The sequence below is a fragment of the Sebastes fasciatus genome, chromosome 1, assembly GCF_043250625.1.
Source record: "Sebastes fasciatus isolate fSebFas1 chromosome 1, fSebFas1.pri, whole genome shotgun sequence".
Classification (NCBI taxonomy): Eukaryota; Metazoa; Chordata; class Actinopteri; order Perciformes; family Sebastidae; genus Sebastes; species Sebastes fasciatus.
Window position 1 is genome coordinate 23,659,586 of NC_133795.1, and position 260,214 is coordinate 23,919,799.

Below are 260,214 nucleotides of genomic sequence, written 5' to 3' on the forward strand. Positions count from 1 at the left end.
ATGAAGACCTCCACCAACCTGGGGCCCCCAAACAAAATGTGAACTCTCTTTGAGTTCCTCTGTTAATGTCAGGTCATAAAGACACGTTTAATTACTGTGACCAGCAGCTGTAAAAGCTTTTCTAAGTTTCGGGATTGCTTTGTTGAAATTTTAGTTTTGGTATTTGCACGACTTTGTGCCGAACAGCTTTTGTTCGTTTTAAATTTTTCTATCAGTGATTTGACTGTTATAAATTGTAGTGAACTGCTGCTGTACGTGTTTGCATACGGGGGGTAGGAGGGGCTGTCTTATCAGGACCAGGGACCTCAATAAGGCCCGGGCGGCCCTGGACCTCAGGTTGAGTAGTCTAAATTCAGGCCAAAGAATAAGAGGACATCATATTTTTGATTTGGTCCTTGAAGGAGGCGGAGCCTGTGACGGGACACGGCTGCAACTGTAGACGTCATCGCCATTTTATACAAAATACCAACTTCAGAAACATTTCCCGGGAAGAGAGCAGGACTGTTAAAGCGCTCGTGACATCACTTCCTCTTCCTGCCGTGCGTCCGTTGAATCCAAACGAGACGCACCTTTCCAAGCGATGACGCGTTTTTTCCTCTTTGTTTTTGTTCAACTGCTGAATCTGACAGAACAGCCGCGCTCCTGCAGTCAGTACAATGTAAATATTGTCATATAAGTGAATGGAGTGTACCTGCTGTCTGTGTTGGTGACAGGAAATGGGAGAGGGGGCAATCAGCCAATCATCACCCAGCAAAGCTTTAAGGATGTTCTGCCAAAGTCGTTTTCTCTTTTCTTTTCTTCTTCTGTACAAGTTTCTAGAAAGTTTGCAGTCACATGACCCCCCTACCTCCCTCCGTCCCTCCCTCCGTCCCTCCCTCCCTCCCGCCGCCTGGACAGGATTGTCCCTCTGCTCTTGCCACGGCCTCTCTGTGGCTGTGGTGGTCTTCTGTTGGACTGCTTGGACTGGTTGCCCTCACATCTCATGCCAGGTGCACAGTACAGCCCCGCCACCAGAGGCGCAGATTTCAGAAGATCTCAGTTTTCCAACAGGACTTCTGTATGGAAAAAGGAACTCGCTTCTTATTCAGTCATTCTTGCATTTTGACTGCTTCCTCTTCAGAGCACTGCCTTTTCTCAGAACAGCTTCCTGTTGTCGGATCTTAAGGAAACCTTTGGAGAACCTTCACAACCACTTCAACACTCACAAATAGATTAAAAAACAAACTGGAATAGCACAGTTGGAAAACTCATAACCACTCAACATATATATGTATATATTATCTCTATATATTTATATCTCATATATAGAGATATAAATGCATAGATATATATATATGTATTTGGTTTCTCAGTTGAACTTCACTGCAAAAAAGACTGAAAAAGATTTGTTTTCTGTAATTACTATTATACACAGTAATAGGCGTTGGTGTTATTTTTGTATAAACATAATATCATCTATGTGGCATGCATGACATATATACAAAATTTGGTGGTTTAAAGCAATATGTCCAACCTGGTGCGATTGGTTCTGTCGTGTTCTGTGTAGCCTAAAGCCACTCTGTGCGAAAAGAGATAACAAAAAAAAGAAAAAAAGAGAAACTGCATTTGGATAAAACTAACTGTTCAGTATCTGTGTTCAATGTTCTGTGTTCTGCATGTTTTAGTATGGAATGAAACATCCCAAAATGTTGACTTGTTTTTACCAAATGAATCTCAAATACACGCCCCAAACACATGCAACATTACACACACACAGCAACACACAAACACGCACGCACACACACACACACACTCATGTATTTGCACTGTGAGGTGAAACACACTGAGGAAATTAAAACTGTGTGACTTCTGATGGATGGATTGATGAAAGATGGAAGATTCTTCTTTTTTTTTGTTTCCATCGTCTCATTTTCCAGAAACTAAATAACTTGATCTGTCCGCTCATTCACCTCTCCGCTGTTTCATCCTCCCATCCCAACACACACACACACACACACTGAGATTTACAGATTCTCCTGAACTCATCACCCACTCATCTGTGCAGTGAGAGGAGGAGGGAGACGATGACAGCTAAAAAGGCCTGAATCATTCAGGTAGGCTTCTGCTCTGCAGGCGTCATCATCTCACCAATCACTTCCATTGATCCATTGATCCATTATCCTCCTGCTTCTCTCTGCTGGTCCAGGTTGGAGAGGAAATAGAGGATAATGGAGTTTGTTGCTAACCTATAAAACGTCTATGTTCATGTCCGATATATATCAATAAATCAGTATATATATCAATATGTCGTGCGAGAAGAAATGTCCGTAGAGATTTAGAAATGTGTCAACCAGAGCGCGTTGACAAATTAATGTATGGCTGCAACTAAGGATTCAATATTGATTATTCTGACGATTCATTTTTGGATTGATCAATACATGGTTTTGTCTATAAAATGTCAGGAAACAGTGGAAAATATCTCCATGTGTCCAAAGATATTCAGTTTACCTTCATATGTGACAAAGAAAAGATGCAAATCCTCACAATTGAGAAGCTGAAAAAAAAAATTTGACTTTAATTGATTATCAAAACAGTTGCAGATTAATTGATTGGCTATTTTCACTCATCATTTTAGCTCCTGTAAACAATTCTTTAATAACCAAATTTAAGGACTCTTTATAAAACATGTTTGTTTGTTTGTTTATGTGTTCAAACAGATTTCCCATCAGTATTGATCCGGCTCTAGTTCACATCAGTCAGTCTGACGGAGAGTGTTGTTGTGATGTGATGACAGATTTGTAATTTAAGAAGGAAAATGGTTAAAACTGTTAAAGCTCAGATCATTCACTGCCATAATCTCGTCAGGGTGTAAAAGTCTAAAACAGCACAAAAACCACAAAATAAATACGCAACATATCACACAGATTTGGAGTTGTTGGATTAGATTTATTCTAGCGGTAGGCTAACAGTTTCCCCTGCTTCCAGTCTTTGTGCTAAGCTAGGCTAAACATGGCCTTCTCTGTACCGGACACACAAAGTTGAAACTGATCCAAAAATCTGACTCTGAAAAGAGAGAGAACAAGAGTATTTCATAAAATGTATTTAAAGGATTTAAAGAAAAGTGAGTGATAAGGATACAAACTTCAACGTCATCATTACACATCATAACATTTCTCCCCAAATTTCAAATCTGTATAAAAATGTGTATTTACTGACTTTTTGTTTTGTTTTTGTAACCGTCTGTAGAAATGTCCGTCATGGCCTCAGTGTTGACAGCAGTTAAAGAGTTGCAGCTATGTGGGAATGAATGTTGGACTTTGTGGTCACGTTAAAAGTGCACCGAGTGTCGTTAATCTGGCAGCCAGGATTCAAGAAATACTGAGGTCATGAATCCAAAACGCTCTAAAGTCTCGCTCTTTAATTATTTGGATTTTTGCAATTTTATTTAATCAGTTACCTGTTAATTTACTCTATATATTCGTTTATTCCCCAACATAGAGGTCTAAAATCCTTTATTTACTTGTTTTTGGCCTAAAAGTAGTCACATTATTTCTTTGGTCCAGATATCTCAATAACTATTTGAAGGATTATCATGACATTTTGTAGACATTCATGTTCCCCAGAGGGTGAATCCTACTGGCTTTTCCTCCAGCGCCATCATGAGGTTCACATTCGTAGTTTTGAGTGAAATGTCTCAACAACTATTGCATGTATTGGAATTTGCCACAAACATTCAATCTCGCGCCATCATCAGGTCAAAGACTAAATACTCTTTTATGAACAAATACCTGTGAAACTAACGATAATCCCACCAGCCTACTTTGTGTTTAGTGCAAATTAGCAAGTGTTATGTAACCTAAAATGGTGAACATGGTAGATGTTATACTGCTAAACATCCGCATGTTAGCATTTAGCTCAAAGCACTGTCACATGACTGTCGTCTCTCAGTCTCGTTGAGGCGTAGAGACGACTCGACCTCGGTGTCTTCAGTCGTCCTGTCTGGCAGATTCTGAGCCTCCGCAGTGATTTGTTTGTGAGCCGAAATAAAACTTCCTGTGCTTCCCTAAATGTGTGTGTGTGGGTGTATGTGTGTTGGTGTCAGGTGGGCTCGGTGAAGATGTGTTTCCTCAGTGTGTAAGTGTGTGCGTGCGTCACTCTCATCCTGTCTGTTTCGATCAAACATCCTCCTCCTGTTTGCTTCAATCTATGCAACAGAATCCTCCAGTTCGGCTCCAGTGGTTCATCTGGTTTCTCTCTCTCTCTCCCTCACACTCTCACTCTGTCTGCTCGTCTCTCGTCTCTTTATATGCTTTTTATTTTTCAGTTCTTTCTACAAACAGAACCACGATACCTGTACATTGATGTATGTATGTGTGTGTGTGTGTGTGTGTGTGTGTGCGTGTGTGTGTATGTGTGTGTGTGTGTGTGCGACAGGTGCACACACACGCTCATGTTGTTTTCTTTACTCTTTTGTAAGATATGATCATGTGGAATGCCTTGGTCTTAGTGTCATGTTGTTTGAATTTAAGCTGAACAAAAGATGATAATCAAGCAACTGAGTAAAAGTTGTTACATAAGTATATATATATAATATATAAATATATATAAATATATACAAATCTATATACATAAAATAAAGCCATTGGAATTTGAAATACATCAGTGTCAATTTGTGATTTTTTATTTTCATACAGATTTTTCTATTTATTTAGCATTTGCATTTATTTTTTCTTCCAGGTACTGAATGAATTGTGCATCTATATTGTGAGTCTGATCTTAGTAGTTTTCTCTCATGTGTTTAAGACTTAAGAACAAAAGGAAAACAAGTTTTTGCCAGGATAATCTTTCTAAGTTAGTCTAAGTACCACATTTTCTAAATAGGACTAAATGCCCAGACACACCAACCCAACATCAAAGAACTAGCGGCGACGAAGGCCTTTGTCTTGGACGAAAAGTTGCACTTGAACACACAGATTACAGCCGAAAGCCAGTTAGCACGTACGTTCTGTGCCTGCGTGAGATAAAATAACTACACCAGCAGGTAGCGGTAGTCTGGATTCGTCATTCAAAAAGAGAAACCAGACCACCGTTACCGTTATGATACATACATGAGATAAAGCAGCCATGACGTTGTGAAAATATCCGTGTATTTACTCGTTGGCTTGATTTCCTCGCGTCCGTTTCTCTTCTCGTGCACGGATTCGTTAAAACTGAACAGCCAATCAGAGTGATTTCACTCACCGACGGGAGCAGCCGCTGATTCAACATGCTGGATCAGCTGAAAAAACTCTGACACAGGCAGAGCCGACAGTGCAGAACACACTGAAAACTAGGCTGACAGAAGCTCGCCAACGTCCCCAAACTGTCCGACGGTCGACTGTCAGCTTGGTGTGTCATCCTCATAAAACCTTTTTTCACCTGTTCTTAAGTCATCAACACAGGAGTGGAAACTATTCAGATCAGACTTGGAATTTTTTCCTCACTTGCCTCTCAGGGCCTCCGTACACGGCGTCTACTGGGAGAGGAATGATCCCAGCAACTCATAAATTATTATTAACGTTGCACTTTGAACCGGAAATTACAGAAACCTGAATGATTTAGTCAAGAACAACGATTTAAAGGATTGAAGCTTTACATCTTTAGCTCCATTACAGGTCAGGCTCTTAGAAATGTGGGGCTGAACACTTCCGCCTCTAGAGGACGCTATATGTCAGTATGTTACACATCAGACTAATGAGGTGTATTTAGTCTCCTTCTGCAGCTCCAATTGTGGTGAAAGAAGACTTCCTTAGCTGCTCAGTGCAACACTGTCACCATGCGGACACCAGCTGCTTTACACCGGAGGGACCTCCTGCTGCAGAACACCAGACTTACAAATCAAAGCCCTGTATGGATGCTGTGGTACAGTTATAACATCTCATTCTGTAAACAAACCTTGAAACACACTGAGCTCAGTGATCCCCCACTAGAGTCTGTACAGCAAACTGAAAATCACCTCTGATCTGTCAACTACAACTGAATTTCACAGATTTTAGACTCTTGACTTCTTCTGGCTCTGTGACCCGCCGGTGTCTTAGCAGGTAATGTGGGTGAGATTTGTAAATCGAGAGCTTCAGACTCTTCAGCTCTTCCTTAACCCTGACAGTCCAGTTCAGCTGCTACTGATCCCCAGATACTTGAGCTCCTTCCCAATCCAAAGGGAGAGGCCCGATACTCAGGAATGTAAATGAATTAAATTATACTGACGTTTAAATTATTTATCATGCACATCTGCTTTCTGAAAGGGGTACTAGACTTGTTTGTGCTTACTGTCATTCCAACAAGGGATGTGCTGGTATCACATTTTCATGCTACAATTATCGTGGCCTAAAATAGGCCTATCACAATAAACATTATTATCATGTTATTCATCAAACATTACTGAAATGTTAGTATTAGAGCACAAATATGGTGAAAATACTTTGCATCATGTTGCCTTGGATTTTATCAAACAAACAATTGAGTAAACTGTGGTTTGAAACTGCAAAAGTGTAAAAAGTGCAATGTGTAAGATCTGGCCAGAATTTTAGTTTAAAACATTCAAAAAATTAAATAACTTTATTTAGACAGTGAAGAGGTTACAGTGTTCACGTTATGTCAAAGTCGTCGTATGTATTTTGTTGCAGAGATACCTACTGAAAGCCTGCTAACCAGCTGGCCCCGGCCAGTCCTGTATTGTAATACCACTTTTACCTCGAGAGGCGATAGTGAGTCACTGTAGCGTCCAGTCTGACCTCAGTCCAACATAAGAGGACCAACAAGTAGAGCTTTCCCGAGGGATCTATACGCTTTGATAGTTTGTTTATTGGATTAAAACTAGGGCTATCAATTGATTAAAATATTTAATCCCGATTAATCACATGATTGTCCATAGATAAAGCAATGGTCGAAATAAATCTGCTGGCTCTGCATATCATCTCCCCCACTTTATTCACATATATAATATGCGGAGGACGCGGGGGAGACCATAGCTTTGGTCTCCAGGGCCGGAGTCTCTGCTGTACTCTGCTCCTCTGCTCCTCTGCTCCTCTGCTCCTCTGCCTGCCTGCTTTCACTCACACGCCGCGCTCGTTCTCGCTCTTTTGCTCCCCCTCACGTGCATGCGCGCTCACTACACACTGCAGAAGAGTTAGTTTAGCTCTGAGAATATCTAGTAAATGTACAGTGGACGACTCTGACCAAAACTCCGGTGTCTCCCCTGTTTCCTCCGGCCGCGGTCGGGAGGCTGATGCAGGAAAAGCCAACACTAGGATCAGCAGTGATTCATGGAGAGACCTTCGTCTGGTCAGCTAACATTACTGCCAAGCAGGTGAAATATAGAGTGATATTGTGGTTTTAGCTGACGTGTGTCGCCTCACTGTGTTGATCAATGCTCGTTCATGTCTATGTAAAGCAAGCACAAGTGCAAGCAACAGGACGTTGACTTTCCTTGACTTAACGGCCACAAGTGCATTTCTGAATCTTACAAACAGTCCCTTTAAATTTAGGAGTAGCAGCTGTTTATCAAAAACTCACAAATTTGTGAGTAGCAGTAAAAGTTGTATAAGGCCCTGATCTGTGCTTCCTGCTGTGAGAAATGTTTCCGACCATCTGCTGATTAGTTTCTTCTCTTTTGAGCCTCTTTCTTCTCTGTCCATCTCCATTTGTATTTGACTTTCTTCACACCGCTGTCATTTACTCTCTAATGGATTAAATCACTTGTCCTCGCTCCATCTCTCCGTCCACGAGCCTCCGAGGGCAGCCTGCATTTCTCACTGAGGGAAACTCGTCCTGGAAGGTGTTGTCAAGACGACTGCGTTTCTAACGGTGACTGTGGTGACACCGCGGCAACCGGAGACTCCAGTTTATTTGGGGTTCATTAGTGTCGGAGGTGGTGGTTGTAATGTCAAGGAGCTGGAGAGGAGCTCCAGGCGACAAGCATCTTAACTACAGACAGAACTAACTGTGTGTTTAGGACAGTTTGGTAACACTTCCTATGACGCCCATGTCTGTGATGCATTATTAACATACTTATAATGTTTTAATCTGCTTATAGCACTGTATAATTATAGTTATAAGCACTCATAAATATAATGATTTATAACAATAATCATAAAACATTACAAAGCATTGTATAATGAATTATAATATAATACTTCATAAGTGCTGGTCACTCACTGATTGATTGATTGATGAAGGATCATAGTGTCTTATAATTCCTATAATTGTAATACATTATAATCTTTTTTATAATGCATTATAATGTGATTATAAGTTGTTCTAAGTGGTCATTGTTTGCTTAAAGTAAACTGAAAAAATTTAATTAAATCTGTGCAAGAACACACAAAACGTTGTAAAATATATTTTCAATTTGTTTAAAGCAAACAATGACCACATAGAGTAACTTATAATCACATTATAACGCATTATAACAGTGATTTTAATGCATTATAAAAAGATTATAATGTATTACAATTACGGGAATTATAATACAAAAAAAAGTCAGTGATTGACCAGCAATTATGAAGTATTATAACGTTTTGACCTTGACCTTATAAGTCATTATAAAACGCTTTATAATGTGCTATGATTATTGTTATAAATTAATATTTATGAGTTCTTTTATCTATAATTATACAGTGCTATAAGTACATTATAATGCATTATAAGTATATGTTTATAATTAATTTCAGACATGTGCGTCATAAAAAGTGTTACCAAATGGGTAAACCTGAGCTGACAGTTTGCTGACGTTCAGTTTATCCACACGGACTCGTTCCTGTGTGTCTGCACCCTCAACATCAATAAAACCACTCAGCCCAATTTTTATAAATTCCCCCTTTGTCAGACGCCTGAATCTCTCCGAGAGGAACTGGGCGGATTAGACCAGAAAATAGAAAAATGATAATCCCTCAATTGAATTTCATCCTCCTTTTCAAAAACACCTGATTATGTGAAGAGCATCTGCGAGTGTGTAAACCTCCTCCCCTGTCACACCAAGGTGCAGGAGGCTGTTTGGGATTGTATTCTCACAAACAACCCGAAATATGTTTGATATTTTTCACTACAGACGCAAAAACCACGTCAGAGAGATGATGACGGAGCTGAGGTTTGTTTCACCAGCAAATCAAAATGCCCCACTTTGAATTTGTTGTGACTCTTAAGCCTGATTGAGCTCTGAATCTTGTGTGTGTGTGTGTGCGTGTGTGTGTGTGCGTGTGTGTGTGTGTGTGTGTGTGTGTGTGTGTGTGTGTGTGTGTGTGTGTGTGTGTGTGTGTGTGTGTGTGTGTGTGTGTGTGTGTGTGTCAGGGGGCTTTATAAAAAGGTCTGGATGTCGAACCTGAAGTCAGTTTAGTGTCTGATCATTAGAGGAGCTGCTGTCACCAACAGGCACAATGTAAGTAGAGCGATCATCACTTAACGGAGCCCAAAGTGTGAATTTACTGTGTGTGATTCATTCTAGTTCTTTAGTTACGCTTCTGTAATCTGTGTTTCCTTCTATTCTGTTAAAAGGTACTTTTGTAAATGTGGTGATTTGTGTTCAACTTGTCCATCTGTGTGCAACAAACTGCTCTGTGATTCTTTCAGGCGGCACATTTTCCAGTTAAAGTTGAAAAAGTATGACTTTATAAGTCTGTGTGATTTATTCCTGTTTGTTTGATGTCTACACATTTTTAGGAAAATGCTACTCATTGTGCCTTTAACGGGAAATTTAAAAAAAAGAAATGGAAAATTGAGGAATAGAAAATCAGATTAGTTTCAATTTCTGTTTGTGGATTTTGTTGACTGACTGATGGCTGGATGACGCACTGAGGTCATTCTGAGACGTTCTTTTCTGCTTTGATCAATCGATCAGCTTGCTTGTTGTCCAGATCCACGTGATTTGAAGACCTTTCTCTGCGTAGACCCGTAGGGACATTTACATGTATCTTCGGAAAACTGTAATTCCAGTTAGAGAAGGGAGAAACCTGAACCCCTGATTGGCCGGTCATCTTGCCCACCATTTTTTGGTTTTTTTTAAATAATTTTTTAGTCCAACAGTTCAAAGGTAGAAAATTGTCCAAGATCTTAATTTAAACTAGATCAAAATCTATCTGAGTATCAAACACTTGAAAGAAAAAGGCTGTGAAAATGTTGTAGTTTGCTTCTTCACAGAAAACAGCAGCTGTGGTCTCTTTGGATTCTGATACAGGCTGATTCAGCCCGTTCTCATTCCCAGAGCGTCAAATACCAATGCTTTGTCACAGCCATCTGTGTTGGCACACAAGGCACCCTTTAGCACCGGTATGAGACGCACCGAACTTTCCATTAACTACAATGTAAACCCAGGCTTTCATCCAGGAGACTGCTGTTCATGTCCCGTGTGTTACGTTTCACTTTCACGTTACAATCAGCTGTTCGTTTGTGTCTCGTGTTCAAAACGTCAAATCACATTTTCACTGTAAAAACTTAAAAGCGTGTTGTTTTTTCCTAAACCTAACTAAGTGGTTTTATTGCCTGAACCTAAGCACGTGTTTTTGTTTACTTCACAACATTAAGCATGCGTTTACTGCGACCAAAAAGAGTGACGCTGAGGGGTCTGATAAAGCATCAGTATGTGACGAGTTGGGATGAGAACGCGTTGGCAGCTACAAAATAATGCAGTGTCAATGCAGAACAGCCCAGTCGCACAGCAGCTCTTGAAATAGTCACGAAATTTAATGTATTGATTCATGAACATAGACACGAATTTCAAATTTTTTCCGTGATGGTCAGCACAAAATCAATTCGTATGTAATCAACGTCCAATTGTGAACCGGAAAGTATAAAGAGAAGTGAACGTGTCCGTACACAAATTAAATAGATTCAATTTCATGCACGACCCGTCTTACAGTATATTTAGGTCATGTGTGGGACAAATTCAAGAAGGCAAAAATGCAGAGTATCTATACACTAACTGTACCGTGTCTACATCATATGACTGAGGCTGTAAATAGTCACATTAGTTATTCAAATATAACAAGCGATGAAAATCTGTGTTTGGTTGAGCCGGTCACAACCGGTAGACATATGCAACCAATGACGAGGAGTTGCAAGAAGATATCTCTTCACTTTTCTTTCACATGAAGAGATTTGATGTGAGTGTTTCTTGCTGTGTTGGTTTCAGAAGATGCAGATGTCCCACAGGCCTGTGCAGTGGCTCGCTGTCATGCTTCTCGTCGTCTTTACAAGTGGCCAGTGTCAACAGAGCGAGAGGTGAGACGCCTGTTCCCGTCTATTTCAATATTTTTACAGGTGTAAAGCTGTGAATGATTTTGAATTGTTTTGACACAAAAAGTGGAGTAACTATCATAAATGTAGCGTTAGGAAGGTGTTTGTTGTGCATCAGCTGTGGCTCAGAGGAATAATTTGAAATATACGGAGAGCCAGAATCACAGCAAAATAAAATGTCCGAAAAAAACAAATTCCTGCTCCCCAAAAGAACATCACAGCTCAACTCATTGTGTGGCTGAATGTGCTGCACAATGATTCTAACAGTGGTTGCATCAAAGCATCCAATTGCTTTTGGGGGGTAATTACTGAGCAAAATATCCCTGAAATGTGAAAACGATGAAATGTGATTTCTATTTTGTATTATGGGGGATGTTCAATTCATGCTTGCTGATGTTTTTGTAATTGCCCAACTTGAAATTACCAACTAGAAACCACATTAATTTAGATAGATGGTTTTCAAATATACATACTATACTATAATACTCTTAGCAACATGGGAGTGGACATATATGCTTGCTTTATGCAAATGTATGTATATATTTATTACTGTAAATCAATTAACAACACAAAACAATGACAACTATTGTCCAGAAACCCTCACAGGTACTGCATTTAGCATTAAAAAATATGCTCAAATCGTAACATGGCAAACTCAAGCCCAACAGGCAACAACAGCTGTCAGTGTGTCAGTGTGCTGACTTGACTATGACTTGCCACAAACTGCATGTGATTATCATAAAGTGGGCATGTCTGTAAAGGGGAGACTCGTGGGTACCCATAGAACCCATTTTCATTCACATACCTTGAGGTCAGGGGTCAAGGGACCCCTTTGTAAATGGCAGTTGGTAGAGCGGGCGCCCATATACGTATCTGTCATTTTAGGTAGTTGTTATCACGCTGATGTATGTTCAAGTGTTAATTTTTCTAATACATTTGGTTTTAATTCGTAATTTGATGCTATAAAAAGGGGATGAGACGTCATGATTGACAGCTGTGAGTCTCTCTCACTGACAAGCTGCAGCCGTGCTCAGCTCCTGATTGGTTCAGGCGGATGACCTCCATACCGCAGCTCCAGCCCCCCGATCATTACTGTGCAGACCCTGGATTCAAATTATGTCAAATTCTCAGGTAGCTCCTGTATCCGGAATATTTTGGCTTCACTTCGGTACAGTAAGAGGAAGTGGAGACGTGTTGTCCATCTTTATTTACAGTCTATGAGGCCTACATGTATTTTGAATTTGACTCTGTATTTGGATAAAATGTCTGATATCTGAGTGTTGTTTGTACTGTGAGGAAGATAGATAGATAGATATATAGATAGATACTATACTATACTATAGATACTATATACATTAGAAAGTGTGCAAATTAGTTTTTTTATTATTAAATGCAATGAGGTAGTGTGAGAGTAAAACGATGTTCAAATTCACCACGTGCAAGGTTATTGAAAGAGCAAAACAGAGTGGAGTATGTTTAGACAGAAAGTTCTCTGTCAGACTGAGGTGAGGTGTTGTAGATTTCGACCTGTCCTGAGGGTGTTCCTGTCTCTCTCCTCCCTCTCACTGCAGTCGCCGAGCTGTGACCGAACACCAGCTGATGCACGACCGCAGCCGAAACATCCAGAGTCTCAAGAGACTCATCTGGCTGTCGAGCGCCATCGAGGGTCTCCACACTGCCCAGACCAGGTCTGCTGCTTTCGAACCCACAAAGGTCCTGAACCTGGCTCTGAACCCAGCGCTGGTCCCTGCTGCCGGGAGTCCCCAGCCCACCCGGGTGCAGAGCCTCCTGAGAGACTTCTTTAACCCCTACCTGACTCAACAGCCAGACAGAGAGGCCTAACAGCACTTTAATGCACAAACATGAAGCTACTGTACTGTACATAAAAAATAATTATTTGTGTCCATTGTTTGTCTTTAGTGCCAAGACACCCATCCAGCTGCAGACAAGTCCAAATGTCTCCAAGAGTTTAGAAGCAGATTACATTTTAGTTATGAATAACTCTTTGAGTCTGAGCTTCCTGAAGGTACACTTCATGTACGATCACCTCACACTTTCATCGAGGGCTGGGCGATACAACCAAAAATAAAAATGTTTTCAAGCAACAATTTCAATAATTTTTTCCCTATAAGAAACAAGAAGACTAAAACACGACTAAAATATCATATTTTAATGTGTAAAACAGAGCTTGTACATGTGGCCCATTGGTCTAGAGGTATGATTCTCACTTAGGATGCCTGCAAGTTCAGATTTCAAATCCCAGATGAGCCCCCCATGTATTGCATTTCATCATCTCAGTACCTGTAGGCCTACTTTGTGCAATGACAATAAAGTTGAATCGTGTGTCACCTGCATATTACATATTGTACAGTAAACCTGCCTTATTAAGACTTTTTAATGGATCATCTGAATGCTTTCAGTTAAAATTGGTGCATTTTAATGGATAACAGTCTCTTAAAATATACAACTGTACAACTTTCACCTTAATTAAAAATGGATTTCAGTATTTTTGAAGTGTAAAAACCCCTTAAAATGTGCAAAAGAAAACGCATTACAGGTAACTACACCCCGATTTGTACCTTAAAGGACCTGAATTTTCCGATAAAGATGCAAATTTGAGGTTAATTAATGGTTAAATTAATGGATTGATGTGGCGAGATAATAGTTTATCTCCACAGTTCAAAGATCTTTTACTTTGAGCTGATTGTACCTTTCCTCATAGTGGTTTATGAATGGATTATCCTACTGATATAAGAGGTTTTTAAAAGAAACAATCCCATAAAATGTACCAAATGGCTTAGTATTAAAGGTGCAGTGTGTAGGATTTGGCGGCATCTAGCGGCGTGGTTGCAGACCAACAGAGTACCACTCCTCCCTTTCCAAGACTGCTGTAACGTGAGCCGCCGAGTGCAAAACCGTGGTGACGCCGTTCACCTTGCTCAGAGGTCATCCTTAATATAACTACACTTCTTTAGGAGCAACGGAAGTCAGACAGGTTTTGCACTCTGCGGCTCATGTTTACACAGTTTCACAAGTGTGAAACTGTGTAAACTGTGTCTGAAACTGTGTCTGAGAACTACAATGGCCTTCAGGTAGGCCTAACGTAAAAATGCTAAAGGCTGTAGGCGACAGCTGTAATTTCATCGCCAAAAGATTAGAAGCTGCTTCTGTCAACTTATGTCTTCAATCAAGGACTCATTGTTTTAAACTGAAATTTTTGTCAGCCTATCACTGAAAACTGTACCGTGCTAGAATGGGTATTACAAGTGTCCAGATCTGTGTTTTGTCTTAATTTAACTCTCCCCAAACCACCACAGCCAAACTAATACCATTATTACCACTTTGTAAGATTTCAAGATATTTAACATCCTTAGGTGAGTTCAAAGTGAACAGCCGTAAGACCAGATCACAGGATCACAGAGCTGTGCTGGTTAAACACTCACACTCAGGTAGGTACTTTATTAATCCCCGAGGGGAAATTTCTGAGTTACAGCAGCAAAAGATAGAACAAGCACACAACAAGATTAAGAATAGAATAAGAATAATAAATAAGATAGAAAATAAGCATTAGAAATAAATACTCTTAAAAGCTGGTTAGCAAGTGCCAGTACTAATGTCCAATTTGTGATGCATGTCTGACTGCACTGCTGGATGGATGAGTGACAGTGTGTGTGTGTGTGTGTGTGTGTGTGTGTGTGTGCGTGTGCGTGTGCGTGTGCGTGTGCTTGTGTGTGTGTTAGAGAGAGAGAGGGGGGTGTTATTTATTTAGTCCAGAGATGAGTTAGAGAATTACTAGACTAGTAATACAGTCTTTGTCCTGTGGAGAGCAGAAAAATGCCTTGAAGAGCCTGAACTGCCCGAAAAATCAGACAAGAAGAAGAAGGAGGAGGATGTCTGCCTGGGAGACCTGACTCAGGGCACAAAGTCATATCCAAAGACAGATAACCTCGCGAGATTTCCGTGATGGCTAACGTGAAGTAACGTGAACTAGCTCGCTGTGTGACAAACACAGTGACACCGGTCGTGGTGATCCACCTCCAGCTCTCCAGCTGCAGCTGCTAACGTCCTCCACAGAGAGACAGTCTGAAACTACGCCACCGACAGAGAGAAGTCCTGTCTGCGGCTTGAAGCGCCTCACCGCCTCTCGGACTGTCCGCGGCTCTCCTCGTCCTTTAACCGGCGGCCAGGTCAGTCTGCTGTTACCTAGCTACCAGCTAGCCGTTAGCTGTCAGGGCCACGGCCTATAGAAGGAGGCTGGGACACGCGTCATCAACACGTCATAGCTGCGGGGGTACCACACATGCGCAGTAAAGTCTGGTCTGCAGTTCAGTTACACTGCGCATGGCAACAAAAATGTTTCTACCTCAGTTTCATTGTTCATCATCTGACCCCTGAGAATTATTAGACTAGTACAGGGGTCAGCAACCTTTACTATCAAAAGAGACATTTTAGGCAAAAACACAAAAAAAAATGTCTTGACCCGCAAAACATTTGAGCATTGTGATGAAGGTAACACAGTTTATAGTCTAAGTATATAGTATATAAGTCTAATGCAGTGAGGGCCAAAGTGCAAATGTACTACAGAGTATTCACGAGAAAAAAGTCTTAATATAACTTGAATAAAGTCATAACTTTACGAGAAAAAACATCGTAATATTACGAGAATAAAGTCATAACTACGAAAAAAACATAATATTACGAGAATAAAGTCATAACTCTACGAGAAAAAACATCGTAATATTACGAGAATAAAGTTATAACTACGAGAAAAAACATCGTAATATAACGAGGATAAAGTTATAACATTACGAGAAAAAACATCGTAATATTACGAGAATAAAGTTATAACTCTACGAGAAAAAACATCGTAATATAACTTGAATAAAGTCATAAGAGCTTGAGTAACACTGCGCATGCGTCATACCCCTCAACAACAAGACCAGTGACCCATCCTCCTTCAAAAGGCCGTGGTCGTCAAGCTAACGGAAGCTAGCCGCCGTCACCACGGGAGATGTCACTATAGTACTCTCTAATTAATCAATATATTCAATGGGCCATGATATTTACAGCAATGCAAATATGAGGAAGAGAGTGACTTAAAATGATTAAGCTGACACACGTCTTCCGCAGCTACCAGCCCAGCTAATGCTAATGCTAATGCTAATGTTCACCACCAGCAGTACTGATGCTGAGCTAGCATGCTAGTAGCAGCTAGTAGATGCTAGCTCAGCACTAGCTGGTAGCAGGTCGTTGTTTCTGCTGTCGTCAGGAGCTCATGTGTTGCTGACAGTCACAAGAAATAGTTTAGTAGACACGGTCTATCAAGTTGATCCTTCACACTGTCTTTGATTTGCACAGTGAAACAGCTGATTGAACCCTGCAGATATATGCCCTTTAGTGCTAATGTAGGCTTTTATAGATGTAGTCATGTGGTAGATGTAGGCTCCTGATGGAGGCTGATCAAAGGTGCTGACAGTAACACGTGTGACAGCTCAGAGGGTGACTGACTGAGTGGTGGAATGTAACTAAGTATATTTACCTAAGTACTGTACTTAAGTGAGTATTTCCATTTTTTGCTACTTTATATTTATACTTATACTTCACTACACTTATGAGGGAGATATTGTACTTTTTACTAGATTCATTTGCTAACTGTTGTTACTTTGCAGGAATTCAGAATCTGTTGTTCACTTTGCAAATACAATTTATTTATTTTTAAAGGTGGTAAACATATAAAACTGAGGTATGATGATTATTGTGTATGAAACATTTGGAACTCTGTTTTTGTTTCTGTTTCTATTTTGTTTTTGTATAGGCTAAACCCAGTGGTAAAATGGTTGCTTATTTGAATATGCTATATAAAAAGGGGAAGTATAATAAGCTTAAGATCCAGCCTACACCTTTTTGGTCAATATTTTTTTGTTATACCGTGTATTGGTATTTATTCATTTTTATGTGCATTCTTTTGGGAAAACTGTTAATAAGGACAGAAATAAATTACAGATAAGACTTTATTGATCCCTTGTTACCCGGCAGTATATATAGTAAAACAACATTAAAGCAATGTACATAATAATGCATCAATAATTATAATTCAATAATATAATATACATGATACTGAAATGGCCCATTCTGCATACATTTTTAAAGCCAATACTTTTGCTATACTTTTACTTAAGTACGATTTTGAGTGCAGTAGTTCTGCACTATGGTATTGCTACTTTTCCATGGTGCTTTTTTCATCACTGTTAATCATTCTCTCCCCTGATATTAAAAAGGTGTTTTAGTTTGTATTATGATTTATACACCATGACAATAATCCAGATCTTAAAGATATTCGCTACTCATTAAATGAAGTCCACTTACTCAGAATATCTAAGAAACAAACTGAATCACTAGAAAAACCACAACTGATGAACTGTCGGGGGATTATTATGTGGTCGGGACGAAATTAATTGGAAACTGCTTTGATTATAATTTTTTCAAGCTAAATCTTCTCCCATGTGGGGATTTGCTGCTTTTCTTTTTTATCTCATTGTAAATTGAATGTATTTGGGTTTTGGACTGTTGGACGCACAAAAACAAGATATTTGAAGATATCACCTTCAACATTTTTCTCAACATTGTGATATTTTATAGACCAAATGATTAACAAAGAAATACATAAACTGAGAACATAATCATCAGATTGATCAATGATGGAAATAATCATTAGTAGGATCTTTAGTAAAATGCTTTGTGGGTTTTGTGAATCTTTATTCATATAGTATATTGTGATATTTTCACAGGACAGTATTGTGATTTATGGTTCTTGTTCCCAGGTATTGTCCAGCCTCATCCAGCCCCACTGTGGATCTTTAGCCCCTCCGGCAGGACAGTGGCAGAGGCAGAGCCAGAGCCATCGGGGACCAGACCAGCAGGCAGTAGGGCACCATGAGTGCGACGGGGCAGCAGCAGCAAGGGGGGGGGCTGCGTTCTCGCCGAACCCTTGTCCGGGACAAGGACCCTGGGCAGGGCATGGGCATGGAGGCGGCCTGCTGGCTGGCCCCCGGAGTGCTGCGCAGGCTGATCGAGCTGCCCTCACCCCCCCTGTCCCGACACCAGCTCAAGAGACTGGAGGAGCACAGGTAACGCTGAGACCTGCTCTGCTGACTGAGACAAACTGAAGTAAAATCGTTATTTAATGTTATGTCATAGGCCTCTGTCGGTCAGGGTGTGACCATGATTGGCGCATCCTACAGATCTGTCTGTCTGGTACAGCGTCTCTTGTGACTGAAAAGCCCTATGCGAGAGTGGCAGTCTCGATCACAGAGGTCGCATCTGTTTGTGGTTTCTGGTCTGCCTTCGTTGCTGCCCTCTTTGTGAGTTTATCTAGTTCTCTGGTTTAGCAGTGATGTATGAAACCAAACAGTAATGCCCAGAGGTTAAGCAGTCTGATATGGATGGGTTCAGTGTGTGTTGAATAGATGGCATCATATGTGGCTCTCCTGTATGAAAGGGGTGTTTGTTTGAGACATCATCAAGCTTTGTCCGAGGGGACACTTCAAACGTAGTTGCTGTTGGCTAAGCGATTTAAGGAAAGCATGTACTTTTTGTTATTTATTTATTTTTCCTGACAATATTGACTGTAGTTTAAATTTTGATTATTTTCTGCAAATTAAGCTCCAGGTCTGTTTTTGTGGTCTACAGAGTTTGAAACAAGATATGATTCATTGTACCCAGTATTTTCACAAACTTAGAATCAAGTGAATTCACATCTATGAAGATATTACATTAATGTTATACATAAGGGAAAGAAGGAGGGGCATCTGGCATAAAACCTATGCCAAATCAAACAACTGCACAGTTGTGGTCGAAATGGAAAAACTGCCAGTATCTCATGTCCTGAAATGATTTCAAATTGGGCTGATAACACCTTAACCTAACTGTTGATGGCTCTGCTGCGTAGCTGCTTGAGCTAACGTTAGCTTCACAGTTCTGAATCCTGGAGGTCTACATTCAGAGCTTCTAAGGTGATCGGTTTAAAACGGTGATATGATGTGATTAAAAGTTTAACGGGACTTCTGGGATTTTGACCCTCCTGACTGCCCGTTGTCCTCAGAGCTACCTGCTACCTGTCTGAAATGGATGTGAGGTGATCACATAAATTATTTATGTAGAAAAAGATTTGCTTTGACTCTTTTTTGAACAGCAAAAAAGACAAAGCTCATTACTTCTGGGGGGCAGGTAAATCCTCAGGGTAAAGTCATCAGGGTCCTCATCTGGCTGTTGTCCGTCCCTGCAGGTACAGCAGTGCTGGACGCTCCCTGCTGGAGCCTCTGATGCAGCGTTACTGGGAATGGTTGGTGGGACGAGTCCCCTCCTGGATCGCCCCCAACCTCATCACCATCATCGGCCTGGCCACCAACGTCTTCACCACCCTCGTGCTCATCTACTATTGTCCAACTGCCACCGAACAGGTTCGTCTGAAACAACGTTACACTGGACGGTCTTCATGTTAAAACATATTGAACACGCTACAGTTCACGTTTTCATTCACTTATTAACTTTAGTTGCTTTAACTTTGCTGTGTTTTTTATCTGTATTAAGCTACTGTCAATGAAACTCTAAACTTTCTGCAAATGTTTCCCGTTAAAAGATCACCAGAAAAGGGAGCCGCTGGAAAGAATTAATTAATTAATAAAATCAGTATTTTTTTAGTAAAAAGACACACCTGGAGCAGCAGAGAGTGAGACTATGAATAAGCATTCACAGCTAATTAAAACAAGCCGATCAGAACACAGGGAGACTTCTTATTAGAATATGATCAAATATTGGGAGATTAGAGATTAGAGATAGAGGCCTGGCTCAAAACTTAGCAAACAAATACAAAATGAGGTTTGGAGATTTGCTTCGGGTAAAAAAGTTTGTTGCTGCTACACTCACAGTGTAGCAGCAACAAACTTTAATACTACAACACAGTGTTGTGTATTGACAGTATTTTTATCATAAGCTATTTCCCCCGGCTGGTCTTCTGCATATACTGCTCAGCAGCCAGCTTTGGGCAAATCTGATTACAGGGACGTCTTATATTAATGGAGCAGCTCCAGGAAACAGATCTCGAACACAGCAACGACAAGGGACCCCTGACTACACGGATTGTGATTTCATGTATTGATTTATACAGCTAAAGGCCTTTCTGGGTCACCTGATCAGACGAGATCTGATTCAGCTATGATGTTTGCAGTTTTCGAGGTAGAGTGACCCCTCCTCTAAATGAATGTGTTGCTTCAGGCTCCTCTCTGGGCGTACCTGCTGTGTGCCGTGGGTCTGTTTATCTACCAGTCATTGGACGCCATCGACGGGAAGCAGGCCAGACGCACCAATAGCAGCTCTCCGCTGGGCGAGCTGTTTGACCACGGCTGTGACTCCCTCTCCACCGGTCAGTTTTCTCCTGTTTGACTTTGTTCCACTGCGTCTCAGTGAATCTGAAGCCTTTTTTTTAAACATTGCCTGTGTTCATTTGTTTGTCTCTGCAGTGTTTGTGGTGTTGGGAACTAGTATAGCAGTGCAGATGGGCACCAACCCCGACTGGATGTTCTTCTGCTGCTTCGCCGGGATGTTTATGTTCTACTGTGCCCACTGGCAAACATACGTGTCGGGAACGCTGCGCTTCGGCATGTGAGTCAACAAAACTACTTGGTTTTGTTTTTTGTTGTTTGATGTTTTTGGTTTATTTGTTCTTTTTAAAAGCAAAAAGATAATTTCCAGCCATTTGTCTATCAAGTTTGCTGATCTCAGGAGTTACAATTCAGTCTATAGCAGGTCTGAATGTTATTTGTCTATATTACCACCAATTAGATACAGAATTTTAGTACTGGTTCCAAAAGAATAAAGACATTTCCCTCACAAAATATACAAAGAAAGAGAAATACAAAGTAAGTGTTGAAAAATTCAAGAAACATGAACATAGAGTAGATAATAGTCAATTAACAAAAAAACAATTGGAAAGATTTATATAAAAAATATGTACAATATATCTGTTTTGAAATTAAAGAGCTGTACAGTTGTGTGCATTGAAACAGGTTAGAAGATGGTGAACTGTTGAAACATTGAGTTAAGTGGTTGTGAAAACACATTTTGTTCACTTTCTTTATTAAGAAGAGGATCAACTAGTTATACTTTAGCATTAGTGATTTCATTAGATGATAGCGGTTACATGTGCAGTCTTGCTGGAGTAAATGTGGATGTATTATTCTGTGTGTAGATTTGACATAACAGAGGTGCAGATCTGTCTAGCAGGATTACAGATGCTCACAGCCACTGTGGGTCCCTGTCTGTGGAACATGATGGTAAACCTCCTGGCTGCCACTGCATGGCTCACTGCCGCCTCCTTCCACAACAACCGCTGACCTCCACAGAGTCACATGTCTGTTCTGCTTAAAGTGCAGTCGGTAAAATACGGCTCTTTTGTAACATCAGCTGAAGGAAACTGTCGGCAAACTGCGTGATCTCAAACACCTAATGTTTTCATGCAGATTCTAAATTCTAAAAAAAGGGGTCCCTTGACCTCTGACCTCCAGATATGTGGATGTAAATAGGTTCTATGGATACTGACAAGTCTCCCCTTTACAGACATGCCCACTTTATGTTAATCACATGCAGTTTGGAGCAAGTCATGGTGAAGTCAGCACACTGACAGCTGTTGTTTCCTGTTGGGCTTGAGGTTGCCAAGTTATGATTAGAGCATATTTTCATGCTAAATGCAGAACCTGTGAGGGTTTCTGGACTATGTTTGTCATTGTTTTGTGTTGTTAATTTATTTCCAATAATGAATATATACAGTACATACATTTATATAAAGCAAGCGTATTTGCCCACTCCCATGTTGAGTATTAAATACTTGACAAATCTCCCTTTAAAGTTATTTATTTATTATATTCTAATTAACTGACAGCCCCACTAAAAAATAACCAAAAGATTAATTGATAATGAAAATATTTGTTAGTTGCAGACCAGTGTAAACACACATATCCAGACAGTCTTCTCTTTCTGTCTGAGAGCGAGGTGTTCAGATGAATATCAGTTTCACATCTGTGTTTTCAGTACAGAGTTGGAGCCAGGACGTGGTTAGCTCAGCCTAGTTTAGCATAAAGACTGGAAACAGGAGGAACAGCTCGCCAGGCTCTGTCTAAAGTTAAAAAACTACACCTACCATGACCTCTAAAGCTCACTGAATAACACACTGTATCTCATTTGTTTAATCTGTAGACAAACAGAAATGTAAAAACAATATTGACTTCCCGGAGTCTCCTCTGCTTATTAAAGAAAAGAGCCAGTGAAATATTACAGATTGCATCTTTAATGCAGCTACTTTCCTGCTGAATCCTCCAAATGAAACGTGTGTGGTGCAGCAGCAGCACACAACAGCGTCCCATCAGCTCGGCGTCCAGCAGTGTGTTGTGGAAGAAGGCAGCAGGATGATGACTGTGTGCTGCTGGTAGACGTCACTAATCCTCACTGTCAACTCTCTGCTCTCTCTCCTCCCGCTCAGCATTGATGTGACTGAGGTGCAAATCTTCATAATAATCATGTATTTGCTGGCCGCCGTGGGAGGATCTGCTTTTTGGCAGTCTCTGGTAATTGTGATCGGTTCTACTTCCTACAGATTTAAGATTAATGAGACTGATGATGCCATAATTATGAAATGATCTTTATGTGATGTTGCTCTAACAGTTTTGATTTACTGTAATTGTTATCATAAAATACAAAGAATGTGACTCTGAATGCTTTTACCATTCTCTAACGTTACTCATGATGCTTTCATTGTGGGATGTAAAGGTGAATGTGCTCACAAACTACAAAAATAGCCTGACAATTACAGTACAATCAACACATGTTGTGACGTAAATGTCTGTGTTGTATTATCATTCCTTAATTTTCTTGTTTTTGGTGTCTTGATTCCTAGATTCCGATCCTAAATATCCAGATGAAAATGGTTCCGGCCATCTGCACTTTTTTAGGAGCCATCTTCTCCTGCACCAATTACTTCAGAGTTATTTTTACGGGAGGTGTGGGCAAAAATGGATCCACAATAGCAGTAAGTCTGGAAACTTCAGTGCTTCTCCTCATAAGTTGGTGATCAGAGATGTCCAATCTCCCAGAGTGCGACATGTTAGAGTGTGGATATTGTATTATCACAGATAAATCAGTATAGAAATGCTTCCAAGCAGCGTCTTTGGGAGATGTTAATGCATGCAGAGTGTAGAAAACAAACCAGAATGACGCCTAGTTCACACCTGCACAGGGGGGGTTTCCGTTGTTCGTGCTCCACACAAGCACTGTTTAAAAACAATCTCCGTCCATATGAAAACGCAAAAACATAATTGAATCGCTGTCAAGGCCAGTGGGCTGATTGGGCCATACACACTGGGATCCTATCACAATTGCAATATTAGTCAAAATAATTAGATATTTTTCTCAAAATCGTTCGTCCCTTCTGAAAATGTCTATATTTCAGATAAGTTATTTAGTTAGCCCTAAATCACAAATTTGCTTTAGATTTTGTGGCAGTAGGATTTGACACCCCCCCCCCCTTGCACAGTGCAAATCTTTATTTGACATTATTTGTTAACAAGAAACCTGTCTCTATTAGACTGGCCGATATTAATACTATATACTGTTTGATCCAGATCGAGCCATTACAACCTTCAGTGTCCCATCACTGACGCCTTCTTGCACCCGGTCGTCAGAGCTGTTGGCAGGCTTCTCATTTCTACGTGTTATTGGCTGTAGTTAATTAACACTCATTCTGTTATTTAGCCAAACTAAAATCGTTGGCTACTGTCTGGTTAAACATTCATCTCAAGCCGGTGTCCGTGTGCACCACCACTTTGATATTTAGAAAGAAGAGTGGACAGCTATACAGTGGTTATTGCTAAATATTGTGGTACGTTTGGAGGTTATTCAATGGGTCCATTTGACCTCCTCCCTGTCAACCAAACCCTTAACTATATAAACATAATGTGCTTGAGTTCATTTATGAGCAGTGTCACGGTTTTATTATATTGCTCCTGGCACAGATACCAGCAGCTCAAAGTTCCTGACCAGAATAAGCAGATGTTTGTTACATCAGCATCAGTTCATATTACAGATTCTGTTTCCGCTGACATTAACAGTCTGTGTCTTTGTTTTTGTGTCTCTGTCCTCAGGGAACCAGCGTCCTCTCTCCAGTCCTACATATTGGTTCAGTTATAATTTTGGCGATGATGATATACAAGAAGTCTGCTGTCCAGCTCTTCGAGAAACATCCGTGTCTTTATATCCTGGCGTTTGGCTTCGTCTCGGCCAAAATCACCAATAAATTAGTTGTAAGTCAAACCTGCTTTTTACTGTATAAAAAAGAGGTCAAACACAATGCTGTGGTCACAGAAAGATTAGTCTAAAAATGTAAAAATTTGTCATTTATCATGTCAAACTGACTGAATTAACATGGTAATTTTTGTGGTTTACCGCTACTTCTCCTGGAAAATGACAGATGTTCATAAACATGTCAGAAGAGTTTAGTGAAAGATACCAAATATTGAGAAATTTTAACATTGGCTAAACTAATAAACTTTTGTTGCTTTATGAAACATGAGTTCTCGGTAGAGGACTTTTGGATAATCATTGTTCATATCATAAAAAATATGAGACTGTTGACAAAGTTAGCAACTAGCTGGTGGAGAAAGTGTAACATCTGGTAAAAGACATTAATGAGACTTTTCTCTAATTTCACCTGTTGCCTTTTGAACTGGTTTGTATTATCATGAGTTTGAGTTAATTGTATTGCCATCATAATAAAAGTCGTTAGCAACGAGCGTTAGTGAGCTCATAGTGCAGAAAGGACAACATTCAACACAGTGATACTGATAAAATATACTTTGCAGTGCCAATGGTTTATCCTTCAAGAGTCAAAACGGCCTGAGGGAATGTACTTGTTCTCACAGATTTAAAACAGAGCTGTGTTTACTTCCTCACAGAGGGGACTTTCCTTCACAAGCTGGCACAGTTTCGACAACATATGTGTGAAATTGGAACATATCTTCCCTTCAAACAGCTTTAGGATTTCTAATTTCCACTTTAAAGTTACTGTGAGGGACTTTTTACTGGTTATGAAACAGTCTCTATTTAATACTGATGCCTCTATACGACCTACAAAAGCAAACGACACCATCAGCGAGAAGATTGGCTATTTCTATACAGTTATTCATCGGTGCCACTGGGTCAGATTCCGCACAAAATCAGACAAAGTCCTTCGGCTCAGACTCTAGTGGGACCCAGATCTGGTTTCACTGCAGTCTTCGATCTGCAGTCGGAGCTCCGGCGGGAGGTGGAGAGCTCCGGCGGGAGGTGGAGAGCTCCTCCGCCTCGCTCTGCGGGTCTCCGCTGGGAGCCAACACCGACACCACGCTGCTGGAGGCCCAGGCCATATTACTGGGCCCGCCGGAAGGAAGGGAGGCACGGAAGAACTACAACCAGGACTGCGTGGGTCAGACTGTCAGACCCTGCTGCAGTAAAATGGGAGGTTTTCTAAAGGGAGTCTGGTGCTTGGAAACACTACCGCTTTTGTCCACAGGGACCGCCAAAATCAACACATAATGAAAGTTCCTCATAGTAACTTTAAAGTTAGCAGAGAGTTTAGTGGCTGGACGTTAAAACTATTGTGTTGTATAAGATGCTGACTGTGTTTTTCTGTCTGTCCACAGGTAGCACATATGACAAAGAGTGAGATGCATCTCCACGATTTAGCCTTCCTGGGACCGGGACTACTATTCCTGGATCAGTATTTCAATAGTTTTATTGACGAGTACCTGGTGCTGTGGATTGCATTGGTAAGTACACACACGATGCTAGTTTTAGATAAATGTACTCAGTAATAGTAAAAATGATTAATTAATTATCAAAAAGGACAAGACAAATGTCAGTTTCTTCTGTTCAGTGTGAGAGTTCAGCATATATGGAGCATAGCTCCAAATCGGAATCCTTTTATTATGATTATGTGACCGATATACAAAGTTAAATTCTGAAACATACTACATGACATTAAGTCAAAATTATGATTTATTAAAGGGGCTATACAGTATGTAGGGATCAGAAATTGCTTGTTAACAGTGACACCTGGGACCGTTAAGTCAACGACAGTCAGCGTCCGTCAGCGTCCGGTCGTTCTCCTACACGCTTGGCACATGGGAGAAACTTCAGTTGGTTGCAATCTGCAACCTCACCACTAAATGCCACCAAATCCTACACACTGCGCCTTTAAGTTAAAAGTATGATTTTGTAAGTTGAAACTGAGATATGACACTGAAATACAAAGTCAAAGTTATGAGATATTGAGTAAAAATTATGATACTGAGATGCAAAGTCAAAAGTATGAAATAATAATTGTGTTTTATAAATTGAAACTACGAGATAGTAAGTCAGAACTATGAAATGTCAAATTTCTGAGATAATAAGTAGCTAATTTTTCATTTCCTGTCAGCAATGTGTTTCCTCTGTGTGTTGAGTCGAGTTCCTGTTTGACACGTGTGGGTTTTTTTTCTCACCTACAGATCATTTCCTTCTTTGACTTGGTGCGTTACTGTGTCAGTGTTTGCAACCAGATTGCCTGCCATCTTCACATTTTCGTTTTCAAGATCAAGCCTTGCTCAGTGCTCAGTTCAGCTCCTCACTGAGGACACGCCGGCCATCACTGACTCTGCCCCTCCCCGTTAGTCGCACTCATCTTTTCTTCCCTCTGTTGTCCACGTAGAGATGCAGAGGATGACGTGGTGTAAAAGTATGTGCTTCTGCCAACTGAATGTGAGGACAAATAATATATATTAAGATACTGGAGTATTACTGTCAATGTTTCTTTTCACCAGTGCAGAATATGTCTCATCTTCTGCCCCAGTAATAAGACTTCTCCTTCTGACAAACTCATGAGCAAACATTTCAGGAGAGTACAGGTGCTACTCAGTGTGTTCAAGGAGAGAAACTTCAATGTGTTTTAACTGTTCGTGTGCAAAGAAAAATGTATAGGAAACGAATCAAACTCTTTGCTTTTCATGATTATAATTTTTGTAATATTTGCATAACTTTACCTTTTTGCTATTGTAAATACCAAACTGTTACAGTGTCTGTGCTTTTATTTTAAGTTAAAAAGCCCTGCTTTGACACATTTATAATCCTTCATGTATTTGATTTTAAAACAACTTTATCTCCTGCACATTACACGAAACTGTGCAGCTGATCAGCAAAACTGTGGTTTTGGAGGAAACTTAATGCCGACTTCAGAATGTTGTTGAACAAACCTGCAAATATCCACTGCCAATGTTTTTAGTTCCAATTGTCGACTGAAACCACATGGTGAATATGACACATGGGATTTTTTTTGGGGTGCTTTTCAGCGATTTTGTGTGTATTTATTGTCACATGTTATATTAGTTGCTAATATATTCATTGCTAATTTGGTTAATGCTTCATGGAGTCTACACTTTATTATTTTTATTGTAAATAGATTAAGACACATCATGCACAAGAGGGAGCCACAATTAGATTTCAAACATGTAACAAAAATATCTAAACTCAAAGGTCCACTTACTAGCATTCAGAGCTGTGCAGTTGTGGATGAAAGGTCCGGAAGCTAGTAAGAAGACCTTTGATGCTCAGATTTTCCCACATTTTCCAGTTGACAGGAACAAAGTTCAAAACACATTTTTTGTTCACTCCACCAGCCGTCACTCTGCCACTTCACAACCCTCGTCTCCACCTTTTATTATTATTCGATATTTTTGTAATTGTCAACAAATCCTATGAAAAGACCAAAACCAACATTGTGTCAGTCCGTCTCTCAATACTTCGTGACTTGATTTGTTGGGAGTCAAAATGATAATCTACAGTGTGTGTGTGTGTGTTCAAGGTGATGAAGGAACATGTCACTCGGTCACACTGATTGATGTCACAACCGAATCCATGTTTTGAAAACCTGTTCATTAATAACATGATCTGGTCGACATTGTGTTTCCCCCAAAACAACATACTGTACCTGGTAAAGCAGAACAGTTGTACGTGAACTCGATGTGTAGGAGATGAGGTCACACGATGACATCACAGTTTTTAAGGTGGTGACTGATGAGAATCAGATCAATTTTTTTGTCCCTGACGGTTAATAAAAACCTGTTTTATTTGAAGTGGCTGCTGCTCACTTTGCCTCCATCTACCAACATCATCTGATACTGTTGCAGCCCCTCGTACTGAGGGGGTGTTTAATGTTGCTGCTTCTGAAGACAACCTGTATTAATGTGGAGATATTGTTTGTCCTCAACAAGAGAGATGAGTTTCTTGCTTTTGCATATTGTGCCTATTTTTTCATTTTATTTTTTATTTCGTCAAACAGCTCCATCTGCAGATGAGCACTGAGCCTCTACAGTTTGTTTCAAATGTTCAAGATCTACGATGCCAAGTGTTGATTGTAGTGAGAGTCATTATATGAACTGGATGAGTTCAGGTTCAGGGTGGTTTGGTCGTAAATTACAGTTATCTGAATGCTGTTGAGAAAACAAAGCCTTACACACACGTTAAAGGATCACTAACATAAAGTTGGAGCTTACGAGAAAAAAGTCAATGAGAATAAAGTGATTACAAGAATAAGGTTTCAGTATTTTGACAATAATGTAATATATAGAATATACTCACAGTTGTTTTTGAAAGGCTCACTATTATTGGAGAAAAAAAAAAAACATTTAATGTGTGAAACAATAAAGACAATATTTTGAATAAGAAGAAAAAGTTGGAATATTATGAATAAAGTCGTAATTAAAAAAAAAACATTGCAGTATTTCAAGACTAAAGTTGAAATACTTTGATAAAGGTGTCATGATGAGACTATAGTTGTAATTTTGAAATAATAGTCAAAAAATTCTCAAAGTAAAGTTGTAATTTCTGAAAAAAAATTCCAAATAGTGTGAAAGAAAAAGTGGTAATTTAACAAGAAATAAACTGTAAACAGTATATTGACAATAATGTGATATATTGGGAAGGAAGTCATAATTTAATGAGAATAAAGTCAAGATTGCTTCCGAAAAGGCTCACTGCCAATGGGAAATTAAGTAATATAATGTTTTTACTTAATATTTGGAGAATTATGAGTATAAATTTGTAATTTTAAAGAAAAAATGCAATCTTTGGAGAATAAAATAATGTTTTGAGAAAAGAAGTGATCACACTATAGTTTTAATTTTGAGAAAACAGTCATAATATTATGTATATTACTAAAAGAAAAATTCAAAATATGAGAAAACGTAATTGTACATGATAAAGTTTCAGTTCAAGAATGATGTCTTAATATTGTATATTGAGAATAAAGTTAATATGATATATGATAATATGAGAAAAGCAGTGATTTAATTGCAATATTTAAAAAACATTTGCATAATGTTATGAGAATTAAGTTGTCATTTTGGGGTGGAAGTAGTAATATGAGAATAATTATAATAAAATAAAGTCAGTAGAAATTGTTCCTGAAATGACACTGCTGTTGAGTTTTATTCAAATGTAATTTTCAAACACTTTGAGCAACAAAAACTTTGGCTTTGGCTTTGACATCTTTGCAGTGCAGATCTTAAGATGTGTGTTATTTGTGTGAACTGACCCTTTAAGGAACACAACTCAATGTCACATAACTAAAGGTGCATTTCTCTCAGAGTGTTTTAAATTTGACAGTGTTGACTTCAGACAGTCGTTCCTTGAAGGTCGTGTTTAGATGTTGTAATCCTTTATTGTTTACAGTGGAAGTCTAAGTACAGTGAAGTCTGTTCAGATCAGTTGGGTGTTTTAGGAGAAGATGGAAGATGAACTGCATGAGTACTATACTGCTGTACAGTTTGTACAATAGCTGGAGATTCTGATCAACTTTTCATAATAACTGTGAGATAAGAGCATCAACAGCTCATGCATATACTGTAGTTACTGATGTCGGGTCAACTCTCATTGAACCAGAAATAGTTTGTCTTAAAGGCTACTTTCCAAATCGCATACTTTTTCTTTTCACTTTTAGTACATACTGCAGCTGCCCTTACAAAGTATATATATACTACTTCGTCATAACATTGCGCCTTTAACTTTTGATGATGAAAACAACATTTCAGTAAAAAAAAAAAAAAAGAATGTTAGTCCTGATTGCCTTCTTATTTTTATTTTTTTTTAAACAATATTTTTATTGAATTTTACATATAGACATATATACATTTATACACATACAGACAGACTAACAATATCAATAATTACATATAATATACAATGAAATTATACAATGAAATCTTTAGTCAGAATTTCAAAGAAAGAGAGACATGACATTGATGACGAGATGTATTTCACTTATCTAACAGAAAACAAAGAAAATAAAAGATAAAAAAAATAAAATACCTCAAAGAAGAAGAAGAACAAAAAAAACACAACAACAGACGTCTTATTCTTAATGTTTTTAATCGTGGTGCCATACTGTCCATCTTGCCATACTTTAACCTCCCCTTCACCTGCTGCAGTGTCACCTGAGGTCAGGCGTCCACGAGGTCACCATTCGTCTTGTGGCTGGTGCGCCTGACTCGCCTTGCAGACAGAATCCAGGACAGAAAAGTCACATGACTTTGTTTTGTCGTTGCAGTGCGCATGCGCGGTTCACTCTCTACTGAAATGAAACAGAACAACATCAATGTGACTACTTATAAACTTTATGCTTTTATTAATGGAAGTGTGTCTTACAGACGACCCGTGCTGTACACCGAGGATTGTGGACGTCTGACGGAGATCTGAGCACCAGAGTCGGGTTAGAAAACAAGAGATTAAAGGAGTTGAAGCAGATTAATGTCGCTGGAGGACTAGAATAACGTGAGAGTCATTATGATCATGTTAACCAGACCAGCTGTCAGAGCAGCTGCTTTACATCACGTTATCTCCTGAATCTAACAACCGTGTGGTCCAACACATACAACTATAACATATAAAGTCAACATTGGTCTTCGTGAACTATTCGGCATAGATAACGTTAGATATCTAGATAGTAAAATCACACAGATTAAGGCTAGCAGCTAGCTGGCCTTAATCTGTGTGATTTAACCATTTATATTATCTCAAATTGTTCCTGTATATCTGGTTTATAAGTGTGTTCGTGTTTTCTGTGAGGGCCGATACATGTATTGTTAGGTGTTTGATGTTTCCCTCTAGTAGTTAATGATGTTGTGTGAGACGTGTAAACTTTATTTCTGATAATGTTACAGACCTTTTGTCTGACTTTCTCAGTTTCACTTCCTCAGTGAGAACACTTCTGGGACTTCTCTAAACGGATCTGCACCACAACATGATTATCACTTTAAGTTAAAGTTAAAACGGATCCCCATTAGCTGATACCAATGGCACCAGCTAGTCTTCCTGGGGTCTGAAATCAAGTACATTAAATTTATCACATACATATTATATACAACATCATATTTGTGTTACACCGAGGGTGCCCAAGCTTTTCCCTTGGAGGGCCAAAACTGGAACTCAATGGAGGGCCACGGGCCAAAATTAAACACCTATTGTATTGTATTATTAAGATGCAAAATGGTACTAGGATCCCAAGTTCCCTTAATTGAATATGTTTTACATAGTTAGCCCCTTAAAACCCACCTGCTGAATACAATTGGGCTCATTTATGCAATTTATGAATTTCCAAGACTGTTTATGGACCCCAGTATGAAGAAGTATTAAAATACACTATTTTTAGAATATGCAAAAATAACTGCATGTTTTCCCCAAAACTGCATGTGATGATCATAAAGTGGGCATGTCTGTAAAGGGGAGACTCGTGGGTACCCATAGAACCCATTTTCAGTCACATATCTAGAGGTCAGAGGTCAAGGGACCCCTTGACAAATGGCCATGACAGTTTTTCCCCACCAACATTTAGCCCAACTTTACCAACCGAGTGTTAGCCTCCTTCCTGACAACTTAATATGACATGATATGGTACTAATGGAGTCCTTAGGTTTTCTAGTTTCATCTGATGCCACTATCTTCTAACCATAAACCCGAGCCTGGCACGGCCTCCAAAAGACAGTAAAGTCGGTTGGGTCTTTTAATAAAAAAAAAGATTTTGCTAACGTCTGGCGGGCCAAATCAAATCAAAGTTGGCCCGCGGGCCCCACTTTGGACAGCCCGTTGTTACACTTATAATGTTAAAATTTTCCAAACATATAAATTTCACATTCATACACATCTTCCGCAACCATTTAAAGCCTCAAGGCCCATCATCAGGGAAAAGGAACAAAAGAAAAACCATACATGACCAAAGCTGGACTATCCATCAGCTGCTTAAGTAATGTATTCTTAGATGGTATTTGAAGGAAGATTTGTTAGAGGATTGACGGATGTAAAGAGGACAGCTATTCCAATGATTGATGGCACGATAAATGACTGATTTGAGATTATTTTTTTATCTCAGGGAGTCACATAAACAGATCTCCAATGAATGAATTGTTATTTAATCAGTCCGAGTTTTATTCTGTCACCAATAACTGGTGTTTTAACTGATGATCTGTAATATATCAGGATATCAAATTGCTCTATGGTGATAACAATGACAGTCTTTATTCTCCAAACTTCATATTCATTAAATTAAAGGCTGTTAATTGACAAGTCTGCAGACTGTTTTCTCAATTAATCAATTTTGTAAATGTCAACCAACCATGTCCAACCCTCAGCACGAAACCCAAAGATATTTACTCTACAGTAACGCATAAGAAAGCATAACTACTCATATTTAAGGAAAGCTGGAACAGGCCAGTGTTTGTCAATCAACTAATCAATTAAACCATTTGTCATTTAGTTTTTATTACATTTGTGACATGTACCCAAGAAGACGTTGAGACAGCAGGAGGATGATGATGGCTGCTGTGAACTGGATACCAATGTGTGTATCACTGTTTGTGTGTTTTGTACAGGAAAGAGTGAACCAGCAGCACACACACACACACACACACACACACACACACACACAGTGAGGAGACCATGTGGTGGTTCCAGCAGGGTCTGTGCTTCCTGCCTGCAGCGCTGGTCATCTGGACAGCGGCGTCTTTTGTCTTTGCCTACATCACTGCGGTGGTGCTGAGACACGTGGATCCTCTGGTGCCTTACATCAGGTCTGAGTCTTGACACACACGCGCACACACACACACACACACACACACACACACACACACACACACACACACACACTCAGCAGTTCCCATATGTCAAATTGATTTGAACTTCTCTTTAACGAACTCTGTTGTGTCTTGCAGTGACATAGGAACGATGGCACCAGAGAGGTGTGTGTTCGGCATCATGCTGGATGTGTCCTCCTTTTTAGGTAACAAACACACACACACACACTGAAACTACATTGTCTAAAACATGAGTGTTCTGGGATGATATAGGTTTACATCCTTCAGTGTGATCTTCTTAAAGTCGAGTACTTAGTTTGTCAAATGCACTAAAAATGACAGCGTTGGCAGCCAATGAAATGTTTGCTTCAATCTTTCCCAACAGCGCAGAATATTTAAAAAATAACATGTAAGGACATAGTTATAAAGTTATTTAAACAAAAAATATATTAAAGTGATATATATCCTATATATATATAGTGATTTATTAGTTATTATTTATAATAGTTTTATATGTTAAATATTTTTGTATTCAAAGTTTTAGTCTTTATTTACTGAATTTGAGGGATTTTAGCCAAAATGTTTGTGTCTATGTAAAAAAAATCTCTATATATATATAATTTTATATATATATATATAGAATAGATTGATTGATTGCTCTATGTGTATGTGTGTGCAGGTATGGCCACGGTGTACGTGCGGTACAAACAGGTGGAGGCTCTGACAGGTGAAGGCGAGCTCAAACTGAACAAACTGAACCGTTGCGGGCTGCTGCTCGGCTTGATCAGCTCCTTCGGGATGTGCGTGGTCGCCAACTTCCAGGTGAGTGCTGCTGGTTCCGGATCAGTTCACACCTGTACAGTGTGTTGAACATGTCAGCAGTGAATCTGTGTGTGTGTGTGTGTGTGTGTCTGAGCAGAAGACCACGCTGTTCTCCATGCACCTGGTGGGGGCGGTGCTGACCTTCGGGATCGGGGCGCTCTACATCCTGGTTCAGACGCTGCTCTCGCACAAGATGCAGCCTCACATCCACAGCAGGACCACCTACCTGGCCCGGGTCGGCATCGGACTCTGGACCCTGAGCAGCATCATCAGCAGTATCCTTTAACACGGTAACAACTGGAAACACAGAGTCTAGAGCTGTCAAACCAGTTCTGAAGGTGTGTTCAGACTACGGCTGTGCAATTAATCAAATTTCGATTTGCAGGATCTTTTTTTTCCATCTAATTTTTTTCTTTTACTGGCAGAAATGGGCCTCCGTAACACTGTGCACAGAGTTTACATGGACAAATAAATAACAGGCAGCAAATCATTTATGTCGGATGTTCTCTGAATCAGAATACCACCTGCATATTGAAACACGCGCCCTGTTGTATTAGTGCCTTGTGTTGGAGCAGCGAGCTGTGATCCTTAACAGCGTCCTCTCCTGTCAGTGTTCGTATCATCAGTCATCATGTACAGCAGTCTGGTGGGAGTGGACGTACCTCGCAAACTGCACTGGATTCCTGGAGAGACGGTCAGTGTTGCAGCGTTAGAGCTGGGTTTAATTTTTTTAAATACTTGTGCCGATATGCTATCCAAGTTTCATTACCAAGGTTATAATAATTTAGAATTTTCAGTTAGTTTTAATTTGATTTTAGTTTTGACTTTTCAATTTAATCTTAGTTTAGTTTAGTTTCAGTTTTTATATATTTAGTTTTAGGATGCACCAATATCAGATACCGGGCCGATACTGACTCAAATAGCTCAACTCTATGTTTATATATCATATAATTCATATACTGGAATTTTAATTCCTTTTTACGTTTTGATTTATTTGTTGCTGCATTAAAAAGGTTTACATTCAAATTGTAATTCCTGTTCATTTTGAAGATTTTTTACCAAGTTGCTGGTGTATGATTTATTATTTTAATAATAAACAACAATTCAGTAAATGTATATCTATTTATTTATTTATTTATTTGTTACATTTAGTTTTACAAAGTTAGTAATGTTTAAGTCCAGCCTGATGTTGCCTTACACATAAAAGAATGATCCCAGTCACTTCCACACAGTGAGGCATACAGCTTAATTATTAAAGAGGACCTTTAATGCTCATTTTCAGGTTCATATTTGTATTTTGGGTTTTTACTCGAACATGTTTACATGCTTTAATGTTCAAAAAACGCTTTATTTTTCTGATACCGGCTGTGCTGCAACACCTCTTTTCACCCTCTGTCTGAAACGCTCTGTTTGAGCTTTTAAACATTTTGGTTGTTAACGCAGCTCTTTGCAGCATTAGATTGATTGACTGTATGTATGTGTCTTTTTCAGGGTTACACGGCTCACATTATCAGCACCATCTCTGAATGGTCTCTGGCCTTCTCCTTCATCAGCTTCTTCCTCACCTACATCAGAGATTTTCAGGTACTTTTCCCTCCGCACAGCTGCTGTTGTAGGTCTCGTCCATTTGTTTTTTTTGTAATATTTACTGTAAACAACTAGACTAATTATGTAAAAATGTAATTCGTCCAGTATAGAGATACTTAAGAAATGTTGGCAGGTGTTTTTTATTTAACTTTGAACAGAGCCAGGTTATCAGTTTCCCCCTGCTTCCAGTCTTCATGCTAAGCTACTTATCTCATTATCCGAAACAGAGAGAATAAGACTATTTCCCAAAATGTTGAACTATTAAAGATCTGGGTTGAGAAACGAAGAACATTTCCTAACTTTTTATGTTGTTTCTTTCTTTTTTTATGAAGAAAATTAATCTGCGAGCAGAAGCAGATTTGCAGAGCAACCACCTATACGACTCCTGGCCACACGCTGGCGTCACAGCGTCACTTCACAAACGTGACGCCTATGAGTCGTCTCCACTGCTGGCAGGAGGAACGTGACCGGCTGCAGAGCATCCTCCTGCTTTTACACCACTTTGAACCTTTTCTAATCACGTTTTAATGCTTTTTATAAAGACTTTCTTAAAGCTGGTGTAGTGGCTCTTAAAGACATATCCTCTCTTCCTTCTAGTGCTATCTATCCAGTCAAATAGATTGGGTTTTATTTGTCCAAGTTTGGGGATGTCTGCCTCCACCCCAATAAATGGAGGTGAAAGGAATTTAGTTTGAGCTGCTTACAGCTTTTAAACTTGACAAACCTGAATAAATAAAACCAAAGCTATCTGACTGGGGAGATAGTACGAGGGGGTTAGGGAGAGAGAGATTGTTATTTTCTTTTTTCTAATTTGGGTGAAATTACCCTTTAAACCCAAATATGAGGCTTTGCACTTTTCCCTCAAACTGCATCAGTCACTCTCAGTGACTTTGTCCACTTCAACGCTGCACTTTTATACAGTATCATTTATACTTGCTATTAAATTTTAAAACGCCCCACTGCATTTTACTTTCAGTTATAAATTATACCAGCTCTTCTTTCACATGTCTATGAAGCCTACTGGGGGTTATATGTCATAAAAAAACATTTAAAAACAATATATTGTGGAATCGGGGCAAAGATTGTTAAACTGTAAGGGGAGAGAATGTTTACGGGAGAGTTTCCAGTCTATATACGACAGTCCCTGCTTTCTTCTAGCTGCATTACATTTGTTTTTTAAGGGTGTTTTCAGTAAAAAGAAAATACTACTGAGTATTACAGTATGTACTGTATATTTCCTGTTTTTACTGTAAAGGCCATGATTACATTCCCAATGCCTTACTTACAAAACCTACAAAATTCCCCTCAAACTATACGCACAATTTACTTCGTGAACTGAGCTGCTGCTTTGCTGTCCTGTAGGTGGCGCTGGTTGGCAGCTATATAACTGGTCTGATAATAACTGAACAACTCCTCCTGTTGGAGGATTAGCGGATTTATGAACACCAGATTGTGGTAACGGGTGCTGCAGTGTGCCACCGGAATAATTATATATTTTATTATTAAATATATTTTATTATGACAGTGTTTGATTATAAACAATTAATATTAAAGTATTCTAAATATATTCAATTTGTATTTAAATGATGCATTAACAAACTCAAAGTGAAAAATATTTAAAAACACCATTAAATTTGCCAATTTATTTTATTTCTATTATTTTTATATATATTATTTTTATGTCCTTAAACAATTAATTAATAACTGAATTTTAAAATAACTGGCTTTTAATTACTAAATTTATTAATCCTAATTTTACTTATATTAAGTTTACTACTCTGTTGACCTATTTCATCTCCCTGTTCATGTGCAGTTTTTCCTCATAAAATATTTACAAAGTTGAATATAAAATTAATAATTAATTAAATATTTTGAATCGATGTTTACCTATCAGAGCTGCTGCTGCTGTCTGGATTTGAATATATTGAATCTTAAAGTGTTACACCACTGATGCCTAATTTTAAAAACGAAGGGAACGGTCACTAAATTAAATCAATGTTTTTAAACTTATACTTGAGTTATACATTTTACTATAGATTATACCTATTTATAAATTATAGTGAAAGTCTATAATTACTCTGATGGCACTCTCCAGACGCCCCAGTACCTGCTGTTTATTAACTGAGAACAAATAAACATGAATGTTAAATCAGATACAAACTACTTAACGTCTAACCCTGAGTTACTACTGTACATCGTCCTGTTTGTACGTTACTCATGTTAAGAATAATAAAGATCTATTTCTTGTTTATAGATACTATGGTCACACTTTTTCTTCGTCAAACTGCAGCCAAGTTAAATATAAACTTCATATTTATCCTCATTTCTTTAATTCATTTTGGTTTAAAGCTGCACTACTTCATATTTTTAATGTTCTTGATGGATCAACTGACATTTAGGTTGAAGTTGAGATTTACAGCCAACAGGTTCGAGGTTCTTCTGCCATCAGTTCATCATCAGTTGTTCTCTGATCAGCTGTTTCCAGCAGGTCTGACCTCAAAACAACTCACAGCACATATTCTGATCTGTGTTTAACATGAATGCAAAATAATAAAAATATGTCCACTTACCAAAGTATTCAGCCTCTTCTGATGTCTTGTACTTCTACCTTCATCCTGTGGGCCGTAGCCATGATTTTTATATTACTGATAGATTAATTAATTAATTAAAAACTCCAGTGTCTCAAACTGGAACAATGATTTCCCAGTTTACAATTCCTGCATAAAATGAATTATATAAATAATAATAAATTCAGAATATAGAGCCTGACAGGTGTCATGGAGGAAAAAATAAGCTCATTTATGAATTAGCATTATAGAGTGCTGCAGGGATGACATTTTTATACCAGGAAGTTAGCATCGCCTTGGTTCCCTCGACAAAAAGCCAATGGGATTTTTCCATTGGATTTTGGATTATTGCGGAAAATAAGATCTGTGGCAAACACACGTTTATGATACTTACACGTTTTGTTCAGCAAGATAATCTCCACAATGAATGCTAACTCATTATCGGATTATAGGACTCATTCCTGCAGCACTCTATTGGCAGTTATTATTGGCAGTTATTATTGACACTATTATTGACCTCTCTTCTTCAAAGCACTTCAACACAAACAATAGATCTTCCACGCAGGTTGAAGCAAATACATGACAAGTTTTAATTTTCTCATAAAACTATGACATTTCTATGCAAAGCATACATTTTAAAAGATTCACTCCCTAATTTTGTTCAAGCGCCCCCAACTTGTGGATTTTTGGGACACTAAAAATAAAGTGAGGGAGACCGATTACTAAACACTGAAACTCAGATTTAACTTTGGCAAACTGATTTAACATTATTCCGACTTTTTAACCACCCATGGAAACCCTGATTACGCACCACATATAAACTCTCAGAACCTGTTGAAGATGATGTGATGTTAACTGTCTGCACTCTGCATTGATAATTACAAGTGATCAAAGTCTAATAATATTATAACACATCCCTATTAAAATATTAATGGCTTGAACATATATACATACAATCATAACAATAAATAACACTGAAATTAAAGAAGCAGCTTCGTCTGTAAAATCAATCAAATTAAAATTAAAAAAAAGATCTGAAACTGATAAACTACACGAAGAATGGAAATATAACTATAATCTCTTTTAGGTCCAAGTAGTAACTGGTTGTTAAAGGACAAGTTCACCCAAATTACATAAATACACATTCTCTCTCTAGTGTTATCTCTCCAGTCAGATTGGGAATATTTGGTGAAAGAAACTTTGTTTTAGAATTGACCAAAATTAGTTTTAAAAATTCAACAGCAACATCTGGATAATCCACCGAGCACACTGGAGACAGTTGTATGGGCTATTTTAACTGTTGAATATTTGTTCTAAAATCTTTTAAATCCTTAAAATCACAATTTAAAAGATTGAAGTTTTTTGTCTCAAAAGCTGCAATTTTTAACATAACTTATTTTATTGTCTCAACAAACTGCAAAGCTTTTACTCAAAGTTTCAACATAACTGGCAAATTTACAGCTGTAGTTGGATATAATATAAAAAATGAAATTCTCAGCTGGTGTAAATAAATATAACGCTGCTTTTGAATGTCACAATTATTTTTGTAAATTAATTTCCAATGAGAAGTGCTGACATTATGTTCTAGATACCACTAGAGATAAAGATTGTGTTTTTTGTAACTTTGGTGAACTGTCCCTTTAATATCGAGGAGAAAACCAATATGAAGGTGAAGCTGCAGGTGTGTCTCAGAACTACAGGAGGTAGTGAACGTCCAGCAAGTCCAGACACTGAATATCATTAGAAAGTTCCCAGAATGCACTGCAAAAAGAAGTGGGAACTCACTGACTGATCAGCCAGAGCTCCCTGTGTTCCTAAACATAGTTTGGTTATAAGTTGATTGAATGCAGGAAGAATATGCACCATGTGAGCTGCAGAATGTTGTTTCTCTTCATTCTCACACGGTGTTCATGTCAGCTGTTTTCTGTTTGGGAGGGGGATTAACTTTAACGTTTGACATGTTGACTGAAGAAGACTTGTTATTCCTGAAGATATTTTACTGCCTCTGGCCCAAAAAGATGGCGTCCCTTTAATCCTGCCTACGAAGCTTTGATTGACTTGGCTGAGGAAACAGCCGTCAACGAGCATAACACCAGAGATGTAGGCCGTGATTCAGAGGTCTGGAACCAGTGTAATGCCAATGCACTCAACCGTGATTCACTACCTTCTGACAGAGAGACACACCCACCGGTTTGATGAATTGTTTTTTGTGTTTTTAATTGCTAGAAGATCTGCTTGAAGCTATGGCACGAGCACAGCACATCCAGAACATCTGAGAGCTGCTTAAAGGCTCTGCTGTTTTACACGAGGAGGACAAAGCCAAAAAAGTCATTTCTCAATCCTCGACCCTTGAAACCTGCAGGAGAGTCTCTTTTTTTCCAAACTGAAGTCATCATGTGTGCAGTGGTTTCCAGTTTCTCTGAGGACGCTTATCAGATGGACGGGGGTGTTAGAAAAAAAGACCGGAGGGTTATAAGGCATCAGTGTGGCGGGGCCACGGAAAGGCTGGCGAGCTCAGAAAATTTGACATTCACAGCCGTCGTCCTGAACTGTGTCCTTCTTCACTTCGCTTCACCTGAAGGTTAAAAAGCCGACCCGTCACAGATGATGTTCTGACCTCGGCCGGGAAACAGCTCCATCTGCCAGTACCGAGGGTCAGCGTACACTACAAAAAGGTCAAAAGTGAGAGGAAACAACCATCAACTGAGCGTTCAGACTGCTTCAGCAGCCTCATATGACATCCAACTGTTTGATTTTAGGGATCAGGAGAACAGATGCAGCATGCAGACACCTCAAAGACTGTGAGGTACAGTTATGTTTTTTTGTGACGTCTCCTGTTATCCAACTGTAGACATATTTCACTTTCTGTAGTCTGAAAGGAATCAGTTGTAATTCAGAAGAAAATATTCTGTTTAAATTTTACGTAAAATTATTATTTTTTGTGAATAAGATATTGTGTGCAAACAAATTATCATAATTTCTATCCACAAGATAATAGTTCTTAGTAGTCTGCTGTTGTAATCCACCAGCAATTTCATAAATAGTTGTTTTGTACAGACACGTTTTTTTCTTATGTGCACAAGAAAATAATAAGAATTTATGCACCCAAGATAATAATAAAATAATAGAATTAACATGAATTGCATAAAAATCCTTATCAGTGTTAATAATTCACTAATAATTTCCTAAATAAATTGTATACACAAATTACTATTTTGTGCTCAAAAGATAAAAAATAAATACATCTTCAGGGGCTCCATATAAAACACACATTGTGCACACAAGACAATAATTACATTTATTCATATATTCATTTACTTATTGGGAAGTAGGACAAAATCTATTTTTGAATTGTATAAAAATCCATCTGCTTTGGTATTCCACAAGTAACCAATGTGTTTTATATGAAATACCAATGTGTTTATTATTTTGTGGAAACAAGACCAAAGTGTATTTGTACAGTGTGAAGTTAAATGTGTTTGTGGATTTAAAACAGGTGCGGCAGATGTTACCCATGTCTCCAGGTGTCAGCCACAGGTTGAAGGAGCTGCAGTGTTTCTGACAGCGCTGAACAGGCAGAACTCGGACCGTCGGTAGCCCCTCGCCGACCACCAGCCAGCCAAACACCCCGACACCCTGAAACACAGACAACAAGTCAGAGGTAGAGCAGCAGTGAGGCTGAGGGTTAATTTGTAGTGAGTGATGGGGGGATACAGAACACTACTGAGGGTCAAGACTCTGCTACAAAACTAACTAACTGCACATGATTGCACTAATAATAGCACTTTTTTCAGACAGTCTGCACTTTTATTTTCACACACAAGTTTGTAAATAATTAGTACTAAAATGTAATCTTTTAAGGAGGGGGCAAATCTATGACACCAACAGCTGTCATGGAGAAAAAAAACTTAATTTGTGTACACAAACTACTAAATTGAGAGAAAATGTATTGATTAATTTGCAGGAATTAACAGAAAACGGCATTAAACAAAGTTACTGATATTTAAACATGTATTTAAGGCAAAATCTGAAGTCGTTTAATCCATGAATCTCCATCCAAAATCAAAACAAAACTGCATTAAATTCAAGTGGATTTTCATTTTCTCCAATACACATGTCGGTATCTATACAGATCTATTTTAACAGACACCACAAATCATTTCTGTCATCAATCACTACTCTCAATATTAACACATTACATTTGGCAATTTGACAACCACATATCCAACCCAACTTCTGTACAAAATTTGTAAAAAATCCATACGACTTATATACCATATTGTAAATAGTTGTTGTTGTCCTGTTTAGTCTCTCAGTGTGGGGACGTGTGGATGTGTGAACTCACCTTGCTCTGGGAGTTTGTGCTGTGGGTGACCAGGCAGCGTTGCACGATGGTCCCAGCGCTGTCCAGCAGGGGGCAGAGCTCAGCCTTCGGGAAGAGCCACCTCAACACTTTCTCTCTGGTTCCAGAGCTGAACCTCCTGCACCGACAACAAAACAGACACCAACCAGTCAACAGTGGTCGGCCTTTACTGAGAAACTGGAAGTGTTGACCATGACCTTCGCTGTTAGCTGATGTTAAGTATTGGACATATTGGCACATACATGTAAACCCAAGACCCGTAGCAGTAAAACAAAACCAGACCTGACATGACCAGAGTATAAATTGGACCCGGATCTACTTTGAACAGAAATGTGTACCAGAGCAGAGTGAAGTTGGCGGGTCCTTGGGGGAGGCCGAGGTTGTGGTTCTGCAGACCGTCGTCCTCCTCCAGTAGAATGGACATAGAGCCTGAATGGGCCAAGTAGAGCTCCTCAAGCTGCTGCCGCTGGACACTGAGGGACTCCCCACCCTGCACAGACCAGTATGAACAAATAAACTAATATGGAATGGTTGGATGAGGGACATTTATCACACATTACTGCTCAACATCATGTTATTGCTGTGACTGGGATCACAATATAATCAGACGTGACATCAACTGTGATGATTCTTTCTTCAGCAACTTTCAAGTCTGAAAGTTTATTTTCTAAAGAAAATGAAGTGAAAGTGAAGTATCGTTAACCTAAAGTTGTTCTCATCTGATTCTGGACAAGATGACAAAGCCAACCCTGGCTGGGTTTGACCTCTGACCTTCAGCAGGACGAGCTGTGGCCCCCGTCGCAGAGCCACCGTCCCTCTGAGGCTCTCTGGGACTTCCAGCACCGAGGAGATCTCTGCACAGCCCGAACAGTTGACCAGATTCTGCCTGAGAGAGCCGGCACTCCACCATTCATGGAAACCTGCAGTGCACAAATAATAGTAATAGATCATTTTTTTCATCCTTTAGAGACACCCAGGACTTTCTCATTAGAATGTGTGTTTGTGTGCGAATGTGTATGTGTTCATGCTTCAGACCTTGCAGGTTGTACTTCTTGGCGATGGGCAGGGACAGCAGGCGGACGTGGCTGAGGGGGGATGACCAGTTGTAACAGCCCAGGTTGACCAGACCCAGCTGGGGGGCGCTCTGAGGGTATGTGAAGGCCAGCACCACCACCAGCAGGAAGCCCACTGCCACCACAAACTGCAGAGACAACCGGGACAGAAACAACGGGGAAATTACCAACACTGAGAGCTGTGTCCTTCCACATGATCTCTTCCTAACACGATTTTGAGCCCAGTATGAGGCTTCAGCAGTCTGAGTTAGACAAATCAAGTGGATATCTTCCAAAATTAGAGTCTTTTTAGTTCTTAATTCTTGCCAAATTGTGATCGTGATTAATATCCGATGAATTGTGCAGCTGTACTTTTACGTGATAAAGGCCTTCAGTGATCCATTGATTATATTTTCTGTCATCTAGAGGTTTTAGCAGTGTAATATTTGTGTTGGCAGGCCTGACCTTTATGGTGGCTCTCAGGATGGGGAATTGGGGAGGCTCTCTCCTGGGCTCGTTGGTCTCCAGGACCTGCTTGATGAACCTCTCGATCTCCCTCTCCGACATGCCGTAGCGGTAGCCCGACTGGCGGAGGATGTCGATGCTCTCGGACAGTTTGTCGTAGATACAGGGCTCGCTCATCGTTGTTCCCATGGCGGCCGCAGTGACGGCGGCTTCTCGGTCAAACGCGTCGGTCTTCAGCTGCTGCGGGCTCCAGGAGCATGGTGTCACCTATGAAGCAATCCAAAATGTTAACTGCCGCTTCAAACCAGCTTGTTATCATAACTTACATGTTTAAAAGGTGTTGATGTCAGGGAAATTATTATATGCAATCTAAACGTGGTTGTAGTTTGCTATGAGTTTCAGTATGTGTTGTTGTCTCTTGCATGGAGACAATGGGCCTCAAGCAAGAGTCACTCATACAAACAGGTTTGTTCTCAATTAGCATAATGAGATATTTGAAAGAATTTGTGGCATTCACCGTAAAAAAGGAATTCACATGTGATCCAGGCCTGTTTTATGAGTCATGTACTGCTACCTCTCTCTACAGTCTAACTGAAGAATTGGAGTTTAAATATGATGCAAAACAACTAAAACAAAATGTATAACTAAAATAAATGTACATTACAGATATACCGTATAATAGATATTCTGTTCACCAGATCATCGTCATGAAATGTTTGGCAAAACACGCTGCAGTTAAGGGTTTAGTTGTTAAAATAAGAGAGACTTTTATTGTCATCCATCTGTATACAGCGCAGTACAGTACAGTACAGTACACAGAGGAACAAATTGTGTTTCCCCGGTGTAGAATGATGCAACACTCTGTGGGAGTGAAGCAAACATTCAGACTACACATAAGGTGCAAACAACAAGATACGAAACAAGGTGTTGTGCAATAGTAGAAAAAACTCCTAGTAGGTTGATTACCATCCTGAACATGTAAGAGGATTTAAACCCAGTTGACCTTTGTTCATGTCAACCAGCATGGTCTAGCACCACAAGATATACATCTTAGTCACCAGGCAAAGAATATGATAGCTTTTGCATCTCTTTTAGCTAGACGACGTATACTTCTTAAATGGAAGGAGAAATACCCTCCAACCTTTAGGATGTGGATTGAAGATCTCATATATCATTTGGTGTTGGAGAAGATTCGCTATACTACAAGAGGGTGTGCTCAGGAATTTGATGCTATATGGAGACCTTTTTTAGTCTATATAGAAAAAATGGATACCACTGACATTGAAGTTTTAAACTGCTGACCCCGTATTACATAAATCCCAACTTCAGAATCAGAATCAGAATCAGAAAGGTGTTTATTGCCAGGTGTAAGAGGTATACACTAGGAATTTTCTTTGGTTTTTGTTGGTGCAAGTCAAACAGTATAATAACAAAGAAATAGATAAAACGTTAGAATAAAATAAGAATAAAAATGTACAATTTACAAAATAAGCTATAAACAAAAATAAACATGATATAAACTTATACTTAGTTGGGTGTTTTTGTTGTTTACTTATTTATTATTATTATTTTTAATTGACTTATCTTTTTGTATTTTTGGTCCTTTCCTTTTTCCTTTTTCCTTTTTCTTTTGTATATGTTTCATTTATGTTTATATCGGATTGAATTCAATTATATGTATAAATGTTTATGAAGTTAACTCTGCTTATTTAATGGTGCAGTAATGTTGCTATAGGGATGGAATATAATGTGTTTATACAATTATTTCTGTGATTTATTGGATTTTGTACAGAATACCAATAAAAAGACTTTGAGCAACAACAAAAAAAGCAACATTTGCATTTTGGTACATGGATTAAATTTAGATATTTAGTAAACTACTGGGTGGATGTATAACGTGAAGTACCTCAACACTGTAACTATAGTTACTATGTAGTAAATGTAACTAGGTGAGCTACTTAGCTGCATTCCTCCACTGGAGAACATGATACATACCATCAGTCCAGCTGCTGTATTTAAAACAATCAGATGTGACGTCACTATAACCTCGACGTTAAACAGTGAGATGATGGACGTAACCTAGGCGACCATTATGACGTGTGATGGTTTATAACCGTAGTAACATGATGAACAGAGCTGATCAACTGACAGCCGTTACACTGACAGCTAGCTGTTAGCTTTGATTGACACTTTACGTCCTTTAGAGAAAACTACAGAAAGCCTCACCTTAAAGGGACATCCACCGCAGTAGTGGGGGTCTCTGCTTTCTCGCGTTTCGTAGGATAATAAGTGTATTCTTCTTACTAAAGTATGTAGTTAGTTTAGTGTCATGACTACATGGCTAACGACCACAAACACACAGACACACCGGATGCAGATACGAGCTGCCTCTTCTTCTACTACTGCTTTAGGGGTTGTCAACCACCGTGTTTAGGTGCAGTACCGCCACCTGCTGCTGAGAGTGTGAACCACTGTGTGGATTAAATACTAACAATTAATCCTGTTTGTTTTATACAATCAAAGAATATCCTACTGCTTGATCGATTTGACAGGTTCATTAATGATTTTATATTAAGAGTGGATACGGTAGAAATTGAAATAAGTTTAATTGAACCTGGCAACAGACAACTGCATGTTGTCTTAATTACATATCATCCTCTCCCTTAGATCAAATTATATTATTATTTATTATTCTATTATTTTTACATAATTTTTTGTTATTTTATAACTTAAAGGGACTATTTGTAAGATTCAGAAATGCTGCTTAACAGCGACACCTGTGGCCTTGAAATCAACGAAAGTCAGCGTCCAGCTCGCGCTTGCTCGCTCTACATAGACATGAACGAGCATCGCTCAAAACAGTGAGGTGACAGACGTCAGCTAAAACCACAATATCACTCTATATTTCAGCTGCTTGGCAGTAATGTTAGCTGACCAGACAAAGGTCTCTCCATGAATCAATGCTGATCCTAGTGTTGGCTTTTCCTGCTCAGCGCAGGCTTCAGCAGCGGGGCTCCTCACGAGTTACGTTATCGCCTCCCGACCGCAGCCGGCAGCTGAAGACACCTGCACCCGGTCGGTAACGAGACGATAACGTAACTCGTTGAGGAGCCCCGTCACTTCACAAGACACGGAAAACCTCTGTTGGTCTGGAGGAGCTGCAGCATTTATTTCTGCACAAACGTCCACTCTACATTCACTAGATATTCTCAGAGCTAAACTAACTCTTCTGCAGTGTGTAGTGAGCGCGCGTTCACGTCTAGAGGTGGAGCGAATCTGAGTGAAGGAGAGCAGGCAGCGGAGACGAGGCTCCGGCCACACGCGAGCGCGCATATGCGAACGCGCATGTGTGCCGACCCGCTACATTTATATGCTTAAAAAGTTACAAACAGTCCCTTTAAAGGGACTGTTTGTAACTTCTTACACGTATAAATCAATCCGGGTGGGTGTCCAATGCTCGCTCGCGTGTGGCTACGCTGTTCAGACTCAGACTCCAACACAAACTACACAGAAGCACCAAAAAACGCAAAGTTCTATCTAGTGAAAATCGTCTTGCAAAACAGTGTTGGCCGCGGTCTGAGGATGTGGGGGAGACCGTAGCTTTGGTCTCCAGGGCCAGAGTCTCTTTTCCTCTGTCTGCTTGCCTTCACTCACACACCGCGCTCGTTCTCGCTCCCTCGCTCCACCTCTCACGTGCCTGTGCGCACACTACACACTGCAGAAGACCTCGTAGCTCTGGGAATATCTAGTGGACGTTTGTGCAGAAATAACTGCTGCAGCTCCTCCAGACCAACAGAGGTTTTCCGTGTCTGACTGTTTTGACTGATACTCGTTCACGTCTATGTAGAGAGAGCACGAGCGTGAGCAACAGGACGCTGACTTTCGTTGACTTAATCGCCACAGGTGTCGCTGTTAACAAGCATTTCGGATTCTTACAAACAGTCCCTTTAAGTTACTAGTTACGTTGCAGATTCAAATTAATAATCCAAAATATGATCAACAAATACATTATGATGCATTATTAGATTAAGATAAAACTTGATTGAGTCACTTGGGGAAATTCACAAGCCCAGCAGATAAAGTATATTAGTTAAGGTAACCTTTAATACATCGTCCAATAATATCATAAACATTATTCTGAAAGGGGCCATTCTTTATAATGATATACTTTTACATTAAGTATATTTTGATGCCAATACTTTGTACTTTTACTTAAAGGGGATTACCAATCAAATTAAGAATTCCAATATGTTATGTCCATGGCCTAGTAAAGTTCAATCAATATTTGTGAACAAGAGCTGCTCTCTCTCAAAGCCAGAAGCAAGAGAAGTACGTCTCAAACTTGTGATGTCATAGGGTATAAAGCGTGAAGCTGCTACATAGACAATGAATGGGAGGCTGATTTTATGGACCCACAAAAGTAAGTTTTCTTTTTTATACCCAAATGAGCTTTATTCTATTGTAGTGTTGTCAGTTGTGATGCAGAAAATGTTCCCATATACTCAGATCATTCCCCTGGGTGCTCTCAGTGTCATCTAGAACATCTCTCCCAATTCATTGTCTACGGAGCAGCTCCACACTTTATACTCTACGACATCACAATATTTTTCACTCTAGTTTTTGGATTTGTGAGAGAGTTGTTCATGTTTACTAATATTCTTTGGACTGTCTGAGACCACAGGAATAACATGTATGAATTACATGAATGTATGAAAATGGGTGTAGTTCCCCTTTAACAGCATTTTTGAATGCAGGACTTTTACTTTTAACAGAGTATTTCTACATTGTGGTATTGCTATTTTTACTTAGTACAAGATCTGAGTACTTCTTCTTCACTGAATACATACATGCATGTTTGAAAGATTATAACAGGTTGTTTCAGATCATTTGCATGTGAATTACAGCATGAGCATGTTGATGAACATGTGAGTTACACATTATAATTAATTTTGGTCACAAAGACTCACTGTATCTGAGTCATTTGAAAATATTTGCACTTATACAATTGATTTTTTTTGTAATAGCAATAAAAAATACATGTACTATTGTGAGAAAAGTAACTTTACAGCAAAAGTTTTGAGGTAAAATCTGTAAAAGTTGTAAGTGAGGTGCACATTCTCAAATCTACAGGGAGACTGCTCTGAACTAAAGACGTTAGTGCTGTACTGAGGAACAAGCTGCTGTGACTCAGCAGAATGAGATGATTTGTTAAGACTGTGAACTGTGAGGAGGTCACTGATGCAATCTGGAGTAAGGTAAGGTGACGGAGTAACTTGAAAACGACAAGAAGCACCTTGGAATCACTGATATATATATATATATATATATATATATATACACAATAAACATGTTGATAAATGTGCTTGTGAGTTATATAAACCGTTATAAAAAGTAGTGTAATCAACATTCTTCAACAGGGCATCACTGGGTCAAGCAACAATATAAGACATGTGGCCAGCAAGATCATCTGTGTTAAACTGCCCAATCTGTCTCATATATTCCATATTGTCCCCTCTGGGACCATAAAGTTAAAGTTGATAATATAGTGATGGTATAATGTTGTGAGACTGTGGGTTTGAAAATGGCACACATTGTTTTGTGAAATCCTGATTTTCATTAGACAATTGTACCAAGTTGTTAATCAAACATACATGTAGACTGAATATCTGAACCTTGGCTGAACCAAGGTTTCATAAGCTCCAGGATGTGACCAATCACATCATGTCAGATAAGAGCCTCAAACAGGACCAAAACAACGCGTGTCGGCCAGTGAGAGATCAGCCTGTGTAAAGGAAGTTCCGCCCCTGTTTCCAATGCTTGTGCAACCATGAAACAGCACAGACACCGAGCTACGTCAAGCTACAGAGAGTCACCGGATGAAGCTGCAGAGAGGCCGAAGAATAACAAAATAAAATGAAATCATTTTTAAAACGCAACGTTATTTTGAGTACTAAACTCACGTTACTTTTTTTTAAAATTTTTTATTATTGTGTTATAAAGTGATTACAAAACAAGTGAAGACATGTGCAGGGACGTATATAAAAAAGACCAAAATATAAAATATATTATACAGAGAAAGACAAATAAAGTACAAAAACAAAACAAAACAAAAACAACACAAGGGGATAAAAGCAGGTTGAGGAATGTCTGTGTGTGTGCGTGTGAGTGTGTGTGTGTGTGAGAAATGTAGATAATGGGTGTGTGTTTGGCATTGAATGAGGCTAGATGGTCATATATGACATATATCTACTCTTAAACACATATACTGTACACATACACACATATCTACACACACTCATACAGATATCCTTCCTTTTATGTGTAGAGCATATATGCTCTACACATAAACAAAACAAAAAAACAAAAAGAAAATGAATGAGTAAGATGTATATATAATACAGTATATATACATACACATATATATTAATAATATGAATAATAATAAAGATGATGATGATGATGATGAGGTCATGAGGGGGGTGGTACCTGGTCAGACCTACAAGGGAGCGGGACAGAAGCGCAAGTATCGACAGATTAGCCGGAGTCAGCCCACCCCAAGGTGCAGAACCAAACAAATGATCATGGTTTCTGTATTTGTGTTTTGCATTATGTTTTCCAGTCATTCCTTTAGGGTGTAATTACAAGCTGAGATGCAGGTGGGCAACCCACAGACCCTCAGGAAGGGGTTTGCTCATCTTTACTTACGTTACTTTTGAGTATTTACCTGATAAAAAAATTTAAATTACAAAAATAAATAAAAACTTATTTTTTTTCACTTTAAAGTAAAAAAGATTTGACACTCATCATTAGAATATTTTATTTTGAAAGTCATGACCGGAAGTAGTTGGTTGGTAGCATGTTAACAGAAGTGTTGTTGGTTGTTACCTGGATGCAACACGCAGCAGGCGGCAACGTTTCTCAAACCAAACATAACTTCGCTGAAGCTAAACCTTTATTCTTAGAGTAGAGTTATCGTCGTCATTTTCTTCCTCAGAAACCAGCAGGTTAAACAGATTGAACTGGTTAAACTTGGTGAACTCTGGTGGTAGTGTGGTCTTGTTAGTGTGTTGTTGTTATCGGAGGTCAGCGTGTCAGCTGAAACCAGCCAGCCGTCCAGATGCTCTCCACGGGCATGACCGTGTCCTCCCGGCTGCTCAGGCCGGTCTCCAGGCTTCCTCTCTGGCTGAGCTCTGATGGAAGAGCCGCCAGCTCTCAGCCCAAAGGTAACAGCAGCCCGGAGCTCGTTTAGTCCGGTTATATTTATTATACAGCCTCAGAGCAGCTAGCACGGAGCTAATCCCACAGTGACGCAGTTCACTCCTCCAGTATATAACCCGAGTGATCACACGTTAAGTAATGATGACATGTGGGCCTTTTATAAGATTAGAAGAAGACATTAAAGCTACTAAACCATTCAGAAACAATAAGTCCATCAGAACTAGTTGGTTGAAAGAAAATTAATTGTCAACAATTTTATTATTTCATCAATAATTTATTGATTGTATTTTTTTATTTTGTTTTATTTTGTTTACTGCATGTAATACAATTTTTAATTTTATTTTGCTATCTCTTCATTAAACTTATTTTGTGTTTTCTCTTAATATCTGACATATTCTTAGAGTTTTGGACTGCTCAACTAAACAAGACATTTGAATACTACATATATATATATATATATATATATATATATATATATATATATATATATATATTATTATAATAATAATAATAATAATTAAAAAACTCCATTGTATAGTTTGTCCACTAGCACAACACGTTTATGTATACATTGTAAAATGTTATTTCTGTTCAAATGTTCTGCAGTTCTTCCTTTAAGAACCATATTTATGGATCCTTATTGGTAAATGATTGTTTATATATTTGTATATATTATAAATGAATATGTGCTTATATACCATTGTCAGATTTGTAAAAACTAAAATATTGAAATTGGCCTCAGAAATCCAGTATCAGTTGAAGAGATTCCAGATAGCAAATGACCACATTGTAGAAGTTGGAAACAGACAATGCTCAAAGTTTTTATCACACATATGCAGTAAAAATATCAACGTCAAGGACAAATATATTGTCATTCTGTGCATATGCAGTATTCAGTGTACAGGGGAACGAAGTTGCAGTCATTCAGTGCTCCATTGCACACAATAGAGAAACAAACAGGTGCAAAAAGCATGAAACAAAATGCAATACAAATAGTACAGAGATGACAATACAGCAATATTAAAGGTTCTCTGTTGAGTTTTTGACCTCTAGCAGCGCTATGGAGCTATTTTTCTATGAGTGGGTCCGCATTTTATTTGTCTCATGTAAACAATTCTGTATTCAAAGTACTTTAAAATCAGTTTTTCAAATGTTTTATGACGCTTTTGTTAGACCTCAAGGATACGCAAAATGTGATGAAACAGTGTGTAATTTTCAGAACGTGGCAGTTTTCCAGGCTCTGCTCTACAGACACAGTTGATGAATGACTCAACCAGAACTGACCTGCCTGTTGTCTCACCCAGTATTTCATTCAAGAACCATCCAGATGTGATTAAACTCTGAGTAGAATTAGCTGACTGTCTGTTTTTGTTTTTGTGCTGCAGAGTTGATAACGCCACAGGAACTGGATAAAAATGAGCCCCGCCCCCTCTACATGGACTTCCAGGCCACCACACCCATGGTAACCATCACCAACCATGTTGTCATGGCTACAAGCATTACCAGCTGATGTTAGAGAGTCCCTTTCACACAAGCAGTCGATCCCTGAAATGTTCAGGAACATTTCCTGCCTGGGGTCATGTGTAAATGGGAGTAGGAATTGATATTCAGGGAAATCTGTTCTGCCATTTTCCCACCTCAGGATGTCGTGACAATTCAAGAAAAATACTGGTACGGCTGTGTTGTGCCAGAAAGCTGTAACATTGCAGGGACAAGCATGTAAAGGGTTACTTTGGTCTGACAAAAGACACTTTAGTGTTGAGCAAGTGAACCAATCACAAGACTCCGCTGATGATGTATTTGAATCTGTGACTTAACCAACAAACAATAAATAATACATTACAAGAACATTGGCACTGGACAAACACAGCTCCTCGCCACCATGTTCCTGAAAATAATAAGCGACGTCTTCCACCGTGTACATGTACATCCGGCCTTGCCACATCTTCTTCTTCTTCTGTTGAGTTTTTTTGGCAGTTGGCATCCATAAGTGTTGCATTACCGTCATCTGCTGGGCTGTCCTTTGCCCCATCTATTCCGGCTTTGCCATGGCATGTGTAAAAAGGCGCAAGACAGAAATGTTCCTGAATGCAGTGCATGTGTTTGTGTGTGTGTTTGTGTGTGTAGGACCCCCGGGTGCTGGACGCCATGCTGCCCTATCAAGTGAATTACTACGGTAACCCTCACTCCAGGACACACGCTTACGGCTGGGAGAGCGAGGCCGCCATGGAGACGGCCAGGAAGGTAGAGAGACAGATTATTATTCAATTATTTCTTATTTCATTCTAATTGTTCACATCTCCATTGTAAACCTTGTACAACATGTTGTGTACTTGGTAATCAGTTCACTGACTGTGTGTTGTGTCTCTCTGTCTTTGAGCAGCAGGTGGCTGATCTGATTGGAGCAGATCCCAGAGAGATCATCTTCACCAGCGGAGCCACAGAGTCCAACAACATGGCCATCAAGGTCTCACTTTGCTCCTCCTTTTCATCACTTCCTCTTCGTTACCTCCTCTTCATCACATCTTCTGTCCCTGTCCTCTCTCTACTAACATGCTAGCCAGGTGGGCTGGCGCTAGTCAGTCACAATAGCTATCTAAATACTCAATAAAAAAGAGTTGACAAAATTAATACTACTGTGAAGACAGCGACTTTTGGACATTGGCCTGAATTTGCGTGTCAAAGTTCACCTGTTTGAGCGAATCCACTGATCGCAGCAAATGGAATGAATTGATTTTGCAGCAAAATGTTGCTTTATGTTTTAAATGCTGGTGCGACCCTAACCTGAGAACGCAGTGAGAACAGTCAAAAGGTGGAAGTACAGTAAAAAAATAAAAATAACACCCAGTTTGTGATGATAGCAGTGACCCCGCCTCTTCCTCTCGTGCAGGGCGTGGCCAGGTTCTACAAGATGAAGAAGCGCCATGTGATCACCACGCAGACGGAGCATAAATGTGTTCTGGACTCGTGTCGAGTTCTGGAGTCAGAGGGATTCAGCATCACCTACCTGCCAGTCCAGTCAAACGGACTGCTGGACCTGGAGGTACACACGCTGAACGTACAGAGAGAAACCATTCAGCGTGTACAGATTATATACAGAAGTCAGTTAACGTATTAAAACTGTGTTTCTTCAGCTGTTGGAGGCCTCCATCCGTCCTGACACCTCTCTGTTGTCGGTGATGTCCATCAACAACGAGATCGGAGTCAAGCAGCCCATCAAGGAGATTGGTAACCATGGCAACACACACATGCTATTAACTCCCCGCTTTAGGCAGTAATCAGATTTCTGAAACATACATGTACACAGTGTTTCATCCATAAAGCAGACCACCATGATCTTTACTGTTTTCACTGGGAGTCTCTGATCTGATTCAGTGTTCTGATCAAAGCTATTGATTTTACTCTTCTTGTCCACAGGTAGGATTTGTCGTTCTAAAGGAGTCTTCCTCCACACTGACGCCGCTCAGGCGGTCGGAAAGATTCCCATCGACGTCGTGGACTGGAAGGTTGACCTGATGTCCATCAGCGGCCACAAGATCTATGGACCCAAAGGTTAGCCGTAGTATTACTGTAGATATACCCTTAACTGTTAGCTCATTGGACAAGGCGAGGCAGTTTATATATATATATATATATATATATATATATATATATACAGCACATCTCATGCATGTGGCAGTTCAGAGTGCTTTACAAATTGCATAAAACTAGAAAACGCCACATTTTTTAGAAAATGTACATGTGCTTGCTGCTAAAATTTTCCAGTAGAAACGTGAAATTCTGAAAATGTTAAAGTTGAAGTATAAATACTGAAAGAAGCCGAAATAGTGGTTAAAATGACAGTGACAAAGTTTCAGTTTAAGTGCAAGCACTGAATAAAGTCTTTCAACTGCTTTAATCTCTTACTTTGAAATTGTAATGCGAATACTAGTTTCATGTCAGTAAATGTGTAACTACTAAAAGCAGTTGAATTGTCAGTTGAAATATCAGTTGAACAAAAATGACCATTGAGTCCATGACTCAACTGACATGTAACAGTGAAAGCAGTTCAGAGGCGTCAGTGAAAGTGTAAGTGATTAAAACAGCACTTGAAAGTTCATTTAAAGTGAAAGCAGCATGTATTGATTGAACAGACGGGGTTCCAGTTGTGATCATTGTGGTACTGCACAGGTCATGTTGACCTGTTGGAAGTTACCTTGCCAATGTGTGTGTGTGTGGGTGTGTTTGCAGGTGTGGGTGCTCTATACGTGCGTCGCCGGCCCAGAGTGCGCTTGGAGCCGCTGCAGAACGGGGGCGGGCAGGAGAGAGGGCTGCGCTCTGGTACCGTCCCCACCCCACTGGCTGTCGGGCTGGGAGCCGCCTGCAGCATATCACAGCAGGAGTTGGAGGTAAAAACAAACGCACCCAAACACTCAGAGACTCAACAAATGCATCCAAACAACCTGGGACTTAATGAGTGTGTTTGTGTTTGCAGTATGATCATGAGAGAATATCCATGCTGGCTAATCGTCTGATCCATAAGCTCACGTCTGAGCTTCCTGACGTCATCATGAACGGAGATCCAGAACAACGCTACCCTGGTACATACACACACGCACACGCACACGCACGCACAGAAGTAAAACAAAAACACACCACTGTCACATGCTTGAATTTCAACCAACATGAACTTGAAAGTCCTTGAACTTAATGTTAATGTTCTGTTGGACATGTGTGTTATATTGACAGAAACCTGTTACTACAGTAGAAGAGGCAGATGGTCTAATCTGACTGTTTTTGTGCTTTTCAGGCTGTGTCAACCTGTCCTTTGCCTATGTGGAGGGAGAGAGTCTGTTGATGGCGCTGAAGGATATCGCTCTGTCATCTGGGAGGTCAGACACACACTTGTGTTAAGAATTTTAGACTCAAATGATTTAGTCAACCTATTTTTATTAGGGCTGTCAAAGTTAATGCGATGATAACGTGTTAACACAAATTTGTTTTAACGCCGCCAATTTCTTTAACGCATTAACACAGCTTGTATTTTTAGGTTGTAGCGGGCTCACACTGACAGCTGTTTTTGCCTGTTGGGCTTGAGTTTGTCGTGTTATGATTTGAGCATATTTTTTTATGCTAAATGCAGTACCTGAGAGGGTTTCTGGGCAATATTTGTAATTTTTTTGTGTTTGAATTGATTTCCAATAATAAATATATACATACATTTGCAGAAAGCAAAGTAATTTAATAAATGACAAATGTCCCTTTAAGGTACATTTTGAACAGATAAAAAATGTGCGATTAATTTGCGATACTTTAATAAATTGACCGCCCTCATTTAGTGCTACCCTGTGGTGTTTTTGACCATTCACTGTTCACATTCCTGTCGCCTGTTATTCCACATTATTCCACTGACTGCAAGTTAGCAAACATGTAAACAATGCACACTTTAACATATTATAAAGATCGGCTTTGCAAATGATTTATGAGGAATGTTTGTTAGACCTCAGGAATACATAGTGTATTTTGGCGAGAAACAACTTTTTTGTTTGCAAGTTAACTCCACCCGGGAGTTTTTGTCTTGTATATAAAAGATGAATGAATGTTTTTTGTGTGCACACAGTGCATGTACGTCAGCATCTCTGGAGCCATCATACGTCCTCAGAGCGATCGGAGCAGATGAAGACCTGGCTCACTCTTCCATCAGGTATGAACACGGATATCCTCACTGGAATCCACATCATAATCCTGATCCCTTTTGAATAACATTTCTTCAGGAGTATATTATGATATATTTATTATATAATGTTTAGGATTATTTGTTGTTTAAATTGTAAATTGAAATACAGCTAAAATGCAATAACAATCTTGAAGACTGGAGTGTAGATTTTAATCAGGATAATAAACCTGTTTATAATCCTAACTATGATCCTCATTCTTGTGCATTCTGTTGGCCTAGTTTTAACTCTCAGACAGGAAGACATTTTTTATTTTAAACTAACTTGATCTCTAAACATCAGCAGCTGGAGATGATTCTCAGCCTTTCTGTCCTCTGGTTTGACTTCAGTTGAATCACATGTAGGGTACTGTAAACCTGTATTTGTGTATGTTAGGTTTGGTATTGGCAGGTTCACCACAGAAGCAGAGGTGGACTATACAGCAGAGAAATGTATCTCTAATGTCAGCAGGCTCCGAGAGATGAGGTGAGTTCAGCTGGACCGCTAACTCTGATCTTATTTTGGTAGTTTTGTCCGTCATTTCTACGGAGGAATGGTCGAATAGTTCCCAGTGAATATCTAATATTATTTTTGCTTGAAATGCCCATCCCTAATAGTAATAACACTGGACTCACCAATGTAAAATCTGAGAACAAGGTGACGTCAATAAGAAAAAGTCTGACTGGTCAAGAAACACAATCCGACAGGTTGAAAACAAACCAATTTGTAAGAGAAACCGAAGTCGAAGGGTAAAATTATTACCCAAATTGTACGTTGCGTACCTATGTCAAGTTCCAGCTTCAACTTTGACTTAGAGTTTTCCTGTGCAATGAGGGATTATTACTGGGGTTTCAGGTTCGCTCGCTTTCAATTTGACCTTCAAATAAAGTGGTTTAGATCAGTGGTTCCCAACCTTTTTCCTTTAGGGACCCCTTTTCTATCATTAAGAAAACTGATGACCCCTGACTAAGGGACATATTTTATGGATATTTTATATGATATTCAATGCATAACAATAACAGTACAGAACAACTGATAAACTGTACAATTAACCCAAATAGTGAACGCAAGAACTGCAGGATGTTTGTGTAAAACAAGCTATTTGGATGGGTTTTTTTTGCAGATTATTTCCTTAGTATATTGCATCAGAGATGATTTTTTCTGTTATTTTTAGGAACTTTTAATACAATTCTGTCTGTATTATGTATTTTTTTTTTTTAAATTGTAATAATCATACAAACTTTTCACAAGTTCAGTGTCAAACTTTAAAAATAACAACTTCATTTAGTATTCTTCACAGAAATGAATGAAATGCTGAGATATAGGCCACTGTATATATACTGTATATATAACCAATAACCTTTCTCTCTCTGTGTGTCTGTCTGTCTGTCTGTCTGTCTGTCAGTCCTTTGTGGGAGATGGTTCAAGAAGGCGTCGATCTGAAGAGCATCAAGTGGACGCAGCACTAAGCTCTTCCCACTTCCTGTTTACTTCCTGGCTGACGAAGACGACAATGAGGATGATGATGATGATTGATTCCCAGGGAACTCTGGGAATGCATTAGCTTTTCCTTCCTCTACACAAACACGCACAAACTTCCTGTCTGACTTGAAGTCTGTTTGTAACCGTAGCTCTGTGTCTCCATAAAGCTCCTCTTGTTGCTCGGTCAGAAGATGTTGTTCAGAGAGTTGCCCAACGCATGGCAACCTCTGCTTGTTGTATGTTGTTCTGTTACACCTGGGTCCTGTATCACAAAGTCAGTTCAGCGTAGTCTGGCTACTCATTGTGTTACACGGCTTCACTTTTAGTTATCTCTGGGTTTACTAATCCAGCTCTTCATTACATCCCGTCACATGTAACATCATCAGCACCATGAAACTTCTATTTATATTACTGAGGCAGCAAAAAGTGATTTACAGCTAGATGAAATGTATCAGACACAATCCCACAAGAAGAATAAAATATAAAGCTGTTGAAGGATTAATATCCAAATATTTAAAGTAAGGGCAAGTAGAAGTAGTACTACTCGTCACTTTAGTGTAAACTCCAGTGATGTTATCGGTCAGTACTGGACTATAGTTGATGCGTTTTGATCTGATCTTCTGAAGTGAACTTGCTCTGGGTTGGCCCCACTGGTTACCATGAGCAGAAACAAAATAGGACCAGCGGGCAGTGCTACTTCAGTGATGCTGGAGGCTGCAGCTGAAGGCAGCAGACCAAAATTTACTGAGCTGTCTGAAGATTCAATGATTCTCTAATAATTCTTTGAGTCAAAGCTTTTCACTTGATTCACAGATGGTCTCTTGCTCTGTTCACATGTGATACACTGTCCTCTCTCTCTCAGGATTCACTCTTGCAGTTTTGCTTTCTCCTCTCACATCGTTTTTTCAGTATTCAATAAACGGCAGCATCATGTCAGTTTATCAGCAGTGTTCACAGTGTTAGCAGCCGCAGTTTGATTATTTCTTTAAAGTCTGGAACGCTCTACAAGACTGGAGCTGATTGGACCACAACAGCTGATTTTTTTATAGTGGAGAGTAAAAATATTTTTCTGAGGTTGTTGATGGGAATCTGAAGGGGATTCTGAAAGTCTGAAAAATTCACTTGTTAAGGGTGGGTCTTAACAGTCCGAGAGGATTTTAAAGTCTTGTATTGTGTTCTTGGATGTTCCTGTCACATTTATTAGAATCTATCTACTGTCTTCTACTGTTACTCTCATCATATACATTATTATCCAATAAAGTGCTGCTTCATGGTTATGCAATACACTTTTGTTTTGTCTTTTTATTCTTATTTTATGATAATTACATTTCATGGACAAAGGCTACATACCACAAAATGTATAGCCTGTGCTAGTTTGCAATGCCTTTACATATTTGGGCCAGTACACAAATACAAACAAAAAGTTATGATATACACAATACAAAACAGCCAGATACAATAAAAATACCATTAAAAAATTAAAAAGCACCTGCTTTATTATAATTAATACATACATGATATACGTGTATTATCCCAAAAATATCACTTTATTACTGCAGTCCATTAAACTGTAGCAGACGTAATGTACATAAACCCGAATACCCAATTACCTCCCCAATTGTACTACTTATTTTACATTCTATATAGTATACTAGGCTGTAATTGTCACATTTCTTAAACCAATTAGCACAAATTGTATAGTTATTTCATGAGCTCATGTGTGCTGGTAAGTGTCCTGTCACCGTCAAGTCAACAAATTACTTTATGCATCATGTGTATACAATATGAAGTTCAGTTTCAAGTTTCAACTTATTTATTGTCATTCAATTCAAAACTTTATTGCATTTAGTCCAGATAAGAAAAACAACAACAATACATTACATATAATACATTACAATACAGGAAGCACTATAAAAAGTCATGATTAAAAGATATTAAAAATATTAATATTAATATAAATATATACATACATCATTGCCTTACATATAAAGAACTATACCAGTGCCTCCACAGCTGTGATTGGTTACCCTGTAGTGCTAACTCTGATGTTAGACAACCACAAGATTATGTCATTCTCAGAGTGATTAAACCGGCATATAAATTTGTACATGAGATTTCCTAATACAGTTTGAAAAGTATTTATGCCTGCAGACACAAACATTTCACTTGCACTGGAACATCTTGGTCTTTTTAATAATATTCTCATTGTCGTGCAGGACAATTACAGAGCTGCAAAATAGTGCAGAAGTTAAAATAAATCTAGGGATAAACTATAACATATAAGATGTAATTGCAAAGTCAATAAGCTGTAATGTATATGCGTAAATATACACATATCTGTTTATATATATATATATGAACAGGTAGTGAAAACTAAAACACCAGGACAAGTTCCTTCTTCATATGTAAATAAATATATATATATGGTGTTTTAGTTTATATATTTATGGTGTTTTAGTTTTTACTGCCTGTTTATATAAACAGGTAGTAAAAACTAAAACACCAGGACAAGTTCCTTCTTCATATGTAAATAAATATATATATATGGTGTTTTAGTTTATATATTTATGGTGTTTTAGTTTTTACTGCCTGTTTATATAAACAGGTAATAAAAACTTAAACACCAAAGCAAGTTAATTTATATATAAACTAAAACACCATATATATATATATTTAAATTTATATATAAAAACAGGTAGTAAAAACTAAAACACCAGGACAAGTTCCTTCTTCATATGTAAATAAATATATATATATGGTGTTTTAGTTTATATATTTATGGTGTTTTAGTTTTTACTGCCTGTTTATATAAACAGGCAGTAAAAACAAAAAAAACAGGACAAGTTCCTTCTTCATATGTAAATAAATATATATATATGGTGTTTTAGTTTATATATTTATGGTGTTTTAGTTTATATATTTATGGTGTTTTAGTTTTTACTGCCTGTTTATATAAACAGGTAATAAAAACTAAAACACCAAGGCAAGTTAATTTATATATAAACTAAAACACCATATATATATATATTTAAATTTATATATAAAAATAGGTAGTAAAAACTAAAACACCAGGCAAGTTCCTTCCTCAGCCTTGTAGGGGGCGCTGTTGCTCTGACCGAGGCGCTGGCCGTAGTCTCGCGTCATCACGTCTGGTATCGCGATGCTTGCGCCGACATTTCGTGCAGCAGCAGCAGCAGCCTACAGACAGAGAGGAGAAGAGAAGGAGCTCCGTTCATGAGTTAAACCTCAGTGTGTTTATTCACAGATTTCTCGGTAAGAATCCAGCAGCGGCAGCAGCCCGCTCAGTGACACACCTACACCGGGTAGCTTAGCAACGAGAGGAGCCGTTAAAAGCGTGCACCGTGCTCCGCTCCAACAACACACACACACACACACAAAGCGAAGCTAGGTGGCTAACGCTAAGCTAAACTAGCTACATTCAGTATTCCTGCTGGGAACTAGCTAGTTAGCTCGCTATGACTGCGAGCATCTCACTGTAGAGGTTTCATGTCGGGTATTTATCATTATAATGACTTTATAACATGTTAAGGGAGGTTTAAAATGGTGTTTTGTTAACGTAGCTGCTGGCTAGCTAGCACAACCAATCATTACTCTTCACTGCAGCTCGTCTCATGTTGTAGTTTCCTCTCTGTATGACCTGATGAGGAGCAGGTGTGTGTGAGTTACAGCTATTTTGTCTGTAGCTGAGTATTTTGTCGGGTTTCACTGCAGACTACTAGCCATGCCTCAGAGGCATCCCGTCACACACACACACCAGTACCAGGTGTCAGGTTGTGTTGCTGCTCGCTACACCACCAGCTAGCTTTAAGCCATTTTACAGACATGGATTCTGCAAAAGTAATGGCTATTTGTCATGCAAACATAGGTTTCTGTAATGTTAAATGCTCGTAGTGGTTGAGCAAAGTGATGGGTTTTACACAAGGCCGATATATCTGCAGATATTAGCTCATTATATGTTCATATTGTTAGACCAACTCCTGTCAGGACAGGTCCTGATGAAGGCCACAGGCTGAAATGCGTTAGCAGATATCATGCTACACGTACATACTTGTAGGTGAAGTTGTACTGGAACTTGAAGCACTAACATGTCACCACCATTACATTTCTTGGTCGCAATTGTTTAAAAAAAGAAGAGGAAACCCTATTAGGATGTTTAGTTTTGGTATGGGTTATGTAATGAAATATATATATATTAGGGATGTCACGGTACCAGGAAATCTAGTAGTCGATACCGATACCAGTGAATTTACACGATTCTCGATACCAATTCGATACCACGGTAAAAAAACCCCAATAAATCCCATGTAATTCAGCATGCACTCCTTTATTAAAACATTTGAACATTACAAAAACAGAGGCATGTAGCCTTTAAGTAATAAATAAAAATGTTTATTAACATTGCAAAACAGAACAGTTGCATGTAGCCTTCAAGTATTTAAAACAAACAATATTGTCTGGATGTCTGTCTTTGAGGTGCTTTGCTAAATTGGAAGTATTTCCTCCTTTGGAAAGAAAAGTACGACGGCACCGTTACTACACCGCATACTGGTTTTTGCGAATCTATTATTACCCCTTTTAAATCTGCCTCGAACGCAAAGTACTTCCATACCCGGCTCTTGCTATTTGTTTTCTCAACGAGTTGAGGCGGAGGCCGCTGCCATCTTTCACGTCTCGTGTTGTTGTTTTTTTCCGTGCTGTTGCGGTGTTCTTCTTCCTTCATTTCACGGCAGATGAGAACACTTGGAAGCGTTTACACTGCCACCATTGGATCCGGAAGAATTGTATCTCCAGTACCTCCGCTCCGGTACCAAATGACCATTACAGGCATCGTTCGGTACCTTTGGTACCGAAGAAAACGAGTACTGTCACATTTTTTTAATTTTGGTACTGAGTAGGTACCGAAGTATCGGTTCTCGTGACATCCCTAATATATATACTATATTTTTATCAATATCGGTAAAGGCCTCAAAAATCCTGTATCGGTTGGGTAATTTATTAGACACAACATAGAATTCTGCTGCATATTTTATTCAGTCTGTTTGCCCACAAACTATGTTAAGGGTTTTGTTGCAAATTCAGATGTAGTACAGTTTCCTGTAAGTCAGTTGTTTCTGTTTTTGTCCCTGTGCAGGTCAGTGGAGTTCTGTACAAGCGGAACCAAAGATTTTATTAGTCACTGAAAATATATGGATGATAAGGTGGTCTGGTGCACACAGCTACAGTTAAAGGTTATAAGGTGCAGCAAAAGGCTGTAAGCTCCAGGCTTCATTGCACAGATCCTGTTTCGTTGTCCTGTCTGTTGAGATTTGAGCTCCTAGTTGGCTGATGTGTGCAGATCCCCTCATCCTTGTTCTAAAATAGATTCAATCTTGGTCCATGGATGTTGTTCCCCTCTCCTCGTCCAATCCCATTCTTTATGCTGTGTTGTGAGGTTGACGGCGACATGTGGACAGTGATGGATTCCAGCTTTAAACTGAGAAACAAGGCAGTGTTTTGCTTTTTAATCCTGAATTTGCTGTATTGAACATTTTTTTCTGGTTTGCTGGCTGTTTGAAAGAGGTTGTTTTCTGTCTCCTATCAGCTTTATTTGGTTTCTTGGCTTATGTGAGTGCAAACTGCAGCTTCAGTTGAACCTTTTCACCTTTCTCTGGATACTCTTGATTGTTTCTGACATTATTAGCTGTTGTCGTTTCCTCTCGCGTTTTTTTATCCTCTTTCTGCTGTTGATGTTTCACACAGACTGTCTGCAGGTTGACACCCAGAAGTAACATGAGGAGTGGATGTCCAGGTTGAAAATCCATAAAAAGTCAATCTTGAAGAAGCATTAGGAGAACTGACAATCGTCAGTGTTGGTGTGATTTGTCTGTGCCGAGGTTGAGCACTGAAATCATTGATGATGATGTGTGGCGTCATGTGTGGTGGGCTGCAGGTAGCAGCCTCACACCCAGACCAGGGTTTTTGTTTTAATTGTATTTTCAACATTTGTCAACTAGCAAATTGTATGAGCTCCTGAGTGCCTGAAATGTCAGAGTTTAGTGAGATGTCCATCCAGGACTGTGATGTCTGCCAGTCCTGGATCAGTGTTAGTCAGAGAACAGAACCTGAAGATGTGTCTGAGGATCCAGAGGATTGTGGAAGCAGAGAGCATTGCTCCACCTGCTATTGCTCAGCTGGACAACATGGTTTATCAGTATTGCTCTGCACCTAACTTCTATTTGCTTTCTCTTCTGATCAGCTGTCTTTGGTGCTGTGCTTTCAATCGGTTGCTGATGTTGCTCTGGTTTACATAATACTAATGTCGCTCTGGTTGATGTAATGCTAATGTTGCTGTGGTTGACATGATGCTAATGTTTCTCTGGTTTACATGTATCTGACATTGCTGTTGTTAAAATGTTGGTGACATTGCTCTGGTTGATAAGTTACTGCTGTTGCTCCTGTTAACATGATGTTTTGTTGACGTGACAATGTATTGCAGATTTGCTTGTTGACATGTTGCTTGTGTGGTGGTGTTCTACAACCAGTTGGTGACATGCTGCTGGCTGATTTGATGCTGCTCGAGGTTTCAGGATGGATAAGTCCTGTTCACCTGTGTTGTTGCTGGCCGCCTTGGTTGTTACTTGGTGTTTGCAGGGTATTGCTGGCTGGTTGCAGCTCTGCATGTCCAATCTTCAGTTTACTACTTTACTTGTTCTGATGACAGTTTGGGTCTAGTTTGATATTTGTTGTGCACTGCCAGCTGTAGTCATGATGGGTTTTTGTTTTAGACAGGTGTTTCTCAGAAAGGGAAGCCGCTGCAGTGATTTCTGAGATTTGTTTTCCTGCTGCTAGTTTTAAAAGTCTCTTCGTGGCTGTTGAGATTCTTGAGTTTGGTAGTTATTTTCTTTCCTGTTGAGGTAAAGACAACCTTTTAGGATTAAAGCTGAAATCATACAACACGCAATGCTTTAATATTTAACTCTTTGTTGAGTCTGAGTGAGAGTCAGTTATTCACTCTGATTAAGAACAACCCGCCAACTGCAGAAAACACCAAAATCTACTGTCGGTATGTTCTGTGAAAAGTTGAATTCCATCAAGATATTTTGAACAGGAATGTTTGTTTTTCTGACCTTTTCACCAGGTTTCAGTGTCCTGCAGAAATCCTGTCTGTTAAACAGTGAAACTATACACACAGCTTAGTTGCATTGGTGAGTTGCAAGTTGCATGAGATTCATGAAGGTTTGCTGTTGTACAAAATCTTTCAGACTACAAACGTCTTTGTACTGCATGGTAGACAACATACGAGGGCTGATAGACAGAGCGACTCGATTGAGATTTATGGTATTATTAGTAATTAGAATTGGTAATCTTCAAACAAATTGTCTGTTGAACATTTCATCATCTGCTTCAAGTTACAAAAATTGTTGATTTCACTTTTGGAAATTGGGTTTCATATACTGTTAGTCAATACGACAAACACTTTGTTTGAAGCATACTGCATAAGTTGCAGAAAGTTTCTTGTGTAAGAATAGCATTAGGCTGAACTGTTTTACTGAAACACATAAAGGAAAGGATCTAACTATAATGAAGAACGAGTTATGTCAAAGGCCTGCTTAAACTTGAAAACTCTTGTTAGATACCATAGAAACGGTGTGAGTTGTCAATCTGATAAATCAGTCCTCACAGAGACGAGATGTAACCTGGCCCTGGTGCATGCTTGTTTCAGAAAAAATAAGCAAAAATCTTTGATGAATTATATCACACATGACAAATGTTTCAGTCTGTTTTGCACTGTAAAACACATTTTACCATGTTTCAATTGCTATGAATTTGCAATATGTAACATCAGAGACAGTTGGGTAGAGAATGTACCATGCATCAGTGCAGCAACAGCTCTGTCAGTCTGGAGGTCTTAATTGTTTTGTTCCTCTGGGAACTTTCTTTTCTTTAAGGTCTGTCTTGTACATATACATATGTACTATGTATATGTTGTAGGGCTGTAACGGTACATGTATTCGTCCCGAACCAATCGGTATGCAAAATCCTTTCGATACATCCAGTCACCCAAACAGCTGTTTATGTCTACTATTCACACATGCAGAACAGAAATTCTGGAGCGCGATTTTAACCCGCTAAGTTTTGACAGTGTATGCGCTAGTTGTTAATCAGCTGTAGCCAGCTGTAGCATGCTAGTCGGCTTAGCCCGGTTAGCCGGGTCAATCAAGCTCACTTGGCAACGATTTGTGTCAGACTGTATGCCGATATTGTTCAGTTGAAGTCGAGTTTATCTGTAGATACACTTGAAACATTAAATCACGACGGCACCGCCTGAATGTGTCAATTAGCAGAAGGAAACAAAAACAGACTGGACGGCGAGTCCTTCTCCCCACAGCGTTCAGGCAGCCCCCCACTGCAGATTCAGACCGTGCCAAAGTGCTATAGAGTGTTTATTGCTGTGTATATGCAACCATGCTCGATGGTAGACTATACCAAATTAAAGCATATCGTCAAAGTGCTTGAGCCACACTACAATGTGCCTTCACGTATGCATTTAAGTCGGTCTGTTTTGCCTGCCAATATGACACTATTCGAGTGCCTTACCTGTTACATTATGGCCAATGAGCCACTTTTGAATGTTAATCATTTTCAAAATAAATGAACACAAATATTTTCAGCATTTTTTGTTTCCCCTGTTGTAGCAAAAACATTTTGAACCGTGACCCCACAACCGAGGTGTGTACCGTTACACCCCTAATATGTAGACATATATGCATATATATTCAATGTAATATGTCAATTGACAGTGTCATTTCTTACCAAATATTTATTTTACAACACTTGGAACAGATTAATGAACAGTGGAGCTATGCTAATGCACAAGAGTGCTTCTGTTTAGGTTTAACAAAAAGTCTGACATGCAGCATGATCTCTTAATTTTCAAAAATCTGAAACAAGTTCATCAAACTTACTAATGGCTGCAGGTGGATGGAGACTGTTTTAGTTTAGCTTTTTGGCTAGTTTCCTGCTAATTTTTCACCCCCATCCCCCAAACCTCTTCCAAATACCACTGGTTTCCAAATGTCAGGACCAAAAAATGGGTGCATAAAGTTTTAAAATAGTCTTTGGGTTATTTTGAAGAAACTTAAATGTAAGCAGTGTTGGCTAAGCCTTTATTAGCTTACGTAGTCAGATCAGAGTTTCCTGAGGAAACATCTGGAAACCACTGGTCTCCCTCTTTTTGCTCTTCATCTGACGGTAGTGTTGCTTTCTCCCCAGGTTGTAGGGCTGTTGTTTAGCAGTCAGTATGGCGGTAGTCATCAGGCTGCAGGGTCTGCCCATAGTGGCCGGCACCATGGACATCAGACACTTCTTCTCTGGCCTAACCATCCCTGACGGGGGAGTGCACATCGTGGGGGGTGAGCATGGTGAAGCCTTCATAGTCTTTGCCACTGATGAGGATGCTCGCCTGGGGATGATGCGTACAGGCGGTTCCATTAAGGGCTCCAAAGTGTCCTTGTTGCTTAGCAGCAAGACAGAGATGCAGAACATGATTGAACTCAGCCGCCGCAGGTTTGAGGCTGGGGCGGGCGCTGTGGAGACGGCTGCACCAACAGCAGGAAATGCCAACCGACAAGCAGGCACCGCCCCCATACCCACAGTGCAGCCAGGGCAAGGAGGGAGAAGCAGTAGCCATGGAAACCAAGGTTTCGGCCACGCCCCAGCCTCAGTGACGGCAGCAAGCTCATCTCACGAGCCACCAAGTCACAAGGCAGTGGTCAGTGTGGTGCCCAGCTTCCCCAACAGCTACAGCTCCGCCCCCACAATCAGCACAGCTCTTGCATCGCTCAATGCAGGACCCCCACCCATCCCTCCACTTCCCAGCATGCCTTCCATGCCCCCCATGCCCACGCTGCCCACCATTCCAGTTCCTCCTCCAGTGTCTTCCCATCCCCCTGTACCTACTGTCTCCCCCCTCTCCCAAGGACCTCCCGTGCCTCCTATGTCCCACCTTTCCCACATGTCCTCCATGCCTCCCTTCAACCCCTCCCTACCTCCCCCAGGAGGAATGGGCTCCGGCCTCCCTCTTGGAGCCCCCAACCCCATGTTGTTCAACCCTCTCTCCCCTCTGGCCTCTCTGGGCCTCCAGGCCCATATGAAAGCTGCTGCTGCCGCAGCCGCCGGAGCTGGAATAGCCCATCCCGATGAGTTGTTTGTCCTCCTGCAAAATCTCCCGTTCTCCTGCTCAGAGATGGAGGTCAGGGAGTTTTTCCGGGGTCTGGGGGTGGATGGGGCTCGCCTGGTTAGGGATGGGCAGGGTCGGCCAACTGGCAGGGCTATGGTCAAGTTCTTCTCACCCCAGGACAGCTTCGAAGCTGTGAAACGGGGAGGTGGCATGATGGGCCAAAGGTTCATTGAGATCACCCCGAGCTCTGAGCGTCAATGGGCCAGCCTCAATGACGGCATGATAGGCCATGCGCCTCACAATATCAGCAAATTAAATAACAGCAACGAGTTACAGGACCAGCATCATCGCCGTGGTAATGCCATGGCAGGAGGCAGGGACCAGCGAGGAAGGTCACGATCTCCCCACCGTCAGGAGTTCTGTGTCTACCTGAAGGGCCTTCCCTACGAGGCCGACAAGAAACAGATAAAGGAGTTCTTTAACAATTTGGCCATCATGGAGGACAGCGTCTACATCGCCTACGGGCCCAACGGGCGAGCCACAGGAGAGGGCTTCCTTGAGTTCAAAGCAGAACAGGACTACAAGACTGCTCTGGGTGCTCACATGCAGTACATGGGCACCCGCTTCATCCAGGTCCACCCAATCAGCCGGAAAGGAATGCTTGAGAAGATAGACTCCATTCGTAAACGTGAAGCATCACAGGGTGATGGCAAGAACCAGGATGGCTTGAAAGTTCCCAGGAACTGTGCCCACATCACCAACATCCCTTACAATGTCTCCAAGAAGGATGTCCGTGCCTTCCTGGAGGGTGTGGGGCTTTACGAGGACACCCTTAAGGTTCTGACAGATAGCCATGGCAACGGTTTAGGGCAAGCTATCTTCCAGCTGCGCACAGAGGAAGACGCCCGTAAAGCTGAAAGACTGCACCGCCAAAAACTCAACGGCCGCGATGCCTTTGTCCACCTGGTGACCTTTGAGCAGATGAAGGAAATTGAGAGGAATCCTCCTCCTCAGAACAAGAGGGGCCAACGCAACCAGAACCAGCAGAACCAAATTCAGAACCAGCACCAGCAAGCCCAGCCCAGTCCCCAGCAACCTCAGATTAACCCATTTGCAGGGATTAGTGGGGAGGAATTTAACTTTCTCAGAAACACCATGGGGAACCTCAACAGTGCCCCCTTTGTGACTCCATTCTCAGCCCCAGGAAACGGGCTGGCAGGCCCTCCTCCTCTCCCTCCTCTGGCAGCAGGGCTGGGGGACGTGAATCTGGGCGTGGCTCCTCCACTTGTTGCTGGTCTTCCCGGAGCTCCGATCCTGGAGCCACCGGGCTTTCGACCCGGAGCAGCAGGAGGAGCTCCATTCAGCCAGGATGGGCTGAGAGGGTTGGTGCCCTTTGACAATGCCAACAGAAAAGGAGGTGGAGGAGGACAGCCGAGAGGGGGAGGGGCTAACAACAACCAAGGACGTCCAGGGGGTGGGGCTCCTGGTGGACAGCAGGTGTTCACTCCAGGAACTGATGGTCTTCGTAACCAGCCGGCCCCTGGAGGATCTAACAATCCCAATGGTCAACGCGGTGCTCCTGGCCCGACAATTGTAAAGCTTCAGAACATGCCGTTCACTGTAACCGTGGACGAGATCATGGACTTCTTCTATGGCTACCAGGTTCTGCCAGGCTCAGTCTGCCTGCAGTTCAGTGAGAAAGGCTTGCCAACTGGCGAGGCCATGGTGGCTTTCCAAAACCACGAGGAGGCCACTGCCGCTGTCATGGACCTCAATGACCGACCTATTGGAGCACGCAAGGTCAAGATAAGCCTGGGTTAAAGCCCCACCCAAAACAGACTTACTGTATAAAAAACATGTTACACCTACCTGGATCCAGGTGAAACAAAGCCGACATAAACCATATCGGATTCTGGACTTTTACTCAACTACAGCCCAGTTTAGACTTGCCCTGCCATTGACTGTCGGTCAATACTGAAACTCCTCCCCCCTTCGTGTAGATAATGGCAGGTAAGCCCCGCCCCCTGCAGTATGTCCAGTAGGAAGACTCTGATCCAGACTTTACTATTACCTGCAGCTCCTCCACTGACTGGTAGCACAAACTGATGATGATGATGAGGATGATGATGATGATTATGTTGATGTTGGCAGAATTTTGGTCCTCTCTTACCCTGTTTCCAATGCAGCTTTTTGTCAAATCATGTCCAGAGTTGACACGCTGAACATACTCACCTGTTTTGTTGTTATGGTAACATCACGATTATGAGTTTGACAAACATTGTCGCTGTACGCGCTTAAATATGCTGTGCTGCTGTGGTCTAAAATGTAAATGCTCTGTTGCTATGGTAATATCCTAACATGCTCTCTTGCTATCGTAAAATGATGATGAAATGCCACAATATGTTGCTATGATAAAATGTTTATGCTCCGTTGCTATGGTGAAATGTGTTGCCATGGTAAAATCTTTACATTCTCTGTTGCTACGTTAAAATCCTCACATGCTCTGTTGCTATGGTAGAATCTGTTGCTATGGTAAAGCATGTTGTAGATGAAAAGCTTTTCTACCACAGTGAAGTGTTGGTTCTCTGTTGCTATGAAAAAGTCTTCACATTCTCTGTTGCTATGGTAAAATTATGATTAAAAGCTATGTTGCCATGATCAAATGTTCATGCTCTGTTGCTATGGTGAAATGTTGACATGCCCCGTTGCTAGGGTAAAAAAAATAATACTGACATCAAGTTCTGTTGCTATGGTAAAATGTTGACAAAATTCTGAATTGCAACACTGCCCTGTTGCTATGTAGAGGATGTGGGATGGACAGATTGCTGACTCATGTTTTATTTTGTAAATAATGACTTTCGGCCACTGAATCTTTTTCCTCTGTCACATTTTTCTGATGTTGCTGTGTTTGAACAATGCCACCCCCTCCCTTTCCCTTTCTGCAGCACATACTCAATAGGTGTTTGGACTTTGGAGCGCTGAGATGAAGTCTGTAGCGTTTTTAGTTTGGTAGCTTTTTGTTGTTCGTTTGATAACTTTTTGGATGTTTCCACCTTAAAGCTCCTTTTTGTTTCTATTGTCAGTGTGAACAAACTTGTATGATCGTATAACCATACATGATGTGGAGTCTCCTTTGCTTTGGCTAATAAAAGGACATTCCTGACGCTCACCTGGGATCACCTCTCTCTGACTGTCTGCTCTTCACTGTCTGATGATGGAAACCTATCTCTTTATTTGAATTAATTACTTCTTTCTTTATGTTGTAAAACTTGAATGGAAGTATTGGTTGGTTTTGTTTGGAATACAGATGACCTCACCGACATCTTCAATGCAATATAAGGTACTTAAAATGACTCTTCAATATTCAGCATGCTGCAGTCGAGAGCTGCTGGGTTGCTAATACGTTTGTTTTAGATCCTTTGCGTTAACAGTAGAAGTTTGTTAGTGAACTATTTTTGTATTTCTTCGCAAAACTTAAATCATCCCTTAAAATCTTTTGCACCCACTTTGTGTTGTGGTTGCATTGCAGAAATGTGGATCAGAGCCAATAATGCGTAAACTATTGTGAGGTACCGCAAGTGACCGTAAAAGTAGTTTACTGTGACCTTTCGGGGGTTGCATAGTGATAAAATTAATTATCTGATTTTATCAAGAAAGTGCCTACATTGATTATATTTAAGGGAAACTTTGCAGATTTTCAACCGGCTTTGTACCATTGCAATGTGGGTGAGCAGGGATCTCCGGAGGGAAGCCGAACATCGTTCATTTTCCCATACTACCCACACTGCAACGATACAAAGCCGGTTGAAAATCGTCAAAGTTTCCCTTTAGGTCTTTAACTCAGTTATGGAGAGGTTAGGGTTTAATGATCAGGTTCATGTAAACATAGTTTAATGATCTCAGAATAGCTGTTTTATGTCCTTCATGTTCTATTCAAGTGGGATGCATCATGTAGTCTTTGCTCTTCCTTGACCACAGAACAAAGCAGAAATTTCAGAAGAGAAATATGAAGGACTGCATAGAACAGTTAATACAATTTATCCCCAGATAATAACATATTTAAAGGTCTTATTGATAACGTTTTTATGTAGACAAATAATAATAAAAAAATAATACATCCGCAGAGCTTTTAGAAGAAAGCTGAATGTTATGTTTATCTCTGGAAGATATCTGACGTTTGGTTGACGCTTCTAATGAGGTTTGTGAGCCAATAGTATAACGACGTTAGTATCTCTGGGTTGTCAGCAATCAAGTCGCCACTTAGTGTGGAAAAATGGATAAATGGCTGAGTTTGCCACTGGTGTCTCCATCAGGCTGCAGGATAACTGAGTATTTACTGTGGCAAAAAGTGACAACTGATGTTAGCACGTATTAACTACCTTAGCTTAATTGTCTGAACATCAATAACCCATAAAATTACAATTTGGCAGATTTAAACAAAGCCACAGTTTAAACAACTACCAACAGCCATAGTTTTGATTTCAACATTAATGGCCTAAATCTTTTTAGTCACCACAGCTTCATGCTGCAGATAAAATAAAGCGTTCGTTATTTCTGTTTAGTCCACACATGCTGACTCTTGTAGAAATGTTATAGTGCTGAACCTAACAAGCAGGAAGCATCAGTTGAAGTAGTTTTGTCTGAAGAGGGACCGTCTGCTACTTTCAGGTAGTGGTTAACCTCCAAACAGGTACACTGATAACAACGTTCAACTGGTTGTGTGTGTGTGTGTGTGAAAGAAATGGATAAACAGGCTTTAATAAAGTGAACTGAAACCCTGTCTAGATAAATGGTTGGTTGTGTTGGCATAGATGATTGCGTCTCTGTGTTGTGGACCTGGTGTGTGGAGAAAATGAAAACATACATTGGAATAAAAGAAAAATCCTGATGACAGACTTGGTTTCTGCGAAGGATGTGAGTCTGAACAGTGAGTCTGTGTGGGTGAATGAAGCATTCAACCTCCCCCCGCACAGATCAATAGACAGAAGGCAGGACTTGCAGGTGAGTGACAGATACAACAAGCTCCATTCAAAACATGTAGATTGACCATAGATTATACAGTATACAGTCTGGGAATGACCGATACACTGATACATTTTTGTCATAAGACAGATAGATTCTTAATTGTCCTTTTACAAGGACATTTGTTGCCACATAGTGGTAAGTAGATGGCAGCGTTTAGATAATAGACGGTGGCCTATAGATGGTAAATGGTGGCCTGTTGATGGTAGCCTGTAGATGGCAGCGTTTAGATAATAGACGGTGGCCTGTAGATGGTAAATGGTGGCCTGTTGATGGTAGCCTGTAGATGGCAACGTTTAGATAATAGATTCTGGCCTGTAAATGGTGGCCTATAGATGGTAGCATTTAGATAATAGATGGTAGCCTGAAGATGGCAGCGTTTAGATAATAGATGGTGGGCTGTAGATGGTGGCCTGTAAATGGTAATTGGTGGCAGCCTGAAGATGTCAGCGTTTAGATAATAGATGGTGGGCTAATAGATGGTAAATGGTGGCATGTAGATGGCAGTGTTTAGATAATAGATGGTGGGCTAATAGGTGGTAAATGGTGGCTAGTAGATAGCAGGATTTAGATAATAGATGGTGGCCTACAGATGGTAAACGGTGGCCTGTAAATGGTAGCGTTTAGATAATAAATCGTGTCCTATAGATGGTAGCATTTAGATAATAGATGGTGGGCTAATAGATGGTAAATGGTGGCCTGTAGATGGTAGGGTTAGATTATTGTTGCATGTAGATGGTAAATGGTGGCCCGTTGATGGTAGCATTTAGACAATAGATGGTGGGCTAATAGATGATAAATGGTGGCCTGTAGACGGTAGCAATTAGATAATAGATGGTGGCCTGTAGATGGTAGCGTATAGATGATAGATGGTGGCCTGTAGATGGTACTGGTAGTGTATGGTGATCTGTAGATGGTGGCATCAAGGGCCAATTTTTAATGCTCTTATTTTATTTTTGATTTTTTTATAAAGTAATAGATCTCTTGAACTGTTCTTCTCACCATAGTTTTAGTGCAGGTCATATAATGTGCAGTAGCTCAGTCCATATTTGTAGTTTGGGAAATAAACAAAAGTCCAGTTCCAGACTGCTGTGTCTCCTTTGCAACTGAACTGTTGTATAACATCCAGTATTCACATATATTTTCCCCAAAAGTCTGTCTCACATACAGTATGTTGTGTTTAAGCTTGTTCCAGCTCTTCATTGAAGCTGCATGTTATGAACAGTTTCTTTCCAGAGAGGTGGATCAATAGAGGATGAGGATGAGCAGGAGCTCAGTATGTGGTGTGTGTGTTTCTGTGGATGTGATTTACAGGGTTTAATAGAACACTGGTTCTGTACATGATGCCCTTTTTTCTGTCTCAAGACTGCATTTTTCTGTGTTTTGGTCTTTCTTGTTCTGTTTCCCATTAGTGATGTGATGCTCTGCTGCCCTTTCTGACTCCACGGTGGTTCTACTGCAAAGGATGAATAAAATGAAACTGTGTTGTTCTCTCTGAGGAGGTTTGATCAGGCTGTGTTGAGTTTGTAATGTTCCTCCTCTGCTCTTACTGCTCTCCATTATACTTCTGAGACTTTTCTGTTTTCTCTCTGATCATCTGAGTACAGATTATTATCAGTGCTTCAGCAACAGTACTTCCGGCCTGACTGTCTGCCCTTCAACATAAAATCACATAAATTTACTTTTTTTTTTACCAGTCTTGAAGTGAGTGTCAAAGTTCATTGGTGACCTTGAAAACAGTAGTATGACCAAGTAAAAGCCTAACTAAGGGTCCACTTAGTAGTATTTTCAGGAGATTTCAACTGCATGTCACAGTCTTCCTCAGTGGATGTCGTTGTCAATTGTCATCACAGCCATAAATCACCACCTGTTATCCTCTTGATCAAACTCCATCTGCTGAGGGAAGACCTTGAGATGTGATTGAAAGCTCCAGAAAAGTGGCATGATGTCGTATTTAATCACAACACTAAATTGAAAGCACAGATTAAAACTGGTCCTGTCAAAATAAGTAATATATTAAATTACATTTCTTAAATGTAAAGGCTGCACTTAATAGGCTGATGATTATAATCCAGCCAGAGCATTCTTTAAATTAAACATTGCACAACTCCTGAAATCATTAAACAACCTTGTAAAGCTGCTTTGATTTGTTTAGCTACTGTAGGAATCACTTGTCAGAATACTACTAGTTCAATACAACTGTATCGAAATATTCAATAGTGTGTTTGTTTGGCCAAAAGATTGAAAATATGTGATCTAGGACTGTAATTTGTATCATTGCTCTCACCTTTTATCTGTAAAACAAAGCATATTATTGCACTGGAAATCACAGAAACCTGCATGCTTTAACCTTTATAGCAATCTCAGTTGTACAATATTACAATGAAGGGACTTTAGGGACCATAGACTTTAATAAGATCATTAAAAATATTATTATTGTTATTATTATTAATAATAATAATAATGATAATAATAAGCAACGTGTCTTACTTACCCTACCCTTTCTTTTCTTAATTTTGTGCTATTCTCTTTGTGTTATTGGCTTTATGAAAACAGTAGGGATTTCTGGCACAACTTCAGCTACTTCGAAGGTGCATAGAGAAGGAACAACAATAAGGTTGTTGTTTATTGCTGGAGTTTTGGCCTCTTCTTATTGGCTTTGTGGCAACTTGCAACTTAATTCAGAAGCTAAATGAAATAATTTACAGCCATACTGATATTTAATGTTGGTAAACTGCAGAGTTTGTCAGCCATCATGAGGACAGTGCAATATGTTTAGACAGTGCAATATGTTAAATAGGGACAGTGCAATATGTTTAGACAGTGCAATATGTTAAATAGGGACAGTGCAATATGTTAAATAGGGACAGTGCATTTTGTTTAGACAATGCAATATGTTAAATAGGGACAGTGCAATATGTTGGGACAGTGCAATAAGTTTAGACTGTTAAATAGGGACAGTGCAATATGTTTAGAAAGTGCAATATGTTAAATAGAGACCGTGCAATATGTTTAGACAGTGCAATATGTTAAATAGGGACAGTGCATTATGTTTAGACAGTGCAGTCTGTTAAATAGGGACAGTGCATATATTTAGACAGTGCAATATGTTAAATAGGGACAGTGCATTATGTTTAGACAGCGCATATATTTAGACAGTGCAATATGTTAAATAGGGACAGTGCATATATTTAGACAGTGCAATATGTTAAATAGGGACAGTGCAATATGTTTAGACAGTGCAATATGTTAAATAGGGACAGTGCATTATGTTTTGACAGTGTAATGTGTTAAATAGGGACAGAGCAATATGTTTAGACAGTGCAATATGTTAAATAGGGACAGTGCAATATGTTTAGACAGTGCAATATGTTAAATAGGGACAGTGCATTATGTTTTGACAGTGTAATGTGTTGGATTTGTGTAATATTGGGCTATTGTCTGTGCAATATGGGCAAGACGGTAGACGGTGCAGTGCACTACCTGGGTGCAATACCTGCCATGGTGTGTGTGAGATAGTATGTGCCATTATGTACGTGGACTGTGTATGTGTTGAAACATCTGTTTCTGTGAAACTGTTTCCCTTGTCTTGTGTGAAATCGTTTATCAGTGTTGTTGATGCTGTTTTAATTTAGTGTTTGTAACTGCAGTTGGACAAATGTAATTTTTTAGTTTTTACATTTTGAGTATTAAAAGTCAAAAGGAGCAAAGCACTTGGTACAAGTTGATTAATTACATCCAGCAGTCCTGTTGCAAAAGAAGTTATTTGAAAAGGATTTGTTGTGTGGTGCCGCTCTTATTCTGAAGGATTGCTGCCGGAAGCTAGAAACGTCTGAATCCAGAGGGCGTGACTGACAGTCGTCTTGTCCAATCACAACGCGGTTGTGTAGCTGACTGTCCAATCAGAGCGCTGCATGACTGTGAGCCGCTCCCTGTTAGCTAAATCTGCCTAACGGAGGCTAAACGACTAGTTTCTGTCTCAGTTTACAGTTAAAATACTAACTCCAGCTGGGGTGAATCTTTGTAGAAAGTCTAACAGAGTGGTCAGGTAACGGGTAGTGCTCTCTCGGGTGTGTTTGCTCTGACTGAAGAAGTGTGGTTTCCTGTTCCGGACTGTGAGTAGTTTGTCCTCCGCCCTGCTGTTTGCTCCTGTGGTCTGAAGAAGATAAACATATAAAGGCTCTGATAAGGTGATTTACTCAGTTTATATGGACACAATGCTGCGTGTGTGTGAGTGTGTGTGAGAGAGAGAGAACTGGTATGTGTTTACTGTGCTGGTTTAACTGGCTGACTGATTTTACAGCCTCAGTTTAGCTCCATTCAGTCTCATACTGGTGTTGCCTTCAGGTGCTGCTCCATTCAGTCTCACACTGGTGTTGCCTTCAGGAGCTGCTCCATTCCATCTCATACTGGTGTTGTGTCATACTGATGTTGCCTTCAGGTGCTGTCTCATACTGGTGTTGCCTTCAGGTGCTGCTCCATTCAGTCTCTCATACTGGTGTTGCCTTCAGGTGCTGCTCCATTCATTATCATATACTAGTGTTGCCTTCAGGTGCTGCTCCATTCAGTCTCTTATACTGGTGTTGCCTTCAGGTGCTGCTCCCTCAGTTCACAGGTAGCTAGATCAGTGGTGCCAGTTCTTCAGTCACCTGAGAGATTCAATGATTGACATAATTGGTCCAGGAAACAGTCAGGTGTACTTGTAGGATCCCAGCAGAAGTTTGTGTTAAGGTGTGTCATTAAGCTGTTTCTGTTCAGAGGACTCTCTTGATGGTTGTGTATGTAATGTATCAGACAGCGGTGGAAGAAGTATTAAAGTCATTTTACTTAAGTAAAAGTAGCATTACCACACTATTAGAATACTCCATTACAAGTAAAAGTTCTGCATTCAGTTTTTTTTCTTAAGTATGAAAGTACTGGCAACAAAATGTACTTAAAAGTACCAAAAGTAAAGTACTCATTAGGCAGACTGGTGCCTATCAGTGTGATATTATTTCATCATTATTAATGACGAATCATATTTTTAGTTGGTTGAAGTGTGGTTAATTTTATCTGCGTCACATACTGTTAGGTAGTTTAATCTGTAAACAATGCTTCATATTTTATAAACTCATCACATGTTTTGTACGTAAAATCGTGATTTGAAAAGTAACTATAACTGCTAAATGTAGTGGAGTAAAAAAAAGTACAATATTTGCCACTGAAATGTAGAAGTGTAAAATAGTAATAATACTCAAGTAAAGTACAAGCATCTCAAAATTGTACTTAAAGGGGAGCTATGCCCATTTTCTAAATTCCTACATGGTATTCTTATGGTCTAAGACAGTCCAAAAAATATTAGTAAATATGAAGTTTTGTTTGTTGAGGAGTTGTTCATGTTTGCTAATATTTTTTGGACTGTCTTAGACTATAGGAATAACATTTAGGAATTTTGAAAATGGGCGTGGTTCCCCTTTAAGTACTGTATTTGAGTAAATGTACTTAGTTACTTTCCACCACTGATATCAGAGAGGGTCCAGGTTTGTTGAAGGCTAGATGTTGTTCTGGTTAAGAAAATAATTGTCGTATATTATTTGGCCACTTTGTGTTTTTACCAAAGTGATATGCATTTTCAACATCTTCCTCACAGTTAATTGGCAGCTGTTCTGATAATCAATTAACTTGTTTTAAGTCTTTTATCAATCAAAACTTCAATCATTCTCTTTTTGCAGTTTCTCTGTTTAATGTTATTGCAAATGGAATATTTTTGTGTTTGGATGGTTGGTTAGAGAAAACAACACATTAAGAAATTGTAATGGACGTTTTGTAGCTAATCAGTTACTGGAGAAAGTAATTTTCAGATAAATAAAAAACAAAAGGGGAAGCGCGACTTGGATCTGACAGAAATGAAACGGATCAGGTGCTCCTGATGCAGAAGTGGGTGTTATAATGTCAACAAGGACGGGAACGAGTCCCCCCCAAAGGTCACGGCGTTCTACTACTGTTAAAGTACAGAAGTTAAAAAAAAAACTTTAGTAACCTTTAAATTAAACTACGAAACCAACATGTATCAACTGCATTCATCAACAGATGAATTGATAATCAAAATAACCATTAGTTGTGACTTATCGTTGTTCCCTCTGTTCCCAGGTAGTGGATGAAGTATTCACATCTTTTACAAGTAAAAGTAGAAATTAGGAGTGTAAATCATAAGTTTCACCACGATATGATTTTATATCGATTGTCTGGACAATCTGATATCCCAAAGTTTACCACAATACAATATCGATTCAATTCAATTCAGGGGCCTGCGATAAATATGAGACGATATCATATGCCCCTTTAACACAATCTGTTACATTTATATCAACTCACAAAAAACAACTAAAATATGATTTGACCATTTTATTACTGGGCTCCTCCAGACAGTTAAATGAAAAACAATTTTTCTTTTTAATTAAAAGAATAAATGTAAAGTGGGAATTTCAAAATAAAGATTTATCTTAAAGATGAAGATATGTATCAGTTTATTCACTTTAACTAAAGACGTCAGTATTATCAGCAAAATGTACTTGTAAAATAACTCATGGAGGCAAAAAGGGCTCTTACATTATTATTCATCATACTTTGGATTATAGACTATAAGTACTATAATATATAGTACTGATGCATAATATGTAAACAGCATTTTAATGATGTGGCTGACTGTGGTTTAGTTTTTCCCATTTTATGTACAGTTGGGTAGTTTTAATTAACTGTATAACAATGTATTATATTATACACAGTATATATACAGTATATCATTGTAGGTTTTTTAAAATCCTCATGAGTAAAGTTAGTAACTCTTAACTATAGCTGCTGAATAAAGTAGTGGAGTAAAAAGTACAGTATTTCAGTCTGAGATGTAGTAGATCAAAGTATAAAGCAGTACAAGTATTTCAGAATCGTACTTTTAAGAACAGTACTTGAGTAAATGTACTTTTCCACCACTGGTTGTCAGGTAGAGAAGCTTCAGGTGATTATGACCGTTGTTGTCTTCGTGTTTAATAACAATAATGCAATGATAATCACTTATATAATCCATAATAATTATATCATTATCAATATGTGACCGTATAAATACACTAAAGCCCAATTTTTAGAGATAAATTCACGTCTGTCCCGTTGACTGAAATAGTTTTTTTTGTAGTTTTACTTGAACAAAGTCCTTCCAAAAATATCTCATCTCAGTATTTTCCTGTCACTTCAGGCTGTGACCACGTCTTCTTATGAGAGATAGAGATGTTATGATGTTGTGTAATTCACCACAACATCATACAGAGAGCCTCGCCCCTGTTTATAACCGCTGTAGAGGAAGATTCTCTGAGGCTTCCGCTGTGGGTCACTCAGTGTTTTCAGTGTCTGTTGGAGGACTGGCCGCTTCCTTTGCATGTGGAGAAGATAAGTTTGTACAGTCATACACTGTTATCTCAACAGAGCTAGAGATACACCATACAGTAAGGTGCATTTAATGTAAAAGAAGATCAGTAGATCACACAGTGGGAGGAACCTGTCAGCAGAACTCTCTGTGACTCCAGATAGTCAGAGAAAATACTTTCTACCTCACTACAAACTGTTAATGACTTTGTTTTGCAGCAGTGAAGTAAGTTACTGACATTAATTGTTTTGGTGCAGATTAAAGTTTGTAGATCCTCTAGAAACTGTTTGGATTCAGTGTGGAGCAGTTGAGACAGCAGTGACTGTCTGTAGCTGTAGTTCTTGGTTAATACATGTTTTTATTGGTGGTGTTGAGTAGAGCTGCAACTAACGGTTATTTACATTATTATACAATCTTGCATTTATTTTCTTGATTTGTTGATTAATTGTTTTCTCTATAAAATGGTGACAAATGTTGATCATATTTCTGTAAGACCCAAGGTGACATCTTCTCATTGCTTATTTTGTCTGACAGAAGAGTCCAAAAGCCAAAGAGGTTCAATTTACTATCACATAAGACAAGAAAAGCAACAAATACTCACTGCTGAGAATCTGGAACAAATGTGATTTTCCCTTGATAACGATTACTCAAATGTCAAAATAGTTGCTGATTAATTTTTCTGTTGCATTGAATTCTGATCCGATGGTCTCTCTCTGTCCCCCCTCAGATGGCGGACTGTGTCTCTAAGGTGGAGCTGAGTGTCTCCTGTACTGAACTGCTGGATAAAGATGTTGGATCTAAGTCTGATCCTCTGTGTGTGCTGCTGCAGAGCTCAGGAGGAGACAAATGGACCGAGGTAACATCACACTACAGAATACATGTCCTTGTTTTTTGTTTTTTTAATTATATGTGAGATAAATTAAACAAAAAACGTCCCTTCTCTCTGTTTGTTTGTCTCCCTCACTGACAGCTGGGTCGTACCGAGCGTTTGAAGAACACCTCCAGTCCGTCCTTCAGTCAGCGTCTCAGACTGGATTATCACTTTGAGACGGTGCAGAAGCTGAAGCTGGGGGTCTACGATATCGACAACTCCAGCTCTGACCTGGGTGATGATGACTACCTGGGAGGGGTGGAGCTAACACTGGGACAGGTACACACCAGACCAGCTTATACCAAACTCAGTAGAAACACACTTTTTTGTCATTGACTCTGGTTCAGTGGAAAACCAGTGTATCAGCTCTTCAGGCTGTACTGATGCTTTTTTTTTATTGTTAAACTTTCATAATATGCTACTGTTGCTCAATGAAGAAATACTCTCCAGCTCTGATGTAACTGATGCTATTGCAGCATCTACATTCACTTCTTCCAGAGTCGCCATTGTTGTTTAGAATGTCCCAAAACACACACCTGAGCCACGCCAGTAGCTGCAGTAGCTCATCACAGGATGCTGATTGGTCCGTTGTCTGGCTTGCCGGACACAAACGCGTTACTTGAAGTAGGAGGTTCTCCAGAGACCAGGTCCAAAGCACACTGGTGCACACGGATTTAAGGCAATCAACTTTATTAGAAGACTAACGTTTTGACGCCAACTGCGTCTTTATCAGAGTCAGTCATGCAGTTTGACGCCAACTGCATGACTGGCTTTGGACCTGGTCTCTGAAGTCTCTCCTGTTAAAAGATTGCCTTATTCTGTGAGCACCGGAGAGGCTCACTATTCCTTGTGAAATGGTTGAAGCGTGTTTAAGCTTCTTTCTTCACGCTTTACTTGAAGCCTGACAAGATGGATTCTCATGTGACACTTGATCCATTTTGATCTTGCGACATCGCGAGAATCCAGCTACTGTGCAGGGTTAGAGAACCACAAAATAGTTGCCAATGAATTTTCGAATGATTGATTAAATTGTTTCAACACTTCAATATATAGGAGATTATTTTGCAGTGTTTCTTGTGTCCAGTGGAGTGTCAGCTCGCAGCTGATTTACTGTTTTTAAAAATAAAGATTATCAATGTGTGAGTGTGTCATGGCGCAGGAGGTTGTTTGTATCACAGTAGCAGTTGAAAACGGAGAAAAACTGATGCTGCAGGTTGGAGGCAGTAAAACTAATAATAATTTTCAGTTTTTGAATAAGTCATAATGAACCTTTTAACAGAGATCCCTCGAAATTGTTTAATTAAGGAGTTCCTCAGAGGCAGAGATGTTTCTCAGGTCCACGCCGCCCTCTGCTGGACAAACTGTAATCGCAACACTGTCTGAATTATATGGACTATATGCACATTTATTATTTGCTTTACAAACGGGGCTTTTCCATTGACACTTTTGGCTGCACCGAGTTAAACCATGCCGCGCCATTACCAGTTTTAGCGAGTTGTGCCGAGCCACGCCTGAGATGGACCGTTGTTTAAAGTGCTTTACAGTTGCTGCTGTCACTACGGTACTGATCCAAAGAATAACCTCTTCTGTGTGTATTCCAGATAGTTTCCAGTAAAACTCTGACCAGACCTCTGCAGCTGAAGAAAGGCAAACCTGCAGGGAAAGGAAGCATCACTGTATGTACAGAGAGTGTGTGTGTGTGTGTGTGCGCGTGTATAAAAGTATAATCATCAGATTATCATTATCGAGCTAAATGTCATATTATATCGTCTCAGTGGAGAATCCTGTAAACATTGTGTGTGTGTGTGTGTGTGTGTGTGTGTGTAGGTCACAGCAGAGGAGATAAAGGACAACAGAGCCATTCAGTTGGAGTTTGAGGCTAAAAACCTGGACAAGAAGGTAACTGCTCTTCCTCCTCCATTTTCATTCACATATCTTGAGGTCAGAGGTCAAGGGACCCCTTTGAAAATGGCCATGACAGTTTTTCCTTGCAAAAATGTAGCGCAGGTTTGGAGAGTTATTTAGCCTCCTTCGCAACAAGCTAGTGGGACATGGTTGGTACCAGTGGATTCCTTAGGTTTTCTAGTTTCATATGAAGACGGAGGAAAAAACTGAGTCCGCTACAACCTCTGAAGTATTGATTGCATTAATGCAAGAAATGAGTGGCGTTAAAATGATTCTGCGCATTATTATAGCGTTAACTTTACCAGCCCTAATCACTTCATGTAATCATCTCTCCTTTCATTCACCAGCTCTGCGGTTACCGTCATGTTACACTACAAATATTTTCTCCGTCTCCCATTCACTACTATTCAATCAGATCAATGGACAAATTCAAACATTCGTTTCCTGTTTCGCTGCGATCCCCAGCCGAAAAGCTAAATAAACACTTGTGCGCTGTTGTTTGAAAATGTAGAAATCATTATTCTAGCGTGGTTTCATTACCATTATTAGTACAATATTACAATACCAGACAGTTTACTGTTAAGTTGCTCTCACAGACTGTTTAACATTTGCGATTACAAACTGTGAGACTAATGTGACCGTACCTTTACTTTCCTTATCTGAAGTCTTTGTCATTGTGAAAAGCCGATTACAAACCTGGTTACCCGCAAAAATGGCAGTTCTCCTTAATCATGTTTCTCTAATCCTCTACCCCGATTACAGAAACCAGTTTCTCGTTTACATGATGTTTAAGAAATCAGAATACTGGAGCAACAAACAGGTTACTTTAGTATATGTAAACACACTGAATGAGATGGCTGCATGTTGATTTTTCTCTGTTCAGGATACGTTTGGGAAGTCTGATCCATTCCTGGAGTTTTCTAAACAAGGGGACGATGGAAAGTGGCAGCTGGTCCACAGAACAGAGGTGCGCGCACACACACACACACACACACACACACACACGCACACGCACACACACAAGCATTTGTGCTTTCTACTCTGAGTGATTGTTGCTTATTTAGTCATGAATATTTAATGTTATAGAGAAATAATTAAGATTTGAAACCATGTTGTGAGACAAAATGTCGTCACTTTCAAGGTCTGAAAGTGAGGACAAGATGATGTCATTGAGATGAAGATGAGGGTGAACATAATGATGATGGTTTGTGTGTGTGTGTGTGTAGGTGGTGAAGAACAATCTGAGTCCGTCCTGGAAGAAGTTCACTGTTCCTCTGCAGACGTTCTGCGGCAGCGACCTCGACAGACCGCTGAAGGTTCCACCAATCAGAATCCACTTCTATTCAAAACAACCAATAAAATCTTCAACAGTTACATGAACTCTCCTCCTCCTCCTTCTCCTCCTCCTCCTCCACCTCCTCCTCCTCCTCCTCCTCCTCCTCCTCATCCTTCTGCAGGTGGATTGCTCTGATCATGACAGTGATGGATCTCATGATCTGATTGGTTCTTTCACCACTAAAGTCTCTGACCTGCAGAAAGCTGCAGGTGGTTCAGCGGTGAGCTCACTGATGATAAAAAACATTTGACGTCTTTCTATTGGCTGGTTTTTAAACTGTCTGTTGTGTTGTCCTCCAGGTGTCGTTCGACTGCATCCACCCTGAGAAACAGAAGAAAAAGAAGAGCTACAAGAACTCTGGAGTCGTCTCTCTGAAGAACTGCAAGGTAGAGAGGACCACATTACCCAGAGTTCTCTGCTTTGTAAACCTCAAGGCCCTGATCAGATAGAGCACGTTTTGAAGGTGGAAAACGCGAGGCAGGTCCGATATCTGATATTAAAAACAAGTAAATGCGACCCAGAAGCTTCAGAGACTGGTTGAAATCAGTTTGAGACAGAGATGGAAGAAATAAGCAATACGTTACCACAGTAGTACATGTCTGTTAGAAGAAAGAGTTACGTATTACAATTCTCACCTAAGTAAAAGTACAAAAGTATTATCATATACTGTATATGCTAGCTGGTAAAGGTGGAGCTAATTTTGATTACTTTATATACTGCTGGGTTGCTAAACCTATAATATATGATAATTTATTAATTGATATAATAATTTAACTTTGCAAAGTAAATACTAACTAAAGGTGTTATATACATGTAGTGGAGTAAAAAGTACAATACTTACCTCTTAGATGTAGTGGAGTAGTGTATATATATATATAGAAGTATAAAGTAGCACAAAATAGAAATAATCAAGTAAAGTACAAGTATTGCAAAATTGTACTTAAATACAGTACTTGAGTAAATGTACTTAGTTATACTCCACCACTGGATTGAGATATATTTTAGCCAGATGTTATAAATGCATCTGTCGACAAGACGCATATGTAATCTATACTCCTCTCGTGTACTGTAACTACATCAATAAGTCTGAGGAAATGAACATTTACAGAATGTCTACGCTGGACATCCTTCAGCAACATTTTGTGCTGTAACATGTAAAACTACTCAGGCTTCACTCTGCTGCTTTTGTGCATAACTGCTACCTGAAGTGTATTTTTACACTGCGGGTGTATTTTCATGTGATTTCATTGAATGTGTATTTTATAATATACAGTACACATGAGTGATTCTTTCATTCACACTGTGTGTTTGCAGCTGTTGACTCAGTACTCCTTCCTGGACTATGTGATGGGCGGCTGCCAAATCAACTTCACCGTAAGTCAACACATAAAAACACATACACATTTTAAATGCTTTATTTTAATCACGTTCAACTTCGCATGATTGAAATAAAGTCAAAGATCGCAAAGTTTTGTGTTCTTGAGATCACAAGATGATTGATCTTGTGATCCTTGTGAACTGAGATACATACAGACGTATCAGTTAGTAATCATAACCTCTTAATTGATCTATTAAACACACTTTATAAACGGTTTGATTAAATTAACATGTAAACGATGGATTTCAGTAATGAATGAATGAATGTTTGTAGATGCGGATTCATGAATGAATGCATGTTGTATGAACACTGTAGGTTGGGGTCGACTTCACCGGCTCTAATGGTGACCCTCGCTCACCCGAATCCCTCCACTACATGAGTCCAGAAGGGTTGAACCAGTACCTGTCAGCGCTGTGGTCTGTGGGCAACGTGGTCCAGGACTACGACACGTTAGTACAGACTCGCACACAACCTACACCGGAAAAACTACACCTTCAAAAATACACCCAGAAACCCCCCATCCCACCAAGCCCTAAACTCCTCACCCTGAATTTAACACCCTAATCCTAAATCCCACAGCATGAACCAGAAACTCTGAATCCTCATAGAGAAAAAGTGCTTTTGTTTATGTGACTGTAACAGTGGTTGTTTTCCTGTTTCAGTGATAAACTCTTCCCAGCGTTCGGATTTGGAGCCAAACTTCCTCCAGACTTCAAGGTCAGCCAACCAATCACAGCACAGCATTCTACAGGCTCTATTGGACTCTTAAGTGTGACATTCATTCATCACTCTTGGCCCCACCCAGAGTCTGTGGGGTGAAATTGTGTTCTAATTTTGTGTTTTGGTTGAATTAAGCGATTCTTTAGAACATAATGACAGCATCAGTTTTCTTAAGCCGTCAGTCCGATTAGAGCTTTTAGATTGTCTCATAAATTGAACTGTTGTTGATCTTGCAGGCTGCAAACCATGAGTTTGCCCTCAACTTCAACCCCACTAACCCCTACTGCCAAGGTACGCACACACACGCACACACACACACACACACACACACACACACACACACACACACACACACACACACACACACACACACACACACACACACACACACACACACACACACACACACACACACACACACACAGTAAAAGTCTTGTATTAAAAATCTTACTTAAGTGAAAGATCTGAAGTAAAAGTAAATGTTCTGCAAAGAAATTGTCTCCGTGACTGACTTACTATTGTGTTAGATTGTTAACGATGTATCAATGTGTAGGTAGAAAGTAGTAGAGAAATAAATAAATAAAGTTTTAAAGTTTAAGTAGCATTTTACTGTTGTTGCTCGTCCAGATGGAGCTAGTTTTTAATACTTTATTTGTATAAAGTAGTTTGTATTTTAGCCCAGTGCTTCCCAACCTGAGGGTCGCACCCCCTCCAAAGGGTCCCAAAATACATCTGGGGGATTGTGTATATATACAGTATGTACATATACATGTGTGCATACAGTATATTGTATATATACTCTATATGTGTGTGTGTTTGTGTAAGATTTTCATCTATGTTAAAGTGCTTCCTGTTTGTCTCTCTCAGGTATTCAGGGGATCATTGAGGCCTACAGGATGGTTTTGCCTCAGCTGAGACTCTCTGGACCCACCAACTTCTCTCCCCTCATCAATCACGTCGCTTCCATCGCCTCCCAAGGCGCGCAGAGCAACAACGCCGCTGTGAGGACACACACACACACAAAAACCCACAAACGCACACAAAAAATAACTAAAAACACACACTCACCTGTGTCTGTATTTCTCTGCAGCAATACTTTGTCCTCCTCATCCTCACTGACGGTGAGATCACCGACTTGGATCAGACCCGGGACGCCATCGTTAGGGCATCTCGGCTGCCGCTGTCAATCATCATCGTGGGGGTGGGGCCGGCAGACTTTAAGGCCATGGAGCTTCTGGATGGAGACGACGGCGTGCTGAGGTCGACTACGGGGGAGGCCGTCACCAGGGACATTGTCCAGTTCGTCCCGTACAGACAGTTCAAAGATGTAAGTCTGTGTGTGTACATGTATCTTTCATGCCCATGTGGAATAGAAGAATAGGATAATTGGGTAATAACAGTGTACCAGAACGGTTTTCCTTCTTTTTTTGCAGATAATTGCTACAGAGCACCTGCAAAAATTCAAGATTCAAAGATTTTATTTGTCACATGCAGGGTGACTCTTGAGGCTGTGTGAAAAGTCTAGTGATAAAGAATTAGAATAAGAATGAAAATTACAATCAGAAAAAAAGACATATAAAGGATAAGATAGATAGAAGATTAAAAAAATATGAATACATGTGATATAAGTATAGGTCATAAGTATTGAAAATGTTGCCGTGCAACTTTTCAGTTTTTAAAAAAGTAAAGTGTACATGTCAGAGTTGAAAACTACAATAATATTTTGTACACACAAGTGGAAATATGCAATCTGCAGGGCAATATGAAGTATTATAGTACAGTATATGATGTGCACGGTCGAGGATATACAGAGGACGGTGTTCAGTTATAGCCCTATGCGACCAAAAGGTTCTAGGACCTATGAAACCAGAAGAACTAAACTAGGAACTAATAATCACCTTTTCGCAATCCTGTATGTCAGATTAATATACAGATTTAGACTTTTGAAACACAATGTTCATAAAACATGTGGAACCTGACTAAGGGCCTGTGTCCACATGGCGTCTTTCTCCTGGCAGAAATGCGTCCGCAAAAAGCACTTTCACCCCTCTAATCACCTTTGTACGATAGACTATCATTGCCCCTTTGCTTTTTATAATCTATTTGGGCTACTCTCTATTTGTTTGACATTTTTTCACTATGAGCACCAACTGAAGGAATAAGTAATTAACTTAACGCTACATTAACAGAGGTTGACTGTACAGCTTACAAGGCGTACAACGATAGAAGCACAACACTCACCAACTACATTCAGTGTCCGGCAGATCTGTTCCCACAATTGGGCTTTTTGGTCTTTGTTATGGTTAATGTCTGTCTGACATATCGTAAAGCTAGACAGAAGATAGACATGGCCAAAACAAGCTTCTCCTCCATTTTCTTGGTAACCGTGGTGAGGAGTCCAGCTGGATGATTGGTTTCCTGAAAAAGAGCAACGGAGACGTGACTAACGCTTTTGAAAAGTTCTGATATTTTCAACTGGAAGCACCACGGCCACACAAAAAAAGCGGAGCGCTCAGAAAAAGACGCAAAGTGCAGTGCTTTTTCTCTGGGTGGCCGCATATACTCTCCTCATTGGGAACAATTAAACATTTAAAAAATAAAAAAAAACGCTATATGGACACAGGCCCTAAGACCGTCTTAACAGACCTATCCTCCGATGGCTCCAGATAAGCATTTACAACACATCTCTCTCTCTCTCTTTGTCTCTCTCCAGGCTCCACAGTCGGCTCTGGCTCAGTCTGTCCTCGCTGAGGTTCCCAACCAGCTGGTCTCTTATTTCAAAATGAGAGGCTTCGACCCACCTAAACCAGCTAAAGCAACCCCCAAACCCGCCCCGACACCCACCCCCAAAGAATAAACACCACCCCTGCACTCCCCAAACCCGCCCCCACACCCACCCCCAAAGAATAAACACCACCCCTGCACTCCCCAAACCCGCCCCCACACCCACTCCCAAAGAATAAACACCACCCCTGCACTCCCCAAACCCCCCCTTAAAGCTGTAGGCCCACCCGCATCTCATTCCAGGATCAGACCACCCACAAAGTCGACCACCCTTCAGGGGACCAACCTGATGTGTTGCTAGAATCTCAGCCAATCACAATGCAGCATTCAGCTGTCAGCCAATCAGAATGCCATGGGCAACCCTTCCCAGTTTTTTTTTTAAACCAGATTTATAATATCTTTGTTTTCTTATTTTTCTCCTCAATAAGTGGATTGATAATGATGTAGTATAGATGATGGATTATTGATTCCTTCTGCTGCTTCCACACTAACTATGCAAATAACATGCCTTTACTAACATATGTTTAACAATCACAGTGGACACAAACACACATACGGACACAGACTCTGTTTCCATTATCGTTGCCATAGTAACAGAAAAAGGTCACTGATCTCCCGAGAGCTGAACCTGTTGAGTAAAAACTGTATTGTAAGTTCTCCGTTCAATACAGTGAGAGTTTTATCACAGCAGCATCTAGTGGACATTAGGGGAACTGCAGCTGCAGGTACCTCACCGTAACCAGTGGTGTCCATGTTACCATGACGGCACCCTGGACCAGCTCTGTATGTGTGTGTGTGTGTGTGTGGCTCTGATTAGCTTTATGATCAGGTATCAAAACTTAGCACTTTGCTCTTGCACTAAATGCTGGAATATTGTATCATGAATGATATTATATACTCTTTATCATAGCTTTACTACTATAGCCTTACTATAAAACTTTACTACAGCTTTACTGTAGTCTTTAGTGTAGCCTGTGTGACCTTAGCATGCTGCTTCCAGACTGTTCTGTCATGACTCTCAGTGGTTTGTTGATACCGCCGTCTTGGCTCCCAGCGCAGAACTCATTTCTACCTTCAAGCCGTGTTCAACCTTCTTAAAACAGCCCGACTCTTGTTTGACCCGTTAACACACCAAACTTGATCACCTCAGTATTGCACACAGGTCAGGCAGCGCATCACGTCATCATCAGTTAATCGTTCATCCTGAATTAACCCTATCAAATGTGGAAAGTATAATTTGGGTATCAGTCAGCAGAGTCACCAATTGATCTCCCTGTAACGTCTATAAACGTAGATCTGCATATGAATGTAGAATCTGTCGGCAGCGGGACAAGATTTTGGTATCGGAAGCGTTCTGGTTTCCATTTGCATTTGGAAGTCGTAACCGTGGTAACCCTCCATCCCACATGACCTGAGCATCACACTGAGAGTCTGTCTGAACAGCTGCTCCGTTTCTTTACCAAAGACTGTCCTCTGAATGCTGGAATGACCTGAACACACACTTATTGTCAAAATGTGTCAAAACTCCTGTTTACTGCAGCAAAGCCACAGTTAATGTTACATTATTAAAGAGTCATTGCCAACGCTTCATCTGCACTTAGAATTAACTTGATACCACTTTTTCCAACCACTAAAATCACCACCACCTTTGCTGTGGATGTTTTTTTATTTTCAGGGTCCATTTTATTGAAGTGAAATATTTGTTTATTTTTGTAGCGCTGAGTTAATTCTTCGTGTTTGGGAACAGAATAATAACACTTGAAAGCTAGAAAATAACAGTACGTTGAAGTGAGTGAAGATTATTTTGTCAGACATATCCGTGGAGTATTTTTAGTTGAAGCAGTATTTTATTTTTCCAGTTGTTTGTCCTCCGTCTGCCTCTGAGGTGCCAACAGTGTCTGCTGCTTCACACTTTGTCTTTGGTTGTTTTGGATCAAAGTTGTTCCACTTTTCTATCAAGAAAACAACAGAAACCGTCACCTGCTCACAGACTCCTGTTAACCTCCTACAGTAGCCAATGAGGGACAGGAGTCGGAGGACATAAAGTGTGAACAGGGTGAGATGAAGACAAAAATATTAGAGCATCTTCTACTCGTCTTTAATTTCTTAAACATCTCCTGAGTTTTCAGAGAAGTTCTGAATCGGAGGCTCGGACTCTTAACAGCTTTACATGTTTTGACAAAATCAGTTTATCAGAAAGAAGAGAGGATCATCTTCTCAATTCATTTTGACCCTGGAAACAGTAGTTAGACAAAAAGCAAGAGATGTACTTGAAACTTCCATATAAACTAATTAAGTGGACCATGAATTCCTCTTGTTTTGTTTGTTTCAAACTGCAGCAGATTCTGTAGATTGAAGTTTGTCCCTGTCAGGCTGCCATGATATCTTCTTTATTTCCCTTCCTCTTCGTTGCCAGAAACTTGTTTTATGTGTGTTTTCTAGTTGATGGGAATATTTGTTTTCACATGTGGTTTAAAGTGTTAAAATAATTTTCTAATGTTAGAAACCTCAGCCAAAAATCAGCTGTTTTCATTTTAAGCAGACTGTTAATGAAGCAATGTGAATGTTATCAAAACAAAAATCATTATAGAAACCTGATCTGAGTTCAGCCGAACATGCTGTATTGTCACTGCAACCCTGGTCTGCACGGTCACATGGTGCTGTGATGTCATTACGTAAAGGAGAAGGGGTGTACAAATAAAAAAAAAAGCGGCTAAAACCATCACAAAATGCTGCCTTACCATATCTTGATAAAGAACTACACCTCCCATGATGCTTTGCTCCTCAGTGCTGCTCACTGTGATCAAACAGTTTTTATCCTCCTTACTCTGTTACATGTTTGTTGATCCACAGCATCATGTGACCAGCAGCTCCACTGCTCACTTATTCAACTAACTGCTACTAACTAACCAGTATAACCAGTAACATCATGTCTGTATGAACGCTGCCTGTTAGAACACAATAATAAAAACACCTTTGGGAAAGAAAAAAAAAGTTTCTTTACTGTTTCAGTGGAGAGAGCTGCTGCTGTTTAAAGGGTCATTCCGCTTTATTCAAACTTTTCATTTTCAGTTTCTTGACCTGTTGGATGTCTTTTTATACATGCCAGCGTGTTCCCAGATCTCAGCTATATATGAACTTGGTGAATACAAAGTTATTATCACAGATAGAAATGATACACTCATCAGTTAGTCCTCATCGTCAGTTTCTCATGTAAAAATGAAACGTTGCATTGTTTGAAAATATGAATATGAACTGTAAAGCCTAAATTTAACTTGTGTTTGTCCAAGTAACTTCTTGTGTATTACTACAGCAGTGGTGGAAAGTAACTAAGTATGTTTACTCAAGTACTGTACAGTACTTGTGTTTTCTAGAGTATTTCCAGTGTACACTACTTTATACTTCTACTCCCTACTTCTACATCTCTGAGGGAAATATTGTGCCAGATTTGACTCGTTTTTTCAGGATGGCCGGGGACAACATTGGAGATATGTAGAAAAAACTTGAACTTATGGCTTTGAAAATAAAATTAGCAAGTTAACAGTTTGTTGTACTTTCTGTTCCTCGTTTTCTTCTTTGCTTCTGGCTAACAGAAACGTCAGCGGTAGCCGTCAGTGAAAACAAACACCAGACTTAATGAAGAAAAGAGTACATTTAATTCAGTACTTTGATTTTGCTGCTTTTGGTTTTCAATAAAGATCTTTTACTTATAATTGAGTATTTTTTACATTGTATTACTGAATACTGTGCGTGCGTGCGTGCGTGCCTGCGTGTGCGTGTGCGTGTGCGTGTGTGTGTGTGTGTGTGTGTGTGTGTGTTTTCCAAGGAGGAAACTAGTTGAGCAACTCTATTTGCTTTCTCAAACATTAGAGAGGACCTGCCCTAACAGACACACACTGTACACACGCACACACACACACTCAGGTGCCTCCTATCACACTGTTGGACAGAAAACACACACAGCAGTTAGTTTCCTACTGTTGAAGAGAAAAGACAGAAGAGAGCAGATGAGACGATGTAGACAGGTGAACAGTTGTACAGGTGAACAGGTAGACAGCTATCAGGATCATCATGTCCATCAGTGTGACTCTGAGGAAGGTCTCCAACCTGCCGGGACGATATGACAGAAAGGTGGAACTCTGCTTCAGAGGTCAGTTACACACACTCACCTCTCCGTGTCCACACGGAGAAAATGTCTTTCTAATATCAGCTGGAACTCTACGGACAAAAGTATGTGGACTACCCTGACTTTAGGGTACTTTTGGTCTCTGGATTGTCTTCATGGTTTGCTCTCAGCTGCTTCAAAAGTAACTAAGTACATTTACTTAAGTACAATTTTGAGATACTTGTACTTTACTTGAGTATATACATTTTATGCCTTTTTGTACTCCATGACAATTCAGAAGCCAATATTGTACTTAATAATACAACATATAATTGTCACATAAATTATGATTTAATATTATAACTTTATTGATACCCGCAGGGAAATTCACAAGCTATAAAGTTATTCAATTTAGCCCCACCTTTACTACTTTTACGCAAGTACAAGATCTGAGTACGTCTTCCACCTCAGGGCAGTGATGTAAGATCCTTTTAAAAGTAGAAAAAAACAACTTAATTTTAAGTAAAAGTACTGCTTTCAAAAAAAAGTACATTAGTATTAAGTAAGAACTCTTTATGTAGAAAGTCTCCTTTCAGGTTGTTATATTATTTTATTACACGGCTTTGTTGAATACTCGATTCTGATTGGTCAATCGTGGCGCTCTACGGTCTGTTATTTCTTTATGGCAGACTGTTGCTATGTATAACAGACCGTTGCTATGGGTGCAGTTCTGATGTCGGACTCTGACCGACCGTTTTATCCCAAATTATTGATTTCTTAAGTAAGTAGCCGTGTAATAAGCAGGATAATGTACAGCTGGCGGGTCATTGTTGTGAAATAAACCCCTTCAGGGAGATTCAAGACCTCTCCGCTTTGCGTCAGGTATCAGAGCCGGCCCTGACCAATTTGGTGCCCTAGACGAGATTTTAGCTGGTGGTTATGTTGTTGTTGGCTTTTTTTGGTAATATTTTGAAATAATAGTATTAAAATAGTATTAGAAAAAGTTATACATTTAGATTTAGTTTTTCTTCCCTCATTTTCGGCGCCCCTATGGATGGATGACGGATAAAGCATTCACCTATACCACCGCCTATGCAACGGACCGGCTCTGATATACATCAGTGGATTACTATCATTGATACATTAATGACAAACATTAACATTAAACATTTTACTGTTGTAGCTCGTCAATGTGGAACTACCTCATTAGGTAGTTTAATCTATAAGTAATGAATCAAACTATTTCAACTCATGTGGAACTAGTGGAGTAAAGTAGCATCAAATTGAAAGTACTTAAAAGTAACTAAAACTCGTGCATGAGGGGACATGTCTGTTTCACCAGCTGGAACAGGGTGTTGTGTGGAACAACAACACAGAGTCATGTGATGTTGTTTGTATTTATTACTGCTGATGTTTGAGTGGATGTAATGGATGAAAAGTAGACATGTGTTAGTGTTCCTCCACTGCAGCTCAGCAAGGAAACACAAAAAGGGAATTTTATGCTGAAAAGACACTAGCTTTTGAATATAATCCAACTTCTTCCATCGTAGATTTTGTGCCCCAACACTTCCACTGGAAGCATGTCATGAAGGGATGTCTTAAAGCTGAAGTAGGCAGGTTGGAGCAAATATGATTTTTAAAAAAAGGAAGTTATTTTATAAAACGGTCACGATATCCTGACAGTAGTGCATGAGACAGTTAATCTCTGGTGTCCTCCGGTGCTCCTAATGGCATCTGCAAGATTTCACAGACCGGAGGACAACAACCAGTCAGAGCCGAGCTGGAGCCTTGCCGTCTCTGAGCAGCTGTCAATCACTTGCGAACTTCGATCAAATATGAATCAATATTCTGTTACTGTAATGCCTATTTCTCACCTCAAATGTTTTCAGAAACATCTTGTAGTGTACTGTTTAGCTGTAAAATTAGAAAGTTTGTGACGCAGCAGCCATGTTGAGATCTGTTGAGGAAATACCAAGCACCGCCCACCAGCCAGAGCAAACTTTCTCATTTTACAGCTAAACAGTACACTACAAGATGTTTCTGAAAACGTTTGAGGAGATAAATAGGCATTAACATAACAGAATATTGATTCATATTTGATCAGCGCTGCCTAGTTTGACCGTTTGATCGGAGTTAGCGAGCTGTGATTGACAGCTGCCTCCGTTGACTGAACAGCCAATAGGAACGCTAGAGAGAGAAAGTCTCCTGTCATGAGTAGATTTTCTAAAGCCTGAAAACAGAGCCATGAGGAGGGGCAGAAGTCCAGTTTTCTCTCAGAACACTTGAATTACAATATGCTGAAAGGTTATTATGGAATATTGCCCAGTTAAGCCAAAAGTATACTAACTACTGCAGGTTTAATGTCCAGTATGAACAGGAGGAATAATTACAAGAAGCAAAATGGACACCTGACTATTGTTTTAAGACTTTAAAATATGTGAACCTTTCCTTTAAGACTGCAAACGTGTCACGTGTGGAGCTCACTGGGACAGGCTGGGTTTAAGTACAGGCTCTATTGAGCTCATATCTTTGTTGGTTTCATTTAATTTCCACATAATGAACAAATAAGGAGGATCACATAGACAGTATTATATTCCCATTCAGGTGATGGTAAAAAAACAACAATAAGCACCTTCAGATATAAACGACGATACAATACAACTTTGTCAGTTTACAATGAAATTCATTCATTTTGCATCCTGAGGCAGTTCCGTTCAAGAAATTTACATACAGGTTAAACAGCCTATAGTTACACATATGACACTTTTGTAGATGTACAAAACATATTCAAATAGTTATGACAATTAAACATATCACATTATTTCCTCTGGATTCAGATATAATTTAGCGGCACTCTGATTTTGGTTTAGCAGCAGGATATGCTGATGTATAAAAGAGTTCTTCAGCTTGTTGTTTTCGAATGAAGAAAAATCGCCTGTTGGAGGGCAGAACTTGGTATTCTCCGTTTAACTTGAGTTATATAGAAGGACGTATTGTTTTGTCTGATAACATGTTTAAGAAAGTAACATATCCCTCAAAATTACACATTCACACCACATAAAAAAACAAACAAGCTCAACCTCAGTATCTTCATGAATGAACATAAACATATACGTCATATATGACTTTCTGAATACAGTTCATCTCTATCAAGTACGCCCGTCTTTTATCCTTCACCAAATGCAACTACAACAATACTTATCAGGGCCTTTAGATTCAGACCACTTTATCGTCATATAGGTGTCATTATTGTAAAAAACAACAAAAACAACCTCAAACCAGGTTTAAATTTAAAGTCCTCGTTTTTATGTACTCATTGCTTCTAACACTTCTCCCCATATGATTTCAAATTGAGTTAATTTGTTCTTTTCAATTGTCTTTTCCATTTTCAAATAATACATTAATCTTTTTCCAGTGTAGTAGTGTGGGAGGGTATGTGGAGTTCCAGTCTTTGAGTATAAGTTTCTTAAATACAAAAGAAAAGTCTTATCTTCAAGTATACAAAGCGATGGATTAAAAGTAAGAATAGATTTTTGATATCGAGTGATAACCATCTGTAAAGCTCCTGCCATAAACTGCACAACGTAATAATAACATTCATGCTGAATTTAAAATGTTTTAAATAGCGACTTCTTTATCTCTGTTTATTATTGTCACTCTTAAAACCATCTTATCTGCGCAAACTGAATTGGTGTTGTGTAGTAGACCGTGGTGAATTGTGGGATACACTTAGCTCAGGATACCACCTCGAAGCAGTATTTACTCAAGTACTGTATTTAAGTACAATTATGAGATACTTGTACTTTACTTGAGTATTTCCATTTCACGCTCCTTTTTACTGCACTACATTTATGTGATATCGCTAGTTACTGGTTACTTTGCAGATTCTTGATTATTAATATAAAACATAAATCAACTAATAAATTGTGATATATATTATAGGTTAAGCAACCCAGCAGAAACCAGAGAAGTAAGTCTCAAACTTGTGATGTCATAGGGTATAAAGTCTGGAGCCGCTCCATAGACAATGAATGGGAGACTGATTTTATGGACCCACAGAATGTTTGTTTTCTTCTTTATACCCAAATGAGCTTTATTCTCTTGTAGTGTTGCGAGTTGTGAAGCAGAACATGTTCCCATATACTCAGATCATTCCCGTGTGCTCTCAGTGTCATCTAGAACATCTCTCCCAGTTCATTGTCTGTGGAGCAGCTCCACACTTTATACCCTATGACATCACAAGTTTGAGTTTTAGCACTCTAGTTTTTGGATTTAGGAGAGAGTTGTTCATGTTTATTAATATTTTTGGACTGTCTGAGATAACAGGACTAACATGTATGATTTTTGAAAATGGGCGTAGTTCCCCTTTAAGGACATGTTGATGCTTATACTGTCTGTCTGTCCTCCAGGTTTCACCCATAAAACCAGAGCCCTGAAGTGTGAGAACTTGGCCATCTTCAACGAGGTTGGTAAACCAACGTCACTGATCTGATCTGATCTCTGGTCGACAGGGGGACACGTTCAGAACCGATCAGATGATGTCATCATTATAACCACTCAGTTCTTCTTATGTCCACAAGATGCTGCTGTCTAAAATTAGATTTTGGTTGTATTGAAGTGAATGGGATGTCAGTGTGAAGACAGTCAGTTCAGGTGGAAGCAGCTGTGAGGATGATGAGCCGCTGAGATTTCAGATCACATGACCTTCATCATATTTATCATCTGTGTGTGTATGTGTGTGTGCGTGTGTGGGTAGGTAGCAGTAGCTGTTTGTCTGCTTCAGATTTAAACTATTTTAATGGGGCTGATAGGAAACTGTACCACTCCTACAGTACACACTCACACAGCCGCTCCTTAAACACACACACACACCTACAGTTAACATGATTCTATTTTATTCTACTGTGCCCTGCGGGGCTCCTGGAGATTATAAAACAACAAAAAGAGCTCTTGAATCACACACAGAAATTACCGCACTAGAAGCTCTATGGATGGAAATGTCAGTCTGTCGGTCCACCCCTTTGACCCAGACTGGAAAATTTGATAGATTGTCATCACATTTTGGAAAGACATTCATGGTCCCCAGAGGATGAATCTTAAAGGGATAGTTTGGGTGTTTTGAAGTGGCATTGTATGAGATACTCGGCACGGCCCCAGCATCGAGAAACAGACAGGAGCACCGGCACCGAAACAAAGCAATACAGTGCTGTAGACAGGCACAGCAGAAAAATCTATTTTAGCCACCTAAAAGAGAGGCTCTTCTAAAAAAAAAAAAAACGATATATATATATTTAGAATATTTTCATCGCTTTATCTTGCCGTCAGACAGACCTTTCCTTCTCTTTTCCGACGGGAAAATTCAAATTTGTCCAATAATTTGGTTTATGACTAAACACCTGCAAGTACCTCAGCTGTACTTTATGTTTAGTGCTAATTAGCAAATATTAGCATGCTAACAGGCTAAACCAAGATGGTGAACATGGTAAACGACATGGTAAATGTCATCATGTTAGCATTGTCATTGTGAACATGTTAACATTCAGACACAGCCCTAGTCTTGACGCTCCGAGAAAGTCCGCCAGGAGTGTGGTGACATAGTTTACAAAGTGTAAAGACACACACTGGGAGGGCGGGAGGGGATGTGGATGGGTCCAGCAAACACAAGGCTTTCATCCAGGAGACCGCTGTTCGTGACCCGTGCATTAGTTTCACTTTCACGTTACAAACAGCTGTTCGTTCCTGTCCCATTTTCACAACGTTCAGTGTCCTTTTCACTGTACTAACAGAGTAGTTTTAAAGGTCACCTATCATGCAAAATGCACTTTTCCATGTCTTTTAAACATCAATATCTGTCCCCAGTGTGTCTACAAGTCACCATAGTATCATAAAAGACCATCCTCTCTCTTTTTCTCCTGCTCCGTTTGTCCGGAAATGGGTGTCGAAAAACGCTGCGCAGCTTTTCCTTCTCTTCTGACGTCGTTAGAGAATTAGCCATATAAGGGTTTCCTGGTCGAACCAGAGAGAACCTTCAGTAGCTGACCCCGCCCCACAGCGCGTCACTGTCTCTCCTCCTCAACCGAACTAGAGCAAAGTAGCTCCTACTGTTAGTCTGCAAGAACCAGCAGAACAGGCTTCATGTACTCCCATCATCTAAATATAACATGTTCTTTCACAAAGGCTTTATGTAATTACACTGTTTAAACAGATGATATTTATATATTATATATATTTGATGTCATGCATGTAGCAGATTACAGGTAGTAAATAGTGACTTGTAAGCAACACAACACATTTCTGTTTCACAGTCAAACTTTATTTGAGTTGACAGATGACAATATTAATTATTCACAGCATTTGTAATCATCTCACCTGTTAGTTAGTTATGTTAACATGGTACAGGAGAAAGTCTTCAGCTCTGGTAAACTGTGGTAAGCTAAGCTCCGGTGGTCTGTAGTCATGGTAACACAGAGACAGCTACTACTGTAAATAATATACCATTACTCTGATCTTCCATACATTTATCTTTTAGCAGAAATAATGAACTGACTACTGTTTCACATCTTCTATTTTCCACCCTGATGGTCGCTGTGTTTACACACCGTGTCATAGCGGTAGCATGTAGCTAACCCGTTAGCATGTAGCTACATGCTAACGGGTTAGCTCTGTATCTCCCATCTGCTCACAGCTATCTGCTCTCAGCTGTCTGCTCTCAGCTATCTGCTCTCAGCTATCTGCTCTCAGCTGTCTGCTCTCAGCTATCTGCTCTCAGCTGTCTGCTCTCAGCTGTCTGCTCTCAGCTATCTGCTCTCAGCTGTCTGCTCACAGCTGTCTGCTCTCAGCTGTCTGCTCTCAGCTGTCTGCTCACAGCTGTCTGCTCTCAGCTGTCTGCTCTCAGCTGTCTGCTCTCCTCTGGGATGATTCTGTCGGTCATTTCTCACAGATGGATCTGTAAAGTCAAACGTAAAACAGAGTGTATGTTTACGGTTTACAGAGTTGATGCATGAGGTAAACACTGAGCTAACTAACAGAGCTATAAATAGCATTATTTACCTGAGAGAAACTGTCAGGAAAACCTGGAATCTGGATCGCAGATGTTCATCATTTGTTGCCAATTTCTGATCAGATTCCTCCGGTAACGTGCGCTGGGTGAAGTTTCTGGTTTATAAACTTTAAAGTGGTTTATAAACTTTATTCTAGCTGCTATCTCTCCACTCCTCTCTCTCCAGAGCTTCTCCGGGAGGGAGGGGGAGATAGTGACGCTGTGTTGTTGAGGACGTTTGATTGACAGAAAACGCTGACCAATCAGAGCAGAGTGGGAGGAGACAGGCTGTGAATCAGGGGTTTTCAGACAGAGGCTGAATTAGGCTCTGAGGCAGGCAGACTCAGGCTGCAGTATGAGAAGAATAAAGGGTTTTTTGAACATTGCAGCATGTAAAAATGTTCTAGTGAAACATTAAAATACATCTATGAACCTGGAAATGAGCATAATATGTGACCTTTAAGCCCAACCATGTAGTTCTTTCGGAAGCCTAACTATAGTGGTTTTGTTGCGTAATCCTAAAGTGACGCCAAGGGTAACTATAGTGGTTTTGATGACGAAAATAGCGTAAAGCCAAGGGACGTGACACCAAGGGGCGGTATGTGACGAGTTGGGATGAGAACGTGTTACAGTAGATGAAAAGTGGCAACACATCTGATAGTTGTATTAGATATTTCAGTCTGGACCAAAGTGGTCGACCAACAGGCTAAATTGGCCATCCATGTAGTTCAATGGGTGTTCCATCTCTGTCTAGATATATGCAATAACACAACACAACATACAAATACACAACACTGGCCGCTGAGGCTCATGGGTACTGTGTCTGGAGCTGTACAGACCAAACTAAAACATTTCTACCTTATGATCAGAACAGAGGTGTACTGTTTGGATCAATGATCGAGCCCAGTCTTATGGCAGTTTGTGAAATAGTCACGAAATTGAATGTATTGATTTGTGTACATAAACAAAAATTTCATATATGTCTGTGATGGTCAACACAAAATCAATTCGTATGTAATCCAAGTAATTGTGAACAAGGAAGTATAAAGAGCGGCGAACGCCCTGTAGGGAGGAGGTCGAGGTGGACGAGTCGGTCAAAAAACACAGGACTTTTGCCCAAGAGACTGGTGTTCTGTCTGAAACCACAAGTCAGAGTTGATTTATTTATCACGTACCTTCCGTAATTAAGTTGCACAACTTCTGGAGTTATTTTTACCCAAACCGCGATATTATCCTAAAGCTATCTAAGTAGTTTTGTTGCTTAAGCCTAACCAATTTGATCTTTTCCTAAACCTAACTAAAAGTAGTTTTATTTTGAAAAGACTGGAGCGGAAATTGACACGTGTGTCACGTGTTGCTGGACATTTGTAGGAAAACGCACGAAAAATACGTTGTTGAAAGTCGTGCATGAGCGTCACGAAAAAAATGTACATGAATCAAATAAATTAAATTTCGTGACTATTTCACGAACTGCCATGAGACTGTGTTGAATGATCAGGAGACTCTGTGGTTCTAAGTTTGAGGTTCTCCTGAAAACAAACTTCATTATGTGATTTTAACAAAGGGAGAACACACTGTATTTGTCAAACAGAAGCCTCCACCCGCTTCACCACTACATCACCACCTGTTTGTTGACAGAATCACTGCCGACAGGTCAGATAATGTAATTACAGTAACCACCGTGTGACGTGAACACAGCAGTGAGCTCTATGTTTAGTTATGTTCCTCTGAGTCAGACCGGTGTTTGTTATCCAGGTGTGACCCGGTCTGTGCGTCTGTGTGTGTGTGTGCCTAAACTTAGCACATGGTGATTAATGCTTGTAGAGGAAAAAAGCCAGTGTCAAGACAGAAATAGTCTCTTTCTTCCTGCTCTAGTTTGAGTTGTTCTCTGTTCTAATGGAAGTTAACAGTTTGCCTGAGATTTGTGTTAATACAGCAGCTGTATCTCAGTGTGTTGGTCATTAATCACAGGTTGGTGGTTCAATCCCTGGCTCTGAAGTGTCTTGAGCAAGAAATTGAACTCTAAATTGATCCCAATGTATGTGTATTTAGTTTGACTTTTTAGTTCAATATTACATGAGAAAAAGTTTATATGGGAGAGGTCAAAGGTGGAAAAAACCTCAAAGAGGACATTCACATCTGACACCTGTTATCATGTGACCGTACTAAGGTCATGTAATGACACTTGAGCTAGCTCCATTTGCTGAGGAAGGCTGTGAGATATGACTAAAAGCTCAGAAAAAGCTTAAAAAATATATTTTGTATTTACTTGTATTTCTTCCCAATTCATTTCAAAATATAAATTAAGCGTGTGTGTGTGTGTGTGTGTGTGTGTGTGTGTGTGTGTGTGCGTGTGTGTGTGTGTGTGTGTGTCTGCGTGCAGCATTTCCGTTGGCCTCACTATGGTAGAGAGATCAGAGATGAAGTTTTGTCCGTCAGTGTTTACAACTGCAGTAAAGTCTTCACCAATAGGTAACACACACACACACACACACAAATATGTATACACACAAACACATATTGTTTTCATGCCAGTCACACTAAAAACGTGTGCATGTGTGTGTGTAGACTGCTCGGTAAGCTGGTCGTCAGTCTCCAGCATGTTGTTACCGCAGGGAGGCTGTTGCTACGGGAACCACTCACTGATGCCAACTACAGCCTGACTGATGTAAGGACAACACACACAAACACACACTCTTTGTTGCATAAGACATCGCTGATGTTGGTTGACATCACTTTGGGTTCTTCTTCTTCTCTCCGTAGATCTACATCGAGTTGGACATTCGGTATCATCCGGTTGAGGGAACAGCAGGAAGCTGGGAGGGACAAGAATTCCTGAAAGTCGAAGACAATGATGAGTAAGAGATCATGTCCACACTGATCCAGAAAGCATCTTTTCCACTAAACTGTAAAAACAACAGTCTCTGGGTGTAGTGTGGATGAAGAAACTGGAGCGTTATTGATGTTACAGAGCTGTCCGCCAATGTCTGTTATGAACGTTGTCATCGCTACCGCATTGCATTGTGGGATATTTATGATGCTGTAGTGTCCAACGTTGCATACTGTAATATTTCACCGGAAATAATATGCAATTCACATTCTACTGGTTTCATACTAAGGTTTCGGACATACTAAAAAAATCTCACATACTGTTTTAACGTACTAAATAGCATGTTATGGAATTTTGGAAGCAACCTTAATTTACCCCAAATTCATGGCAAAGTAGTCGTACTTAAGATAGTCAAGACAAGTCATTTGTACGTCTATCTGAAGTCTGACTATTAGTTTAATCTAAACCATAGTCAAAGTCTGTCTTTGTGAAAGCGGCACCACGACGTGTTTAGCCTGTCTTAATGCAAACATTGGAAGCAGGGGAAACTGTTAACTAGACTCTGAGAAAAGAGATTAAAAAAAACCCACAAACAACAAACACTGAGAGGGTTTCAGCATTTAGTGTTATAGAAAATTACTGATTGGTCAATCATTGCGTTCTATGGTCTGTTATTTCTTTATAACAGACCATTGCTATGGACACAGTTCTGATGTCGGACTCTGGCGGACCATATTTATAAAATTATTGATTTCTTAAGTAAGTAGCCGTGTAATAAGCGGGATAATGTACAGCTAGCGGGTCATTGTTGTAAAACCCCGACCCAGGGTTGGGGTTTATTTCACAACAATGACCGACTCGCTGTACTTTATCCCTTACTTACTGTAGACTTCCTGACCAGCAGAGGAGCTCTGACCAGACTGAACAATGTATTCTTTTCTCTTCCTTCCTTCATCCTCAGATCAGCTCTGGTCATCGAGAATGAAGGATTTGGTGACATTGAAAGGTGAGAAGTTACACAACTTTATACATTCATTCTCTTAGCTAGAGCAATATTGGATACCGATGCCGATGTATCTATGAAAAGATAATATCGGCCAAAATATCGGACATGCCACACCAAGAATCCAACTCCAGTCTGAACACCCGCAAACAGTAATCCTCGTCCCCTTGAACCAAATATCCTCCCAACCCTCTACTTCTTACAGAAAGAACACAGAGCATTTTGGGGGGAAACAATTCATTACTCTCTCTCTCTCTCCCCATCAGTCAGCTGAATGACAATCGCCCAAGTCAGCTGGATAGAGAGGCTCGGCATCTGGGGCGGAGCCTGGTCCGGACTGGGGATGAAAATGATGATGATGATGATGATGATGATTTTGATTATGACATGATGGACTTGGAGGCTTCCGACATCATCTTCACTCCTCTGCTGAGGTCTGGTTACTTTACTCTCTGTCTGTCTGTCTGTCTGCCTGTCTGTCTGTTTGTTTGTTTACCTGAGTTCTGTCAGCTTATGATATGCTGTCAACAATATGTGTGTGTGTGGTGTGTGTGTGTGTGTGTGTGTGGGCGTGTAGTCGTTGCAGGCCGAAGTCCAGAAATGTTGCTGCAGCGACACCCAGTGTCAAGAGCTTCCAGGTGAGTTCAATCATCCATCCATTTTTGAGCGATTGTCCGGGTTCATGTTACCGTGAAAACAGGCTAATCAAGGTAGACCAGACATCCTTTTAACCAGCTACATCCTCGAGCTACTCCTGGAGGATCCTGAGTAGGGTGACCACATCCCAACAAAACAGATGTGGGACAAAGAGTATGTTTGTGTGGGACAATGTGGGACACGTTACCAAGGCTGAGAGGTAGTCTACAATTTTGAGATAATGTCTAGCTAACTTAAAAAAAAACATTTCTACTCTGCCCCTTACCTCGTAACATCTCTATGCTTTGCCTGAATGCATTCATAGATCGGCACATCTCTTTTTGAGCCACTTTTTTGTGAGACTCACATGAACTGTGTTCCAGCAGCCCGATTCACCAATAATTGGAGCACAATCCCCTTTGACAACGCGAACCACCCTTTTCTGTCAGTCCACAGGCCCTGTTCAACTGATATGGGTTGAGTGGCGAGGGTTCATTCAGTTCTAACTTCTCTGATGTGTGTGTGTGCGCAGGTGAATGTGAACATCCTGGAGGCTCGGAGGCTGGTTGGAGTGAACATCAGCCCTGCAGTTTTCATCAGAGCGGGAGATCAGAAAAAACACACAGCGACACAGAAATCCACCAACTGCCCCTTCTACAATGAGGTACTGCAGAGAGGAGACAGTCCAGTAGAGTACAGTACAGTAGAATATAGTAACCCCCATTGATACCATTTGTTTCACAGATTTGCTGTTAAATTTAACAATTTTGTTTACCACCTGAGACCTTGAGGAACACCATAGAAAAAGACCATGCTGTGATTTGGTCTCAAAAACTTTTGAGATTTTGAGATTTTGGCAAGAATTACATTTTTCGGCGATTGGACGGTGAGCACTTCTGTTCTGGAAACTGCTCAGGAACCCCGTTATTGTCAATCTACCTAGGGAAGCCATACCTCCTCTGAATGGGTCGTGTCTGAAAGGTAATCCCTAAGTTGCGAAACTCTCGTGAAATGGTTAAGGTTAGGTATTGACCTTGAATGGTTAAAGTTAGGATAGGTCGTCGGGCAGTGAGTCTTGCGAGAGTTTTCGCATGTTTTCAGAACTTGGGGGTTATCTTCTAGAGATGCTCTAGGTCTATAGTTTGTGGCTGTAAAGTTTCATGAGGCTGTGATTATCCTAGAGGTCACCACAGGTCATTTTATACAGTGAGGTCAAAACAAATGGTCTCACTACATGAAATGGCTGCTATGGGGACTAACATCATCCCACATGAATACAATTGGCCCAAACTGCATGTGATTAGCATAAAGTGGACAAGTCTTTAAAGGGGAGACTTGTGGGTACCCATAGAACCCATTTTCATTCACATATCTCGAGGTCAGAGGTCAAGGAACTCCTTTGAAAATGGCCATGCCAGTTTTCCTCTTCAGCCTAACTTTGTAACGTTATTCAGCCTCCTTCCCGACTAGCTAACATGACGTGGCTGGTACCAACGGACGCCTTAGTTCATCTAGTTTCATATGTTTGTAGCTTCACTCTATCTTTAAAACTGAGCCCCGTACAACCTCTGAAAGACAGTGTGTCGGCCGGGCCCGCCGGCGGGCCGTCCGGATGTCCGGATTGTTACATGTTATCTCCTCTCCTCTTTCAGAACTTCCTGTTTGAGTTTCAGGAGGCTCAACAGACCTTCTTTGATAAAGTCATAGAGATAAAGGTCAGTTCTAATCTGTTTAGTTGTTTTTTTTTAACTCCTGTTTCTACTGCTGTTACCATGGTGAGAGATGTGGGCCTGGTCAAAGTGAACACCTGTTAATGTCACATCCTCTCAGGTGTTCCACAGGCGGCTTCTGGCCTTCCTGATGACCCACATTGGATCCTTTAAGATTGACCTCGCCACCGTGTACAACCAGCCAGGTACCAGTACTGCTCACACTGCAGCACTCTGATCGAGATACTGTACCGTACTCACTGACATCTGACCTCTCTGCGACCTCTCTAGACCACCGCTTCTACCAGAAGTGGGCTCCTCTCACCGACCCGGAAGACACCAGGTCAGGGAACAAGGGTTACGTCAAGGCCAGCATCAGTGTGCTGATGAAGGGAGATGCTCTGAGCATGACCAGTCTGGCACCGCCCTCCTCGTCTGGAGCCAGTGACGACATAGAAAAGTCAGTAACGACACATCTTGAATACATCATCATATTATCATTACTATGATCACATAAAATGGGGAAAGTCATGAATTGGCATGGCCCGAAAAACATGATTTGGGCCTTGACAAAAATGAGGTGTGGGCCACTATTCCTCTGCACCCCATTTAGTAAAACATTACATTATATTGAGGCTAGGTTTAAACAGCTGGTGCGATCGGCTCCAGGTTCTGACACTGTGTTTTTCTCGCAGGAACCTGCTGCTTCCTCGTGGCATGGCTTCTGAGCGTCCGTGGGCTCGGTTCCGTGTCCGGATCTACAGAGCCGAGGGTCTGCCCACCATGGAGGCGGGGCTGATGGCCAAGATGTCAAAGGCCACTGACCGGATGGTCTTCATTGATCCCTACGTACAGGTGACATTCGCTGGACAACAGGTACGCAGACATGTGTATATACACGTGTTGTAATATATATTCTCCTCCAGGGGGTAGCAGCCTGCAACAAGAACCTTTTTGAGGAAACTAAAATTATTCTCTGTCCTATATGTCTTTTGATACTACAACTAGGAGTCGCCAAATCAGAAGATTTACCAATTGTACTGTGTGTTTGTGTGTGCCTGCAGGGGGAGACGTCGGTTGCCAGCGCCACCAGCTATCCAGTTTGGAATGAGGAGATCTCCTTCATTGAGCAGTTTCCTCCTCTGGCTCAGCGGATCAGAGTCCAGGTGCTCGATGATGCGAAGATGGGAGACATCGCCCTGGCAACGCACTACCTGGACCTGCAGCAGATTTCTGACCCCACCAGGAATGGTACGACCCACTGTTTTTTTTCCTTTTACTTTGATGATACTCTACTAAACATCAGACCTCACCTGCAGAGAGAACCAGGTCTTTATCTGACACAGTCTTATATCGGAGACAGAAATTTATTTCTAAACTCTGTTTTATAAGTATGTTTTTATCATATTTCAGTTTTTTTTTATTGCTGTTACGCTATCATCAATCACCTCAACACCTCCTGCTCAAATACTTACCATTAAAAGCCTTTCAGTGTTTCAAAGGACATACAGTTATTCCTCCCTATCCTGGTGGGCTTTTAATGTAAAACATGTGAAGGAAGGCGTTGAGTTTAATTGACAGCATGTTAACCGCGATCAAAAGTAAGTAGAAGCAACTGGAATCTGTGAGAGAAAACAGTGTTAGTGTGAAAATAAAAGGTGTTTTTAGTGGAGTGGTGTGACATAACTTTGTTGAAATGATATGTGAACATTGTCTATGTTATGCTGAACATTATGAGCCTTTAATAGAGACCAACCTTTACTTGTTTGTGTCAGACTCTACCATTATCTGAATACCAGCTTTTCTTTGAGAATTTATGGTGACAGGGAAATATCTGTCTGTTTTGTAGGGTTTAACCCCACCTTCGGTCCATGTTGGGTGAACTTGTACGGTTCTCCTCAGAACTCCACCCTCGGAGACGTCCACCAGGTAAACCAGACACGACCACATCAAACCCAACATTTAAAGCAATAATTTGACATTTTAGGAAAAACTTATTTGCTTTCTGAATGAGAAGATCGATACCACTCTCCTGTCTGTATGGTCAATATGAGGCCATACACCATACATACACTGTCTGTATGGTAAATATGAGGCTATAGGCAGCAGCTGTTTAGCTTAACATAAAGTATAAGTCTATAGCATAAAATGTGGAAACGGGGAAACAGCTATGCTAAGCTAAGCTAAGCTGCTGCTGGCTGTAGCCTTATATTTACCATACATGGCATCGATCTTTTTGTCTAACTCTCGGCAAGAAAGCAAGTAAGGCATAATGTACAGCGAGCCGGTCATTGTTGTGAAAGATTCCACGACTGGGTGATTCTCGCCCTGAAGGGGATTCTTTCACAACGATGACCCGCTCGCTGTACATTATCCCGCTTATTACACGGCGGGCTTCTTACTGAAGAAATCAATATTTTGACACAAAAATGGTCCACCAGAGTCTGATATCAGAACTGCGCCCATAGCAACGGTCTGGTATACATAGCAACAGAAATTACAGACCGCAGAACACTTTGATTGACCAATCAGAATCCGTGTGGTAAATAAAAGTATTTCCCAAAATGTCGAACATTTCCTTTACTGTCTAGACCTCTTGTGAAGTCACTACCAGTTGGTATGTTGGCTGAGCCAATTGTCAAATCTTAACTAAACCCACAATAGCCAATGAGTGTGAGCTGACCGGGAAACATCACCAACCAGATGTCGCATACTTGTACTTTGCTAACGTTAGCTAACGTGATATAAGCCATGCGACATGTGACAATGAGTCAAGCTAACGTTGACTAAAATTGTAGAAGTTGTGGATAACAACAACAACACAAGACATTTATGTGGTTACACTTGAATAACGTTGTAATCGTGACGTGAATAGGTCATGTTAGCATTAGCTTAAGTTTTCTGCAAAACCCCCTAACTTCTTTTTTCTGCAGTCACGTTTGATCACGCAAGTTTCTTTGAGATCCCAGGTCCCTGGAATCGCCACTCTCAAATCGTTTAGTATAAACGCCAAGTGTGGTTCTACGTCTTGACTGAATCATCTGCTGTGTGCATTCTTACGTTTAAAATATAAAAAATCTGTAAATCTATCGTTATGTCTGTCACGTTTTTAAAATCAGTTAAGATTTGAAAATCCTCTAGTGGCTTAACCCTCTCTCTTCGCCAGTCTTTGAACCAGGGTCTGGGTGAAGGAATCTTCTACCGTGGTCGAATCCTCCTCACTCTCACCGTGGAGGTTTACTCCTCCCCTGCTGCCGTCACCCCAGAAACAAGCACCGCCGCCTTGGGAAAGGTACCTCCTACTTATTGTTATAAGAGTAACATCACGGTGTGAGTTACCATAGTCCAGGACAGAACATCAGTTTATAGCAGATATTTTCCTGCTGCATGTTTCATGGGAGTCAGGATGTTGTTAATTTGGCAACTTCAATATCTAATAAAATCTCAGCAACTCTCTCACATCACCTCGTCAAATCTCACATGACCTCACTGACTCTTACGTGACTCCTTCTTGTATGTCCTTGAAGGTGAAGGGAGCGCTGGGGAAGCTGGGACTGAGGAAGAAGAGGAGCAGCAAGAAGAAAAATAAGGAAGGTCAGTCTACTGAGGAGAAGCAGGAGAAATGAGAACCAACATTTTAAAGTGCATGGTGTGGTTCAAGTACATAGATGGATAACCGTTTCATCTCTGAATGTCCAGTACAGAGATAGGTCCAGGGCATGTTGAGCCTAGCTTAGCATGCAGACTGGAAGCAGAGGGAGACTGGTAGCGTTCCAACAACAACTCACAAAGCTTTCTGACTCACTATCTCATTTACTGACTCAGGGTAAGGCAGCAAAACAGAGGATTTCAGTCCAACTGTAGTTTAAAGAGATTTTACAGTTCCTTTTAAAATGATTTGTCTCAGCCAGGATGCTGAAATGAAGAAATTATGCTATACTAAAGTACAAATGTCAGTGATGTCTGATACTTCAGCTACTAAAGAAGGGCAGAGTATCGAAATCCTGTGAGCATAAACAGTCACTGTCAGTGTTGATCATAATATTACAGACTCACATGAGTCGGACCACAGACCTTTTCTTGGACGACTTAGTTGAAGACCTCCACATTGTAGTTTATTCATCAATTTGTTTTATTTTATTTGCGGTAGCATCTACGTCTGCCAGTGGAGCGGTTGACGAGTCAGGGGAGGCGGGAGTTGAGGTACCGGAGTCTGTTACCGTGGAGATTGAGGAGATCCACCCACTCCCTGAGGTCAGTACCACCACCACCATCACCATCATCATTATTGAAACATATTGGTTGTGTCTGTCTAATATTTCAGAATAAATAACATTTCATTTTAAAATGTATACTTTAATTGACTATTTGGAATGAACGATTATGTTGTTTAGGCTTCTTCCTACCTTTCTTTTTCTTTTTTTCCTTCATTCTGTAATTCTTTTTTGCGTATTTGTTCACTTTATGGGGGGTAAAGTATAATTGAATATCATCTGCATAGCAGTGAAAAGAAATACATTTATAACTACCTATTATCTGCCCAAGTGGAAGGCTATCCAATACAAAGCAAACAAGACAGAGTTGCAGATGGGGAGGTGTTTCAGGTAGAAAACAGAGAGTGATGTCCTGCAGCTTTCAGATTTTTCTTCCTATTTTTCGTCCTTAGGGTTTCCTGGGACAGAGTGAGGACTTTCTGTTGTTCGCGTCTCTGTTTGAAGTCACTATGGTGGACCCGTCTGTAGGATCCAGACCGGTGACCTTTGAACTCTCCATAGGTAAACAGTGTATTCTTTGTCCTGGATATCTGTACTAGGGCTGCAACTAACCATTAGTTTCATTATGGATTCGTCTGACGATTATTTTCTTGATAACTAAATTAAGTCAGAAAATAGTGATCCATCACAATTTCCTAGAGACAAAAGTAATGATTTTCAAATGTCCGACCATCGGCGCAAAACCTAAAGATATTCAATTAACTATAACATAAGACAAAGTAAAGTAGCAAACTCTCACAATTCAAAAGCTGGAACTGAAGAACATTTGACAGTTTTTCTTTTTTTCTGAAACGATTAATCGTTTATCAAAATAGTTGTTGATTCTTTTTCTGTAGATTGACTTATCGATCAATCAACTATTTGTTTCATCTCTAATCTGTACAGTTCAAGGACTTTTTCCACTGCTTTCCAGCCCACACGTTATTGAAATGTTGTGTCCAATCTTCTATAATCGTGCAGAGCACAACCTAGGGTATGGTTTGGACTAGAGCTAATTTTGATTAAAAATCAGTTCTAGTTAGTGCATTTGGGCCAGGGTCAGCACCTGATGCCAGCTTTAGGCCACTGCTGAGCCAGACCCCTTTGGCTACCTGCGGTTCAGGTGTACTACTACTTTTGTAATTTCCAACATCAAACCCCTGAGCTCCATCAGCTGTTCTGTTTCTGGCAGGAAATTATGGGAAGGCAGTCGGGGTCGAGGGATCCAAGAAGAGCCAGAGCAAGGAGGAGCTGAGGAGGAGCAGAGATGACCTGAGGAGGAGCAGGGAGGATCTAAGTGAGGAGGTGCAAGGCCTGCTGGAGTCAGAAGAGGAGCTGGACAGAGAGGAGGTGCTGAGTCTCGAATCTGAGAACAGATCTGTGTCTGCTGCCATGAGACTCCAGTCCACTGAGTATGACAAGTATGTAACCACTGCATCCACACAGGTAACTGCACCTACAACTACTACACAATCCATCCATCTATTTTCCACTGCTTCTCCGGCTGAGGGTCATGGTGGCAGGTGGCCAAATAAGAGACACCCATCTCTCCAGCCCCATCATCCAGCTACCTCTGGGTGATTCCAAAACTTTGCCAGGTTAGATGGGATAGGTCTCCAGTGTGTTCTGGGACTGTCCTGGAGACACCTTTCCACCACCAAGACTTCCACTAGAACTTCCAACCCTGCCTCCTCCACAAAAGGCATGTCAATAATGTTTAGGAGCTCTTCAAAATGCCTCCCCACCCCAAGAACTAAGCCCTGCTCCCTCTTCCTGAGCTATTAAACAGTGTCGCCTTCCTGAACTCCTCCCACACCCGAGCTTTTGCTTCTGCGACTACCGAAGCTGCAGCCCTTCTGCCCTTCTTCATCTCGGCAGCTTTCTTCACTGTTGAGTAGCTGCTTATACAATAGAAGCTTTGAACATGACCCGTTCTGTTTTCATTTCTCCAACATCTGACGGGATCCGATTTCTCCCCCCAGGAGCAGGTAGAGGAGCTCCTAGGCCAGGATCCAGAAGGTAGCCCCAGAATCCCGAATCCAGACATTTTAACGGGCAGATCTTAATTCGTAGACATTATTGAATTGCTCTTAGTCTGGCCCCTCACCTGGGACCAATTTTCCTACCAGGAGATATTGCCCCCATCAACACAGCTCCATGGTCACAGGGACACACAAACCCCTCCTTGGCTGTTGCTTGGCAGCTAGCGTGGGTCTTCCTCAATCACAGTTTTGGCGCTTCGATCATTTGCCGTAGTGCCCTTGAGTAACCCACTGAACCCCAATTGCTCCCGATAGGTAGGCCAGTACCTTGCATGGTAGCCCGCTTCCATCGAGTGTGTGTGGAGGCAAATTATAAAGCACTTTGGATAAAAGTGCTACTGTATATAAATGTAGTCCATTTACCGTGACAAGGTGGCGACTCTTGGAGGAGTAACATCTACAGTAACTACTCCACAAACACTTCCCACTTGGTGTCTGCTTGACCATCTGTATCTCTCCACCTGTCTGTCTGTCTCTCAGGTCATTCCAGTGTATTCCCCTCCAGCCTCCCTCCGAGAAACAGAAGCCTTGTCTGTTTGTCTGGAGTCAGTTTGAAGATCACAGCTTTCGTCTCTATCAGGCCAACTGGCTCAACAAGACGGCCGATAGGCTGGTGAGAGACAAGTGATCTTTCATTTTGCTTTTATTAACACAGTGTATCACACAATGCCTACAAACTGTGGTCATGTTTCGTCCTCTCCTCATCTCCCCACTCCTCTTTTAGGAGATTGGTCTTGATGAGGTGGAACGTCTCTTGAGGAGGCCAAGGAGTAACGCGAAGGAGCGTTTGGTGGAGGTGCTGCTGGAGCTGGTGGCCTCCTGCAAGTCAGTGTTCTCCTTCTGAAAAATTGTATTAGAATAGATTTAGTTTGATTTGGTTTGATTTGGTTTGATTTGATTTCCCCCCCTGCCTGTCTTTCTGTCTGTTCTCCTGTCCGTGTCTCTGCAGACAGTTTAGTGTTATCGCAGACAGGAGGTCTTATTGTCGTCCCAACAACCTGGACAGATGCAGGAAGGAGTTTATCAAGAAGAATTTGGTGAGTCTTTTCTTACTTGTCTCTTGTTCTATCTGCCACCATCTTCCTGCCTCTCTGTCTGTCTGTCTGTCTGTCTGTCTGATTTAATGTCTGCCTGTCTTCAGGTGTTTCTGGCCAGACAGGCAGTGAGGGCCAGACGGAGGATCACTAGGCGGACGGCCAAACAGCGGACGATGGATAGCAGGAAACTCTTAAGGAAACTCCGCCTGTTGGCTAAAGAGGTCAGAGGTCATAAAGTGGTTACCATAGGTTACCACAAAAACATGAACGGTTGCAGTATGTTCAGCATAGGTGCTGGAATAGGGGGACAACACGACTTTTTGTCCCCCCCACTTTCAGGTGTTATGGTAATAAAATGGTAATGTCTAAGCTAGGTATTACAGTCATAGAACGTTGGCGGTAATGTCTATATGGTATCTAACATGTTGGACCTTTATCCAATCATAGTCGACCATTGTGTAGCCTAATTCAAATGAAATCAAAGGATTCTGACATCCAGCGCGCCACACTCTCGGTAGGCCCGCTACAGTTTAATAATGTGCCGGAAATATTTTTACACTTCTCAACGGTGGGGTCCGCGCAGTCTGCCAGGGGGATTCAACTCAACGGGTTGAGACATCTCCCCAGCACTGGCTGGCTATCGCATTGCATTGCATCGCATCGCATCGCATCGCATCGCATCAAATTTTCTCTGGTGCACCGGCTCTAGGACAGCTTGGTAGGGCCTGGGGTTCCCATAAGTTCCCTCACCGCTTCCCGGGTCCGTGGAGTGCTCGTTGGATGGGGCTCCCGGCATGACTGTCAACCGGTGCTCAGTGCGTCAGGGGTTTGCGGGGATGTCGGCAACCCACACTTTGAAACATGGACCCTGTCTTGTTTACCATGCTTTGTGGGTGGGACTTTTTGCTGTGTCATCACCTTTCATATACAACTAATGTGTTTATGATTAAATTGTTTACTAGAGCACTTAGCCTCTTCATTTTGCTCTCAAAGTGCATCAGATTGATGCATTTAACTTTAAAATGTACACAATTTTCTTCCAGGAAGCATGACCCCACAACCCCCTAGAGGGTCCAGGGTCCACCCACTGTCTCACAAAATCCTGTAGGAAACACTGTATTAAGTCATCCAAAACTGGATGTCCCCCCCCCCCACTTCAAAACTCATTCCAGCGCTGCTGATGTTCAATATGTCTGAGGTCTAACACCCCCTCCCCCACACACCCCTCTCTCCAGCCCCAGACTACCATCCCGGACGCATTTCTATGGTTACTGAGTGGGAGGAAGCGATTGGCTTACGTCAGGATCCCCGCCTACTCTATCCTCTTTTCATTGGTGGAGGAGCAGAGGGGGCGGGACTGTGGCAAAGTCACCACCCTCTACATGAAGGTAGCCGTTCTAACACTGATGTCCATCTCTAAAATCATCGATGGCGCTCCCCGTTCTGTCTCTGAAAACATCTGTCTGTCCGTTCAGTCTCCAGGAGGTTCAGCAAATGAGATCTTTGCAAAGCTGGAGGTCTACCTGTGGCTCGGTCTGGCCAAGTACAGTAAAGATGTCACCACCGGCTTGCCGGAGGAGTTTATGCCAGTCTACGAGGAGGATGAGGAGGAGCAGAGGTGGCTGGTAACCGCGGGGAGGAGGAAGCTTCCTGTCAGTCTGTCCTGCCAGGGTGAGACAGCGGGGGGCATGGCTTCTGCACAGGATAATTGCTCAGGACTTCATGAGTGTTATCTGAATAGAGAAAAATTTGTCCTTCAAAATAAAAGCCCAATTTTATTTAAACTTGTCAATCATGAAGCTTTACCTGGACTCAATAGCAGTCTGTCTTGTGAAGAAAGACCTCTCTTACTCTCTTTTCTCTCTCTCTCTCTCTGCAGACAGCAGGTACTTCCAGCTACGATGTCATCTGTACCAGGCGCGTGGCATATTGGCTGCTGATGATAACGGCCTATCAGATCCTTTCGCCAAGGTCCTCTTCTCTACACAGTGTCAGGTTACCAGGGTAGGTACAACTGTCCCGCTGGTTTAAAGGTTAGAATTTCTCATTCAATTAATGAGCACATTGATTTAAAACTCCCCTGCTTCGATCTGCTCTAAGAAATCAATAGAACAAATCACTCTTTCAAAATAAAACTGTGATTGCTAACACTCTGAAGTCATCAGTGTTTAGTATCATGTCACAACATCAGTATTTGTCTCTTTTACAATCAAATTTAGCTTGTTTTTTTATGTTGTAGAAGAAGTCAGCCAGTCAGAGAGAAGGATGTTCTGTGTCAGTAGTATATGTTTATATCAGTACTCCAGTGACACTTGTTTTCATGTAGAACTAACCATAACCAGTAAACTGAACTACATGTGTAAAATTGAGCGCCCCTTTACCACACACATTTTACACATATTGAGTGTTTGTGTGTTTGTGTGTGTGTGTGTGTGTGTGTGTGTGTGTGTGTGTGGGTGTGTTCAGGTGTTGAAAGAAACTCTCTCTCCAGCATGGCGTGAGTGTTTGTTGTTTGACAGAGTTCTGCTAGAAGGATCGAGGGAGGAGCTCCTACAAGATCCGCCGCTCATCACCATCAACCTCTACGACCAGGACTCCATGGTAACGCTGACGTTCTTCTTCTTCTTATCCTCACACATTCTGCTGCAGGCTATGCACATTCTGAAGTGATGCCATAACAGCCCATATGTGTGTGTCTGTGTGTGCAGGGCAGTATAAAGCCTCTGGGTCGGACATTTGCTGAGCCGGAGTTTAAATCTGTGGAGCAGTACTACCAGAAGCCCCACCTCCGTTTCTATGACATCAACATGGGCAGGGCCGCCGCTGGCGAGCTGTTGGCCACCTTCGAGCTCATCGAGCTGGACTACTCTGCGTTTGGAGAGGTGCCACCTGTCGATCAATCAATGTTTCTCTATTTGTACCTCTTTATTGTCCATCATTTCTATCAGTGATAATAACATTATTTGTAGCTGAGATCTGGGAACTCTGTGGCATCATAAAAGGAGGTTTGAAAGGTTAAGATCCCACCTGAAGGGTTGCTCCTACTAGGTGACAGGGAGAGGATCCAATCTGGTAACAGTTCAATCCTTGGGCCTCTTCCTCCTCTCCCTCTACACAAGGACTCTTGGTGCTGTCATACACTCACTTAACGTCTCCTACCACTTCTATGCTATGTTAGACAAACTTATTTGGAAGAGAAAACGAAGGTGAACGGTAAATTGTTACCCAAACTGTATCCTAAATCCTTCAAAGTTTACAGACCCACACCCTGCTTTATCTTTGGCCTACTGTACTCACAGATTTCCTGTGCATTGAGGAATTATTACCAACATTTTTGGTTCACTCATTTTCAGTTTGACCTCCAAATAAAGTTGTTTAGATCACTGGCACTGGAATTCAGGTGTTATGGTAATAAAGTGGTCTTAGCCATGTATTACCATCATAGAACGCTGCCGATAATGTCTAAGCCTATGGTATCTAACCAAGCGTCTAACATGTTGGACCATTATACAATCATAATCAACCATTGTTTAGCTTATTAAAATGAAGTCAAAGTGGTCTGACATTCAGCCCGACATCCAGCCCAACAGTCTAGGTAGGCCCGCCACAGTTTCATAATGAACTGAAAATTGTTATTATTGTCATTAGACTTGTCAGATTTCTCTTTAGTGTAGTCTCCGTTTTCCCAGATCGCTGCTATTGTCTTGGTGAGTAAAATGTTATTTTTACTGACATAAACGATGGACAAAACCAAAAGAGTTGTAATAAAACAGAACGATCCTTTAACAGAAACACAAAAAAGCAGTGTTCATGAATTCATTCTAGATAGTGAACTGGAAAATCATATCACCCCCTGCAGCCCTCCGTCCCCAGCAGTGTGGACCCTCAGGAGCTGACCTACCTGGATGAGCAGAAATTCTACATCATCCCAGAAGGAGTCCGACCTGTTCTGAAGACCTTCAGGATCGAGGTCACACACGCACGCACGCACGCACGCACGCACGCACGCACGCACGCACGCACGCACGCACGCACGCACGCACGCACGCACGCACGCACATTATTAGTGTGACTGACATGAAAACAATATCTTTGTGTATGTATTTTTGTGTGTGTTTGTGTGTGTGTGTTACCTGTTAGAGAAGACTTGTCACTTTTGGAAACATTACATAGACTTGCATTCATTTCCTGGAGACTTACCCTAATCTTAACCACTGACCCAAAAATCTGCTTTTTACAAATAGGGGGCACGGCTTTTGTCCCCAATTGACTGGTCTGTAGTCTGAAATGTGTCCCTGAAGGAAGCCTAAGTCAGGAACATACACACACACACACACACACACACACACACACACACACACACACACACACACACACAAACACACACACACACACACTTGCACTTTCTCTCTGTTGACATGTTGCAGATGCGCAAGTGTTTTAGGCTGTTAAATCTGTGAAGTAACTGAGTCCTACTTGTGTGTGTGTGTGCGTTCAGGTGCTGTTCTGGGGTCTGCGGGAGCTGAAGCGGGTGCAGCTGTTTGAGGTGGAGCGCCCCCTGGTGAAGGTGGAGTGTGCAGGACGACAGCTGGAGTCTGAAGAGATCGAGAGCTACAAGATTAACTCCAACTTCAAAGAGCTGGTCCGCTACATTGACGTGGTCAGTTTCTGACATTAGTTATCGCTACTAAGGTCCACAGATCTGGCTTAAAGAAACTCACCTGGTGTATTCATCGCATGCATATGGGGTAGATGTGACATGGCTAACCTTCGTTTCCTGTTTTTTTCTTCCTGTGTTTGGTCCAATCAGGAGCTGCCGGAGCAGGCCTACCTCCACCCTCCTCTGACGTTGTTTGTGGTGGAGCAACGGGCATTCGGTCGGCTCATTCTGGTCGGGACCCACGTGGTCCAGAGCCTCATGGACTACGGCCCACGCAAGCTCGGGGAGCAAGAGGAGGAAGACGACGAGCCAAAACCAAAAGGTAAGAGCTCTGAGAGAAGGGATGGAGGTGGTATTCTATTCACAGTAGTAGTGTCTACTAGATAGTTGGAGTTTTGAATGTTTTGTATACATTTTTGTAACATCCGCACTAGGTAGGCCTACTACGTACTATAGATATGTTTCCAGAACATTTTAGTTGACCATTAGCTAAGCCTTGTCCCCCTTATAGTTACTGTTGCTATGCCTGTCAAGCTTTCCGTTGTTGCATGGAACCTAAAGCAGTTTATTATTATAACAGTGGCAGATTTACCATCAAAATTTGTAGTAATTAGTAATAAGTAACGTTAGCACAGTGAGTTGGTTTGTTTGACTTTTTAATGTTTACAACTGATTTGTCATTTGTCATGTAATGCAGGTAATTAGCCCTCATATTGTATATTCTTACATTTTCATATTTTCAAGAGACACGTCTTTGAGGATGAGGACTAACTGATGAGTCTGACAGACGAACTGCAGGGAAACGTCCTCAAATCCAATAAAGAGCAGGACAGAGCTGCTAACGTTAGTTTAAACTCTGACACAGTAGCTCATGAATATTAATTAGGTGACGCTGCCTGATGATGACGTTTATCAAAAGAAAAGGTAGTTTTAGCTGTTATGCTGTCTTCAGCAAATTAGCTCCAAATTGTTAAACCGTAACAATTTTGTCTAAATGTAGTCCATTTGTACACAGTAGACTATTATATAGGTTGCAACATAGTTGCAAAAAACTGTTGAACTGTTTAACTCTATATAACTCATATTGATTTAAAGTAAAAGATCGTGTGTTTTGCTCGGGTTCAGATAGCAACAGACCTTCCAGCAAAAGAGGTAGCGCGGTCTAATGAATCAGTGTCAGTCTACTGATCCTTGAAAGGGGAGATCTGGTATTTTTGTTATGTTGAGTCACAGCTTATTACTCTTTCAAACATTTTAAATGACTGTATTTATCCTATTTCATATAAAAGGACTCGAAGAAGAACTATGAAATGTGATTCCATTATTCTATGAATTTCCACCAGGCATATAATTAGTTATGTTTGTATTCATACTCCTATTGTAGGCTACAACATTTAGCCTGCAGTATATGGTGTGTTAGAAACTGAATTAAGAAGAAATTGTTATTTCTTAAACAATTTTGCGCTAATAAAAAACTTCTCACCCTACGCAACTAGGTTGGTACCTATACTGTGTACAAATTAACTGCATTTATAAGAAATTATTACGGTCTAATACATTTTAGCTAATTTGCTGAAGACACCAGAACAGCAAAAACGTCCTTTTCTTTTGAGAAACGTCACCATCAGACAGCGTCACCTAATTAATATTCACGAGATGAGCTTTCACCATACTAGGATTCATGCAGTGGGAATATACGACACAGTGGATGTGCTTTTTTTTTTTTTTTGCGTAAAGTGTAACCCCACAAAATAATATAGTTAACTAATGAAATGGAGTTTGAAGTAAAGCTCAGCTACTACTGTAAATAGTATGCTAGTTAGCCAGGCGTGCTAGTGTTAGCGGCTTGTGTTGGTGTAGAAAAACACGCTGTTTAATGTTTAACATGTGGAGAAAACCAAAGTGCGACAGGCCTGCCGTGCGTAGATATGGTTGTTATGCTGCGATTGGTCCATTGCTGTCTGGGGGAGGGGTTAAGCGATTGATCAATTATGTTTATGATTACATGTTTATTTTCAAGGTTTTTCACAGCTATGCTCTCTGGGATTCCCATTTTTATGGACATGATTCCTCTGTGTGTCTCTCCAGTGAGGCAGAGTACGAAGAAGGTCGACGCTCTGATGTCAATGAAGCATATCGGACTCGCCGGCCTGTCAATTAAAGAGTCAAGGATTCCCTTCAACCCCATGAAGCTGGTTAATGTACGTGTATCAGTCTGCTCTGTGTGTTTAAAAACATACAACCAAAATGTTCAGACAAATTTAAACCAGATTTCAACCATAAAGGATTAAAGAATGAGTCGATGTCCACACAGACCCTTCAGGCTCCTCTGACGCTGTTGAAGAAGAGTGAGGAGCTAGAAGAGGAACCACCTGAGAAGGAGGAGTTGGATTGGTGGTCCAAATACTACGCTTCACTGGAGGAGATAGAGAGAAAGGTTAGACCCTTATTTACCTGTCTGTTTGAATAAACGTGTTAATAACATTAAAATGGTATAAAAATTAGAGAATAAATGCAGGACTACATATTGAGGATAACTTTATTGAGGAGCTCAAAACTCCAACAACACTTTGCTAACTAACTACTTCCAGTGTGCATGGAGAAGGGAAAAGTCTGAAGAGGTCAAAACTTAACTTAACTTGATTGAAATTAGATACAAAATCAGCCAATATGATGAACTAACTTCATTTGATCCTAGGTCAGTTTCCTGCATTCACAAAAGAACGAAGAAGAATGTTTTCTTGTAGTTATGAAATATTTATTTCATAATTAAAGTATTACAAGAAAATTACAACATTAACCTTTGTTTCAGGACTTTTCCAAAAATGAGTATGTGAAACAAGGCAGAATAGGACAGATCACTGCAGCAGAATAAAGTTCAACAACAAACTACATGTTAACATTGAATTTATTTACAGTGAAAAAGTGTTAAGTTTCACATTTCAGTTTCAAAAATAGAGAATAACTACCGTAATTAATAAATCAGCTCTTTACTCACCGTCTGATGTGTTGGCTGTCTGCAGGCTGCTGAAGAGAAGGAGGCTGAGGAGATGGAGGAACAAGCAGAAACCGGTACAGTTTTAACTCCCACTTTATTATTTCGGTCTTATTTTGCCATATTTGTCTATTTAATAAAAATATGAAATAATTTATTATTGAATTATTTTAGAGCAACAACACACACGGTGGATATAAGTCACAGAGCTGAAGTGTGTTCAACTGCAGTTCCTCTAATGTCCCCTAGATGCTGCTGTGATTAAACTATGACTATATTGAAGTGAATAGGAAAACCCCCCTAAATTATCTCTACAAATTAAAAATCAGTACAGTTTTTACTGAAGTTCAGCTCTCAGGAGATCTTTTGCGTTCCTCTCACGTCAGGCTGAGTGCAGATTTTCAGAGTCAGTGTTCCATTAAAGAGGTCCACTACGTAGACATGTAGAGTGTCCAAGTATGTGGACACGGGATCATTGCAGCCATATGTGATAACTGAACATGTCGTTTGAAAACCAAAGGCGTCAATCTGCTTCTATAACAGCCTCTGTTCTTCTGGGAAAGCTTTCCATCAGATTTTGGCAGTAAAACACAACGAGAGAGGCAAAATAAATTATATCAATAAGATAAACATACTACAAAATGAAATATTGAAACAAAAATAAATGGAAATCTATGTCAACAGAGTTTTATTTGTTAGTGTTGATAGTGTTCGTTTCTTTATTGTTCAGATGGAGGGAATCTGACCATGGCGAACATCGAAGAAGAGGAGGAGGAGGAAATCTCGTCGGTGGAGATTAAGCCTCCCAAACGCAAGCACATTGCCACACTAGAGGTGGGAGGTCACTGTGATTGACAGTTTACAGTCCAGTCTATCAGTCCGGGGCTGTACTGACGTCAGCAATACAAGAACATTGAATCCAATGTGTAATGTGAATGTAATGTGTCTCTGGTAACTCTGCAGCTCCACAGAGCTTTTTAGCCTCTCTTGTCTCCTAGTTTGGGTTTTACAGCATATTTAGTGTATGGTTTAGTCTCAGCTCTCACATCAACTTTGTTTCCAGCAGCAGAGAGATGTTTTCAGCAAACAAGCTCTGATAAACCCACTGTACGCTACCCGCCCAGTACCAAACGGCAGACGGACAAAGTTAGTTAGTTAAAGATTAGCTGATGAAGAAAGTGGAACACTTAGCAACTAAAGAGACAGATGGTTTTCTCAAGAGTTGGTGGAGACCAAACCAGAGCTCAAGGGAGAGTGTATATTGGTCTTACATTTATCAGGTGGATACCAACTCGCATCCAATGGGATGATAATGTTGCTATTTGATTACCTCAACTACCGTTAAGCTTCAGTTATACTCTCCGCAAAGACGGCCGCACGGACATGAGCTGATGTGGAGTCGTGACTAGGAAGCATTTGTATCTTTTATACTCCTTGCGTATTTCTCCTCGCTGCAAACAGACATTCTTAAAGCTCCTCAAAGTTCTCATTTTTCAACTGCCCATCCGTGTCCACGTAGTTAGAAAAATGTGAGCAGAGGGCGAAAACCCTCACCACGGTATCCCCGCAAAGTCATGTTTCTGATGGTATGATGTCACTTTGGCCATGCGGACACTCGCGGCCCTCGTGGATGCGTTGAGCATAAATCAAGCTTTAGTCCGATCGACTTCACACTTAGCTGGTGTATTGCTGAGGCTCTAGGAAGTGCAGTGTGAAGTGTGAGCTCTTGAGAGTTTTCTCTTGCCACTGTCGCCGCAGTGCTTGCTCATGGGGGGAATTATGGGTCTCTGTAAATTATAGAGTACGGTCTAGACCTGCTCTATAGGAAAAGCGTTATGATTTGGCGTTATAGAAATAAATTGAATAGAATTGAAATGAAGCGTATACTATAGCATTGCTAGAGGATGCAACTATGTCATGGCACGTTTATGTCTCAGGACCAAGTGAAGCACAGTGTTGTGTGTGAAGTTCTTTGGATGAGCAGTTCTCGAGAAAGCTGCAAGCAACGATACCGGGAATGGGCACCGCACTATAAAGATGGTGTAATAGACTAGTAATATGTCACTCACATGTGTCTGCAAGCTTGTTCTGGAGTTTTTCTGCCCATTAGTGGCCAGCCAGCTGTAATCTGTTGTGGGAGATCTTACTGCACCTATAAATCACTGATGGCGTCTTCCAAAATTAGCCAAAAATAGAAAGAAAGCTTCCTGGTTGGCATACTGTGTACCCCAAAACATTACATTTATGGTTTCCTACCTCAAGAAGCAGCCAGAACGGAAAGGTTTGGTCTTCATGTGCCAAACTTTAGGATCTGATCCAAAATGGACTAGTGGAAAGACAACCCAAACCCATCCAGGCCAGTCTCACACACTAGAAACCGAGTGGACCCATGAAGACCTTTAGTTTTATGTTTAAGTCAGAACAATAGTCCGTATCTTGATGTTGACGTACAGACAAGTAATGGCAGAACCGATTTGGAGTAATGGTGCATTATTAAAAACATTTCTGCCTCTGTTTGTGTTTGCGTGTATGTTCAGCTGTATGTAGGTGAACTGGAGGCAGAGTTCAGTCAGTTTCAGGACTGGCTGCGGATCTTCCCGCTGTATAAAGGCAAAGCAAGCATTGACGATGACGATGAAGATGAAGAGGAGAGGCTGATGGGAAAATACAAGGTACTGTGGATGGAGAGCTGTCTGTCTTTCTGTTAGTCTGCAGAGAAGTGTATTTATTCCATACTCTTCATCTCCAGGGCTCCTTCCTGGTTTATCAGATTGATCCAGGAGATGAAGAAGACACCACGTGTCAGATCATGAATGGAATCCCCAAAAACTCACCGATCAAAGTCTTGATCCGGGTCTACGTCGTCAAGGTACCTGTCTCTCTGTCCATCCACAGCCTGTCTTTGCCTCTTACTCATTTCAACAGTCCAACATACTTTAAACTGTTGTGACATTCAAGGATGATCAGACATCTGAGATGTGAGAGTTGGCTGCTATACAGCAACATTTTTCATGCAAGAAACAACCAAATTCACATTCTGCCTTTCACAATGTCCCTGCCTACAGCTGCATTATGTGTTTACTGGGATTAAACAAAGTTGGTACAATATTCTACTGTGAGTCCTACTGTGTTTTTCTGTGTGTCTGTTTGTGTCCTGCAGGCCACCACTCTGGCTCCCACAGACCCGAACGGTAAAGCTGACCCGTATCTGGTGGTCCGAGCTGGCCAGCAGAGTCTGGACACCGAAGATCGATACATCCCCAAACAGCTCAACCCCACGTTCGGAGAGTCAGTACCTGTCAGTCTACCTGAACCTGTGCAACACTCTTTCTGTCTGTCTGTCTGTCTGACTGTCTGTATGTCTGACACTCTGTCTTTCAGGGTGTTTGAATTCACAGTGTCTTTCCCGCTGGAGACAGAGTTGGTTGTTAGAGTGATGGACCACGATATCATAGGGTCCGATGACGTCATCGGCGAGACGCGGGTTGACCTGGAGAACCGGTTCTACAGCCGCCACAGAGCGTCTTGCGGTCTGGCTCTTTACTATGACAGGTTAGTACCACAACTTCATCACATTAGTCTCAGAACTACGACACATTAGAACCCGTACTAGAACACGTTAGAACAACGACATGTTGGTATAAAACAATGTGACTTGGTGTGTGGAACTAGATGTGAAACTCGGACAACACAAGTATGTATCAAGACATATTAGTACCAAAACATTAGTACTAGTACTATCACATAATAGTGTCAAAAAAGTGTCTACAATATGTTACTACCAAAACTGTGACACTAGTACCAGAACTAAAACACATGAGACATGTTAGAAACAGTACGACATGTTAGTACTGGAATTATGACACATTAGAATAAAAAAATGTGACATGTTAGAACTAGGACTGCAACACCATAGGACCAGTAGGGGGACATATTAGTACCAAAACTAGAACAAATTAGTACTTATACTACGACACAATAGCATCAAAACTACAATATGTTAGTACCAGAACCAGAACTCGAACACCTTAGAAACAGTACCACAACATGTTAGAACCAGTTTTATAACCCTTGAGTACCAAAACTAAGAAACAGTAGTGACAGTACTATGACATGCTAGTACCAGAACTACGACATGTTAGTACCAGAACTCGGACACATTAGAAACAGCACTAGGACATGTTAGAAACAGAATTATGACAATTTAGTACCAAAGAACATTAGTACCACTACGACACATCAATAGTATAATAATAAAACATGAATACAGGAACCACCGTATGTGTTATGTTATGAGTATCTGTCTTTTTAAATATTATGTTTCCCTCTACTTGACTGTCCCTCTCCAGTGAAGGTTACAATATATGGCGCGATGGGAAGAAGCCTTCGGCCATTTTGGCTGAGCTCTGCAGAAAGAACGGCATCATGTCTCCAGAGTACAGAACATCTGAGGTCAAAGTCCTCAACAAGATCTTCAAGATCCCACCTGACGCAGTACCTGAAGGTAGGACAGGCAGACAGATCTAGCCAGATTCAGTCAGTCATAAGTAAGAGATTATATGTATATTATACAAAGTGGAAGTGAAAAGTCCATCACTGTCCCTCTGTGGACATACTGTATATCATGAACCACTACTAGTATTGCTACTACTACTTCGGCTCTCTTGCGGCTACTACTGACACTGTAGTACTGCAGCTGCTCCCCTCATACTGCAGCAACCTCCAGCTGTATCAGCAGCAGTAACAGTACTCTATTATACAGCAGTGTTGTTGTTGTTATCAGCTTTGGTGAAGAAGAACCAGCGGTCTCCAGAGGAGGAAGCAGAGATGGAGGAGCATGCAGCCCTGAGCGTGCTGCGGCGCTGGGGGGAGATGAACGAGTTCCTCCCTGGAGCCATTGCTCTGGTCCCAGAGCATGTGGAGATCCGGTCCCTGTTGAACCCGGACAAACCTGGACTACCTCAGGTAACCACTACAAACAATAACTACAATCACAACAGTAACATACGTCTACTGGTATTACCATACGGCATCAGCAATGTGTGTGTGTGTGTTACAGGGTTACCTTCATATGTGGGTGGACATGTTTCCTTCTGATGCCCCGGCTCCGCCCCCTGTTAACATCAAGCCCCGCCTACCTGAACAGTAGGTCGACACACTATCGAGTAGACTACAGTAGACTCTATATAGTACAGTAGAGTGTCAAATAAAGTAGACAAGGAGTTACATTATGTAACCTTTTTGTGGTATCCTTGACGACAGGTACGAGCTGCGAGTGACCATCTGGAACACCGATGATGTGTTTCTGGACGATGTCAACCCGTTCACCGGAGACCCGTCCTCCGACATCTACGTGAAAGGGTTCGACACACACACACACACACACGCACACACACACGCACACGCACACGCACACGCACACACACGCATACACACACAAACAAGATAAATCTGAAGGGTACATACATGCTTTTGTGGCTATTAGCGCTGATCTTTGTGAATTGGATTGTTTTTGTATTGAGCCTCGTTTGCATAGAAAGGGACTAATGTTGTGCCAAATGTAGCCTATGTATATTACCCAACTTAAATACGTGCAAATAGTACAGGAGCACCAAGACTCATCATCTTGGCAGCACAGCTAGGGGTGCATTTAGGTTGCTTTGAGAATTACATGGTTTCTTTTTGTCATATTTGTGCAGTTTTAACGGTCGCAAAAGCTGTGCAATCCATTATTTGTGAATTCGCTCATCAGTGTTTTATTCTGTTCTCTATGCAGCTGGATAAAGGGACTGGAATCAGAAAAACAGGAGACTGACGTCCACTTTAACTCTCTGACTGGGGAAGGAAACTTCAACTGGAGATTTGTGTTCCGCTTTGACTACCTTCCTACTGAGGTACACATACATACAGTACATACACCTAGTGACACCTGGACCTGCTGATGGTCAACATTTCCACTGATACCTTGATGAATCTTGATGATTATAGTGAATTCCTGACCTTTGATTTGCTCTGGTGTCTCTAGGGCTACAACTATAATGACTATGTTCCTTATTGATTAATCTGTCAATTATCATTTTCTTTTTTACAATGAAGCAATTCAAAATGTCCAAAAAATTGTAAAATCATCCATTGCAGTTTCTCAGAATCCAAGGGGATGTTTCTTGTTTTTGTTTTTACCACGGGACGCTAGCAGTCAGTCTGGTTGTTAGTGGGAGTAAATCTCCTCCTCTCGTCCCGTAGAAAGAGGTGGTGTTTAAGAAGAAGGAGTCCTTTTTCTCTCTGGAGGAGTCAGAGTTTCGGCAGCCGGCTGCTCTGACGATGCAGGTCTGGGACTACGACCGCATCCTTGCCAACGACTTCCTGGGTGAGACACACCGACAGGCAGGACTATAAATTCTCAAATATTTCAAATATTTCCCTCTACTGAAACAGGCTCGTAATGAGAGACAGGTCTTTATTTCTTCCTCTTCTATAAGTGTAAATAAATATTTTAGTAAGAAGCCTCCCTATTTTCTGACGTACTCCTGTTTTAATCTACTGGTAATATAAACGCAACACTTCCTACATGTTTATGTCTTGATAATTTCAGTATAATGTCCATTTTTACAGCACTATTGTTGTTGTACTGATCTCCGCAACTCTCAAACAGAAGGTATGCTTTCATCCAGTAATTGATTCCAGTAGTTTCTACTTTGCTGTTTTTTTTTTATCGCTATTAAAGCTAGGGTTGGTAATGTTGAGGAGTACGCTAGATTTTAAAAATTATCCGACTGAAAAAAACAGCCCGGTGTTGTCAACTCTTTTCCAATGAAAGTAGCTCCAAAAGCCCCTGAATCTAGAGAGAAAGTCACCAAGTTGGCAACACTGACAGTTTGGCCCTCCGGGCCTTCCTCAAAAGCCACTCCCCCAAAATGATCATTATGAACGTAAACAACGAACATGGCTATTGTTAGTACTCGCAGCTGTCAAGCTAACAGCTTGTGGAAGACTCTGGTGAAGCACAATGAGTGCACGGGCAGAGTGCACGCTGGCAGGCAAATAGATAGACAGGCAGATAGTCTGTGGACAGTCCTGCAACAGATACCATATTATTTTCTTTTTTTTGTCAGAGCATTTGATTTATATTTTTTAATTTTAATTTTAATTTTTTTAGAATTTCAACAAATATAACAAAAAATATTTCTAAAATACTAGGGCTGTCAGAGTTTACGTGATAATAACGTGTTAGGTTGTAACACGTTTTAAAACTAGAATGAAGGAATCCATTGGTACCAACCATGTCATACTAGCTTGTCGCAACGGAGGCTAAAATTAAATTTTGGCAAGGAAAAACTGGCATGGCCATTTTCAAAGGGGTCCCTTGACCTCTGACCTCAAGATATGTGAATGAAAATGGGTTCTACGGGAACCCACGAGTCTCCCCTTTATAGACATGTTGTAAAAAGTAAGCTCAAAGCGCATGATCCTTCCTGTTCCTGGTAGGCTCATATGCAGTGTTGTGTTTCATTGACAGTAGCTTAAAACAAAACAAAAACAACAAGTAGAAGCGACTGGAATTATTATATGAGTCATTTGGTCTAGTCAGCCATTACTTGAATACTTTTTGCTTTTATTTGAGGATTTATTGTATAATTCATAAACCTCACCAAAACAAATTTTAATTTAATTAAACTAAATGCTGAAACACTGTTTCTGAAAGAGCGAATGTTAGGTTTGAGTTTTTCAACACTGTGAGCAACACAAGCTAAACTCCATTCACTCCAGAAAGCTCAGATCCAGATATCTCCAAACATGGACAAATAACATCAAAACATTTTGTAATTTGGGTGAACTGACCCTTTAAATTGAACATTTCAGAGTGGCTTCACCAGTGTATCCTTAGTATACCACAGAGCAAATGCTCATGGTGCTAACATCCTCTTCCTCATCATCCTTCTTTTGTTCTTCCTCCTTCAGGCTCCATAGAGTTACGTCTCCACGACATAGTGCGACCGGCAAAGTCACCCAGTAAATGCACGATTGATTTGGCGAAGGATCGGGCCAGCCCTCGATTCTCCATCTTCCGCGCCAAGAAGATGAAGGGCTGGTGGCCGCTGACCCGCCTGAAGACGGCCGAGGACTTCGAGAGGGAGGAGAAGGAGAGGGAGGAGGCCAAGAAGAAGGGGAAGAAGAAGAAGAAAAAGAAGGACAAGAGGAGTAACATGAAACAGGAGGAAATCCAGTACACAGACAGCAGTGGCAACACTTTCCTGCTAATGGTAAAAAAAACAACTAATATACTAATAATGATAATGCTGCCCGAAAAAGGCGAGACGCAGTAACTTAATTTTTGTTGAGCCCTCTTGTTTCTGATTGGGTGGGATGGGGAGGGGACATTTTTTTTCTGGTTTACAGCGTTGATGTCTTTTTTACATTTCAAAATTCAAAAGAATGCAAGTCATAAAAAAGACATCCAGCAGCTGAAAGATCATAATCCCTCCTTTTCCTGGTCAGCTTTTAACATGACAGTTTCTTAGCTTCAATACAAGTGTCGCACAACTCTTCTCCTTTACACCATGCTTTATTCACCAAACACTTTACACTATCTTCCCTTCATCAGGGTGGTGCCTGAGGCTGTTTCCTGTTTCCTTATATACAGCATTTTGATCTGTCATATATAGAGGCGAAGTCCCGCCCCTTCCAGTGGACCACCATGGGACCTTATTTTGGAAAGAATTTGTACGGTAGTCAACGGCGAGAGATAAATATATTTTGATCCCGTTTGAATTGCGCCATGAATCACACATATGATGTTTGTCAATTTAAAAGATAATTTTGCAAGTCAAGTCTCAGTTTTTTGTAAAGCTGTTGAAGTATAAGACTGTGAAAATACGTAATTAGAAAGACGACACACCCAAAAGTCACATAAGTGACGTCTCTCTCTCTGAAGCTACGATGCCTGTGTGTTTTGTTTTGGGATGGACTCGCACGAGCAACGGGTCTTACTCAGTCTTTTGCTTTCTGGCTGATAAAAAGACCAGGAGTCGCTGGATAAAACACATCAGGTAAGACAACGTTACATTTGTACGTGGTCATAACTAAGTTAGCTAGCTAGCTAGTGCTGGTGACGTATATTGTGCGAGACGAGAGATGTAGTTCACTGAGCAGTTTCACACAAAACTAAATGATACTACGACAAACTGCGACTATCTTGACTTGCAAAATTATGTTTTAAATTGACAAACATCATATGTGTGATTCATGATGCAATTTAAACAAAATAAGGTCCCATGGGGTCCGCCGGAAGGGGAGGGACTTCGCCTCTCTATGATCGATAAATCACCATAGATACCATGTATACAAAACGTTACAGTTGAGTTATGCAACAGGATGTGTCGTTGACTTTAGTTTATCAGAAAACGTGAAAAAAACAGCAAAGTAGAGGTGATACGAAATAATCAGTGAGTGAGAACAGTATTAGTGTCAAACAGACAAACTCAGCAGCAGTGGTGAGCATGACATGACTCCGTTGTGCTGGAATTAATGCTGTGGGGATGTTTTTTGTCATTACACTGAACTCAGCGTGTGAAACATTAGAGTAGTAAGGATTGCTTTATTTGTTCATGCTTGTCATTATTTGAATAACGGCTTCTATTACAGTACTAATGTTAAATTCCAATTCTAATTTAAACTCCAGTTTGAATAATTGTTGTGACATTGAAACTAACACACTGAAACTGTGTGTGTGTGTGTGTGTGTGTGTGTGTGTGTGTGTGTGTGTGTGTGTGTGTGTGTGTGTGTGTGTGAAGGGGAAGGTGGAGGCGGAGCTGCAGCTGGTGACATTAGAGCAGGCGGAGGCCAACCCTGTGGGGCGGGCCCGCAAGGAGCCAGAGCCTCTGGATAAACCAAAGTACGACACACACACCACACACACACACACACACACACACACACACACACACACACACACACACACACACACACACACACACACTGTTAAAGGATGGGTTCACAATTTTTCAAGTTCGGAAAAAAAATTATTTGGGAACCTATCCTTTAGCGCCGGGTCACACGAGAAAGTGGAACAGCGATTCATCCATGCGTCTTTGCGAAATATGTGGTTCTTGTAACTGCTCTATTAGTTGATGAACTACTGTAGGTGGTAAGCTAACGGCTATCACGCTAGTGAGCTGGGAACATGCAAGGGCCATAGACTGAATACAAGAAGTGGACGTAGTCACCGTGATGTCACCAATTGGTTTGTGGACTGCCGTTTTGAAGCCTCGAGTTCAGCATTTGGACCGTCGCCATCTTGGTATTCGGCCATCGCCATGTTGGTCTTTTGCAACCAGAAGTGACACGAGAGGGTGGAGCTAAGTACAACTGAACGCTGAATAAGACATTTTTTGGTGACCAAAAAGGTTATAATTATCTTTCATAAACACACCGTGGAAGGGTTAAAGTCCTGAGACAAAAAAATGGACACCTAGACCGGACAACGCTGTGGTAGCAACCTGTCAATCACAAAGTAGCCACGCCCTAAAGCATACCCTGCCTTATGGTCTATTTGACTCTAAATGGGACCATAATTTACTAAATTACTTGAAACTAGCGATTGAGCCATAAACTCATGTTTACAATGTTTACTGAGGTAATAAATCAAGTGAGAAGTAGGGTCATTTTCTCATAGACTTTTATACAATCAGACTCATTTTTGCAACCAGAGGAGTCGCCCCCTGCTGGCTGTTAGAAATAATGCAAGTTTAAGGCACTTCCACATTGGCTTCACTTTTCAGACCTCAGAGTTGCCCACTAGCGATCACTAGTCCGTCACAATATTTCCCAAACTTCTTTATGTTTTCCATTTGCTGTGCTGTTTACTCCCCTCAGGCATTTTCTTGTCAGGATTTTACACTGTTTCAGACAATAAAGAGTTACTGAAGACGGGAAAGAAAAGCGCTCTGAGCTATAGCGAGCTGTTAGTAGCCTAGAGGTTTAAGTTGGAGAAAATGGAAATACTCAAGTATAGTACGAGTACCTCAAAACTGTAGGCTACTTAAGTAAAGTACTTGAGTAAATATACTTAGTTATTTTCCACCACTGTGTACTTGTATCATCGACTCCGGTCTCTTAACTGTCTGTCGATCACGTCTCTGTTGTGAAGCAGTTTATACTGCACATCTTATAAGTTATCATAGTCTCCTCCATTTTGGACTCTACGTCTCTCCTTTTCCCTCAAAGGTCAGCGCTGTCAAGACCGCTTGCTATTGGTCAGTGGTGTAAATTCTTGTGTCAAACGTCACTAAAGTTAAAAATCAATGTGAAAGATTTGGATAGATTCACATTACCCCTGAGCATGAATCCACTGATTGCAGCGATTCCACCTTTGGAATCTATGTCACCTTTTTAAATGCTGGTGTGATCAGACCTTTATCCCACTGTAGACTCAGTCCAGGTGTAAACAGCTGTAAACCGTCTCCTGTCCTCCCTCTAGTCGTCCCTCAACCAGCTTCTCCTGGTTCGTCAACCCGTTCAAGACCTTCTTTTTCCTCATCTGGAAGAAGTTCAAGAAGTTCATCATCGCTCTGGTCGTCCTCGCCGTCCTCACGCTCTTCCTCGGCCTCCTCATCTACACGCTGCCGGGGCAGATCTCCACCCTCATAATCAATGGATGAAGAAACCTGTGGGGCATCTTCATCGCCTCGTCCTGGATGTCACAGACTGTCTCAGGTTTCTGATCCGGAACTGATCCAGTTTACGACTGACTGAAGTCATATTCTCTACTTAGTCTGATCAGTAAAACTCATGATTTATTTATGTTTACACTGACTGCACTACATTACCCAGCATCCTCATTTATATAAACACATCCCAGGTCATGGGAGCAATAATCAGAGATTTTACTTTACCGTCAGATTTATCTGTCATCAGAAGAAATTCCTGGACACCTATTACTGCAGATTTAAGTCACATATTTACATTATGTAAATTAAATTAATTCTGAAACTGTCATGCAGCACTGGACAGATGTGTAGATTAGCACGAATCTGACTAGATAAATCAGCACCTCTCCTAAACATAAACATAACTCTGTTGTATAAAAGTCTAATTTTGTTGATTTAATATAGTTGTGGTTGCTAATTTTATATTTTGAAGGTAAATAAAATACATACGCACTTTCATATTTTTGTTTAATTTTGCACTGACTCCTAACTGAAGTTGATATTCTCATTTGTACCCGTTTGCTCAATATGAATGTCAGCTTTTATTTCTAAGTAAATTAATGAATAAATATTAATATCAGTCAGAAACAGGCAGTGAACAGACTTTAAAAAACATTTGGTTAAATTATTTTTTGAAAAAACATATTAGCGTGTTAATCATTTCAGAGTTTTAAAGATTTAATACTTTGTTTTCCAAGATGCTCCTGAGTTACAGTTATTATATAGTTTGAAATTAAGCTAAAGTCTTGCTAGCACCCCCTGGAAGCTGCAGCATTCACTACAGACACAAAATGAACAAACATCCTGATGATTTAGCAGCTCTAAACAATAAACAATTTAAAACCTGTCCTCTGGAGAGCAGGAATCTGATCAGGAGATTTCATGGAAACCTGTTCAGTAGATGATGAGATATCTGTCTGTGGACTCAAGCTTACCAGTCAGCATCCAGAGGTAGAAAATATAACGTAGTTAGAAAACAGTTTTCTCTTAATGAGATAATTAAATACAATTATGAGAAAACACAGTTTGACTTTTGAAGGTGAGCGGAGTGAAGTAAAAGTCAGACTTCATCCTCGTCTTTAGGCGGTTCAACAGGAAGTTAGAAACAGTTTGTTTACAGAGGCTCGCTCTAATTGTTTCCTCTGAGACTCCGATGATGTCGCCCGTTGCCTCGGAGACTAGAAGGGAAGTGATGTCAGACGACCAGAATGAGGTTCAGTTCACAAATATGTCAGCTGCTGTGAGACAACACTGGTGGTTATTTTACGCCACTCCGGTCTGTTAGTCGGTTGGTCTACCACTTTGGTCCAGACTAAAATATCTCAACAATTGATCAACTATTGACTGCCAAGAAGTTTTTTACAGACATTTGTGGTCCCCAGAGGATGAACCATACTGAATTTCGTGATCCTCTGATCCTCCAGCGCCAACGTGAGGTTCACATTCGTGGGTTTGAGTGAAATGCCTAAACAACTATTTGATGGATTGCTGTGAAATTTGTTTCAGACATTCATGTCTCCCTCAGGATGAATTGTAAGGACTTTGGTAAACCCTCAACTTTCTATCTAGCGCCACCATCAGGTAAAACTTAAAGAGGAACTATTATGCTTTTGTGCATTTTCCCTTTCCTTTAGTGTGTTATATAGGTTTTTTGCATGTAAAAGGAATGCAAAGTTACAAAGCCCAAAGTCCACGCCAAAGGGAGTTACTCTCCCCACAGAAACACTGCTCCTGAACTGTGTGAAACACCTTGATTGAAGTCCGGCCTTTTCTTCCATAACGGGGTGATGTCACCAAGTAACACAGATGCATAATACCTGCCCAGAGGCTAGTTTGGCACGCCCTCAAACAAAGTTAGTTAGAGGGGAGCTGGAACGGAGTCTGAAGAGTTTGGTTCGGTTGACCAATCACAACAGGAGCTCAAACAGAGCATTTCAGACAGAGGGTGAAAAGAGGTGCTGCAGCCGGTACGAGAAAAATAGCTAAAGCGTTTTTTGAACATTAAAGCTGAAGTAAGCGAGATTGGAGCAAATATGCTTAAATAAAGTTATTTTTATAAAACGGTCGCTGTTTCGTGACAGTAGTACATGAAACGGGTAACCTGAAAAAAATCATGTGCCTCTGTGTCCTCCGGTGCTCCTAACAGCATCTGCAAGATTTCCCAGACCGGAGGAAAACAAGCAGTAAGAGCTGATCTGGAGTCTGCCGTCCAGCTGCTGTCTATGAGAGCCGGCTGTCAATCACTCGCGAACTCCGACCAAACGGTCAAACTAGGCAGCGCTGATCAAATATGAATCAATATTATGTTACGTTAATGCCTATTTCTCTCCTCAAATGTTTTCAGAATCATCTTGTAGTGTACTGTTCAGCTGTAAAATGAGAAAGTTTGTGACGCGGCCGCCATTGTGAAATCTGTTGAAGGGAGGCCAAGTTCTGGTCACATGACCGGAGCACAGCCAATAGGAACGCTCTCTCTCTGAAATGACCTGTGATTGGTCAAAGTCGCCCGTCACGGGCTAGATTTGTTAAAGCCTGAAAACAGAGCCATGAGGAGGTGCAGAAGTCCAGTTTTCTCTCAGAACACTTGAATTACAATATGCTGAAAGGTTATTATGGAATTTTTGCCCAATGATGCCAAAAATATTCTGCCTACTGCCACTTTAAAGCATGTAAACACGTTATAGTAGAAACCCCAACTGTGTTTAGCCTATTGCTTATTAGACGCTCAAAGTTCAAGTTCAAAGTTCTTCATTTGTCATGAGCACAACTATTCCACTGCAGCTGTCGTTGTCAATGAGTTTCTTTGTTCTCAGGCTCCATCCAAGTCCAACACATAAACATGAAATAGTGCAAAAGTTAAAATATAGGAATAAAATATAAAATAGAGGAAAGTAAAATATAAAGTAAGAAGGGGAACATTACACCTGCTTAACATCAGCATGTTAGCATTGTCGTTGTTAGCATGTTAGCATTTGGCTTGAAGCTCCGTCGTGCCTAAATTCAGCCTCTCAGAGCTGCTAGCACGGCTTTTAAAAGATTAAATTCAAATTTCAAATTTAAATTCATTATTTTTTTTCTTTCATAGAAAATACTATCTTAAAGGGACTGTTTGTAACTTCTTACATGTATAAATCAATCCGGGTTGGTGTCCCATGCGCGCTCGCATGTGGCTACGCTGTTCAGACTCAGACTCCAACACAAACTACACGGAAGCACCAAAACCACAAAGTTATATCTAGTGAAGCCCGTCTTGCAAAACACTGTTGGCAGCGGTCGGAGGACGCGGTGGTGTCGTAGCTTTGGTCTCCAGGGCCGGAGTCTCTGCTGTACTCTGCTCCTCTGCTCCACTGCTCCTCTGCCTGCTTACCTTCACTCAAACACCGCTCTCGCTCTCGCTCGCTCAGCTTGCCCTCCGGCTGCGGTCGGGAGACTGAAGCAGGAAAAGCCACCACTAGGATCAGCATTGATTCATGGAGAGACCTTCCTCTGGTCAGCTAACATTACTGCCAAGCAGGTGAAATATAGAGTGATATTGTGGTTTTAGCTGACGTGTGTCGCCTCACTGTTTTGAGCGATGCTCGTTCATGTAGAGCGAGCACAAGCGCGAGCCCGATGCTGACTTTCGTTGACTTAACGGCCACAGGTGTCGCTGTTAACAAGCATTTCTGATTCCTACAAACAGTCCCTTTAAATGATTAAATTCATTATTTTTTTTCTTTTATAGAAAATACTATCTTAATAAAACAACAGATTTTCAAATTAAGGTATAGTCCTATTTTCATGGTTGTTTTTTTTATTTTATTTTATTTCTTTTTTAGTAGAAGAAAAAACATTTACGGAGCCCCTAAAGTCCTGAAAGGTGATATTTTTTTAATATTACGCTGTGCTAAAAAAATACCTTATAGCACTTTATGCTCCATAGAAATTAAGGTGGCCTGGAAAAAAATAATTAGGCTACAGTTGAAAGATCTTTTTTAAGTCCCTTAGGTTTGACATAATTTCAAGCTGAAGTTGGTAACTTTGAGCAAATAGCTAAAGTTATGTAGTAACAGTTTTATATATATATATATATATATATATATATATATATATATATATATATATATATATATATAAACAAAAGACCTTTCTGATATTTGCTGAAGTTCCTAACTGCAGCTTTAAACCAATGGTTTATCGCCTTAAACTAGTGCTGATGTGCATCCATGGTGTAATGGTCTTTATGGTCTACCTCTGTGCTCGGTCAGCAGTGCGCGCCCCCGCGGCAGAGCGCCCCATCGCCGCGCATCGTGAACGCGCCTCTCCATGCGGTTTGAATAAAGAAGAAAAAAAAAAACAGGAGAAAAAAAAGAAAAAAACCAGCTGATGATGAAAAGACATGAATCTGTTCCTGCAGCGGAGAGCAGAGACCGGTCTGATTACCTCATCTGAACCCGGTCCCGGTGTCCTCCGGTGGGGGGTCCGGTCCTCCGGTCTTTGTCAGCCGGTTCACACTCAGACAGAGCAGAGCGGGTTTCTCTCTCTGCATGAAGCGGCTCTACCGGAGCTAGACTCAGTGGTTTTAACACGCTAACAGACCCAGTGCTGTTTTATTTAACGCGTTTTGTGCAGAATCGGTTCGGTTCTGGTTGATCTCCTGCAGGATCTGATCACCTTTTGTCTGGAGGAAGACGCGTCTGATGCTGCGGTTCACCGTGAAGTCACACTGACAAGAGGAAGCACCGGATCAGGTCTTTAATGAGCCTCTTTATCAGCATGTTCATCATCAGACTGTGGGGGGTGTGGACGCACAAAGAGCTGGTGGGGTTATTTCACCTTTTGCACAGTGAAATTAATGTTATTTGTATTATTTATTTATTATAATAACAGGTCTTCGGCTGGTTTTCCTCCTCGGGTCTTTTGTGTGAGGAATTGACCTGTCATTCCCGGACCTGTTTCCCGGTCCAGTCCTGGGTCCTGGTCTGGGTCCTGTCCCTGGTGGTCCCGGGTTGAGCAGCACCATGCCAGAGTGCGTGTCTGTGTCGGAGTTCCTGCAGGAGGTTCAGGATGACTGGAGCTCACCGACCACCTCCTCCTTCACCTCCAAGATGATCAGCTGCAGGAACACCGTCTACCTGCTGGAGGAGGTCGGTACTCACACAGGGGGTGGGTGGGAGGGGGGTGTAGTACTACTATTACTACCACCACTATTACTACCACTACTACCACTACTAATACTATTACTACCACTACCACTACTATTACTTCCACTACTAGTACTACCACTACTATTACTACCACTACTACTATTACTACCACTACTATTACTACCACTACTACTACTACCACTACTACTATTACTACCAATACTATTACTACCACTACTATTACTACCACTACTACTATTACTACCAATACTATTACTACCACTACCACTACTATTACTTCCACTACTAGTACTACCACTACTATTACTACCACTACTACTATTACTACCACTACTATTACTACCACTACTATTACTACCACTACTACTATTACTACCACTACTAGTACTACCACTACTATTACTACCACTACTACTATTACTACCACTACTATTACTACCACTACTACTATTACTACCAATACTATTACTACCACTACCACTACTATTACTTCCACTACTAGTACTACCACTACTATTACTACCACCACTACTACTATTACTACCACTACTACTACCACTACTATTACTACTACCACTACTACTACTATTACTACCACTACTATTACTACCACTACTATTACTACCACTACTATTACTACCACTACCACTACTACCACTACCACTACTATTACTTCCACTACTAGTACTACCACTACTATTACTACCACTACTATTACTACCACTACCACTACTACCACTACCACTACTATTACTTCCACTACTAGTACTACCACTACTATTACTACCACTACTACTATTACTACCACTACTACTATTACTACCACTACTAGTACTACCACTACTATTACTACCACTACTACTATTACTACCAATACTACTACCACTACTATTACTAACACTACTACTACTATTACTTCCACTACTACTGCTACCACTACTATTACTACCACTACTACTATTACTACCAATACTATTACTATTACTACCACTACTACTACCACTACTATTACTAACACTACTACTACTATTACTACCACTACTATTACTACCACTACTATTACTACCACTACTATTACTAACACTACTACTGCTACCACTACTATTACTACCACTACTACTATTACTACCAATACTATTACTACCACTACCACTACCACTACTATTACTACCACTACTATTACTACCACTACTACTGCTACCACTACTATTACTAACACTACTACTATTACTACCAATACTATTACTATTACTACCACTACTACTACCACTACTATTACTAACACTACTACTACTATTACTACCACTACTATTACTACCACTACTATTACTACCACTACTATTACTAACACTACTACTGCTACCACTACTATTACTACCACTACTACTATTACTACCAATACTATTACTACCACTACCACTACCACTACTATTACTTCCACTACTAGTACTACCACTACTATTACTACCACTACTACTACTATTACTACCACTACTACTACCACTACTATTACTACCACTACTACTACTATTACTACCACTAGTACTACCACTACTATTACTACCACTACTATTACTACCACTACTATTACTACCACTACTACTGCTACCACTACTATTACTACCACTACTACTATTACTACCACTACTACTACTACTATTACTACCACTACTAGTACTACCACTACTACCACTACCACTACTATTACTACCAATACTATTACTACCACTACTAGTATTACCACTACTAGTACTACCACTACTATTACTACCACTACTATTACTACTACTACTAGTATTACCACTACTATTACTACCAATACTATTACTACCACTACTAGTATTACCACTACTAGTACTACCACTACTAGTACTACCACTACTATTACTACCAATACTATTACTACCACTACCACTACTACTACTACTATTACTACCAATACTATTACTACCACTACCACTACTATTACTACATCTACTGGTACTACTACTACTATTACTACCACTACTACCACTACTACTACTATTACTACCACTACTAGTACTACCACTACTATTACTACCACTACTAGTACTACCACTACTACCACTACTATTACTACCAATACTATTACTACCACTACTAGTACTACCACTACTAGTACTACCACTACTACCACTACCACTACTATTACTACCACTACTATTACTACACTGCTACTACTACCACTACTATTACTACCACTACCACTACTATTACTACATCTACTGGTACTACTACCACTGCTACTACTAGTAATAGAAGTGGTAGTAGTGGTAGTAATAGTAGTAGAACTGGTGGTAGTAGGAGTAGTGGTAGTAGTGGTAGTGGTAGTAATATAAGTGGCAGTGGTAGTAGTGGTAGTAATAGTAGTGGTAGTGGTAGTGGTAGTAGTAGTAGTAATAGTAGTGGTAGTACTAGTAGTGGTAGTGGTAGTAGTGGCAGTGGTAGTGGTAGTGGTGTTATTAGTGGTAGTGGTAGTAATAGTAGTAGTAGTAATAGTAGTAGTAGTGGTAGTGGTAGTGGTAGTAGTGGTAGTAATAGAAGTGGTTGTGGTAGTAGTGGTAGTAGTGGTAGTGGTAGTAATAGTAGTGGTAGTGGTAGTAGTGGTAGTGCTAGTAGTGATAGTGGTAGTAGTGGTAGTGGTTGTAGTGGTAGTAATAGTAGTAATAGTAGTGGTGGTGGTAGTAATAGTAGTGGTAGTAGTAGTAATAGTAGTAGTAGTAGTAATAGTAGTGGTAGTAATAGTAGTGGTAGTAGTGGTAGTAATAGTAGTGGTAGTAGTGGTAGTGCTAGTAGTGGTAGTGGTAGTAGTGATAGTGGTAGTAGTGGTAGTGGTTGTAGTGGTAGTAATAGTAGTAATAGTAGTGGTAGTAGTAGTAATAGTAGTAGTAGTAATAGTAGTGGTAGTAATAGTAGTGGTAGTACTAGTAGTGGTAGTGGTAGTAATAGTAGTAATAGTAGTGGTAGTAGTAGTAATAGTAGTAGTAGTAATAGTAGTGGTAGTAATAGTAGTGGTAGTAATAGTAGTGGTAGTGGTAGTAATAGTAGTGGTAGTAATAGTAGTGGTAGTAGTGGTAGTGGTAGTAGTGGTAGTGGTAGTAGTGGTAGTAATAGTAGTGGTAGTAGTAGTAGTGGAGTCTTCATCAGTTCTATCTGATGAATGAGACCAGTTGTGTTTGTTTCTCCTCCACAATCAGGGCCGGACTGAACTGCTTGGGGGTCCCGGAGCAAAAATTATCTGCCGGCCCCCATTAAAGCTGCAGGGGGTAGAATTGGAGCAAATATGATAAAAAAAAGTTATTTTTATTAAACGGTCGCTATATCCTGACAGTAGTTCATGAGACAGGTAATCTGAAAAAAAGTCATGATCCTCTGTGTCCTCCGGTGCTCCTAATGGCATCTGCAAGATTTCAAAGACCGGAGGAAAACAACCAATCAGAGCCAATCTGGAGCCTTGCCGTCTCTGAGCAGCCGTCAATCACTCGCGAATTCCAACCAAAGGTTCAAACTAGCGCTGATCAAATATGAATCAATAATATGTTAGGTTAATGCCTTTTCTTTTTCTAGCCTCAGATGTTTTCAGAAACATCTTGTAGTGTACTGTTCAGCTGTAAAATGAGAAAGTTTGTGACCCGGCAGCCATGTTGAGGATCAAGTTGGGGAAATACCAAGCACCGCCCACCAGCAAACTTTCTCATGAAAACAGAGCCATGAGGAGGTGCAGAAGTCTAGTTTTCTCTCAGAACACTTAAACTACAATATGCTGAAAGGTTATTATGGAATTTTTTCCCAATGATGCCAAAAATATTCTGCTTACTGCAGGTTCAAGCTCCCCTTCTCTGTGCTAAATATAGGTGTCAGCTTTTTCCAGCATTTTCATGCCTAGTTAGTTTATATTCTACTAATTTGCATCATCAAATACATTTTGAAAGAACTGTTTTTCCACACAAACATTTTTAATGAACATATCTGATGCAACATGTTCAATCTGAAGGTATCTGCAATTTGTTCACTAACAAGTTACAGTCAAACGTTTACATACACTTGTAAGGGACATGTACTGTATGTAAAGGCAATATTAGGAATGCAATTATATTTGTGATTGTTTTATATTTCTGTAACAGAATGATTGGAAAAAACACTTTATAATTCACAAAAAAGCATTCATAAATTTTGTTTTAACAAATTCCTTGTGTATCCTCTGAAAATATAACAAAGTCTAACGGGTCCCAACAAACAAGCAACCACATATTTAAAAAAGAAACTTTTCTTCTTCTTTTTTTTTCGTAACAAAAAAGTACATTTACATTTCCCAATAATCTGTCACAGAAACAGAACAGTTGAAATCCCCAAACTGCCGTGACCCTTCCAGGTGTATGCAAACTTTTAACTGCAACTGTATTTCATTAGTTTTCCTACAATATCTGCTCCTGACAACAAAAGCATGATGAGGGTCTTTATGGTTCTGTTTAGGTGACTCAAAGCGTTTCAATATATAAAACCAAACCACATGCAGGACTTGAACCCTGGCCTGGAAAATGGTGTTGTTTTGGTCCCCCAGTGTGAGGAAATATTCGCCTCCTGCACTTTAAAACCAATACAAATAATAAACCACCATTTTCACAAAGCTGTACAAATGATAAAAGTTAGGGTATCTTTTAATAACCTCATTGTCATCAATGACCACAACACCTCTGGAGCTCTCCTAAACATCAGCAGAGATACAGTAGGAGTCATTTCATACATTAAGAAAGTGCTTTTCCTCACAGGCCTTAAAGTTGGACCAATTTTGGGTCACTGAGAATTTTCGGCCTGTCAGAACTGATTTCCTACTCTGACACGCTTGATGGCTAATTTTCGCCTCGGGGGGGCTCCTCTCGTGTTAATCCGGCCATGCCAGAGTCCACGCTCACGTCTTCAGATGTCTTGTTTTGTCCGGCCAACAGTCCAGCAATGAATCGATTATCAAAATAGTTGTTGGATTATTTTCTGTCCATCTACATATCAATTAAACATCGACTAATCGCTTTGAACAAGTTGCTCTGCTGTTGTTTGATGTCTGTTTGTGTGTTTGACACACACACACACACACACACACAGTTGGTCAGTGGAGTCATTGACCCGAAGACTTCAGATCCTCCACTGGCCTGAAAAACAGAGCCCCCCGCTCCCCTTTTTACCCCCAACAGAGTCGGCATGTGTTACCACGGCAACAGATTAATCCTCATTAGTATTCATTGTTATTGTTATTTAATGGTAATGAGGAGGAGTCAGAGAGATGATTATTAATGAGGATATGAGTTCATCTGCAACACTGATGCTGCATTCATGGGAAGCTAGAAAGTTGGAAATTACAACCTTTTATGAGAACTTTTATTTTTAAAACACCATGTTTGTGATACAGGGTTAGGGTTAGGGTTAGATGATGATACAGTAAACTGGACTGAATGGATCCAGACTGTGTGCTGATTGGTTTCAGGTTCAAAATATCCGTAGAACAAGCTCAAAATGTGTGTGAAGGAACTGTCCGTAAAAAGAATAAAGCTGGTGTTTATCAAACACGCACACTCACACCTTTACACAGTGAACAGTAATACATCTATCTCACCTGTTCTATGTCATTTGTACGCTGCTTTTCACTTGTCATTTGAATGCCACGCAACAAAACTACGGTAACGCCTGTGTCAAAGTGTTTGCTGTGAAAAAGGCCTGCCTCTGATTCACACAAAAATAATAAAGACAGGGATCTCGGTGTAAACTGACACACAGGAATGTAGCGGTCTGTTGTCTGAGAACAAAGCTTGTCCTCTGCGTGTGTGTGTTGAGTCAGCAGGTGAAATAGTGCCTCTACACCCCTCTACATGAATACACACACACACACACACACACACACAGCAGATTCACACACTGATAAATAAATCATCACTTGAATGTATGAACTGTTAAATATGCATGTATATGCGTGTGTGTGTTCAGGTTTTGGACAGTGACCGGTTGGTGTTGCAGAAGATGAAGAAAGCTGCTAAAGCCAAATACACATCAGGACAAGGTACACACATACACACACACACACACACACACACACACACACACACACACACACACACACACACACACACACACACACACACACAGACATATACACAAACAAAAACACACACATTACTTCCTGTACTAACACCCTTTCTCTCTGTCAGACCACGTGTCTCACCTGGAGCATTACATTAATTCGATGGAGAAGCTGTCGGTCAACTGTCACTCAAACGGAGAGGCGGAGGTCGGATCTGCCTTCTGCCGACTGGCCGACTTTTCTAAAGAGCTCCTCTCTCCCATGAAGAACCTGGTAAGTCATCAGTGACAGCAACATGACGTCACAGAGTTCAAAGGTCACAACACCTGCACCTGATAACAGTCGCTGCCTTCAGTATAGAAACCACAGCAACATTACCTTAACTGGAAAAACGTCAAATTTAAACCCCATGACTAGTGCTTAACTGGTATTACCAGACTTCAATTGGAAAAACTTCAGATTAATTTATTAGATTAAACTAGTCCATACTGAGCTTCCCTGAGAAACCCTCTAACCAAAAACTTCTGATTTGCTCTTAACTGCTCATTCCAGACTCCAATTGGGAAAACCTCTGAATTGGATTTTAGGTGTTGCGTTCAAAACATCCATTGGGAAAACCTTTGATTAAAATAAACTCTTAACTGGTCCATTCTAAACTTATGATGCCAAAAAAATATACTGCCTACTGCAGGTTTAACTGGTCCATGCCAAGCTCCATTGGAAAAAAACACTCTTAAAGACCAGCTGGCTCTGGTACTTTACAACCTGTAATTGGAAAAACGTCTGATTAAAAAACAATTTGGTCTTAACCGGTCCACTCCAAACTCCATTGAGAAATTCTCAAATTAAGAACGCCTTGATTGTTTTCTACATAGTCCATTTAACACTCCATCTGGAAAACCTCTGTTTAAAAAAATCAACTGGATGTGGGTATTTTTCTCCACATCACCCATTACCATTGTTTAATGCATACTTGGTGTTATCCCTTATTATACTTAATATTTTTTTATTTTTGTTGATAGCGGAAGTTACATATTAATTGTATTTTTCTATGTGTGTGCAGTTAAAGAGTATGCTCCACAATATCAACTTCTTCCTGGAATCTCTGGTTAAAGGAGACCTGCGGGAGGTGAAGGGGGTGAGGACTTTATCTTTACTTACTTTCATATCACCTGGATGATACATATACACTTTGACAGACCTCAGGTCAGTCTGGATGGACTGAAACAACTTTCACCACAGTTCAGTTATTTCACAAGTTATTATTATCATCATATTTCCTACTGGTAGCCTCAGGATGCCGCTGTCTGTCCCCTGACTGAGGTGTTAACAGCCTCATCAGTACCGTGAATCTAAAATCTTGTTTCCTCCTCTGACTGTCTCTCTTCGTAGGATCTGAAGAAGCCTTTTGACAGAGCATGGAGGGACTACGAGAGCAGATTGTGAGTGATGATCACACTGAATTATCTCAAGTACACCGAGAATGTTTACATGCACACTAGTATCTCTGTTATTATCTGTTTTTCGGAGTATACTGGTTATGTGTTTGTGCATGTAAATATCATATTTATGGTTTGAGAACCTCGATAAGTTCTGGTCTAGGTTCTGAGAAACCTTAAATTATGTCTGCTGGAGTACTGTGAGTGAGTGCTCGAGTAGTCGTAGTTAAAAAAAGAAAACGTGATGTTAAAAGATATAATGATGGTGAAATGAAGAATAACATGTCCACACATCAGCAAGCAGGGAGCTCAAACTGACAGGACAATGAGACCAGATCGTTTCAACATGAAACATGTCTTCATCGGGATAAAATATAAAAATCTAAATAAAAAAAAATAAAAATGTTGAAATGTTAGTTGCTTCACCTTCTTAGAATTTCTACTTCTTTTTTTAAAATAGACAGATGTAATTAGTGGATTCAAATAAAACATTTAGTGTGTGTGTGTGTGTGTGTGTGTGTGTGTGTGTGTGTGTGTGTGTGTGTGTGTGTGTGTGTGTGTGTGTGTGCAGTAAGCAGGTGGAGAAGGAGAAGAGGGAGTTGGCTCGTCAGTATGGGATGGTGAGGAACGAGGTCAGTGGAGGAGAGATTGCAGAGGAGCTGGAGAAGGAGAGACGCTCCTTCCAACTGAGCATGTGTGAGGTCAGTGACTCCGCCTCCATCTTTGATCCCGCCTCCTCCTGCTCCTTCACCTTTATCTCCTCGGTCTTCTTTCTTCTTCTTATCTCTCCTCATCTTCTTTGTCTTCTTCCTCCTCCTCCTCCTCCTCCTCCTCCTCCTCCACCTCCTCCTACTCCTCCTCCTACTCCTACTCCTATACTCCTCCTGTTCTTCTACTTCTTCATCTTTTTCCTGCAACTGCTGCTGCTCCTCCTCCTCTTCTCCTCCTCCTTCTCCTCTTCTCCTCCTCCTTCTCCTCTTCTCCTCCTCCTTATCATCCTCTTCTTTTTCTTTTTCTTCTTCTTCTTTTACCTCTTCATCTTCCTGCGACTGTTCCTCCTCTTCTTCTTCCTCTTCTCCTCCTCCTCCTCCTCTTTTTCTTCATCTTCTTCCTGTGACTGCTGCTCTTCCTCTTCTTCTTCTTTTTCTTCTCCTCCTCCTCCTCTTCTTCTTCTACCCCTTCTTCTCCTTCCTCTTCCTCCTCCTCCCCTTCCTCCTCATTTTCTTTGTCCTCCTCTTCTTCTTCTGTTTTTTCTGCTCCTCCTCCTCCTCCTCCAGCTGCTCCTCATCTCTCTCTTTCTCTCAGTATCTGATTAAGGTCAATGAGATAAAGACGAAGAGAGGAGTTGACCTTCTGCAGAACCTCATCAAGCACTACCACAGCCACAACAAGTAAGCACACACGCACACGCAAGCACGCACGCACGCACACACACACACACACACACCTTCATGCAGTCAACTGATATGGTTATTTTTACTGTGTGTGTAGTTTCCTGCAGGAGTGTGTTTCCACCACTCAGAGGTTGAAGCAGTACATGGAGGAGCTGAACGGAGTCCTGAACACGGTACGAACACAAGTACACTTAAACATTGTGTCTGTAATGAACACTGCAGCCTCTAGGGGGCGCTGGCAGACTGTTAGTGTTGTGATTTGGAGTCAAAGTGCGTTGGTAACAATGTTAGCTTCATTATTACTATTTGACACGATCGTTAAAGTTTTTACGGTGAATCCCCCAAATATGAATTCATTTTCAGATACAAATTACTTCTTCTCTTAGAGATATGATGATTTTAGATGAGAACATGTAGAAACTATATACTACAGTACAACTATACTATAATCTGTTGGTGCAATTATCACAATTTAATTTCCCCAATAAAGCATTAAATCCCTATATATGATAAAATACTCAACACAATAAAATAAGTAAACACATAAACTCAGTTAAATTTTTCTGACTACTAAAAGACAAAAGATGGAACCAGAAAACATGGATGCAAGACAGGAATTTGTCATTTGAACAGTAAAATATATGAATTTTACTTGCATATTTATGTGGATTAAATGATCTATTACTCTTATATTTGAGTAGGTTTTATTATTTAAATTGTCTACCCAACACAGTCTACTGATACTGTATGTGGCCATGCAATTAATCTAATAAATAAAAAATGTTCTGCTACTTTATACTTCTACTTCACTACATTCAGAGTGAAATATTGTACTTTTAACTCCACTACATTTATTTGATAACTTCAGTGACTTTGCAGATTCAGATTAATAACACAAAATATAATTATCAAGTACATTATGATGTGTTATTATAGATAAAGATAAAACTTTATTGATCCCTTTGTGAAATTCACAAGCTACCCGGCACTATATATATAGTAAAAGCATTAAAGTAATGTACACATTAGTGTATCAACAATTATAATTCAACAATGTATAAACATTATTATGAAAAGGGACATTCTGCAAAATGAGTACTTTTACTTTTGAGTACTTCTTCCACCACTGGAGACGTCACACACCTACATCATATAGCTGCAATCACATGATCAGCACTCACGTTGCCTTTATTTCAAAATAAGAGTGCACTTAATCTAAGATTTAAAAAATGTAAAGCTAAATTAGCTGGGTGAGAACTAACAGGATCAGTTTAGCCTGATAACACATGTTAGTCTGGATTAGTCAGGACACATGTGGCTCAGGTGAGCTGTTTTGTGTCTGCAGGTGAAGCAGCGTCAGGAGGAGGAGAAAAAGCAGCTTGTGACTCTCAGAGATCAGCTGAGGCCGGTCGTCCACACAGAGCAGGTCACAGACACAAACACTGACACAAACTAACATAATGATACCGTTCACCAGGTAATTCATTTGTGTGTGTTAATGTGTGTGTAGGACTCTTTACCTAAGCAGGTGTACAGTATGCATCAGCTGCTGGGAGACAAACAGTACGGGACCGAAAGGTCAGGATTCCTCTACAAGAAGAGTGACGGGTAAAAAAATAAATAAAAATACAACACTAATGTACACACTGAAACACTCAACAGTGATAATTAGTATTAGTAGTACTAGTACTGTAATAGTAGTAGGACTAAACCTGTGTGTCTGTTTGTGTTTCAGGTTGAGGAAAATGTGGCAGAAGAGGAAATGTTCAGTTCACAACTGTTACCTGACCATCGCACACGCCACGGTGAGTTCACCTGTGTGTGTACGTGTGATTAGCTGTAACCTCTGACCTTTAACATTAAAGTTATAATCCTTATAGTTATAATCTTCACTCTCTCTCTCAGCCTAATAAACCTCCTACCAGACTCAACCTGCTCACCTGTCAGGTTAAACCCAGTGTGGAAGACAAGAAATGCTTCGACCTCATCTCTCGTAAGACACAAACACACACACACACACACACACACACACACACACACACACACACACACACACACACACACAAACACACACACACACACACACACACACACACACACACACACACACACCCACTGACATTCCAGATAAAAGTGACATACAGATTTAGTACTGTATATATGAAATATTGATCTGTATATAAATTGTATTTCTGCATAATTGTGTTTATATGTACAAGATAATACCCGGCAAGTTTGTACGTTCCATAATTGTGATGGATGACTCGTTGTAATAGTCGAGCGTACAAACCTGGAGGGTATTATCCTGTATGTACCACAGCCACTCGCCAACAAAATGCCATCAGTCATTCATTTCATACCTAGAACTAATTTAGATCTCGTTTTTAAAATGTAAACATTGTAAAATACTGTAAATTTTCCTAGCCTCAGAATTCCTGCTGTTTGCGTTGCTATAGGCAACAATAAGCAGGAAGGAAGGGTTTCACAAGGTTGAACCAAGTTAAGTTAAGTTTTGTTATTCTCTTACCTGTGTATTTCTCCAAATCTCTTTATCTTCTGTTCAGTTTGGTCGCATTTTTCAGACTCGAGCTACCAGCTTCACCATAGCTAATTTTATTTTGAAAGTCCTCTCTGTGCTCATCTGGCCGTCAATTGATTTGGACCTCCGGATTAACGCAAATATCAAACACATTTGAGATTACATTTACTTTTTCTGATTTAGCGACTAATTATCTTTTTCTTTATTGCTGGTGGTTACCTAAATAACAGTTTAATGGTTTAAGGTACATTCATTTACAAATAAACATGTATGTTATAGATGTCCAGTTACACTGTTTAGTTACTAAAAGTTAATCCACAACAGAACAGTCAGGCTCCTGACTTTTCATTGGCCGCGGTATTAATGCACGAAACACAATTACATGTGTTTAATATATACTTGTGTAATAGACAACAGACACTTTGTCCTCCAGATAATCGGACCTACCACTTCCTGGCAGAGGATGAAGCTGAGTGTGTGGCGTGAGTCAAAAATAAACTTTATTCTGATGTGCTGTTGAGAAAGTCTGATACCTGATATCATCCTGTATTTATGTTGACTATCATACAAACTAAAAGATTTGGTATTAAAAGGTGTTTGTCTGTGTGTTCAGCTGGATCTCGGTGCTCAGTAACAGTAAGCAGGAGGCTCTGAGCGTGGCGCTGGACGGGGGGATGAGAGGAGGGGGAAGTGGAGAGAGCAGTGTGGAGGATCTGACCCGGGCCATCACTGATGACATCAGACGGATGCCAGGAAATAACAACTGCTGTGACTGTGGAGCTCCAGGTAATCAATCAATCAATCAATCAATCAATGAATAAATGACAATTACATGAGTCATAAAAAACGTCAGATATAGAGTTTGAATGATTACGGGATTCATTTATCAGTCAAACATCAGAAAATGAATCCGCAACAATTTGGATAATTGCCATTTTTAACAAAACTCAAAAATTCCCTTGTTCCATCTTCTGTTTTTATACCCCCGCGACAATGTAGTCGGGGGTATGACAACAAACTTAAATTCTCTTTCTCTCTGTAGATCCTGGATGGCTCTCGACCAACCTGGGCATCCTAACCTGCATCGAGTGTTCAGGGATCCACAGGGAGATGGGGGTCCACGTCTCCAGGATCCAATCTCTGAGTCTGGACAGTCTGGGGACCTCAGACCTGCTGGTAGGTCTGATTTGTTAGCTAACAAGCTAATCCATCCTGCAGTCAGCTGGGTTTAGTTGAATACTGACGGCGTTCAACCTCACTTGTAAAATGTCTTTATCTGTATAATATGTCACAGACATGAAAAAGAGTAAATATTTATTTTTTAATTCAACACTGCTTCCGTTTCAAAATAAAAGCCCTCAAGTATTTTTTCTGCGGACAGAATTCCTTAATTTGTAAACACAAGGCTTTCAGCAGAAACGCTGCCTGTGTGGAAACCACACGCGTGAGACACGCAGCAATTCAGCGAGGCAGCCGTCATGCACTGCTGCTGTGCCCAGTCTGGCCCGAGCATAGCCTTACCAATGGCGCAAGAGTTTCCCCAGTTTGCTGGTTCCCTTCTAGCTACTATACCAGTAGCTTCTCTCTAGCTTTAAAAACTGAGCCTGTTACAGCCTCTGAAAGACCGAGAAAGAGGTTAAATATACTTTTTGGAAAGGCTCCAGCTGTACTGTATGTATGCTGTACGTACGAGATTGCAGGTAGTGAGGTAATTCTGTCTTCTTTCTCTCCCAGTTGGCCAGAAATGTTGGTAACTCTGGTTTTAATGAGATACTGGAGGCGAACCTTCTGAGTCCGTCACTGAAGCCCTCCCATCACAGCCACATGTAAGATGCACACACACTCACATGTTATTCTAGTAGAAAATTGCTTTTCTTTAAATAAAGTTGATGCTGTATATTTGTGTTGTGTGTGTGCAGGGGAGAGCGTAAAGACTTCATCCTATCAAAGTATCAGGATGTTTATTTTGTGAGGCGGAGCCACAGCTCTAATGCAGCGCTGCGACTCGGCCTGCAGGAGGCGACCAAGAGCTGCGACATCTACAGTCTGATCCAGCTGTACGCTCAGAGGACCGAGCTGAGCCAGTCGCTGCACGCACACATACAGGTATACACAAATACAAGTATACACACATAACTACACGCACATACAATTGTACCCATACAGGTACACAGACGTATAGGTACAGACACATACAGGTGCACACAGATACACACATGTACAGGTATACAAACAGGTGCTATTACTCACACATATAGGTACAGCCACACAAAGGTAAACACACATCAGTATACAAACAGGAAAATTCCCATAAACACACACACTCAGCAGTTTGTTTCCATGCCAACAGGAGAGAGGGGAGACAGCGCTCCATCTAGCCGTCCTATTGGCTGACAGGACGTCGCTGCACATCCTGGACTTCTTAGCTCAGAACTGGTCAGTGCTCTCTGACGATGTTTATGAGTGATGTCATCTCAGTTTATGTTAATGTGTACACTTGTGTGTACATCTGCGTGATCACCTATGCGTGCGTTTATGTCTTCAGCTCCAATGTGGACGTGCAGACATCAGCAGGAAACACGGCGCTGCACTACAGCTGTCTGCACAACAAGAGCGACTGTGTGAGACTGCTGCTGAGAGCCAGGGCCAACATACACATCAGTAATAAACACACACACACACACACACACACACACACACACACATGTTTGTACACTGTACATGTGAGGACCCTTGTGGATAATTTGTAAAGTGAGGACATGTTTAGAAATTGAGTGAAAAGTTGGGACATTTTCTTAAAGCAAGGACATTTTGAGAAAATGGGGACATGTTTTGAAAGTCAGGACATTTTTAAAAATTTAGGACATTCTTGGAAATTAGGACATTTTTGGAAATGGAAGACATTTATGTAAATTGGGGACATTTTTAGAATTTTAAGATTTTTTTTGGAAATTGAGAAATTTTTAGAAATTGGGGATTTTATTTTTGTAAAGTTAAAGTTACTTGTCAAAAAGAAGAAGAAACATATACACACTTGTCCTGTTGATGGTTATGACGACAGAGATCATCTCAGTAATATTTTAACTGTTTGTGCGTGAACAGAGAACGAGTTAGGAGAGACGGCTCTGGATGTGAGCCGCAGGTTGAAGCACGGCCACTGTGAGACGCTGGTGAGGTCCTCACTCTGATCACTGTTACACGTCTCTACATGTGACTGTTGATGTCAACGTTACACTAACTGTAACTGCGTTGTGTCTGTGCAGCTGCAGCAGGCCCAGTCCAACCAGTTTGACCATCACGTCCATGTGGAGTACGAGTGGAGGCTTCGTCATGACGATCTCTACGACAGTGACGATGACTATGACGACAAGGTAACCATGGCAACCGACAGCCGATTGATCTGCTTTATTCCTTCTTTGTTCAAGAAGAAAAACGTCGAGGTTGATTGAACAACACAGCTCTTAACATGAAATATTGTTTGTTTTCTGCTTTTGAATGAAGATTCTTTATTAAATCTAAAGTAGTATATCTGTTTTTCATTAAAGCAGTCAAGAAACGGATTGCCTGCTGTTACTGTAGGAACATCCTTAGTTGTCTCTACAATTATTGTTGATTGGTTAATAGTAGGGCTTTCAATCGATTACAATATTTTATCACGATTAATCGCAAATTAATTGCACATTTTTCATCTGTTCAAAATGTACCTTAAAGGGAGATTTGTCAAGTATTTAATACTCTTATCAACATGGGAGTGGACAAATATGCTGCTTTATGCAAATGTATGTATATATTTATTATTGGAAATCAATAAACAACAAAAAACAATGACAAATATTGTCCAGAAACCCTCACAGGTACTGCATTTAGCATAAAAAATATACTAATATCATAACATGGCAAACTGCAGCCCAACAGGCAACAACATCTGTCAGTGTGTCAGTGTGCTGACTTGACTATGACTTGCCCCAAACTGCATGTGATTATCATAAAGTGGGCATGTCTGTAAAGGGGAGACTCGTGGGTACCCATAGAACCACATATCTTGAGGTCAGAGGTCAAGGGACCCCTCTGAAAGTGGCCAGGCCAGTTTTTCCTCACCACAATTTAGCGCAAGTTTGGAACATTGTTTAGCCTCCTTCCCAACAAGCTAGTATGACATGGTTGGTACAAATGGTTTCCTGAGGTTTTTCTAGTTTTATATGATGCCAGTATCACAATTTCACTCTAGCTTTAAAACTGAGCCCGCTACAACGAAAAAAACGCAAATTGCGTTATTACGTTAAAGAGATTCAAAGATTAGTGGCGTTAAAATGAATTTGTGTTAAGGCGTTATTATCACGTTAACTTTGACAGCCCTAATATTTACCAAAATGTCTGTATGCTCACATTGAGGTTTAACCCATTTATTGCAACAAAAGTAATTTTAGTTTAGTGGTGCGACCCTCTCGCTTCTCCTCTTCTGTTTCAGAACGGTCCAGTGAAGAAGGAGCGCTCCATCTCGTCCTCCTCCTTCACCTCCTCTTTCTCCTTCACCTCCCGGGCCTTCAGCTTCAGTCAGCCCGCCTCCTCCTCCATCACAGCACCCTCCTCTGGAGTAGCTGGAGGAGGAGGAGGAGGAGGAGGAGGAGGAGGAGGAGGAGGAGGAGGAGGACTGCTCAGTGTGGGGAGGAGGCTCGCCATGGCTATGGAGCTCCACAGCCGGCCCTCTGGCTGCGCCTCCAGCCCCCCTCCTCCTCCTCCATCCTCCCCTGCACCTCCGCTGCCCCCCAGGGTCAAAGGTGAGCTCAGATTCTGATTGTTGTGTGTTTTATTATTGTATCTGTAATGTTTCCAGACGCTTCTCTGCTTTCATCTGCTGCCTGACTGACACATTTCTTCCTCTCCTTCACATTTTGTTGTTTGTGCCGAGCTGGGTGAGATCCTGTTAAATCAGAAACTCCCAAATAAAAGCTTGTATTCAGATAATGGACAGCATGAACAAATAGAGATCAGTTGCTAGTAAAGGCCTGGTTAAAAAACATTGGAGGACGATTTAATTTACCTGTACTATAATGTTTCATGGTAAATTCAGTATAATGTACATTTCCTCAGCATTATATTCTTCAGTACAACAACAGAGTCATGTCATACTCGTCACGTTGCTGAAAATACTTTCTCTTTTTGACACTGATACTGTTTTCATTCACGTATTAACTTAAATTGCGAATTAAAGACCAGGTTCTGAAAAATCAATCCTCCATCTCTTCTTTCTTTCGTCCTCCAGCTCCCAACGTTCCTCCCCCTCCGCCTCCTGATGGGGGGGAAGGAGTTGGGGAGGAAGAAGAGGAAGAGGGGGAGGTCTTCTTCTCCCTGACAGGAAACAGAAAGTCAACGCCTCCCCCTCCCATCGCCGTCCGACACAAGAGGAGCTGCTCCGAGTCCAGCAAGCACGGTAACATCTGAGACACACGCAATTAATGCAATTAATCTGTCACAGTGATTCTATGTTATTAACTAACTGTGTGTGTGTGTGTGTAGATTACGGGTTGCCAACCAGTCCCAGGATCTACAGCGGTCCAGACTCCTCCTTTAAGATGTGTGTGTGAGTATCTAAGACACAATCACAATTAATTACAATAAACACATCCAAAGGAGCGAGGCCTCTGATTGGACCCGTAGTAGGATGATGAGTCTCTATTTCTATAAACAGATTTCTATAGGCTTACAACTATAGGATCATAACAAAACACAAGCTTTAAACTCAAGCCCAACAGGCAACAACAGCTGTCAGTGTCAGTGTGCTGACTTGACTATGACTTCCACCAAACTGCATGTGATTATCATAAAGTGGGCATGTCTGTAAAGGGGAGACTCGTGGGTACCCATAGAACCCATTTTCATTCACATATCTTGAGGTCAGAGGTCAAGGGACCCCTTTGAAAATGGCCATGCCAGTTTTTCCTCGCCAAAATTCAGCACAAGTTCAGAGTGTTATTTAGCCTCCTTCGTGACAAGCTGGTATGACATGGTTGGTACTAATCCCTTAGGTTTTTTAGTTTCATATGATGCCAGTATCTTCACTCTAGCTTTAAAATTGAAATCGCAAGTTACGTTAAAACAAATTTGCGTTGACGTGCTATTATTGCGTTAACTTTAACAGCCCTACTTATAACAAATACATATATAATGAAAACAATCTTCCTCAGTAGCTTCCGTAGAATCAATCACAGAACAAAACTCACACTATTAAAAGAACAAAAGTTGTGGACACTACAGCAGGTAGTATAGATCAATCAGAAACCGTCAATAAAACACGGTGGTGATCATACTGGATGAATAAAAAGTGAGGAGCACTACAATGCTTTTTACTCCCACAGCTCTGATCTGATCACCTGAAGAAGGTTAGATGTGATTATGTTGTATTTGTCAAAAAACTGTTTACGTTGTCTAAATTGTATTTATTCAGTGGTGGAAGGAGTATTGCAATATTTTACTTTAGTAAAAGTAGCATTGCCACACTATAAAAATACTCCATTACAACTAGTTAAAGTCTTGTATTGATCATTTTACTGAAGTAAAATGACAGAAGTATTATCAGCATCACAGCAGCCATGTCAGCCAGAGAAGAGAGGGGCTCTGAGGGAAGGTGGTGAGCTTTTATCCTCAGAACCACACCGGCCCGGGTGGGTATTTAAGGTAAAAGTCAGGAGTTAATTCTCATCAGTGTGTTGAAACATGAAGAAGCTGAAACAGCTCTTCTTCAGCTGAACTGAGATACTATACTGTCTTCTGGTGGACTGAAGATGAATTACAGTGCAGAGTGTTCACACTGAGATAATAAACCTGTCTGTCTGTCTGTCTGTTTCCAGTCCAGCTTCTCCTCTCGGCTCGTTGACTGAACGACCAGAAAGAGGTACTTCCTGTCCAAAGACATCCTCCAGATCCACGTCTGTTTTATCAGTCTGGAGTCTGATGAATCCATCATGTGTAACTATGCTGAATGATAGCTCTCTGTAGGAGCTTTAACTTTTATTGCTGTTCCTCCTCCGCTGGTTGACTGTAAATTATAGTCTTTAATCCAATACTTTAAACAGATGCGTTTACATTTTCATCTGTGATATCATCGTATTTTGTTTGCTGTGTTTTTATACTTTATTGTAGAGCTGCAACGATTGTCTTAGTCTAAAAAATTGGTAGAAAATGAATTGCCGACTATTTTGATAATCCATCAGTCATTTAACATTTGATGGTTCAAGCTTCTCCGATGTGAGGATTTGCTGATTTTCCTGGTCTTTGGGAAACTGTGACGAACGTCTTTTCTGGCATATAGACCAAACAATTAATAGGCTTAATTAAGTTTCTTGCAGAGTAATTGATAATGGAAATAATTAATAATCATAATAATAATTTCTCCTCTTTCTTGTCTTTTAAAGCAAATATTTATATATATATATATATATATTTATATATATATATATATATTGCTTCATATATGTTGTAGAAAAAATTATCACACATCCAACTAAAATGGAAGGAGTCTCTGCCTATACTGTTCATCTGATCGACTTCTGAGGACCCAAAGAAGTGTCGAGTGCGAGCTCTTGAGATCCACAAGACATTTGTATTAGTAGTCTGTTATGTAAACACTGAGTGGTGTATTGAGACGGGACCCCTATTCACTGTTACACTACCTAATGGCATGCTGGGCACAGCTCGTTCTCCGACGCTCGCTACAATACTAACTGTTACACCGCCGAAAGGCATGCTGGGTACAGCTCGTTCTCCGACGCTCGCTACAATACTAACTGTTACACCGCCGAAAGGCATGCTGGGTACAGCTCGTTCTCCGCCGCTCGCTACAATACTAACTGTTACACCGCCGAAAGGCATGCTGGATACAGCTCGTTCTCCGACGCTCGCTACAATACTAACTGTTACACCGCCGAAAGGCATGCTGGGTACAGCTCGTTCTCCGACGCTCGCTACAATACTAACTGTTACACCGCCGAAAGGCATGCTGGGTACAGCTCGTTCTCCGACGCTCGCTACAATACTAACTGTTACAAAGCCGAAGGCATGCTGGGTACAGCTCGCTCTCTACAGCATGTTCAAGAATAGATGAAGAAAGAGAGACTGGAGATGTTACATTGTAGCAAACTCAAACATTTCAAGCATCATCGATGTAACCTTCGGAATGAACGCTTTTGTTTCCAGAAATAGTGTGGTCCCAAATAGCTAGCTGTTAGCAAATGAAGCGTATATGACGGAAGTATGTCATGGCAGGTGTATTGCTCAGGACCCAATGAAGTACAGTGTTGATACATTTACATTCTGTCTCTCTTTGAGGTTTTCGGAGAGCAGACAGTGATGGTAGCTCCTCCCACTTCCTGCATCCTGCCAGAAAAGCCCCGCCCAACGGGTCTCCCACCAGTCCGCGCTCTCAGAGCTTTGAGAATGACAGCAGACGCCACGCCCCCCAGCCGCTTCCTCGCAGATCATTGGTGAGATCTTCAAAAACGTTTAACTCCCTAGCAACCACCTAGAATCACCATTGTAACCACACAACACTCCTGCAACCCTGTAGCAACTCGGGATGTCATGATACCAGAAATGTAATAGTCGATACCAATACCAGGGAAATTCCACGATTCTCGACACCCAATTTGATACCATGGTAAAAAACAAAACAATAAATCACATGTACTTCAACATACACTCCTTTATTACTGTTTGCATACTGGTTTTTGCAAATTTATTATAATTTTATATCGCCAAAGCAGGACTGTGCGGCCCACTGTTTGCTAACAGCTAACGTTACTAGCTCTCCTCCTGCCGATTTCAACACAGATTTGTTGTTCACAATGTAACATTATTGGGGAAATTTTCTATCGTCCCCGGAATGACGGGACTCCATTTGTCTCGAGCCCTGATCCCCGGTACCTACTGTAGAAAAAACGAGTACCGTCACGTTTTCCGACTTTTGACATTGACTTGGCTCATTGTCAAAATACCTAGGACAGCCCATACATCCTCTGAATGCTCTAGGTCTCTAGTTTGTGGCTGTAAAGTTTCATGAGGCTGTGATTATCCTAGAGGCCAGAGAACCTATTTTCATTCACATATCTTGAGGTCAGAGGTCGAGGGACCCCTTGGCCATGCCAGTTTTTCCTTGTCAAAATTTAGGCTCCTTCCCGACAAGCTAGTATGACATGGTTGCTACCAATGGATTCCTTAGGTTTTCTAGTTTCTTATGATATATTACCATCTCTCTAGCCCTGAACCTGAAGACAGTAAAGGTGGTTGAGATCACCCGCGATCCCGCGAGTCTCGGGGGGTTAATCTTGTGTTCTCTGTAACATTGAAATTTTAACATTATTGCTGTGGAGGCTTCAATAAGCCCAGTGGGGTTTCTGCCTCTTTCTGCACTGTATGTTATGTTTGTGTATTTTTAAATTGTCTTAATAAACTTAACTTAAACTATTTGCTTACGTCCATCAGCCTCGCGGCACGACGAGCCGCCGGGTTGAGGCGCTGTACGACTGCCAGGCGGACCACCACGATGAGCTGAGCTTCTGTGAGGGACAGGTGCTGGTGGTCCTGGGACAAGAGGACTGTGATTGGTGGGTATGTATCATCATCCTGCCCTCTGATTGGTGCTCCCACTGGTGTGGACTATTTAAACAGTCTGCTAATAACAGGTAAACAGTGCTTTTTCCACTAGCCTAGCAATAGACAAGAACCTGTAACCATGGTAACTGTACTCAACAAAGTGGCGACAGCTGAGGCAAAACTTACAATAATCAAATGACCAAAATGTGACTAAAACTAAAATATATTTTTGTCAAAAAAACAAAATCAAACGTTCATCTACGTTCAAGTTTCTCTAAATGTTCAGTAGATATATAAATATAAATCAATGTGTGTGTGTGTGTGTGTGTGTGTGTGTGTGTGTGCGTGCGTGCAGCACGGTTACATAGAGGACGAGCCGGACCAGAGAGGTTTGTTTCCGTCCTCCTTCGTCCAGCTGCTCTCAGACTGACATGAACCTGGACCGAGCCAGACCAGACCCAGACCGGTGCAGATCCTGGACCAGTATAGATCTAGACCACATCAATCAGTCTGGAGAACCAGAACCTGCAGCTCAGGAGAACCAACCAGATCCGTACTGAGCAGCAGAAGCTGAACCCAGATCAGACGTTCAGGTTTTTGTCCCACTCCACCTCCCAGGACTGGACCGATCTGGTCCTGACCAGCCTGAATGGTCCAGCCACAGTTCATGTTTTCATAGCAGCCGGCGTTTCTTACGCCTTCTGTTACCGTGGAAACGTTACGGATGACCTTTCAGTGAAGAATCTAGACGAGACTAGATCTTTATGTAGCTTGGGTCATGTGATAATGTTGCCATGGAGACTTGCCCTCACAAACTGATCGGCGACAATTCAACTCTGATGTTGACGATACTTTTATTTATTTATTTATTTTAAATTAAAAATAATATTTTATTAAGCGCACAGATACTTCACTTCAAAATAAAACAATCCACAGGACTTTTATTTTGAAGTTCAACAGAACAACTTTTTTTCTGTTCTAATTTATTCTAATGTAATTAATGTTATTGATCCGGTGGAGATCAATCAGCACCTCTGTCCCATCTCAGGCTCCGCCTCCTTTGTGGGGCGGGGCTTACAAGGTCGAACAAGCGACCAGAGCACAAAGGATTGTGGGAAACTGAAGACCAAAGGATTAGTACCAGTCATCTGATCTAAAATCAGGTGACATCAGAGGAGGCGGAGCCTGAAATGGGACACAGCTGATGCCTCAAGCTGCCTTCGATGTCACAAGATATCACCACGCCTCATTGAGTAAGTACAACAGCGAGTTACTGCCACTATTACAAAACGTAATTTGCTTAGTTTCTCATGAAAACGAGAAAATTTTCTCATTCTAACAAGATCTTTTTCACATTATAATACGATTTCTTTTATGCTATAATGACATTTTTTCTTGTTATCACAACACACCAAATAATACCGTTTTAACAAGAAACATTTATGTAAGTTAACGCTTTAGCTTGTTAAATCACAATTTAGTTTCTTGTTTTTACAAAATGTATCTCTTTAAAGTCCGGGTAAAGTAAAATCAGAGATTTGTTTCTACACATTATACACGTTACAAAATTAGTGCTAAAAACATGTGAAAAGACTGTTGAATATATAGAGCACTGAATTGTGGAGTTAGACCGCTTTTCTCCATTTCTGTGTTCCGTATGTTTTGGGCGGGCCTGAAACGGCCTGAAATCATGGCTCGATGACGCACTGGAGCCGTCCTTGGCATAACCCCTCCCCTAACACTATATAAGCACATAGCATCAGTGGTTCTCTCACTTAATCACGACTTACAACACTTACTTACCACAGCCTACAGTTTGCTAGAAGTCTGGCAGACCGGGACAAATCCCAGTGGGACATCAAAAAATCCATATCGTTTTTACCGTCCGTCCAGCCCCGTCTGTCTCTCATCGGCTCTCTATGTGTGCCTGTCATTCGGGGTGCGCATCACAGCGTGCTGCCTGCGTGTTCCAGGACTGGGCTCACTGGCCAATCACAACCAAGTTAGTTAAACTTGTGCTTGCATCATAGGCTCTGTCGTAGCCTATACTCCGTCACTACTGTTGCTGCTGCAAAACAGTGGATAAATTGTTTTGAGCGTCACAACCCGGGGAAATTAATTTGATCAATTTGGTCCCTTAACACCTGGAAAGTCCAGAAGAGCCGCACGATTGAGTTATTTTATCCCCATTCAAGTTAGCATAGGGCTAACCGGAAGTTAGCCGGCTCGGCCAGCGGAATCCTCCGGTGCACATTCTGGAAAGGTAGCGTGCAGCAGTGAGATAGCAAACATGTCGTATGTACTGTAACTATTGGGTGTGGTGTCTCAGCCTTCAGCGTGTCCGCCTCCAGTGTTCCACATCAGCGAATACTGCTTGTTTTTTCACGATTCTGAAACCTACTTTTACATGCTTAGTGATTTTAATAACACATTTTTCTGTGGCGTGACGAACTCTGAACACATTCATTTTTGCTTTCCCCAGACTTTGAAGCAGTTATAACAAAGTAACGAAAAGTTCCATGATAAAAAAAGTTGTGGCAACAACAAAACGTTTCTTGTTGAAACAATAACTTGGTATCTACTGATGAGAAAAAAAAAGTCATAACATGACTTACAACATCTTATACTGGGAACTGAGCTGAATGTTTTTTGTTTTTTGTATCATGGTGGCAGCAATACACTGCCATGAGGAAGAACTTTTACAGACATCAAATTTCTCACTAGAACTTTTCTCATCTGGGTTTGATTGTGGCAACATTTACCTCCAGAGTTTTTGATAGAAAAAAAAACTCTTCGATTTTGTTTCATATTTTTTTATTTCATTCAAAGTGACAGCTGTGTGTTTATGTTTTGTTTGAGATATCACAGTGCTTCTGTCTGTTTGGTAACTATGAATGAATGAATGAATGAATGAATTGATGATCAGCAGGTTGTTTGATAAAAGAGAAAGAAATGCCAGTTTCACTTAACAGAGTCACAGTTTAAACACGATGAGCTGAATTAAAGCTATGATAACTGAGCATACATCATACATAATTATTGGTTGATTTGATTTAATCTGCACCTTTCTGCATTCCTGATGGAAATTATCTCTAAATTTCCAGACTGCAGGGAATCTAATAAGCACAACTTTGGATTTATAGTCTTGTTACAATGACTTAGTCTGCAAATTACAAAACCTTTCATCCAGATGTTAAGTCCAGCTCAGGAGTCTGGAGGGCTGCTGCTCTGTCATTTAGTGGCTGAATGTTCCACATAAAGTGGATAATTTCCCATTTTACCAGCAGGAAGTTTTATCCTGGAGAAGCCAACAAAGTGTTAAATCTCAGCAGAAGACTATAAAAACAAGCAGCAGATGTTTCAGATTTTGACAACTCAGCAGTCGGGTTTCAAGAGACCATTCGAATTGTTCCAGACAGGCCGGGTTAAACTCTAAACTGCAGCCGAGTTGACGACAGAACAACAGCCTCCAGATAATTCAGCATTTATGATTATTTGGCCTCAGTCTGCTTCAAACAAAGTACTTGTTGGATCGTCCAAAAGCTCCCTTTCCAACAGCTGCATCTGATACAGATTTGTTGGACGGAGCTCAGGGAGGCGGCAGGCTTTTCATTCCACCTTCCAGTGAGGCTGTTCGGAACAACTATTAAAAATTTGTATTAGATGTTGTACCAACAAGTTTGTTTGAAACAGACTGAGCTCTTTACGGAGCGATTTCACACTGGCAGGTTGGTCTGAATCTGGAAACAGAGCGCCAAAAATGTTAACAGTTTTTCCGATCCCATACAGTCGACGTGGAAGCGTTAGTCTCAGCTCGGTGTCCGTTCAGTCAGTCAGTAATCCCACTGGAAACCTCTGGTTCACATGTGTGGCGATAAGAAAGGTTAAGTTTGATGACTGCCGATCAAAACAGTAAACAGCTGGTTTGGTTAGTACGCCAATATGCTCGATTTTACCAATTTGTACACGTTGATGAGCAGCTGTTTTACGAAATACATTGTTAAAGGGGACATATCATGATCATTTTAAGGTTCATACTTGTATTTTTACAGCGTCACTACAGCTGGGGGATTCTGGGTGTGTCAACTACACGGAGTTTAGCGGCAGTTTTACCGGTGATTGTATAGTTGTGACATCACAACCTAACCAAAGTCCTGATTGCTCATTTAAAAGGCACAGTTTTTAAATACAGGCTGTGTGCATTTCTTTGAGGATTGAGCGTTTTGATACTTTCACAGTATTTATATAGCACCAAGACCTGCTTTAAAGACACGGAAATCTCACTTTCTAAAATACCTTTAATGTACTTTGGGGGTAAAGTTAATCCCAAATCTTATTTTCAGTGAGATTATGGATGCATTTAGTCGATAACTATGTTACTTTTTCCTTCCAAAAAACAGTATTATTACCAGCAAAGACACGTCATTGAAATACAAGATGCTGCTTACTAGTCAGGTCAATCAGCTAAATTAGCTTCTGAAAAAAAGGTAAATTAATGCAGTGGAGGATAATTTTAACAAAATTAGTAGCTACAGTGTGCGATATCTTTCTTGAAAATTTCACATTTAACATATTTGAAAACAAAATCTCGGACAAAATATTAGTTAATGACCTTTCTACGCAACGAAAACAATGTGAAAACCAATTAAAAAGCAACTTTTGGAAGAAAAATTACGAAATGCATAAAACCCCGCTAATTTACTAATTACTGTTTTAATGCGCTCTTTAGGCCAAATTATACTTCCTTCATATACGTGGCTGCGGGATACAAATGACATCATCTACAACCAGGCTACGTACTGACCATCCATGTGCAGGCCAGAAGTTATGCTCGGATTGTACTCGCCGACATTTTTCTCTTTCAAACACAGAATTCACATAGCAGCGATCTAAAGGGCCGTACACATGCCACGTCTAAAAACGCGTGGAAAACGCCAGTTGTGACGCTTTTTTCCTTTCCAATGTGAGTGGGAGCTTGTGCTCCTGTCGCGTCTGTCGTTACTAAGCAACCAAAACCTGGGTACTGCAATGACGATGATGATGAAGTTGCGGTAATTTAGCAGGAAGCCTTACTGACTAAAATAACAAAGTCAAAACGAAGAGAAATGAATTTCCAGTTCTGTAAATCCCTCACAGTATCGATTCCTCTGTGTCAGTCTGGCTCACCTTTCAACCAGATGTTGTGACGTCCTCAGACAGAAAGGAGGAAGCAAGTAAAATAGTCTGTGGGACAGATGGTAAAGCTCTGGGTAGCCTTGCACTAAAATAATTAACTTCTCCTCTCTATTTACCGTAGACTGATATTTACGGAACAAAGAAAAGATACCTGCCGGCTATGATTGGTTGTTCTTCGTCACATGACACGCGTTCCGAAAAAGTTGAATTATTTCTATCTCAGAACACAGCTGGCGCGCCCTGAAAATCAGACGCTTGGGGACACTTGCTCGCCACGATGGCGTCGCTCTTGCATTTGAGCGCGTCTGCCGTGTGTCTACATTGACAAAAATGGATTTGAGCTCACAAAAGACGCAGCATGTGATCGGCCCCTACAATGGACGACCAAACTCAGATTCAGACTCAAACTTTCTCAGTGTGAAAACGTCCTGAAGCTCCTCATAGTATAAACGAAGCCACAAGCATCCAGACGACTGTGATTGACAATCAGCAACAGTTTTTGTACATTCACAGTACAGTTGTGACAGCCCTCTGCGTGCTGTCGTCTCCCTTTAACAGGAAGTCCAGCAGAAAGCTGACTGACTCTTCTGCTACCTACTAGTCAGTCTCTACTCATTCATATGGTTGGTTATTTTTGGTTGGACTTACATTGCACTACATTTTCCACTCATCCATGCACCGCACACACTGGTAGTGTTACTGATTGTTTGACTTTGTCCTTGTTAAGTTTTGTTGAATAAATCTTTAGTTAAAAGTCGTGCAGGATCTCCTCGTCTTTGTCGCTCCCATCAGCTGAGCTGTGACTCCGAGGAGTTACATCACGTCTGTCCATGCAGCTCACCAGTCTGCAGCTTTACTCACTGAGTCACATCTTAAAGTTGTTCTAAAGTTTAACTTTACCGCTTACCATTAACTTTGTCATCTACTGGTGCTGAAAAACTAGTTTAAAACATATCAAATACTAATTTAATGTCCCTGCTTTAGTCAGTGAAATCAGCTGAAAACCTGCAGACTGTTGAATCATCGCGGACGACAGAAGAACACAGGCTGAGAACTTCACACAGGCTTCTCCAGCTCCATATATGGTCGAGACAGGAAGCGTCATTGGCTTTCATTCTGAAAATGTAGACGTGAAAGAAAACTTAAAAACATCGTTGACCCATTTCCAGTTCAAGTCTGTCAGGACATCAACTTCCTCCACATCAGGACGGTTCGCGTTAAGATTCAGTTAGAATAAATGGATGGATTATAAATGATATAAAATATAAAATGTCTTGTAACATGGCCTCTTTGTGCCATTTCTTCTTTAGGGCAAAGTGCTTTGATTAAAAAAAGAGGTTATCCCTGTAAAATGTCTATAAAATCCAATAGAAAATATATATAAAAAGTCTGTGGTTGTTTCCCGCTCAGAGCAAAACTTGTGTGGTCGATCCTCGCAGACGGCAGAACAGTCTGTCTCTTTGAATAGTGGAGGGTCCCGAAAAACAGTCGGTATGTTCAAGTTGAGCTGGAACTCATTCAAACCAGCAGGAGTCTACACAGGGAGGGTATCTGAGCCCTGCCCACCAGGTGGAGATGCCAGGTTTAGCTCCCACCCCTGAAAGGCTCCGTCCACAGGTAATCCTGGTATGTGAAAATGTCGCTGCCCAAAAGTGGCTTCAATACGGCATGCCTGGATGTCTGTCTCACGGCAGACGTAATAATTGACATGTAAGAAGTACACAGGTCTGATTCCTGTCCAAATCCCCCAAAAACAAGACAAATCTGGCATCCCTACACGGTCCAGAGTTGTCCAAAATTTGAGAACAGCCGGGTGTGTCGACGCCAGTCAATCAACCAGACTCAGCTGGATACGATATGTAGCTGGTTCTTGGTCCGGCTGGTACAGCAGGTCTGTAGGTCAGTCAGCAGGTCGGTCCATCAGTCTTGTAGGTCCATTTGGCAGTCTATCGGTCAGTCAGTATGTCTGTAGGTCAGTCAGCAGATCTGTGGGTCTGTCTTTAGGTCTGTAGGCCGGTCAGCACGTCTGTAAGGCTGCATTCACACCAGATTTGGTGGTGCAGCGAAAATGCAAGGCTAGTGTGTTTGGGCTAGTGTGTTTGGGCTGCCGCATGGCGTGCCGAAAAAAAGAAACGCAGTGGCCTGCGGCAAAAAAGTGGAAACAGAATTAACTTTTGGATGAAGTTGACGTCACGCTTTGGTGGCCAATCATGTAATCGGTGATCCAGTGCTGTAACAACCAGCCATGAGGGAATAAAAGACGTTAATTGTCATGCAATCAATGGACCTTTAAAGTGACTCTCCCACATCGCCGCAATGCCCGATCTGTTGGTAATGCAGCCTAAGTCTATATGAAGGTCAGTCCTTCAGTCTGTAGATCGAAAGGTCTGTAGGTCAGTCAGCATGTCTGTAGGTCAGTCGGCAGATCTTTGGGTCTGCCTTTAGGCCAGTCAGCATGTCAGTAAGTCTATATGTAGGTCAGTCCATCAGTCTGTAGATCAGCAGTGTGTAGGCCTGTTAGGAGGTCAGCAGGTCAGTCAGTACCAGGTATGTAGGTCAGTGGTTGTGTCACAGGTGCAGACTGATCTTTCCGTCCTTGGCGAGCTGGTGGATGATCTGCGTTTCAAAGTCGGCGCTGTGGACTCCGGTCTTCCTGAAGGCTCCAGCATAGCGATTCTCCTCCCAGTAGTGATGCCAGTTCCCCTGCTGGTCGGCGCCGTAACCAAACACCGACACCTGAACACAGACAGGAAGTGATGCCGTAACATACTGCAACACACTACTTAACCAGGTATGGCTGTACCGTCACTAAACACATCCTACGTTTCTACGTACATTTGAGAGTGACGTGTGTGTTCTCATGGCGTGATGATGCATTTAAGAGCAAAGACTGTTTGGAAAACTCTCCCTTTCTGAGGGGCATTCAGGGATACTCAGACAAAAATAATCAAACATGGATATGAAAGAAGGAAGTGAATTTGGTCATTCAAATGTGTCAGTGTCTCTAAATGCACCAACAGGGCGAGTTCCCTCAGCAGTCTTTGTTCTCTGCTGCATTACAATATATTACTACAAACTGAAGTTTGACTGAAAAATTAAGGTGACTAAATGTTGTGTTGTATGTTGTTGTCAGAGATGAAGACACAGACTCTGCCCCCTCCTTCCTACCTGGTCACAGATGTGCAGAGCGAAGATGATGGCCAGCATGCCGGTGGACGGATAGCGACCGTGACCCTCGGTCCAACGATCGTTAGCATACTTAAAGAACGCCGGGTTCACCACCAGAACCTGCAAACACACACACACACACGGTAACATGTTTAATGTCTTAGTGTTCATTAACTCTCTGTAGTTTTCACATATTGTGCAGTGAAGTGTTTTTATAAGGACTTGATAAGCACCTGCAGTTTGGTTTCATAAGTATAAATAAATAATCTGAAAACAGCTGAACGAACAGACACAAACTTTGTGGACTCTAATCGAATTTCTTTAGCTGTGTGTGGAAAAAATTTATGTTAAATGTTGCTCTTGTTTTTCTTCACTATTACTGTGGCATTCAATTTAAATTATTTAAATTATTTAACTTTAGCTGTAGTAGTTAAAGGGAGAAAAGAGAATTTAAAAAACAATAACTGTAATAAAGATATAGACAGGTGAAATGTTTGAAATATCCAAATTAATCAATTTATCACACATTTGTCAAATTGTAAACATTACATCTTAATGTTGATGCAAACAACTTTAAAGCAGAACTGAAAAATAGAAAAAACTAGACTGAAACTCAACAGAAGTCAAAACTTTCTTTCTCAAAAAACAAAACTGTAGTAACAACGACGGCAACGACAAGTAACAGACTGCAAAGAGAGAGCATGATGGAGCATTTATTTTACCTTGTCTTTATCAGCCTCCACTCGTTCTTTAACCCTCATGTAGGTCCTGAACACACACACACACACACACAGAAAGAATTACTAGTCATAATATAATTCAAGTATTGCATATTATACAGTATTTTATGTTTCTCTTTATACATTTGCAAGTATATATTAAAGTATAAACTACATGTACAACACAAAGGTTTATTCATTGTCCTGCCTGATGTAAATGTTCAACTTCATGTTAATATTCAGGCATATAAACATGTATTATTTGTGTACATAACCATAAATATGCCACGCAGGTAAACAGACTCCGCAGTTTGTTTGTGTACTAGGCTTGTCGTGGTAGTCGGTGTTACTGGTGTTATATGGTGTTTAGGCACAATCCGATTATATTACGTACCCACCGCCCCCACCATCGTCTTTCTTTTTTTTTTTACAGAAATAAAACCCATTTAGTTCATTTTGGCGTATCAGCACCGTGTCATCAATAGCTGGTCGGACGACGGATGCTACAAACTGAAAGTGAATGCATCTTAAGGAGTCTCAGCTCAGAGTAGCAGGAGTCAGATTTCACACACACATACAGGACGAGACAGTTGACAGACTGAGAGATGGCAGAAGATTTGTTGTCGAAGAGAAAAGCAAACGCGACTATTTGGCAATATTTCAGATTTAAACCCAGTGCTATAGGACGGAGCGTTCACAGCCGGTGTGCGCGGCGCAAGGTAGACCCCTGCGGCCCTGCAGCGAAAGCTGGACCGGAGAGGCAAAACACACCGCTACCCGACAATAAAGATTAAAGTAAGCGCTACATATACTGACCATCATCTTTTCTTGTAAAATGTCCGGTGTAATCGGTAACACCGGTGTTGTCACAAGTTTATTAACCGGTGGGATATTTTCCTCACCGTCACATCCCTATTGTTTACATGATGTAGCATTCTCATCCTCCTCGACCTCTACTGCAGCTTTTGACACGGTCAACCGTACCATTCTTCTCTCCCGCCTTGAATCCTCCCTCAGCATCACCGGTACTGCCCTCTCCTGGCTGAAGTCTTATCTCACAAACAAACAACAATTCATCAACATCAACAGCAGAACCTCCTCCCCCGCTCCTTCATCCCAAGGCGTCCAACAGGGTTCGGTGATTGGTCCTCTTTTGTTCATCCTCTACCTGCTTCCCCTCGGTAACATCATAATCATCATGCCATGGCCTTTACTTCCTGCTGATGCCGATGACGTCCAGCTCCACATTTGCCTCACTGAAATTAAATCATGGATGCAAATGAACTTCCTCAAACTCAACTGTGATAAATCAGACGCGATCATCATCGGTCCAAAATCCCTCAACGAAACCACTCACAACTTCTGCCTCACCATCGACAACTCCACTCTGTCTCCCTCCCCTCACATCCGCAACCTTGGGAGTCCTTTTTGACCGCCACCTCTCCTTCGAACAACAACACATCAATCACATCACCGGGACACCGCCTTTTTCCATCTTAAAAACATTGCTCGACGTCCGCCCATCAATCTCCTTCTCTGCTGCCAAAACTTTGATCCACGCCTTCATCACATCCAGAATCGACTACTGCAACAGCATTCTTTACGGCTCATCATCCAAAGTCCTAAATAAACTCCAGTACTCCCGTGATCACATCACCCCTGTCCTCCAGAACCTCCACTGGCTCCCTGTCCCACAACGCTTCCAGTTCAAAGTCCTTCTCCTCACTCACAAAGCCCTTCATAAGCAGGCCCCCTCCTACCTCACCGACCTGCTCCACCGGACCTGAGGCGACAGAGCATTCGCCATAGCTGCCCCCTCCCTCTGGAACTCACTCACAAACACATCAGGGACTGTACCAGCCTGTATGTTTACATTAGTGTAGTGACCAGATTAGTATTTTTATGCAAGATACATTAAAAAGTCACTTTTTTTCTATCTGGTGGAAATTCATAACATATTTATACATATTGATGTACATGTCAGTGCTCGTAGTAAAATATAACATTCCTGTACAATATATATTTTTGTATATATGTCTTAGGTTTGTAAAACATTTTTAATACTGTGTATTTCTATATGTATACTATATGTATATTTCCTATGTTTTTTCAAATATATTATCTAAATTATTGCTACATTATGAAGATATTACTTATATGTTCTTTCGATTTTGAATATATTCCTATTTATATTTATATTATTTGCCGTGTCTGATGCTTCATGTGTACATTTCTAGTGACTGTTCATATTGTATACATTTCTAAGTTTTAAATATATTCTTATATTTGCAATGATGTATATTCAAATATATTTAATATAATGTAAAAAATATTTAAATTCTATATAATTAAAACCCATTATCTAATACATTTTGCCTTGTCCGATGTAAATGTTTCATGTATTGTGTGTCTATTTCATGTACATTTAGATTTTGAATATATTTTTGTAAATCTTTTTGGGGTTTTGAATATGCAGTTCCAACAAAAAATTGAACATCATAACTATTATTAATTATTCTATTAGGCAAACCCACTAAAACTGACAACTGAGTGTATTTCTCTCTATATTTGCTGCATTTTGAGTATATTTGTATCCATATTTTGTACATTTTGACTTGGCCGGTGGACAGCGCGCTGGTCAGCCACTCCAGATCTCTTAGTTTGAACGGCAGTAGAACAAGGCTGACGCCATGATCTACGTCCACTGCGCTCTCCGGGTACAGGAAGTGATGCGTCGTCCGATTCCCAACGTCTTTCTCAAATCCTTGAGTCACTGCCTTGTTCATCCTGTGTAGGAGAAAGGTGAGGAAGATGAGTAGAAGGAAGATGAGGAGAAAGGTAAGACGTGTGTGTGCGTGGACACGTACCGGATTATGGAGTTGTGGGAGTCGATCAGGTTGCCATTTCCTGACCGTCGCAGGTTGCCGGAGTTGCCGACCACCGCGCAACTACGGCAACGAGAGGGGAGGGGCCTGAAATCCACAGTGGGCGAGGAAATGACCTTGAACATCTCTGACATCACTTCCTCTAGTGACTGGTCGTTACCAGACCGCTGAAGACTCTGGAGAAGTGGAGCACATTGCATTATTAAGTCGAATTCCATTAAAATACACTTTCCAACAGCTCAATTGTTTTCCATTCTTAGTTCATGCTGTAAAGCAGTAGTTCCCAAACCTTTTCTGCAGGGCCCCCCTTTTGTAGATAAAAAATAATTTTCAAGCCCCACCACCTAGGCCACTGCAGAACCATGCACCATTAATATTTAGCCTCGCTGCGCCCGCCCCCCCTTTTACAGTATAACTACAGCATACAGCTCTGGTTGTTCTTTTTTAGCTCACACAGAGTATATACAGTGTACTGAGGATCAGACTGATGATGTTAGCAGCACATCCACCCCTGCCCCCAGCCCCCGCCCATGCCCCCTGCCCCCATTTAATCTAATAATGGTTTCTGCGGCAGGACGTAATTTATAAATGCAGGAAAAAACTCAGACGTTTGTCTCCTGACCCAGACCGCTGACAGCTTCTACAAACACAAATTTAAGATTTTTAAGATATATTTTCTGAAAATACAGATTTTCATTAATGGTCCTGACTAATTACTTAAAGACATTTTACACATCTTCTTTGGTTCTTTGGTGGTTCCAATAAAAAAAACATTTCTTCTGTGGTTCAGCTGATTTAACAATTCTCAGTGTTGACACATCAATTCAGTGCTGTCAAGACACTTCCAGTGTGTAGCCCGATCACTGTACAGGGGCTCAGACTTTGTTATTGCTCTTACATCAGAACACCACATTATTAAAGAAAGCAAAAAAGACAAATGAAAATCTTATTTGTTTACAATCCTTTTTTAAAACTTCTTTTGGTGATTTGCCTAACTGTTAATGTAAAGCATCAATATCAAGTATTCATATTATGGTTATCTGGAGTATAATAATTGCTTGTGGACATAAGATGTCATAAAAATGTCAGAGTATAGTATGCCATAAAAATGTCATAAAAGTCATAGTATAATATGCAATAAAAAGGTAAAATAAATATGTCATAAAAGTCATTGTATAGCATGCCATAAAAAATGCTAAGAAACTAGAATCCTCCAGGCATTCCAGAGATATCATGTTCACGAGAATGGAGCGGACCTATGTACGTACATAGGTCATTATAAAGTGTTATAAAAAAGTCATACTATAGTTTGCCATTAGAGTCATCGATAATGCCATTTAAAAGTCATAGAATAGTCTGTCATCACAAAACTTTCTGGCTTTTTTGCATTTTTTTCGACAAACTATACTATGACTTTTTTCCATGACTTTTTTTGACAAACTATAATATTACTTTTTTTCATGACTTTTTCCAACAAACTATATTATTTTTTTTTTCATTACTTTTTCCAACAAACTATATTATTTATTTTTTTTCATGACTTTTTTCGACAAACTGTATTATGACTTTTTCTATGACTTTTTTCAAAATACTATTCTACGACTTTTTTTTCATTACTTTTTTCAATATACTATAATATTACTTTTTTCATGACTTTTTTTCGACAAACTATATGACTTTTTCCGACAAACTATATTTTGACTTTTTTTCATGACTTTTTTCGACATCCTATACCAAGGCCTTTTTTTCATGACTTTTTTCGACAAACTATGCTATGACTTTCGAAAAAAATTAAAAAAAGTCATAGCATAGTATATTGAAAACAAATTCATAATGTAGTATGTCGAAAAAATATTAATAGGTCTTATTATAGTATGTCGAAAAAAGTTATAGTATAGAATGTTTAAAGAAATGCAAAAAAATCATATGTCGTATGTCAAAAAAAGTCACAGTATGTTGAAAAAAGTCATACTGTAGTTTGCCATTCAAAATTTGATACGAAAGTCATGCTATACTATGCCATAAAAATATTAAAAAAATGAATAGTCTAGAATGTCATAAAAAGTCACAATATAGTATGCCATAAAAATATCATAAAAAGTAATAGTATAGTATGCAAAAAAAATCAACATTATTAGAAATTGCTCTATTCCTGCTTTTTATCCTTACCATCCACCATCTGAGCGCCTCAGGGTCAAAGTTGTTGTTGGTGTCTCGGAGAACGGGCTGCTGTTTGGGGTCATAGCGTCGGGTGAACCAGTCTGACCCCCCCAGGTCTGAAATACAGGACTTGGTACAACCACACGACCTGAAAGAGGACGACACAGAGGAGTCACACATGGACATAACAGGGAATCATGGGATAGAGAGTCCATGACCTCCTGCATGTTACCTCAGGTCATTCTGGGAGTTCTCTTCAGGCTTCTCCTTGGCTTTTGGTTGGGTGGCGCGGGGAGGAAGGGGGGTCTTAGGAGGGTGAGGGGTCAGATCAGCAGGAGGCGCCGTGGGTTCAACCACTGCAAACACGAAGAAGATGGCATCATCCTACAGCTCCATCAGGCCATTTTTGGCAATTTTCTGTATTGATGGAGGAACACTTAAAAACGTTCTGCTAAGTTTTCACACTTTTGGTTTGTAAGACCTTTTTACCCCAGTGATGATGACATCAGCTCACCTGTCTCCCTGCCGGTGGGCGTGGCCCGGCTGATGGGCAGGGCTAATGACAGCGGCAGGAAGTGTCCCCTCTGGATACTCTGACTGGCGAGCATGAGGAAGAGGATGGCAGCGGTCACCACGGCAACGCACAGCTTCCTCCTCAACAACATGGCTGGACAGACGATGAGTGAGCAGCAGCGGGAGGAAAGGTGTGTTGAGCTGTCAACGTTCAGCCTGCTATGTCAGCATATTTGGACTGCATCATCTGTTGTCATCTGAACATTTTCGTCCGTTCTGTCATCTCTTCACTCAGCTTCATCTCCATGAACCCTGAACTTTCTGTCCGGTGCACCTCGCTACTTTCCGATTGGTAGAGACAGGATCTATGGTCACACCTGGGTAAGGTAGAAAGACAGCGATATCAGCATCATCAAAAATAACCAGATTAAGTGGAAACTACATTTACATTATAATACATAACAGAATTATGTTAGTGTAAAAACCTTAATCTTTCTCCCTGTAGCTGCACACATTTGGCACTAGTTTAACTGCAAACTCTTGGACACAATAATGAAAACGGTGGAACCAGACTTGAGGATTGGCTTCCTGCTCAGTGTTGCTGTTGGACTGCTCTGCTAATAGCTCATCCATTACAGACATGATGTTCTGAAGCAGCCTTCATGATGTTAGCTGGATAACGGAGACCTGGTGACTCAGTAATTCTGAGTTTAGAGACACTATCCGTTAAACAAACATGTTTTAACAATACATGAGAATATGAAGCTATAACAAACCAAATAACCAATTATTAATAAGAAGATAACAAAATAATGATCTATCAAAAGATATGTATGTTTAACAATACACTAGTGATCCATAACAAACTAATCATCAGGGACAAACTTTTCTATAAGAAACGTATTATCCATAACAAACTAATTATCCTTAACAAACTATTTCTAACAAACTATAACAAACTAATTATCCAAAACAAACTTTCTAACAAATGATTCATACAAACTATGACAAAGTGTCCATAACAAACTATTTATAACAAAGTATTTATCCATAACAAACTATTTAACAAATGTAATATCCATAACAAAGTTTATAAACAAATTATCCATGAACTATTTATGACAAACTAGATAATGAGCTTGTACAACATATCAAACGTGCAAAGCAACAACACAGATGAGATCACCAAAGCTTCTGTTCACTCAGACGAAACAACAACAACAACAGTGAGGTTCAACACAAAGAACAGGAAGTCTGTATTATAAGCAGACATATTGGTGTTGTTGATGAGGATGATGATTGAAGAGTTTTTTTCTGACATTATGACATCATCTACAACAACAGCAAACACACTGCTTTCTACCTTGAAAAGCACAGGAAGAGGAAGGGAGAGAGAGGTCCGGCTTTTGATTTTTTGCTGATGAATGGAGTCACCCTCTTCCTCCCTCTTCCTCCTACACCCCACCTCCTCTCTCATGCAGGAATGTCTCCCTGCAGACGGAATCGCTCTCTGAATACCAATCAGATCTGGATTCAGTTCAGCTTCTCCTGTTTCAGCTCTCACTCTCCTCCTGTCTGCTTCAATGTCTCTCTCTCACCCTGTGTGTGTGTGTGTGTGTGTGTGTGTAGTCTGAATCAGCTGACCTGCATGTGTGTGTTTGTTTGTTTCTTCACTATTCGGTTGTGTGATATTTATTTCATGTTTACTGTAACTGCTTCAACACACAAACACACAAACACACACAAACACATAGTGCTAATAGCATTACTTTTCCTTCTACTAGCAGCTCTAAAGCTCCTTTCAAACCTGCACCGCGTTACATAAAGGTGATGTCAATGCCAATACATGTTCAGCCGGATCAGGTTGACTGCAATGAATGTATCATTTTAAAGGAACAGTGTGTTACATTTCAGGGGATCTATTAGCAGAAATGGAATATAATATTCAGAACTATGTTTTCATTAGTGTATAATCACCTGAAACTAAGTATCGTTGTGTTTTCCTTAGCTTAGAATGAGCCCTTCATATCTACATAGGGAGCGGGTCCTCTTCACGCCGTCCGCCATGTTTCTACAGTAGCCCAGAACAGACAAACCAAACACTGGATCTAGAGAGAGCCTTTCACATTTTTACGTTACTTGAAGGTCACCGTAATTCTCTGACACGCTTGTGAAACTGTTGTAACATGAGCCGCTAAGAGTAAAACCGTGGTACCGCCAGCTGCCGTCTGATTTCCACTGCTCCTAAAGTAGTGTTATTATGGTATGGATCACCTCTGAGCGAGGGGAACGGAGCAACCACGGTTTTGCACTTGCTGGCTCACATTGCTGCAGTCTAAAAGGGAGGAGTGAACGGAGAGGTACTCAATTGGTTGCAATCTGCAACCACACCGCTATACGCCAACAAATCCTACACACTGCCCCTTTAATTATCTCACATGCTCAAACTAAATGAAATCTGTTTAATAAACCACACAGCGAACTGAGGAGAGTTACATTTCAGGAGTTGATGGTGTTTCTGGTGTTGATACAAATCTCACTCTGTGTAGATTTAATTTTACATTTTGGGAAATACACTTAATCACTCTCTTGCCAAGAGCTCCCTGACATGATGAACACCACTCTCATACATTTCAGTTTAATAAGAGCACTTCTAAACGTTCACTAATTAGCATGTTGTATCTTGTTTGTTTGTCTTGAAAAGTTAACGGATCACTCAAGTTATTACAAGTCTTGTGTCCTGAGGGGACATGAATGGCGTCATCCATAATGTAACACCACTAGTGTGGCTGAAAAGGTGGCTTCTGAATATGAATGCTGAATGAATGTTTTGATGTAGATATTCATTTCCGCCTTGCTTGGTGTGATTTAACACAATTACCTATTGTATCTCACATAGAGTTGGCCCAACAGTAATGGTATGTTTCCACCAAGCAGTCCAGTTCAAGTCAGTTCGTTACACATTATAACTGTTATATTTGCATTTCCATTTGCAAAAGGATGATCAGCTGAGAATCCCATCTACAGTGAGGAGGTACTATCCGCAGTGGAAACACGGCTAGAGAAAAGGATCCCATACTAAAGGTGAGTCGAGTCGAGCAGAGCGGTACCATGCAGTGGAAACATGGCTTCTGTCTTTCTTTGTCTTACTGCTCAGACCCTATATCTAACAATTTAATTACATGCAGCTCTTTAAATTATCGGATTTCAAGTAAAGTTAGATATTTTGAACTCAGTTAGCATTCAAAACAAGATTCTCATAACTCTCCATTGGCTAAATAGAAATAACAGTACTATTATTTGTGCTTATTATGAGGGTTTCTCATGGTTTGCAAGTGCACGAAACACTTTGAATGAGCTGATTTTAGTTGTTAAGGAGATTCTCCTCATGTCAGACCAGTCTGGGAATAGAGTTTTTCCCCTTCGACTGGGACAAAAGAGGTAAAAAAAGAAGAAAAAATCAAACACAATGACACAAAATATTCCAGCTGACAATTTTCACCGAACGTTGAGGCTCATTCTGTAACGTATTTAACATACACAACAAACGTCTCTGTCTGAATGGCAAAAATACTTTGTAACAGAGAGATAAAGACAAAAATGTGGGGTATTTCCTGTCTGGAAAACAGGTTCAATCTTACTGTGACTACTCACTGAATCACTGAATACATCAAACCACTGAAACTGTGATTTTGCAAAACAAGGCCAGAGGAGACGAGTCAGGACAGATACTGGCACATCATCAAACAGACACATATTTGTTCATGTTACTTGTATCCTCCCCAGGCGGGAAAGTTCAACGCTCTCAGGAGCAAAGCTGGGAAAAGTTTGTGACAGCTAAGCTCCTGGATTAGTATCTGTATTAGCATTTTAGTACTGAGCTATAGACTGTGTGCCATGTTGACTGTGCAAACGTGTCCTTGTACAAAGGACTTTAACACAGAAGTAGTTCAGAACAAAGCGATCGGCTGGATGTTTGGTCTGGATCTGAAAGTCCACACTGAAAACAGGGACACATGGATCAATATCTCTGTTAAAAATTAATCATTGGAATGAAGTCCAAAACTAAACACATTGTTAAACAGGCCGTGAAGAGTGAGGAGTTATTTAAAGGCGTACAGTTTCCGTTTCTCTTGCGCACTTTTCAGACATCAGAATACACAACATTGCCGGCTCCATCAAATAGTTTAAGTGACAGAAGTGACTTTTAAATGTTAAATGTCTTCATTTTTATTCAGACATGATTAAAACATGAGCCGAGAAGCCCCGAATTGACTCCCATTTTAGTCAAATCACTACTATTTAGTTTTTTAGCTGTGAGCAGCGCTTAACTTACAAACTGAGTCTTGTCTTAAAGTCATCAAAACTAACTGTGATGGAAGCAGAGAATCCCCAACAGGGCGATGCTGAAATGCTGTCTCCAATCGGCCTGAAGGGGATTCTTTCACAACAAAGATATGCTAGCTGTACATTATCCCGCTTATTACATGGCTACTTAATTAAGAAATCAATATTTTGACACAAAAATGGTCCGCCAGAGTCCAACATTGGAGCTGCGCCCATAGCAACGGTCTGTTATACATAGCAACGGTCTGTTATAGAGAAATTACAGACCGCCGAACACAGTGATTGACCAATCAGAATTGAGTATTTCAACACAGCCGTGTAATAAAAAATGCAATATATCTGTAAAAAAAGAAAGAGAATGAAGCGCACGACAAAGTACTGAAATCCGATTTGCTCACATGCTGCACCCTGCATCTACAGAGTTTTGCTGAAGGAATCAGGAATTGAAGGAAAGTTGAAAATATGAAGGAGGGAGACAGCTGGTATGATTAATATTGTGGTTATTCAAGGGTTCAGTGTTTCCTGGCGTTTTATTTTCTTTGAGGATAAGAGAAGATACCGTCACCGTATACCCGGTGGAAAGTCAGGAAGGTATGAAGGTATGAAAAAACAGATACTGCCCAAGCCTACTGCTTTCTTCTCCATAGCAACGAGCAGCAGCTGAGGCTCATTGGAATTTAGAGCCGTTCACCAAACTGACAAGAAAAAAAAAGAAGATTTCTCTGAAACTAAGTAGAAATCATTAAATGAATAAACTGAAAGTCAGAACATAAACTTGTAGTATCATTAAGCCATCCGCAAGACTCCTGAGTTTATATATATAATTAAAAGAAAACTTTGAAATGAGGATTTACAGTGGGGAGAAACAATACATGGTTACCCGTTCAGACAACCCCACAACAGTGACTCTGTTACATGCAGAATGTATTCAAATTTTTGCCCTTATTCCAATAAAGACAATATTTCTACTACTAATATTTCCATGCAGTCATTCATAACGATCAAAATATGGACAATTGTAATATAAAAATAGGATTTTTTTTCAAAGTTTTCCTTTCTCTTCAACCACCTTCTTGAAAAGGTCAGTGTTTACCTAGTCTTTCATAATGTTTAAAAGTCGGTGTGTTTCTCCTTACGACCAGAAATGTGGGCTTTTCTTTCTGGCATGCATCTCGACCCCAGCCTTGCAAACTGTTAGCTAGTTGGTTTGTGCACGACGCACAGAGCTGGCCGTAAACAGGGAAAAAGGCAGCGTGTCGCAAACTGCGGTGAAAACCCCAATTGAGACGCATATTCTGAATGCGCTATGTACATGTCCAAAGAATGCTCCTAAAACTCTAATAATATCGGCACATGTCTTAATTGGAAAATACTCACTTCAATTTCTTTTGAGCGATTAATTCGCATGTCAAAACTTTTTTTCAAACTGTTGTTTTTGTCACGAGTACTTTGACACAGAACTCAAATATTACACAGCGAAAAAGCGTCCTAATTTTTTTCCGTAAAGAGGTCGATTTTTCTGAGCTTTCGTACCACGAATTAAGGCATCAACAAATCATGCTGTGCGGAGCGTACATATTCAAGACGTATTGTATGCTACAACAACACGGAGGATCCTTAGTCCGAACCAAGATGGCAAACTTTATTACTCCTTTCAACCTTGACAAAGACAGCACATACCAGATCCACTCTTACCTTTCACAATAAAAGCCCTAGACATTTACACTGCGTACTGTAACTGTTTACCAGAGGCAAACTCACTCAGACCATTTTGCTGAAAGGAAACTCAATAAAGTAGCTTACAGTAGTTTAGACTATACAACAGTTTAGCTGAGACACTCTGCCAGTCGCTGCTCTGGGTCAATAGGATCTCAGCAGCTGGTCCTCTACCTACGCAAATCTATTCAACCCTTTTATTGAAAGAGTGTTAAAACTATCCCAAATATGCATCGCTGCCGGTATGAATACTTTTGATGCAAAATATTGGAAGGCAAGTATTTTGCATTTACAGTACATGTCGTTTATTTGTCACACCTTTGGATTATCGTAACGGAATATGTTGTTTACATGACCCATATCAAATTGGGACTAATGTCATATTCGGACTAATAGAGGAGTATTAGTGTGCATGTAAACATAGTCAGAGTTTAGAGGACAGAGCGGGGTTAATGGCTATCAGCTGAGTCACAGTGGCTGCATGTTATTTTAGGGTTTGGAGGGTGGGGGTTGGAGGGGTGATTAATGCTTACATGGTTTCCCGTACAGAGAAAACCATGTGAAAGCACTCCTTCCTGTCTCTCTCTCTCACTCTCTGTAACCTCTGACCTCTGTGTTGACACCAGAATGGAAACCAGCTGCTCTGCTGATGGGAGTGCAGCAACGAGCTGGAAAATAAAGACACCACCGAAGAAGAATGGTGTCAGTTCTCACACTATCTGCCACAGTGATTAATATTAAGAATAATTTGATCTACTATGTTCTGTTTACATAGTTTGGAGAGGGGATGATTAGACTCTGCTGTCGGTTTAACTGTTTTTAAAGATTTGTTTTGCCTTTATTTGATAGTGGACAGTAGAGAGATGAAATGAGAAGGGATAACATGAAACAAAGATCCTTGTTGTAGGTGAAGCTCTTTGCTGTGATTTTCCATGAGAACACGTCTTCTACCATTTAAAATTCTCTCATTTATTGTATTTTAATTCTAAAGTGGATTATTAAAACAGATTTAAAGGGTCAGTTAGATCAAATTACATGAAAACATATTCTCTCTCTTTCACTATAACGGTATCTGACCAGTCATAGTTTTGATTTTATTTGTCAGGTTTGAAGATATTTGTTTCAGATTTTTCTATATGTTTGGTATTTCTACCCAAATACAATAGAGGAGACATTTTTGCATTGTTTTGTTTAGTTTATGTTGGCTTATGCAATTACTTTCTGTCCAGTAACATCGGGGTACTAACCTGAGATGTTACAGAGAATAACAGAGATGTTATTTTATGTTTCCTGCCCAGTGACTACAGATGTAAATTAGCTTATAGTTAACTCTGGTACAGCTAGGAAGCTAAGCCCTGTCCCTGTCAAATAAATAAATCCCAGCACTTTTTTGATACCAACCAAAGTGAGTATCAATAATTGTCAAGTACTGAAAGTTGACGTCATATTTCTGGTCAGATTCATAATCTTTTGTAGGGATGCACCGATACCGATACCAGTATCAGGTATCGGGTCCAATACTGTGCTCATGTACTCGTACTCGCAAAACGGCTCCGATACAACGGCACCGATACCACTTTACGGCAGCGTGACGTTAACCTCTCGTCACCATCTTTCTGGTCCTATCGCACGCGCTCACTCTCCACCTCCCCGACGGTGCGGGCGACACAGGCCGGTGGTGCGCCCGACCCCGCTGGGCCGGGATCCCACCTCAGCCGGCGCGCGCCGGCCCTCACTTTCATTGCGTCACAGGGTTGTGCTTGCACCTTCTGACTCGCGCGTACGTTAGACTCCTTGGTCCGTGTTTCAAGACGGGTTGGGTGGGTTGCCATCGCCAAAAAACACCTGGCACCTTTTACGTGGGCTGAGCCCCGCCTTTGGAGCACCATGCGGTTGTGGCGCACTAAGGACAGTCCGCCCCGGTGACACTTTGGCCACGGCCCCGGGAAGCACCTTCGCCCTGAGCCTTTCCAAGCCGACCTAGAGCCGGTCGCGGTGCACCGCCTCGTATGCGGGACTCCCCAGCCTGCCTTGTGTCGCTCACACCCTCCAACTGGCTGTTAACGAGGGTCTTTTGGCACAGAGAAGTACTCGTATCGGTACTCGGTCACGGCGAGTACCCAAATGTAAGTACTTGTACTCGTTCTGAAAAAAGGTATCGATGCATCCCTAATCTTTTGGATTTATTCTTTGATCAGAACTTGAACTAATAATTAGAACATATTTAAAGGATATCCAGCCCTACTGAGCAAGTGTTAACATTTCATTTCTAATCCAATGTGTTGGAACAATACAAAACAAACAAACACAGCACTGTCCTGATGCTGCTTGACTGCAAACATTCATACATTAACACTCTAATCTACAGTATCTGTTAGTGTGATCTACTGAACACGTCCTTCACACTGAGCCACGAAGGACATTATCACAAAAACGTTTCCAGGTCCTGAAGAAATAAACTAGATTTACCACCTTGTGGTTTATGTCTCTGCCAACCAGTCAAGTTGCAGTTTACATCCATGTCTGTTCAAAATGTCATCACTACATCATTAAATCATGTTAGACATTTGTGTGAAATTGTCATAATCAGCATATGAATTCTCGAGTTAGGGCCAAAAAATGTGTTTGTGAGGTCACAGTGACCTCGCCCTTAGGGCTGCGGTCAAAGTCTTTATCTCTTAGGAACATTCCTAACTGAGTGAAATGATCCAGAAGTATCTAAGTTGCAGCCATGATAAGAGCAGTTTCTCTAATTCTCTAAATGCTAAGGAAAGGTGCTTCAATGCTTCCTTTCTTATCTCCTTTATCATAGGGTACAATGGACCGTCCTTTACCAGAGGTGAGGACATAATTCCGTCCCACAATTCCTTGCGGCAGCAACATTTAAAGCGACGCACCATTCGGTGGTTCATGAAAGCAAACAGTATGCCTATCTTGCATAGATTTACAATTATCTTCATGTCATATACTAATTGGGATTCATGTTGATAAATATGAGTGGACAGTGACAACCATTTCGTTTCATTTTATTTGTATTTATATAGTTCGAACATGTAACAAAACACAAGAATAACAAATTAAAAGCAAAACAAGAATAACAAATAAAAAGAACAGTAAACATTTAGCAAACTGCCAATTAACAAATTCTCATAAACATAAATAGTCAACAACACAAATAAATATTACATGTCTGAAAAAGAGTAGGAAGAAATATAGCCTACATTTATATGGTCCTACCCATTCTCCACAACTCAAACATTTAACTCAATATCAAAGGGATTCCCACTCTAATGAACAATTATACAACAAACATGACAAATATCAGCATTTAAAAGAAAAAGAAGATTCCTTTTCATTTTCCGTGGCAAGAGCGCCGCCATGTTGCAGTACTCTAGCCCTCCACACCGCTTGGAGCTGCCGCTGACCTTCATGTCCTTCATGGGGGGAACATGAATGGCACAAAATTTCATGATAATCGATGCAATAGTTGTTGAGATATTTTAGTCTGGACCAAAGTAGTGGACCAACCGACTGACCGACAAACATTGCCATTCCTAGAGCCATATCGCTAATCAAGTCAAGTCAATTTTATTTATATAGCCCAATATCACAAATCACAAATTTGCCTCAAAGGGCTTTACAATCTGTACAGCATCTGACACCCTCCGTCCTAAAGGCCCTGACACACCTCACCGACGGCCGACCGTCGGTGAGCGTCTGTCGGCCTAGTTTTTTTGGGGTGTCCTGCATCGTCAGCTCTAGTCTGCCCCTGTCGGAGTTTTTTTGGCCAGTTCAGCATATTGAATCGGCAGCAGCGCCCATCGGTGAGAGAAATCCCTCTGATTGGCTGTTCAGCTTAAACAAATCAGTGAACAAGAAGAGAAACGGACGTGAGGAAATTAAGCCAACGATCAAAGTCAAGAGGAAAAACACAGAAGGCTCTTTTCATTGTTCATCTTCATCTCATCTGATCATTCCAATAAACGGATATTTTCACAACAACATGTCCGTCTGGAATGAAGCTAAGTGGTGAATGACAGTGGTGTGAAAATGGTCGACAAACGCCACTTTGTTTCATGTATGTCTCATAACAACAGCTTGTTTATCTGCAGTCCTCAGTCTTCTGGTTTCCCCTTTTTGAATGACAAATACAGACTACCGCGACCTGCTGATAGGGAGAATTATTTCATCTCACGAAGGTGCAGAGCGTACGTGGTAGTCGGCCGTCGGCTGTAGTCTTTGCGGTGTGTTCGATTGCAACAAAGGCGATGTGAGGCAACACAACAGGTGGCCTTCGTCACCGCTAGTTCTTTGATGTTGGGTTGGTGTGTCTGGGCCCTTAGACCATCGATTCAGATAAGGAAAATCTCCACCCAAAAAACTTAAAAACAAAATGGAACAAACACTAGCATGGCTAAAAATCCATTATTGCCATTATGTAATAGACAATATTTGGACAAACTGTATTTTGATGCTTTGGCAACATTGTTCTTGAAACGTTCATGCCAATAAAGCTCATTTGAATTGAAATGAATATCAAAAGGGAGAGGCACACCTTGGTATAAAGGATATGACCACATCTGATGGTTGACAAATGTATCTTGTGGTGCTTATCATCATATTGCTAAACCCTGTCCAACAATGACCTTCAAATTTGAAGCAAGAAAAGCAACAACACCACCACAAAACCAAAAACCACATCCTTCTGCTTCTATTCAGGTAGACTTCAGGCTCAATACTCAGCTCTGCATGACTGCTTTAGTTTCCATGAAGACGGCAGGAACAGGACATTATTATTTCTGTCAAGTGTCACTGACCAGAAGCCGAGTGGAAAATGTGTCGAGCTGAAGCTTCACGTCGAGCTCCGAAATGTTTAAAAAGGACCAGAGGAAAAAGTTACACACACACACACACACACACACACACACTTAGAAACAGTCACTTCCTCTTATAGAACTGACTCAGTCGCACAGTCCTCGTAGTCCAGCTGTCCACTCTGTAAAGACGACACCCATTTCCTGTCTGAAGGATCCGTCCTCTGCTGCTCTTCTGACGTTTCTCCAATTAAAAGTTTTTTGAGGACTTTTTTTTATTCCTATGAATTGAGGCTCTAAGGATAAAAAAGTGTCATATGATCTCTCAGAAATCTGTGATTGTGAGCTGTAGAAATAAAACTGACTCGAGTCTGTAACAATCTGTCTCTGTAGTTCAGATTTAGAATCAGGCCTCTATAATTACATCTCTGTCCAAATACAGAGAAGGAGCTTTGACTCACAGCCCACACAGCCCCGTGTCTCTATCTATAATTATGTCATGTATCTAGTTTCAGTTGTCACATCAACTTAAGTATCATAAACACAGAGTCACGCATCACATCAAGCACTACAGGACTACTATTAACACACGCAGACACACTAAATATGTAGTCTAAATTCATCACTGTGGACCAGAAACACGCTTAACAAGTCTACATGAAAACCCTTTATGGCAACATCAGAGACAGAAATTACCATACAATACATATTGAAGTCACTACGTTCGTTCCAGAGGACCGAAGAGCATCATGTCTGTTAGAAATACTACAAGAAAACTACAGAAGAAGACAATAGGGTCAATAAGGTCCAAACAGATCCAACAGAGATAAATTAGAATACTACAAAAATATTATAGGAGTACTATGGAAGATTACAGTGAAGTACAATAAGGTTAAATGTTACAGAGACTAACCATTACAGGAGTATTATGATACAGTCAAATATAATAAAGTCAAAATATACCAACTAAGTTGTCTACAGTAGTTACAGACTAGAGCTACAATGATTAATTGATTAAGCACCTTGGATCAACAAAAAATTGTCAACTTTTTTAATAGCCTAATCGAGTCATCTTTTTTTTTTTGTAAAATTTCTGATTTCAGCTTCACCAGTGTGAGTCTGCTCATTTTGATATCATTGTTGAATGAATCTTTGGGTTAGTTGGCCAGACAAGACAAGACATTTGAAGACGTCACCTTGGACTGCGACGGACATTTCCCTATTTCTTATATTTTATAGACAAAGTAAATAGTCACAAAAAGAATCGTCAGATTAATCAATAATGAAGATAATAGTTAGTTGCGGCTCTACAACAGAGAGACAGTAGGAGGTTTACAGTAAGATAACTACACCCTCTAACAAATATTATACTAGTACTACGAGATAATAATACAGTGGAGTACAGTAAAGTCAGACCCAACTGAGAACCACTATAGAAATATTATAGGAGCTATGTGTGATTCTATATAAACTAGAGCTGTAAAGATTAATTGTCAATTATTAATCGGTTTGAGTCATTTTTTAAGAAAAAAAAAGTCAAAAATCTCTGATCCAGTTTCTGGTTTCTTTACTCCTCTATGAAAGTTTACTGAATATCTTTGAGTTGTGAGCAAAACAAGACATTTGAGGACATCATCTTGGCCTTTGGGAAACACTCATCGACATTTTTCACAATTTTCTGACATTTAATAGACAACTAACAGATTAATCGAGAAAATAATCAACGGATTGATCGACAATGAAAATAATCATTAGCTGCAGGCTTATAAACCCTATAAGAATATTACAGGTAGCAGCAGACAACATGTATAAAAATACATACGTCATTTTACATTACGATATCAACATATATCATGAACATTTTCTGGAAGTCAATTGAGGAAGTGTTCATAGATAAAAGGAATGTCTGTTTTTGGTTAATCCCACAAAACCAAATACCTGAGTGACAAATCAAAATACTTCACCACATTGATGCAAAAACAGAAACATCCAATACTGCCATCAATCAGTCCTAATCATTAATTCAAAACACTGCCAACAATAATACATCCAGAAATCCTGGAATAATGTACAGAAGGACCTGAAAATGTCAGAGCTGATTACTACTGTACGGGGGAATTTAAGTCCTTTCTAAAGGATCGAGAAAGTGGCACTATACGTCGATGTGATTGCTCTTGAATTTCTCTCTGAATCGTTTTGAGATTGACCCGTTTATGCAATATAGCGTTTTTTTTGTTGTATTCAAACTGGATGTCATGCTCGTTCACTTGTGGTGTTAATCATATATATAGGGACAGCTCTGTATAAAATATACAGAAAAATGTTGTTGATGAATTTTGCAGTACAAATGGTGTGTATATTGTTACTGTTGTATTTAAATATTAATTAATTATTAATCAAAACAACTGACTGACCCACTTATATTGTAGAATTCAGACAAGTACCATCAGGTTGGCAAAGAGCAGCTGATCCGCACAGACAAACTGTAATATAACTACAGACTACCAGCTAACTATGGCTTCTTATTACGGCTTTGTTGAATACTCGATTCTGATTGGTCAATCACGACGTTCTGCGGTCTGTAATTTCTGTATAACAGATTGTTGCTATGGGCATAGCTCTAATGTCAGGCTCCGGTGGACAGTTTTTGTCTCAAAATATATAACTATTCATTAAATAGCCATTTAATACGCGGGATAATATACAGTTAGCGGGTCGTTGTTGTGAAAGAATCCCTTTCAGGGCGATGAGAGACCCCTCCCTGTCGGGGATTCTTTCACAACAATGACCGGCTCGCTGTACAACAGAGATTAAATTACAGCAAAGTACTATAAAACCAACACAGACAACAACTGCTGTATTAAAGTTATACTGTATTGGAAAACTGTAGGAGATACTGCATCATGAAGAAGACCTACAGTAAAATAACTACAGGCTACCATCAAATTAATATTATAGGAATATTATATATAAGATACAACAAATAGAAATATTATACACAGTAGAGTGCAGTAAAAACAAAATAGACCCCACAGACAAACTGGAAATATTACTGGAGTACTACAGTATGTGATTATATGTAATAATATGTCCCTGTCATTCTCCAGCTGCACTCATAAAGGCAATAAAAGCCCTAAAAAATAATAATAATAATAATAAAAAAATAAATACTTTAAGAGATTACAGTAAAGAACATTATCGTCACCAAAGGGAGTAAAGTTTAGGAGATCAAATTACAGTATTTCAGTATTTTAGAATATTATAGAAATACTACATTATATTATAGAAAAACTATATTATAACACTATATTATAGAAATACTACAGGAGACAACAGGGAAGTATATTAAGTTCAAACTGAGTGCACCAGACACATTGAGAAACATCATCTGAATATTTTAGAAATACTGTAAATATGTATTACCTCTCTGCTCTGTTTGTTGGGCAGCTGTAATGCTAAATTGCACCATCCTTGGGATCAATAAAGTTTGATTTTAACTGTGAATCAATACATTTATTCATGTTTTTGTAGGAAAAATGTAGGAGATTAAATTACAAAAAAGTAAAATAACATCAAAACAGAGCAGCTAAAGAGCACAGCAAAGCTGTAAAATATACAATGAAGTACAAAAAGATAATACTAGATAACTAAGATCATAAGAATATTATAGGAATACTATAAGATGATGATGATAACATAGTAGAATACAGGAAAGTGAGTATGTGCAAAGTAGACCAAATGTGCTTCACGGACACATAATTTAAATATGATAGAAATACTACAGAAACAGCTGGCTGACCAACTCATATCATATGATAAGTTATTATCAGCAGAGAGCTCCGAGTACAACAGACAGAATAAATAGTGAAGATATATTCTAGAAATGTGTGTAAGTATTTACAGCAACAGCTCGGTTTCTTGTGCTGCTGCAACACTAAATTACCTCCTGAGGATCAATAGTTTGATCTTATCTAAGTGTTTCTAAGGAAGAGTGTAGGAGATAAACTACTGATAGTGTGCAATAAAATCAGTACAACGCACAGTATCTCAGGAGACACGCATGTTATAATGAAGGAGTCCTTCAACAAGATAACTACAGGCTTCTGAGAGAGGAATATTATAGGGATTTTATGAGGGATAATAATACAGTCGAGTCTAAACAGACCACACAACACAGACTAAATGTGGTTCTATATACAAACACTGTACGAATATCAAATACTAAACTGAAGTACATTAAGGTCACACACACAACAGAGCACCTCTGACACATTAGAATGTTTTAGAAATACTATCTGAGATAACAATACAGTGAAGTACAGAATATATGGTTAAAATGGACAAATTAATTAAGATAGGATACGTACAAATCCACAATAGTGGTAGACCCTAAGAAGGGAATGGATTCTTGTTTTTGAAAATGTTTTTATTTTCTATATATTTATTTTCTGTTTATGTGTATCTTCACTTTGTTAGAGGTGCCATTTAACTGTTTAATTGTCTGATTGATACTATGAAGATGTGTATTGATTTTGACCCTGTAAGAAAGGGAAAGGTTAAGAGAGAACGGGTGGGTGTGTGTGTGGGGGATGTTATGTTTGTTAAAGTAAATCCTGTATTGAATAAATTGCTTAACAATGCTGATGTTTGTATAACAAAAAAAAACAATAAAGACATTGTTAAAAAAAAAAATGGACAAATTATGTTCCACACACACCTTACTTAAATATTAGATTACAAGAGGAAACTGTAAGAGATGTTAATAATTAAGTAGATCTTCAAGATAACTACATTCTTTTAGTCAACAAACATCACATGAGTAGCATAGAGTACAGTAAAGTCTGAAACTAAAATAGACTTCTGTCAACCACAAACACACTGTAGAAATATAAAAGGAGCACTATCTGTGGTTCTAAAAACACTGATCATATTACAGAAATATAGTCTATATGAGATTATAGTGTGGTATATTAAGATCAAAACAGGCCAGCTATGATCCACAGACACGCTGTATTTGTTTCTATATGAATACTATAGCAGGGAAAGCATTGCAATTGCAAGCTGTCGGAGCTACCATGGAGCCCACACTGTCACTAACTGCACTCCCTGCATAAATATCATCTAATTTATGGAAAGTGATTTCAATGAGAAGCAGACAGAAGGGTCGACAATATGCGTTTTGAAGGATATGTCAGGATGTCAAACTGATTCAGCAGCAAAAACAGGTTTAAAAGATAAAGATAGAAGCAGACAGATCACAATGTAAAAGTGAACCACCATCAGCTGGTGATCGAGACAGTAAACAATGAAATTAAGGAACAACACTGTTCCTGTGAAGCCGGGTAGGTCTAACACGCTCTGCTAATAAGTAAGGGGGTCCTACAGGTGTATATTTGCTGCTCTTTGTTATATAAACTGGAAAAACAAAGTTCGGAAACTTGTGTTTGATGGATTATTTCTCTGTTGTTACAATGCTAATTGGCATTGTATTTTATATCGTTGGAAAGCCTGTTTATTTACCTTCGCAACGATGTCCAACTTGTAAGGATCATGCATTTGTGGGATGAGCAGCACAGCTGATTATGTGGATAGCGCCCAAGAAAAAAATTTGCCAAAATGCTCTGCCAATGGTAAACAGTGTATTCACCTGCTGGTATTGACTCTTGTTTTGAGTTGTTTGGTGGATTGGATGATTGAACTCTCTATCAGTAACAAGGAAGCTGTTACTCCATCGGTGCAACAATCAGCATAGCGTTCTCCGCGTCGTTTCCATACTTTGACCCTGCCATCCAACTTTGGCAGACAGAACCTGGACTCATCACTGAACATGACATTCCCCCACATGTTCAGGGTACATTGTCTGTGTCGACACCAGCACAAACGGGCCGTGACGGTGAAGGGCAGTCATTGCAGGCTTCCTGGTAGCCTTATGAGAATACACTGTTTACCATTGGCAGAGCATTTTGGCAAATTTTTCTTGGGCGCTACCCACATAATCAGCTGTGCTGCTCATCCCACAAATGCATGATCCTTACAAGTTGGACATCATTGCAAAGGTAAATAAACAGGCTTTCCAACGATGTAAAATACAATGCCAATTAGCATTGTAACAACAGAGAAATAATCCATCAAACACAAGTTTCCGAACTTTGTTTTTCCAGTTTATATAGTTGTTTTTAAGGTGCTGTAAATCTACAGAAATTTCCGTTTTAGGGTTGAAGGAAATGTCCGTAAATTTTCTGCCAGGACATTATCCGTTTTTCTACGGATTTTTTTCTTAGAGTGTAGGACTGTATGGGGTAAAACTGCTTTCAGTAGCTTAGATGGAATGAATTTAGACATGTGGATTAGTTGAATTTAGGCCTTAGTCGACTAAGATTTCTTCAGTTGATTAGTCATGCTGAATGACTTATTTCCAAGACATTTATGAGCACTTCTCTGGTAAACACAAGATTTAAATTGGCACTTTTGTGTGATCCTTTGTGGAGAAACTCGTTTTACAGATCAGTCGATTAAATCAACTAATTGAATAGTCGACTAAATCTTTGGTTGAGGTCAGCCCTATATATAATAAATTCCATATATCTAAAGAAGTCATTTTTCTCTGGTGTTTTATAAGATTTTTTAAAGAGCTAGTGGATGAAATATTGGAGAAGAAAAACATGTGTAATGTTTGTATGTGTTCATATGTTAAGTGTTGTTTAAATTTTAACTGTGTAATGCTGCAGATCTCAGTCTCAGTGAATAGTAACCACTACTAAAATAAAGGAAAAATAAAATAAAATGAAATATTTTAATATTGTGAATACTATGGAACCAATTGACTGACCGACTAATGATTTTAAGAGTCAAATTCAAGTTAAAATAGACTTATATGTAAGTGTTGTTTAAATGTTAACTTTGTAATGCTTTGGTCTCAGTGAACACCGCTGCTAAAATAAAGGAAACATTTAATTAAATATTATGAATACTATGGAAACAATTGATTTATTACTGTAAGAGTCACATATGATGAGGTTAAACTAGGCTGCGTAGGCAACAACCAGCAGTATCCTGTCAGCTCTAACGGTAAACTGAGAGAGACGCCTGGAGTATATAGAGGATATACCAGAGACCCTCTATAGAAACAACAGATTATAGGAGGACTGTATAGACTGTGCTGGCAGTGGAGAGATCTCACTTTGTAGAAACACTGTAGCACTTTACACTAAAGTCAGCACAGAAACCAAACAGGACAAACTCACTACAGGAGTAAAGAATAAGTTGTTAGAGAAAGTAGAAACAGCTGAAGACAGTTTGTCCCTCAGTCAAACCTCCTCTCTCTGCTTTCCTATCAGTCTCCACCTTCTTTTCTTTTTACACACAAACTCACAACTATCAACTATAAACTATAAACTAGAGAGGAGCAGTCTGAGAACAAGCAGCAGCAGAATCAGCTGAAAACTGCATCAAGTTTGGTGGAAACTTTCCCAAAGTTTCCAGCCGAAGTTTCCACCATGCTGCCACTTAACACACTCTCTAACATACACACAGGGAGGTGTACCGGGGTCCAGACACACGCACTGATCCGGTAACCAGCCGGTAAAACAGAAACAAAAGCCGCTGCAAACAGAAGAAACTGAGAGTGACTCACATGCAGAAGAAGCAGCGGACGGATGGTTTTTCTTCTTCTCTTTGTGAAGCTGCAGAGTTGGATCATGATGATGCAGAGCTGAGAGGCCCCGCCCACCAGGAGGAGGAGGAGGAGGAGGAAGAGGAAAGAGGGGGCACCAGGGGGGAGGAAGTGTTTCTCTATTGGTGTGTGGCTTCTGTGGAAATGTGTTGCGGGTTTCGCAACATTGTGTGAAAGCCTCAAAAAAAAAAAGAAGAAGAAGAAACAGGGAAGAAGCATCGGTCAAAACAGTGAGGCGACACGTCAGCTAAAACCACAATATCACTCTATAGTTCACCTGCTTGGCAGTAATGTTAGCTGACCAGACAAAGGTCTCTTCATGAATCACTGCTGATTCTAGTGTTGGCTTGTCCTGCTTCAGGAGGCTGAAGCAGGAAGAGAAACGTTATCGTCTCCGACCGCAGCCGGAGGGAGACACCGACACCCGGTCGGAGACGATAACGTTTCTCGCTGCAGAGCCCCGTCACTTCACAAGACACGGGAAACCTCTGTTGGTCTGGAGGAGCTACAGCATTTATTTCTGCACAAACGTCCACTGTACATTCACTAGATATTCTCAGAGCTAAACTAACTCTTCTGCAGTGTGTAGTGAGCGCGCATGAACGTGAGGTGGAACGAGAACGAGTGCGGTGTGTGAGTGAAGGCAGGCAGGCAGAGGAGCAGAGGAGCAGCATACAGCAGAGACTCCGGTCCTGGAGACCAAAGCTACGGTCTCCCCCGCGTCCCCCGACCACGGCCAACACTGTTTTGCAAGACGGGCTTCACTAGATATAACTTTGCGGTTTTGGTGCTTCCGTGTGGTTTGCGTTGGAGTCTGATGGTACGTGTCCACAGGGAGTCTGAACAGCGTAGCCACACGCGAGCGTGCATATGTGAGCGCGCATGGGAAACCGACCCGGTAGATTTATACGTGTAAAAAGTTACAAACAGTCCCTTTAAAGTGGCAGTAGGCAGAATATTTTTGGTATCTTTGGGTAAAAATTCCATAATAATCTTTCAGCATATTGTAATTCACTTCTGCTCCTCCTCATGGCTCTGTTTTCAGGCTTTAAAAAATCTAGCCCGTGACGGGAGACTTTGGCCAATCACAGGTCATTTCAGAGAGAGAGCGTTCCTATTGGCTGTTCATTCAACGGTGGCAGCTGTCAATCACTAAGCCCGTTCGAGATGAGCCAGGCCAGCGCAGAATTGCTCACCGGCCATCGCCCGCGCAATGCATGCCAGTTAGATTTGTGTCCGACTTGATGCCGACTTGCTCTGACGTCATGCACATGTGGGCAGCGATAACCTCACGAGATCGAGGAGGCCGCAGTTTTTAGAGCCAGGCGCCGCAGTTGCTCTCCACCGACTGCAAGTCCCAGGGCATTATGGGAAACGCCTGGCTCGTGCCTGATCAAAGAGCTGATTGGCTCTTTTTTTTTTACAGCAAACACCACGTGTTGTAGAAAGTCACAACTTTCTGTGTAATTGTAATATTTAACACTAGATTGTATTCATCTCGTGTTGTGCAATGAAGGTTTCATCTGTTAACAAACATATCTTGTATGGTTGATAATAATAATTATTATAATAATGAAGGTTATGTATATATAACACTTATTAAAACGAGTGCTCATTACAATGTGCTTTACGAGGTGAACATAAAAATAATAAAGGATAGAATCCAATGCCAGACACATGCACATTTCCACATATATTTACAAACAAATATAGATAAATCCCAACGTGGTCTGAAAACTACAACTGGCCTACAGATCATAACTAACAGAAAGTAACTTTTTCTGTGACTGAAATTCCACGAAGGCTGTTCGAAACGGCTGGAAACTGTCCAACTTGACTGCAGCTTTTTGTCACCACCCCTTGTTGCTGCCGCCTGATCTCGTCTACTTTCCAGGCGAGGCGCAGTTCATCTGGAACGAGCTAACTCGCAAACTGATCAAACAGTCAAACTAGACAGCTCTGATCAATCAATATGAAATAATATTCTGTTACTATAATGCTTATTTCTCACCTAAAATGTTTTCAGAAACATCTTGTAATGTACTATTTAGCTGTAAAATGAGAACGTTTGCTCCGGCTGGTGGGCGGTGCTTGGTATTTCCTCAACAGATCTCAACATGGCTGCCAGGTCCCAAACTTTCTCATTTTACAGCTAAACAGTACACTACAAGATGATTCTGAAAACATTAAGGTGAGAAATAGGCATTATATTAACAGAATATTGATTAATATTGAATCCTAGTTTGACCGTTTGATCGGAGTTTGAGAGTGATTGACAGCTGCTCAGAGACGGCAAGGCTCCAGTTCAGCTCTGAGTGGTTGTTTTCCTCCGGTCTGTGTAATCTTGCAGATACCATTAGAGGCACCGGAGGACACAGAGGAACATGATTTATTTCACATTACCTGTTCACCATCAACATTAGAAAAGCCTTTGAGGATGAGAACTATGTGTTTGGTAAGTAACGCAGTCTTGAGAAAGGCTGGGGTTGCAGCAGTGTAAACTTCCCCAAAAACGTAATATCACAGTCCATAGCTGCTGAGCTCTGACACAATATCACACATTTCCTGTCTGTCTTTATTGTCAACTGTCAAATTAAAGGCAAAAACTTTAAAAGGAAAGTAAAAATTTAATATTTATCCATGCAGATCAACTTTCTTTATATTTAAAATCCTAAATACAGAAGATTATGTGAGTGAATCACATCAGTGATCGGTGGACGTCATCCTCTCCACCTGTATCTGTCGCACATGTTGGTGTTTCCTGTGAGGTGCAGGGTGGAGTTATTTACCCGACAAATGTGAACACGTTAAAAACCGCAGAGACCAGCAGAGACACGTGTCTTCCTTATCTGACAGTACATGACACAGGAAGTGAGACAGACTCATACGCTCCTCTAACAGCGAGAGGGAGGAAATACAACACAGGCTACCATCAATTTTAGCAGGAAATAAAGAGAAGTGGACTGTAATGTAGTTTTATCTCTAACACACTGTTGCTGCAGTGCATTCTGGGATGGGCTGCAGACGGAAAGGACATCTCAGAGTTGATCTGATAGTGACATCAGCAGAATGTCAGACCGCACAGAGACAGGAACAGAAGAGATAACAGAGACGCACGAGAGACGAGAACCAGAATAGTATAATGTTCTATAATAACATAACGGTGACAGGAGCCATTCTGCATAATGAGTACTTTTACTTTTCATTCTTTAAGCACATTTTGCTGATAGTAGGCTACTTCTGTGCTAAGTAACATTTTGAATTCAGGACTTTTACTTGTAATGGAATATTATACTATAGTATTTCTGCTTTTACTTCAGTTGAGATCTGACAATAAAAACATAAACAACAACGAACCAATCAATTTAAAATAGCACTAAAAACACACAAAAGCAAACAGGGCTCTATTGCAACCCTAAACCACATTAATACATCTCACATGCATAAATAACTAAATAAAATGCTTTACAGATAAAATGATGTTAACAGTACTGAGAAATGAAACCTATGAGCTACAAAATATAGAGAAAGAAATATATACAGATGTCAATAAAAATATTAAAGGTAGGGTCGGTAAAGATATTAGAAACATTCTTTGTTCATATATAATCAATAAATCAAATGCTCTGACCAAAAAAAAAAAAAAAACTGGTATCTGTGGCTGTCACAAGACTGTAATAAACCCGTCCAATCATCTCATTCAGCCCGAATGTGATGATTGGACGAGCTACCTGCCTGTCTACCTTCGTGCTCTCTCTCATTGCTCGTCACCAGAATCTTCCACAAGCTGCTAGATTGACAGCTGTGAGTACTAACAATAGCCACGTTCGCTGTTTACGTTAATTTGATGTTCGTAATGATAATTAGAGTGGCTTTGGAGGCCTGAAGGGACGGACTGTCAGTGTTGCCGACTTGGCAACTTTCTCTCTAGATATAGGGACTTTTGGAGTGAGTGCTGTTCGCTACTGCCATTGGAAAAGAGTTGTCACCACTGGGCTTGTCTCTTCGGTTGGATCATTTTTAATAATAATTTGTGTCTGATAAGGTTTTTACATGAAAGAGTTCAATTATGTCATTAAAAATTGTTAAAATTACATCTCTGTTATTGAAAAATACAGAATAACCTATATGAAAATGTAAATATTGGTAATTTCTGAAAATGAATTTATGCACATTGGCTTAGAGTGGGCTTTCCACAGGTAGCTGATCACAACAAATATAGGTTTTCTGTGACCCTCCACACTGTGTATAAACATGACCTTCCCATCATAATCAATAGTCAACCTGTTGAAACTGCAGACAACTTCAAGTACCTAGAAATATTCTAACATAATAAACTCCGGCTTACAATTTCCCCTTGAGAAAATTGTTATCTATTCTATTTTTAAAAAAAGGTTTATCTCCTCTTTCACCGGAAGCAGATATCTGAAGCTTCTACCTTGAGCCTCACATGTCGACAATCTGAACGTTTTTTTCAGCTTTCTGAGAAAGTTCAGATCGGGGTGAACTCTCTCTTATCCTTCAGTCATTAACAGTTCAGATTTCTGTTTACATTCAGTATCTCTCCATATCTTATCTTCTTTCGTTCACATAATATTCTAACCACAGTCTGTGCTCCACGGCCGTATGTGTTAAGTACATATTCAGTATATATGTGTGAGTATATGTCTCTCACCAATATAACATATGTCACATACAGTATATACCATATGTATTTCAAAATATAACAACAATAGCAAAAAAATAACATAAAAGCTGAGATAAATTAGATATGGATAAATTGTTCCTTATATTAATTGGACATCCATCCTGTAAAAAGACGTATTTCGTCACACAGCAGCCAGTACACCTGATGTTAATCGACCAAATACAGTACTGTATTCTGTTGTAGCATCGCTGTATAATCTCTTCCACTAAATATGTTCGCAGGTAAACTAACACTTACAAAATTAGCAAGCTAACGCTACTTGGAAGTTCACAGATAGGAAAATGAAGGGGTTAAAAAACAGCAAAAATATAGTGAAAGATAAATAAATTAAAAAAGTTAAAATAAGTATTAACTATTTCATCAAATGAATGGTGGTAAAGGGAACAAATCTAACTAAAAATCTAACCATCTATATCCTTTATTTAACCAGGTAAAAGTCTTATTGAGATTAAAATCTCTTTTTCAAGAGCGACCTGGCCAAGAGGGCAGCACAGGGCACTAACATTGTTACAACAATAAACACAAACCACACAGACAGACAAATAAATCTGTCACACATTACAAATTAATGTGCACAATATCCAGTAAATGTGCATTACAAAAAAAACAGCTATAATACATAAAACAGGTATAATTTAAAAAAAAAAAAAAAGTCTGAATGGAGGTTAAAGAAAAAGTAAAATTTATTTCTCACTTGAATCAATAATCTCAATATTATTTGTTAATGTACTGTATTATATATACTATATTATATATTATATTATATTATATTATATTATATTATATAATATATTACTGTGTTATATTTTTGACTTGTCTGATAACTTATACTGTTTCACATGTGTAGTTGTAAACAGATGTGATGTGACAGAAGCAGGTGAGTCTCAGAGTTTATTTTCAGCTTGAACGGTAACATACGATTAATGATCTATAGCAACAGAGTATTTGTGAGTACTATAACAGAGTAATAACATCATCAGGTCCATCAAGTTAGTAGCAGAGATGGTTGATAATTACAGCATTGTTTTAAGGCATTTACATCACAGATAAAAGGGCGTTACACTCAATTAAAGGTTCGTCACATTCAAGCAGCATCACTTTAGTTTGAGACAATAAACAGCAAAGGCGCGTTAACGTCGTGTTCAAGAACGTTCTGAAATTCAAGAATTAACAGTTAACTGCTGAAAAGTGTTTTTCTTTTGTTGACGATAGAAAAAATTAAACTTAAATAAAACCCCAAAAGATAAACAATAAGCAGCATGGATATCATGAAATGCAGAATGGAAGGAATATGTCATATTTATGAACTGATATATGGCCATATATACATTAACAGTAGAACCTGAAGTGGCTTCATCCTGTTTGTCACAGATAAACGTGTACTGAAGGCAGACAGCAGGCGGCAGCAGAGCCTGAGTCAAACACAGAGCGCCCTCTACAGGAGCTCAGCTCTACTGCAGGAGGACAGTTTAAAGGGACACATCTGTTTATTTTTGTCCTGACATTTAATGTTGACATCAGCTGAAACTGGAGAGTTAAAGTTAGCCGTAAACATGACACCAGTTATGCTCTAAACTAACTGGCAAAAACTAAAATAAAATGAATATTTTTAGCAAATTTCTGAAATTTCGTCAAAATAAAAAAACTATTTTCATCAATAACCTTTCTGTTATTCTAGAGGACAAGAGCAGTAACTCTGATACATTCAGACATTTCACCGCTGCATTTGTGTTGAATTAACTTGTATATTCTGGTCCACGTAGACCATGAGGGGATTTTAATCAGTCGCTATGACAAAGTTGTGGTTATGTATAAGCCCATTCAGAAGATGCATCAACCAGTCTTGCTCATTTCATGCGCAGGGCTGCACAATGCGATGTTCAGGCTTCGGGAGGTGCGTGCGTTAAGTCATGAGCATAAATGTTGCACAGAAACAAAGTCAAACTCATGCTGTTATCTCGCCTTTGATCTCATAACGTCATTAAACGGAACATATTTAATGACATCCTGGCGTGCGTGTGTGATTTCTTTTGGTTTATTGCGCACCAGCTGGCACCCGGGAGAGAAGCACTGCTGTGCACGGGTTATCTTAATGACGTGTTTAATATTTAATTGCTTGCTTGGTGTTAGACTTCATGTGGAAATAGCTTTAGTCTGGTTTTATGTTGTGTTGTTTCAGATGTTTGTTTTATCTTGAAGCCAGCAGCTTCAAGATGACCAACACAGGAAACACAAAAAATCTGATAAAGCCCTTTAAAGGAACAGTGTGTAGCATTTATGGGGATCTATTGGCAGAAATGGAATATATTATCAAGTATGTTTTCTTTGGTTTTGTTTTCACATTTTTGCGTCAGCCACCACAGTTCTCCTACACACTCGGCACACGGCAGAAGTTTCAATTGGCTGCAATCTGCAACCTCACCGCTAGATGCCGCCAAATCCTACACACTGCACCTTTAAGTCGTGTGACCTTGACAGATGTCTAATTGTATTTCTTCTCCACATTCATTTCTGTGACTTAAGGCTGTAAATAAGGCTGTAATCTACTTTTACATTACACTGCGCTTTACCTGACCGCTGTTGTCAAGTGGAAAACGTGCATCTCCAAATCCTTTCAAGATCTAACAAAAATCACCTTGTTTAAGCACCGAAGAGCTTTAAAGACTTTTGAGGAGGCTCTATGATCTTAGCTCATTGCAAGGTGTAAAAATAATCACCAACATTGGAGATGCAAGGTTTTCACTGGACACCAGTTTCTGGTTGCTGCAGGAATATTCCAGCTGTCGAAGCAGTAAAGTCCCCTACCCAGAATGCCTTTCAGCGCTGCAGACTGTTAGCTGGCTTAGAGTCAAAGCGACAGAGAAGCAGTCGCAGAGGCTTTAATGGACTTAATGCAGGACAGGAAACACTTAGCAAAGCTTCACATTTATCATAATGTTATGATGACGTGATGATGTATTTTCTTCTTTATAAAACAGAGGTATGACATTAAGGAATACTGTTTTAACACTTTGGTGAGGTTTGTTTTTTATCATCATACAGCTGAATGTGACAAACATCAGGTAGATTATACACAGAACACACTGAGATATGTATGTTTCTATACCGGAAAATCATGGTAATATTTTCATTCTGCCTGTACACCAAGCAGATCACCACACCAGAGACATCCTCTCTCTCAGTCAAACCCCACCTCTTGCTTGAGGCATCATTAAACCCGTCCTCCTGTACTGCACCAACTGCTATTTAACCATCTAAAATAACTAGTTTCCCCACTCCCAACCTGCCAGCCCTCATTGACAGTGACACCACTTGCAGAGCGCTGACCATAGCACACAACCATAGACTGTATATAAAGATGGACGACATGGCAGCTCCCCAAAAGTGAAGCCAAAACATCCTGATCGCCCCCTGGTGGCTGGCTGCAGTAAAGGTCATAAATCCCACCTCCTCCATGTTAGTGGATAGGACAAGGGCCAAACTAAAAAGTCAAAGTACACGTCAAATACAATTTTCCCAAAGATGGTTTCTGTCATTTTAGGTAGTTCTTATCACGCTGATGTATGTTCAAGTGTTCAAGTTTGGTTTTAATGAGTTATTTGATGCTCTAAAAAGGGGGTGAGACGTCATGATTGACAGCTGTGATTGACATCTTCTCTGAGTGAAGTCGTCGCAGCCAGAGGCTCGAGAATTGTACAAGGCGGAGATGTAACTGCAACTTTCCATAACCGTCACCAGTCTGTGTAATGGAACATGAGTCAATTTGATCATAAATGTGGTTATAGACATATTATGGTTAGTTGTTGTGTCTTTCTAGCCAAACAGCTAGCGTGGTGCTAACATAGCAGCTAGGTAGTTCACGCTAACAAGCTGCGGCCATACTCGGCTCGGGCAGGTGTGTGGGCGGGACCTTGATTCCGCGGCTCCACCCCCCGATTACTACTGTGCAGACTCTGGCTCCAAATGACGTCAAAATCTCCAGATGTCAGCATCCGTATCCGGGATATCTTGGCTTCACTTTTGTACAGTGGGAGGAAGTGGAGATGCGTCGTCCATCTACATATACAGTCTATGTGCACAAAGCTTCTAAACACAAATATTCAGTGAAGACATGCGAATTAAATTCGCTTCGACACTTTCTGGTGTGACCAGACCTTTAGAAAAACAAAAGTGATCTGCTTTTGTTACCAGAGTCATAAAAATCTTGATCCGTTTGTGGTGAAACCTCTGATCTCTACAGTTTAATCATTAAAGTGGTTTCCAGCTTCATGTCATATTAAACCACAGATAGAAGAACCAGGTTAAACCACGTGAACCAGATTCTATTGCTGCTCTATAAACTGTGTCTTTGTTCCCCATACAGAGCAGCATTCACTCCATCATCTGATTACAATACACACACAAAGAATTATCACATATCATATATTAACCTCTGTCAGATGAAAATCTCATATCTCCATATTTATTTTTATTTACTATTTCTCATTGACTATTTACTTATCATCAATTTTATATGTTTCTGCCTTCAGGGCTGAACACTCCTGCTCGTCCTCAAAACATAATGTTTTGGACATTTTCCATGCAATATTGAGGACATTAAATGGCACATACTGGCATAATGCGTGTTCAGTAAAAGTGTTTTGTAACAGAAAACATATCTTTGGTAAGTGGTCATGTTGTCAGAGACATGATGTTCAACACAGGTGTCCACACAGAGACAATAATAGGATACATACAGCAGGCCGGTTTAACCATAACATTTTTTCAATCTTAAATTTGGATACCTACAATCTAGTTCTAAATGTGAAAGATTAAAAGTTTATCTAGATTAAATGTAATTCTTGATATGAAGGATAAATGACAAGAATGTCTATTATTTTCTCTCATCAGGACACCTGGTGGAGCATCACGGTGTCCTAACAGGAGGTAGAGTCAGAACTGAGCGGACAGTTTTGGAAAAACAGCAGATAAATCGAGTCCCTCCAGGATTGTTTCGTTAATGTGGAGACAAATACTTGATGCCAGTACTGAGAAAGTTACACCATACCTTCCCTTTCTTTTTGAGTGAAATATTACATACTGAAGTTTCAGTTTTGTATTAATTTCAGACAATATTCAAAATTAATTCTTTATCACAAACAAATGTGTGTCCGTTTAAGTACATTTAACATGCTTAACATCTGCAAAAGTGGGACCCGACCACTTGTGGGAACCCGGTGGGAACCACTCTCCATCTAATTGGACGATTTTTGTGGAAAACTCTTAATGTGTGCAGTGGATGGTTAAAAGCTGTCCTGGAGGGAGGAGATAGTATTAAAAAAGAAACAGAATAACTGTTTGGGACAGTTTGTGTGTGTGTGTGTGTGTGTGTGTGTGTGTGTGTGTGTGTGTGTGTGTGTGTGTCTACTGGATGACACAGCAGCAGGTTGCAGGGTAATTGTCAGCGCTGACTTGGTTCTCGTTGCCGTAGACGAAGTAGACGTGAGAGTCGCCTTTCCACTTGTAGTTGACTTTAGTGATGGGGATCAACTCGACCGTCTGCCTCTGAGAGAGAGAGAGAGAGAGAGAAAGAAATGTTACCTTGCATGTTATCTTACATTCCAACTGACGCCATTTGGGATTTGGGAGAGAATTGTTCATGTTAACTATTTTTTGGACAGTCTTAGACCATAGGAATAACATTTAGGAATTTTGAAAGTGGGCGTAGTTCCCTTTTAACCCCATATGCTCCAGTGGAGCTGCTCACATCAGACTGTGGTTGTACTGGGCAGCTTCCAGGTCTTAATGTGTGTAAATGTGCAAATGTGATCAGGAGAGGAAGTTTCAAAAGAGAGGCTTCCTCTCAGTGAAACTTCCCTGAATAAATAATGGTCATCTCTTTCAACCTTCCTGTGCACTCACAGCATCTGAGATAGATTATGAATGACTTGATACCTGCATGAGCAATAAAAATTATATTATTTAGGCTACAAAAATCGCTTTCATTTACAACAACGACTAAAAAAAAAGAGTGGTCCTCAATGGTAGCGACAGTGACACCTATCTTGTCTTTTCATCTTTGAGTTTCTCTTGAATCTGTCAGTCATGCAGCTGTCTGCTGGCCTACCTGCTGCAGGATCCTGGAGGTCTGGGCATACTTGCTTTGGTGGTCTCTGACCAGACGCTCAGAGGCCTCAGAGATGGCCTGGTTTGGGAACCCGAGCAGCGGGTAGAGCTGAGAGGAGACAGACAAATAACATTAGCGACATCCTTTAAAGTCGAGGACAGCCCTAACCACTATCCATGACCTCAGTGCTAAACATATCATTTAACTAACACCTCTATGACAGTGAAAAAAAACTGAACATTATAGGCATCATAAAAGTTAACTTTATGACAGGATTGTAGCCTACTAGATTGTACAGGTGTACCTAATAAAGTGGCCACTGAGTGTATATTGATAACAAGATGAGCAGTGTTTACCACCACCGCTTTCTAATGCAGTAAACCCTGAGAGCTTTTATTTAATTAATGCAGTTTTATAATGTGTGTGTGCGTGTGTGTGTGGTTCAGTGTGTACCAGGTATTGGTTGTTCTTGAACAGCTCCTTCCCAGTCACTGAACGAAGATCATCAACCTTTAGGCCAGAGTTCTGCTGCACCACGTCGTCCTCCACATTGTTAGTCCTAAACACGAATACACACATATATACACATATAAACATACACACATAGAATAATATACACACATACATCATTTCATTAGGGTTTTTTAGTTGGAAATAGTGTACAGTGTGTATTTGTATGAATTTGAATTCACGTGGTGCAGGTTTAGCTTTACACCACCAGAGGTCACCAAAGTGTGATCCAAGACAACGCCACTGCTCACCAAATCCATGTAAAGGAACAGTGTGTAACATTTCGGGGGATCTATCAGCAGACATGGAATATAATATTCATGACTATGTTTTCATTAGTGTATAATCACCTGAAACTAAGAATCATTGTGTTTTCGTTAGCTGAGAATGAGCCGTTTATATCTACATAGGGAGCGGGTCCTCTTCACAGAGTCCACCATGTTGCTCCGCCATGTTACAGAAGCCCAGAACAGACAAACCAAACACTGGCTCTAGAGAGTCTTTCACGTTTTTACATAACCTGAAGGCCACCCTAGTTCTCCGACACGCTGGTGGAACTGTGGAAACGTGAACCACAGAGTACAAAACCGTGGTACCGCCAGCAGTTGTCTGACTTCTGTTGCTCCTAAAGTAGTGTTATTATGGTAAGGATGGCCTCTGAGCGAGGCGAACGACGTTACAACGGTTTTGCACTCTGCGGCTCACATTACCCTCATCTTGGAAAAGGAAGAGTGAGTGGAGAGGTACTTGGTTGCAATCTGCAACCACTCCACTAGATATCGACAAATCCTTTAATATTAAACTACATTAAAGCCACTATGGGTCGATCCATACCAACTCACCAAGATGTCCAAGTTCATGTCATGGACTTTCTTGAAAAAGATCTTGCTAAATGTAGCTTTGGAGCTGAAAAACCCACTTTGTAAGAAACTAGTGCAGTGCCTGTTCAGAACATGCCTGTTCAGAACGGGCTGCTTGGCATGTGGCGTTGCCGTTTGCAGTTTTCTCGAGAATGTTTTTCAGGACAACTGAAAAATCTTCAAGGAACCAGGGGACATCTCAAGGACCTCTGGAACCTCATCAATTGGACCTATTTAAAGGGACTATTTGTAACTTTCAGAAATGCTTCTTAACAGCGACACCTGTGGCCGTGAAATCAACGAAAGTCAGCGTCGGGCTCGCGCTTGCTCGCTCTAAATATACCTGAACGAGCATCACTCAAAACAGTGAGGCGACACACGTCAGCTAAAACCACAATATCACTATATTTCAGCTGCTTGGCAGTAATGTTAGCTGACCAGACGAAGGTCTCTCCATGAACATGATTTAGATCTGATCCTAGTGTTGGCTTTTCCTGCCTAAGTGCAGGCTGATGCAGCTGGGCTCTGCAGCATGTCTCCTCTGCTCTCTCCGCCCGCAGCCGGAGAGAGCAGAGGAGACACCGGCACCCGGTCGGTAACGAGAAGACAACATAAATCTCTGTAGAGCTTCGTCACTTCACAAGACACGGAAAACCTCTGTTGGTCTGGAGGAGCTGCAGCATTTATTTCTGCACAAACGTCCCCTGTACATTCACTAGATATTCTCAGAGCTAAACTCTTCTGCAGTGTGGAGTGAGCGCGCGTTCACGTCTAGAGGTGGAGCGAGACAGCGAGGACGCGCGCGCATTCTGAGTGAAGGAGAGCATGCAGCGGAGACGAGGCTCCAGCCACACGCGAGCGCGCATATGCGAACGCGCATGTGTGACGACCCGCTACATTTATGCGCGTACAAAGTTACAAATAGTCCCTTTAAGGGCGCATGGAAACTCCTAAAAGACCCCTGGAACCTCCTTTAAGGACCACTGGAAGATCTTTCAGGACCCGTGGAACATCAAGGACTCAGGGAACCTCCCCAAGGAGCCCTGGAACCACCAAGGCTCAATGTGATGGGATTTTCTATTAATTCCTCTCTCATTGGTTGGGTCAGAGTGTTTCTCAGAGTGTCCCTCTGTTGACATTATTGGGTTGGAGTCCTGTCTAGGGGAGCCGCCGTTATCTGTACAACTGTGTCTGTAGTAGGGACCATAGAGCCAGTCGCTTGGGCAACCTGGGTCAGAGATGCCAGAGGAACCGAGTAAGTCAAAACATGATAATGGTAAAACACTGAGCACCAGGGAGGAAGGGCAGAGTTGTGAGGCCTCTTCCTTCCTATTGAGTTAACTTGTGTATCAGAAATTCCACCACACCCAATATAACCTCCTCACGTACCACTATAACATCTCCAAGGTCTCAGCGAATCTCCTCTCTCCTCTTTGGAACCCCTCAAAGACCCCTGGAAACGTTTTAATGCTCTCTATAACTTCATCAAGAACCATATGAACCTCCCTATTGCCTCCTGGAAACCCTGCAAGGTCACAGTGGCACATCATTATACATGCCTCATACATGACCACATTCTGGATAAGTGTTTAGACGTGATGTGCCTTACGGAAAACCTGGCATCAACCAGATGTTTTTTTCTGTTCTGAATGAGACCTGTCCCCCTGGCTATTGTTACCTCCAGAAAGCCCGCAGCACGGGTCATGGTGGCGGTCTGTCTGTCCTCCTCCCCAGGACTAAGCTCAGCAACAAGGGTGATCGGGCTTTCTGTTCCGCCACCCCTCTCCTTTGTCCTTCATTAAGGACCTCTGGAACAAACAAGCCCTTGGATCTCTTTAAGACTCCATCAACTGAAAGACCACTGAAATCTCTCCCAGGACCACTGCAACATCTTCAGTGTCTCAGGGAACCTCCTCAAGCACCCCTAGAAACTCTTCTACAACTTCCTCAAGGACCATTTTAACCTTCCCAGTGACTCCAGGAAACCCTATGGAACATCATCAATGACCCCTTGGACCTCTTTAAGGCCCCTTAGAAGCTCCTCAAGGACCGCTAAAAATCTCATCCAGGACTCCAGGAACCTGTTCATGAACCCTGTAACAGTTGCAGTATCAGTAGCCTACTTACCACTCCACTTTGAGCTTGATGTACGCCAGAAGTTGTCGTTTTCCTTTACAGGTTTCACACTGCTTCGTTGCCTGCCCATTACATTCGGTACACCTACACACACACACACATACACATACATAGTCAGACATGACACATGTTTCTCATTCTTCTGTAATCTGATCCAAGTGTACTGACTGTACAGTGTAATTTAAAGGGCGGCACTCCTGTTTTTCTTTTTCTAGTTCATTAACTTCATATGTGGCTGAACATTTTTCAAATAATGGATCACTTGTTACATTGATTTCCTTCCTTTCTCCCAGAGAGCCAATGATTTAACCATTCCTTTAATAGAAACTTTAGGGAGCTTTATGTTTCTGTCCAAATGAAGTTATTGTTGTATGGCAATTTTTCTGTCTTTCAACCTATTAAAAGTAAGCACTGCGTATTTGAAAACTACCCCCTCCATGTGCAGCATGAAATCACATCTCGGGTGCAATTATTATTGATTGACATTTCAGACACAACCCAGGACTCCCCGACCCCCCTTCAGGACCTTTCTTTGCCTGTACCATCACAGCGACTGCAGTTCTCATCCATCTTCGTCCCAGAGCCGTTGCACACCCAGCACGGTTTCTATACAGAAAAACACACACACACACACAGGATTAGTAACATGGAGTTTATTGTAAATCCACATTCAATTAATTCTGACTGATTTTATCTGTAAACTACAATTATTATGAAGCTTATTATTACTGATTGATTATTAATTGACTGATTGACAGTCTTCTTACATGTCCATCTCCATGGCACTCCTCACACGGCTTCGTCCCCGAGCCATGGCAGCTGTCGCACTCCTAAACACACACAAGTTAAAAATAACTTTAGTGTATGTTGGAGTTACACTGACACGCTGAAGCTGACGGAATGCTCCACATCAGAATGCTGCTCTCTGATTGGCTGTCAGCCATCAGTTAAAATACATACATACATGTTGAGGTCAACAGTTTGACTCATGTTCTAAATCTGAAGGTAACCATAGCAACAGTACTGACGTTAGCAGTAAACTTTTAGTGCCTTCAAACAAAACTCATGAGCTCGCGTTTACAACATGGGAAGTCGTGTACCCGATATGCTTGGCGTTCAAGTGGTTAAGTCGTGAGAACACCGCTGCTAAGCAACGGCAATATTAACGTTACTAGAAGCCACAGAGGCAAACAATTTAGCAAGCTAGCAAACGGGTAACATAATACAGTAAATGCAAAGACACGATGACAGAGGAAAATGATGAGACCATTGGGAATATCAACATTTTCCTCAGACATATTATACAATTACGAAGAATCACAATATACGACTAAAACTACATAGATATTCACTTATTATGGACCGAAAAATTTACTTCCATGGCCTCTGCCATTTCTGACAACGTCAACAAACACGTCACAATTTGTGAACTCGGAGCTTTCAGAAACTTTCCACTTACGAGGTCGTGCATACCACAAGAGGGGGGTGTTCATATGGACTCTTCTCGTGAACACGGTAAACACGACCCCGTTGGAAAGCACCAAAAGTCGGGAGTCTTTAGAACCTCTACATAAAACCTCTCAAACCCTCTCAAAAGACCCCAGGAGCCTCTTCAAGGACCTCTGAAACCACCAATGGTCCCTGGGACCTCTTTAAGGCCACTGCAACATCTTCCAGGACCCCTGGAACACCCCAGGGACCTTTTCAAGGACCCCTGTAAGCTCTTCAAGAAGGCCTGTAAAACCTTCTCAGTGAACCCTTGAATCTTTGGGACTTTCCCACCTCCTCAAGGACTCCTCAAATATTCATACGTTAAACTCCTGCTCTCTGATTGGATGTCAGCTGTATTTTAAAATCAAACATAGTTCAGGTCAACCGTTTGTAAATCAGAGGGTAAATCAAACTGCAGGTAACCATAGCAACAAGACGGTCTTTGACAGACAGCGTCTGTTAACCAATCACCTTGAGGGAGGAAGTGTAGGGCACGCGGATCTCCTCCGTGTGATTGGTGAAGAGGTTTGGAGTCGTGGCCTGGATCTCCCAGGGCCGGGGTGCGGTCTGGGTGTAGAAGTCAGCCGGTTCACCTGTCAGTCACACAAGAGAGACGTCACACCCACCTGTCAATCAAAAAACACCTGACACCTGCTGCTATAGTGATGTCATCAGGGGTATCTCAGCTTGGGACGATTTATAACAGAAAACCTGCACTGAGTAGGTGTGAAGTTTGAAAGACGTGGGTGTTTAACAGGCTGAGACGGTCTAATAAAAAACACTATCCAGCTGCATTATGGGAAATGTAGGCCCCAGTGTTTTGGGAGGTTTTGATCCATACTAGGGACTAAAAACGGGAATATCTCAGACTCTGCTGCACAGATTTTGACCATTCTTGTAAATTATTATTTTTTGAAAAGGAAATACTGAATCACTGGAGGAGAACTGGTTTAATGTGACTGAGAGCTGTTTTCCAACCAGAAAAGTCACCACAAATTGTTCATCAATCCAACCTTTCTGCCTGTTCTCTAGATAGAAAATTAAACTGCCTGCCTTTCTCTCTCACTTATTGGAATTAAATAACATTAAAGAAGCAATTAGTGGACCTTTAAAGCTCAGAATTAGGTTCAGGTTGCACAAACGTCTGTGTGTTTGTTTACCTTCATACGGTTTGGTGGCCCACTCAGTTGACCTGGACTCAGTGAAGGTCTCCAGTCGATACTACAGAGCAGAAAACACACCACAACAAGAAGCATAACGTGTGCAGCAGTGTTAACGACATTTGAGCTGACAGAGACAATAGTGTTACAAATAGAAACAATAACAGCAATATTGTAACATTAAAAGTAAAAACAATAATCACATAACAGTAATAGAAAACGTAATTAGTAATAATTACAGCGATGGTTTAGATTTAGGAAACTGAATCAGAAGAAGAAGACAGATGCGGTCTGGTCAATATTCATTACAGATGTCATGAGTTTCATCTTACTGTTTTTGATTCAGTGTGCCTTAGCTACATTAGCATCAGTATCTCCAAATAAATGTCCATAAATCCGATTAGAACTCGCAGAAAAAGGACGCTATTCATAACTTCAGAACTTACCTGAGAATCATCACATCTTTAAGTTTTCTTCATTATTAAAGTAATCCAGTGATGGTTGTCAGTACATCCATGGGCGCATTACAAAAAGGAACAGCAGATAGCTAATTGGCATAACCTTTAAAACTCAAGTTGTAGCCACCAGCTAACTAACTGGCTCCATGGAAATATGAGAAGATCCAAAACATGGAGCATGACTATCCCCCAAACTCGGGCACAATACAGTGCAGTGTACGTCACCTGTGTTTTGGCAGTGCTCAGAGCACAACACACAATCACTGATGACTCATGTGAAACACAAGAAAGGCATCAAGAGGCTTCATCAGTTCTTGATATTCACAGCATCATGGCTTTTTGGCATTTTAATGTCACATGAGAGTCTGTGAGGTCACATGGCAGTCATGTGGGAGTCATCAGAGCCAAATAACTAAACCGTTTATAAACTGGTGTGAAGTGATGTCATACTGTCCGACACTGATAAAAGGCCTCTTCAAACTGTCTCTGTGTGGACACATGCAGTCCTTTAAATGTAGAGCATGGAAAGACCCCTGGTATGAACATATGATCTGGATAATGAAAAACTTAAGAGATCAGATCAGATCCCAGCAGGTGCAAATGTTTCCAGCCCTACAAAACACGACTGGAGCATCCTTAAGTAACAAACACACCAGTAACAGCACCACATCATAAAGAGCGTGACTATCACGTCACCCTGTAGGTGTTGAACGGCTCCATGCTGGTGATGACTCCATCGTTGACTGGACCTTTACCCCAGCAGCACTGATACGACGTAAAGCTCTTGAATGCCTCGCGGGCAACATCCTCCGACAGAGTGGGGATGCTACAACACACACACACACACACACAAACACACATGATGAGTTTAACCAGAATATCCTCACTGAACGCAGTCTTTTTCTCATTATGAGCATCATGTGGTTGGCTGGTGAGACAGGTGATGTCAGGCCTTACCTCCATTCGTCAGGTGAAGGCCCGGGTTGGGGCGGGGCTGAAGGCTCGATGGGCATAGGAGGGGGCAGGAAACCTCCTGCAACAACAATGACAAACTTAAACAAGTTGCAACAACATAAATATAATGTGAAGAGTTGTGGTGTTGGACTCCTCTTACCTCCTCCTGCCACGGTGCCTTCGTAGCCAGGCACGTTGCCAAACATGTTGGCCGCGGGGGCGTTGAGAGGTGGATACACGGCTGGAATAAACAACAGGAAACACTTCACAATGTGTGGGTGGAGCATGGGTGTGCAAAGCCTTTCAAGGAATAGTTCAACATTTTGGGAAATAACTTATTTGCTTTATTGCTGAGAGTCAGATGAGAGGATTTATTTCTCTCTCGTATCTGTACGGTAAATGTGGATGTGGTAAATAAGGAATGGAGGAAATAGGAAAAGACAAGGAGGAGGTAGAAAAAAAAGATGTAGGAACGAAAATAGGAGATAAAGAGGAAAAGGAGTAGATAGAAAAGGAAAATTGGAGGTAAAGAATAAGTGGAGTAAGTAACAAAGGAAATGAGGTAAAGAATGTGAGAGCGCAGTACAAAAGGGGAGGAGGGTATTTTGAATGAGCGGTGGAGCAGGTAAAGAAGGGTAGGAGAAGGTGGAGTAGGGGACGAGGAAGTGGAAGGAGAAGAGGAGGTAGAGAAGATAAGGGAGGAAGGAGGTAGCGAGAGGAGGTAGGGAAAGAGTGGAGGAAGTAGGGAAGGAGTGGAGGAAGTATGAGGCGTGGAGAAGGTAGGGAATAAGTGGAAGAGGTAGAGAAGGAGTGTAGAAGGAAGGGAAGGAGTGGAGGAGGTAGGGAAGGTGTGGAGGAGGTAGGGAAGGAGTGGAGGCGGTAAGGAAGGAGTGGAGGAGGTAGGGAAGGAGTGAAGGAAGTAAGGAATGGAGAAGGTAGGGAAGGATTGAAGGAAGTAAGGAATGGAGGAGGTAGGGAAGGAGTGGAGGATGTAGAGAAGGCAAGGAGTAGATCACTATATTTCAATTTATTACAGTGTCCAAATTCACATTTTCCATAGTTTGTTTCATTTTATGACGTTACATTCTAGCTACGTTTTATTTTGACTAAATGTGTTCTTCATATTGTTTTGTCTCTATTTCAATACAGTCTCATACTGCACTATATGCACAGTCACTCCCTACTGGGATTGTTTCTTTAACTGTCCAGAGGAAGATAGGCCCTATTCAATCCAGTGGACTTTGATAAATTCAATGGATCCATCAATAAACCTGTAAGCCTGATAAAATGCATCAAAAAATACCCTAAAAAAACAAAAAACTCATACTACAGTCTGAATGAAGGATTTATCTGGACTGAATGAAAAAGAAATTTAAGTAAAATTAATTCAAAATAGACTGACTTTTGTTTATTATATTCAGATAGGCCTATATTATTTGTAGTTGTGTAAGTCTTTAGTCGGTTTAAAAGCAGCTTCCTTTTTGCAAAAACTGTATTTGTATACAACAAATGGGCGAGTCCACAGTTTTTTTCTTGCAGACACCACACCTCCACAAACCCAATGCACTCAGACTCATTATATCCGAGTTTAAATTTAAAATTTAAACTAAAATTTAATTTTAAAATTAACTAAAATCCGTCTTAAACCGTGTTGAAGTTGTGTGCAAACCTTATTGTTGTTATGTATAAATACCCTATGTTTGCAGGGCGTGCATGTCTGCGGTCCAGCCTGTTACTGGAAGAGCCCTGCAGCAGCAGCTGCATGGTGTTGCGGTCAGTTTGGTGACATGTGTAATGTTGTGTCCTGCTGTGTGTTTCAGTTCCTACCTGCGCTGTTCATCCTGCTGCTCTTTGATCAGTATCGTATCAATAAATCCAGACAATTCCTCCTGTAGCTTGACACCACCGTTATGTTACAAGCAGCTGTCCAAAAGTGTCCAAACACCCACAATAAAACACAACTTCCGGTGAAACCTTCAAAAAATAAAAGTCTAACTGACTTGACTTTTCAGCTTTTTTTTCAGAATTGAAATGATTAAACCTGCAGTAGGCAGAATGTTTTTGGCATCATTGGACAAAAAAATCCATAATAATCTTTCAGCATATTGTAATTCAAGTGTTCTGAGAGACAACTAGACTTCTGCACCTCCTCATGGCTCTGTTTTCAGGCTTTAGGCCAATTTTTAGATTTTGGCCAATCACAGGTCATTTCAGAGAGAGAGCGTTCCTATTGGCTGTTCATTCAACGGCGGCAGATGTCAATCACTCGCGAACTCTGATAAAACAGTTAAACTAGGGAACGCTGATCAAATATGAATCAATATTCTGTTACTGTAATGCCTATTTCTCACCTCAAATGTTTTCAGAAACATCTTGTAGTGTACTGTTTAGCTGTAAAAAAAAAAATGAGAAAGTTTGCTCCGGCTGGTGGGCGGTGCTTGGTTTTTCCACAAACTTTCTCATTTTACAGCTAGAAGCAGAAATAGAGAATATGAATGGAAAATGGCCAAAATATAACACTACACCGTACAACTGCACTGTAATCATTTTGAGTGCAATGACCTGCTAAGTTGAAACCACCTCACTTTGATATGATTTTTATTCCCTGGTTTAAAAGATTTAGTGCCACAAAAAAAAGGAGAGGCTATATTTGCACACTGATATTTGAAAGCTGCACCTACAGATTACAGGTTATACAAAATAACACCCCTTGTCAAATTTCCTGTTTTTACTCAAAATTACAATATGTTTTATCTCAGGTTTAATATCTTGGATACACAATGCACCATACAAAAGTTGGACTGGACCACCCTCTGTAAATAAAGGTTAAAGAGTCAATATTTGAAAATTACTGCAGGCTTTTGGAACAGCAATGCAAAACATCACTTTACTATGGACATAAATGCACTTTTCTCTGCTGCTAAACACAGCTGCAAATTGGGTGTATGACTTCAAATTGTATGAATTTTTTTCTGAAGTGTTACTTATTTTATTCTTCTATTGTTATTTTTAGGTATGTTAATTTTATTACTTATTTATTCTATCCTTTTTAATGCACTGATGGGAGCTGGGAGAAACAATATTTCGTTTCCTTCTGTGTATGCAAATACCCAGTGAAATGACAATAAAATGAATCTTGAATCTCTTGAATCTTGAATCTTGAATATTTGAAAATTACTGCAGGCTTTTGTTTTGAAGGATACGAGCATAACTTCCGGTGTTCATGTGATTTTTGCTCGGGGTCTTTACTCCACAGATCTGCAGGAATGTCGACCACGCCCCATCTGGAATGGATTACATAGCAGAGTGGATAACACAAGTGCAACATGGGGGTGGACAAAATAACATGAACACCTTAACACTGAACATCAGAGGATTTACTGAATTCATTCATGTTATTTATTGAACAGCTTTATAAACAGAAATGTTAAAAGTTGACTTTGTGTCAGCTCAGCTTGAGGTCCTGCAGTCCTCTTGTTCCAGGTTTTGAAACCGATCTGTCTCTTGACAGTGAGCTAACATGAGCATTGTCTGTCAGACATGTTGGGGCAGTTTGTCTCTCCTGGAGGTAAATACTTCATAGGTCAATAGGATGTGAGGATCCTGACAGATGATGTCATGTCAGCCACTGTCCATCCCCTTTACGCAAACCCAGAGGGCAGCCGTCGTGGAGGTCCCTTTGTTCCTTAGGACAGGCTGTTTTAACAGAATCAATATTATTTCATACAAGGTGCTCAAAACATCAGGTTGAGGGTCTGCTGGTGAAAGGAGCAAGGCAACACTTCTCTCTCTCCATATGAACAGGGCTGGATTAACCTTTTAAGAGGCCTCGTGCAAATGAAAGCCATGAGCCCCCCGCTAATCCCCCTGTTCCTTCTGCTCTCCACTTGGATATCTACCAGGAGATATATGTGCTTTAGGTTAATATGATTTATTACCAGCACTGCCGCCTCACAGCAAGACAGTAGCAGGTTCAATCGGCTAGGGGCCCCTCTGTGTGGAATTTGCATATTCTCCCTGTGTTAGCGTGGGCTTTCTCAGGATTCTCTGGTTTCTTCCACAGTCCAAAGACAAACAGCTTCATTGTTGACCCTAAATTGCCCATAGGTGTGAATGTGAGAATGAATGGTTGTCTGTCTCTATATGTGTCAGCCCTGTGATAGTCTAAGTGACCTGTCCAGGGTGTAACCCGCCTTCGCCCAATGTCAGCTGGGATCGACTCCAGCACCCCCCCCTTGACCCCGAATAGGATAAGCCGTTACAGATAATAGATGAATGAATGGTTTATTACATCAATTTAAGAAGATGCAGCATGTAAGCACAATACCGAAATGGTGAAGGAAGTAAAGATCAGGTAATAAAGCAGGACCCACTTTAAGAGCGTACTCATGTCAGGGCCATGCTCCTGCCTGTGGTATTCAGACAGGGGGATTTAGACAGCATGCTTCAAAGCGTAGGTGTAGGCATGTTATGTCAGGCCTGGGCGTGAAGTTCTCCACCAGAGCCCAGAGGGAGCCCACCTGCCTGCAGCATACACTCTCTGGGGTATTTCCCACACAAGCACCAAATGAAAATGTTTATGAGGAAACAGTCTTTGATCTCATTCTTCCTTCCCGTAATCCTTGCCTGTTCCTACTCTCTGGTATGCATAGTAGGGTCGTGATTATAAGACTGTGGTCCGTTATATACAGTACAACTTCTTCAGTGCCAAAACGTTGAATATAATATGCACACTTATGAAAATGTTCAAAACCATTTACGTCTGTTAACACAGAACACGTGGAGCTGTACAGCAAAACGACAAGACATCAGCCGCTGAAGAAATCCACCAACTCTATGTGGAAATATAGAACTAAAAATTCAACTTTTTTTGTGTTTTTGCAGATTTTTTCCCCAGTTTCCTCCAAATTTTTGACGTCATTACATCACTCCATTTTTGCAATCATCTGCATTTAGCCTGACTTTAAATTATTAAAAAGCAAGTCTCAAGCAGTGCAACCAAGACAGGTAACATGATAATATGTAATTATAATGTATAGCAATTTCATAAAAATACACACAGTCAAAGGTTTGATTCAGTGAACCACAGCTAAAATAATAATAACTATAATAAGGAGCACATAAATAAAACATCTTGATTGCCTGTTTAAATGGTGATGAAAAATAACTATTGGAACAGGTCATTTATCTAATTTATATATTTGAGGACTATAATTAGGCTTGGCAAATGTCAAAATTCATGTACACAATGACATCCCTATACACTGTAAAAAATAATACAGGAAGTTAGTGGAAACAATTAATATTTTATTTGTATTCCTTTATTTTCGTACCAGCTTCATAATTTAATCAATTGTTCATCCGATTTTTTTATTGGAAAATTTACTTAACTCATCAAATTAAGTTTTTAAAGAGACACAATTAGCATATTAGCTGAGTACCCAGAATGCATTGCTTTAGGGTTAAAACTCTCCAGAGACCCCTCTTATTTGTAGTGTGTCATCTTTAAAGGTCCCATATTATGCTAATTTTCAGGTTCATAGTTGTATTTTGTGTTTCTACTAGAACATGTTTACATGCTGTAATGTTCAAAAAACACTTTATTTTCCTCATGCTGTCAATCTGAATATGCCTGTATTTACCCTCTGGTTCTAAATATTGTATATTCGTGACATCACGAATGGGCAGAAATCCTGACAGCTGGTTTCAAATGCAGAGTTTCTGAATACGGGCTGTGTGTATTTCCCTGTGGATTAAGTGTTTCGATACTTTCACAGTATTTATATAGGACTTAAGCCTGATTCATTATAAAAAAACATAAAAATCTACATTTTTTATAATATGGGACCTTTAATATTTGTCCTGCATTATAAAACAAAAATTAAAATTAAAATGTATAGTAAAATTATAAATAAAATTATAAAATGTAATGTTCACTTGTTTATGTATATTTATCTGTAATTGTATTTCATATTCATGTGTCATTGCTATTTAGATTTCTGAAATGTCTTTTTATGTTTATCATTGTATGTATATTTTGAATAATTAAAAATTATTCCAGCAGGGGGAGCCAGAGTCTCAGTCTTTCTGCTGGCAGAGTCCTCAGTTTACATTCCTGCTCCTCTTGGAAGCCTCAGAGTGAGTAAGTGTGTGAATAGAGAGGCAGAGTTACAGTACTGAGGTTTTTACACTGAACCAGAGGCAGACAGAGAGGAAACTGTGCAGTTTAAATAAACAAAGGGGGGTGTTTGATTTTCTGTGTTCTCTGCTCTGTCGCTGTAAATCAAACATGCCTTAAAGGGGCTGAAATGTTTGAAATGTCCTTTAGAATAATGTTCAGCTCAGTGACGGTGTGTTCAGACACAGATGGGGCTACAGAGTCTGAAACTTTCAGGTTTCCTCACATCTCAACAATTCTAATGTCACGACGATGAGGAGAAAATCAGTTCATGTTTTTTAGTGTTTTGGGAAAACTTACTTTGCAACATCTTTACCTGCAGCTGAAACTCTTGTTAGCTCTGAACGTAGATCTCTGTTAGCATGAGCTAAGACCCTGAACTACGGTCGCTTTTCACACCTGTAACCAAGAGAAAAATAAGATACATCGTTGTTCTGATTCGTGTTCACACTTTTCTACAATCCAACAAAGACGAGTAAACAAGTTATATTGACTGACAGGTTGACTCATTGATTGATCAGTTCTGGACATATCACTGCATCATCAGTACATGGATTCACAACAGGAAATCAAATGACTCAACCTTATTTGTTTATTTATCTTCTCTGGTGTCACAAAGTGGTGTTCTCCATAACTTTTACACCGCAGAGAGGAAACACTGTGGAGGATTTTCTGATGTTTCTATTCTTAACAGATTCAGGAGGGAGCTGAACTCACAGCTCTGAGCCTCTGGTCCTCCTCCACTAAGAGGATGTTTACACATCACTCTGTGTGTGTGTGTGTATGTGTGTGTGTGTGTGTGTGTGTGTGTGTGTGTGTGTGTGTGTGTGTGTGTCATCCGGGTTGAGCAGAGTCATGCATTTTTTCCATTACCCTCCCCATCAAATCAATGTTAAACACTCCCCCTCCATCTACCGTCCCTGTACAACCACAGTGTGTGTGTGTGTGTGTGTGTGTGTGTGTGTGTGTGTATGTGTCACCGAAACGCCCGATCAATAAGCAGATAGGATATTTGATCAGTAAAAACTGGGACAACCAGTCTGCCTGATGTGGTTTCCAGATAAACCAGTTTCTTGTCATTTCACAGCAGCTCAGATTAGGTTCACTTCTTATAAAACTAAATAATAACTTCTAACGTTTCCTCTAGCGCCACCAGCAGGTTCACATCTGGGCTGAGTGAAATATTGTCATGAAACAGAGATTCATGTCCCCATCAGGATGATTGAATTGAAAAAATATTTGAGTCTAATACTTTGGTTTATGACTTAATACCTGGAAAACATCCCCATCAGCCTCAGCTGTACTTTGTGTTTACTGCTAATTTGAAAATATTAGCACACAAACATACTAATATGGTGAAAGTGATACCTGCTAAACATCAGCATGTAAGCATAAGAGGGTAAACTCAGGGCAGAAAAGTCCCGTTAGGAGACACTGTCCCATCCATCAGCCAAACACTCGGCCTGTTTTTTGTCAACCCCACAGAAGTGTTCAACATGCAACCCTGACGTCATGACGATCGCTCTGTTAAAACCACGCGTCACCACGGCAACAGTAAACATTGGATGTGGCGACCTGAGAGAGTGTGTTTCTGTGAGGACGGAGGTTTGATCCCTGCAGCTCCTGCAGAAAGGAGATTACAACTAAAAACAAAACACACATGAGATGATTTGATGTAACATAAAATGAAGATACTGAATACTTTAAAAATAAGTCAAATGATCTGAAATTAATAAAGTTGATAATTTACCACCATTCTTAGTAACTGTTGCTACGTCTGTAAAGTTTTCTGTTCTCACACTGCAAATGATCAGTTTGCGATGAAAATAAAGCCTATACAATCAAAAGTCTTAGTAATTTGATAAATGGTCGATTGATTTCAGACAGAAGTTCAGAAAAGTTGCTTCATTTCTAGCCACAAGCGTTGATTTTACTGATATGACAACAGTCGCTAGCTAACTTTTAGCTTTTAACTAGGTGTACTGAGCAGTCAGTTGTAAATAAAATCAAAACAAAAAAAATGAAAATAAAAAAATTTATGAAGATGAACTGAAATTAAATCCATATTTATGTGGTGGTCATCTGTTGGTCGTCCGTAAAACATGATTTTGAGAGGACTGTTCCTTTAAAGGTACAGTGTGTAGGATTTGGCGTCATCTAGAATAGTGGTGGTCCTCCTTTTACAAGCAATCAATGTGAGGGTAACCGTGGTAACGCCGTTCACCTCGCTCAGAGGCCACATACCATAATATCACTACTTTAGGAGCAACTTTGGTTTGTCTGTTCTACGCTGGCGGTCTCCGTGAAGAGGACCCGTTCCCAGTTTAGATATGAAGGACTCATTCACAAGGATTCTTAGTTTCAGGTGATTAAACACTAATGAAAACATAGTTATGAATATTATATTAATTTCTGCTAATAGATCCCCGAAGTGTCACACACTGTTCCTTTAAGACTTTATTCTGCACAGTGTTGAACTGAAAACAGTAGAAACCTCAGGAGAACAGCACAGTGGACACAGTGGAAACTACAGGACATCCTGAACAGTCTCACACGCACGCACACACACGCAGTCATCCAACCTTTAACCCAACAGTGATGATCCTTCACAGTCTAGTTTCTTTATATTTAGATCATCTGGAGGAAAAGTCACGCAAATGTTGAGACCAAACGGTCAAAGAGGAAAATGAGTTGGTCACAGCAACGTACGTAACTGTCCACTGACTCCTTTCACTGCTGATTACTATATTATGTTGCTGACTCGCTGAACGTGAGGATCATCACAAACGCCATCGTCCACGATATCACAACCAGAGAGAGCTCAAAGAAGGTCCAACCTGATGCTCCTGGTGGACACCTGTCTTCAGAGGACGGCCAGGTCGTGGCAGCTCTTAGAGCGCACTTTGGCCGCCATGCGCTGGTTGTTGCGTGCCACCAGTCGGTCCAGGAAGCGGCGAGCCTTCTGGGTGAGGCTCTCTTTGTGCCTGTAAATGGAGCGTCGGCGCTTGACGACCTCGCTGCCGTCCCGACGGAGGCGGATCTGTCGAATCACGCCCTCGAATAGCTCGGTCACGTTGTGCTGCAGAGACGCCGACGTCTCAATGAATTTACAGTCAAACACCACCGCACACGCTCGGCCCTCTGGGAAATAAAGACACACACAGAAAGAGAATTATAATAGCATCAGTCAATCGTTACCTGTTATCAATTTGTTGTATATCGATATGTGTATGTATGTACCCTCTGTGACCTTTGACCCCCACCTTCCACAGCGACTTCTCTGGACCGGACCAGGTCACTCTTGTTGCCCACAAGGATGATGGGAAGGTTTTCGGCCTGGCGGGTGCGTCGCAGCGTGATACGGAGCTCAGCGGCGGCGTCGAAGCTGGAGCGGTCGGTGACGGAGTAGACGATGACGTAAGCACTCCCGACCTTCAGACAGTTTTCCTGAGAGGAGACGTCGTCCTCCTCCTGACAGGTAGAGAGACATGGACACAGAGAAGGAGAGAAAGAAACATTTACCAATATTTTCCTTTAAATACAGATTTTAAGAGCTAATCTGGAAAAAACAATATGATAAACGTCTACTTTTAAGGTTGCTAGCTCTGGTGGAGTCGAGGTGGCAGCCTTAAGATCCATTAATCTGGCAACTTCCTCAAGGTCCTCCTGGGAAAGTTTGTAAGAGCTCCAAGGCATGCTGGGAGATGTAGTTCCTTCAATGTGTTTCAGGTCCAACCATGGCCATGGTCTCAGATTAAGACAACTGAATTTAGACTAAACTCAAAGTCAGAGCGTTATGAATCGTGATGCCAACGATGATAATTAATCAATCGCTATGAACCTTTAAACTGAACAAGTCTGCAAAATGATTTGTGATTTACATCTCTCCAGCTCAGAGGTCGTGGTTTGATGAAACCAAAACGTTCCACAGAAGTGAGTGTCACTGAACCAGACAGTCTCCAGACTGTGGCCGCACCATGATGTCAGTGAATATCACAAACTGTAAAGGTGATGGGGGAATCCCTGTCAGAGTCCACAGAGTCACACTGAGCTGGGCACCAAACCTCAGTACATGCTGAGCAGTGACTGATTTTCGTCTGGAACGAGTACCGAAAACAATAAGACAGCATAACTTCTACCATGTTGCTATTCTTATTTTCATCTAACACACAGCAGCTTTACTGTTTTCTGATCTGCATTCAAAAGAGCTTCAATGGAAGATATTGCTGTTTAGATATTGTAATCTTCTGCTGCTCCACAATAAAAGCCTCTCTGCAGTGAACCACTTGAAGGCACTTATTGTGAAGGAGCAACAAGAAGTTTGCTTAATCACAGAGGCTAAGAGAGCAAACTCCTGAACAGTGATCCTGACACTCATTTTAATACATTTTTTTTTTTAACATGCGTCTGACTTATTGTAAGAACACTTTCATACATTAAAAGATGCAGGTTTTCAAGAAAGAAGTTAGTAAAACGTGCTTTTTGATAAAGTTTATCCAGTTGAAAATAACAAAAGTTCTCTTGGTAAAGGGCATTTTATGATCTCAACAAAACAAACAAATGTTCTTGAGATTACAAAATAATACTTTTGTTATCAAGAAGAACTTTGGCTTTTTATTTCATGATCTCAACAATAAGTGCGAGAACACTGAAATCAGCTACATCAGGTCCCTTTGCAGGACGCCATGTACCCATAATGCTCTGCTTCAAAGGTGACATCTAATGCTCCACAGGTGGACCAAAGAACGTATATTGCCAAGAAGTGAAAGTCAATTGGTCGTTCCATTGCAACATCAGCGCCCAGCAGCAAAGCTACGCTTCCACCATTTTGGACTGAAAGTGACTACTGGATGCCAGTAAAACATCCGCCTAAAAAGTGCCATACAGAAGTAAAACAAAATTATTTCTATTCTATTGTCATATTCTCCTGAAATGGTCTGCGTTGAACAATAAAATAATATAAATATAATAACCGTTTTCAGTCCAAAATGGAGGCAGCGGATGTTGTCAAAAAAACACTGCGCTTCTATACTCTCTGGCTGTACTTCATCAACACACACAATGTACCAGTTTGTCGTTCTCCCAGGTATCCATGACGATGAGTGTGGTTTCCTCTCCATCTACTGTCAGTGTCCGCTCGTATGTGTCTTCTGTAACAAACAATAAACAACAAGACTGAGAATCTGCAGTGTGAGGCTGTAATTCCCCAGAGTTATTACAGTAACACATTTCATTGGCAATCTATCCAATAGTTGTTGAGATATTCTAGTCTGGGCCAAAGTGCTGGACTGACTGACCAAACATCTTCGTCCCTAGAGCCACACTGCAAGCACAGCTAAAAACAATAAACAATATAGAGGACCAACAACAAATCACAGCTGCTGATACGTCTGTGATCATAAAGAGACAGACATCAACCCAAGAACACAGCAACAAGAATAATAAAAACATGTGAAACTAAAGCAGAAACTGAACCAGATATTGAGTTCAGTCAACCTGAATACTAACAGCAGACATGCTCTGTCTACTCACACCATGTCAGACTGTCACTGGATCAATGCAGGTTGTCAATCATGGCCTCAGGCCAATCAACACGTGACACAGGAGCTGATCAATGTGGTCAGGTCAGTCAAGGTTGTGATGTCAGAACAAAGTCAGAGACAGAAACTGAGCATTGAGCTGCTGAGGACTGAGTTGGAGTATGAAACAACCAATCCCCAAAGAAGAGCGCCAGGCTTTGAAGCAAATTTTCATAGTGGCCAAACTGTAGAATTATAACTTTCGTATCCTTCACGTGAAGCCATTAGGCCCAAAAAGACTTTTTCCTATAGACTAACATTGGGAAAGAGATTTTTCGAGGTAAATGAACTTCCCAGTATGAACACTTTAATAGCTCTTATTTACATCATTAGGTGTTAAAAGTTGTAAAATGCACTAATAGCTGAATCCAGAGTTATTTCCCTTCCTCTGTTCATGTGAATGAGACCCAGACTGAGGCTGGGAGGCGGAGTTAAAGGAAACACTACTACGCCTGCTCTATGGGCCCAATGGATGCGGAAGATCATCGGAAGATCCGGGTACTTTATCACTTGGAAGTCAAACTTTTTTTTTTATATGCCACTGAGCAACTTTCATAGGAATGAACGGGGCCCCGCCTCCGACGCTGTAACCAGTTCTCTTTATACATCCATTGAAACAACACAACAATAAAACATGGTGGAAAACATTGACAGGGTTCCCCATGTGATTCTGAGAAGATTGACACCACTCTACTGTGTGTTGTAATCCGAGCTGGTTCTTTCTTTGCGTGCCTTTTAGTGCATGTTCATCCTTTTAGTGCATGTTCGTACATGTGAGAATGCCCCATTGAAACTGGCTAGTTACTATGTAAGCTATATGTTAATTAGCGAGCTTTAGAGGTGTTGATAGGCTGATTTTTAACATTTAATGTGTAAGAGGAAGAATGTGTTTTTTTAATTTCTTTTTTTGTACATCTTTTAGAAGTTCCATAGTCTCACTTTAAACTTATATCAGAGCATATTTAAAAAAAAAAGAAGACAAGATTGACTTCTTTCCAGTTTAAAGCATTTCTCTTCCAAAGTATAAAATATGGTTTGTTTAAGACAGAACATTCAAGATTAACAGATAAATTAGATAAACTAATCAGACAAACAAACCTAACATCCCACCTCCAGGTTGTTCATCTTTCTCTGTGATCCCGGCAAAGATTCCTGCCAGGCTGGTCTTTCCGACAGCGTGGTCGCCTAGCAACACCACTCTGTAAACACAGTCCGAGTCACTCTGCGAGTCATCGTCCGAGTCTGAACTCCACTGGGCGCGGTAGTGGAGGGACTTGTCTCCAGGATGGTAGGATGCCGACTGTCCCAGAGGAAGGTGGCTACGCTGGGGGCGCGGCTGCTCGGGGTCAGGCTGGGTGCTGCCGGGGAGCCGAGGGTCCTGAAGGTCCCGAGTCCAGGACGGGTGCTGGTAGAAGTGGGCGGGAGGAATCGGTGTGCTGCCTCGCCGGCGCAGAGGTTCCTTCTCTCTCTGGCTGTTGAGGGTCATATTGCTACTGTAACGGCATCAGGACAGGACAGATCTGAGGGAGGAGATGGGAGGATTCAGGTTTCAGAATAAAGTCTGGTTCACTATGATCTTTAAGATTCTTGACAGATTTTTTGATTGACTTCCAAAACGACCAATCACAGAGCGTTACTTTGGCATAGAGAGCAGAATTCCTGGCCCCTCTCTAATCTAATCATATCTTTTTCTGAAAATATGAAACATGATGCTGTTCTTTGAGTTTTCTGTCCATTTTCTAAGACAAAGCAAAGATCACTTCCGCTGCCATCCAGTAGTTTAACTTCACACCTTGCTGCGGTGATGTAGAAGTGTACTCTAGGGCATGTCAGTACACTGTGACATCACCAATGGGTGGGGTTACAGGTGCAACAGACTGGAAACTTTCAATTAGAGAGGGCGGTGAAACACTGCGATGGCTCACAGGTTTGCAAGTACGACATTAGGACATTAGACTTCTCATGCACAACGGTCGCAATCTTTGCTAGTAGTGGAAGGGGAGGGGCCACCAACCTATTTCAAACTCATAAAAATGGCAAGCATGGTTGGGCCATGTGGTTTTTTTCACTAAGTACCACTATACTGGAGTCGGATAGAAGCCACTATTCGGTTAATTCGGGCAGCGACGTACCGCCTTGGCGGAGGTCTGCGCTCTCTGAGTGCACTTCTAGTTTCAGGGTCATAATTTGACCCTAAATATGCTGACCGTCACAATGTCTGTCCAATTGGATTCAGGCATTGGCAGAAGAAGTTATGGTTGCAATAATTTTACTATAAAGAAGACTGGAGGGAAAGTTTATTTTGTTCATCGCTGAATTCTTAGAGTTCTCTAACTCTACTATCTGGTCCTACAGGGACTTGAGTATCAAGCCTGGCAGAAAATACCAGTGAGGACGTGAATACCAGGATAAAAAGTGTGTACAGTATTATGATTGTTTATTTACAGTAAGATATAAGTAACCCTTCTGAGCAGGTACAAGTCATTCCTTATTATGTGTTGTCATGGAAAATGTTAGAAAGATAAGAGAGACCTTTTTTTCCAATATTTACATTGGGAGTACATTTCCTGTGACAGACTACATCCCTTTACATTTGTGATGACACTGAGCAGGCTTAGTATTATGTTGTAAAGTGTACAGTGTGATTTAATGCTATTTCACACATTATTGCATTCATTACTTTCTCTTTTTTTAATAAAACTGTCTGTTGAAGGATTTTTACAATGAACTCAATAGACTGGAACGACAATCAATTGAATTAATTGTACAAATAATGTAACTCAGAAAAGTCAAAAACTGATCAGGCTGAATATGATTTAAAATAGGTTGAATCCTGGTTACTAGAAGTCGAATGGACCCATGAGGACCTCTAGTATGCATAAGAGAGCACAGACACACAAACAAACCTCCTACAATAAATAATTCAAGAGTTTAAAGGTGCCAAGAACGACAGTCAGTGATAGTGAGGGCGAGTTAGAGTCAGAGCTCCAGCCTTTTTGGGTAGTTAGTGAACTAGCAACTGTAACTTATTTAGGATGAACAGTAACAGCTTAAAAAATTAGTAATTATATTTTAATAATTTTAATAATATTTTAATAATTTCTGCTGTCAGGAGGTCAAAGGTCAGAGGTCTTTCATCTACAATAAAATGTCATACAGTACATGACTGCTAGTTAGCTTGTTGAAAATAGTTAATGAAGTACATCCGGTGCTTTTAGTGAAGTGTGATCAAATAGAAACTCCTTATTTAAAAAGGCACAAGTAATGTAGGTTTTCACATTTCCAAATTACACTTTACATGTGAAATATGCCTCTATGTAACGTGTGATGTGAAATGTGAAATTTATGTTTTTGCATGTAAAATACCTGAAAATTACATGCTGATATAATGTTGATTCGTTTTTTTGACATTCAAAGGTGAGATATAATAATTAATGTGTGAAAACATAAATTTCATTCTTGCTTTTTTGTAAGAGACAGCTGAAAAACTCAAAGAAATAAAAACATCAGCAGAAAATAACATGCGATAGATAGATAAATAGATAGATAGAATGATAGATAGATAGATAGATAGATAGATAGATAGATAGATAGATAGATAGATAGATAGATAGATAGATAGATAGATAGATAGATAGATAGATAGATAGATAGATAGATAGATAGATAGATAAACTTACCGTACACCCCATGAACAGTCCTGTGTTCGTCCAGCCTCAGTAAACAACAGAACTGAACTGAACCCTGTCTCTGTGTCTCTGTCGGTGTAACAGTACCCTGGTGCCACAGTAACCCGCCTGGAAAAAAAAAGTTCCACAACAGCGTTAAAAATTCAGCAGTGGAATCACAGAGTTATCTACCTCCCCCCGTGTGTGTGTGTGTGTGTGTGTGTGTGTGTGTGTGTGTGTGTGTGTGTGTGTCTGTGTGTGTGTGTCAGAGCGACAGCAGAGGAGAAACAGATAACTGAGGAGGGAGTGTGTGTGTGTGTATGTGTGTTTGTGTGTGTGTGTGTGTGTGTGTGTGTGCGCGCGTGTGTGTGTGTGTGTGTGTGCGTGTGTGTGTGTGTCTGTATGTGTGTGAGTGTGTGTGTGAGTGTGTGCGTTGTTTTATCAGTGTGGGGGGTTGAGTTTTTTGTTTTGGTCACTTCCTGTTTGACCCATAAGACACAGTTGGATTCATGAAACAGTTCAGTCAGGAGAGACTAGTTTACATATAAAACAGTAGCTACATGATAACGTGTTTCTTTCTCTATCTGGGGTCAAAGTCAGATTAAGGATGAGCTTTTTTATAGTCACCAAAATAAAAAACAGAAAACTGAATTTAAAGCTTTGAATATTAGGTTTATTCACTAACTGGAACGCTACATGACTAGAGATGTTTCTTTTAAATAGGAAATGTTTAAAGAGATACTGAATATCAGAGAGTAGAGTTGGCTAATGAAGAAGTTTACAAACTAGCAGATAAAGGACTAGTGATATAAATGACCAATTAACTAACTAGTGGTTTTACTACGTAGCTAGCGATGAAGGACTAACTATGGATGTATAAAGAGAACTGGATACAGTTTTGTAGGTGGCTCCTGTTCATTCCTATGAAAGTTGCTTAGTGGTGCATGAAGCCACCCACTGAGCAAAGACACGTCCAAAAGACGTCAATTTAACGTCTCTGTAGACGTCCAAAAGACGTCCACTGAAGAGCCAGAATGAAAGTTTTTGCGACGTCTTTTTTTAAACGTCTTTTTAACATTCAACCATTGATGTCAACCTGAGGTGCACGTCCGTCCACGGACATCCAACAGGGGACCTAGTCAGACGTCTAGATATTGAACCCATTTTGCACGTCCACCAGACATACAAAAGTGGGTCCGGACTGATGGACGTTATACAGACATGATCTGAATGTCTTCCTGACGTCATATGATTGGTAGGTAAAATGGCTCAACTGACGAGTGACAAAGTACCTGAATCATCTGGCGATCTTCTGCATCCATTGGGCCCATAGAGCAGGCGTAGTAGTGTTTCCTTTAACTCCGCCTCCCAGCCCTCGGTCCAGCCTCGGTCTGGGTCTCATTCACATGAACGGAGGAAGGGAAACAACTCTGGATTCAGCTATTATTGCATTTTACAACTTTTAGGACTTCATGATTTAAATAAGTGCTATTCAAGTGTTCATACTGGGAAGTTGATTTACCTAAAATATAATTATCTACTGAGTTACAGACGTCTCTTTCTCAGTGTAAGTCTATGGGAAAAAGTATTTTCGGGCCCAATGGCATCAGGTGATGGACACAAAAGTTATAATACCACCGTTTGGCCACTATGAAAATTTGCTTCACAGCCCGGCGCTCTTCCTGGGGACTTGGGACTAACCGATAGCTAACTGACCTTCAGTTAGAAAAAAAAAAAAAAGAAAACCTGTGAAAACACAGAAAAGCGTAGGCCTATGTGCCGGGGCTGAGCCCCAGACAGTCCTGGTCCAATTTAACCTCTGAGCAGATGAATCATCAGTTTACCAACTAGCTAGCTGACAAAGGACCGGTTTAACTAGCTAGTTGACGATCGGAGTAATTGATAAAAATACAAGTTTATTAACTAGCTGATGAATCACCAGTTTACCAACTTGATAAAGGACTAACTGACAAAGATACCAGTTTAGCTGATGAAGGACCAGTTAAATCAAGTACAAGTAAGTTTATAAGCACATTTAAAAACAACAAAAGTTGACCAAAATGCTGAGTATTTTTAAGGAAAGGTTAAAAATCAGCTAAGAACAAGCAGCAAACAGGATCTAGCTAGTGAAGGATTAACTGACAAAGATACCAGTTTTTTTAACTAGCTATTTGTTGATTGGAGTAATTGATAAAAACACTAGTTAATAACCAGCTGATGAATCACCAGTTTACTAACTAGCTAGCTGACGAAGGACCAACTGACAAAGATGCGTAATTATGAATCCCACTGCTTTTCTTGGCAAGACCTGGCCTGCATAGCTGGTTGAGTTCAGTGCAATTGGTTGAGGTTAAGCATTGACCTCAACTGGTTCGGGTCAGGATAGCCCATTGGTCAGGGCACCGGATCTGAACAAATCGGTACCGGTACCTCGCCCGTGCATGGGCGCCTGGCCAATCCTAGTGCTTGAATGCAAGGCAGGCCGGGTCTAGCGAAGAAAAGCATTATGATTCATTATTTAACACAACAAAGATGCCAGTTTAGCTGACGAAGGACCAGTCAAGTCCCTTTATCTGACCAACAAACATTTAAATCCAGTATTTCCACACAGTATTGACTGTTGATCAGAGTGTTGAGGTCAGAGCTCAAGTGGGTTCAGTTGCAGTTCCCGTAATGTCCACTAGATTATAAAACTCTGTCTGTATTGAAGTGAATGAAAAAAAAAATAATAATTCTCACTACAAATATAAAGTCAATACAGTTTTAACAAAAGTTTATTTCATGACTTTTCAATTCTTATTCTCAATCACGGTTTTGTACAGTGTGTTATTTCTTTATAGGAGACCGTTGCTATGTATAACAGACCGTCGCTATGGAAGCAGTTCTGATGTCGGACGCTGGGCGGACCGTTTTTTTGTCAAATTATTGATTTGTTAAGTAAATAGCCGTGTAATAAGCGGGATAATGGACAGCTAGCAGGTCATTGTTGTGAAATAAACCCCTTCAGGGCGATGCTTCACGCCAGGGTCCACATCGCCCAGTCGGGTTTTATTTCACAACAATGACCGGCTCGCTGTACATTATCCCTTACTTTGTGTCATATTTACACTCTTTTCAATGATATCAATGCATTAAGGAATGATTCTCAAAATCTCTATGCAGATTTACATTTTACATTACATTTTAGCTTGAAATATTAAAGGTGCATTCCACTAATTTTACACATGAAGGTGGGTTCAGTGGTCATGGTTAGTCCTACTCAGCCAGTTGTATAAACTGAAATGTCTTCTTTTTCTAGAGCTTTGTCAACTCTGAGAAAATAACACTGATGATTTCAGAAACTGGAGGTGTGGAGTTTGAAAGATGTCAGTGTTAGGAGGGTCCAATGAAAGGGTTTTTGGAGTTTGATCCATATTAGGTTAAAAGTTAGGATATCTCTGCTTCTGCTGCTGCACAGATTTTGATCATTCTTCTTCATAATCTGCCCCCCCCCCCTTTCCTGGCATGAGTTGACATGGAAAATTAGATTATAGAGAAACTCACATCACTTCCTCTGTGTCTCTCTTACTGAAACTCAACACATCACAGATGTTTAGATTTTATCCACCCCCTCAGTTTAAAAGTTTAAAATGTAAGAGGGGGAGTGTCCTCCCAGATCATCATCACCTCATCCAATCCAGTGAGCATAAAACACACTTCCTCTCAGAAGCCAATCACTAATCATCAACCCCTCTATCAAGTCCAACCAGCTGCTTCCAGCTCCACCAGCAGCTCCATCACTCCCTCTGCAGGTGGACTGATATCACTGACTGACAGAGAGGAGCAGCTGAGTTTCTCTGCTCATTTTTAGTTGCTTTATAAAAATAATCAATTTCTCCGTATAAATGGTTTTGTTTTTGTCCGGTTATACTACCATTATAAAAACTGACTGTTTACCCTTAGTTACTGTTGCTACACTGTTAAGAATTTCCCAGTAAAATAACAGTAAAGAACTGGCAGCAGGGTTGCCTTTACGTTACTGTAAAATTAACATTATTACACTGTCGCTGAAATGTACAGCTATGTACTGTAAAATACAGTTTGAACTGATTGTTTTTTATTAATTTCACAGTATTTTACAGTTAATTTACTGTTTAAAGATACATTATATAGCTGTTTTTCACCTTTCTTTTACATTACCTTACTGATTTGTTTTAATGCACTATTTAGGTTGTATTTTTAAATACATTTTAATAAACAGTATTTTTTGCCTAGATGAATAGACTTAGCAGGTTAAAGACATAGGAATAGTCACACTAAATACAATTAAAGGCTATAATAGACTTGTTGACACTTTTCCCAAAATGTCTGTCTCTAGCTGGCTACAAGCACAGAATGCAAACCATAACAACATGTGAGTGAAGAACAATAAAGCTAATTCACTGATTTTACAATCATGTACAATGTACAAGCCTCACATGTGCAGATCAGGTCCCAGATTTAAAACAATACTGCATGAAACTGTTACTGATGATACTTTAGACAGTTGATCAGCAGTAAAGGGATGTTTTTTAAGAATGCATTATAGTTCAGTTAAAAAACGTCCTATGAGCGTAATTTAACAGGTTTTCTTTTGTATTAACAATAAAGAAGTGTTTTTAGCAATAACAGGTTAATACTGTTGAAATCCTGCTGTAAATTAACAGCAATTGTTTACAGTGTATGCGTGTCGAAGTCTCAATTCTTGCACAGCAAATATGCAGTATAAAATGATAGTGTTTTTTTAAACAAAGGGGTCTTGATTTCAGACATATTTAGTATTTTTTAAACATATGTGTTTTATTTGACAGTTTCAGACAGTGTGTATTTTAATGTTATGCATCCTGTAGGATGAAGGGCTGTTATTTTAATAGTTGATTTATCTCTAAAATTGTGGCGCTACAGATTTCTCCTCTTCCTCTTCTTCCCCACTGCTGAAGGCGTCCTGAGAGGAGATATCGTTGGCTTGATCGTCAGTTTGATCGTCAGTTTGATCGTCATCGGTGGGAGGAGGAGGAGTAGGAGGAGGGGATGGAGTGGCTTCTAGTTTCACCAAAATAAATAAAAAAGTACACAATGATGAAAATGTAATGATGAAAATCATGTGAAGCAAATGCGTACTTAAGTATATTTTTTAATTAAATAATCCCCTAATATTATAGGCTTGTGTTTATTATTACTGTATGTATTTTTTTTTGCGCCAATGGGAATGTAAGTTTTGATCAATAAAGACTTTTGAAATTCCTTTTTTCTCACCTTTAGGAGGAGCTCTACGAGTCATCCAGCTCCACATTCTGCCACGAACAGTGTTCACGGCTGCAGGAGAGAAACAAATCCGTCAAGCTTCAATCAAAGTTACATAAAACCTGGATAATTCTGATTATCACAGTTTTATCAGAGCTCCAAATAGAAAGGGTTAAGTCTCTAGTTAGTTATGTCTGTAGTTAGTGCCAGTGCAGTGCCAGCAGGTAGGGCTGCTGCTGACTGAAGAGAGTGACTTTAAACTGAGAATGACTCAGGGGAAAAGGAACATCTCAAAGCTCAAATAACTTAAAACTGGAGTCAAATTTATTTCTACAGCCCAGATTTACAGATTTGACTGAGAGGTCTTTACAATCTGTCCAAAATATGACATCCTGCATGTTTAGAGCCTCATGTTCAGATCAGATAAGGAAAATCTCCAGAGAAAACTTTTCACAGGATAAAATGGAGAAACCTCAGGAAGAGCAACAGAGGAAGGATCCCTCTAAGCACAGACATGTAATAGACATTATAGGACCAAGAGGGCTATAGAAACTCTACTATAGACTCTATAAAAATATAATTCTGTAGTTAAATCTAATTTCATTCAGATTTACATTTTTGTATTTCCATTCAGCTGACACTTCAACTCCTTTCAGTACTTTCAATGCAAATGACACCTCAACTCCTTTCATTTATTTCAATTCAACTGACAATTCAACTACCTCAGTACTTGTATTTTGTATTGTAGTGTTTGCTCAGCCACTATCAGCACTCTCACTTCAACTGACACAGATTTTACCTGACGCTTAGTTTGCTGTCAGTGTTCCTGTTTCAGTCGACACTTTAACTACTTTCAGTGCCATCAACTGAATTGACACCTCAACTTTTTTCAGTGCTTTCTGTCTCCGACACTTCTCCTGTCAGTGCTTGTGTACTTCAAATGACCCTTCAACTCCTTTCAGTCTTTGCACTTTAACAGACTCTTAAGCTAATTTCAGTACTTTCAATTCAACTGACGTAAATTTCATCGGCCACTCAGATTTCTTTCAGCATCTCTGTTACGACTGCCACTTCAACTTTGTTCAGTGCTCTAAACATAATTTGACAATACATTTTTAGTTATTTTTGGTGCTTCAACTTTAGCTGTTACTCCCACAGAAATACATTTCAACATCTAAAAGAAATAGAAAAGATAACTGAACTATTTCAAATGTTTTCTTGACGTGTGATTATATTTACAGTCCGCACAAAAGGTTGGGTTCAATATTCCTACCTCTCGTGGGAAGAATGGCTGATATTGAAAACCGTGGAGATGTTCTACATTCTTCTCCAAGTTCCTCATCAGGTGCAGAGTTTTCGTCATCAAGTTCCTCCTGGAGAAAGACTCGGTCCAGCAGGCGGTCCAGCAGGTCTTGGGCGTTGTCTGCCTCGGTTTTGATCATGACACGAGCAGGTCGTCCTGCTGAGATCTGCAGTTCTGTGACGTCTCTGAGGAATCAGAACCCAGAGAGACACTTCAAAACTCGTTTTAGGGCATTTTCAAACATCTAGTTACTTTGTTGTGGTCCGAATCAGTGGGGAAGTTGTTGTCTCGTTGCATTTTCCCTTGATTCATGAGAACGTTCACTCTGGTCATTGGTTAGATGTGTCTGGGACGGGAGCAAGAAAGTAAACACAGGAAAAAGGTCCTGTGTTCTGGGTTAAGGTTTAATGTACTGTTGCCTCAGTTTCTTTACTGTAACACGGCACCGTTCAGCGACCAGTCAGATCCCCTGCTGACAGATAACATTTTGAGGTTTTCTTTTTTTTTATGTGTTGTTTGTAGAAGCTGGTAGATGTAGTCATCTGCCCAAATATGAAGAGGCTAATGTACATTAGTTGCTAGTCGAGTTCAGACCTTGATTCTTTCTCCGGTTAGCTGCGAGCAAGTGTTGATTTCGCTCATCCACATCCCAATATGCAAAGTGCACCTGGCTATAGCAGTTATTTAGCTCAAACATGCACAGTATGCCTTGTATTTGTGTTGGCTCGAGGTCAGATTACCACAAATGAAGTGCTCCAGAGTCTGTTTATGACCGTACCGAGACGTCTTCCTCTAAAGGGTTTTAGTGTGGTTGTTGTGGTCCATAACTGAGCACAATCGTTGTGACCGAGGGGAAACCGGATTCACGCTAAACAACACAGATTTGAAACCTTAATAAAATCCACAGTCAGCTAAATGTGAATAAAAATTACTTTGACTCAGCAGCTTTTTAAAGCAGATTTGAGCTGCTGATGTCTCTATGAGGCGGCTGTCAGTTCTTACCTTATTCTGTTCCGTCTGAGGATCCCGCAGAGAACCATCAGAACCATCAGAACCAGCAGCAGAGCCACAATGGACACGATGAAGATTTCACTGTTCATCGTCAAAATTATATCTGAACAACAGGGGGCAGCGATCGGCTCTGCTCCTCAACACAACACACCTGTTTAGGAAGAGAAAGGATAGATTAACATTGAAGTTTAAAGTTTATTCTTGATCTTGATATCAGCAGTTGAGAAAATAATCGTACCACAAGGTCCATTTAGTAGCTGTATCACACAAGCTTCCTCAGAAGAAGAGTTTTAAACCTCAACTTTTAAGCCACCGTGGATAAGGACTCCTTAAAGTGCTTATGAAAAATGAAAATTTGAACTTTTACAGTTCCAGGACAACTGTGTCTGATGATGAAGATCGTGTGATTTGATAGAAAGCCCCAGAACAACTACTACATGGACTTTGCGGTGAGAGCAGCAGCTGATCACAGCTGGATCAGCTGTCAGTCGGCTTTAACAGCTGTTTATGTCTGAACTGTACTAATACTAATAAAGAAAGTTATTATCAGTGGCAGAGCAGCAGTGTTTTCTCCCGTAGCCTGTTACCTGTTTAACAAACACCTGCACATGAGTAACAGCTGCAGTCTGTATTTCTAATGTGGACTGAGTCCTGCTTAGAGGACCAGGAACCATCTCTACGGGCACAATGCCTTTAGATTATTTATTCATTACAAGCGTCTGTATTTATTGATATTCGGACACTAGAAATGATGTATTAGGCTGTATGTTTCAGGGAAAATGTAAATGATGTAACTCATATCAAACCCAACGCTCAGGATTTATCAGCCTCACATGTGACTGAATGGAAATAAAGATAAATTATGTAAAAGGTGTAAAAGACAGACCCTCCTTCTCTCTCTGACTTTAACTGTATCTTTAATAAAAGTTAATGGGGGAAATAACAGATGATCAAAAGAAAACTCTTTCTAATAAATGAAGAAAGTTGATTGAGGTGTGTTTGTCAGGTCTTATAAACCCCTTTAAGCAGGGCTGGACTGGGACAAAAAATCTGCCCTGGCATTTTGGCCCAGACCGGCCCCATCACCGGTTATCTGTGCTGTGTATACCAGGTTTTGTTGAAGGCTCTGTTTGAGGAAATCCCTTCAAATATGGTTGTTTTGCATACTCGCCAACATTGAGACCTCAAAAATAGGGGGGATTTCAAACCAAAGCGGAGAGTCTGGGGGTCCTCCCCCAGAAAAATTAGAGATTCAGAGACTTTGTTTCCTGACTTCTGGTGACTTTAAAACAATGAAAATAACAAAAATAATAAGTACACTGCAACAGCATTTTTATGTTAAACTTCTAATTTCACCTTTAAATCTCAGGAAAGAAAACTGAATAGTTGCTCCTCTCGCATAAACTTTGCATGTGAATATCTAGCATAATCTAATATTCATCAGTTATAATTATTTGTTTTGCCCCTACTGTCCCTTTTTTAGGATTTTATACATACAGAGCTCTCTACCTCATCTCTCTCCCTCTCCTCCTCACTGTGGCCGCCTGGCACAGAGTGATTGGGCCAGCCCAGTGTCAATTAAGGAAATTGGGCCGATTAACCTGTTTTATGGGTCAAAAAAAAAGACCTACGTCGGCTCAAAAGGACGTCGTCCCATCGGGAAAATGCCCGGTATGCCAGAAGGCCAGTCCAGCCTGCCTTTCAGTAACAGACTCCTTCAGCAGCTGTGTGTGAGCAGAGATCCTGCAGGTTCCTCTGCTGCTGCAACACTTTACCATCAACATGGTCTGTTTGTTGTTCTCACCTACAGTTAACACTGATTATAACTAGATGGTGAATCAGAAGACAACTAAACTATACAACTGTTAATCTGTGATCTGTCTTCACTCTGGTATGAAACTCCAGTGATGTTGATGTATCAGATCAGTCTGATCGGCGCAGCGTCCAATCAATAAATGATATCCAATAGGGGGGCGTGTCGGTCGGTAAAAGACTACAGTGGAGGAAACACTGGTGTATCCTCGCTCATGGCTCCTCCAGCAAGCCTCCTCGATCCTCGATCCTCGAGATGCATTTTAGAAATTGTGACGTCCTTCAAGAGGAGCGCTGAGATCGATATCCGGAGGATCGAGGATCGAGGAGACAATAAATCGTGAAAAGAGATGCAGCTTCTGGTGTACCATAAAGTCAGAGTAGAGTACAAGTAACAGTCTTTGTAAAACCTTCTTCTTCCATCATGTATATGTGTAACTCACCTGCCTCTCTTGTTGGGATCCTGTAGTTTAAAGTAAATGAAGTTTGTCATTCTGAGAGAGTTGAAAGAAAACATTCTGTTTTGTTTTAATTTCTTAAACCAATCAGAGTTTAATAAACAGCATAAACATATTCTGTCTTTCTCACAGACAGGAAACCTTAAACTACACAATAAGTCACTTTATTCTACTATCAGTTGATTCTGGTTAATTGTAACCTTAATTATTTGCCTTTTCCAGAGAAAATTAAGGTTTTGTCCTTTGTCCATAGACTGCACATATGTACATATTACATTTATACTACATTTATGTATTGACAGACGGTACACACTATGTTAACCCATTCACTCTGTATCTTTTATATCTCTATTATTGTTTTTATAATTTTTGCATACCTGTACCTCTCCTGTGTTTCACTCTGTTTGCTGTTGTTGCTGCTTTGACACCTGAATTTCCCTGCGGGGATTAATAAAGGTTCATCTTATCTTTTGTGCATGCCTGCCAAATGAATGATATTCCCATCAGCCTTAGCTGTACTTTGTGTTTAGTGATACTTAGCCAATGTTAGCATGCTTACATACAAAATGAGGATGGTGTATGTGGAAAACATACCTAAAAAACATCAGTATGTTGGCAGGCTAACGTTTGCATTTCACTCAAAGGACTGCTGCGCTCAAGTTGCATCTCATGGCTTTTTCCCAGTTTTTAAATGGGCTATAATTTTGTATTGGTTTATTGGTTTCCTTTGTCTATTTCTGTCTTAGTTATTCAATTTATTAAATTATTGAATTGAACAGCGATTCACTTTACTTGACAAACTGGTGACGTTATGGTTATATAATTTAACGTTAACAATAGACTAGGGTGACTTCATTCTTTATAGCTCCATGGGGCTTACGTTAACGGTACCAACTAAATTTCATCATATGGAGCACGTCATGACATTCTAATATTAGCATGCCTGAATAATGAAAATTAAACGTAGAAACCTACATTATTTGCACAAAACATAACTCATGAACGTGTACTCGGAGCAGGGGCTGACGGCTGAGAGACGGGCACGGAGCTCGCCGAAGCGTGCACTGCGACGTCCTGCAAAACCACGCCCATCCGTATGAAATACCACATTTTTAGGGAGTCCCGTGTTTGTGGAGAGAAGTTGTGAGTTCTTCCCATTCACTTCAATACAGTGAGAGTTTTATCACAGCAGCATCTAGTGGACATTAGAGGAACTGCAGCTGAACACACGTCAGCTCTGGTTGATCAACACAAACAGGAAACAGGAAGCATGACGTTTGTCAGTATGTTTTTTTTAATCAGATTAATCCAGAAGGCAGTGAATGTTTTTACAAAATAAAATGTACAAGAGAAGAATCTTTAGAAAAATCTTTGTGTCATATGTTTTTATATTAAAGCACCAGTGGTCATCATTATATTAATCTGTAGGATTAAAATAAAATATCATACATGAATACTTACACTCAAATGTACCCTGATAGAGACGTATTAGGCACCATGTTGATATAAATAAAGTTTTCATTACAGCAAAAGTACAAAATAATATGACGGATGATAAAATACGAGAAAGCTCTAAAAAATTTTGTAAATACAACAATCAAATATGTACACAGTGTGTGTGTGTGTGTGTGTGTGTTCAGACAGCACTATTGGTGTTGTTGTTATTGATCTCCATCCTGCTGATCAGTTCGGTCACCAGCTGCTGCACAGTTTGAGAGCGCAGCCGGCCGACCTCCAGGACGCCCTCGTGGTTCACACTGTCCGAGTCCTCGTAACTCTTCACCACCTGACACAGATAGATCAATCAGTCAATCAATCAATCAATCAATCAATCAATCAATCAATCAGTCAATTGCACTGTCAGAGTCCTCATAACTTTTCACCACCTGACACACATCAATCAATCAATCAATTGATCAAATAAACAATCAGTCAGTTAATTAATTAATCTATAAGTCTGCCAGGCAATGAGTCAGTTAATAAATTAAATCAGTATATTAGTTAATTGATCAAACAATTAATTAATTGATTAATTAGTTAGTTGACTCCAGAAGACTGAGTTGTCAATCTTATTAATCAGGTTGATTAGTCACGTTGTACCCTGCAGCCTCGTTATCAATCTCAATCCATCAATACTTTGACGTATTGATCGGTGTGTTTACCTTGTTGGTGATCAGAGAGAGGCCGAACACTCTCAGACCGCAGTGAGTCGCCACGACGACCTCAGCAGCCGTACTCATACCTGTAAACAACAACACCTGACGTTACTGAGACAGGCCACAACAATACTACTGGTACTGATGATAATACTGTGAATAATACTCACTGTTAGTAAATCAGTTCAGAGATAATTCTGTAATCCATATAAAATATGAGGATGAAGTTATACTGTTTATATGCTCCTATTTCATGCTTCAAATATATATTCAGAAACGTAAAAACAAAGAGATATTCAATGTGACCTCACCCTGAACGTAAAAACCCACCTGATGAAAGAGGATTAGGTTCATATGCAAAAAAAAACCCTACCAATGTTGCATTCTGGGATTAATCTGAGAAATCTCAGATTAATTACAACACACTACAAAAATGGATTACCAACTGGGCAACTTCCCCAGGACCTAAAAGCTTCAGGTTCACTGAGCTGCATAAACTTTGTTTGAAAATTTGCACCACTGAAGTAAAACATCAACACGTCCTACATTATTAACTAACGTCCCTGTCAGTGCAAGTACTGTACTCAAAAGGTTTTTACATAAATGATCTTTAATCACTTTGTGTCAAACTGAGACATTAAAAACCCTGTGCCTGGTGGTTTTCCAACAAGGATCCTGGTTTATGTGCTGGTTGCTACATACACTCTGCACAGAGGACAGAAGATGTCCCAATAATGCCAACATTATTATAATTCTGGGACTAATAAATTCAGAAAAGACGTCCTGCTCCTCAGAGGATGAACCTGTTAGATTTAAACGACAGTAAGGCTCAAAAAACAGCTAAATTATCATTGTGTTGTTTGTTTATATAGTGGTTATAATGAACGCTGCAGCATCAGTCTGTTTTTTGTTTTTGTGTGTGTCTTACCGACAGCGTCCACCCCCAGTCGATGCAGCATTCTGGCCTCAGCGATGGATTCGAAGTTCGGCCCCCCCACCATGGCGTACACGCCCTCCTGCATGAGGGCGGCCACGCCCAGCTGCTTGCCGATCTCCATCGCTTGGCAACGAAGGCCTTTGTCATAGCAACCTGACATGGCCGGGAAACGAGGCCCGAACCTGTAAACAACAAATAATAAACAACAAGATCAACAACTGAAACAAAACCCTTAACAACAAAGCAACAAAACCTCAATACTTTGTTACTATGAACAACAAGAGTGTGACAAACGATACATTTAAAAACAAACATCAATGAAAAAGAAATAATCAAAACAACGAGCGTCATCATAAACACATGAAACAACAATAAATAACCAGGTATATATGTGTGTGTTACCTGTCGTCGTTGGGTCCGCACAGCGGGTTCAGACCAACCAATCCGGGGAAGTTGACGTGGTCTTTGATGATCATGATGTCACCAGGCTGGAGGCCGTCGGCCAATGAGCCGGCAGCGTTCGTCACGATCAGAGTCTCCACCCCCATCAGCTTGAAGACTCGAACTGGAAACGTGGTCTGATGAACAGAGAGACAGATAACCTGAGTAATCATCTGTTTCTAAAACATAGGAGGCTTCCTGTTAAGGTTCGTTGTTATGGAGACGGCGGTTCTTCATGTGACGCAGGATGTCAAACAATTAGCTTTTTTTTAATCTTCAGACATTTTTGTTCTCAGTTGAAACTCAGGCGGTGTCTCCTGACAATTACATAATCTACCAATCACATTTCTTTCCCGTTAATATTTCTCGTTTTGCCCTGAGTGAAGCCTTTCAGGTAGAACTACCCCAAGGCATCCACATTTTTTAAAAATTAGAAAAATCTATTGATGTGTCTGAGGTATCTGAGGTATCTGAGGTAGAGCTTCTAGAGGACAGTCAGGTATTCCCAGCGTGACACACGAGAGAGAGAGAGAGTATGTGTGTGTGTGTGTGTGTGTGTGTGTGTGTGTGTGTGTGTGAGATATAGGGAAACAATGGCAGCATTGAACACTCTGCTAAAAGGCTGCATGTGACCAAACTCATGCATGACTTAACACGCACACAAGCGGGCACGCACACACACACACACACACACACACACACACACACACACACACACACACACACACACACAGGTCATGTTACAGGTTCAGTCTCATGCTGCTGATTACAAATATTATGTGTGTTATACCACCAAGGTTTGCGTGACTGAGGTACTTTAATCGGCTCACATACGGTGCCTGCATGTGTGTGTGTGTGCATGCGTGCGTGCGTGTGTGAAGTGCTTCCCACGTGTAGAATGTATTTGTGTTTATTGCTCTGTTTGTATGTATTGTGTGTAAACACAGTTAAACATGTGAACTGGGTGAAAACATTCAAATGGTGCCTTCAGGTGCATTCTTGTGGTCTGCAAAAATGTGATACAGCTCTAACATCTGAGACAAAATGACCAGCAATAAATTCTCAACCTTTGGAAAATGCTGACATGTGTGTGTAGGTGTGTGCTCTTGTCTTTGAGATGACTGAATTAAGTTTCAGAATTTGACAGGTAAAGGTAAGATTAACGGGGGACTCACAGAAGAAACGTTTGTTAAGAATCGTTCAAATTAAAGCAGCAGAGACGGAAAACATCCTGACTTTTACTCCCCAGAATGTGTCAAGCTCCAAAAACACTAGATCCTATATTTTCCATAATGCAAAGCAATCTTTCATTAGACCCTCGCTGCGCCTGAGCCGTTTCCCTCAGTTTCTTGTCTGTGGCTGGCTGCTGGTGGTAGCTTCCTATTTACCATACATACACGATCAATATGTGTATTCCCCAAAATGTTGAACTATTCCTTTAAGGTTAGTAATGCAAACGTCTGTGTGTGTGTGTGTGTGTGTGTATGCGTGTACCTTGCAAAGTGAGTGTCCTTCGTACATGTGGAAGCGACCCTGCATGCACACACATGTCTTCCCCTTCAGCTCCCCGAAAACCAGCCGACCTGCATGACCCTCAACTGCAACACACAAAGTCAGGATAACAGTGAGAGACAAGTAGAGTGATGCTAATTAACCCACAAATGGAATATGAATGTACATGTAAACCTGTAACCAGACAGCTTTGGAGCTGTTGGAAGGTAAATGTTTTTTTCTCATTCGGTGGAGCTATGCTAGTATTAGTGTTAGTATGCTAATTGTACTCGGGCACGGTTCTAATCAATCGTCCTTATGAAAACGTCCTTAGTATTCCCTAGAGAGAGCTTTTCATGTTTTTACCTATTACCTGTAACCTGAAAGTCACCGTAGTTCTCTGACATGCTTGTGAAACTGCGTTAACGTGAGCCACAGAGTGCAAACCGTGATACCACCAGCCGCCGTCTGACTTCCATTGCTCCTAAAGTAGTGTTATTATGGTGAGGATGAGCCTCTAAGCGAGGTGAACGGCGTTATCACGGTTTTGCACTGTCTTAGAAAGACAGAGGAGTGAGCGGAGGGGCAGTTGGCTGCAGTCTGCAACCACACCACTAGAAGCCACCAAATCCTGCACACTGCACCTTTAACCTCGTATCGTCATCCCTGACCAATTTTATAATCAGAAATGATCAATCTCCTCCAGATCAGCTGTTGTTTGATGTTCAGTTTGAGGAGATTGATGAATATTTTCCCAATTCATCATTCATCTGGAAATTATGGTCGGCTATCTTTGAGCTGTTCTGTGTGTGTTCTGTGGCCAGTTTTAGAGATTAAAAGCACAGTTTGTGAATTCAACACAGACGTATAATTGAAGATTTGACATAGATTTACTTACTGTTTATTACTTAGTCATTGGATTATTATTTTTGGGGCATTTTCAAGCCTTTATTGATCGAACAGTGGACAGTGTAGAAAAGAGGAGAGAGAGAGGGGGCGACATGCGGAAATGGACGCAGGCCGGATTCAAACCCGGCCGCCGCAGTTAGGACTCAGCCTTTTTATGTAATATTGTTAGTATTAAAATCATACAACTGTATATTCAGATTACCTGTGCTCTGTGGGAAGCCCGGTATGTCAGAATAAGCGAAGGAGTCCTGACACTTGAGGGTGTCGGCGAGCATGCCCAGTCCGGACCCGCAGATGATCGCCACCTGGGGGCGGTGCTTCGTCTGAGACATCAGCCAATCAGCTGTCTTCTGGTATTCGTCATGACTGCAGACAAGAGAAAATTACATTTAATTATTTTAGGAAGAATTTATTATTAAGTGTGAATTCAAAAAAGAGCTCCCCTCTGAAGTCCTTAGATGTCATATTCACCAAAATACTACAGTGTTACTTTTAGCAACGGAGGTAGGAGGAATAATTAAACATGCTTCTACCACTGAAATACGATTAACCAACAAACACATTAATGTTAAAGAAAACTATGTTTTCCAAGTTCTAATCCAATGTCCCTGTGTTTATTTATTATGTATTCATTTATTTTTGGGGTATCTTGAACTTGAACTTAAATACCGTAGAATAGAAAATACCCAAATTTTTCATCATGCTTATATCATATAGGCAAAAACTGATGAGGTCATTAAAAAAATTTGAAATGAAAATAAACAGATGAAAAATACTTCTGGAACCAGCAGATGATCACAGTTTACCTCTACATGGCAGACAGGTCAGGAGGCTAAGCTCTGCGGTATCTAACAGACCTTTACAATGACCTTAACATTCAGTTTGATTTAGATAATCTGGTTAAACTGTGAGGTTTTCTTTACAGCCTGTCTGATCATCTCGCTGCTCGTGCTGTCGTCCCGCTGGACTCACAGATGCTGCCGTGTTTACATGTCACAGAATGTCGTCAAAACTGACAAATAATTGTCAAAACATGAAGTATTAGGATAAAATTTAGGATAATGTGCAGCTTAACAGCCACAAATACACTTATATTACTGTTTCTCAAATATCTTGGTGAATTATCTTTGTTTTAAAGAAATTGTTTGACATTTTGGGAATTATGCTTATTCGCTTTCGGATGAGAAGATTGACACCACATTTATATTTGTTTATGGCGCCGTGTTTTGTTAACAACTGCAACGACTTTGAATTCCCTACCGAGATTTTCCCAAAGCCCCTTTTTGTTTCCTTACTGTACCCCAAAGTTTTAACTGTGAAATACGTAATTATATACGTATTATATATGTAATAATACCATAATTAGATAAATATCAGTGTTGTTAACATAACTTTTCCCAAACATCAGTTTTGTTTCCCTGTAGGTACCCAGTATTTACAAAAAATACTTCTTTCCTCTAAATGCCCAGTTGTTACTCTAAAGTCTTGTTTCCTTCCTTGTGTTTACATTTGAGCACCAGTAGGAAGCACTGAGTATTACCTGATTTATACAACAAAAGGACACCGTAAATTGCAGGCTATGTAGTAAAGTCTGGTTAACAATAACAATAACAATAACAATAACAATAACAATAACATTAACAATAACAATAACAATAACAAGGGGTCCCAAGACGAATCTGAAGGGTCATAAACTGATTAACAAGACAAAAAACAAAGAAAAATAATCACTTTTTGGTTGAACTGGTCACATTACAAATATGTAATGACAAAGCATCGCAAGCCAACACATTTAGTAAACACTGGTCTAGTGTATTGAGAGGAAGAAAGAACAACACAACAATAAAACACAGATTTGTAATAAGATGTTATGAAGGCGATATCTTACCTGATTTGTTCTTTGCTGTGCATGATGGACGGATGACAGACGACCGATGATGATGATGATGATGATGAATATGAGATGTGTGTGTGTGTTTCTGTAAGCAGCCTCTGTCACTAGTTGTGTGTGTGATGGAGGGACTGACAGTCTGAGTGCGGATGCCAGCTGATGCCAATCGGCCTACATATTCACCGGTCACATGCTCCTGATTGGTCGATAACTCGTCCATTCATCAGCAGCAACCAATGGAGCTACAGTGTTGTAGAAATATGTGTGTGTGTGTGTGTGTGTGTGTGTGTGTGTGTGTGTGTGTGTGTGTGTGTGTGTGTGTGTGTGTGTGTGTGTTGGCATTCCTGAACAGGATTCTGGGATTTTTTTTCTTTTGGTGGAGTCTGGTTTTGCGTCATGCCCCCACTGACAGTAACGTGACTTTACTTAAGTTTTAACTGGGATTCTGAGGCTCAACACACGCACAGAGTCAGCTGTGACTCGGTCGTGACCTTAAAACACACTCAACACTCATACAGTCAGACATTTACTGTGTAAATATTGTACTTCTTACTCCACTACATTTATAACGATGGTTAATTTACAGATTGGGATTAATAATATGAAATATAATCAACAAATAAATGATGACGTTTTATTATGGATAAAGATAAGACTTTATTGATCCTCAGGGGTAAACTCACAAGCAGCATAAAGTAATTAAAATGAGTGATGAACACAATCAATGCATCAATAATTATAATCCAGTGATGATATATATTATTCTGAAATGGCTCATCCTGCATAACGAGTACTTTTACTTTCGATACTTTAAGTATCATTTTAATGCAAATACTTTTGTACTTATACTGTGATATTACTACTTTTTCTTTAAAGGTTCTCTATACGATATCCAGACCATTAATATAGCAGCAAACAACTATTTGCTATGTAAAGATATAGAGGAGTAATGTCTACCTGAGCAGAGAGTGAAGTCTCTCTCCCTCTGTGTGTGTATTGTAATCAGAGCTTCTCTGTGCTTTGTTGACATAACCGGGCCGGCTGCCCGTACCTTTAAGTGCATGTTAGTGCATGTGAGAGTGCCCCACTAGCTAGCTCACGGCGGCCACTCTGCTCTGCTCTCATACGGCGGATACAGCTGATAACACCGTCATGGAAGCGTAGTGCGCATCCCAACACTGTTATCTCTGTCGACCCTGTTGCTGTTGTTTTCACCGTTAGCGATGTTAGCACCATTAGCTACGAGCTGCCGGTTCAGCCTTCGCCATGTTGAGAGCCGTGTGGAGGCAATAGAAATGCTCTGAATTTCTAATTGACAACTAAATTAAAGCAGCAGTAGGTGAGATTGGAGCAAATCTGATTAAAAAAACGTATTTTTATAAAATGGTCGCTATATCCTGACAGTAGTACATGAAACAGGTAACCTGAAAAAATCATGTTCCTCTGTGTCCTCCGGTGCTCCTAACAGCATATGCAAGATTTCACAGACCGGAGGAAAACAAACAGTAAGAGCTGAACTGGGATCTGCTGTCCATCTGCTGTCTATGAGAGCCGGCTGTCAATCACTCGCAAACTCCAAACAAACAGTCAAACTAGGCAGCGCTGATCAAATATGACTCAATATTATGTTACGTTAATGCCTATCTCTCGCCTCAAATGTTTTCAGAATCATCTTGTAGTTTACTGTTTAGCTGTAAAATAAGAACCTTTTGTGACCCGGCAGCCGTGTTGAGATCTCTTCAGGGAATACCAAGCACCGGTCACATGACCAGAGCACAGCCAATAGGAACGCTCTCTCTCTGAAATGACCTGTGATTGGTCAAAGTCTCCCGTCACGGAGATTTTCTAAAGCCTGATAACAGAGCCATGAGGAGGTGCAGAAGTCTACTTATCTCTCAGAACACTTGAATTACAATATGCTGAAAAGTTATTACGGGATTTTTGCCCAATAATGCCAAAAATATTCTGCCTACTGCCACTTTAAGACCGAGTTTAAAAGTACACCATTATGAATCCTTTACAGTGAGGTTTTCTTGTTTATAACATGGCATTAGAGCTGCAAATTAAACTCCAGATGTGTATTTGTGTATCTATGTATTTCTGTAGTTCTCCTCAAGCCGCACCATCAGCAGAGTGGATCAACCTCAGTGTTTGTCTCTACTAGAGTTCACCAGCAGGTAACAATTGGATTGTTTAGGTGATACATTAACATCTTTTAAGTGGATAATGCGACCGCGGCTGAAATTGCCAAGAAGTTCGCCGAGCGCTGCGTTCCACTGGTTGCTGTAGTCTCTAAATCTACTGCAGCCTAAAAAATAGTTTTTCTGTCAACGACGCGTTTGTTGTTTACTGTACGTAACCCCCGGGTAAGGCAAAAAGTTGCCAAACCGGTGACTTCAGGGAAGCAGGAGGATTTTCCAGTTCTCCGACTCTGGCAGTAGCCATGGTGTCTCAAAGTGCAGCTGCAGGCTACCGGTAAGCTACGCTGTATATCTTTGTAGTGTTTTTCTTTGGACGTGCGCAAGTAGGCGTGGGTAGAGAAAAAAAAATACTGGAACAATCGCTGAAACTGCTTTTTACTTCGAAGATTGAAATCGATCAATTTTCGATTTGGAATCAAAATTGTAACACCCCACCTATCAACAGCTGCCTATCAGTTAGCAAGTTAGCGCTTCAAAGTTTACTTGTAGTTTCAAATGAGGTTTAATATGAATCAGTGTGTAGCGCGTTTACATCAGTTAAGTTAAATGTGTCCACCTGAACCCTGTTAACACCGTCAGGTTCAGACTCAGACTCGGGATTCAGCCAATCAGAGCTGAGATGTGGCGTTTTAATGAGCAGCAGCTCGTCGGTCGGTTCTGTTGTACAGTAATTGAAACTCCACGTCGAGTCTCATGACCGGTTACACACTTCACATGTTTCCCTGCTGCTGCTCTGATCAGCTGCTAATGAGGCTCATGTGGGTCTGATGGACGAGGACCAGAGCTGGACTAGAACCGGAGGGACTTCGTAAACTGACAGGAAGTGAGCCACCTTTGCAGTCAGACCACAGTGTGTTTGTGTTGTGAGTCCATCAAACTGAAAACCCGAAACCTCGAGACTGAGCCTCAGTACACCTCCACCTGCAGCACACATTTCTGCACCAGAAATAAACCCAAAGTCCACTCGTCAACTATAAAATATATTTTTTTGATAAAATACAAAAAAAAAGTCTGCAAATAAAACAGATAAATCTGTCTGACTCCGTTTTGTTCAGTCTTGTCTTTTAGTGTGACATGGGCCACTGTGTGTGTGTGTGTGTGTGTGTATGTGTGTGTGTGTGTGTATGTGTGTGTGTGTGTGTGTGTGTGTGTGGTTTAACAGGAGCCATGTGGAAGCTGGTTAGCAGGTTAATGAACGCAGCACAGCTGGTGGTTAGAGACAGACATTGAGGACAAAATCTGGCATTTTACAAGATACATATGCAGTCTGTGTATATTCAATTCAATTCAATTTATTTTTATATAGCGTCAAATCATAACACGTTAAGACGCTTTATATATAGAGCAGGTCTTAGACCGTACATCATAAACAAATCGTTATTACATAAAGTCGTGCACAAACCTGCACAGGGAAATGTTGTCCAGCTGATAGTGGCGTCAGATCAGAAAACGTTTCTGTTTCATGGACAGACAGTGTATTATTTCTTTTAATTTGGAGGGCTTGTTGCTTCGTCTGAGTTAGTTTAGTTTGATATTTTAAAAGTGAATCGAAACAACAGCGTGTTTTGAACAAAACTTCAGCTTATTATTGGGTCTTCATGGACTCATTCGACCTAATTTACAAATATTTAATTCACCATTTTGAATTAAACATGGCACCCTCATGAATCATGGAAAAGGTCTTTTGGCGGGTAGAGGAAGAGGATGATTCTCCACCACGTCACCAAGTTTATTTTAAATCAAAGATTTATTGGATCTGACATTTTTTCCAACAGAAAACTGATCAGCTTCAGATAAAGTTAAAATAGTTACTGCTGCTGTTCAAGACTTAAACAGATTAATTTGTGTCATTTGACTTGAAGTTTTTCTGTCACATGTTGAGTGAATGAGCTGAATGCTCAACATTACTGCGTTCCTGCACCTCAGTCGAAATGTGAAAAATGTGACCGCGTCCATTTAATTGTCATTCAGATATTTGTCATTCCTGGACGTATGTGATGTAAAGCAGTCTGTCGTGTCCCGCACATATTTTACTCCTGCTGCCCCAGCTCGATGAGGCCAGAAAATATCTAGAAGGTAGGCTTCACACAACGCAGTAAAACTATTAGTAGTAAAGATTGTTTCCTAATGTGCATCCAGTGATGGGGATGGCATCCTCATTATTCTCATAAGTCTGGGATTTTTATCAGCTTTTATGAGCCTGATCTATAGGCAGGTATTTATTTTAAAAGTCTTATCACATTTACAGCTAACTTCAATTTAAATTTCACCTTCAAGTGTATTATTATGCTGAAGGAAATTTGTTTTGCAGCGAGCTATTAAAGGTGCAGTGTTCAACATCTGGCGGTAGGTAGTGGTGAGGTTGCAGATTGCAGCCTCTCCCGTGTGTTAAGCGGGTAGGAGAACTACGGTGGGTGAAGTGAAAATGCGAATGGACCCTCTCTAGAGCCAGATGTTGAAAGAGTAGCGTAGGTCATTTGGACAATAGCAGAGATAGTATGTAGAGTGGGAAGTGAGTGGTGAAGCAAGAGAGAGAGAGAGAGTGGCAGTGATTGTGAGTGAGCCAACAAGTGAGTGAGTGGAGCAGAAGAGTTAGTTAGTTTAGATCCGAGAATATCAAGTGAATGTGCAGTGGAAGTTGCAGTTTGTGCAGAAACGTGGGCGGCTGCGGCTCAGTGGGTTGAGCGGGTCGTCCTTTAACCACAAGTTTGGTGGTTTGATCCCCGTCTCCTACTGTCTGCATGTCCTTGAGCAAGTTTTAAGTTTTTAAGTTTCCTGTCTTGTTTCCCGGCGGCTGAGTGAAGTGTCGGGGTTCAACTCCGGAGCGGGTAACGTTATCCGAAAAAGTTAACACAGTGGTTTGTCTGTTCTGGGCTTCTGTAGAAACATGGCTGCTGGCTCCGTGGAGAGGACCCGCTCCGTACGTAGATATAAACGGCTCATTCTAAGGTAACGAAAACACAACTCTTATTTTCAGGTGATTATACACTAAAGAACACATACTTCATATCATATATTAATATTATAGTCCATTTCTGCCAATAGATCCCCTAAATGTTACACACTACTCCTTTAAGTAAAAGTATGTAAGTATTATCTGCAAAATATCCGTAAAGTATGCAAAGTAAAGGTACTCATGGTGCAGTAAAATGTTCCCTGTCAGTGTTTTACTGTTATATATGATGTTTCTGGATTAATATTGCTGCTGCATTAATGTTAATGTTGCATTTTACCGATGTAGATGTTTAGGGCTGTGCTCATTTTAACTGTTGGCTAGTTTAGTCTATAGCAATGCATCATATTCTATAAGATCATCATATGTTCGTAGCGTCGCTGCCTTGTGAGAACCACGCATCTCTAAAAAGTCACCTTTTCATGGTGTCACAACGAAGAGCACTGTTTTCAGCTTTGTGACGATGCATTTTCCAGCTGATCCAAGAGGCTTTTTGAATAGTTTAATTAGCTTGAGAAGTAGGACAGTTTTCCCAACACATAAACCGAAGGATGAAGTGTTCCTTTATCACCACATCTGGAGCTATATGGTTTACATGGTTACATGGCATCTGGCAAGTTACAATCTGAAAAGTAACTAAAGCTGTCAGACAAATGTGGTGGCGTAAAAAATACAACACCAGCCTCTGAGATAAGTGGCGTAGAAGTATAAAAGTTATAAAATGGAAATCAAGTAAAGTACTTTAAATTTGTACTTAAGTAGAGTACTTGAGTTCATTAGTTACAATCCACCACTGCATTGAACACTCAAATCACTCACAGCAAACACCAGTTCAGTCTGTTTATCTCTGTTAGTTTTATATCACACAGAAATCTTTTATTGCTCTTGATGACACGATCATAAGGTTTTCTGTCTCTGTGTAAGAAGGTCGAACTGACCTGTGTCTCTAAAAACAAAGTGAGTGTGTAACATTTTGAACCAGTCAGAGAATATTTCAGATTCTCCGAGTCGACTCAGACTGACTGCTGCTCCACAAACTGATGAAGGAAGGTTTTATTGTTTCTGACTCCGAGTGAAACTCAGGTTTTGTGTCCACAATGAAAACAGTCTGTGTTTGTTTCTGTCAGTGTGACGTCTGAATGACACAGCAGGAACCGAGAGAGAAGAACAGAAATAACTCTTCAATCAGAAAAAATGAGGGTATCACACTTAAACTTTTAACTTAACTATAATTTTGAATAATAATATCCTACAGTAATTCATCTTAGTTTTACTAGTTAGAGTTGTGTTAAATTTAGACCACATTTGAAGTGAACAGAGTAAAGACACATCGTGTGTCGTGTAAATAATGTTCTGTTTTGATTTGAATAGTCCCAGAAATAAATAAAATAATTTATATTTGTGACACAAAAAAGAAGGAAAACAAAGATTCATCAAGTGACAATCTCTGATAATGTGTATGTGTTTTACAGTGTGAGTGTGACAGACCACAGACTGTATATAAGTGACTGCCATTGGTTTGTGGACTACAGTTTTGAAGCCTCGAGTTTGGCATTTTGGCCGTCACCATCTTGTTTTGTTGGATCCAGAAGTGACATGAGAGGATGGAGCTACAGTAAGTACAACCGAACGCTGAATAAGACATTTTCAGGCAACTAAATTTTAATTCAAATTTTCGTGAACTGAACACACACTATGAAAGGGTCAAAGTTGTAAGACAAAAACACAGACAACTCCCAGACCGGACAACGCCGTGGTGGCGACCTGTCAATCACAAGGTAGCCACGCCCTAAAGCATACCCTGCTTTATGGTCTATTTGACTCTAAATGGCACCATCATTTACTAAATGAACATCAAGCTGACTCGTGGGTACCCATAGAACCCATTACCATTCACATATCTTGAGGTCAGAGGTCAAGGGACCCCTTTGAAAATGGCTAAATGGCTTAATTTGTGAAGTAACAAGTCACTACAGCTGTCAAATGAATGCAGAGGAGTAAAAAGTAAAATACTTCCCTCTGAAATGTAGTGGAGTAGAAGTATAAAGCATAAGATGGAAATACTCAAGTAAAGCAAAAGTACCTAAAAATTATACCTAAGTACAGTACGACAGTATTTATGAATTTATAGAAGTAACTGTATATATATATTTCACTTTACAGTGGAAGATACTCTTCAAATGAAAAGCTGAATATGAATATTATTACACATAATGAAGGCTGTGGAGTTGAAATTAATGTTTCTAAAAACTAGAAACATTCATTGTACAAAAAGAAAAAAAATGAAAGCCTGCAGTTAGAGAGGTTTATTCACATAACCTTCATCCTTCCTAAAAATAAATCACCTCTCAATCCTCCACAAGCCTGCAGCTTCTTACTAAACTCACAAAACAGTATATTCGCAGACTTGTGACCATCAGCACACAGTCACAAGTTTGGACGCTAGCCGCCCTCGGACTGGATTTCATTTCATTATTGCATTATTATTATTTAGTTTCAACAAGGCCGACTTTCTGATGCACGCACAACGACACGGTCTGGAAACACACTTCAGTACGTACACTAACTACTACGACGAGGAAAACATGTAACATCGCAATACATACACGTAATCACGATTTTAAAAGTCTGGACATTTTTGTAAAGTGGGGACATTTTTGTAGAGTGGGGACATTTTTGTATTGTGGGGACATTTTTGTAGAGTGGGGACATTTTTGTAGAGTGGGGACATTTTTGTAGAATGGGGACATTTTTGTATAGTGGGGACATTTCTGTAAAGTGAGGCATTTTGGTATTGTGGGGACATTTTTGTAGAGTGGGGACATTTTTGTATTGTGGGGACATTTTTGTATAGTGGGGACATTTCTGTAAAGTGAGGCATTTTGGTATTGTGGGGACATTTTTGTAGAGTGGGGACATTTTTGTAGAGTGGGGACATTTTTGTAGAGTGGGGACATTTTTGTATAGTGGGGACATTTCTGTAAAGTGAGGCATTTTGGTATTGTGGGGACATTTTTGGAAATGGGGACATTTTGTATAGTGGGGACATTTCTGTAAAGTGGGGACATTTTTGTAGAGTGGGGACATTTTTATATAGTGGGGACATTTTTGTATAGTGAGGACATTTTTGTAAAGTGGGGACATTTTTGTAGAATGGGGACATTTTTATATAGTGGGGACATTTTTATATAGTGGGGACATTTTTGTAAAGTGGGGACATTTTTGTATAGTGGGGACATTTTTGTAGAGTGGGGACATTTTTGTAGAATGGGGACATTTTTGTATAGTGGGGACATTTCTGTAAAGTGGAGACATTTTTGTAGAGTGGGGACATTTTGTATAGTGGGGACATTTTTGTAGAGTGGGGACATTTTTGTAGAATGGGGACATTTTTGTATAGTGGGGACATTTCTGTAAAGTGGAGACATTTTTGTAGAGTGGGGACATTTTGTATAGTGGGGACATTTTTGTAAAGTGGGGAAATTTTTGTATAGTGAGGACATTTTTGTAAAGTGGGGCCATTTTTGTATAGTGAGGACATTTTTGTAAAGTGGGGACATTTTTGTAAAGTGGGGAAATTTTTGTATAGTGAGGACATTTTTGTAAAGTGGGGACATTTTTGTATAGTGAGGACATTTTTGTAAAGTGGGGCCATTTTGGTAAAGTGGAGACATTTTTGTAGAGTGGGGACATTTTTGTAAAGTGGGGACATTTTTGTAGAGTGGGGACATTTTTGTAAAGTGGGGCCATTTTTGTATAGTGAGGACATTTTTGTAAAGTGGGGCCATTTTTGTATAGTGAGGACATTTTTGTAAAGTGGGGCCATTTTTGTATAGTGAGGACATTTTTGTAAAGTGGGGCCATTTTTGTATAGTGAGGACATTTTTGTAGAGTGGGGACATTTTTGTAGAATGGGGACATTTTTGTATAGTGGGGACATTTCTGTAAAGTGAGGCATTTTGGTATAGTGGGGACATTTTTGGAAATGGGGACATTTTGTATAGTGGGGACATTTCTGTAAAGTGGGGACATTTTTGTAGAGTGGGGACATTTTTATATAGTGGGGACATTTTTGTATAGTGAGGACATTTTTGTAAAGTGGGGCCATTTTTGTATAGTGAGGACATTTTTGTAAAGTGGGGCCATTTTTGTATAGTGGAGACATTTTTGTAAAGTGGGGCCATTTTTGTATAGTGAGGACATTTTTGTAAAGTGGGGCCATTTTTGTATAGTGGGGACATTTTTGTAGAGTGGGGACATTTTTTAATATCCTCCAGATTTACCTGACTGAAATTGGCTGCATTGTAACATGTATTAAAACATATCCAACTGCTTTTTCACATTTTCATTAAATATATATATAAAAAAACAAACCAGAAGCAAACTGGTCTCTGTGAAGACAGATGAATATGAGCAGACCTGATGAGCTGGTGGAGTTTGTCTCCCTCTGGTGGTTGAAAGTCTCTCTTCTTCACGTCTCATTCTGTCCTGTTGAATCAACACAGAAACAAACACGGACTGAACTTTAATCACAAGATCAGAGTTTATATGAATGTGATGTAAAGAAGTCACCTGAGCTGTGACATCACAGAGTCACAGTAGAGTCTCAACAGTTTGTGTGATCTGACTGAAGTCCTTCACTTCTGGAGCATTAGAGTGTCATTCATCACCAAAGAGTGATGTGGTGTGTGTGTGTGTGTGATGTGTGTGTGTTATTGGCGATTGTGTGTGTGTTGCATCATGCGGACATTCTGTGTAGATCACAAACACACGCACACACACGCACACGCACGCACACACGCGCACACACAGCAGGTGTGAGATAACTGGACTGGTTTCATTACAGAAAAACACTGTAAAAACATCCTCTGACACTGAACCTTCATGTAGATTAAAGTTATTTATGCTGCTGAAACTCTTCAGTGTGTTTGTGTTAATAATCAGCTCCGACATGCAAAATAGTTTAAAACTTTATATTTACTGCAACAGCTAATCAAAATGCTGCTATGTCACAACCTCCAGTTGTTATGTGACGCAGAGAAACATCAGGCTAAGAGGATGTAGACTCTAATTTATTTTATACAGTCACATTACCATGATTCACTATTGACCAACACTGTTCATCGCAACACTAAAAACTACTGACATTTACTCTGATCAGCTGACGGAAACAACCGGTCATAAAGAGTTTGTAAAACGGAAACAGTAATGAAGTAATGGAGGATTTTCACATTCTTTACCTGCTGTGTTCCAGCTGCTCAATTTGATTATGGAGTTAGTCTGTAAAATGTTTTAATTATTTAAATTTATAATTCTTTATTACACTTTCTCTTTGCCTCTAAATTTAATTCCATAACATGAAGATCTACAGCATTTAGATTTAGTTTGACAGCCCTCTGCTCAGTGTTTTCTGAATCCTACAGAGCCACTGGAGTCTTGGAACATTAAGATTTTTACATTTATTAGTTTTTTGTTGGCCTAAAAGTCGTTAAATGTCAATATGTTTAGTCTTAAGAAAGCTTATCATCAGATAATGAGGAGGAGTTTCTTAGGCCAATCAGGTCCTGAACCCCTCAACCAGAGTATACAGAAGACTTTACACTAGGGCTGTCAATCGATTCATATATTTAATCGCGAATAAACGCATGATTTTCCATAGTTAATAGCAAATTAATCGCACATTTTTTATGTTCAAAATGTACCTTAAAGAGAGATCTGTCAAGTATTTAATACTCTTATCAACATGGTAGTGGACAAATATGCTGCCTTATGCAAATGTATGTATATATTTATTATTGGAAATCAATTAACAACACAAAACAATGATGAATATTGTCCAGAAACCCTCACAGGTACTGCATTTAGCATTAAAATATGTTCAAATCATAACATAACAAACTCAAGCCCAACAGGCAACAACAGCTGTCAGTGTGTCAGTGTGCTGACTTGACTATGACTTGCCCCAAACTGCATGTGATTATCATAAAGTGGGCATGTCTGTAAAGGGGAGACTCGTGGGTACCCAGAGAACCAATTTTCATTCACATATCTGGAGGTCAGAGGTCAAGGAACCCCTTTGAAAATGACCATGCCAGTTTTTCCTCGCCAAAGTTTTGCGTAAGTTTGGAGCATTATTTAACCTTTAGACAAGCTAGTATGACATGGTTGGTACCAATGGATTCTTTAGGTTTTTTAGTTTTATATGATACCAGTATCTTCATTCTACGCGACAATGTAAAACTCTCAAGTTGCATTAAAGTAATTAGTGGCGTTATACAAATTTGCTTTAACGCGTTATTATCGCATTAAGCAACAGCCGTACTTTACACAATCATTCATTCATTCATTCATTCATTCTGGAGCTAGGCATCTAAAAGTGTCACTATATGTTGAACTGTGTATGATTGTATATTTGACAATCAATGTATTTGATTTATTAGATATACATTTTAATTGTGTAATGTCAGACTTCTAAAACCAACACAAATCCATAAAAATACAGAGGACGTAACCTCTCTGTCCTCAGTGGTCGCTACAGCCCTGTGTTTATATATTTAGTTCATCACTTCTATCCTGAACTACCTGAACGTACATCATTCAGTGTTTACTGTTAACTGAATTAAATTAAAAAGAGAAGTGACAATTAATAGATAAAAAAAAAAAATGTCTTTGATTTCGTTTGAGTTCACTTCCTTGCGTAAATGTTAGAAACTTCAATGTGTGCGGACGTGAAGACGGCTGCTGCTGTTAATGCAACTGTTATGGATGTGACATCATGGCAGTATGAGGTCAACACATACACACACACACACACACACACACAGGAACAAGTCAACACTCTGTAACTCTTCTGCAATCAGAGGCTGACTTCATCTTTTAACCAGCCTCAGTGTGTGTGTGTGTGTGTGTGTGTGTGTGTGTGTGTGTGTGTGTGTGTGTGTGTGTGTGTGTGTGGGTGTGTGTGTGTGTTGGTCAGCATTGCGTGTTGATTGCACCTTGTTACGGCAGAAAGCAGCCGGATGGTGATGGAGGGAGTGTGTGTGTTTGTTTGTTTTGTTTGTTTCAGTCGGAGATGGGCGAGTATGTGTGTGTGTGTGTGTGTGTGTGTGTGTGTGTGTGTGTGTGTGCGTGTGTGTGTGTGTGAGTGAGTGTGTGTGCGTGTAGGGTATTGCCTCAAGTTGCATTTGATGGTTGCACAGGAGAGCAATGAAACCACGGCCACACACACACATACACATATATTCACATTCACATACACATACCCACACATTGGAGAGTTAAATTATGAATTAATATTTGATGTTTCTTCTATATTTACATTATTTAGGTTTTTATAAACTGTCATAGTTTTTATTCTCTCGTCTTGATGCTGAAAACTTTAAATCTTTTTCTCGTCTAGAACATTCAGACAGGGCAAACACTTTATTTATCATTTACTTTATGTATTAAACACGCTTTTATTGAAGTTTTTAATCAACTGAACATTTAGATGTCAGACTATCTGCTCGGCTACACAACGAGTCAGTCCAACCGGCCAATCGCAGCTTTCTAATCTTGGAGTTTGACTTTTTAAATAACCATCCTTTCATCCATCATCTACAGCTGCTTATCCTGCTCAGGGCTGAACATTATACTAACCCAGCTCGTACTGGGCTAGAGGAAGGGTACACCAGGCAGACAACCATTCACACTCACATTCACACTTACATACAAGTAAAGAGAAATTCATGCTGAAGGCTGGTCCACACGAAAAGATATTTCAGATCTTAACAGATTTTGGAAATGTGAGAAACCCCACACATAACGACATGTTATGTTAAATTGAACAGTTTTGATCCTGTAGTGTGTGTTGAGCAACGATTTGGCTAAAACAGCACATCACACACTGACAGACCCCATTCATGAACAACAAGGTTATCAAACGGATATCTTGCAAAATATCTTGCAATCAAACATGATTTTAGTGTAAACAAACATAGCGGACGACGAGCAAGAAGAATTAGCAATGGCTATTAGAAAGAATGCAAATTTAAGGCACTTCTACATTGGCTTCACTTTACAGAACTGGAGGTTGGCGGCCCGGTTATTACACACAAATTGAATTGAATATGATGTCATATTGTCAATGCATGGTATTTTAATCCTCACACAATCAACTCTCTTATTATACAACAGTCTTAGGCAAGGCAAGGCAAGGCAAGGCAGCTTTATTTGTATAGCACATTTCAACAACAGGGCAATTCAAAGTGCTTTACAGAAACATTCAAGAACATTGCGACAAAATGCAAAAGAACATTAAGAAATAATTAAAACAGTTATCCATCCATCCATCTTCAACCGCTTATCCGGGATCGGGTCGCGGGGGCAACAGCTCCAGCAGGGGACCCCAAACTTCCCTTTCCCGGGCCACATTAACCAGCTCTGACTGGGGGATCCCGAGGCGTTCCCAGGCCAGAGTAGAGATATAATCTCTCCATCTAGTCCTGGGTCTTCCCCGTGGTCTCCTCCCAGCTGGTCGTGCCTGGAACACCTCCCAAGGGAGGCGCCCAGGAGGCATCCGTGCTAGATGCCCGAACCACCTCAACTGGCTCCTTTCGACGCAAAGGAGCAAGGACTCTACTCCGAGTCCCTCACGGATGACTGAGCTTCTTACCCTATCTCTAAACCATTTAGTGCTTTGTAAACCAGCAGCAGTATTTTGAAATCAATTCTCTGAGAGACAGGCAGCCAGTGTAGAGACTTCAGAACTGGACTGATGTGATCCACTTTCTTGGTCTTAGTGAGGACTATAGCAGCAGCGTTCTGAATCAGCTGCAGCTGTCTGATTGATTTTTTAGGAAGACCGGTAAAGACGCCGTTACAGTAGTTAAGTCGGCTGAAGATAAATGCATGGACTAGTTTTTCCAAATCCTGCTGAGACATCAGTCCTCTAATTCTTCTTATATTCTTCAGGTGATAGAAGGCTGTCTTTGTAATTGTCTTAATATGGCTGTTAAAGCTCAGGTCTGAGTCCATGACTACACCAAGGTTTCTGGCTTGGTCCGAGCTTTTTAACATCACAGATTGTAGGTGAGCACTAACCTTTAATCTTTCTTTTTTGGCTCCAAAAACTATGACCTCAGTTTTGTCTTTGTTCAGCTGAAGAAAATTCTGGCACATCCAATTATTGACTTGTTCAATGCACTCACTCAGTGCTTGTATTGGACTGTAGTCTCCTGGTGATAGAGTTATGTAAATTTGTGTGTCGTCTGCATAGTTATGGTAATTTATTTTGTTGTTCTCAAAAATCTGACCCAGTGGGAGCATGTAGATGTTAAACAAAAGAGGCCCCAAGATGGAGCCTTGGGGAACTCCGCATGTGATTTTGTTCAGCTCAGATTTGCAATTACCTATAGACACAAAGAAGTCCCTGTCTTTTAGGTAGGATTTAAACCAGCTGAGTGCTATGCCAGAAATACCCACCCAGTTTTCCAGTCGGTCTAGTAATATATTATGGTCAACCGTGTCGAATGCAGCACTGAGATCCAGTAAAACTAAAACCGTAGTTCTACCACTGTCTGTGTTCAATCGGATGTCATTGAAGACCTTAACAAGAGCAGTCTCAGTGCTGTGGTTTCGTCGAAAACCTGACTGGAAGACATCAAAAGAGTTGTTTAGTGCCAGAAAGCTATTTAATTTTTGAAAAACTGTTTTTTCAATTATTTTAGACAAGAATGGAAGATTTGATATCGGTCTGTAATTATTTACTACTGATGAGTCCAGATTGTTCTTTTTGAGGAGTGGTTTGATGACAGCAGTTTTCAGGGCCTGTGGGAAGACTCCTGAAACAAGAGATGCATTAACAATCTGTAAAAGCTCTGAGACCATACAATCTGATACTTTTTTGAAAAGGCCTGTTGGCAGAATGTCAAGGCAGCATGAGGAGGATTTT

At 40.4% G+C, this 260,214-nt stretch overlaps 12 protein-coding genes across 22 annotated transcripts; 7 read left to right on the forward strand and 5 right to left on the reverse strand.

Moving 5' to 3' along the window:
* The first annotated feature begins 9,185 nt into the window (after window positions 1–9,185).
* On the forward strand, window positions 9,186–13,606 carry pth4 (parathyroid hormone 4). Its single transcript, XM_074651521.1, has 3 exons — window positions 9,186–9,394; window positions 11,144–11,232; window positions 12,819–13,606. Exons 2-3 carry the CDS (start codon window positions 11,147–11,149, stop codon window positions 13,087–13,089), a joined length of 357 nt encoding a protein of 118 aa, XP_074507622.1. The 5' UTR covers window positions 9,186–9,394; window positions 11,144–11,146; the 3' UTR covers window positions 13,090–13,606.
* A 1,615-nt stretch (window positions 13,607–15,221) lies between these two features.
* Window positions 15,222–28,894, forward strand: cept1b (choline/ethanolamine phosphotransferase 1b). Of its 2 annotated transcripts, none has more exons than XM_074638719.1 (10): window positions 15,222–15,434; window positions 18,069–18,374; window positions 19,532–19,706; window positions 20,521–20,668; window positions 20,766–20,907; window positions 22,781–22,865; window positions 23,195–23,326; window positions 24,438–24,596; window positions 25,974–26,099; window positions 26,820–28,894. In XM_074638719.1, exons 2-10 carry the CDS (start codon window positions 18,181–18,183, stop codon window positions 26,940–26,942), a joined length of 1,284 nt encoding a protein of 427 aa, XP_074494820.1. In that variant the 5' UTR covers window positions 15,222–15,434; window positions 18,069–18,180; the 3' UTR covers window positions 26,943–28,894. The 2 variants fall into 2 exon arrangements, with proteins under 2 accessions (XP_074494820.1, XP_074494828.1); XM_074638727.1 differs by lacking the exon at window positions 15,222–15,434 and adding an exon at window positions 16,659–16,803.
* Window positions 28,895–30,910: 2,016 nt separating this feature from the next.
* LOC141769552 (DNA damage-regulated autophagy modulator protein 2-like) lies at window positions 30,911–38,088 on the forward strand. 2 transcript variants are annotated; one of them, XM_074638751.1, is made up of 8 exons: window positions 30,911–31,134; window positions 33,228–33,425; window positions 33,567–33,634; window positions 34,108–34,250; window positions 34,348–34,525; window positions 34,862–34,944; window positions 35,742–35,834; window positions 36,170–38,088. In XM_074638751.1, exons 2-8 carry the CDS (start codon window positions 33,295–33,297, stop codon window positions 36,302–36,304), a joined length of 831 nt encoding a protein of 276 aa, XP_074494852.1. In that variant the 5' UTR covers window positions 30,911–31,134; window positions 33,228–33,294; the 3' UTR covers window positions 36,305–38,088. The 2 variants fall into 2 exon arrangements, with proteins under 2 accessions (XP_074494852.1, XP_074494861.1); XM_074638760.1 differs by having other exon boundaries at window positions 30,915–31,072.
* Window positions 38,089–38,970: 882 nt separating this feature from the next.
* On the reverse strand, window positions 38,971–46,673 carry c1h6orf89 (chromosome 1 C6orf89 homolog). The gene is made up of 9 exons (XM_074638738.1): window positions 46,511–46,673; window positions 44,285–44,551; window positions 43,803–43,968; window positions 43,539–43,687; window positions 43,106–43,257; window positions 42,750–42,885; window positions 41,917–42,040; window positions 39,904–41,069; window positions 38,971–39,826 (listed from the first exon to the last, which is right to left on the reverse strand). The coding sequence occupies exons 2-8, from the start codon at window positions 44,471–44,473 to the stop codon at window positions 40,987–40,989; spliced, it is 999 nt and encodes a 332-aa protein (XP_074494839.1). The 5' UTR covers window positions 44,474–44,551; window positions 46,511–46,673; the 3' UTR covers window positions 38,971–39,826; window positions 39,904–40,986.
* A 4,481-nt stretch (window positions 46,674–51,154) lies between these two features.
* nfs1 (NFS1 cysteine desulfurase) lies at window positions 51,155–59,961 on the forward strand. The gene is made up of 13 exons (XM_074638772.1): window positions 51,155–51,507; window positions 52,888–52,964; window positions 53,630–53,746; window positions 53,886–53,969; window positions 54,393–54,545; window positions 54,637–54,730; window positions 54,920–55,054; window positions 55,733–55,890; window positions 55,977–56,082; window positions 56,292–56,373; window positions 57,102–57,185; window positions 57,592–57,681; window positions 58,601–59,961. The coding sequence occupies exons 1-13, from the start codon at window positions 51,402–51,404 to the stop codon at window positions 58,662–58,664; spliced, it is 1,350 nt and encodes a 449-aa protein (XP_074494873.1). The 5' UTR covers window positions 51,155–51,401; the 3' UTR covers window positions 58,665–59,961.
* Window positions 59,962–61,819: 1,858 nt separating this feature from the next.
* On the forward strand, window positions 61,820–90,372 carry cpne1 (copine I). 4 transcript variants are annotated; one of them, XM_074638803.1, is made up of 16 exons: window positions 61,820–61,950; window positions 82,003–82,131; window positions 82,246–82,425; window positions 83,748–83,822; window positions 83,974–84,045; window positions 84,935–85,018; window positions 85,278–85,367; window positions 85,509–85,607; window positions 85,687–85,773; window positions 86,702–86,761; window positions 87,081–87,214; window positions 87,428–87,482; window positions 87,722–87,776; window positions 88,353–88,486; window positions 88,576–88,812; window positions 90,199–90,372. In XM_074638803.1, the coding sequence occupies exons 2-16, from the start codon at window positions 82,003–82,005 to the stop codon at window positions 90,340–90,342; spliced, it is 1,635 nt and encodes a 544-aa protein (XP_074494904.1). In that variant the 5' UTR covers window positions 61,820–61,950; the 3' UTR covers window positions 90,343–90,372. The 4 variants fall into 4 exon arrangements, with proteins under 4 accessions (XP_074494904.1, XP_074494885.1, XP_074494893.1 ...); XM_074638812.1 differs by lacking the exon at window positions 61,820–61,950 and adding an exon at window positions 77,785–78,069; XM_074638792.1 differs by lacking the exons at window positions 82,003–82,131; window positions 82,246–82,425; window positions 83,748–83,822; ... (10 more) ...; window positions 88,576–88,812; window positions 90,199–90,372 and adding exons at window positions 65,816–65,882; window positions 67,951–72,026 and having other exon boundaries at window positions 61,838–61,950.
* A 3,912-nt stretch (window positions 90,373–94,284) lies between these two features.
* Window positions 94,285–134,742, forward strand: fer1l4 (fer-1 like family member 4). Its single transcript, XM_074638872.1, has 49 exons — window positions 94,285–94,419; window positions 98,784–98,839; window positions 103,797–103,885; window positions 103,982–104,081; window positions 104,177–104,271; window positions 105,205–105,249; window positions 105,513–105,680; window positions 105,824–105,884; window positions 106,415–106,546; window positions 107,535–107,597; window positions 107,713–107,797; window positions 107,883–108,051; window positions 108,287–108,467; window positions 108,656–108,842; window positions 109,441–109,520; window positions 110,758–110,883; window positions 111,119–111,185; window positions 111,742–111,845; window positions 112,258–112,366; window positions 113,037–113,265; window positions 114,367–114,499; window positions 114,611–114,711; window positions 114,836–114,923; window positions 115,028–115,144; window positions 116,159–116,311; window positions 116,399–116,594; window positions 116,803–116,927; window positions 117,390–117,524; window positions 117,632–117,805; window positions 118,783–118,893; window positions 119,422–119,583; window positions 119,734–119,905; window positions 121,672–121,784; window positions 121,898–122,020; window positions 122,607–122,655; window positions 123,309–123,412; window positions 125,116–125,250; window positions 125,328–125,447; window positions 125,739–125,866; window positions 125,960–126,130; window positions 126,928–127,082; window positions 127,362–127,543; window positions 127,638–127,723; window positions 127,841–127,939; window positions 128,355–128,472; window positions 128,822–128,945; window positions 130,538–130,839; window positions 132,370–132,470; window positions 134,055–134,742. Exons 1-49 carry the CDS (start codon window positions 94,341–94,343, stop codon window positions 134,233–134,235), a joined length of 6,183 nt encoding a protein of 2,060 aa, XP_074494973.1. The 5' UTR covers window positions 94,285–94,340; the 3' UTR covers window positions 134,236–134,742.
* A 4,138-nt stretch (window positions 134,743–138,880) lies between these two features.
* Window positions 138,881–161,357, forward strand: unm_sa1614 (un-named sa1614). The gene is made up of 29 exons (XM_074638826.1): window positions 138,881–139,013; window positions 139,153–139,409; window positions 145,428–145,500; window positions 145,649–145,794; window positions 146,585–146,659; window positions 146,914–146,963; window positions 147,532–147,661; window positions 148,266–148,351; window positions 148,452–148,527; window positions 149,700–149,780; window positions 149,865–149,962; window positions 150,090–150,159; window positions 150,260–150,347; window positions 151,327–151,375; window positions 151,507–151,679; window positions 151,936–152,069; window positions 152,628–152,719; window positions 152,813–152,999; window positions 153,244–153,329; window positions 153,439–153,554; window positions 153,996–154,063; window positions 154,157–154,264; window positions 155,362–155,671; window positions 156,157–156,324; window positions 156,411–156,474; window positions 157,742–157,785; window positions 159,219–159,373; window positions 160,371–160,496; window positions 160,837–161,357. The coding sequence occupies exons 2-29, from the start codon at window positions 139,284–139,286 to the stop codon at window positions 160,909–160,911; spliced, it is 3,054 nt and encodes a 1,017-aa protein (XP_074494927.1). The 5' UTR covers window positions 138,881–139,013; window positions 139,153–139,283; the 3' UTR covers window positions 160,912–161,357.
* A 5,627-nt stretch (window positions 161,358–166,984) lies between these two features.
* On the reverse strand, window positions 166,985–193,745 carry st3gal8 (ST3 beta-galactoside alpha-2,3-sialyltransferase 8). Of its 4 annotated transcripts, none has more exons than XM_074638839.1 (9): window positions 193,612–193,745; window positions 175,103–175,478; window positions 174,821–174,944; window positions 174,598–174,736; window positions 172,411–172,604; window positions 172,151–172,330; window positions 169,547–169,592; window positions 168,825–168,944; window positions 166,985–168,392 (listed from the first exon to the last, which is right to left on the reverse strand). In XM_074638839.1, exons 2-9 carry the CDS (start codon window positions 175,251–175,253, stop codon window positions 168,225–168,227), a joined length of 1,122 nt encoding a protein of 373 aa, XP_074494940.1. In that variant the 5' UTR covers window positions 175,254–175,478; window positions 193,612–193,745; the 3' UTR covers window positions 166,985–168,224. The 4 variants fall into 4 exon arrangements, with proteins under 4 accessions (XP_074494940.1, XP_074494962.1, XP_074494946.1 ...); XM_074638861.1 differs by lacking the exon at window positions 193,612–193,745 and adding an exon at window positions 185,982–186,109; XM_074638845.1 differs by lacking the exon at window positions 193,612–193,745 and adding an exon at window positions 176,465–176,619.
* Window positions 193,746–199,236: 5,491 nt separating this feature from the next.
* Window positions 199,237–214,115, reverse strand: LOC141769632 (protein SSUH2 homolog). The gene is made up of 12 exons (XM_074638881.1): window positions 213,861–214,115; window positions 212,194–212,274; window positions 212,037–212,112; window positions 211,776–211,905; window positions 210,622–210,682; window positions 209,933–210,054; window positions 208,738–208,800; window positions 208,497–208,576; window positions 207,962–208,054; window positions 204,918–205,023; window positions 204,465–204,572; window positions 199,237–203,902 (listed from the first exon to the last, which is right to left on the reverse strand). Exons 1-12 carry the CDS (start codon window positions 213,871–213,873, stop codon window positions 203,762–203,764), a joined length of 1,074 nt encoding a protein of 357 aa, XP_074494982.1. The 5' UTR covers window positions 213,874–214,115; the 3' UTR covers window positions 199,237–203,761.
* Window positions 214,116–218,976: 4,861 nt separating this feature from the next.
* rem1 (RAS (RAD and GEM)-like GTP-binding 1) lies at window positions 218,977–227,875 on the reverse strand. 3 transcript variants are annotated; one of them, XM_074638898.1, is made up of 5 exons: window positions 227,471–227,864; window positions 224,889–225,310; window positions 223,279–223,361; window positions 221,475–221,682; window positions 218,977–221,352 (listed from the first exon to the last, which is right to left on the reverse strand). In XM_074638898.1, exons 2-5 carry the CDS (start codon window positions 225,274–225,276, stop codon window positions 221,075–221,077), a joined length of 957 nt encoding a protein of 318 aa, XP_074494999.1. In that variant the 5' UTR covers window positions 225,277–225,310; window positions 227,471–227,864; the 3' UTR covers window positions 218,977–221,074. The 3 variants fall into 3 exon arrangements, with proteins under 3 accessions (XP_074494999.1, XP_074495010.1, XP_074495021.1); XM_074638909.1 differs by having other exon boundaries at window positions 224,901–225,310; window positions 227,471–227,861; XM_074638920.1 differs by having other exon boundaries at window positions 221,137–221,352; window positions 221,452–221,682; window positions 227,471–227,875.
* A 10,724-nt stretch (window positions 227,876–238,599) lies between these two features.
* Window positions 238,600–246,122, reverse strand: pnp4a (purine nucleoside phosphorylase 4a). Its single transcript, XM_074651533.1, has 7 exons — window positions 245,127–246,122; window positions 243,441–243,604; window positions 242,333–242,436; window positions 240,800–240,975; window positions 240,389–240,579; window positions 239,467–239,546; window positions 238,600–239,090 (listed from the first exon to the last, which is right to left on the reverse strand). Exons 1-7 carry the CDS (start codon window positions 245,147–245,149, stop codon window positions 238,941–238,943), a joined length of 888 nt encoding a protein of 295 aa, XP_074507634.1. The 5' UTR covers window positions 245,150–246,122; the 3' UTR covers window positions 238,600–238,940.
* Window positions 246,123–260,214: the final 14,092 nt, after the last annotated feature.

Bases quoted from the DNA above. Each gene is read 5' to 3' on its own strand.
- c1h6orf89 (XM_074638738.1), bottom strand. From the start codon at position 44,473: ATGGGAACAACGATGAGCGAGCCCTGTATCTACGACAAACTGTCCGAG. The intron at 43,258-43,538 runs GTCAGAGGTCAA...TGGTCTGTGCAG, and splicing joins CACAGCTCGTCCTGCTGAAG to GGTGGGGAGTCCCTCAGTGT. The intron at 42,886-43,105 runs GTACACATTTCT...TTGTCGGTGCAG, and splicing joins GCCAACTTCACTCTGCTCTG to GAGGTTCAGCTCTGGAACCA.
- unm_sa1614 (XM_074638826.1), top strand. From the start codon at position 139,284: ATGCCAGAGTGCGTGTCTGTGTCGGAGTTCCTGCAGGAGGTTCAGGAT. The intron at 149,963-150,089 runs GTAAAAAAATAA...TTTGTGTTTCAG, and splicing joins CTCTACAAGAAGAGTGACGG to GTTGAGGAAAATGTGGCAGA. The intron at 159,374-160,370 runs GTGAGATCTTCA...TACGTCCATCAG, and splicing joins CGCTTCCTCGCAGATCATTG to CCTCGCGGCACGACGAGCCG.
- cpne1 (XM_074638784.1), top strand. From the start codon at position 67,979: ATGGCGGTAGTCATCAGGCTGCAGGGTCTGCCCATAGTGGCCGGCACC.
- LOC141769552 (XM_074638751.1), top strand. From the start codon at position 33,295: ATGTGGTGGTTCCAGCAGGGTCTGTGCTTCCTGCCTGCAGCGCTGGTC. The intron at 34,526-34,861 runs GTATCCTTTAAC...CTCTCCTGTCAG, and splicing joins CCTGAGCAGCATCATCAGCA to TGTTCGTATCATCAGTCATC. The intron at 35,835-36,169 runs GTACTTTTCCCT...TTTTTTATGAAG, and splicing joins CCTACATCAGAGATTTTCAG to AAAATTAATCTGCGAGCAGA.
- pnp4a (XM_074651533.1), bottom strand. From the start codon at position 245,149: ATGCACAGCAAAGAACAAATCAG. The intron at 240,976-242,332 runs GTACACGCATAC...TCTGTTCATCAG, and splicing joins AAGGACACTCACTTTGCAAG to ACCACGTTTCCAGTTCGAGT. The intron at 240,580-240,799 runs GTAACACACACA...TGTTGTTTACAG, and splicing joins TGCGGACCCAACGACGACAG to GTTCGGGCCTCGTTTCCCGG.
- fer1l4 (XM_074638872.1), top strand. From the start codon at position 94,341: ATGTCCATCAGTGTGACTCTGAGGAAGGTCTCCAACCTGCCGGGACGA. The intron at 116,595-116,802 runs GTGAGACAGCGG...CTCTCTCTGCAG, and splicing joins TGTCAGTCTGTCCTGCCAGG to ACAGCAGGTACTTCCAGCTA. The intron at 119,584-119,733 runs GTCAGTTTCTGA...TGGTCCAATCAG, and splicing joins TGGTCCGCTACATTGACGTG to GAGCTGCCGGAGCAGGCCTA.
- nfs1 (XM_074638772.1), top strand. From the start codon at position 51,402: ATGCTCTCCACGGGCATGACCGTGTCCTCCCGGCTGCTCAGGCCGGTC. The intron at 52,965-53,629 runs GTAACCATCACC...TTGTGTGTGTAG, and splicing joins TCCAGGCCACCACACCCATG to GACCCCCGGGTGCTGGACGC. The intron at 53,970-54,392 runs GTCTCACTTTGC...CCTCTCGTGCAG, and splicing joins CCAACAACATGGCCATCAAG to GGCGTGGCCAGGTTCTACAA.
- LOC141769632 (XM_074638881.1), bottom strand. The intron at 211,906-212,036 runs GTAAGGCCTGAC...TGTGTGTTGTAG, and splicing joins CCTTCACCTGACGAATGGAG to CATCCCCACTCTGTCGGAGG. The intron at 208,055-208,496 runs GTCCTGAAGGGG...GTGTGTGTGTAG, and splicing joins GATGGTACAGGCAAAGAAAG to GTGTACCGAATGTAATGGGC.
- cept1b (XM_074638719.1), top strand. From the start codon at position 18,181: ATGAGTGCGACGGGGCAGCAGCAGCAAGGGGGGGGGCTGCGTTCTCGC. The intron at 18,375-19,531 runs GTAACGCTGAGA...CCGTCCCTGCAG, and splicing joins AAGAGACTGGAGGAGCACAG to GTACAGCAGTGCTGGACGCT. The intron at 20,908-22,780 runs GTGAGTCAACAA...CCTCCCGCTCAG, and splicing joins GGAACGCTGCGCTTCGGCAT to CATTGATGTGACTGAGGTGC.
- st3gal8 (XM_074638839.1), bottom strand. From the start codon at position 175,253: ATGTTGTTGAGGAGGAAGCTGTGCGTTGCCGTGGTGACCGCTGCCATC. The intron at 172,605-174,597 runs GTAAGGATAAAA...CCACTTCTCCAG, and splicing joins AGGCGCTCAGATGGTGGATG to AGTCTTCAGCGGTCTGGTAA. The intron at 172,331-172,410 runs GTACGTGTCCAC...TCTCCTACACAG, and splicing joins TCCCACAACTCCATAATCCG to GATGAACAAGGCAGTGACTC.
- rem1 (XM_074638898.1), bottom strand. From the start codon at position 225,276: ATGACCCTCAACAGCCAGAGAGAGAAGGAACCTCTGCGCCGGCGAGGC. The intron at 221,683-223,278 runs GTACATTGTGTG...TCTACCTGTCAG, and splicing joins CCTGGGAGAACGACAAACTG to GAGGAGGACGACGTCTCCTC. The intron at 221,353-221,474 runs GTGGGGGTCAAA...TTTATTTCCCAG, and splicing joins CAGAGAAGTCGCTGTGGAAG to AGGGCCGAGCGTGTGCGGTG.
- pth4 (XM_074651521.1), top strand. From the start codon at position 11,147: ATGCAGATGTCCCACAGGCCTGTGCAGTGGCTCGCTGTCATGCTTCTC. The intron at 11,233-12,818 runs GTGAGACGCCTG...CTCTCACTGCAG, and splicing joins CAGTGTCAACAGAGCGAGAG to TCGCCGAGCTGTGACCGAAC.